At 41.2% G+C, this 288,358-nt stretch overlaps 3 protein-coding genes and 1 non-coding gene across 7 annotated transcripts in view; 1 reads left to right on the top strand and 3 right to left on the bottom strand.

The window, feature by feature from the left end:
* Window positions 1–113, bottom strand: part of DZIP1 (DAZ interacting zinc finger protein 1) — a 69,037-nt gene extending 68,924 nt beyond the window's left edge. For all 4 annotated transcript variants that reach the window (XM_049778701.1, XM_049778703.1, XM_049778702.1 and 1 more), the window contains exon 1: window positions 1–113. This exon is cut by the window's left edge and continues 75 nt beyond it. The gene's annotated coding sequence lies outside the window, so the exon portion shown is untranslated.
* Window positions 114–26,275: 26,162 nt separating this feature from the next.
* DNAJC3 (DnaJ heat shock protein family (Hsp40) member C3) lies at window positions 26,276–65,039 on the top strand. The gene is made up of 12 exons (XM_049778705.1): window positions 26,276–26,409; window positions 43,592–43,702; window positions 45,377–45,501; window positions 48,863–48,937; window positions 52,793–52,945; window positions 54,528–54,709; window positions 55,546–55,665; window positions 58,245–58,350; window positions 58,437–58,557; window positions 62,891–63,023; window positions 64,089–64,237; window positions 64,872–65,039. The coding sequence occupies exons 1-12, from the start codon at window positions 26,328–26,330 to the stop codon at window positions 65,027–65,029; spliced, it is 1,515 nt and encodes a 504-aa protein (XP_049634662.1). The 5' UTR covers window positions 26,276–26,327; the 3' UTR covers window positions 65,030–65,039.
* Window positions 65,040–66,282: 1,243 nt separating this feature from the next.
* Window positions 66,283–194,739, bottom strand: UGGT2 (UDP-glucose glycoprotein glucosyltransferase 2). Its single transcript, XM_049778517.1, has 43 exons — window positions 194,504–194,739; window positions 190,060–190,142; window positions 186,621–186,751; window positions 185,686–185,798; window positions 178,034–178,208; window positions 174,757–174,853; window positions 170,709–170,781; window positions 162,222–162,322; window positions 156,479–156,578; window positions 153,206–153,266; window positions 144,348–144,439; window positions 142,215–142,365; window positions 138,071–138,190; window positions 135,790–135,875; window positions 134,933–135,068; window positions 132,607–132,738; window positions 130,387–130,551; window positions 129,831–129,954; window positions 129,635–129,733; window positions 127,184–127,278; window positions 122,679–122,885; window positions 117,925–118,056; window positions 117,407–117,531; window positions 115,226–115,321; window positions 112,220–112,322; window positions 109,182–109,261; window positions 107,641–107,824; window positions 106,446–106,604; window positions 105,823–105,908; window positions 104,397–104,481; window positions 97,646–97,731; window positions 94,084–94,182; window positions 92,411–92,495; window positions 89,029–89,211; window positions 87,659–87,819; window positions 86,859–86,973; window positions 84,826–84,942; window positions 78,879–79,005; window positions 77,286–77,473; window positions 74,452–74,562; window positions 67,969–68,000; window positions 66,589–66,658; window positions 66,283–66,369 (listed from the first exon to the last, which is right to left on the bottom strand). The coding sequence occupies exons 1-43, from the start codon at window positions 194,647–194,649 to the stop codon at window positions 66,283–66,285; spliced, it is 4,998 nt and encodes a 1,665-aa protein (XP_049634474.1). The 5' UTR covers window positions 194,650–194,739.
* Window positions 127,424–127,527, bottom strand: LOC126017089 (U6 spliceosomal RNA). The gene has a single exon (XR_007498762.1). It is a non-coding gene; the product is annotated as a U6 spliceosomal RNA (small nuclear RNA).
* Window positions 194,740–288,358: the final 93,619 nt, after the last annotated feature.

The following is a 288,358-nucleotide window of genomic DNA, read 5'->3' on the forward strand; positions in this document are numbered from 1 at the left end:
AGGAGCACCGCTGGGTGCACTTGGGGCCCGCGGAGGCCGAGCAGGGGCGCGGCGGCGGCTGCCTCCTTCTTCTTCTTCCAGGGCGCACGAAAAGGATGAAGCCGGTGAGTCGGGTCCGGGCAAGTCGTAGCGAAGCGGGAGGCGGTTCGGGGCCCTCCCGGAATGGAAATTGGGGCGTCTTCAGGCTCCTAGGGATCCCCCACCCCCCTCCCGCCCCCCTCCCCTACGCCAGCACCCCGCGGCCCGCTCGGATCCCGGCTCTCCGCTGCACTGGCAGCTGGGCGGGCCCGCGCGCCCGTCTCCACCGCAGCGCTAAAACGCGCTCGGCCAATCGCGCCGCTGGTGCAGGCACGTGGTCCCGGGGTGCTCGCTGTTGCTGGCGCGGGGTGCTTGCCCCGGGAAGGCTTTGCTTTTTATTTTTTTTTCAAAGAGAAACCAGATTCGCTCTTGGCCGGTGGTTGGCCATCCCGTTAGCAGCGAGCGCTTTCCTGACTAGAGCGTTCCGAGATTTCCTTGTCATCCTTGGAGAGGTTTGAGAAATGCCACCGGCTCTGCTTGCTGCACATCTGGATTTGGGGGCGACGTGGAAAAGCTTCTGAGGGGGACTGTGTGGGGCCCAACACTCAAGGAGACTGAAATTTCCCTGTGTTTATGAGGCCTTGCCTAGGGCTAGGATGCAAATGGGTCTGGGAATGGTTTGGAGTTTAGCTGGGAGGGAGACCAAAATTGTGGGTTGGAATGGTGGGGCTTGTTTTAACAGAAAATTGAGAAACAAATGGTAGGATGGGGCAAAATTAAATACATTTATTTATTTGTTTATGTATTTATTTATTTTTGGATTTGAGGTCACATCTAGCAGCGCTCGGGGGTTGTTACTGGTTCTACTCTCAGAAATCTCTCCTGGCAGGCTCAGGGGACCATATGAGGCACCAGGGATCGAACCCGGGTCTATCTCGGGTCAGTTGGATGCAAGGCAAACGCCCTACCCTCTGTGCTCTCGCTCCAGTTCCTATTCATTCATTCATTCATTCATTTCTGCTTTTTGGGACACACATTGCAGCATTCCAGGGTTACTTCTGACTCTGTGCTCAGGAGTCACTCCTGATAGTGCTCAGGAGGGGACCAGGTAGAATGCCAGCAGGGAACAAACTCAGGTCGACCACTTTCAAGGCAACCGATCTACCCGCTGTCCTATCTCTCAGGCCCCTTAAATGTGATTTAAAAACTGAATGAATCAGAGCTGGAGAGATAGTGCAGCAATAGGGTGCTTGTCATGGCATGCAGCTAAGCTGGGTTCAATTCTCAGCACCGCATATGGTCCCCAGAGGCCCACCAGGAATAATTCCTGACTGCAGTTAGAACTGCTCCCTGAGGGGCTGGAGAGATAACACAGCAGTAGGGCATTTGCCTTGCATGAGGCCGACCCAGGATGGACCCGGGTTCAATTCCCGGTATCACATATGGTCTCCCAAGCCTGCCAGAAGCAATTTCTGAGTGTGGAGCCAGGAGTAACCCCTGAGCGCCGCTGGGTGTGGCCCAAAAACAGAAGGGGGGGGGGGAGATGCTCCCTGAGCACCACCGGACATAGCCTAAAATCCAAATAAATAGGTAAGGAAAATAAGAAAAAATAAAATAAAAACCCGTGAGACAAAGGGTACTTCTAAACTAAGCCAGTGTGCCAAATTATGACACATGGCTGAGAGGCTGGAGAGATATGAGAGGGGCTGCCTTGCACGGAGCACATCCTGGTTCTATCTCTGGTAAATGCAGTCCTACCACCACATTTGACCCCTGAGCATCACCAGGACTCCTGAGTGCCAAGAAAACCAGGAGTCCTTCCAAATGTGACCCCTGAGTGTGAAGCTAGAAGTAACCCCCTGATCACTGTAGAGTATGACTGAAACCTCTCCACACCCACCCCCGAAAAAAAAGACCAGAAACAAAACAAGAAACTTGGTTGAGATACTGGAATGGGACACAGTGCACAACTTTGATTGTGGTGCTTACACATATGTATGTACCCAACGGACACAATCCTGATCAGGTGTTCACACATCTTTCTTTGAGCACCTGGAAGGGGTGCTGAGGGAGTGGCAATGCTCAGCAGATGGAAGCACCGCCAGAGTCTTGACCTCACTCTAACAAAGCAGGCAATTTCCAATCGAGTATCAACCAGGCTCTACCATGCACTCCTTTTTTCCTTTTTTAAATGCACGCGCCATCAGTTTTATGGCTGAGATCTCCAGGACTCTTTGGAGCCAAGATGGGTCTCCTCTCCTCTCGTGCCTTTGAACTTTCAGTAGTTCCAGCAGCCAGAACTATGATTCAATTCACTGCTGCTGCCATAGAACCTCATTGGCCCAGTTCCACAGATCCTAGAAGTCCTGGATCATGCTGCTGCAAATATGGCTGCCTGACACCTCCATAGTTTTGTTTTTGTTTTTGTTTTTAATTTAAACACCTTGATTACATACATGATTGTGTTTGGGTTTCAGTCATGTAAAGAACACCACCCATCACCAGTGCAACATTCCCATCACCAATGTCCCAAGTCTCCCTCCTCCCCACCCGACCCCCGCCTGTACTCTAAACAGGCTCTCCATTTCCCTCATACATTCTCATTATTAGGAAAGTTCAAAATATAGTTATTTCTCTAACTAAACTCATCACTCTTTGTGGTGAGTTTCCTGTGGTGAGCTGGAACTTCCAGCTCTTTTCTCTTTTGTGTCTGAAAATTATTATTGCAAGAATGTCTTTCATTTTTCTTAAAACCCATAGATGAGTGAGACCATTCTGCGTTTCTCTCTCTCTCTCTCTCTCTCTCTCTCTCTCTCTCTCTGACTTATTTCACTCAGCATAATAGATTCCGTGTACATCCATGTATAGAAAAATTTCATGACTTCATCTCTCCTGACGGCTGCATAATATTCCATTGTGTATATGTACCACAGTTTCTTTAGCCATTCGTCTGTTGAAGGGCATCTTGGTTGTTTCCATAGTCTTGCTATGGTAAATAGTGCTGCAATGAATATAGGTGTAAGGAAGGGGGTTTTGTATTGTATTTTTGTGTTCCGAGGGTATATTCCTAGGAGTGGTATAGCTGGATCATATGGGAGCTCGATTTCAAGTTTTTGAAGGAATCTCCATATTGCTTTCCATAAACGTTGAACTAGACGGCATTCCCACCAGCAGTAGATAAGAGTTCCTTTCTCTCCACATCCTCACCAACACTGTTTATTCTCATTCTTTGTGATGTGTGCCATTCTCTTGTGGTGTGAGGTGGTATCTCATCGTTGTTCTGATTTGCATCTCCCTGATGATTAGTGATGTGGAGCACTTTTTCATGTGTAGTTTTTTTTTTTTAATAATATCTTTATTTAAGCACAAACATGCTTGTAGTTGGGTTTCAGTCATATAAAGAACACCTCTCTTTACCAATGCAACATTGCAACATTAACACCACCTATGCCCCATCTCCCTCCTCCTCACCCCCTGCATGTATTCTAGACAGGCATTCTACTTCTCTTACTCATTAACATTGTCATGACAGTTGTTAATTTAGTTGTTTCTCTAACTGCACTCACCACTCTTTGTAGTAAGCTTACCTTCATAGTTTTAATATTAAATTATATGTGAAATCATCATAGAAGTCACCTAAGCTCAGCAAACAAAACAAACAACAGAATGTTCAGGTAGCAACAAACAACTTAGTAGACCTTCAGACTTTGGGGTGAAAAAAAAAAAGCAGGGAACACACCTATGAGATTTGATTCCTCTACACAGGCTTTGGAAGTGTAAGGGACTCTGGTGCCAAACTCAGTTGTAGTGGTCACCAGCAGCACTAGAAGGACAAGCATATTGAACTCAGCCCTTTGCATATGCTAAGCAATACTCTACCTCTTCATCTACTTCTTTAGTCCCCTGATTCTTTTTGAGAGGAGCGAGGGTGAAAAAGAGGGGAGTGTTGGGGCAGAAATTCCTAACAGTGCTCTGGGGTAATTTTTGACGTGCCCAGGGTCCTACTAGTGCTAGAAATCAAATCTGGTGCTCCCAAATGTGAAGCTTGTGCTCCAGGCCTTTGATATGTGTCCTCCATCAGGGTATGAAAACCTCAAAAGTTCTCACAAGAATTGAGCTAGTGCTCAAGAATCATTTGGGGGTTCAGAGAGATATGATAGTTAAGGGGGTAAGGTCTTCCATTCAGTAGACCCATGCTCAATCCCTGGCATCATAGATAGTCTCCTGAACATCACCAGAAGTGATCCCTAAGCACAAAGTCAGGAATAAGCTCTTAGCACTGCTGGGTGTTCTCCTCTCAAAAGTTTTGTAATAAGGGGGCCAGAGAGATAGCACAGCTGTAGGGTGTTTGCCTTGCATACGTCTGACTGGGATGGACCTGAGTCCAATTCCTGGCATCCCATATGGTCCCATGAGCCTGCCAGGAGCAATTTCTGATCACAGAGCCAGGAGTAACCCCTGAGTGCTGCCAGGTGTGGCAAAAAAAAAAAATGTGTTTTTGGAATAAATGTCTTGAATTTTTTGTGTTTTTGTTTTGTTTTGTTTTGTTTTTCTGGTTATTTTGTTTTTGTTTTTGTTTTTATCTTGGGGTCACACCTGGCAGCTCTCAGAGGTTACTTCTGACTCTGAGTTCAGAAATAAGTCCTGACAGGCTCGGTGGACCATATGCAATGCTGGAAATTGAATCCAGATTCGTCCTGGGTCACCGCGTGCAAGGGAAACATCCTACCACTATGCTATCACTCCAGCCTCTGTAATAAATGTCTTGAATCTTGTCAAAGTTTCTCTTTTATTACATATTTCCTTTTATTGTGGTGGTATATTACCTTTGTCTAACAGCATTTTAAAAATTTTAAAACACTAAATAAAAGTGAAAGTTATCAGAAAGAAGGAAATAATAAAGATTAGAAGAGAAATAAAAATGAAACTCAAAATAACAATACAAAAGATCAATAAAACCAAAGGCTAGGTCTTTGAGAATAAACAAAATTCTATAATGTCTTAGAATCTTACTATTTCCCAATACTAAATCAAGAGTAGAAAACCTGAATAGTTAACTAGGAAATTGAAAGAGTGACCACCAATCTTTCCTAAAACAAAAGCCCAGGTTTCACTATTTCTCTTTGCTAGAGCCACCAAATTGTTTGACTAGCAAAGTCCCTTCACTAATATGAAAATATGAGAATAGGCATAATGTGGATTTTGGAATTTTCTGTTTGACTAGGAAGAGACAGAATTTTCTCAGGTTCCCATACATGTGTGACTGGAAACTTCTTTAACTAGGTTGTATGTAGCTGATGCCGAGTTTTTAAACAATTTATTTATTAATTAATTTTGGTTTTGGAGCCAGACCTTGTGGTGCTTAGGGAATACTACTGGCTCTGTGCTCAGAAATCACTCCTGGCAGGCTCAGGGGGGACCATATGGGATGCTGGGAATCGAACCTCAGTCCATACTGGGTTGGCTGTGTGCAAGTCAAATACCCTTCCTCTGTACCATTGCTCTGGCCCCTGATTCTAACTTTTAAGTGGTTGCTGCTACTCACTCAGTTAAAGCAACGAAGAAGTCTGGGCCTGATATTTTTTTCAGTAAGCGATGACAGAGGACCAAAATCTAATCTAAAACTTTTCATTTTGCTGAAACTGAGATTTCTTTTTGGACTGATGACTCAGCTCTGATCCAAAATTGTGAGTATAGGGTACATGCAAAGCCAAACACAGAAACTGACTTTTTAAGTTGAGTTCATAATTATTTCTGAGTCTTCTACAAAGGTTGGAGAACTCATCAAAAGACCTTAGAGCCCAACAAGGGGAAAAGGCAGCATTTAAGATTCCTATGACTTGGGGCAGTGATTCTTAAAATGGAGCCCCCAAAACAGTACATCAACATCAACTGGGAAGATGTTAGAAATGCAGATATTCTGTCCTCACTTGATCCCTACTAAATAAAAAGTCTCAGGGGGTGGGTGGCTATCTATCTATGATTTAACAAGTCTTCCAAGTAAGTCTGTTGGAAGTTTGAGAGCAATTGCTGTAGAAAATCTGAAGTTCTCCAATAGTCCTCAAATAACTCCTCACTCTGCTTTCTTTGGAAGAGGAAGCATTGCCACCTTTGCATGTGAGAACTTATAATTTTCCTCTTGACAAGCCAAGTCACATTGTTTCTATAGCAACCAGAATACAAATTTAGCATAGCCTTGGGGTGAGGAGGGTAAGGAAATTCTGAATATTAATATAGATGAATGGGATTTCTAAAATAAGATATAGAAATGAGATTATTTATACTCTCAAAAACCTAGGGACATTGGTGAAGGGATAAACACTGTTTGATCAAAACTCAATAAAAATTTAAAAAAATTAATTTAAATTATTTTTAATTTGGGGCCAGATCAGTAGCACAATAGGTAAGGTGTTTGCCTTGTACACAACCAACCTGGGTTTGATCCCCAGCATCCCATATCATTCTCAAAGCCAGAAATGATCCCTGATTATGAGCCAGAAGTAACCCCTGGACACTACCAGGGGTGGTCAAAAATTTTTTATTTTTAATTTGAGAAAATATGGAAATAGATTTAAGCTGGTTAAACCAAAGAGCACGATACTAATTTTGGGTCAAATGTACATAGTCTATAGAGATACAAATGCATTCAATTATTCACAGTGATTGTATACTTGCTTGTTTCACCAGTTGATCAATGCAGATAGACACTGAGCTTTGCTTCACAATCTAGTACTTTCCAAAACTGCAATCCTTTAGCAAATATGCAGAAACAGCGCCAGTGAGGTGATGCTACAGGTAAGGTGTCTGCCTTACAAGCGCTAGCCAAGGAAAGACCGCGGTTCAATCCCATGGCGTCCCATATGGTCCGCCCAAGCCAGGGGCGATTTCTGAGCTCTTAGCCAGGAGTAACCCCTGAACATCAAATGGGTGTGGCCCAAAAAAACCAACAAAAATATGCAGAAAGGAATTCAAAGAATTTGAGAAAGGTTTATTAAAAATGGGGATAGGAAAGACTTAAAAAGGCATGTGAAAAAGGAGTATGGGGATGGTATGTAGGCTCATCACCCTTATTATCAGAGAAATGGCAATCAAAAGAATAATGAGATAGCTCACACCAATGATGGTAGCATAAATCATGAACAGTGGAAAGTGATGAAAAAAGGAACCTTCATTCACTGATAGTGAGAAAGAAGGCATCAGGCCCTCATGGAAAACGATATGAAGACTGTTCAACAGACTAGGACCAGTGATTTGACTTCTTTTTTTTTTTTTATTTATGCCTCTTTCCATTTTAATTTTCCCCTCTACCCTGAGCAACGCTGAGTGTTGCCCAAAACAAAACAAAACAAACAAAAAAAGATAGAGTCCAAACTTCAGTGAAAATTTTTCCTTCAATACTTTTTTTTTTTTTTTTTTTTTTTTTTGGGCCATACCTGGCGGTGCTCAGGGGTTACTCCTGGCTGTCTGCTCAGAAATAGCTCCTGGCAGGCACGGGGGACCATATGGGACACCAGGATTCGAACCAACCACCTTAGGTCCTGGATCAGCTGCTTGCAAGGCAAACACCGCTGTGCTATCTCTCCGGGCCCGTGATTTGACTTCTTGGCATTGACCCTTATACACAATAACACTAATTAAAAAATATGAATTAATAGGTCTATGAATTAACATACCCATGTTCATTGTAGTAGTGAGTAAGTTCAATATGCAGAAGATGGAAACAACCCAAATTTCTTTTTTCTTTCTTTCTTTTTTTTTTTTTTGGTTTTTGGGCCACACCCGGCAGTGCTCAGGGGTTCCTCCTGGCTGTCTGCTCAGAAATAGCTCCTGGCAGGCACGGGGGACCATATGGGACACCGGGATTCGAACCAACCACCTTTGGTCCTGGATCGGCTGCTTGCAAGGCAAGCGCCGCTGTGCTATCTCTCCGGGCCCAAAACAACCCAAATTTCTCATTGTGCCAATTGTGTTGGTTGACAAGGACCAACTTCTGCCGCCCCCCACCCCATGAGTTCAGAGCTGAGGACATTCCCCCCACCAGGAAAGAATGGGTTTCAGACTGATGAACAGAGAGACTTTATTCTGTTCCAACTATGCTTCTATAGAACAAGAGGAAGGAGGATACGCACTAGATGGCAGAACATAATAGAAGCATAGTCGGGGTGATTGTAGTACCAGGGAGAAGAAGAGCATAAACATGGGGGCTTAGAAATGCTTCCTGAGCAACACAATGTTGATAAGTAATCTTTTCTTTAACCAGAGCTCTCTGTGAGGGAGGAGGGATGGTCCAGAGTCAAGCCTGATTAGTGACCACTGATCTTGGGAAAATGGCGCCCCTCTCTGTGCTCCCTCTCTGGAGTGGTGTCTTTAAAGTTTTTTGCCTCAAGGAGAAACCTTGAACAATTGCTCTAAATTTGGGTTCTGCCTTCCAGGTGGTTTGGGAACAACGTCACAGTAAAGATGCGACACTAATGACAGTATATATATAGGGCTTGGGTCTTGGTAAAGTTTTGTTACTTTGTACATCAAAATCATGAAAGTTAACATCACCGTTAACTTCAAGTTCACAAGATAGTATCGCAGGTAATATGTTGGCCATACAGGCCCCTAACTAAAGACCAATTTCATGTAGTTCCCAAAACACTGCCAGATGTGATTCGTGAAAACAGAGCCAGGTGTAAGTCCTGAGCACCTGTGGGTGTGACCCAGAATCATTCCCCCCCAAAAATAAAGAGTATTAACATTATTTTATCCCTGTTTCCTAAATTCTAATAATATACAAAGAAAGAAAAAGGTTTAAAGAAGTGGATTATGCTGTTGTCCATCCTTTGTTTATACCATGGGTGGCGAACAAGTTCGACACAAAGAGCCAAAATTTTAAACTGTGAGAGTCAGAGAGCCACACCACGCAGTGACCTGCCCAAACAGACAAACACTCATACAAAAGCATATAATTTTAACAATAACCTACTAAACACATATTGCATTTTGCCATTTTGAGTGAGGGTAAACATCCTGCAGTGATGGTGAGGGTGTGCTGCGTCCTCCACACTAAGAACTAACGACCAGATGTGACCCAAATGTGACACATGGGTCCCCCCTCACCCCACCCCCCACTCTCTGGCCTGTGCAGATGGGAGACGGGACTCCATGCTCAGAGATCTCTCCTCAGAGGTCCCTCCTCAGAAGCAGCATAACAAAATCCAAACTTGGCAAAGAGCCACAGTATACAAAATAATGATAAGAGGCAAAGAGCCGCATTCATTTTGGCTGGGAGCCGCATGTGGCTCAAGAGCTGCATGTTCACCACCCCTGGTTTATAGTATTAAAGCATATAGATTAGTAAGCATAACTTTGTGTTGAAGGTCAGGCTTCAATAATTTAAGCACTGGGGCCTGAGAGAGAGAGAGAGAGAGAGAGAGAGAGAGAGAGAGAGAGAGAGAGAGAGAGAGAGAGAGAGAGAGAGAGAGAGAGAGAGAGAGCAAGCAGTGGTACAGTGTTTGCCTTGAGCTCAGCTGACCTGGGATGGACCCGGGTTCGATTCCCAGGATCCTATATGGGTCCCTCCCCACCCCCACCCCCAGTCTGCCAGGAGCTATTTCTGAGCGAAGAGCCAAGTGTAACCCTGAGTGGCCCAAAAATCAAAAAAAAAAAAAAAGGTAATTAAACACTAAGGTAAATTGCATCTAGTTGCAAAATTATTATAAAAGCCATAGAAATGGTGGATAAACAGGAGCAGCATTGAAATGGCTAGGTAAGCAGTTTGATCTGGTTTTCTTGAAAAGCCAGAACATTTTTCTCAATAGCTCCTTGACACATTGACATATTACATCTTTGGAATAAAGCGCACTTGCTTATGAGTGATGATCTTCTTAATGTATTGCTGAAATCGATTCAATGAGATGTGATTGAAGGTCTCTGCATCTAAGTTCATCAGGGATATCCATAGTTGGTTTTTCTTGTTTGTTTTTTTTTGTTGTTGTTGTTGTTGTTGCTATGATGTCCTTGTTTGATTTGGTATCAGAATAATGTTGGCCTCAAGAAAAAATAGAAGAATTTCATTCTCTTCCATTTTTGGAAGGCTTGAAGAGGGAGATAATCAGTCATTGGGTGTGGAAAGGGAAGTTTTGAGTAAAACCAGCAGTATTTGTGGATTATTCCTGAATCTGTGCTTAGGAGATACTCTGGAGAAGTAGTTATACGTCTCCAAATCTCTAAAGGATCCAGTGAAGTTGTTAGCTTACATTAAGGCAAGGACTTTACATTCTGTATTATCTCTCCAGGTCCAAAAGATCATTTGTGGTAGCACCTTTTGCTCAAAACTATTTGTTCTGCTTAAGGACCACTCCTGGGAGAGGATTGGGGGACCTTATATGATGTCATGGATTAAACTGGGATCACCTGTGTGAAAGACAAATATCTTACCTGATACTATCTATCTGGCCCCAAAAGGTCACTTTTGAAAGGATTACTGAGAAAATATCGAACCACTTAAAGCATTAAAAGAGATCTTAAAAGAGTGACTGGGTGCATGCCAGGCAACTCTATGATGGGAGAAACTCTATCTCAAAAAAACAAAACAAAACAAAACAACAACAACAACAAAAGCAAAACCCCATCCTTCTACCAACAGCCATTTTATAGTCTGCTCAACATTTGAATTCCGGTGAGAAAGGTGACAAGGTTGTGTTTCTGATGGAGCCCTGTGGTGGCAGAGGCAGGAAAAGGTGAAAATATTCAACAATGATGTGACACCCAGCAAAGTGGCATTGGGCAGCAGGGACAGTTCCCAAGAAGAGGATTTCTGAGCAGAAGGTAACATTTGTCCAACCTGAACAGCATTAACTTTGTTCCTATATGCTCTGGAGCCCCATCTTCAGCAACAGAGCCCTAATGCTTTTCTTCACAGTCTTCTCTCTCCTTCAGTCACGGTTTAAAGATGTGGGCCAGGCAGAAGCAAAGACAACACCTTCATTAGCCTTCAAGTAACTGGCATTCCTTCTCTCTCCAGGCATATGCCCACACATAGTTTCTCTATCCAGATCCTGGAGTCTCAGCTTCCATTGCCCAGATTCTAGCATTAAGGCTTATGTAATACAGAAAACCAAACATATGCATAGGGCCCTATCTTTTTAGGAATACATGGCATCATTCATATTCCCAATTCCTTTATTTAAGAAAAAGTTTCTCCTCTTCCATCCTTCTCCTCTTTCTTTTACCCCTTTATTTCCCCTCCCTTCCCAATCTCCTCTCTTTCCCCTTCCTTCCCTCCACTTCTCCTATCTCTACTGCCTTATCTTCTTCCCTCTTTCCTGCCTTCTTTCTGAAAATCTTTAGCCTCCTTTATACATTCAGGTGTACCTGTAATGTCAAAGTAGCTATCGTGCAGAAATGGCACTATCATTTTCACCAGATGATGGTGAAATGACAATATAAAACCAAAAGAAAATCAAATTTAATATATTTTTAAAAAAGGTTTCTGGTTTGTGTTTTACATAAGTTGTATGTTTGCTTTGTCATTGTTCCATGCAGTGTCCTTATAGGATCCAGACTGAAGAAGTGGTCCCTCACTGGGACAATCTTTTCTTCCAGCAAAGTGGCCCAATTATACCAGTCCTGGCTCTCCAAACCTCTACAGGGAAGGATATCACTTCTGATTCAATTAGCTAAAGTGAGTAAGTGCATAAGTCTGATATGAAAAGGCAAGAGAAATGTTTTCATCCTAAATAAGTCACTGGAAGTCACAAATGTAGATGCTTTTTAGGGAAGCAAAGACTAGAGACAAAAAAGCAAGCTGCTGTATTGACTGAGGTGGATCAGTGACAGAAGAAGATTAAGACAATACATTTCCATGCAATGTATGAGCAGCTTAATGCGGTGACCTGCTTAGACAATGCCGTGGTTAAAGCACAGCTACTAGCTGTTTGCTGGATAACTTTCATCATCTACTGAAAGATCTAGCACTAAAAGATATTAAAATAAACTGTGTTGGGCCAGACAATAGCACAGTGGTAAGGTGTTTTCTTTGCACGTGTCCTGGTCGGACTCAGGATCGATTTCTGGTATCTCATAGGGTCCCCTGAGCCTGCCTGGAGCTATTTCTGAGCACAGAGCCAGGAGTAACCTTGGAGCACCGCTGGGTGTGACTCAAAAACCCACCCACCCCCAAATAAAATAACCTGTAAAGTTCAATTGTTTGGAGCCAGAGTGATAGTACAAGGATGTGTTTGGACCTTGATTTTAACACTGGCACTGAATATGGTCCCGAGAGTACCAATAGGAGTGACCCCTGAATGTACAATGTGGCCCCCAAACAAACAAAAATCAACAACAGAAAATGAAAATGTCTATCCTTTTTTATTTTTTTTTATTTTTTTTTATTTTATTTTATTTTTTTTTTGGTTTTTGGGCCACACCCGGTGACGCTCAGGGGTTACTCCTGGCTATGCGCTCAGAAGTCGCTCCTGGCTTGGGGGACCATATGGGACGCCGGGGGATCGAACCGCGGTCCGTCTCCTAGGCTAGCGCAGGTAAGGCAGGCACCTTACCTCGAGCGCCACCGCCCGGCCCCTATCCTTTTTTATTTAAAAAATTAATGACTTTATTTAAACATCATGGTTTGCAAAGTTATTTCTAATATAGTTGATTTCTGACCTTCAATGTTCCAACACCATTTCTACCATCAATGTAGTTTTTCGTCCACCATTTGTTCAGTTTCCCAACCACCCCCCAATTCTGTCCCCTTAGTAGGCACAAAATAATATACTACATATTGCTTTTAATGAATGGTAATGGAATTTTTGAAAAAAACTTTAATAACAGAAAATTTGTGAGTTGTATATCTCACAATGGGGTCATTAAATCATTGTCTGAAGGTTTGCTAAGTTGATTGCTGCTAGTTACACATTATGTGTTGTTTATGTGTGTTGAGTTTAGGTGGTGGCTTCTATGCTACTTTCCAATCTAATTTGGTGTGTTCTTTTTTTTTTTTTTTTTTTTTTTTTTTGGTTTTTGGGCCACATGCAGCGGTGCTCAGGGGTTACTCCTGGCTGTCTGCTCAGAAATAGCTCCTGGCAGGCACGGGGGACCATATGGGACACCGGGATTCGAACCAACCACCTTTGGTCCTGGATTGGCTGCTTGCAAGGCAAACGCCACTGTGCTATCTCTCCGGGCCCTTGGTGTGTTCTTATTGGAATGTAGGTATTGAGGAATTTGGAGGTGCTTTGCAGTTGTGTATATTCCAGGAATTCCAAGATCTGTGAAACTGGGCAGATAAGTTGACATGGCAGTGGCTGTGGGATGTGGCTGTGCCTGCTGGGGCTTCTGGAAATACAAAGGGTTTTTTTGGGGGAGGCTGTCCATCCTCACTCTGAGAAGACTCCAGAGTTTTCAGCCCCAAAAACCGCATCCATGAAGTTTTTGTTGCTTAGGTGTCTGCAGAGATTAGTGGTGAAACAGTGAAATAGGTACTTTAGTCTGTTGCAACATCTGTCCTTTGCCCCATGTTGATTGACACTGAACAATACATATCATTCTTGGAGGACAGACAGGGTTCTCAGTCCTCTAGGCTGGGAGCCCCTTGACTCCATGCTTTTCCATATTGTGTCTGTCTAGTTGTTTTAATTCTCATAGGATCCCTGCTCTGGGCCCATTCACCTGGAGCTGGACTCCAGCAGGGATGAAAGCTATATGAGAATCTCTTGTACTGTTTGGAAAAAATTGGGCTGGGATCTAGAGAAATAGTGCAGAAGGTAAGGCTCTTGGCCTTGCACAAGGCTGACCCAGGTTTGATCGCTGGCACTGCATATGGTTTCCTGAACTCTGCCAGGGATGATCCCTAAGCACAAAGCTAGGATAAGTCCTGAATGACTTCTGTATGTGACCCAGAAACCAACCAAAGCAACCAAAGAAAACCAAAAAGAAAAATAGAATAAAAAGAGGGGCTGCAAGGGCCAGAGATATAATGGTGCAGATAGAGCTCATATTGCATGCAACCAACCTGGGTTCATTTTCATTATCCTATTTTGTTTTAAATCCCATCAAGAGCCAGAAGTAAACTCTATCATGGCTGCTGTGTCTCCCCAAACCCAAACTAAACTACGTAAAGTATTATTTTAGACTCCTCACATTTACCTCTGGGAAGAAGTTGGAGAATTGAGTTCATCATCACTGATCAACAATTTCATCAATCATGCCCTCATCATAAAACCTCCATAAAATAGTCTTTTCCTTTTGGCTTCAGAGAGTGGTTGGAAGGGTCCTGAGCCTGGGAACTTTCTGTACCTTCGCTCATATATTTTGTCTCCTGTGTCTAATTTAGTTGAACTTATCTCAAATTGCATCCTCTTAAAAAAAATTGAAAAGAAGTTTCAGATTAAAAGCAGCTTTTAGGAGCTGAAGTGATAGTACAGTGGGTAGGGCTCTAGTCTTGATGTGGCCAACTGAGATTCAATCGTTGGTACTCCATATGGTGCCCAAGACTAATAGGAGTGATCCCTGTGCACAGACCCAGGAGTAAAACCCTGAGCACCACTGGAAATGGCCTAAAAACAACCAACAAAGAAAAAAAAAAAAAAAAAAAGCTTTGTAATTTTACATTTGTATAAACCACATAAATTTGATCCCAAAAGGTCAAATTTCCATACACCATTCCATGATGACCTTTTCACTACGGCTGCCATTTTAGCTTGAAAAAGAAGACATACACCTTTAGTCATTTAAACTCTACACCCACTCTAAATGTCAGACTCTAAATGATTTTGTTTTGCTTTGCACATTCCTTTGCTTTTATTTTAAATTTTTTTGGGGTTTTGGGTCACATCTGGCAGCGCTCAGGGGTTACTCCTGGCTCTATGTTCAGAAATCACCCCTGGCAGGCACAGGGGACCATATGGGACACCGGGATTCGAACCACTGACCTTCTGCATGAAAGGCAAACGCCTTACCTCCATGCTATCTCTCCGGTCCCTGTTTTTATTTTTAATCTTCTGTGTGAGTGAAACCATAAGGTGCTTATCTTCTTCCCTCTGACCTATTACATATAATCCCATCAATGTTTTTTTTTTAAATCACTGAGTGGTCTTCAATTGTCTCTATATGCATTTCCCTAATAACAAAACAATGACGACCATCTTTAATGTGTTTGTTGGCCATCTCTGTGTTTTCTCTGGCAAAATTTCTCTTTGAATCCTCTGCCTGTTCTTTTATTGGGTTATTTGTCTTGCTGCTTTCTTCAAAGAAGTGCTTTAGTGGGATCCTTTCTGTTTAGCACTCCTCTCACTTATTATGAGAGAATTGAAGTTTCAGCAAACTATAATTTTTTTTGTTTTGTTTTTGAGGTTGTAATTTCCTTTTGCTCTAAGTTTTTGTTGTCATTGCTTTGGGTGATATCTGAGAGGGAAAGGAAGAGATAGTGAATTATTACTAGTAATGGGAAGTTTTGATAAATATCAATTACCAGGTTGTTACGGTTTGCTTCCATATTTTCTTTTTTGAACCATACCAGAAGTGTGCAGGAAATACTACCAATTCTCTTGGTGCTCAGTGGTGAGGTATATTTTTACTGGTGCTTTGGGATCAGACTCAGGCCTCAGCATGTAAAGCATACATGCAGCCCCTTAAACTATCTTTCCAGTCCTTCATATTTTTTTTTTCTTTTAAACTGGAATGAATGCTATCTAAAGATTCAGCCTTTTTAAATGACATTCATTGACTTACCTAATGTATTTCAGGGAAAGATAAATTTATACATTTTCTTGGCTATCTTTGTTTTTGTTTGAGGGTCATACCTAGTGGTCCTCAGAGCTTAGTCCTGGCTCGGTCGGTGCTCGTGGATTACTTCTGGTAGGGTTCAGGGGATCATATAATGAGTCCCTCAGATTGAACCCATGTTAGCCACTGCAAAACAAGTACCTTATTCTTTGCCTTTTTAACTACTAAATTTCACTTGGAAATAGTACATTTAAGATAAATTCATCTATCTTAAGGCTTTTGTTTTCATTTCTTTCTGAATTATCCATTAAGTCTCTTAAAATGAGCCTAGGGATAGAATCAGCGACTGATCTGGTCCTGAGATTGCCAGGAGTGATCCCTGAGCACTGTGGGTGTGGCCCTAAACCAAACCAAATGAAAAAATAGTATGAAGGCTAGGTGGCTTGTTTATTTTTAGTGAACTACATCATGACTAATTTATTTTTTTTATTAAAATTTATTTTTTGGGGGGGCGGAGCAGTGGTGCAAGTCGTAAGGCGTCTGACTTGCCTGCGCTAGCCTAGGACCTACCGTGGTTCAATCCCCTGGCGTCCTAGATGGTCCCCCACGCCAGGAGCGATTTTTGAGCACATAGGCAGGAGTAACCCCTGAGCTATTTGGGTGGGGTTCTAAATTGAAAACAAAACAAAACAAAACAAAAAAACTTCCCCAAACCTTCAGTTTCTGTTCTCTGACTCCCTTCCAGCTAAAAATTATTTATTTACCTTTGTTTTTTCTTTTTTGATGGGGTCCTTTTTTTTGAGGGAGTGGCTCAGTTCCAGGAATTGAAACCAGGGCCTCACACAAACAGGACAAGTGCTTTACCGCTGAGCCAAATCCAGACCTTTTATTCTTTTCTCCCTTTTAAACTAAAAGCATTTGAGGCTTTGAATCTCATTTAAAATGCAAACTTCAATAGTATTGTACAAATTATGGTAACATAACAATTTCATTCCTATCTGGTTTGCACAATTTGAAACTTTTGTAATAATCTTTTTATTTTTATTATATTTTTTACCATGATGAATTTAGAAGTCCTTTTCCATCTGCTTTCGAGACTTCGGAAAAATAATCTGTTTTTTTTTTTTTATTTTAAATTTAATTACATTCTGATCAGAGGTCTTAAGTTAAGGGAACAATCGGAGTCCCAGATTGTGACTGCTGGGAAATAGATATTTGCTAATGAAATTGGTTAAGAAAAGAAAAAAAGGACTGAGAGATAGCACAGTGGTATTGTTTTTGCCTTGCACACAGCCAACACAGGAAGGACTCCTGGTTTGATTCTCGGCATCCCGTATGATCTCCCAAGCCAGCAAGAGCGATTTCTGAGCACAGAGCCAGGAGTAACACTGACCGCCTCGAGCACCACCACCTCCGGGTGTGATCCAAAAACAAAACAAAAACAAGAAAAGGAAGACAGAAGAACAGGAAGTCAGAAATATGAAGGAGGCTAATACCAGTTAAAGAATGCCAAAGATTGCCTGGAACAACCAGAAATTAATATTTTTTAAAAAGCTTCTTTTCTAGGGGCTGGAAAGATAGAATGGAGGTAGGGCGTTTGCCTTGCATGCAGAAGGACTATGGTTCGAATCCAGGTATCCCATATGGTCCCCAAATCTGCCAGAAGTGATTTCTGAGCATAGAGCCAGGAGTAACTCCTGAACGCCGCCGGGTGTGACCCCAAAAACAAACAAAACAAAACAAAAAAAAAACAAAAATAAAACAAAACAAAAGAAAGCTTCTTTTCTAGATTCTTCAGAAGGGAATGACCCTGCCCACACCCACATTTTCAACTTTTACATTTTTGGGGTGATTATTGGAAAATAACTGTCATCTGTGGGTTTTTTTGTTTTTTGTTTTTTGTTTTTGGGCCACACCCGGTAACACTCAGGGGTTACTCCTGGCTATGTGCTCAGAAGTTGCTCCTGGCTTGGGGGACCATATGGGACACCGGGGGATCGAACCGCGGTCCATCCAAGGCTAGCACAGGCAAGGCAGGCACTTTACCTTTAGCGCCACCGCCCGGCCCCGTCATCTGTGGTTTTAAACCACCCAGTTTGCAGTAATTTATTACAGCAGCTCAAGCAATAACATATTTTACATCCACCTGTTTCTTGGGCCACACCCAAGCGCTCAGGATTTACTCCTGGTTCTGAGCTCAGAAATCACTCCTGGCAGGCCAGGGGGCCATATAAGATGTCTGGGATCAAACCCGGGTTGGCTGTTTGCTCAGGCCCCAGGGCTGATTTTTTATTTATTTTATTTTATTTTATTTTATTTTATTTTATTTGTTTTTGGGTCACACCTAGCAGCGCTCAGGGATTACTCCTGACTTTACAATCAGAAATTGTTCTTGGCAGGCTTGAGGGACCATATAAAATGCCGGGATTCGAACCACCGTCCTTCTGCATGCAAAGCAAATGCCCTACCTCCATGCTATCTCTCTGGCCTCTCTTTTTTAAATTTTTAAATAAAATATTTTTATATGTGGATATTAAACTTGGGCAGTGCTTTTGCACTTTTTTTAAAAAGGGAATAAATAGTCATATTTATTTTTCTTTTCTTTTTTTTTCTTTTCTTTTTTTTTTTTTTTTGGTTTTTGGGCCACACCCGGCAGTGCTCAGGGGTTACTCCTGGCTGCCTGCTCAGAAATAGCTCCTGGCAGGTACGGGGGACCATATGGGACACCGGGATTTGAACCAACCACCTTAGGTCCTGGATCGGCTGCTTGCAAGGCAAACGCCGCTGTGCTATCTCTCCGGGCCCTATTTTTCTTTTAAGTACGTGGTTCATAAAACTGTACCGGTATAGTTTCGTGCATAAACATTTCAGCACCCTCCAGGCTCTGCACTCAGGAATCACTCCTGGCAGGCTCAGAGGATTATATTAAATGCCGAAGATTGAACCCAGGTTGGCCACGTGCAAGGCCACGTCCTGCTATACTACCACTCTGGCCCACTGATGTGATTTTTATTTGCGTCTGTAGTATCCATAGTCTCTAAAATTAATTTCCTTTTCAGTGAGTTCAGGTTTTTGAGTATTAGTTTGTTGTCTGTGTTTATTTCTTAGTTTTAGAATCCTTGATGTTTTTAATATAATTTTGCAATTCTAATTTGAGAGGATAGGTAAGTTTTTGCCTGTTTGTTTTCTTGCCCTATTTTTTTTTTCTCTCTTTTCTGCTCACTACTAATTTAAACAATTTCAGGCTGATCCTGCTCCTCCCAACCTCATTTCCTAGGTTTTTACAAATAGCAAGCAGCTCTAAGGGAGTTGATGTAGATGTTGTGCAAGATTAACCAGAAGATTATCTCTGGAGTCTTCTGAGATATAGAACAAAGCCTAGTCCTATCCATGCATTTTTGTTTACACAGGTCTTTGTGATGGCCCTCTTTCCTGCTGCCCTCCTTCTAATAGATATGTTTATATATATATTATACATAATAAATATATACTCAAAATATTTACATTTCATGCCACAGCTTCAATGTTTGGACTTTGATCTAAAGATCTTGAAAATAACGAAGTTCTCCTTATAATTTGTGTTATAAGAATTTTAGGACCTGAAAGTACAGTAATATTGGTTCAATCTCTAGCACCCTGATCCTTTGACCAGAGCAAGGAATAAGCCCTGAGCACTGCGGGGTATGGCCAGCAGTAAAAACTGAAAACCAAAACCTAGAACATATATGTGTGTGAATGTGTGTGTATAAACCCTTATATGTATACCTTGGTATTATAATTAAAACATATAATTAAGGTTTGAAACGTTTGCCCATTTTATACAATTGTAGGATATATAAAAAATATATAATAAATATATAAATATATATAATATATAATAAAAATATATATAATATGTAAAATATATTATATATAATTAATTTCACTAAAAAAATGAATACATAAAACATTCTCAGTTTTGGGGCCGGAGAGATAGCATAGAGGTAAGGCATTTGCCTTTCATGCAGAGGGTCATTGGTTCGAATCCTGGCATCCCATATCCTGAGCCTGCCAGGAATGATTTCTGAGGATGGAGCCAGGAGTAACCCCTGAGCACTGCTGGGTGTGACCCAAAACCCAGAAGAAAAAAAATCTCAGTTTTTAAATTTTTGACATATTAACATTGTATTCATATGATTTGGCCTGTAATATCATAAAAAAAAACAATTACAAGACATTTTAAAAAAAATACCACTTTTGGAAATGAAAAATTGTAGTGTAAATTTTCTGAGCAACTTTCAATATAAAAAATTGCAATTAATTCAAATTACCATAGTATTCACTAAATACCTAAGACTGACTATTTATTTATAACATATTTTATAATTCTTCTTTCCTCTTCTGACAATCACCGATTGGTTCTCAGTGTTTGTAAGCTCAGTCTTTTAAAACTACGCATATAAGTGAGACCATGTTAATATTTGTTTTTGACTTACCTCACTAACCATTAAATCCTCATGTCCATCATATTGTAGGACATGATGTAGGAATTGTGGCAGGATTCCCTTTTTTTCTTAATGGATACTTTTTTTAAAAGAATTCTTTTAGAATCACATTTGATCAATATATTAAATAATTGAATATCAAAGATCTTTGCTAAATTTTTGTTTTTTAACACAAAGGCTGTAATCTCCTTAACCCTTCTATTTTTTTTTTTACATTTTTCTTAATAAGGAAGTATTACTATTCTAAACTCAAACACATTCAATGCTTAGTATAGTACATCAAAGGTATATCTTGTTCTTTACAGTAAGTTCTCTGAAAACATTATAACATAATTACAGGATACACACAAAATTAAATATATCAGCATGATGCAACGATTCAGTACTGCATACAGTGCATTATTTATAAGACACCACAAGGACACAATGCTTATAAATTAACATGGATTATTGTTCTCAGGTTTGTGCTATTTATTCCTGTTAGTGATAGTGACCATTAACATTTTTTTTAAGGTTTGGAGTCAAAGGAGCACTGTAAAAACAATGTTAGTGTGGCAATTATCGTTTGCATGGGCCCACCAAAGTATGGGGGTCATGGAAAGAAAAACTTTGGCCTAAGTACAAGGAGACTCTACCCCTGAAGTTTCCTGACAGAAGACCATTTCTAGGCTCCAGGCAAACCAGTTTGTCCAATCCCGGTCATTGTCTGCAGTACCCAGACAGTTATATCCTTCACAATCTCTGTTGTTAATCTCACGCCTCTGCGTTAAAGGTCCTGGAATCTGTACATCCCACATTGAAGTCAGAATGGTGCGGAGCGGCATCTAATTTCAGCTCACAATTAACAAGCAATGCAGAAAGCCCTGTCTAGTACGCAAGTCGTTGTTGTTGTTTAAATCTTCTCAGTGTTAAGGGAAGACTCTTTTGGGTAAATCAATGTCAGAGCAACAGTAGGGTCTTCCCTGGTAGAGGCTTGCTTCCAGGTGATGTCATAAACAACGTTGAATATTTCATAAAACCCTTCTAAATTTTTAAGCTTAGAACTTAAGCTTTGGTTTTGCCTTCACACCTGAATTACAGGCAATGGTGATGATTTCTGGCGATGATTCATGGTCTAGATTCTTTTGTTTACAAACTTTTCTCACTGTCTGCATTGTTGGCTGCAGTACTTCACTGGGATGATGTCTTCCCTACTTGTTGACAATACAGTCATCTGCCATTTAGCTCGCCATTGTTATCATCACATTGTGATGTCAGTGGGGGCAAAAGTAAATGAGCAATATTCTCAGTGGCTTCCAACTGAGAATTCATGAATCTGCTCTTGTTAAGAGGATAAGTAACAACACTCTATAGTTGACAAGAGGCTTTATACACTTATTGAGACCTAAAAACAAATCTTTGAAGCTAGAGGGGACATATCCACTTATGGAAAAAACTTAGAAAACACCTGCTGTGGATTATTAAGATTTCTTGAATCAGAATCTTCTGATTCTGCATTTTCTTCTACTACTTTCCACCAGCACATGTCAGGGACTTGGGAGTTTTGTTTCTTAATGGGAATACTTCTTTCCTCTGCATGAGGAATGGAGGCCAGACATTTTCCCATTTGATGTCCTTATTGAAATTGACTTCAACAAATAACTATTTTTAGGAAACTGTAGCAGGCAACACAGGGAAGGCATGGTTCCATGCTGTAGGCTTTTTGGCCAAGCTTAGGGGAAGATGCAGCCTCTGGATACCCCCCACAGCCTTCTCTCTCCTTCCTCCTGGACCCCAGGGTTACCTCAGGCCGCCTGTATGGGGTGCCAGCCAGGTGGGTTCCAGCAAGCATTTTGAGGGTGGACCCAGGCCTCCCCTATCCTGCTGGGAGGGGAGAGGGAACTGTTAAACTTCCAGATTCCAGCATAATTAAGGATCTAAACTCCTCTCTCGGATCCAGAAACTTCAGCAGGCAACATAGGGATAGCATGGTTCCATGCTGTAGGCTTTATGGCCAAGCTTAGGGGAAGATGTGGCCTCTGGCTGACCCCCCCCCCACAGCCCTTTTTTCCTTCCTCCCAGACCCCAGGGTTACCCCCGCTGCCTGCAAGGGGTGCCAGCCAGGTGGGTCCCGGCAAGCACTTTGAGGGTGGACCCAGGCCTTCCCCATTCTATGTGTGTGGGGAGAAAACTGTTGAGCTTCCAGCTTCCAGAATAATTAAGGATCTAAATTCCTCTCTGGGATTCAGAAGCTTCAGCAGGCAACATGGGGACGGCATGGTTTCATACTGTAGGCTTTTGGCCAAGCTTAGGGGAAGATGCAGCCTCTGGCTGTCCCCCACAGTCTTCTCTCTCCTTCCTCTCAGACCCCAGGGTTACCCAGGTGGGTCTCGGTGAGCAGTTTTAAGGGGACCCTAGGCCCCCCCATCCCCTACCCTACACCAGAAGTGTGTATTGGGGGAGGGGACTGGCGAACATCCCTTCCTACTAATCCCCATTCTCAAACCACGTGGTAGCCCCCACGCATAAAATTTATATAGATTTGGGGCTGGAGAGATAGCATGGAGGTAAGGCATTTGCCTTTCATGCATAAGGACAGTGGTTTGGATCCCGGCATCCCACATGGTCCCCCGAGCCTGCCAGGGGCGATTTCTGAGCATGGAGCCAGGAGTAAACCCTGAGCGCTGCTGGGTGTGACCCAAAAACCAAAAAAAAATTTTTCATATAGATTTATAGGATATCATATAGTATATTCTACTTTGTGTTATACAGTATAAATAGGATATCATAGGTGTTCATCTATGTTTACAATATACAGAATATCTATGTTGTATTATTCCCTTCCCCCACTGGCTCACCACCTACAGGCTCATTTCTAGTTCTTTACTCTCAACCCTACTGTCTATTACCCCACATGTAACCATTTTCACCCTCAGGTCTTCGCTCCTTATGAAGCAGATTAATTTCCTCTCTCAAGCTATATGCCAGTCAGCTCCCAAAATTAAAAAAATAGACTCTCAGCCTGAGAAGAAATCAATACTCTCTTCCTATCAACTTTATTATCTACGAACTCCTATCCTCCAACTCCCTTCACTGGGTACCTGCGCTTGCTACCATAATCAGTTTCCGAGACACCCCACTCAAAGACGTTTCCTGATACGGGAGTGCTGGAAGCTGTTTACAGACTACAGATGGCCAAATCACAGACCAAAGTGGTGTCCCGGAAACAACACCCTCCCCACTGTGACTATTTCTAAAACATAAAAGGTATATGTGTACCTCCTTTGTATATCTTAGAAATATTCCCTTAACATCTATAACTCTTTTTGAATATCCTCTTATATAGTGACAATTTTGCCCACTGGTTTTTTTGTTTGTTTGTTTGCTTTTTCCCCTTTGAGATCTATTCAATAAGCAATGCTGGTAGAAGAGTTTCTCTGTATAGAATTCATGTTAGAACCAAGTTATGGGGAATGATGAACTTGCTACCCCGGCCCCCAGATGCACCAACAATACCTTGTGGCATTGTTTCTCTTTTGCATAGGCACATTAAAATGGGAAAATATTACATATGCAACAAATTCTTATCTAATAGAGATAGGAAAACAAATTTTGTAATGCAGTTAGGCCTCATACCCTGAACATTGGCATAATGATTTGGCTTAGGCCTCAGAAGAATGGACATTGCCCATATACCCCCAAACAATGGATACCATCTATGTAAACAACCACAATTGTCTATAACATTACCAGGATGCAAACCTCTACCAGGAAAGACCCTACCACTGCTCTGACATTGATTTACTCCAAAGAGTGCTCTCAACACCCAGATGACTTAGCAACAACCTGCTTGCAGGGCAGGTCTCTCCACATGTAATGGTGAGGTGAAACTAGAGGATGATCCACATCAGCTTGATTTCGATGAAGGAAATGCACAGAATCCAGAATCTTTAAATACAGGAACCTGACACCAACAACAGCTAAAGTGCGAAAAAGTTTCACTGGGACCATGGAGAATGACTTAGGGGTTGGACAGATTGGTATGCCTGGAGTCCAGAGTCTGTCTTATGCCAATAAACTTCTGGGGTGAGGCCTTCTTGTAATCAGGCCACCATTTTTTTCCCGTTTTCCCCATATTTTGCTGGGCCTATGCAAACGATGGCGATTGCCACTTTCACACCTTTACTACTGTATTTTTTTTTTAACACTTATCCTTTAAGAAAAAAAAAAGCTTACTGAACTTAAAATAACTGTAGTAGAATGCCTATCTTGAATACAGGCAGGGGATGGGAAGGAAGGGGGCATTGGGGGTGAGAATGTTGCACTGGTGAAGGGGGGGGGTGTTCTGTTTGTGACTGAAACCCAACTTTAATCACGTTTGTAATCATGGTGCTTAAATAAAAAAAAAATAGAAATGACTATTTTCAGTGGTATTTAGAATCCAGTTCTTCTGACGTGTGAAGTAGAACCATGGTGACGAAAACAACAGGAACAAAAGCAATAAGGTAGTACTTAACAGTACTTCATTCATGTCGCCATCACACCCAAATCACAGGCTACTTAAGTCTGGCCATGAACGATGGCCTCCTACCATTTTTTTGTTTTGTTTTATAGGCACTACCTGCTGAGCTCAGGGCTAACTCTTGGCTGTCTGCAAAAGTGGTCACTCCTGATGGGATCCTGGGAAGGGGGGGTGTCATATGAGGTGCCAGGGATGGAACCTTGACCTGCATTGCAAGGCAAGACAAGTACCCTAGGCGTCTTCTTCCTCAGGCTCATTTGGTGGCCAACATCTTTGCTTGCAGGGTCCTGCCCATGGTGGGGCTTCGCTGGGATGAGGAGACCATCTGTGGTGTGGAGTGTGAACTTGGCATTGAGCTGGCAAGGCCTGCGGGGGGCCGTGGACACTTGGCGGATTCTGTGTGGTGCAATTTGCCCCATTCCAAAGTCTCTTCTCCAGAGACTCAGAGCAGAGCAGGGCAGATCCCTGTTCATCTTTCTGACTAGTCACAGTGGCTGCTTTCTGAGGTGTCTGTCCTCGTTTCTTTCACAGAATCTTTTTTTTTTTTTTTTGCTATTTTATTAATGACTATTGAAGATACAACACTTTCCACAAAAACCCTAGAAACTGAGCTTTCTCTTCTTTCTTTTTTCTTCTCTTCCATTATTTTTAGTTTCTCTTTCTAGTCTTCTCAATAACTTCACTTTCTGTGATCTTGAAACAAATGTATTTGGTCCAGTTATGTCAAGGATGAGATGCATTTTCTTTAAATAAGAAAACAATTAAAAAAAGAAAACATTTTCCACAGAAAGGTTTCAGAAGGGAGCTGTGTCCACCTCCTGAACCTCACAGACATTTATACAACTGTAGCTCCAGCAAATACAGAATCTTCACAGAATCTTCTAGAAGTTCTTAGAATTCGCTTTAGAACCGACACCAGAGAAGGGTGTGGGGATGTCTCCAAGCATCCAGGCGGGTCTCAGGAATGCACCAGAAGTCATTCAGGTCTTTTTCTCAGCAGGCCCTTCAGCGGTCCCTTCCTCACAAAGGCTGCGGGGCTTGGAGTAGATTCGTGAGGCCTCCACTTCAGGCGCTTTCACGCACCCCTCAGACTTTCCCCCTTCTCCTCTTTCCTCCTGGACGGGACAGGACAGGCAATCCTCCAGCTTCCACCACAACCTCCCAACACTGGCGCGCACGCATGCGCACACGCACGCGCGCGGGCCGCCTTGCGCATGCGCCCACCTCGGCGGCCTCCCCGCGCCGCGGTCGCGGCGGTTTCGCTGCCTGCCTGCGCTCGCTGACAGCTCCACGCCAGGCCGGACGGACGCAGCCTCGTCTCGTGCTTCCACGTTACCCTATCAGAGGAGGGGCGGGGCTTCCCGCCGGGGCAGCCAATCAGCGCCCACCACGATCCCGGCTCGCCCAGTGGCCGAGCGGCTCGGAAGACGCGGATTGGCCGGGCAGCGGCGCCGGGGGCGTGGCTTGTCATGACCACGCCCACCCGCCGCTGCCTTTCCTCCGCGGGGCGCCAGCTCTGCGAGGCCTGAGGTGGAGTCCACGGCGCCAGGCGGCGAGGGGCGTCCGAGTCAGGTGGAGCCGCAGCCGCGCCCGCGCCCGCGCCCTCGGCCATGGTGGCTCCCGGCTCGGTGACCAGCCGGCTGGGCTCGGTGTTCCCCTTCCTGCTGGTGCTCGTGGACCTGCAGTACGAGGGTGAGCGCGGAAGGAATCCGGCGCCACATCGCTTCCCCCCGCCTTGCTTGCTTGCTTGCTTGCTTGGGGGCGCTGGGATCGGCGCCCCGGGACTCGCCGACGCGGCCTGAATGCGCCCCAGGGCGGGGGCCGCCGCCGGGTTCCGGCTTGGGCCGGTCCAGTCTGGGCCGGGCCGGTCCGATCCGGAGGGGCTTTGCAGCGAGGCGCGGGGACCCGGGCTGCGACTTTGTGGGTGTCCCGGGACACTCCTGGCTGTCAGTTTTGGGAGGAGGCAGGCCGTCGGGGCGACCGGGCTGGGGGGATTTGGGGGGTGGGTGGAGGCTGCGAGGGAGGCCCAGGACAGCTCCGCTCGGGCTTTGGGGGGACCCCCGGGAGTGTTGCAAAGCGAGCAGCGCTGCCCCGCGTGCTCCCTGCAAGGCCAGAAGTTGGCTTGTTCCCGGGGGATCCGTGTTTGGCATGCAAGCGCCTGGCACTCGGGAAGCTACACGTATGTTGTGTGTGTGTGTGTGTGTGTGTGATTGTGTGTCTGTGTGCGTGGCTTTTGCAACTTGTGGCCGCGTGGGCACTCAGCGCCCTTTCCCCGAGTGCGAGGGGTGCGGAGTAAATTCCTTAAGCAAGCAAGCAAAAACTAAAGCAAGCAAAAACTAGAAACCGGCAGCATCGCTCGCTTTGGCACCCCAGTACCCCGATGTTGGCTTTTTTTGCACGCGCCAGCTGGAGTTGGGGGAGCTGTGGCTTCAGCGCCCCTACTTTCCACCCCCCCTGCCCTCTCCCTCTGCACCCACAAGTTGCTGCTCCTGTCTTAGAATCTCTCGTCGGGCAGGGTGCACATCTCGTCTTAACGCACCCCAGAGAAGGTCCCGGAGTCTTAGGAGGTGAAATCAAATCAAGCATTTTATTATTATTATTTTTTTTCATATTCGATTCAGAGGGAGGCGGGAGTTTTTTTATTAAAAAAAAGTATTTGGGCTCAAGTCAGAGCAATGATACCTGATAGCATTTGGCTCACTTTGGATATGGCAGAGGGAAGAATGGAGCTCCCTTGCAGCCAGCTGTGTCTGTTTTCATAGGCATCACCCCCAACTGTGCAGTGTGTGTGTGTGTGTGTGTGGGGGGGGGGTAACCCAATACTCTGGGTTACTTCCTGCTATATAGATGGTTAAAGGGAATGATGAGTGTTCTCCTGGAGGCCAGGAGGTCCCTGGAGGTCGATAGTGGTTCATAGTGGAGTCAGTAGGTATGCTGGGTATTGAACTCAGGGTCTCTCATTCTGCTACTTGAAGTATCTCTTAGACTCTTGCGTATTTTTGTTTGTTTGTTTGTTTGTTTGGGGTCATATCCAGCGATGTTCAGAGATTATGCCTGATTCTGCTTAGGAATCTCTTCTGGTGGTGCTGAGGAACCAGAAAGGATCCTGGGTGCAAGGCAAGTGCCTTACTCACTATACTATCTCTCTAGCCTCTTTTGTATTTATATATTTATTTATTTTATTTTTTTAATCCAAATTGTATCACATGGTGTGATGACACTGGAAGGAAGAATTCAGCTCTGAGCCTGTTCTTGTAATTTGAGTGTCTGGGCCCTGCCCATAGTGGCCAGGAATTCAGTGTTTCCTGATACTAACCTCACATTCCCTCCCCTTCAGTTTTGCACTCATGATTCAGCTGGCCACACAAGTGAAAGTTGACAATGTTCCTTGTCTTGTTTGGAGCCACTCTCCTTGGTGGTCAGGGGCTAATCCTTGCTCCACACTCAAGAAAAATGAAAGACATTTTTAACAGTATCGCAGAGACAAGGGAGATGAGGGCTGGTAGGAGCAGCTCATGACAGGAAGCTCATCACATAGAGTGATGAGTGCAGTTGGAACGATGACTACACTGAAAACTATCATAACAATGTGAATGAATGAGGGAAGTAGAAAGCCTGTGTCGAATACAGGTGTGGGTGGGGTGGGGAGGAGGGAGATCTGGGAAATTGGTGGTGGGAATGTTGCACTGGTGAAGGGGGGTGTTCTTTACATGACTGTAATCATACAACTATAATCATATTTGTAATCACGGTATTTAAATAAAGATAATTATAAAATAAAGAATTACTCTTGGCTGATTTAGGGAACTGAATAGGTGCTGGGGATTGAACTTGCCTTGTGCAAACTCCCTACCCACTGTGTACTCTCACTCTGGCCCCCTTGTTTTTGTTTTTTAAGTTACTTTTTTTTTTTTTTTTTTTTGGTTTTTGGGCGACACCCGGTAACGCTCAGGGGTTACTCCTGGCTATGTGCTCAGAAGTTGCTCCTGGCTTGGGGGACCATATGGGACACCGGGGGATCGAACCTCGGTCCGTCCAAGGCCAGCGCAGGCAAGGCAGGCACCTTACCTTTAGCGCCACCGCCCGGCCCCTTAAGTTACTTTTTTCTGAAAGGCTTTTTCTACTGGCTTGCAGACTGCCGCTGTGTAAGTGCTGTTCTGTGTGTCATTCTGTAGGACTCTGTTTTTGGTCCACACACAGCAATACGCTGGAGTTATTCCTAGTTCTTTATTCAGGATTTCTGACAGGGCTTGGGGAACCATATGGGATGATAGCGATCAAATTGGGTCAGGGGTGTGCAAAGCAAATGCCCTACATACTGTACTATTGCTCCACTCCCCCCGTAGGAGTATTTTAACAGTTTTCACCACCCACGGTTCATTCCCCCACCATCGAAAGAAAACTTTCCTTAGAGCCCTAAGCAAAGTCCTGTGCAAGAAAACTCTCCTATCTTGTGTAGGAACATTGATGGCACTTCTCATGGGCAGATCAGGCCAGTCTTCTGTAGGAAGTGTCTGTACAGAGTGGCAGGAAGAAAGCCAAAAAAGGATCCTATGTTCATTGAGGCCTGTCTTGAACCAGGGTCTTTGTGGGTATCTTTCTGAAACCCACGGATGTATGTCATATTAGACCTCCCTTACAGATGAAATAACTCATTTGAATGAACTAGGTAAGACCACATGATTGTTAGCGCTAACTGCTATGAGGTATACTTGTTATTTGACTATAAAGTTCACCTTATGGGAACAGGCTGGAGGCAGTTAGTGGTCAATAGCCTCTTGCAGGCCCAAGCAATTGTTAGGAGTGGCTGCTGGGAAAAGAAAACATTTTTTGCTTGTTTGCTACAAGCAATAAGGGGGCAGGAGGTTATTTCTTAGCGAGCTGAATGCAGTGATTGTCAGGTTTGTTTGTGTATCAGACTCACTTGGAGGCATGCTTGCAGCAGACCCAGAGTTTTTGATTTAGTACATTTGGGTGCAACCTGAAATTTTGCTTTCTTAAAAATGGTCTTAGGCACTTGGATTATCTCTGGTTTACTAAATTATTTTGAGACGTCAAGGTAGGTGTTTTCTTGTGTACCAGACATTTCATTTGGTGATGGAGATGTAAAGATAAGAAAGATAAGTCCTCTGCCTTAAATCAGGAAACTTTAGATCCCATTTTTCCCAAGTAAGTTAATTGTCAGGACTCCCTAACCTTCAAGTGCTGCCAGAGGCATTAAGATGTACAGTCTTGGGGCCGGAGAGAGAACATAGAAGTAAAGCATTTGCCTTGCATGCAGGAGGATGGTGGTTCGAATCCCGGTATCCCATATGGTCCCCCGGGCCTGCCAGGGACGATTTCTGAGCGTAGAGCCAGGAGTAACCCCTGAGCACTGCCAGGTGTGACCCAAAAAACAAAAACAAAAGATGTACAGTCTTGAGCACCTGCTGAGCCTGAGATGTAGGGAGAGGAAAAGAAAAAAAAAAAAAAGAGAGAATGGGTGTTAGAAGAGTGGATGTCCAGGAAATTGTTATTTACTACGGAGTGTCACCAATAATCACCTTGGTTGGTTCAGTTTTTTCTAATTGAGAAAATGTCTTTCTAAATTCCTCTCCCCAAGATTTTCAATTAATTTAAACCCAGAGATAGAAAAGTTAATGAATCTGAAACACGGCCTTTCAAGAAGGCCTTTGAAAACTGGAGATTGGTATAGAATGTAGGATGTTTACTTTGCACAGGACCAACCTGGGTTTGATCCTCAGCATCTCATTGGGTTCCTGAGCACCACCAGAGTGACCCTTGAGCAAAAAGCCAGAAATAATCCTAAAAACCAAGCTCTGTGCAGCTGTACACTGCTGTGTCCAGGGCTTATTCCTGTTTTTTTTTGCTTAGAGATCACTCCTGGCAAACATCTTAACTTGGGGCCCAATAAATAGTGCAGTGGGTTGGGTGCTTGCCTTGCATGAAGCTGAGCCTATTTTGATCCTGGCAACCATATGGTCCCTTGAGCATCCTAGGAGTGATCCCTGAGCACAGAGGAGCACAGAGCCAAGAGTAAGCCCTGAACATTGCCTTTTGTGGCCTTCAAACCAACCAACCAAACAAAATGTCCAAAACAAAAACATTTTATCCCCTGTAAAATATCTCCCAGGTCGCTAAAAAAGTACTTTTTAAAAGTTAAAAGGGGCCAGAGACATAGCCAAGTGGGCTAAAAATTTACTTGCTTTACATGTGGGATGGCCTAGATTTGATTTCTGGTAATATAAACATCACCAGGAGTGACCCTGAGTCCAGCCAGGGAGTTAACCCTTGAGCACAGCAGGGTGAGTTCTCCCCGAAATCCCAAAAATGAAAATAAAAGCTAATCTGATGAGTTTGTATTCTTTAGAGTTCTGGAATTTGGGAAACTCATTGAATGGTTAGGTAGTGTCTCAAGCCATCTGTGACTGTCATGGTCTTTGGTATAATATATATACTAAAGCACTCATTTTTTTTTTTTTAAATTTTCTTGACTTGATTCAATTTTGATTTAACTTGACCAGTGTGTTTGTACTGAATGTGGGTAAAGTATGAATACAACCTTGCCTATCTCTCCCATTTTAAGTTTTTAGCTCAGTCTCAGATGTATGAGCAATGCTGCTGAAATTCCTCTAATTCAGAGTATGTCTGTTTTTGACATTCAGAGCTTCTAATCTTTTTTACCTTCCCAACTTAACCTCCCTGTCTCTTCCCTTACCACATTCTGTTAGACCTTGTATGTAATGGGGAAAGTGAAAATCAGGCCAGGGCATCTTCTTTATTCTGTACCTCAACCCTGTCGTCTGCTTGCATCTGTGTCCACACTGCTGCTTCTCTTATATTATTCTCTTATATTAAAATGAATGAGGTCTCTATTCTGGGCAAAAGCCAGTCCCTGTACTTTTGTCTTGGGTCCCATTTCTTCTCCCTTGTCTAGAATATTTTGTCTCTTGTGTCAAGCTTTCTTTCACCTTGCTGGAACATTAATGCTGAGCACTCCAATATAGTCTGCAGTTCCCACATTCAGTTGTTCTGGGCTTCATGCTTCCCTTTAGCCACTGAACTGTACTTCTGATTCTCTGGACAGACAGACTTAAGAGTGCTTAATGTTTTCTCTTTCCTCATATGTTTTTTCCTCTTTAGCATACCACTTTTCATAACTGCAAAGCTTATTTATTTATGCCTCTTTCCATCTTAATTTTCCCCTCTACCGAGTTCCCCCTTCATAGTTGCTATTGTTTCTTGAAACTAGCACATTTCTGATGAAGGATCTTTATTCTTGCTGTTTCCATGGCCTGGAAAGGTCTTCTACTGGGCTTCAAATGACTATTCATGTTTTACAGAGTCCTGCCTGATACATTACATACAAAGCACTCTGGCCTTCTGGTCACACTTTCCCTCTACTTATATTTTCCTCGTAAAAGTTAATGCTCTCTGCATTAACTTGTTTACTTTTCCTATTTGTTCTCACTATATATCAGAATAGAAACCCTATGGAATTTTTTTTTATCTCTACCTAAAAGGTGCTGACAAAGCAGATGTGCAGTAAAGATTTTTAAATGGATGTGTGGTATTGATTATTTGAAGGTTTTTTTTTGTATGAACTTTCTTAAACTTATTTTCCAAATCAATTTTCCTTTCATTTATCTTCCTCCCTTCCTCCTCTTTCTTTCTCTTTCTTTCTTATGGGGTGGCAGGGATTAAACAAGGATCATTGGCATGAGAGGAAAGCATGTTACTTCCTATACTATCTGCCTCCAAAGTTGGTTTTTCTTGAGCAAGGAATTCCATCACATAACATTATTACCTTCACAGTTAATTGAAGCAAAGACAGGCAGTACCCACTAAAGTGAAGCAAATATGATGTCAATAGATTTTATTTTCCTAGCAAGATTTGACACAGACTTTGCTGAGGTAGCCTGTATATTTATGCAGATCTTCTTTCTACTTCGGCTATGCTACTTTCACATTTTAGGTCAGGGTGATTTGGAGAGAGAGACAGGTTTCCAACTCACTATATTTTTATTGAAACTATTTCTGTCTTTGCTTGCCTGTAGAATTGCTAAGATAATGAACTTCCTGCCTGCCTGGCTCTCTGTAGCCAGTTTCAAAAAACTGTTTACTATTTCTGCCCTGGGACTTCTTCAGACCCTGTCCCATTTTGGATCTAGATGGACTCTTTCACAGACATTCCTTTGTCTATTTTGCCTCATTTCCCTTTGTAAAACAATTTTAGTGTTTTACTCATCTTTCCACTCTACTTGCTCTTACCTGAATAACCAGCCTGGGTTTGCCCCTGGTCTTAGCTTGAACTTTGGCATCTTCTATCACCGCCTCTTACCTTTTTCAATTAGGATCTTTGGGGCATGATTGTGATTCCTGCTACATGATGCTTTTTGGAACTTATTTTTGTTTGCTTCTGGTGCCAGACAACAAAGCATGTGTTCTATCATTGAGCTACATCCCCAGAGTAAGGCCACAGTTAGGCTTTGTTAACCCTTCCACTAACCTAGTAAACTATTGTTTTCTCCCCAACGTAAGATAGAGTCCAGGGCCTGGAGAGATAGCACAGCGGTGTTTGCCTTGCAAGCAGCTGATCCAGGACCTAAGGTGGTTGGTTCGAATCCCGATGACCCATATGGTCCCCCTGTGCCTGCCAGGAGCTATTTCTGAGCAGACAGCCAGGAGTAACCCCTGAGCACCGCTGAGTGTGGCCCAAAACAAAACAAAACAAACAAACAAAAAAAGATAGAGTCCAAACTTCAGTGAAAAATTTTCCTTCAATACTTTTTTTTTTTTTTTGGTTTTTGGACCACACCCAGCGATGCTCAGGGGTTACTCCTGGCTGTCTGCTCAGAAATAGCTCCTGGCAGGCACGGGGGACCATATGGGACACCGGGATTTGAACCAACCACCTTAGGTCCTGAATTGGCTGCTTGCAAGGCAAACACCACTGTGCTATCTCTCTGGGCCCTTCAATATTTTTTCCATAGCACTTTCTATGTTTTGCTGACCTATGCTTGATGCTTGGCTAAGGAAAAAAACCTATTGTTTAATGTAGATTAGGAAGTACCTGGATATTTGGTTCATATTTCTTTTCTTTTTTTTTTTTTAAGTTTAGTAAGCTTTTTTTTTTTTTTTTTTAAAGGATAACGGTGTGAGAGTGGCAGTTGTTGCTGTTTGTATAGGTAGGCCCAGCAAAATATGGGGAAAATGGAGAGAAAGAAAAAAAAAAAAGCCTTAGCCTAAATACAAGGAGACCTTATTCCTGAAGTTTTCTGGCATAAGACTGGCTCTGGGTTCCAGGCATACTAGGTTGTCCAACCCCTGAGTCATTCTCTGTGGTTCTTATTTCTCAGAAAATAATGCTCATAGTCTATGTGGCAAAGGGAAATAATGTCTGTGGCTCAAAATAGAGTCATGTCATCACAAAAACAAGGTGCAATTTATTAATAATTTGCCCCCATCACTTTCAGTCTAACTCTTTGCTGGTAGTGTCCATTTGACTTGATAACTTTTAGTATCTTAGTTTCTATTTTCTTGATGAGTTTTGTATATGAGGAAATTGCATGGACTTAACAAATATTGGGTGCCACTTTGTACAAGGTACTGAATTAGATGATAAAAAGAAGAAAAGACAATTCCTTTTCCTCTCAAAGCTCATTCTGATTAGTTTTGGGGTTGGGAGAGGCAGGCACACCATGAAAGTCTGAGGAAACTGATTGTATTGAAGTGGTACTAATACAAAGTTACCTCACAGCCTTTAAATGTGGGAATGCAGTGTATAGACGGCACTTCCTATCCTCTGGTGGAGTAGTTAGGTAAAATGTCACAGAGGGACCGGCATTTGAAGTCCGAATCCTGATGGAGGAATAAAAATTGCTTGATGGGCAAGAGGCGAGTCTTTCCATGGATTATCAAGTGCAAAGAAATGAGGCTTGCAAACATTCTAGGCTCAGGGAATTCATGCTAGAGGTGAATAAGAGAAGGAGGATTGAGTAAGGAAGGCTACACTGTACACCCTGGTCCTTGGTCATGGCCTCAGTGAGGGTCTTTATTTGGGGGGCGGGAGAGCTTAATTTTTTTCATTTTTATCTTTATTTAAACACTGTGATTACAAATATGATTGTAGTTGTATGATTTCAGTCATGTAAAGAACACCCCCCTTCACCAATTCCTACCACCAATGTCCCAAATCTCCCTCTTCTCTACCCCACCCACACCTGTACTCGAGACAGGCTTTCTACTTCCCTCATTCATTCACATTGTTAGGATAGTTCTCAATGTAGTTATTTCTCTAACAGCACTCATCACTCTTTGTGGTGAGCTTCATGTCGTGAACTGCACCTTCCAGCCCTCATTTCTTTAGTCTCTGAGAATTATTGCAAAAATGTCATTCATTTTTCTTAAAACCCATAGATGAGTGAGACCATTCTGTGTCCATCTCTTTCCCTCTGACTTTTTTCACTCAGCATAATAGATTCCATGTACATCTATGTATAGGAAAATTTCATGACTTCATCTCTCCTGATGGCTGCATAGTATTCCATTGTGTATATGTACCACAATTTCTTTAGCCATTCATCTGTTGAAGGGCATCTTGGTTGTTCCCAGAGTCAGGCTATTGTAAATAGTGCTGCAATGTATATAGGTGTGAGGAAGGGATTTTTGTATTGTATTTTTGTGTTTCTCAGGTATATTCCTAGGAGTGATATAGCTGGATCGTATGGGAGCTCAGTTTCCAGTTTTTGGAGGAATCTCCATAATGCTTTTCATAAGGTTGGACTAGACGGCATTCCCACCAGCAGTGAAAAATTGTTCCTTTCTCTCCACATCCCCGCCAGCACTGCTTGTTTTCCTTCTTTGTGATGTGTGCCAATCTCAGTGGCATGAGATGGTACCTCATAGTTGTTTTGATTTGCATCTACCTGAGGATTAGTGATGTGGAGCATCTTTTCATGTGTTTTTTGGCCATTTGCATTTCTTCTTTTACAAAGTGTCTGTTCATTTCTTCTCCCCATTTTTTGATGGGGTTAGATGTTTTTTCTTGTAAAGTTTTGTCAGTACCTTATATGTTTTGGATATTAGTCCTTTATCTGATGGGTATTGGGTGAATAATTTCTCCCACTCAGTGGGTGGCTTTTGTTTTCTGGGTACTATCTCCTTTGAGGTGCAGAAGCTTCTCAACTTAATATAGTCCCATCTGTTTATCTCTGCTTCCACTTGTTTGGAGAGTGCTGTTTAGTGAGGGTCTTTTTTTTTTTTTTTACTGACTATCTGAAGCATTTCAAATGGAATTTAGGCAGTCATGTGAAATTGCTTTGGATCAGGGTGGGGCTGGCATTAGAGGGAAGATCCCAGCCAGGAGGCTGGCGTTTTGTGGGGAGAAAACTCGGTCAAGCCTTAAGATAGTCTAGCTTCTGTTGTGGAAGCTTCAGAGCTTCAAGACTGAAGTACATCAAGAGAATTAATTCTCTCTGGGTGATGGAAGGAGCTCTGGAAAGTTTGGTAGAGGAGGTGGTATTTGTTTATTGGAAAACTGTAACAATAAAGATTTATTCATAGTGTGTGTATGTGTTTTTTTTTTGGGGGGGTCACACCCAGCAGTGCTCAGGGGTTACTCCTGACTCTATGCTCAAAATCGCTCCTGGCGGGCATCGGGAACCATATGGGATGCCGGGATTTGAATCACCATTCTTCTGCATGCAAGTTAAATACCCTACCTCCATACTATCTCTCCGTCCCCTAAAGTGTCTACTTCTAAACCCATCACCTATGTTCATGTAAGAAAGGCCACTGGATAATATGAGAGATGCAGTCTGAAGGCAGAGTCTCGCCAAGAAAGTCTCTGTGTGGAGGGTGTTCAGTGGTACTTTTGAAATAAGCCAGGCTCTGTGCTCAGGAGTGACCCCTGGCCATGCTCAAGAAACCTCATGTGGTGCTGGAGAACTGAATCGGAGTGAGTGGGATTCAAGTTATGTGCCTTATAACCCTGTAGTATCTCTTCAGCCCTGAATATGGTTTAACATCAGCATTTCATAGTGAAATTTTCTAGGGCATGGGTCAGTATCATTATTCTATTTATTTTTGGAACATCCCATGTGGTACTCAGAAGACTGGGCCAGCAGTTCCATGTAGTGGTCTGAGGTTCTGCTTGCGGTACTTCTTGCACCCTGCAGTGCTGGGGGTTCCCCAGGACACCTTGGCAATTCTGAGGGTATCGAGGTTACCCTGGCTGTTCTAGGAGCCTCCAGGGCCCAAGCCAGCATTGCTTTGGGGAATGATGGTCTGTAGAGCTGCACCTGCCAATACCTGGGAGTTCATGTGCTGCCAGGAATTGAACCTGGGTCAAGTACATGTTGTGTATGTGCCCTAACTGCTGTTCTGTCACTTGGCATCACATTTTAAAGAGGAAAATTAATAGCCCTTTCCCAGCTCTCTGAACACCTGAACAAGTTCTCCCAAATATTACCCACATTTGGGTAATATTTAATATTTAAAGAGTCACAATATCTTCCTTTTGTTTTCCAAATTTGGCTCTGCAGCTCAATCTACAGTAAACTTGGCTCCCTCTCTTCGTTCTCCTCTTTCCTTCCATATATGAAGGGGCCCAGTGGGCAGCCAAGGTAATAGGACTCTAGTCTCATAGAAGCTGCAGACTAGGATTCTGTAGCAGAAAAAGCTGCTTTGTCTAGTAGGTCAAAGAGCGAGGGAAAGTGAGAGTTTCTGGAGCTTTCTGCTGTGATTGGTGGAGTAAGGACTTTGCTTGCTTTGGAAGTCTCTGGTGGCTGCAATTTGGAGGCACTCCCTCCACTGCACCTTGCTCACTCTCTACACCTGGGCAGTAGCTTACGCCCCCAAGTGCTCGCTTTCTTTCAACTTTCTTTTACATTCTGTTTCTACTATTCTGTAGCCAAACCACCATAACAAATCCTTTACTGGTTTATCTCATTCTTTCTCATGTTAACTAGAATAACCAAGTTTTTAAAGGGTCCCACCTCCAGTGAAGTAGGATGGAGAAGGAGCTAAGTTGAAACACAGGTCTGGAACTTTCCTGAAAGCCTCCTTAATTGTCTCTCCTTTGGGCATTTAAATATGTTTTTGGTGTATATTTGGCATGTTGTTTTCCCTCGTAGACTGTTCTGGTGGTACCTTTTCCTTTATCTCTAGGTTATAGGGGCAACCTCGGTAACTGCCGCCCCCATTAGAATGTTCTTGAATGATGGGAAATGTTTCCTGTCCTCTTCGGGATCCCTCACACTGGCTACATAAACTGATACTATTGTTGACTGAGATATTGAATTTGAGCTGCGGTTTAATTTTGGCTCTCTGTGTCATGTGCCCCCATAGCAGCACAAATGGCTCCTCACATTGGCAATAACACCGTGTTGTTTTTTTACCTCAGCATTTCATTGAAAGTTTGCAAAGTCGAAAGCCAAATAGTACATGTTTCTAAACCTACCACCTACATTTTTTGCATGGCAAATGTATTTGCTAACATAAGAGCCAAAGTGTAAGGCATGTTGGGTTTTGAGCTGGGAATGTGCATTTTGAGCAACTCAAATGTTTTTCAGTTTTGTACATGTCTGAAAATGACTGCAGGGTACCGTTATACAAATTTGAAGATTATAAATGAGTTTTAGGTATTGCAGATGAATTTTAGCTAATAGACAAATTCACTTAACAGAGAATTAATGAGTGCATGTGAATTAACTATCTGTACAGACCAACATGTGTAAATACTCTACCCATGTTTGTAATTGGTCATCAGGCCTGATACATCTTCAGCTACTTCTGTCTTTAATGGAGTCCTATCTCCATTAAAGGTTTTACCTGAAAACCTTCATTCCTGAAGGATCTGATAGTTTCATTTTGATGTCTATACTTTTTTTTTATTAACTTGTAGAATTGTTTTTTGAAGACTAGGCCCTAGAGAATTCTGTGGGCTCCATATGTAGCTCTCTGTTACTATTGTATATCAGTACCCACATTTCTCATTTCTCTCTCTCTCTCTCTCTCTCTCTCTCATTCTCTCTCTCTCTCTCTCTCTCTCTCTCTCTCTCTCTCTCTCTCTCTCTCTCTCTCTCTCTCTCTCTCCTTTCTATCTATCTCTTACTGCCAGAAGCAGCACAAAATGACTAAGAGACAGTCTCATTTTCCACTTCATTGGAACCATTAATGTGTCCCATTGTGGAAGCATTTCCCCATAGGGGACCAAGATCTCCTAAGCATCAGAGCTCAGTTGCCGGGAATGGAAGTAAACATTCAGCAAGTACATTATTAGTGTAGTAATGAGAGGTGTCACTCCCACTTCTGCTTCTCAACACCATACCATGGTCTGTCATTGAGAACAGCCTGCAGTCTCTGGCACAGTTTTCAAGTCTCTTATCTCTAGCACTGCATTTCATTTTCCATCGGAGAGGAAAAGTATTTCTGGATGATGGAGAATGTGGTTAGTGGTTTGACCAGTTAGTTCCATGGATGTAGGCACCTTGCTTCACTTGCCTTGCTGTGAAAGGAATTCTTTTGGTTGGATCCAGCACCATGTGGTGGGCCATGATGGTGAATACGACAGTCTGTGAGATGGTAGTACTGATAGAAACATTGCAGGCAGATTTATTTCTAAAAGATCTGAATTTGCTAAGAACCAGATGTCATCAACTGACCCCCAGGCTTGTGATGCTGCTCTGCCTGTGGTGCCATATGAGGAGCTCAAGGTTGGTTTTCCAGTGATTGGCAGCTGAGGCACCCAGCACTAGTTTTAAGCCAGATCAGTTTTGGTGAGGACTAATTTGTGTTTTTGTTTGTTTTGTTTTTGCTTGTATTTGTTTAGTTTTTAGGTCATATCTGGCCATGCTCAGAAGTTATTCCTGAGCGTGAATTACTCCTAACAGGCTCAGGAAACCATATGGGGTGTCGGGGATTGAACTCTGGTCTCTAGTATTAATTGGGCTCTCTATTATAAATTGGCAGGTCCTTTTTGGTATAGGGTCAGATAGCAGATATTTTTGATTTGGGGATCAAAATGGCTCAGCTGTGCTAGTATAGTGTGAGAGCAGATATTGGTAGTATGTAATGTACAGGCTGCATCCCATTAAAATGGTTTGTGGAAACCATTTGCCAATGTGGGCACACATCAATAAACAGCATTTGTTATTTCTTCTGAGTATTTGATTTAGTGCTCTCAGAAGACCCAACATTTTCACAGTCTTATTGGTCATCAAGCCCAGCAGACACTTGAATCTCCAAGGCACATATCTCGAATGATGTCAGAAGTGTGGTTCTGGTTCTTGTTCTGTGTAATTAACATCTTGTTTCTCACTGTCATGAGCTACATACCACATTGAAGAACAGGACCAAATCAGTCTTCTGTGCACCTTGGTGTATCTGTCTCTGGGTACCTTCTCAATACTGCTTGCCTGGGTCCATCAGACTGGGTCTATACAGGAGTTCAAGATCATTTGGGGATTGAAGAATTGGCCAGAAGAAAGTGAGGACAGCAACTGATGGTGGGGTTGTGAGAGCTGCAGTGCCCTTTGCTGACCAAGTATGAGCTTGCACTTAGTAAAGAGGAAATGCTCCAACAGACACACGCACGCACACACACACACACACACACACACACACACACGCACGCACGCACTCACGCGCGCGCGCGCGCGCACACACACACACACACACGCTATTCCTGTCAGGTACTGAAAGATGGACTTAGCAGAGAGGTGATTGGTCTGGTCTATTCAGTACATCCCCTTAACACCCCTTTATAGTTAGTCTAATAGCCGTGGCATTCTTCATCCCTGCTGCTCAGCCTCATCTTTGATTGTTGCCCTCTTTCTATTTGCTCAGATCCTGCCATTTCTGGAACATACCCTTTACTTGGGGCCCTTGCATTAGCTGGACTTTTTTGGAAAGCTCATTTCCTTATGTGGGGAGTTCTCACTTGTTCAAGTCTTTGCCTAGATACTAGTTTCTTACTCAGGCCCGACTAATTTCTTACCTTTGACCACTACTTCCTTTAACACTGAAAGCTTCATCACTCCGGACATGCCACTTTCTCCTCACTCCCAACACCACCAGCACTATTTTCTTAGTACTTTGTTTTTATTAATGGGATGGCCTGATACTTAAAAAAAAAAAAGGGTTAACACTGGTTTACAATTTTGTATGTTTGTCACTCCAGAACCAATATCCCTTTAGCACAGTCCACTCTTCCATTCTTTATGCCAATAATTTTGTTCTATGGTAAGACTGTAAGGACCATTTTTGGTTTTGTCTGTTCCCTTGCATTGTTTCTTTATTTTGTTGGTTTTGGGACTGCATGTGGTGGTGCTCAGGGGTTACTCCTGGCTTTGTAATCAGAAATCACTCCTGGTGGGCTTAGAAAACCTATGAGATGCTGTGATGGAACATGGATCTGCCATGTGCAAGGGAAATGCCTACCCGTTGTACTGGTTCTCTGGCTGCATCCCTTGCTTTATTTATTTAATCCAGGGCTGTTATTCTACATTTATTTATTTTTGGTTTCTGGGTCACACCCAGCAGCACTCAGAAATCACTCCTGGCAGGCTTGGGGGACCATATGGGTTTCTGGGGATCAAACCCGAGTCTTTCCTGGGTTGTCTGCATGCAAGGCAAGTGCCCTACCCTTGTGCTGTAACTCTGGCCCATCCCTTGCTTTATTTTTGTTTGTTTATTTTCATATTACAAATATAGGTGAGGTCATCTGGTATTATTTTTTTTCTAAATTTGCTAATGTAGTAACATCTATGTCACAAATGACAGACAATAGTTCATCCTTTTTTAAAGCTGAATTATATTTCATTGTATGTATGTGTATATGCATTTATACAACAATCTCCCTTGCCCCCGTATCATTATCCTTTCATTTCATTGGGCACTTGGGTTATTTTCATATCTTTGGCATTCATTGTTCAGAGAGCTGCAAGGAACATATGAGTGCATCTATCTTTTTACATATCATGAAATGTAAAAAATGAAGAGTGGAATTGCTGGGAATGTGATAGATTTTTTTTGTTTGTTTGTTTTGGGACTACACCGGGCTGTGCTCAGGCCTTACTCCTGGCTTTGTGTTTAGGAACCACCCCTGGAAGAGCTTAGGGGACCGTATACAGTGCAGGGGACTTGAAACAGTGCCATCATACACAAGACAAGCACTTTATCACTTGTACTATCTATATGGCCCTTATTTTCTTTTTTTTTTTTTTTGCCTAGTTTCTCTGGCTAAGATTTCAACATTGTTTTTGGACCTTAGAGGAAAAGCTTAGATTTTCACATTGTCAATATTGACTATGGGGTTGATATATATACATACATATGTATATATATACATTTGAATATATTGAAATATATATTGAAATTTTCTTCTAGTCCCACATTATTGAATTTTTAAAGAAAAGTTACAAATTTATTTTGAATCTTTCTGTATCTATATAATTAAAAATTTTAATTTTGTTGATATATAGCACCATTCTGTCCATGTTGAATCAGTGTGATGTCCCATTTATTGTTGGGATAAATACATTTTGGTTATGGTATATAATTCTCAATGTATTATTGAATTTTGCATTTGTTTGCATCAAAACAATGGTAAACGAGAGAGAGAGAGAGAGATATTGGGGGATACTGTAGTTTTACAAGGCTGGTTATTATGTCATCTGTGAAGATTTGTAGAACCCATTAGTGCAATAATCTGGTCCTTTTGTCTCTTGCATTAGGGGAAACTTGATTTCTGGTTTAGTTTCCCTGCTTGTAATTGGGCTGTTCAGCTTTTCCATTTCTTCCAGATTCAGTCTTGGAAAGTTTTATGATTCTGTGAAATCTGCATTTCATTTAGATGATCGAATTCTTATACTCTGAGGACTAGAGCCCAAGAGCCAGCCTGGCATGGTGGTGGGAGGACCTAGACTGTGGGGTGGATATCAGGCTGGGGACTGCCAGGAGGCAGCTGCTGTAGAGTGCTGGGGATACAAGCCTTCAAGAAACTGTTGATGGTTGAGCAGAGGGAAGGTGAGGTGGCACCTCCTCCCATCTTGGCTGGCCCCCACTACCTTACACTGTGTCTCTGAACTCAGAAGCTTTTGCAAGCAGATAGCAGTAGAGGGGATTGGTAGGAGTGTGGACTTGGCCACAGACCTATAATTTAGGTGACTGCAGTTTCTTATGGATCAGGCTGCTCGAAACTATTGGCCTATTGGCAGAAGGGCGGTTGTGTGTGGGTCTTAGTGAACTGGCTGGGACAGGGCTGCTGCCTATTCCGGAGTTTGATCTACAGCTTTCATGAATGGACAAGTACCCCAGGAGTGCAGTCAAGCACCTAGGGGCTGAGGGCATGGAGCATGGGCTGTGGGAACTAGACTGGAACTAGAGCCTCTTCAGCGAATGGCAATGGTTTTATTTCCTCGGTATTTTCTCCCTTCGGTACTGTGTAAGGTACATACATCTGATGCCTGCCTGTCTAACATCCGTGTTAGACATTTCTGTCTGTTTTGCAAAACCTGGAGTGTTTGTAGATGCAGTAAGTACTCTAGTACTCCAGTGTCCAAAGTGACTTTAGTGTCACCAAACAATACTCATGCAGGTCAGCATGTTCTTACTACAGTGTACAACACTGTCCCAAATATTTTGTAGACTACTTCCATTCTTTTGGCCTATGGGGAGGAGGTGAGTATATTTGGGCTTAGACTCTACCATGAAGTGCTGCTTGGGAACTTATTCTAGGCCACTTTTTAGCATTTGTGACTTTTCATCTGAGTTGATGATGATGGCAGACAGCTCTCTTTAGAACAGTTTACTCTTTAGAATGACATCTTGGCTCACAGAAAGCTAACTTAATTTTCTTATTTGCTTTTAGGTGCTGAATGTGGGATAAATGCAGATGTTGAGAAACATCTTGAATTGGGCAAGAAATTACTCGCAGCTGGACAACTGGCTGATGCTTTATCTCAATTTCACGCTGCAGTAGGTTTGTATCTTGGCACCCAGATATGCAGTGGTCCTGTTAGTCAGTTCCAATTCACGGCTCTTTTGGGGGATAACATTTAAAATGAATGTTATTTCATGTTTTCAAGGGTTGTGGGATTCTGGGTGATTAATAAAAGAAACATATAACATTTGTATGCCTATGGATCTGACATGAGAGAATATTCTGAGACACACAGATGCAACTACTATAAGTACCAAGAATAATTCAACTTGAATTCTGTTGGAAATATTTTCTCAATATGTTACATGTTTTCTGCTTTCTTAAACAGATTTCACAGAATATGGTTTAATTTTCTTGGTGACTCAAGAGCATCAGTGTAATAGTTATTTTGAGGCTCTGGGAGGGATCCTATGCTTCGTTCTTCAGTTTTGCTCAAACTGCCTCACCCTTTAGGTTGTTACATCTTGGTCTGTAGCATCAATTTTCTGTGTGTGTGTGTGTGTGTGTGTGTGTGTGTGTGTGTGTGTGTAGCATCAATTTTCTTTGCTGTGTGTATGTGTGCATTTTGAGAGGCTACACCCATTAGTGCTCAGGGCTTAACTCCTGTCTCTGCACTCACAGATTGCTCTTGGTGGGGTGGGGTGGGGTGGGGGACCATATGGGATGATGAGGATTGAACCCGGGCCAGTTGTGTGCAAGGCAAGTGCTTTCCTTGCTGTACCCACTGTATTCCTTCTTTATTTTATTGAAGCCATTGTGACCTATAATGTCCTTCATAGTTGAATTTCAGATACACAGTGAATCAGGATCATTCCCACCACTAGTATCAACCTCTCTTCACCACTGATCCCAGAGTGCATCCTATACCACCACCCTTTCTCCCCTGGCCTGCCATAACAGACTTGTATAATAGGCCCATTTAAGTTTAGATTGTTTAGGTCTTCTGATTCTATTGTTGTTGAGTTTGGCTTGGATTTTTAGCAGAACTGTAGTTCTAAATAATTGTTAATGGTATTAATAATTAAAATACTACTGGGCAAAGTGGGTATGGGGAGACAATATAACTATTATGGAAGAAGATATGCACATGGTCAATAAACAGAAATTAAAGTGCTCAATATCAATAAAGTAATTAATGTCAATAAAGTAGTCAATAGAGAAATATAAATCAAAAAAGCCAGGGGCCAGAGACAGGTTAAAGCACTTGCTGTACTATCACTTGGGGCCTGGTCAAGATCATTTGTAAGTTTTCTCTATCTCACTGAAAGAAAGGAATTAATTTCTAAGCCTAACTCATCCATTTGCTTTCCCACTAATGTCTTTACTCAGTTTCGTTTTCTTTTTCTTCCTGGTTTGTACTTTTCTTTCTTCACTGCCACCATTGTACTTGGCTGTTTTCTAGGTAGCAGATGTGCGATCAGTGTGTCAGTTTAATTAGAAGTCTTAATATTCTAAAATCCTGTGATGAGAATATTTTAGAAAGGCAAACTCTGAATTGCAACCTGATTAAAGTAGTGAGTTGAATACAGTTAACATTCTGCACTGAAGGTTGGCAAACTTTTTCTCTAAAGGGCTAGATAAAAAATGCTTTAGACTTTGTGATTCTATAGTCTCTACTGTATGTCCCCCACCCCCTACCCCCTTTTTTTTTAAAGAACTAACTTTGTTTCTTAAAGAACAAAGAGAACCAATCATGGTTATTTTGATTTTCAGATGGCGACCCTGACAATTACATTGCTTACTATCGGAGAGCTACTGTCTTTTTAGCAATGGGCAAATCAAAAGCAGCACTCCCTGATTTAACCAAAGTGATTGAACTGAAGATGGACTTCACTGCAGTAAGTGCATCTAAACCACCTTTAAATGAGAATGTAAGGGCACTTGGAAGAGGTCATTGGTTTCCTGAGGCGAGGCTTGACCTAGGAGCCTCCTTTTAATGTCATGGACTGGGCATTGAGAGAATGCCAAACAAAATCCCTGGACTCAAAGGTCACCGTGATAAAGGAACAGCGGGAATGTGATGATTTTTTTTTTTTAAAGAAGCTTGCCAGTGATGTTTGCTTTGTAGTTCAAAAAATCACTGTGTGAGTAGTAATGGAGGGGAAGACCTGAATCTGCATTGGGCTTTAGGGCCTTCGAGAGATAAGTAACAGGTTCAGTGAAAGTCTCACTGAAAGAAGAAAGCAGAGGGAAGGGCTCCAAGATCAGGGGTCTGTAATGAGGATCTAGTGTGAACTTAGACAAGCGTTCTAGCCCCAAAACAACACTCCTATACCTTCAAGGGAGCAGGATTGATCAACAAGGGAGATCCTGACAATGTGCAGAGCAGAATAAAGGCTTAAAATAATAAGACAGTAGTGGCATGGTTTCCAGATCAGTTTGATAAATTGTTTATTCTCTGTGTCCTACCATTTTCCAAAAAGAATTTGAGTGAATTGATTTGATACAGGCAAATGTTTGGTCTGAAGTATTACTAGTTTTATTGGGGGTCGGTTTTGGGTCCACTTCTAGTGGTGTTAAGGGATTACTCTGCCTTTGCACTCAAGAATATTTTCTGGTGATGAGTTTGGAAACAACTCAGGTGTCTGACAACAGGTGAGTGGCTAAAGAAACTGTGGTACATCTACACAATGGAATACTATGCAGCCATAAGAAAAAAAATGAAGTCATGAAGTGTGTTTTAACATGGATGGGCTTAGAAATTATTATGCTGAGTGAAATGAGTCAGAGGGAGAGTGATGGACATAGAATAATCTCACTCATTTGTGGAATATCAGAAAAATAAAAGGCAGTATGGTAATAATATCCAGAGACATTTGTGTTGAGGTACAGGAAGACCAGTCATGGCTTGAGTTCAGCTAGGTAAAGACACTACCACTGGGACAATGATTGTTGGAATTGATCACCCTGGACAAGAACTGGGTGGCCAACGTGTGTTCAATCTCTGGCATCACATATGCTCCCCAAAGTACTACCAGGAATGATTTCTGAGTGCAGAGCCAGGAGTAACCCTTTGAACGTCACTGCACCAGTGTGACCCCACATCTATACACACACCCTGCTCCCAAAATAAAAGATGAAGTTCTCTAGTATCAGATTTTAATTTTCTCAGCTCTAGGTAAAACCTTTCACAAAGGTTAAGTAGCTAGAATTATAATAGCTATTTATTGACTAGTGTAGTGGGTTTCTGTGCTTGTGTGTTGAGGCATCTCACAAGATCAGAGACTTTTAGTTACTGTGTAAAACTAATACATGTTTTAGTGGATTATGTGTGATTTCATCTTTGAATAGACATTCTTCATCTTAGAACTAGAGGTCTTTTGTTTTATTTTAAATGTATCATTATTGTAGTTCAGGCAACATAGTTACAATAGCTTTTGCCTTTTCCTTACTGTTTCTTCATCACGGACAATATATCCAGAACCCACTACCACTTTTCTTATGTCATTTTCAGTCAATCTCTTCCTCCCTGCCATAGTTCCTTATCTCCACAAAAATGATATTCTTGGGAGAGACGAAATAACTTAAGGGAAAAGAAGAGGAATAATAGGAATGAAGGAGGAACAACTGATGCAAGTCCAGAGGAAAGAATATAGAATCTAACTATTTTGGTCATGGAACATATAGTTGCAGAACTATTTTCAGAGTTTTATTTATTTTTTATTTATTTTTTTTGTTTTGGGGTCAACCTCAGGGGCTTTGGCGCTCAGGGGTTACTCCTGGCTCTGTGCTCAGAAATCACTCCTGGCAGGAATGGGGAAGTATATGAGATGCCGGGATTCGTACTACCATCTGTCCTAGCTCGGCTGCTCTGAAGGCAAACGTCCTACCGCTGTGCTATCTCTCTGGCCACTGCTTTCAAAGTTTAAATAAAGGCCCAAACGAGACAACTTTTATTGTAGTGGCACAAAATTAAAAATAAGATCTAATTTACATACCATCAATCTGCTGTAATTCTTTATTTTTGGAATGGTACTGGCGATCCAACCCAGGGTTTTAATACATTTTAGGCAGGCATTCTGCCACTGAGCTATATCTCAGTTCCCTAGTTTGCTCTTTTTTTTTGGGGGGGGGGGTGGTGGTCATACCCAGTGGTGCTCAGATGTTACTCTTGTCTCTGTGCTCAGAAGTCGCTCCTGACAGGCACAGGGGACCGTATGGGATGCTGGGATTCAAACTGAGGCAAACGCCTTCTGCTGTGCTAATGCTTTGGTCCCCCTAGTTCACTCTTTTTTTTTTGGGGGGGGGTCACTCTGGGCAGTGCTCAGGGGTTACTCCTGGCTCCACACTCAGAATCGCTCCTGGCAGGCACAGGGGACCATATGGGATGCCGGGATTTGAACTAATGACCTTCTGCATGAAAGGCAAGCACCTTATCTCCATGCTATCTCTCCGACTGCCCCCCCCCCCCGTTCACTCTTGATAAAATTGTACAATTTAGTGGTTTTTTGTAGATTTATCTGGTTATGTAAGTATTATTATTACTGTCTAGTTATAGAACATTTTTATCACCCCCATTAATAGTTATACTCCATGGGGGCCAAAGAGATAGCACAGCAATAGGGTGTTTGCCTTGTATGCAGCCAAACCAGAATGGAATTGGGTTCAATTTCCTGTATCCCATACGGTCCCTGAACGATTTCTGAGCGCAGAGCCAGGATTAACCCCTGAGTGCCACTGTGAGTGCCCCCCCCCCCCCAAAAAAAAAAACTATACTCCATTTATGCTTTAGATCTTCTGTCTATAGATTTGCCTGCTTTTTATTTTTCATATAAATGAAGTTACAAGGCATAATTTCTTTTGTATGACTTTTTTATTTCTTAGCTATGTTCTCAGAGTCCATTCATGTGGGACCAAGCCTTCATCAGGAATTGTATTCTTCTATCTAGCTGAATAATACTGGAGTGGCTAGCTATATCACAGTTGTTTATTCATTATTTACTTGATAAGCATATTGGCTCTTTCCACCTCTTTCTTTGACCACAACTCATAGTGTTCAGTCCTGGCTTCTGGCTTTGCACTCAGAGATCACTCTTGGAGGTGCTCAGGGGAAGTCATATGTGCTGCTGGGGATCAAACCCTTGCTGCCTTCATACAAGGCTTCCTGTACTATCCTGTATTCTGGCCCCAGTCTTTGTGTTTAAAGAAAGTATAGAGATGTATTACACTTAGGTCATTATTTCTTTAATTTTCTTCTAGGCAAGATTACAGAGAGGCCACTTACTACTTAAACAAGGAAGACTGGATGAAGCAGAAGATGATTTTCAAAAAGTGGTAAGTTCAGTTCAGTTTGTGTGTTTGCCTCTAGGAAAATGTTATTTGAGTGAATATTTTGCCCCTGTGTTTTGGTATAAAGGCATTTAATAGTTCCACAGCCTAAAGTGAAAACCACTTGATCTGTGTATGTAAAACTCACAGTACCTGAATTGATAATTTGTAATTAACATCCAAGAATCACTTCCACAAATGGAATGAAATAAAGATATAAGTCTGTGTTTTCTGCTTTCTCAGGCATGAGATTCTAGAGATGTCATCCAAGCTGTTTCAAAGGACCTTTCAATCACTTCTGAAACCCTTTCATAAGGGAGGATTAAAGAAACAGATTTGTGAAAGGAATGTTAAAATCTTCTGTATGACTACAGAGTTTAAAGGGCTTTGGATTTGTTGGGGGAATGTTACAGAGTAATTAAAATGGAAGGAGCATCTCCTGAAATAAACAGTTTAGTCAGCTGGCCAATATGTTTATGTTACCTTTGGGCTTCTTAGAAGACCTGCCTTTTTGTTCTACTTGGATTTCTTGATTGGTGTAAATAAGGTATATATGATAGCCCATTGCCCATTATTTGTGTTTTTGGTAGCTTATCAGAATGCTTCTTTATTATGATAACCATGCTGAAAATAAAACTGAAAAGGGAGAGAGACAGAGTGCGCACGCGCGCGCGCGCGCGTGTGTGTGTGTGTATGTGTGTGTGTGTGTGTGTGTGTGTGTATGTGTGTGTGTGTGTGTGTGTGTGTGTACCATGTCCCCTAGCACTGGCTTTGTCTGTGAAAGTGTTCAAATTCATCAGGTGACTGAACAATAAGACTGGAGAATGTGTTTTCTGCTCTTTAATAAGTGTGTTAATCTGCTAATTAGTATTTATTACCAGCCACAATTCCAGTGTAGACTTTTAGAATTGACAGTAGCTCAGAGAGCTGAGTGTGTGCTTTAAATGAGAAGTCTTGGTTTGATCTCCAACACTTCATAGTCTCTCCCCTGGGGTGACCCTGAGTGTAGAGTGGGGAGTGGCCCCTGAGCACCCACAGGTATGGCCCACAAAGAAGCAAACACTAAAACAATAGAAATGACAATAATTCAGAATACAACTTTACACAAAGAACAAGAACAATCACTGCTGGCGGGGATGTGGCGAGAAAGGAACTCTCATTCACTGCTGGTGGGAATGTCATCTAGTTGAGCCTTTATGGAAAACAATATGGAGATTCCTCAAAAAAACTGGAAATTGAGTTCCCATATGATCCAGCAATACCATGCCTAGGGATATACCATAGAAACACTAAAACACAATACAAAAATGCCTTCTGCACACCTATATCATTGCAGTGCTATTAACAGTAGTCAGAATCTGGAAAAAACCCAGATGCCCAACAACATTCGTGGCTGAAGAAACTGTGGTACATATACACGATGGAATAGAATAAAGCTTTAGCACATTACTCCTTGCTGGGCATGGAAGGTAACCTGTAGGAAAATTGAGTTCCTGGATCTTTGGCTTTATCTTGACTTAATGTTTTTTTCTGAGATCAATACTATAACATACTCTCAGAAGCAAGAAAGAGGCTTTCAAGAGACTTTCTATTTTTAGGTTGTTCTGTGGTAGATTTCTGCTAATGCATTTTGGAAATGGCCCCTTCTACTACTGTATTGCTTTCTTCCATAAGAATGTGTGTCTATTGAAGACATTTTTTATTTTGACCTGAAAATTTTTTTTTGTTGTTTTTTTTGTTTTGTTTTTTTGGGTCATACCCGGCGGTGCTCAGGGGTTACTCCTGGCTGCCTGCTCAGAAATAGCTCCTGGCAGGCACGGGGACCATATGGGACACTGGGATTTGAACCAACCACCTTTGGTCCTGGATCAGCTGCTTGCAAGGCAAACGCCGCTATGATATCACTCCGGGCCCTGACCTGAAATTTTTACTGAAATGTTATTATTTATAGTTAAGTGCACTTGTAATAACATCAGAAGAAGTTCCTATGTCCCCTTAACCCAATAAACAGTTTTCCTCAATGGTAACTAAAAACTGTATTACAAAAATTACAACCAGAACTTTGATAAGGATGCAGCCTACCCCTCTATTCCTAGTCCTAGTTTTCACTTCTGTATGTATTTAACTCTATACCCTCTTGGGGCATTCATGCATTGCTGTATTGATGATACTGAACAGAACAGTCTTATTGCCATAAAGACTTCCTGTCCTCTTAAAATCTACCCATTTCCCACTTACTCCGCTTTGGCCTATAACTCTCAGGCTCTATCAGCCACTAATTTCGTACTTATTTCTTGCTTTGGCATTTCAAAGATGTTCCACACATCAAATCAATTATAGAACCTTTTGTACTAGAGTTTGTTATAGTGGTTTTTTATAGTGGGGTCTGGGGTGGGACACCTCACTAGTGGTACTTTGGGTCACCAGGTCCATGCCCAACCGTGCTCAGGAAGCCATGCAGTGCTGGATTGAACCGTGGGCCGTGCGCATTCCAGTCATGCTCTTTGTCTCCAGCACTTTGACTTATCTCCCTGGCCCCTACACTGAATTATTACTTACTACTTATGCTTCTTAGTAGATTATTACTTTTAGCTGGTTTTAATATCTGAGTGTCCCGTGGTAGTTATATGACATTTTATTTACTCACAGCCAGTGGACATATGCAGCTGCTGTGGACATTCTTGTGCAGGTTTTGGTTTGAGCATGGAAGTTTGATTTTGGTCTGGAGAGATAGATGAGTCACAGCAGATGAGCCACTTAGCCTTGCAAGCAGCCGATTCGGGTTTGATCCCTGGCGTAATTCCAGGAGTAATTCCAGAGTACAGACACAGGAGGAGTAACCCCTAAACACCAGTGGATGTGGGAACCCCTTAACCCCAAATTTAATTTCCCAGGGGTAAATTCCCAGAAGTATATTGTTAGGGCTGCATGATAATTACATGTTGTGATTTTATAAGAAATTATTCAATGCTTTACCCATTTTTCATTTCTCTTCTGCATTGTGATTGTCACTGGCTTTTAGTTCTGATCAGGGTGAAATAATAATCATTGTTTCAACTTACATTTTCTTGGTGGCAGTGATCTCAAGTGCTCATTTACTACTTAAAACTTAAAAATATTTTCAAACTTTTATTTTTATGGTTGGGGAAGCACATCTGACATGTTCTGAGAGAAGTCAATTTAAAGTTTGATTATTCTAGAACCTTTAGTGTTATAACTTGTTTATATATTTTTTAAGAAAATAAATTGTTTGGGGCCATATTCATCAGTTCTCAGAGCTTACTCCTGGTTCTGTGCTCAGGAATCACTCCTGCCAAGCATGGGAACAATATGGGATGCTAGGATTGAACCCAAGTTCGCTGTGTGCAAAGCAAATTCCCTCCCCGTTGTGCTGTGTCTGGGCCCAGTGTTGTAACTTGGATATAAAATCTTTTCTTTCCTATCATCTCTAAAAACAACTTGCCCTCTTTGCCACTTTCCCTGTCAAAATTATTTGTACCTAAAAACCCTAAAGGAATTTAAAGAAAAGGTAAACATGTTCCCTCAAAGCACTCTGTAGAGCTGTGCAGTCTGTGGTGACAGCATTCTTGTCCACACCTGATCTGTCCATTCCCTGGAAATCTCTTGGAGGGCTGCAGGCCTTTCTCTGGAGCTCTATGGCTTGAGCTATAGTACTGGCTCGATCTCTGCAACTGGTCCAGGCTGGCCCTGCTGCTTTCCAGGTGCTCAGCATAGGGGCTGGTATGTGGACACTCCAGACTGGACCTTTCGTCAGTGCTTGGAGGAGCCAGATTGTTGTGTGTATTGCGGGCTTTAGAAATGATGGAACATCTTGAATTTAGTTGATGTTTCTTCTTGTAGCTCAAATCTAATCCAAGTGACAACGAAGCAAAGGAAGCCCGGTCCCAACTTCTCAAATTGCAGGAGATGCAGCAATTGCGTTCACAAGCACTCGAAGCTTTTGAAGACTCCGATTATATGGCTGCTATAACTTACCTTGATAAAATTTTAGAGGTAAGGCAGAGTTCTTGTGGTTGACAAGCCCAACCCTTTTGGCTTTCTGCAGTAAGGCATATGCCCTGACATGTTGTATGCTAAAGAAAACCTAGAAGGGCTAAAATCGGATTGTTCCTGATTTATTCAACTTTTTTTTGGTTGTTGCTTTTTTGAAAATGGTGTATATATAGAAATAAAATGAGAATTCAATTTTTCCATAATTCTGAATGTGCTATGGATAGGAATGAATGTCACATTTTTTAGGAAAACCAAATTCTAGACATTTAGATAATGCAGCCAAAGAGGAAAGGAAAGGGTTTCTTGAAGCAAAAGGGAAAACAAGTTTTTTTTTGAAATTTTTTTGAAAGAGGGGTGTTTTAGAGCGGGACCTTTCTAGGGAATAAAATGAAAGCAGATGAGTTAAAAATAAGATCCAGAGGATTCTAAATACGGAATCCTATGTTTAGAATTTTTTCTCTTCTGAAGAACTTAATGACAAATGGTTTCAGAAGGAAATCTATTAAAATAAATCAAGTGGAGCAATCATGATTCATATTTATCACATACTTGATGTTTCATCTAGTCTCTAGTGTCATCCAGTCCTGGCAGTACACTTGTGATGCAGTTAAACTGAGCGCTCCCTTGCTGATTTTATACAGGAAACTATGCGATGTGGAATTTATGTTTCACTATGTAGTTTTATTAATGCTCAATGAAGGGAAAAAATCAAGCTACGTTTTAATAGTTAGCTTTCGGGGCCAGAGTAGTAGCATGGAGGTAGGGCATTTGTCTTGCATGCAGAAGGACGGTGGTTCAAATCCCGTCATCTCATCTGGTTCCCTAAGCTTGTCTGGAGCGATATCTGAGCGTAGAGCCAGGAGTAACCCCTGAGCGCTGCCGGGTGTAACCCAAAAACCAAAAACCAAATAGTTAGCTCTCCATTTTGAGCTAGTTCATTTTCACTGATTCCTAATTTCTATAGTGCAGTGTTGATTTAGTATCATGATGGATGTGAAAAGTTGACATGACTTTGAGACTAGGTAATAAGTACTTCTCAGTCTTACCACATAAATATGCTTTTTAACGAAAATAGAAATCTCAAGCTTTTCACATAATTTTTCTTTTTTCTTTCTTTTTTTTTTATAAGGATTTAATTCCCAGGAGGTAGCATTTTGTAAAGAGAGAATTTTATTTACTTAATAGCAGAATAAAAATGTTTTGTGAATTTTGTCCACAATTTAAGCCCAGATTTTATTTCTGAGGCTAAAAATTAGAATTGTGATATACAAAAAAATGGTGATAGGATATTCTCTCTGAAATCAAATATATCTTACTGGGGTAAAAACCTAATAGTATGAGCCCTCCTGTTTTCAGAATTTTAGAGATATAACTAAATAGGCTCAAAAAGGTTTTATATTCTTACAGTATGCATCTGTTCATTCTTGTCACATTTAAATTAAATTTTAAATTCTGATGGTATTATAAGAGTAATGATGATGTAATGATGACAAATACTTAGATTAAAATACATAAGGATTTATACAAGTATAAATGTGCATATTACTATTTCTTAATGTTTTCATACTTTGTTTCTCTGAAGGTTTGTGTTTGGGATGCAGAACTACGGGAACTTCGAGCTGAATGTTTTATAAAAGAAAATGAGCCTCGGAAAGCAATAAGTGACTTAAAAGCTGCATCAAAATTGAAGAATGATAACACGGAGGCTTTTTATAAGATCAGCACACTGTACTACCAGCTTGGGGACCATGAACTATCTCTCAGGTTAGTTCTCGCAGTCAGGGAATCCCTATTCCTTTTAAATCCCAAATCCAGAAAACAATATTTAATATTCTCTGTTTATGTATTTGGGATCCCTCAGTTTGCCTTCCACGGTTTATTTTCATGAATGTGCTTGCTAAATTAAGTAGGAGGACTGTTATATTTGTGGGGGCAAGTGGAGTGCTTCCATACTTCACTTTTCTCTTGGACATAGTAAGTTTGTTATCTGGTGCATTGCTCTATATAACTATATTGTACATTATTCAGTCCGTATGTCTTAATTATTTGTAGTTTTTTGAAGATTTATTGAAAGTAAAAAACATTGTATCATTGTGAATTAGAGGAACAGAGAGATACTCGATCTGAGTTTCAGGCCTGTTTTGTTCCAACATCCGTCCCTTTACCAGTATCCACCATCCTTCACCAGTGTCCCCAGTTTCCTTCCAGCCCTCAGCCTGTCTCTGTGGCAGGTAATCCTCCAACTGTCCTCCATTATCCTAGTGTTCCCTTCCTTGATTTACCCCCTCCACATTCACCCCAGTGGCAAGCTTCCTACTGAAGACCAATTCTCCTGCTTTTCATGAAACTTAAGTAGAATGATGTGAGGCGAGTAAAGGGAAAAGTGTGTGTACAAGAGAGAACACAGGCTTCTCTAGAGTGGAAATAGGCAAAGAAACAGACAAGCCAGCGAGCTGTGTTAAGCAGAACATGGGTTTGCAGAGCAAGTCAGTACGTCTTGTTTAATTGTCACCATAAAATAACCCTTTACTGTGACTGTTTTTAGTCTACTCATTGATGATTTTGATGTGGTCTTTTCTCCTTTTTAAATATCTGAGCAGTGAAGTTCGTGAATGTCTTAAGCTTGACCAAGATCATAAACGGTGTTTTGCACACTATAAACAAGTAAAGAAACTTAATAAATTAATCGAATCAGCGGAAGAGCTCATTAGAGATGGCAGGTAAGAGAATGTTTGCACCATCCAAGACGCTAATATCTGGTATGCTTTTCCTTCTGAGCCATTGAAGAGGGAGTGAGTGTCCAGTCTCTCTGGCCCCTAAACCTGGGCTCTAAAGCAGCAGCATTTCAGTGTGCAGGTCGCAGCCCTTTGGGAATCATGTGCCACAGTGGCATGTAAATCAAGATTGATCTGTTTTCTTTTGTTTGCCATTATTGAGGGGCTGGAGGCTGAGTGATACTTTTTTAATTAATAAAGATGCATAATGAGATACAAAGTCGCAAAGTTGATCATGATTGAATTTCAGTCCTACAGTGTCCCAACATCCATCCCTTCAGCACATTTACCACACATTTACCACCACCATCATCTCCAGTTTCCCTTCTGTGGAAGATTTTCTTTTTTTTCTTTTTTTTTTTTTTAATTGTTATTGTGACCAAAGTGCATTACAAATCTTTCACTGCATCATTTATGGTACATAGTGACAATGAATGAGGGGCATTCCCTCCACCAGTGCTGTCCTTTCTCCGCCCCCGTTCCGAGTATGCATCCCATATCTCCCTCCTCTACCCCCCAGAATGCTAGTGCAACTGGTCTCCACTTGACAGCTTGTTGTAGATTGAGCATCTATTCCACCGTCATTGGAGATAAAAAGGATAAGAAAAAGGGGAGAAAAAAATTTGGTGACAACTACGAAAAAAAGAAGAGAGAGAAAAAAAAAAGAAAAGAAAAATGGAAGAAAAAAGAAAAAAATGGACCCGACAAATAAAAATAAAAATAAATCTCTAAATAATAACCACAAGAGTGAAAAATAAAGAGAAAAGAGAAGAAAAATAAAGTAAAAAACTAACAAATCAAAACAAAACAAGAAAAAGTATGGGTGCTGGAGTGGTAGGGTTTGGCGTTCCCTCCACCTATTTTTTTTTTTTTTTGCATAGGCACAGTAAGCATTAGGGAAGAAAGGGAATTCCCGTGGCCTAGTAGATTCAGGGTTTCTCCATCCTTGAAGCATACCATCATGGGATCAACCCCTGGCTCCATTTATACTTATTACCCCATCCCAAATGCTTTTTTGTGATGCCAGGAAAGTTTCCTCTCAGTTATGTTTGAGAAAATGAAGCCACTGTAGCTAGCGATCTTGGTATTTGCGCAGATTATAGGTCAGGGTCTAGGATAGAGTCTCTAGGTTCTAGAGGTTCCGATCCATCGTTGTTGTCTTCAGTCTTCTGTAACACTTGCTCCCTGTTTTCGTTAACTCAGTTTTATTTATTTGTTCTATTTTAATATATACATTTTTTCTCTATCCTTACCATTTTTGGTGCTGCTTGGTACAAAAAGCTTTGACTGGGATAAAAGCCCAGATCAAAACCAGACGACAGAGACTGTATGTGCAGCCTGTCATCCTTACCCAGAATAGCACCAGCAACACTGTATGACACCATATATTTTTGTATGGGCACAGTAAAAAAAGGGGAAACCATAGACACAGAAACAAGATCTTATCTTCTAGGGATAAGAACTCACTTTTTATAGCAGAAGGGTGCCTCCCATCTTGAACATGTGTCATGTGGATACAACCAGTCCCCAGGATCCCCGACGTAGAAATGATACAGCTCCGGGCAACAGCACCAGGAACTAAGCTCCATTGGGAGATTTATAACACTACTCTGGCACCAACTTGTGCCAGTTTTGATATGACAACGAGGAAAGGAAAACTTGACCTAAGACCAGGCTGTCCTATCACATCACCTAACACTAAATGGAAATCAGAAGAGACATCGTCCTTTGAACTGTGAAAAATAAGAGCACCAACAACAGAAAACTTTGACAACCGTGACTGAACAGAGCCTACCTTGGGACTAATAAGGAAAACCCTACCCTAGGCTGTAGCCCAGGACACATAAAAAACAACAACAACAAGATGTCTTATTGCAGAGGTCCAACTTGGACAACAGAGACCGTGGAATATTAATTTCTCTATCTCTCTGTCTCTTTCTCTTTCTTCTCTCCTCTCCTTTCTCCCCCTTCCCCCACCAAATTGTGTTTCTTTTAGGCACTATGGTTTGCAATATTGTTGCTGAAGGGGGATCATGCATATTACTTTCCTCCTTTCCAGCACCCCAGTTCTTGTCCAGTGTGATCATATCCAATTGTTTTTTGTCATGGTGGTCCCTTTTCTGTCCTCAGTGCATTTCCCCACCACCACCTCTGCTTTTTGGAAAGCTTTCTTTCATGGACCTGACCTCCTGGTCCTTGTCTCTAATGTCCTTGGTTATTATTACTATTAATATCTTATATATAATCTCCTATAATGAATTTGACCATTCTGTGTCTATCCCTCTCTCTCCCTTTGACTCACCTGATGGGGCTGAGTGATTTTTGTCATTGTCTGGAAAAAGTGTGGTGGACTAAATAAATGTGTGAATCTCCTCTATAGATAGTAAGAAGAGAAACAGTTTTGAAAGCACCTGTTCACTCAAATAAGCAGCTAGGCAATGGAGAGTGCAGAATAGAGGATTTATTTTTCTCTAGCTCTGGAAGTAGACTTCCTTGTTCCTTATTGTGATTTGGTTATTTCTTAGATACACTGATGCGACCAGCAAATATGAATCTGTCATGAAAACAGAGCCAAATGTTTTCGAATACACAATTCGTTCAAAAGAAAGGATCTGCCACTGCTTTTCAAAGGTAATGATCACCGAGTTCCTAGGCGTGTCAATGGTTAGCATACGTAATGACCCCTACACAACTTCTTTCCTCACATTGTATTTCAGGAGGAGAAGCCTGTGGAAGCTATTCGAGTGTGTTCAGAAGTTTTGCAGATAGAACCTAGCAATGTGAATGCGCTGAAAGATCGAGCAGAGGCCTATTTGGTAGAGGAGATGTATGACGAAGGTAAGCGATGAAGGATTTAACGAGCGGCAGGTCCAAGCTGATGATGTTGTGATAGTCATGTGCTTGGCGACCTGCAATCTGGTGATTTGAGAGAACTGGCAAAGAACTAGAAAATTACCCTTCCTCATGGATCTGAGAAGGTGCACCATGGAAGGAAGGATTCTCTCTAAGTCTAAAAATAAAGGGACTGAAAAGCTACTATAGTAGATAAGGCATTTGTCTTGCACTTGGCAGACCCGGGTTTAATCCCTGGTACCTAATCCATATGATCCCCTGGACTCCACCATGAGTAATTTCAAAGCTCAGAGCCAGGAGTAAGCCCTTAGCACTACCAGGTATGCCCCCACTCCAAGCCAAAAAAGGAATATAAAAATAAAAAAAATAGGGACCAGAGAGATAGCAGAGAGGTAGGGTGTTTGCCTTGCATGTGGCTGACCTGGGATGAACCTGGGTTTTGGTCCCCAGCATCCCATATGATCCTCTGAGTCTGCCAGGAGTGACCTCTGAGCACCACCATGTGTGTGACCCAAAAACAAAACAAAACAAAAAAAGAATTTAAGGGGCTGGAGAGATAGTGTGGAGGTAACGCGTTTACCTTTCATGCAGAAGGACCCTGGTTCGAATCCCGGCATCCCATATGGTCCCCTGTGCCTACTAGGGGTGATTTATGAGCATAGAGCCAGGAGTAACCCCTGAGGGCTGCCGGGTGTGACCCAAACCAAAAAAAAAAAAAAAAATTTAAGCTATGTTGTAGATAAATTAGAAATTCTAAGTTACGGGGCCGGAGTGGTAGCACAAGCAGTAAGGCATCTGCCTTGCCCGCGCTAGCCTAGGATGGACCGGGGTTCAAACTCTCAGCATCCCATATGGTCCTCAAGCCAGGAGCGATTTCTGAGAGCATAGCCAGGAGTAATCCCTGAGCGTCACTGGGTGTGGTTGAATAAAAAAGCAAAATCAAACAAAAAAAAGAAATCCTAAGTTACAAAATGGAAAATTTAACTTACAGGTCTTATCGCCCAGAGGTGGCCATTATAATTTTGGATTTGTATCACTCAGACTTTTGTCTGTAGATACACACATGTAAATACACATATGTAGATACACAACACTATATATGTAATATGTATACTATATATGCACTGCACATAGTGTGTAGTCTACACACTAATGTATATGCCATATAGGTCTACATACAAGTGTTGTGAGTGGCCAGAACCATAGTACAGTGGGCTGACCAGGGTTCATTTTCAACATTTCCTATGGATTCCTAAATCCAGCAGGGTTCTTGAGTGCAGAGCCAGGAGTAAGCCATGAGTGTCACCAGATGTGGCTCCCTAAAACAGCAAACAAAAGATCTTCTTGAGCAATATTTATAGCGTTCACCCTACCTTATTAGAACTGAAATGACAAGGTTTTTTGCTGGATGTTAGAAGGACCTTCAGTTAAGGTCAGCAACCTATTTTGTAGAACCTGTCTGTGACTGCCGGGCCCTTCCAGGTATGTGAAGTTAGTTGTAGGGATAGGCTGCATGCCCCACTTGGAGAAGACCCCAGAGTTTTCAGCCTCAAAACCTGCATCTCTGGAGTTTTTGTGTTTGTGTCTCTGCCAAGATGCTGAGCTTGGTCATGACGTGATGAAATTCGGCCATTCATTGGTGCAGGGGTGATGGTGGGGTATGGGAACAGCTGCCTAGACTTCAGCAAGGCAGGCATTTGGCCTGCTCCCCACCTGAGGGTAACCAGAGGCAAATTGACTTAAAATTGTTTTCTTCTGTTTGGATCAAACCTAGCAATGCTCAGGATTTATTCCTGACTCTGTACTCAGGAATTACTGAGTTACTGGTGGTGCTTGGGGGAACCATATAGGATTGAACCCAGGTCAGTCATATGCAAGACAAATTCCCTACTCATACTATCTTTGGCTCCAAACTGACTTTAATTTTTAAGGAAACTTGATGGTATCTTGTAAAGAACATTGCATAATACCAGTATAATGGGTAGATGTGTCCTTGAAGTTTGTTTTTCCTTTGATATTTTCTCTTCAATAGAAGTTAGTTTCTGGGGTCAGTGCGGTGGCGCTAGAGGTAAGGTGTCTGCCTTGCCAGCGCTAGCCTAGGACAGACCGTGGTTCGATCCCCTGGCGTCCCATATGGTCCCTCAAGCCAGGAGTGACTTCTGAGCACATAGCCAGGAGTAACCTCTGAGCGTCACTGGGTGTGGCCCAAAAACAAAAAAAAAAAAAAAAGAAAGTTTCTTTGGGGCTGGAGTGATGTGATAGCACAGTGGTAGGGCCTTTACCTTGCATGTGGCTGACTCAGGACGGACCTGGGTTCAATCCCCAGCATCCCATATGGTCCCCATAGCCAGGAGCAATTTCTGAGCATGTAGCCAGGAATAACCCCTGAGCATCACAGGGTGTGGCCCCCAAAACAAAAATAAACCAAACATTTCTTTGGGGAACCTTTTCAAATTATTACTTTATGAGTAAAATGGTTGAGTCCCAAGTTTAAAATTGAAACTGAAATATTTCATGGAGTGAGGGAGAGTTTGTAGGTCTCTAAATTTGGTGAGATGGGGAAGGAGCCTGGATTATTGAAAGTCAGAGTACCACTTAACTTGTCTGATTTGAGTCAGATATAAATGCATCATGTTTTATATAACTTTGGCTAAAAATGTCATATGTTAAAGTGAGAACTTTTTTCTATTCTGGATTCTTTCTGTGTTTGCCTTTTTGCAAATGAGTGACTTAAATGAGGAGATGTACATATTGAAGGGAGAAAACATTACTGTAGATTAGCAAAGGTGAACACAGAGCTTTTCCCCTAAAAGCTTGTGAGAGTATCAGGGAAGAGACTGAGGGAATCTCTCAGGAGAGGATGAGTGTGTGGTGACTTTCCAGACCCTTTTGATCCTTCTAGTTCTAGACCTGATAAGAAAATGCTAGAGCCTGTGTTGCTTCCATGGCCATGTTCTGAGGACCCTACACCCACTCTCTTTTCCATTGTTGGTGCTGTTTCACATGCCCACACACATTGCACAAACCTTCCCCCTCCAGAGTCACAATGACTTTGTGTATGCGGGTGCTGAACTGAAAAGGTATTTTGTTTTTTTGTTTTTTGTTTTGGTTTTTGGGCCACACCCAGCAGTGCTCAGGGGCTACTCCTGGCTGTCTGCTCAGAAATAGCTCCTGGCAGACACGGGGAATTATATGGGACACCAGGATTTGAACCAACCACCTTTGGTCCTGGATCGGCTGCTTGCAAGGCAAACGCCGCTGTGCTATCTCTCCGGGTCCCTGAAAAGGTATTTTTTGATGGCACTGTGGAGTGGGTGACAGTGACATTCCATATTGTACGTAGTTTTAGGGCTGGTGCACCGAGGCAGGAGTTAAGATTAAGACTCCGTTCCCCTCCTTGTGGGTCAAAGGTAGTGCTGGTATGTATGTCATGCAGGGTAACTGAATCTGTCCCTCTTTCCCCAGTTACTCTTATTATAATGTGGACAAGGTACCTTCCTCGGCCTCTTCCAGGATTAAGCATTGCTGAGATGAATTTCCAGGCCTGTTAGCAGAGATGTCTTTTCCTATTGTGAAGTAGTTTTGCCATAAAGACCTAGAATTTGAACCTAGTGAATCATCATTTGAGTTAAGGTGTTGGGAGAACAGTAAGGGAAAAAAACCTCTTGTTGGTGATGTCCCAATAACACCCCCAGATTGGGTGATTGGTGAGTGGGTAGCAGAGACCAGGGGGCTCAGACAAGAGTTGCTCAGCTGAAAATATCAAAAGCAGAAGACAAAGGGCCACATGGAGATCTGGAGGAACTTTAGTGCAGTGCAGTGTGTGTGTGTGTGTGTGTGTGTGTGTGTGTGTGTGTGTGTGTGTGTAGGTTAAACAGTCTTGCTGGGAGCACATAGGGCAGACAAATGCCTTCCTCCACTGTGTGAGTGCAGTCAGAGTAATGTGGGGGTGTTCTTGGCTGGCGAGTAGGTAGCGAAAGGCAAGATCAAGCAGAAACTCAGTATGAGTACAGGGAGTCTTGGCACAAAAAGTTGTTCTTTCCAGGGAACTTTGGGACACTTCAGAAATCCAGCTTCCTAGACCTGAGCCAGGCAGTGAAAAGTTGTTCTTTCAAAGAACATGGGGATAACTTCAGGCAGCCTTCATTCTCTTTGTGAGCCACTTGGTTTATTGGCTATTGCTTCTGAGGAACCGAGCAGTGATGGAGAGAGAATGGAGGACCAAGGGTCTGGCTTTAGAACCCACTTTGAAAATTATACAGAGGTCAGAGGTGATCATTCCTCCTAATAATTGTGTCCACTTACTGTGTTTTGACAGCTATTCAGGACTATGAAACCGCTCAGGAACACAATGAAAATGACAAGGAGATTCGAGAAGGCCTAGAAAAAGCCCAAAGATTATTGAAACAGTCACAGAAACGAGATTATTATAAAATCTTGGGAGTCAAAAGGTAAGTTACTATTTAAAAATCTTGCATGATTAAAATAAAAATCCATTGTTTTACTGTCTTTGACTTGTGTTAAAGATGTTGAGGCTTAAAGCAATCTGGAATGGGTAGCAGCCCTGGCTGGAACCGTGGGCAGTGGTAGTTGGTGACGCAGCCATTGAATGAACTGTGCTGTGCAGGAGGAGGGCAGGGCGGGAGGGGAGACGTCTCTGGGCCTGCAGCACAGCGGGGCCATCTCTCAGAGTGCACTCGAAAGCTCTTTGAAGTGAAGTGTGCTGTTCACTCAGTCTGTGCTCCTGTCTACCAATGACTTGCAAGAACCAGTGGCCTTTCCATCAAGTTTGAAGTCTGGTCCCTTAAGCAAATCTAGAAGCAAAATACAGGAAGAGTCAAAGCAACTCTTTACACACCAAGAATGGAATGACCCTTTATTTGGTTTATTTAAATATTTTTTTTATTTTGACCACATCAAGCAATTCTCGGGTGCTCCTGGCTCTGCACTCAGGAACTATTTCCGCAGGCTCAGGGGATATTGGGGATTAAACTCAGGTCAGCCCCTTGCAAAGCAAGCAAACACCCTCCCCACTATACCATCTTTGCAGGCCTCTGCCCCAGTACTTTTTCTTCTTTTTTTGGTTTTGGGGTCACACCAGGCAGTGCCCAGGCATTACAACTGACTCTGCACTTAGAAATTACTCCTGGCAGTCTCAGGGAACTGTATGGGATGCCAAGGATTGAACTTGGGTTGGTTGCATGCAAGGCAAATGCTCTCCCCACTATGCTTTCACTCTGGAGATATTTTAAAGGGATGATCATAAACTGTCAGGAGCTCTTTTATTTGCTCCTAGTGGGGCTCTAGTTCACGTGAATGCATGTCTGAGGAAGCGTGGCTGATTCTGGGACCATCCAGAACAGGGCACCGTTGCCTGTGAGTGATGCCCTCAGCTCTCATTTGTCAGGGTTGGGAGGTGGAGGGGTGAGGCAGGGATCTAAGCTGGCTTTCTGTTGCATAGTAACACAATAACATAACATATTACAATAACATACTTCAATTTGATCATCCCTTAGAAATGCCAAAAAGCAGGAAATCATTAAGGCTTACCGGAAATTGGCTCTGCAGTGGCACCCTGATAATTTCCAGAATGAAGAGGAGAAGAAGAAAGCAGAGAAAAAGTTCATTGACATAGCAGCTGCAAAAGAAGTGCTCTCAGACCCAGGTACCACCTCCTCTAGAACCCCCTCCAGAGCTTTCTGGAAGAGCCAGGCAGTGGGGAGGGCATTTGTTTTCCTCCCTGACAGAGGTAAGGTGAGGACGGTGTGAACAGACCCGGGACTGGTACCCAGCCTCGCACATTCATAGGTCTGGGTCCCTCGAAAGTAGCCACAGTGTGGGGTGGGACCATTTTGTGTGGAAGCCGAGCTCGAGTCTCCTATTCTCCACCTGAAACAACTGATGTCTGTTGTTGAGTGTATTCGGGGCATTTCCCTGACCACACAAATCAAAGACTGGACTGTGATCCCAAGCTCTGGGAGCCTATTTGGGGGGCCAGCAGAAAGGCTCAGTGCGGGCAGGCAAGCTTTATGCCAGCCCCGGGTGAATGTCACAAAATTAGATTAGGCTGGAAGAGTGTGAGGCCTGCTGTTCCCAGGAATGCCCTTGAGTAGCTTCTTATGGGGGTGAATTTGAGGGGTCCTGTATTTCAGGGTGCTTCCCCCTTCTCTAGGGCTGGTGCTTCTCCAGTCTCATATACCTGGGCCTTGTCTGGGAGGAAGGAATCTAGGAAGTTTCCCAGGTGAAAATTTGTTATCCCCCCATGGTCAATGGGTCTTCAGGCTGGCTTCTCCTTTCAGAAATGAGGAAGAAGTTTGACGATGGAGAAGACCCCCTGGATGCGGAGAGCCAGCAGGGTGGCGGTGGCAACCCTTTCCACAGGAGCTGGAACTCTTGGCAAGGGTTCAATCCCTTTGGCTCAGGCGGACCATTTCGGTTTAAATTCCACTTCAATTAAACCAACTGTTGTTCTGCTCTTCCTTCCCATTTTTTAAAGATTTAAAATCAACCACCAACCAACCAACCAACCAACCAACCTTGTTCCAGGATCCTAACGAAAACGTTTTCCAATCTTTCCGTTTGCCCATGACCAAAGAGCCGTCCTGACAGGAGCAGTGGCTTCCGATCCCGGTAGACTGAGGTTGACAGGCTGGCGAGGGCTGTGAGGAGCGGCTCTCTTACTCAAGAGCCACCTGTCTCTGGGCCATTGTGTGAGTGGCTGAGACAGGCTTCCTTGCACAAGTGCCCTACGCTATGTCCCACTTCCCTCCTTCTCAGCATCTAGTGAATTCTTACAGCCCTGTGAGGTGTGTACGGGCAGGGCTAGCCCTAGTGCTGGTAGAGAAAAGATTGAGTGTGGTGTTTTGAGGGGTGAGATTCTGGTGGAGACCTGCTGGGTGACTGAGCAGCCTGGGGCACACATGCTGTCCTGGAGAGGTATCACAGCCCAACCCCCAGGGGGCTGTTGTCGGGCGAGCAATTTCCCACTTAAAACGATGCTGAACAGAAAGTCTGAAGTTCTGTTTCAGTACCTGCAAAAGCTGACAGAAAACCACTGAAATAGAACTCTCAAAAGCTTCGGGACCTTCTGTTGAATATAAACATAATAAAAAAATAGATTATATATTAAAATAATATGCAGTGGTACTTTAAATAATACTGTTGAAGTGCAAATTGAGATACTTTGTAAAAAAAACTGGAGTCAGTTAAAATTTCCTGTAGCAGGATTGGCTGAGATTATCAGGTTGTCCAGATGACAGAATTCTGTACTTCCCTTTATCACCCAGGTCCCTGACGACACCCCCTCCCCCAGGAACTTAGCTACTCTGAGGTGAACCTGCCTCTTTCCTGACCTGGATGCCTTGAGATGTTCTTGTGTAGAGAAAAACAAAACAAAACAAGGTTTACAAATCAGCCTGTTTTGGCTGCTGTTTCCACTCTCAATATTGCGTCTCTCGGGATACGTTCTTTTAAGACACAACCTATTCAGTCTTTGTATAACTGTGTATTTTTTTTTCCCTTAAAGAAAGCGTGTCACTTAGTCAAGTACATGAACTATTTATGGGACTATTGATGCTGCATTTAGAATCTAAGGACTGCTTTTGATGAGAATCGTGACACCTTTTTTCTGGAACAATATTGGTTTGTTTTTTCCTCAGCATTTTTGTAGTAGTTTGGGTCTAATTTATTATTTGTATGAAAGCAAGCCTTTTAATTTCGGTTGTGGGAGGCCTGCTGGCCCCCCATGCCCACAACAGCCAAGCACAAATCCTTTTCCTCTTTTCGTCGCTCTGAAACCTACGTAGCAAAAACACTTCACTAAGAAAACTCACGGGGATAAGTTAGGGAGACACGCCAGTGTTCTTTCTGCGGCTCTTGTGGAGAAACCTCAAGCTGCATCGTGAAAATGAACTAGAAGGCAGCTTGCATTTGGCTTAATGTCTCCAAAACTCGAGCCACTATGGAAATAATTGCCCGGGGAAGTTGTCGAATCTCTGCTCTCAGAAATCGCCTCACCTCAGCAGCTGTAATTGTTCTTTTCAGTCCGGTTCTTCCACAGATGATGTCACTGTGATCGCTTTGAAATCTAGTGGTAAGAATTTTCACAAAGAAGAAAGAAAGGCCAGCCAAAATCAGTGAGTCAGAGGGAAAGGGTAGGAGAAGAAAGGTCTCTGGGGCCCTGCCTGTGCCCTCGACCTGCTGTCCAGAGGTGTTTTCCATTGCTTTATCTCTACTGTTAGCAGCCTTGCTTTCTGGTTTCCGAAGCTCACTGTGGCTCTATGAGCTGCTGTAACTGTGCCCTGCTTGTTGTTGGGGGAGAGAAGGAAGTGGTGGCGCCCTTTGCCAATGGAGGGAGAAAAGGAAGGAAGGAAGAACAGGGGACAGGAGGGAAGGAAGGAGGAATAAAGAAATATCCAGCAGGAGGCCCTCAGCATCTCCCCAGATCCTCTGTCTGCTCAGCAGTGACAGAGACAAACTTGGGGCATGTCAGCGGCCCAGACTCAAAACAGCATCTGAATGGGGTGGGACCCTGGGTGGGTCTGCCAGCCGCTGGTGTTTGGCATCTTTTTAGATGCTCGTCTGCTTTTGCAGCAAACCCAGTGGCCTATGTCTCATGGCTGTTCCACACCAGCAAGTATTTAAGCACATGACATGGCCCGAAGACATAGAAAAGCCCTCCCTGGAGGAGCTCGGCCATGTGGTTGCCTGTGGCCCTGGGAAATGGAATCTCCAAAGCTAGTAGTTTACATACATGAATTGGAGATAACTATACTAACTTTAAAATGCCATTAGTCAGTATTAAAAGCATCAGTATCAAACAGCATTTAGGGACTGTTGAACAGATTGAAAAAAAAAATACTGTAACACAAAAAGGCAAATAGAATCACGATTTATATTCATGGAGATAGGGAAAGGTTTTCTCTGTAAAGAATCCTTCTAGCTCAGAAGGTTGAGGTGACATCTAAGATCGTGGGGATAAGTTATGTTATGCCTACAAGGCTAAGGTGGAAAGGCCCCGTGGTTCTTTAGGAATGGCAGCGTTGCCTGGCACCTGGATAACCCTGAGGAACTGAGGCAACCCTGGGGTCGACTCCCCTCAACCTAAAGGGAAGGAGATACCAAGTGGTTATGAGCCAATTTGATGGTGAGCATTTCTTCTGTCAGGAGCAGGGTTTCTTCCGTAACTGCTCATGTTAACCAGTGGGGATACTTTTTCTACATGGATGATCTCATTTGCTGAATGATTTAAGAGTAAAAACTAGCCACTGCGTGGCTCTTTGTATAGTAACAGGGTTTGTTGCTGTCACCTGCAGTGACAGGCAGCCAGAGAGGAGGAGAAAGAGATGTCGGGGAGCTGGAGGTCATGATGCCCTCCCTTCTCAGGCAATCACTTACTCCATGTCGGCCGACTGGGTAGTCGGGAGGAACTGAAAAGTAATGGGAAATGGGTCTCAGACATGTCTACAAATATGGGTACTATTTTTCTGCCCATGTATTTTCACATTTAATAAAAATATTTATGGTCAAATTAGCACCTTGGTGTTTTTATTTTAATTAACTTTTTTCATTGAATCACCGTGAGATATACAGCCACAAAATTGTTTATGACAGAGTTTCAGTCATACAATGTTCAACATTCTTCCCCAGTGCACATTTCCCACCAACAGTGTCCCCCATTTTTCTCCCCTCTTTCCCACTACCCTCTCCCCTGCCTGCCTCTGCCTCTGGGGCAGGCTCTGGCTCTCTCTCTCCCCTTCCTCCCTCCATCCCTCCCTCCCTCTCTCTCTCTCTCTCTCTCCCTCTCCTCCCCCTCTCCCTCTCTCCCCCTCCCCTTCTCCCTCTCTTTCTCTCCCTCTTTCCTCTCTCTCTTCTCTCTCCTCTCTCTCCTCTCTCCTCTCTCTCTCCTCTCTCTCTCTCCTCATTCCCTTTTAGACATTGTGGTTTGCACTGTTGTGCCTATCACTTTCTCTCCTTTGAGCACTCAGTTTTTGTTCAGAGCAAGCAGTCTTTTCCTACTATCACTGTCCTGTCCTAAACACTTTGAGTTGGATTCATTTTGAATCCCTTGATGCAGTCTGAAGCAACGCTGGGAAACATGAGATGCTGGGGTCCTACCTCTGCGGGGATGGTGCTTCCTGGCTGGCTGCAAAGGCGTACCCTTCCTGTGGCAGAATCACAGGCCAGCACTGCAGCCCACCTTACACCTCTGTTTCTATGAAGGTGCTATTGTGTTAGAGTGTATGGGAGAATGGGGAGATGCCACAGAGCTCAGGTTTCTAAAGTCCAGCTCCAACCTCTTGGTTCAAGGTACCCTGAGGGCTGTGGACCAATAGTGTGGAATGTTCCAGTTTCCCCATCACCTGCAAGTCGTTGCAAGGAGCAGTCAGTTCTAAGCTCTGGGTGGTATCAACTGTGGGAGGCGGGAGGAAGGAGAAATCCCAGTTTCTTTAAGCAGCATGGCCCCTCCCTGCCCTGTGTGCTCCCTTCTTGGCTTACTCCTTTGTGAAACAAGTCAAGCTATTTCTTCTTAACAGAGTTCACCCCTTCCCCTGGGAACTGCAAACCGCCTTCCCTGCTGAGTGGACCTGTCCTTGGACGTAACGGTCACAGAAGCATAGGGTGCCAATGGTTTGGTCCTTGGACCAAATGCCTCATACCAACCAGGTCACATCTGGCTAATGAAAAGGGAGGTGTCTGCAAAACTTGGGTCTTGCCAGCCTTGGCACTGATGTACTTCCAGCCCTTGCTCCATCTGTCTACTAGGCTTCCTCTGGCTCAGCAGACGAGCTGGCAGGACTGTGAGACTCGTTCCTTCACTGTGTGTCTCTGCCACTGGCTCCTTCCCTAAAAAAGCCTCAGTCCCTGTTTGCTGGTGCATGGGGAAGTCTTCTAGTGGGTTCCCAGGTTTGTCCCAAATGGATGTGATTCCTAAGATGCCTCACAAATAGCGAGTTAGGGTTAGGGTTACTCGCTAAGGCTGTATTCTTTTTTTTTATTTTTGGGCCAGACCTGATGACACTCGGGTTACTCCTGGCTAGGTGCTCAGAAATCGCTCCTGGCTTGGGGGGCCATATGAGACGCAGGAGATTCCTGGGTCAGCTGCATGCAAGGCAGATGCCCTACTGCTGTGACATCGCTCCAGCCCCAAGTTTTCTTTCTTTAAAAATTATTAAAACGTAGTTTTTTTTTTGTTTGTTTGTTTTTTGTTTTGGCCATACTTATGGCGCTCAAGGGTTACTTCTGGCTCTGTGTTCAGAAATTGTTCCTTAGGAAGGCTCGGGGGACCATATGGGATGGTGGTGGTTGAACCCAGGTCCGTCCCGGATTGGCTATGTGCAAGGCAAATGCCCTATCCCTGTGCTACTGCTCCAGCCCCAAATACCATGGTTATAACGTTATTCATATACAGCTGGTTTCACCCCCCACAGAGACAAAATTGTTCATGTTTGAGTTTCAGTCATACAATATCTAACACCTCACCAGTGCACATTTCCTGCCACCAATGTTCCTAATTTTCCTCCTACCTTCCCCCCTGCTTGCCTCTGGGCAGACATTTTTCTTCTCTCCTCTCTCTCTCCCTCTCCCCCTCCCTCGCTCCTTCCCTCTTTTTCCATTTAGACACTGTAGTTTGCAATATTGTTACTGAAGGGGTATCATGCATATCGCTTTATATCCTTTCAGCACCCAATTCTTTTTTTTGTTTGTTTGTTTTTTGGGCCACAACCGTTTGACACTCAGGGGTTACTCCTGGCTATGTGCTCAGAAATCACCCCTGGCTTGGGGGGACCATATGGGACGCGGGGGGATCGAACCGCGGTCCATCCTACACTAGCTCTTGCAAGGCAGACACCTTACCTCTAGCTCCACCTTCCCCGCCCTCAGCACCCAATTCTTGTCCAGAGAGATCCTTTCCAACTCTCATTCCATAGTAGTTCCTTCTCTGCCCTCACTGTACTCCCTGTTCTTCCTACCATAGACCAGTTTTCCTGCCTTCATCTCTTATTATCTCTGGATAATACTATCTTTTTTGGTTTTTGGTTTTAGTTTTTGGTTCTTGGGTCAGTCACACCCAGCAGTGCTCAGGGGTGACTCCTGGGTCCACGCTCAGAAATCGCTCCTGGCAGGCATGGGGGACCATATGGGATGCTGGGATTTGAATCAATGACCCGCATGAAAGGCAAATGCCTTACCTCCATGCTATCTCTCCGGCCCCAATACTATAATTTTTTAATAAGCGGAATCCTTTTGTGGGCCACACCCAGCACTCAGGGATCACTAATGGAGGTACTCAGGGGACCCTATGGAATTCCAGAGATCAAACCCAGGTTGGCTGTGTCCAAGTCGTGCGCTTTAGCTGCTGTTTAACGGCTCCAAGGAATTTGAAGGCTCAGCGGGAATTAGTGAAAATTTCGTATTTCCAGCACTGATTGTGCCTTGTTACTTGGACAGTCCAGTCACTTTTAGGCTCCATGACTTTGGCTCAGGGCATGTGCAACTGGACACACCTTGGCACACAGTGAAGGCCCCTAAAATCCAGCCTTGGCCAGGAACCCTCGATCTCTGTGCGGTTGGCAGTGGCATCCCTAGCCTAGGCTGACTCCTCTCGTCCCAGATTCACTCCAGCAGCTGTGGGTGCCACAAAAGAGCAGCACCGAACTGCAGGATCAGCTCACTGAGCTCTTAGAAATCCCCTTCGTGGGGTTGGGACAATAACACAGTGGGGGACCCGGGTTCAAGTCCCAGCATCCCTGCCAGGAATAATTTCTGAGTGCAGAGTCAGGAGTAAACCCTGAGCACTTCTGGGTACAGTCAAAATCCAAACTAACCAACTCAACAACAACAACAACAACACACACAAAAAACTAACATTGCCCCTGGTTTCACCAGCACATCCTCCTCATCTGCAAATGAATTTATCTATCCTTCCTTGGCTCACCCGTGACCCTTCCCTATCCCAGATTTCATCCTGCATGCCACTGAGGTAGGCTTCTCCAGAGAAGAATGTCCCTTTATACATTTTTACTTGGGAGACTTAGTTAATGTCATTTATATCAATCTGGTGCCTTCTACAGGAGTGCCTAGCCCACCCCAGGTACTTACATATGTTAGGACATTCATGAGGGGGACCTACTAGATTCCTGGCCCGAGGCAGGCGAAGCTTTTTCGGACATTCTCTTACATGATGCAAGAACAGGAAACTGGCCCTGGGGGCTGCATTTCTGTTTGCACAGCAGTTAGTGCTGAAAACCCCTGCTGGAGACTAGGGGCTCTCAGGTGGACCTATTACTCCAGAATCTGCCTTCCTAGCCTGGTACCTTAATTGATCCTTTTCTCCTGTTCCCTCCAAATTAAGAAACAAACAAAAAAAAGTTAAACGAAAGCCAAAGTGTGACTTTTCTGAAAGTCTCCATCATTTGGGGTTGTGGTTTGGTCCAATATTGCAAACTCTTGAGAAATTTTTTGTTGCATTGTCTGGTTTTTGGGCCACATCTGGCGGTGCTCAGGAATCATTCCTTTTGGTGTTCAGGGCCCCATATAGGATGCTAGGAATAGAACTCGAGTTGGCTGCGTGCAAGCTTAGGGCCCTACTTGCTGTTCAATCTCTCTAGCTCCTTGATAAAATCTTTTACCTCAAATTCAATCACACTCACTTAAAAAAAATTCTTTTTTTTTTTTTTTTTTTGGTTTTTGGTTTTTGGATCACACCCGGCAGCGCTCAGGGGTCACTCCTGGCTTTACACTCAGAAATTGCTCCTGGCAGGCTCGGGGGACCATATGGGATGCCAGGATTTGAACCAAAAATATAAATAAATCCTTTAATTGAATTGCCATGAGATACACAGTTACAAAATTGCTTGACTGAGTTTCAGTCGTACATTGTCCAACACCCTTCACCAGTGCACATTTCCCGCCACCAATGCACCAAGGTCCCCAGTTTCCCTCCCATGTTCCCCTCTCTCTCTTCTTTTTTTTTCCTTTAAGACACTGTGGTTTGCAGTATGATCACTGAAGGGATATCATGCATATCACTTTATCTCCTTTCGGCACCTAGTTCTTGTTCAGGGTGATCATTTACAACTGTCATTGTTATAGTGGTCCCATCTCTGTCCTACCTGTACTCCCCACTCTATGTGGCAAGCTTCCTCCTATGCACTGGTCCTCCTGGCCCTTTTCTTTGGGTATTATTACCATATCTTGTTTTTAATATCCCACAAATAAGTGCTATGTCTATCCCTCTTCCTCTAACTCATTTTGCTCTGTATAATACCCTCCATGTCCATTTATATATAAGCAAAATTCACGAATTCATTTTTCCTAAGAGCAGAGTAGTATTTCATTGTGTAGATGTATCACAGTTTCTTTATCCACTCGCCTGTTCTCAGGTTCTTGGGTCGTTTTTAGATTCTGGCTATTGTGAACAGGGGTGTGATGAACATAGGAGTAAAGAGGGCTCTTCTGAATTATGGTCACACTCACTTTTAAAGGACAGTCATAGCCGCCAGCCTGCACATGGGGGTGGGGTTTTGCATGTGCTCTGAGGGGAAGGGTTTATATTCAAGGTAGGGTGAACAGAGAGGCAAAGAGTCTTCCACATGGGAACCCTGAGCCAAAGACTCAACAACCAAGAGGCCTTGTCCTGAATTTCTCAGAAACTGCAAGGTCCTGTTCCATAAGCTGGTTGGTAAATGGCCCTCTAGGGCACTGTGTTCGAGTACCACCCCACTGCCTGCTTAGGCTTGCTTAATTCCATATTTGCAAGCCTCAAAGCCCTTGGTTGGAATACTTCTGCCAACAGATCCAGTACCTCTACACCTCCCTGATCACCCTTCTTTGCTCTCTCTTTGAAAGCAATTGGAATTGTTTGGAAGTAAATGTCCCTTGCTGTCCAACACCCCTCAACTTTCCCAAGCCAAGTACCAAGGTAGGTGAGGTAGGCAGTGATCTTGGGGCTTATGGCCCTTTTCCTGATCTGAGATGGCTCAGGCATGCCAGAAAGTCCTGGTGTGGATGATCCTATCTCCACTCGTGGGGACAGCCAGACTGGCATCACTAGATAGGGACTCGGTGACCAAGTCTGGTCCAGTCCTGCACACCAACCATGCTATGGGAGTGGTGGTGTTTCTGAATATTCACTTCACTGGCTATTAGCACACAACAGGCAAGCAAAGTGTTTCAAGCTCAGTCCCTCAAAACCACACCAGTGTCGGATGACTGCCCTGTGTGCAGAAAAACAAGGTTCAATCCCAGCTCCCCCACTGCCCAATCCGTTGGTCCTCTCAGCCCTTCCAGGAGTGATCCCTGAGCACAGCCAAAAGTTAGCCCCATGCACCACTGAATATGGCCCAAACCAATAAAATATAAATAAAACAAGCCAGTGTTGTTTTAATAAGAATACATAACCCATAAACCCACTATAACATTTTATGAAATTCAATAGCGGAAACATGAACCATATTTACAAATACTGTGTAGGCTTGAAGGTGAATGATCTCCAGAGCAGCCTTATTGCTGTTCCAGAATCGGATCCTATTGAGGTTTCATTTCATTTCTCCTGTTTTTATCATTCCGAGAGCTCCACGAGTCCTTTCTTGTTTTCAGAGGAAGGAACCAAACATGTTGTTTTTGAAGATGTCCGAGGAACTGGACAGAGCTGGGCAAGAGGGCAGAGAGGGGGCCCTGGATGCCCACCAGCAACTCCTTCCTCCTTGCTATTGGAGGAAATATGAACTCGTCTGATGAAAGCCCATGTTTGAAAGCAAGAAGGGCCAAAGGGACAGTCCAGTTTTAAATATGAAATGGTCCCTTCTCATATGACTTCAATGGGCTCAATAGTTTAGGCACATTGCTTAAAAATATAATAAAGATACTGATCTTTACATGAACTTCTGAAAGTCTCAGCAGGAGTTCACGGTTGTCCAACAGGCAGTGGAGTGCTTGTGGGTCTCTGTCGCTTCCACATAGCCAGGAGGTGCTAGAGCTCATCGTGCGCTAGAAATGGAGGGGAGGAAAAGGGATTTCGTTCTTGAAGGTCCAAAGACAAAATACATCCTGAAACTTCGAAAGGTTCCCAAACTTGGTAGATGTCGGAGGGCCTGGTCCTATGTTATTTTAACAGCTGTTTACCTCTCTCTTTGGCAAGAGACCAGCATTCCCTCCACCGTGGTGGCCCTTAGACAGAAACTCTAGAGTTTACCTACTGGTTAGTAAACTCTGAGGAGCCCCAATTGCTTTGTCACCTCCTGGATCTCCTCCCCAATAACAGAGGCCTTAGAAGTTAGAGACTCTGACTCTCACCCTATTTCCTGCCCTCAATTTTAATGGAACAAGGACGAGCAGAAGCCAATGAGCAGAGCAGCTGCCCCTGCATCACAAGCTTAATTAAGGACATGAAGAAGTCAACAGCAGTGCTCTCAGAGCTCGAGTACATTCTCCGGGGCCAGAGCAGTGGTGCAAGCAGTAGGGCGTTACATGCACTAACCTAGGACAGAACCTAGAATCTAGAGCCTTGGTTCGATCCCCCGACATCCCATATGGTCCCCCAAGTCAGGAGTGAGCGCAGAGCCAAAAGTAACCCTAGTTTCACTGGGTATGGACCCCCCCCAAAAAAAAAAATAAAGAGTACATTCTCTAAGTAATGCAGACAATGGAAATTCAAGATGACCACTATATGGCTTCAGTAAAGTCCAACAGGCCTATTACTAGTCAGATGGATTCCATCAAAACCTCCCAATAGTGGGGCCAGAGAGATAGCACAGTGGGTAGGGAGTTTGCCTTGCATGCGACCGACCTGGGTTCCCATATGATCCCTCATTCCAGGAGTAACCCCAGAACACTGCTGGATGTGACTCAGAAACCAAAAACCAAAAATGAAACAACTCCAAAAATAAACAAAAAATGATCTTCCAACTGAATTCCAAAACTTTACCAAATCTAAGAAATGTTTTCAAAGAAATGAGTAATAATCCCTCTCAGATTCTACAAAATGATAAAGGCAGAAGGCTATACAACTCATTTCCCTCCCTTCCTTCCTTCCTTCCTTCCTTCCTTCCTTCCTTCCTTCCTTCCTTCCTTCCTTCCTTCCTTCCTTCCTTCCTTCCTTCCTTCCTTCCTTCCTCCCTCCCTCCCTCCCTCCCTCCCTCCCTCCCTCCCTTCTTCCTTCCTTCCTTCCTTAGTTTTTTGTTTGTTTTGGGGCCACACCCTGTGAAGGTCAGGGGCTACCCCTGGCTCTATGCTCAGAAATCGCTTTTGGCTGGGGGGCCCATATGGGATGCTGGGGGATCGAACAACGGTCTGTCCTAGGTCAGCCATGTGCAAGGCAAAAAGCCCTACCGCTGCGCCACCACTCTGACCCTAAAACTCATTTTCTGAGGACATATATAAATTACCATGATACTTAAACTTAGAGAACACTACACTACAAGAGAAAAAAAATTGGAGACTAATATGCCTGATGAACAACCAGGCATGACAATTCCCAGCCAGGAATAGCACTTAGATTCTCCAGATATTAACAGCATCACACAGTGTGACTGAATAGAAATTCTCTCAGGGATAAAGGAATGATTCAATTTCCACAAACCGCACCAGTCTCACTCAGCACCACACTGCCAAGCCTGGGTACATAACCATTATGAAAATACAGCTGGGCCAAACTTCATTGGGAAGAACAAGAGATCTGAACCTTCTGGGAAGACCCTCCAATGAGTGTGTGTGTGTGTGTGTGTCTGTGTGTGTGTGTGTCTGTGTGTGTGTGTGTCTGTGTGTGTGAGAGAGAGAGAGAGAGAGGAGAGGAGAGGAGAGGAGAGGAGAGGAGAGGAGAGGAGAGGAGAGGAGAGGAGAGGAGAGGAGAGGAGAGGAGAGGAAGGGAGAGGAGAGGAGAGGAGAGGGGAGGGGAGGGGAGGGGAGGGGAGGGGAGGGGAGGGGAGGGGAGGGGAGGGGAGGGGAGGGGAGAGGAGAGGAGGGGAGAGGAGAGGAGAGGAGAGGAGACCCATTCTTTAAAGGGGAGAAGTGTTGGAATATAGCTGGTGGTGCTCAGGAGCTCTTCCTAGCTCTGTGCTTTGGAGTAACCTTAAGTAGGTGCCAGTGAGTGAATTTGGGTTGGCCTCATGCAAGGCCAATGCCTGCACCCCCTTTTATTCTCTCTCCTGCTCATGGATGCCTATTCTTGCCACTTTTAGTCAACGCAGACTGTCAGTCCGAATCAGTAAACATAGTCAAGAAAAGCTTGTTTTTGTTTTGGGGCCACATTCGGCAGTAGACAGGGCTGATTCTTGGCTCTGTGCTCAAGAAAGCTTGTTTTTCTTTTGGGGCCACACCTGGCAGTAGTCAGAGCTTACTCCTGGCTCTTGTGTTCAGGAGTCACTCCTGGTAGGCTCCTGACACTATGGTATGCTGGGGATTGAACCTGAGTTGGTTGCATGCAAGGCAAACGCCCTACATGTTATGCTATTGCTCTGGCCTCACAAAATAAATTTTTTTTGTTTTGTTTTAGGGCCATACCAGCAGCTCTCAGGGGTTACTCCTGGCTCTCTGCTCAGAAATCGCTCTTGCAGGCACTGGGGACCATATGGGATGCCGGGATTCGAACGATCGTTGGTCCTGGGTCAGCCACTTACAAGGCAAATGCCCTACTGCTGTGCTATCTCTCCTGCCTCCAAAAATGTTCTTTATACAGAATTACTTTTTCTTTTGATCTAAAGCATTATCATTACCTTAGTTACTGGGGCAGGGGTGGTAATATAGTTTTTCAGGCAGAGTGAGTCTCCTAGAGTGTTTCCTGTTATTTCACAGTGAATTAGGCAAACGGGCATTCGGCAGTTACAGGTATTAGGCAATTGACAAGAATAAAAGCAAAATGATGTGTAAGATTCAGACTGGAGGAGATAAAAACAAGCTTTTTCTGCAAAGAAGATGTGTAAGTTCTTAGAAAAGCTCTAGAGAAACAACTGAAACATTCTTCTGGAAGACCAACATAATCAGAGAAAACAAAAATTCACATAGTAAACAGTAGTCAATATTCAAACAACTACAGTAGAAGGTATACTGAATGTCAAGAGCCCATTCATAATAGCAAAATGCCTCAGTATGCTCAAATTAGATGCATAACCTAACTAAAACATAAAACTTTATGAGTTTTTGAACTGGGTAGGGTACTTGCCTTGTAAGCAGCCAACCTAACTTTGATCTCCAGCATCCCATATGGTCCCTGAGCACTGCCAGGAGTCACTCCTGAATGCAGAGCTAGGAGTAAGCTCTGAGCATCTCTGGGTGTGGTCCAACCTCCCCGCCACAAACACAAAATTTTTTTAATGAATTTTGACAAAAAATATTCCACTGAACTCAAATACAGAGGAGACACATGCTCTTAAACAGGATGGCTTTCATGAAGAAGTCATACTTCCCAAATTAACTAATAAGAGTAAAATAAAATGGCCCTCCCACCTCCACTGTAAAAGAAACAAAAATAATCTCTACACTCAGACTAACTGGCCTAAGGCTTTCACAGGAATAAAACCAAGAATAACCAGGAAGAAAAGAAGAAAAGGGAAAAAGGGTTGATCAGCCCTCTCCGTCTTAAAGCCCTTTGCTGACTAGTGGGATAGAACAGACCAGTGGAACAGAAAGACCCCAGTAAGTTTCACTGCTCTCTTTAGTTTTCTTCTCAGACAGTTTCTCCCGGGATGTGGGCATGTAAGTGCTCCTTATCTGGGTGCTCACAGAACTAGCGACTGTTAATCCTTGAGAGTCTCTAGTTTAAGACTGATGCCAAGGCCTGCCACTGGCTGCTTACACTTGAACTGTGTTGGCATACACTGCTGCACTGGCATCAACATGTAAGAAATGTTGTTGTAATGTTCCGTGTGGCACTTTCCTTCCCCTTTGCTTTTCCTTCACTTCCTCCTCTCTTTTCTTTCTTTAAACTCATAGGGTAACCATATCACTTATAGAATAATCTTTTTCGGGGTCCACACCTGACACTCAGAGATTAGTCCTGACTGTTCTCAGGAATCACTCCCAGCTGGGTTGGAGGAGCCCAAAGGGATGTTGGAAATGGAACCCAGGTCGGCAGCAAGTGAGGTAAGCACCCTTCCCACTGTGCTATTGCTGGGGGAGAATAATTTTTCTTATTGTTATTCTTATAATACCGAATTGTCTCTATATCAGACAGTCACATTCATGGGGGTTGATTTTGTTGGGGGGGCCCATCTGGTGCTGTTCTAGATATGATTCCACCTCTGGTTTGCCAGGAAGTGAGTTGGTGATAATATGATGTAAGTTCAGAGTGTGAACCGTGGCTGACTTACTTGGACTTTTACTCTTGCTTCCAAGGTTCTCCAGCAGTTGGCGAATCTCCGTATCATAGTCCACCCATTCGGGGACAATCCTGGCAGCAGCTTTTAGTTTGGGCTCTTTGGTTTTGGGATTATTGCACTGAAAGTTAAAGTGAAGTCATGTTAAGGACAATCTGTGCTTCAAGGAAAACTCGAAGCTACAGCTATACCCGCAAATGAAATGCTCCCACCTTTTTAAAAAAATAAAAGGCAGAACTCTAAACAATTATGCGTAAAATAGCAGCAGGACTGGATTTAGTTTTATAGAGAACAGCTGAAGGGAAGTGACTTCATCTAGTTCCTGGAAGCAGCAAGCAAATACCATGATCAGAAATCTCAACAAACTGTTTAAAGACATACTGACTGTTTATATGAAGGTGTCCGACAATTCTATAAAATGGTTCAACTTAGGGGCCGGAGAGATAGCATGGAGTAAGGCGTTTGCCTTTTATACAGAAGGTCATCGGTTCGAATCCTGGCGTCCCATATGGTCTCCCGTGCTTGCCAGGAGCAATTTCTGAGCATGGAGCCAGGAGTAACCCCTGAGTACTGCCAGGTGAGACCCAAAAATCACACACACACACACACACACAAAAGGAAGAAGAAAGCAAATCCCCAGGGTCTGAGCAATAGCACAGTGGTAGGGCATTTGCCTTGCACCAGTCTGACCAGAGATGTACCTGGGTTCCTAGGTACATCCCAACCCTGCCAGGTACAATTTCTGAGTGCAGGTCCAGGAGTAACCCCTGAGTGCCGCTGGGTGTGGCCCCAAAACAAACAAACAAACAAAAAGGAAATCATAATTATTTTGTAGAAAAATGCAGTCGACTTTTCTGATAAACATGTGCCTTTCAAATTTATATTTGGGCTAAAAATTTGGTATCGTGGACTTTTTTCCCCAGAGGTGACAAAAACCACCCTTCCATAGAGCCAAAGCCTCTTTCCCACGCATTCGTTTGAATCTGTGCGTGGGGACATCAGTTCACTGGAACTTATCTATCCAAACACTCACATCTGGGAGACTCAGAGTCCCTACACCTTAAAAACATTAAATAAGGTTAATTTAGAGGCACAGCAGGAAGGAAAAAACAACAGATGCGAGACTCTGTGGGTCCAACATCATCTTCTTGGGAGAAGGAATTTTTTTTCTTTTGGTTTGGTTTTTAGGCCATACCTGGGGGTGCTCAGGGGTACTCTTCACTCTGTGCTCAGGAATCACTCCTGGGGGGTGTGGGGGACCATATGGGGTGCCGGAGATTGAACTCAAGTTGACCAAGAACAAGGCAAATGCCTTTTCTGCTGTGTTATCGCTTTGGCCGCTAACTTTATTTTTTATTTTTTGGTAGGAGAAGGAATTCTACAGGGAAGCCAGGTGTCTGTAGGCGCGGAGGGCCAGGTCAGAGCTCCATACTGAGGCACCCTGAGAAAGGATGGATTCCCACTACTTAGTGAGTTCCTGGGAAGACTCCGGGTTTTAGAGGCAGAAAGGACAGGGACAGCTGAAGGTCCCTCTTCTGGACAAGTGCTGAGACGTGCCTGTGGGTTGGGTATGGGCTGTGAGGAGGGAGAAGGGTCAGGAACAACCACAGTGACCAGACAGACACAGCAGGAAAAGTCCCCGTGAGGGACAGATACTGCACACAGTGCTGAGGGGGATCCTGGAGGTTCCCTCCTCTGGAACTGGCTCCTGGCTGTGGTCACCCGTGTTCCCCCAGTGATTTCTGGTGAAGCGGCTAGTTCTGAGCACGGATCCATCCCTCACCAGTTCCAATTCCCTCAGCTCTTATGGGTTTTACTACAGCCAAATATTCCTGAAGTGTGAAACAGGATTTGTGATGCAGATGTGACCTTGATGGCAATGACTAGTGAAGGTAATTGTTGTTTTTTTTTTTTTTTTCTGTCCAACACAATAAAAACCCTTGCTTGCTTCTTTCTTTTTATGTGTGTGTGTGTGTGTGTGTATGTGTGTGCTATGATTCTGTGTCCAGATACTACACAGTAGAACTAAATCAGTGGTGCTTGGGAGGAGGGGGCAGTAGGTAACTAACTGGGTAGTGCAGGGACCTGCAGGACACACTTGGTGGCTGTGATTAGAATGGGTCGCGTTGTTGCTGCCACCTAGTGGCAGAGCCCAGGGACGCTGCCAAGAATTCATACACAGCCCGCAAAAATCACAGGGATCCCCAAACCCAGTCATTTCCAGGCTGAGAGATTGGGACTGGCACAGGGCTGAGATGCGATGTCACCTGCACAGGCACACTCTTTTCCATCTGGCTCTATAATCATACTACACCTCCTTGGCACCTCTTTTCTTTTCCTTTTTTGTATGCTTGTTTTTGTTTGATTTGGGGGGTAAACCCAGCAATGCTCAGTGTTTACTTCTGGCTCTGAGGGATCTCATACGGCATGTCTGTATCATAAACACCTTTAAACATCACTTTGCTTTCTCCTTTCACCTTTTCTGAGTTACTCTTAATTATGTTCACTTTGACCCTCAGGTGATTTATGTTAAACTCTGGCTACAAAAAAAAAAAAAAAGTGGCAGGTAAAAGCAGTAGAAAAAAAGAAGCTTGGCTGGCTCTGTGAGATCAAAGAAACTGCTTAACAACCCCTGGCTGAACAGGCATTTTCTCCCGTGACTCTGTCTGATGTCTTGTGCAAAACTGCAAGCTGCGACCTCACAGAATTCACACTCACAGAATTCCGGGGATTGAACCAGGGTTAGCCGTGTGCAAGGCAAGTGCCCACCTCGCTGTACAAGACTCTGGCCCCTTGGCATGCTTCTCAATTCCCTCACCTCCCCAATCCTGCCCTGTGTCCCCTCCCCACCCATGGAACATGCTCTCAAATCATATTTCTTTAAAAGCATCTTCGAGAGAGAGAGAGAGCAAGGCTGCCCCTCATGTACCTCACTGGTTGCAGCGCAGAAAGGACAAGGTTCAATTTGTCCCTCCAGCAGTTGTCACATGCCCTGTCTGCAGAGGGCAGGAAGTATTCTCTATGCCCCTGGCCCTGATCCCAAATCTACACACCCTTCTGCATCGACACTGAACTGAAAAAAGACTGAGGATCTAAGAACCACACAGAGAGGGCACTGACTGAACCTGTCCCCTCTCAAAGGTGGGTTCCCCAGTTTGCGAGGGTCACAAACAGAAGCCACAGCACAGGGCTTGGGTTTCACGATGCAGCATCTTCCCAACATGGAGATACAGAGTGAGTTGGGAACCCACTGTCATGGGGTGGCATTTGCCATGGTAAAAAAAGTGGTAGGGTGTTTGCCTTGCACATGGCTGACCTAGAGCCAGACCGGGTTTGATCCCCCAGTGTCCCATATGGTCCCCCAAACCAGGAATGATTTCTTAGTGCAGAGCCAGGAGTAACCCCAGAGCATCACCGGGTGTGTTCCAAAAAAATCTCCCCCCTCAAATAAAGGTGACTAAGGACTGCTGGCACCACCAAGACCTCACAGCCCCATGACAGGAGTCATACCTCTGCAGGTCACAATCCAGCCTAAATGACATCTTGTGGTTGCTAATATTTAATTCTAGAAGGTTTTTTTTTGGGGGGGTTTATTTTGGGTCACACCCGGCAGCGCTCAGGGGTTACTCCTGGATCCATGCTCAGAAATCGCTCCTGGCAGGCTCGGGGGACCATATAGGATGCCGAGATTTGAACCAATGACCTTCTGCATGCAAGGCAAATGCCTTACCTCCATGCTATCTCTTCAGTCCCCAATTCTAGAAGTTTCAGCACTGTAACCATCAGGCCAGTCTGGGCTTCATTCTAGCATCAATAGCTAGCTGTCTAGTACTATTCTGGCCTGATGCTTTTTTCTGTTCATTTCTCCACGTATCTAAGAAAAAAATAATGTTCCTATATTTTCTTGGTCTCTCTTGGTCTTGCTTTCTTAAAAACAGTATTAGGGGCATGCTCATAAACAATTGTTCTATACTTCAATTAGACATAAAAATAGGTGCTTGAGGAAAAAATGGCTCTTGTCACCATTTCATATTAAATTAAATTATTTGGTCATTTTACTAATGAGGGCAGAAGCAATAGCACAGTAAAGAGGATGTTTGCCTTACATGTGGCTGACCCAGGTTTGATCCCCAGCATCCCATATGGTCTCCCGGGCCTGCCAGGAGTGATTTCTGAGCACAGAATCACGAATAATGCCTGACCACAGCCATGGGTGGGCCCCCAAAGCAAACCAAAAAAAAAAAAGCATTTTAAATTAAAAGAAAAATAAAGAAATGAGGGGCCGGAGCGATAGCACAGTGGTAAGGTATTTGCCTTGAATGTGGCCAACACAGGATAGACCCTGTTTTGAATCCCGGCATCCAATATGGTCCCCTGAGCTTGCCCAAAGTGATTTTTGAGTGCAGAGTAAACCCCTGAGCACTGCTGAGCATGACCCCAAAACAAAACAAACAAAAACAGCAAAAAAAGAAAAATAAGGAAATGAGTCTGAAACACCTTATGTCTAAGAGAGTTAGATGCTTTAAAAGAAAATCTAAGAAAAAATTCTCAAGAATAAGATGAGGGGCTGGAGTGATAGGACAGCAGGTAGGGCATTTGCCTTGTATGAGGTTAACCTGGGACCTACCCGGGTTCAATCCCTAGCATTCCATATGGTCCCCTAGCTTGCCAGGAGTAATTTCTGAGCACAGAGCCAGGATTACACCCTGCCACTGGGTGTGGTCCAAAAAACCCCACCCCCAAAAGAGTAAGAATGAAAAAAATGTTTCTTTATAAGATAATTTACAGGGCAGAAGGAATAATACAATGGGGAGGGTGCTAGCCTTACATGCAGCTGACTTGGTTCAGTCTACAGCAATCTATAAAAACCCTTGAGTACCACCAGAAATAGTTCTCTTTGGAGGGGGAGCATGCCCAGATTTTTTAAGAGTTACTCCTGGCTCTGTGCTCAGAAATCACTCTTGGTGATCTGGGGGTGGGGGGAACCACATGGAATGCTGGGAATCGAACCTGAACTGGCTGCTTGCAAGGCAAACACCCTATCTGCTGTACTATTGCTCTGGCTCCAGGAATAATTTTTGAGTACAGAGCCAGGAGTAATGCCTGAGAACTGCCATGTATAACTTCAAATTCTATGTATAATAGAAAATGCAAAATGGAAAGATACTTAAGTTAAACTATTTTGGTTATTCTTATCTGGGACAAATGTTGGCAGAAGAACCCAACAGGCAGTATTGAGGTGAGAGCTAATCTGTGTCAATCTCAGCCCACCCACAGGCCTGTCATTCCAAGGCTTGTGTAGAGAACTGAATGAAGGGGTGGCCTTTGGCTGCCGGCATGAGGGGATTTGGTGTCTATCAAGCTCCCTAGGGGAGAATGCACTGTGCAGACTGAGTGATCCAGGCTGACGCCTACATTTCCACTGGTGACTGGGATATAGGGATGTGCCAGGTCTGCAAAGGGTGCTGGGCAGAGGATTCCTGGCAGGTGGTCTCCACCTGTGGTGGCATTTCTCAAATGCAGGTGCAGATAAAATAGATGAACAAATGAAAAAGTCCTGGCAGCCAGCGTGTATGTTCCAGGTTTCACAGTTTGCGCCTTTCCTCTTCTGGGCTCGGCTTTCTGTGTCCAGTTGCTCACATGAGCCCCAGCCTTGCAGGTGACTCTGTCCTTTTGGGGGGGTGTCACACCCAATGGTGCTCAGAAATTGCTCCTGGCAGGTACGGGAGACCATATGGGTTTCCAACCACCATCTGTCCTGGTCAGCTGTGTGCCAGACAAACCCCCTACCGCTGTGCTATCTCTCCAGCCCCAAGGTGACTCTATCCTAAGTCTGCCTGGGGAACCATCAAATTTGTGACAGTCCCTGATAGTCCGCCTGACACAACCTAAGGTCGACAGAGTAAATGGTACAAGGAGATGCAAAAGCAAACACACTCACCAGATCAATTGTTTTGGCTCTTCCTTTGGACTCATCGTCACACCAGGTTTCACACCACAGCCAGTCTTGAGGAAGTGACTTAATGGCCACTTGGTAAATCATGCTATTGGGAAGATCCTACAGAGAACCAATATTTCCAGAGATAGTAGGTTATACGCCAGGAAGAGCCCCTCCTATCCCTTCCTTCCTGCAGAGAGAATCTGTCAAGAAAGTTCTAGCAAAGAGGACGCTTCCTCACTCTTCCCCACAGTGACACCCAGATACACGACGCCAAGGATGGGCAACATCATTTGGCAGTTGTGTCATCCAGTGTTGCTTCTGTCGGATACTTTTGGATTTTTCTGGTGGATCTTGAACATGTAATGTATAAGGATCTTGGCTCTCTTGGCCAGTCTCAAAAGATTCCCCTCACAGGCCTCTCCCCCAGAATTCTTTATCCTTAATTAGTATCATTCTGGAGTCCTGACCAACTAGGCAAGCCACTGACCATGTCATATGAATTTACACATAGCTTAGCCATCATCTATAGAGTGATCAGAGTACTAAGCACCTCTGTGATTATAATTCCTCAAAGGTGTCACTTGTCACTTCTGAATATCTTCTTGCCTAGAATTCACGCAGACTCTTCATGGTCATTAGCCGAATGACACCAAATAACTCAAATGCAACACTTGGCCATCCTACTCACCAATGTAAACTGCCATGTTTTGTCCAACACACTCTTTCTCTCTACATACTTCATTTACTTACTTATTCTTTTGTTTTGTTTTGTTTTGGGATCATAGCTGGTGACACTCAGGGTCTACTCATGGCTCTGCACTCAGAAATCACTTGGCTCTGGGGAGCAGATGGGATGCTGAGATTTGAACCACTGTCTGTCCTGGATCGGTTGAGTGCAAGAGTTGAGTGCCCTACTGCAGTGCTATCTCTCTGGCCCCTACTTATTTATTCTATTACAGCAAGAAAGCACCATGGGCTAAGGACCTGCCATATTTCCACCTAGCCATGGTTTAGGAGGATGTCTGATTCATAGCTGGTTCTTTTTTTGTTTTTGTTTTGTTTGTTTGTTTTTGTGTTTGGGTCACACCCTGCGGCGTCAGGGTTTACTTCTGTCTCTGCGCTCAGAAATCGCTCTTGGCAGGCTCAGGGAGACCATATGAATGCTGGGATTCCAACTAATCCGTCCTAGATTGGCTGCATGTAAGGCAAATGCCCTACTGCTGTGCTATCTCTTTGGCCCCTCACAGCTGGTTCTTAACAGCAGCTAAGAAACATAACATAGTTGGCTCTAAGAAAGTTCTACTCTCAGTGGCTGGAAGGAGAAAAATAGAATCATGAGCTATTCAGTCTTTGGCTTTGTATAAATTCTTAGATATTGTTCAGATATAATAATCAAGAAAGTTAAGTATTTGTTAGAAAAATAATGCAAGGCATTATTGATGCAACGGGAGTATGTTTAGAGAAGCAGAGGGAGTAGGGAGAGGAGAGTGGAAGGGAAATACGATTAGTTTTTGTTTGTATTTTGGGCCATACTCAGGTGCTCAGATCCTTACTACTGGCTCTGCACCACTCAGGGATCACTCTTGATGATGCTTGGGAAATCAGATGGGGTACTGGGGATTGAACCTGGGTCAGCTGCAAGTAAGGTGAGCGATTTTCTATGCGAATGATCCTGAAAATACAATTAGTTTTAAAAACATTAAACTTGAAGTGAAAAGTTTGTACTAAGAGAGTCAACCAAGAATTGCATGAAGAAGAGAAAGACTGCAAAGATTTTCTAATTGAGAGCAGAAAGACAGTACAGGATTAAAGGATGATACGCTCCAGGGTTTGAATTCCCAGCAATGCATCTGGTCCCCTGGATACTACCGTGAATCACTCCTGAGCTCAGAGCCAGGAATGGCCCATGAGTAACACAAGGTATGCCCCCAGCAAAAATACCCTCCCCCCAAAAAAAAGAGAATATTTTGAAATTTACAAAGTGGGGGTTGGAAGAGTAAGGATTGAAAGTTTACCATCAACATTTTATTTACCTGGTCCAGGTTTGCAAGACTGTTTGGATCTTGACTGAGAATCTGGTACTGGCCCCGGAGCCTGTCACCTGCTGCAATTCTCCTGAATTTCTTGAGGTCCACAACATACAAGGCACTGCAAATAGTGAATGCTCCTTGGAAATCTACGCTGCGTACATACTTTCCACTTCCCCCAGTGGCTATCTACATAGTGATGGCATTAATCTTACAAGCCTTTGACTCTAATACTAGAAACTCCTTCAGACTTCATGGGGCCGAAGTTGTTAGAATACTGTTAAGGATCTCAAGGTGTTCCAAATCCCACCAACTAGTAATAGCTTTTGCCAATAGCTGTATTCTTTCTTGGCGTGTGAGTTTAAATCTTCTGCAGTGCTTTTGACTTTTATTTGCATGTTTGTTTTTGAGCCATAACCCATGATTGATGCTCAGGGGTAAAGTTACTCCTGGCTCTGCACTCAAGAATCATTCCTGGTGGTGGTCGGGGGACAATATGTAATGTTGGGGAAATCTGAGTTGGCTGTGTGCAATGCAGCCCTACCTGCTGTGCTATCTATCTCTCTGACCTGTCTGCTATGTTTTTCTAATCACTTGTTCAGCAGTGTTACCCAGGACACGTCATACAAATAGGGCATGCCATAATTTCCACATTATGAAATGGGGATAATAGATATATCTCAAAACATTTGTTGATTTCATAAGTTAACACACATATAGGCTTATATCAGCTGCCATTGATTTTAGATCACGAGTACTCTGATTCAATCATCATCTACTGTCTTAGAGTGTGTAAATCTTCTCACCTAATGTGGTATTTCCTTCGCAGAAGATGTGATGCCCAATATCCTGTTTTCCAGAAACGATACCCATCCATATCCGTGCGGCTGTCACAAAACGGGGTGTATCCATATGGGGCCCCATCCAGGTCCAAGTCTCGGAGTTCTTTGAGGTCGTGCCTCACAATCTAAGCAAGATTGAATCATGGCTCGGGTGAGGAAAATCCATTCACACAAGTCTTTGACATGACTCTGTAGTCAATGATGCCTCATTGGAGGACCAAAGTTTTCTCAGCCCCTTCATGGTCTGCCTTAACTGAGTAGTTTTTTCCCCTTGCAATTATATATGAAAGCAAAAAAAAAGGAAAAGAACATCATACTGTAGTTGTAAAACTTTATATTTTACTACTTTATATGCCACAGGTATTTTATTTGCTAATAAAGTCTGTGAGAGTGTGTGTGTGTGTGTGTGTGTGTGTGTGTGTGTGTGTGTGTGTGTGTCTGGTGCTGGGATTGAACTCAGGGCATTGAGCATGTAAGACACTCTCTAACACAGAATTATGTCCCCAGCCTGTTACATCATTTTTAATTAATGTATTTTTTGTTTGTTTGTTTTAGGGCCATACCTGGCAATGCTGAGGAATTAATCCTGGTGGTGCTCTGGAAACATTTTTTTCGTCTGTCTGTCTATCTGTCTGTCTGTCTGTCTCTTCTATATCTCTCACTGTAGTTTGCACTATTTCTAATGAAGGCGTACCACCCATGTCACTTTATCCCCTTTTAGCCCCCAGTTCTTGTCCAGAGTGATCAGTATGATTGTCATAGTGGACCCCTCTCTGCCCTAATTTCACTCAACACCCTTTGTGGCAAACTTTCTACCATGGACTGGTCCGCCTGACCCTCATCTCTATTGTCTCTGGATATTATTACCATACTATCTATTATTTTTCTTATATCTCACAAATGAGTGAGAGTATTCTATGTCTATCCCTCTCCTGATTCATTTCACTCAGCATTATATTCTCCATATCCATCCATGTATAAGCAAATTTCATGACTTGGTTTTTCTTCTAGTTGCATAGTATTCCACTGTGTATATTAATATGGTACTTCTTGAGATACCTTTAATTGCTGCCCCTTGGAATTATGAACTTTTGTTTTGAGAAAGCCAATTATTCACCTATCAAGATAGCAAACAGATTCCCTATATTAAGAGTCTGAAAAGTTGCTGAGTTTGGGGCTGGTGAGATAGTGCAAAGGGAAGGTACTTGCCTTGCATGCGGCCCATATGGTCCCAAGATTCCTTCTAAGTGTGAGCTCTGAATGCAATACCAGGTGTGACCCCAAAACTAACACAAAGCTTTTAAGCTCAGCTAAAAACAACAACTAATCCTTACCTGGTCAGCATCCACAAAAATGATTTTGTTCACTGCTAGAGGAAAAAGGACATCGAGGAAAAGAATTTTGTACCCCCAAATAATCCTCTGTTTTTCCGTCTGCTGATGAAGCCAACGGGGCCATTTGTACTGGACTAGTTCATATTGAAATCCATACTCCTTGGCCATGAGTGGGATCACCTCCTGGGGAAAAAAATCAAGTCAACATGTGCTTTTGCTTCAGACACATAAACGAGGATCTTAGAAGATAATTTACTACTAGGTTCAATCCTGGGCATTCCAGATGGTCCTCGAGCACTGCCAGGATAACTTCTGAATGCAGACCCAGGAGTAACCCTTGAGCACCGCCAGGTGTGGCCCCCAAACTAAACCAAACAACTAAAAGGTAGTTCACTAAACATTGTTACAAACTAATTGGTGGCCTGGAGATAGCACAGCAATGTTTGCCTTGCAAGCAGCCGATCATGGACCTAAGGTGGTTGGTTCGAATCCCGGCGTCCCACATGGTCCCCCTTGCCTGCCAGAGGCTATTTCTGAGCAGATAGCCAGGAGTAACCCCTGAGCATCGCCGGGTGTGGCCCAAAAACCATAAAAACAAAACAAAACAAAACAAAACAAACTAATTGGTAAAAAGAATCTGTGCAGCAGTAGACCAGTTTGCCTTGCACGCGCCTGACCCAGGATGGACCGAAGTTTGATCCCCCAGTGTCCCATATGATGCCCCAAGCCAGGAGCGATTTCTGAGCGCATAGCTAGGAGTAACCCCTAAGCAACACCAGGTGTACCCTCTCCCCAAAAATGTCTGTGCACTATTTCTCCAACTGATACCTATTAATGAGAAATATAAAAACACTGATAAAATGATAAAGTAGAAACAAAACGATGTGATTTAATAACATTCAAAATCAGAACTGTGTGAACCAAACAAAAGTCCTCAGGAGGGACCAGAGAGTTAATACCGAGGTAGGGCGCTTTTGCCTTTTGCGTGGCCGATCCAGGACAAACCTGGGTTCAATTCCCAGAATCCCACATGGTTCACTGAAGCTACCAGGAGCGATTTCTGAGTGCAGAGCCAGGAGTAATCCCTGAGCACAGCCGGGTGTGGCCCCAAAACAAAAACAAAAAGTCCTCCTCAGGAAATCCACTTCATTGCTCAGGTGGGATTAGACCAGAGAAGGTCTCTACATTTCTGGACAACCTGATATCAGGCAGTTGGGGAGATAGGAAGACACCAAGGCAAAGAAGGTGAACAAAATGGACATGAGCTGCAGGCTGAAAAGGCGGAGTCTCAACAGGAGGGAGGGGAGCCAGAGCGATGGCATAGCAGTAGGGCATTTGTTTTACATGTGGCTGACCCAGGAGGGACCTTGGTTTGATCCCCGGTGTCCCATATGGTCCCCCAAGCCAGGAGGGATTTTTGAGCGCATAGCCAGGAGTAGCCCCTGAGTGTCACTGGGTGTGGCCCAAAATCCAAAAGACAAAAACAAAAACCAAATAAACCCCCCAAAACAGGAGGGAGGCACATGGCTGAGATTTGACAGTATTCAGTTCAAGAACTAAAAAGGCAAGAAAGGGACCACAGAGATAGCACAACAAATCGAATGTTTGCCTTGCATGAAGTATCCCCAGGATCTATCCCCTAGCATCCCATATGGTCCGGAGCCAGCCAGGAGCAATTTCTGAGCGTAAAGCCAAGAGGAAGGAACCTATGGGCACCTAAGAGTGTGTCCCAAAAACCAAAAGTCCAAAACAAAACAAAACAAAAGGACAAGAATGACAAGGAGGTTCCCCTGAGTTCTGGGGGGTCCAGCAAATCACCAAAATTAATGGTCTTGAGAGCTCCAAATGGTGCAGGGCAGGTCTGTTAAGTAATATCTATGTCTTGAGTTTTCAAGTAATTAATGAAATTTCTTTTTGTTTTTTTGTTTTGTTTTTGTTTTTGTTTTTTTTTGGGCCACACCCTTTTGATGCTCAGGGATTACTCCTGGCTATGCGCTCAGAAATTGCCCCTGGCTTGGGGGGACCATATGGGACGCCGGGGGATCGAACCGTGGTCCTTTCCTGTGGTGTACCCTAAGACCCACCCATTTCTGGGAGGGGTCTTAACCGGATAATAGGTGTGACCCTACCTGCAAGACCTCCCATTCCTGGGAGGGGTCGGGAAAAAGTTAGATAAGCCTGGGACGAAAGGGATTCGCCCTTTTTTGCCCTTTTGCCGTTTCTCTCTTGGCCCGGCTTGGCTTCCTGGCTTTTGGATCTTTGGGCCGCATGGAGCCCAAAGGGAAGATGGCTAACAGGAGATAAGATGCAGGGCTAGCAAAATATAGCTGAATGCTTAAAAGGTTGACATAGGCCACACACCTGTGGTGGCTAGGGCATAAATAAAGATGATTCTTCCTGAAGCCTGCGTGTGAGTGAGTAATTTCACCTGGGCCTGGAACTCGCCGGCTGCATGGAGGTTGCAGAGCCATGTGGGCTGGATGGCATCATCCACCATGCAGAGCCATGTGGGCTGGATGGCATCATCCACCATCCAGCCCCATCGTTAATTATTTAATGCAACACTTTCCTTGGCTAGCGCTTGCAAGGCAGGCACCTTACCTCTAGCGCCACCTCGCCGGCCCCTGAAATTTCTTAACAAAATGATGTGATAATGTCATTACTCAAGTATTTGGCACAAGCATGGTTGGTGAATTTAATGTTCTGCTTTTACCACCACGGGTTGTATTCCAGGGTGATAGAAAGCCGCACTTACGAGAAATCCAATGCATGGGCAGTGAGACTTGGCAGAGAGAGGGTACATGAGGGGGACTTTGTAGCCACCTTAAGTCCTCTAAACAGACAATTTCTCACGCTTCTAAATCCAGTGCCCAATACAGCCCCCAGAGCACTGCAAAGGCTCTTTCTGTCCTTAGCACTATCAAGTTAGTTCCTATTATATATTTCTGCTATTTTCTCGAAACTACCTTCCCTGCCTTTCTTTGTTATATATATATATATATATATATATATATATATATATATATATATATATATAAAAGAAACAAGTTATTTTTACTGGTCACCTGCCTGCATTTTTCATTGCCAAAATGTTCTCTATATCCCTGAAAAACTGCTTCTGATTTTGAGGGTAAGTAGCAAACAAGCCATTTCTTTTTACCCTACTAAATACTTCTTGATGTAAAAACTGCAGGGAATTTTTCTTTAGATGAAAAAAAATCTAATAACAAAGTTTTAAAATGGATTAAAATGGCGATTTGAATAAATATACATTCCAAAAGACTCATACTGGAAAGAGAAATCGTGTAGAAACTTAAAACAATATAAAGAATGGATTATCCAGTCATTAGCCATTCCGTAGCAAAAGGATTAATGTATTTACCTTAAATGTTGGCGACAGATAATTTTTCAGAAACCAGAACTTCACAGGTGTTTTCGTGTTACGCAAAACAGAAAGCATCATAATTCTGCAAAAAGAACATTCAAGTCAGTAAGTCAACATGAATAAGGGGTAAGTCGACTCTTTAAAGGAATTTAAATACTGAGGTATGAATCAGGCAGTTTTCGCTGGGAGATATGAGGAAGTAGATGAAGTGCCTTGAAATATTAAGGCTGTTCAGCTACTATGCACAAAGGAGGCACAGAGAAAACACCCTAAACACCACAACTGAACAATCTGGCTAAATTATATTCTGGAGTTGGCCCCAGCACTGTTAGGAATATCAGCTGTGTCCAACTCAAAGCTGAATGAGTTATTTATATTGATCCAGGTCAATAGGTCAAAACGGGCCAAAAAAGCAGGTCATGGCAGCTGTTTTGCCAACCCACCTACTCTTCCCGGAGAAGGCAGAGATGAATGTAAAGATTCATCTTATAATATCCATATACACTCCAACATTCTGAGGGATTTGCTATGTTCTAAAATCAGCTTCTAGGGCTGGTACAATAGTACAGCGGTGAGGGTTTTTGCCTTGCAGGTGATCAACCTGCGTTTAATCCTTGGCATCCTATATGGCCCTCTGAGCACCACAAGCAGTGATCCCTAGGTGCAGAACCAGGAGTAACCCCTGAACATCGCTGGGCATGGGCCAAAAGCCAAAGCCTAAAGCAAACCGAAAGAAAACATAATAGCATCATCAAAAAAAAAATATCCCTGGGGCTGGAGAGATAGCATGGAGGTAAGGCGTTTGCCTTTCATGCAGAAGGTCATCGGTTCTAATCCTGGCATCCCATATGGTCCCCTGTGCTTGCCAGGAGCAATTTCTGAGCATGAAGCCAGGAGTAACCCCTGAGCACTGCTGGGTGAGACTCAAAAACAAAATAAAAAATATCCCTGTGTAGCATGTGACTCGACTTCCCTTCTCTCCCCATATACCCTCCTTCTCTTTATAAATAAGAAATTTCTTCACAAGGAAAGGAAAATTTACCATGTATATGTTGTCACACATATAAGTCAATTTTTAAAAAGTCCATTTGCTAGCTCTGAATAACAGTTTTTATTTTACATGAAATTGATGAGATTTTGCTCTATTTCAAATACATTCCCCTCAGAATTTCAAATTAAAAAAATGAAGCAATGACCATAATTAAACAAAGAATATAATTATAAGAAGGAATATAGGGCAGCATATACTTTGCTTCTACTTCAATTAAAAGGAGCTTTAATAATGAAGATTTGGGGGGCCGGGCGGTGGCGCTGGAGGTAAGGTGCCTGCCTTGCCTGCGCTAGCCTAGGACGGACCGCGGTTCGATCCCCCGGCTCCCATATGGTCCCCCAAGAAGCCAGGAGCAACTTCTGAGCGCATAGCCAGGAGTAACCCCTGAGCGTCACAGGGTGTGGCCCAAAAACCAAAAAAAAAAAAAAAAATAAATAATGAAGATTTGCCTTTAGCATGCTTGGCAGGTATCAATAATAGTAGCTCCTTGTGGGAAAAAGAATGGAGTACCAGGGGGGAAAAAGGGAAAGAAGGTTTGCTTACTACTTTTCATTTTATCTTTCAACATTCTTTGCAAATAATGTATATTCCCAAAGATTAAAATATATATATAACCTACCTTAAAAACCGTTCATATAAATGCCCAGAAGCAACTGAAAAAATGTTGAGAACATCTGCTTCTGGTTTCTCTTCCTTTTTATGCAGCCCTCGTGTGAAACTTGAACATGAAAGCAGAGATGGAGCTTCTTAATATACACACCTACCAATTTTTACACTTATACAAGATATTCAATGTGATCATGAAACAACAGGAAGGCTTTTCCCAAATGAACAGGGATTACACTGTACACACCAAGTGTGCTTAGCCTGACATTTAGTAAGCATCAGGACACCTATTTTCCAAGTTAGAAGGCTCAGGATTAAACACCCAGTCTCCAACACTGACTGCTGTGCTACTGCTATTCTCTCTAGGTGAGTAATAGTTTCTAATGTGTGAGTTACAAAGGTTGTGTTGAAAACAAGGGTATCAGATGTGCGGCAACAGATGAGTGGCTAAAGAAACTGTGGTATATCTACACAATGGAATATTATGCAGCTGTTAAAAAAATAAAGTCATGAAATTTGCCTATACATGGATGGACCTGGAGACTATCATGCTGAATGAAGTGAGTCAGCGAGAGAGAGAGAGAGAGAGAGAGAGAGAGAGAGAGAGAGAGATAGAGAGAGACAGGAGAGTCTCACTCATCTATGGGACTTAAGAAAAATAAAAGACAGGATGTTAATATCCAGAGACAATAGAGATGAGGTCTGGAAGGACTGGCCCATGATATAAAGTTTAGCACAAAGAGTGGTGAGTACAGTTAGAGAAATAACTGCACTAACAACTACAGTGATGATACTAGTGAAAAAAGAAACAAAATGCCTGTCCCAAAGACAGGCAGGGGGTAGGGGAGGAGGGAAATGGGGGGCACTGGTGGTAGGAAAATTACACTAGTGAAGATTGGTGTACATTTGGTGACTGAAACCCAACTACAAACATTTTTGTAACCACAGTGCTAAAATACAGAAATTATTAGTGAAAAAGAAAGAGAGAACAAGGGTAGGTAGCATATGACTGGGCCAAGCACCTGTGCTGAGACAGAGCTAGGCCAAAGATGAAGGAAGAGGCAGTTCAGATAACACAGGCACTATGGCCATGATCCTGGGATCAGGCTTCAAGTTGTGTATGGCTCAGCCATGAGTGGTCAAATGTTCTGAAACTCATACATGTCTGCGTAGGTCCAAGGTCATGGGCTCTGGACACCTGTATACTGTGGGCAGTATTTGAACTGGAGCTTTCAGAGACTTATGTGGGTCAAGGAAGTGATGAAAGGGATGATAGTCCGCATAGGAACTGTTGCGGCCCAAAGCAGCTTTGACTCCATCAGATTCTCTTGCACAGGAGATGCCCACAGTATACAGGTATCCAGAGCCTGTGTCCTTGGACCTGCACAGTCTTTAAGAAGAAAAATTCTTATGGTCTCTGGTCAGCCTTAAGCATGTTCCTGTCCCTTTAAGGGTGAAGATGTAAGTTATGAGATGCCCCTTGTAACTGCTGCTGGAGGGCAGTTGGGTATATTAGGCCAGATCAGGATTGCTGAGGTCACCCCTCAGCAAGATGGTGTCCTGATTATCTGAGAAACTGCTTGCCTGACTCCTTTCCTGCTTTTTGCTGCTTCTGCTGTTTCTCTTTCTCTGGTCCTTTCTCTGGCTGACCTCTTGTTGTAGTTCTGACCTTGGTGCATGCTCTCTTTTCTCTTTCTCTCCCTCTCTCCTCTCTTTCTCTCTCTTCCTAGGGAGCTAGCTGTAAGGCCTCTGGCCTTCCCGATTTGCCTCTCCTTTAATTAAACCCTATTTCTAACCCTCTTTCAGGGTTTTGATTGACCCTGCCAAGTCTCCATTAAGAATCAGTTGTGCTCTTGTGGCAGAGAGTAACATAAGTACAATGCTGACCTGAATTAAATTCCCAGCATCTCATATAATCCCTCGAGCCTGCCAGGAGTGATCCGTAAGTGCAAAACCAGCAATAACCCCTCAGTACTGCCAGGTGTGGCCCAAAATCCAAAAACAAAAAACAAACAAACCAAACAAAAAAATTCCCCAATCGCACACACAAAGTTACATTATCAAAGTCAGATGTTTCATATTCTCTACAAAGTGTGGATATACACTGTGAATTCAATGAAATCAAAATATAACAAAACCAAAGTACATCCACAGCATTCCACCTTCTCTCCTTGACACATCTAGGTGACAATAACTCAACATTTTGGGGTGTGTGTGTGTCTGTGTGTGTAGGGAGGTGGTGGTAGTAGTGGTCATTCCTCCATCAAGCCCTAGGTTGGTCACTCAGTGGCAGAGTGACCAGATCAGTTAGGATTCCTGCAATAGCTGGCCCCATGACCCAGTTTTGGGACTTGTGCTGGTACTGTTTGGAAAAAAGCAACTTCATCCCACTGGGTTTAAAGTTTTCCCTGTAAAAGTTAACTGACAAGAATGGAGTTGTGGGCCCTGAGAGATAGCACAGCAGCGTTTGCCTTGCAAGCAGCCGATCCAAGTGGTTGGTTCGAATCCCGGTGTCCCATATAGTCCTCTGTGCCTGTCAGGAGCTATTTCTGAGCAGACAGCCAGGAGTAACCCCTGAGTATTGCCGGGTGTGGCCCAAAAACCAAATAATAATAATAATAATAATAATAATAATAATAATAATAAAAATTAAAAAGAAAGAATGGAGATGTGGATCAGAAAAAAAAAGATGATGAAGGATCTTCCAGACTACAACACCTTCATGCCCTCGACTCCTGGATTCTTTTTTTAAATAATTTTTTGGGCCACACCCGTTTGATGCTCAGGGGTTACTCCTGGCTACGAGCTCAGAAATTGCCCCTGGCTTGGGGGGAACCATATGGGATGCCGGGGGATCGAACCGTGGTCCTTTCCTTGGCTAGCACTTGCAAGACAGACACCTTACCTCGATTGCCACCTTACCGGCCCCAACTCCTGGATTCTTGATGTGAGCATCAATATTCTTAGTCAAGTCACTTTGGGACTAATATGGGTGCCAAGTTCCTATTATATTCGAGTTCCAGCTAAGCTAGTCTACTTTCTAAACCTTGAGAGTTATACAAAAACATATTTTTTGGTTTTTGGACCACACCCGGCAGCACTCAGGGCTCTGTGCTCAGAAATCGTCCCTGGCAGGTCCCCTCAGGGGACTATGTGGGATGCCGGAATTTGAACCACCATCCATCTGCGTAGGAGGAAACGCCCTACAGCTTTCTCTCCAGCCCCATATATGAAATCTTTTTACTTCAACTAACTTAATTCTAACTTAAGTTCGCTAACTTTTGAAATTCTGTCAGTCTTTAACACACAGTCATATACTTCTCAATAGACTCTTCAGAGGTTTTTTTCTAACTGGACAAAACCTTGTTCTTTTTCAAACCCCAGTGAGTAGGGCACTTCATCTCCAATCTTACAGCTCCAGTCTACTCTATTATTAACATTTCATGGTCTATCTTGTCACTTGTAGAGGGGGAATTTTTGTGCCACACGCAAAAGTTACCTTTTGTAGGGGTTATGACAGGAGAAACTCCTGATGGCTCTGTGCCTGGTATGTTCAAATACTCATCGGGAATTACCTTTTAATGGAATCCCACACTCCTTTCCTTTCTTCATCCTTATCCGCAAGGATATCTTCCTTCAGCATGCCTGGCCTTTCTTTCACCTAGGAAGCATGGCACAAGAATGATGAGATTTTTGTGATTTTTAAAGTATTCTGCAGGGTTAGAAAAGAGAACATTTGCAGCAAATTTCACTTTTGGAAACTGAAGAGAATGTTAGCAAATGAAGCCAGAAAATTTATTTGTAAAAACATTACAGACATAAAATGGCCTTAAAATACCCATTCAATCATGTTTTTTCAGTTCTCTAGCTGATTAAACTCCATTTTACCAAATAACCTGTTTATTTTCATACTTACTGATTTATTAACTTTGAACATTAATGACTAGTACATGTATATTCATGGAGGTTAGGCATTAATCATCCTTTGTATAACAGACGAGTAACTCACTCTTCATGAAAGTCTTTGTATTTTAACAAATGGCCAAAAGGCACATGAAAAAATGTTCCACATCACTATTCATCAGGGAGATGCAAATCAAAACAACAATGAGGTACCATCTTACACCACAGAGAATGGCACACATCACAAAGAACAAGAACAATTAGTGCTGGTGGGGATGTGGGGAGAAAGGAACTTTCATTCACTGCTGGTGGGAATGCTGTCTAATCTAGTCCAGCCTTTATGGAAAACAATATGGAGATTGCTAAAAAAAACAAGTGGTAATTAAGCTCCCATTTGATCCAGCTATAGCATTCCTAGGGGTATGCCCTAGGAACTCAAAAACGCAATACAAAAATGCCTTCCTATTACACCTATATTCATCGCAGCACTATTTACAATAGCCAGACTCTGGAAACAACCAACATGTCCTTCAACAGAGGAGTTGCTAAAGAAACTGGTACATATACACAATGGAATATTATGCAGCCACCAGGAGAGATGAAGTCATGAAATTTTCCTATACATGGATGTACATAGAATCCATTATTCTGAGTGAAATAAGTCAGAGCTAGAGAGAAACACAGAATAGTCTCACTCATCTATGGGTTTTAAGAAAAATAAAAGACATTGAAATAGTTTCCAGAGATGTGGGCTGGAAGGACTGGCTCACGACACGAAGCTCACCATAAAGAGTGGTGAGTGCAGTTAGAGAAATAACTATGATGAGAACTATCATGACAATGTCAGTGAGTGAAGGATGCACGTAGAAAGCCTGTCTTGAATACAGGTGGGGGTGGGGGAGAGAGGAGATGGGGCAATGGTGATGGGAAGTTTGTACTGGTTAAGGGGTGTGTTCTTTTTATGACTGAAACCCAATTACTATCATGTTTGTAATCACAGTGTTTAAATACATTATTTAAAAAATGAAAGTCTTTCAAAACCCAATCTGCAACAAGCTAGACACAGAGGGGACCACTTATACTAGCAGCTCCTCAAAGGAGGGGGATATGGGATGCATGCTGGGAACTGGGATAGAGGGAGGACAACACTGGTGGTGGGAATGCCCCTGATTCAATGTCACTATGTACCTAAAATATTACTGTGAAAGATTTGTAATTTACTTTGGTCAAAATAAAAATTATTTAATTAAAAAACGATGTGTATTTTCATTAGTCCTTCTATTGTTCTCAAAATTTTTTAAAAATAAATTTCAAATTTGTATTCCAATGGCTTCAAAATTTCACTAGCACATTCTATTTATGAGGATACTATTTTTCCTCTCTGCCTCATAATTTTTTTTTTTTTTTTGCTTTGTGGGCCACACCCAGTAATGCCCAGAGGTTACTCCTGGCTATGCGCTCAGAAATTGCTCCTGGCTTGGGGGAACATATGGGACACCGGGGGATCGAACCATGATCTGTCCTAGGTTAACGTGTACAGGCAAATGCCCCACTGCTTGTGCCACTGCTCTGGCCCCTGCCTCATAACTTTTATTAGCTAAGCCTTTCTTTCAACATTGTGAATAGATATTTGTATTTTTAATGGATATTTATATTTTGCCATGCAAACAAAATTTATTTTGTACTCTGCTATGTCCACTCTGCCATTAAGAAATTGGTGAATAGTGTTTATAATGATAATGTAATGTCTTGTCCTTGGAAAGGCTCAAAGTTCACAATAATGCAAATAGGTCACAATAAAGTCAAGACCATTGCTTCACTTCTTGATCTCTGTTTAATTATTGCCTTCCAACATTATGGTATTTTGTTGTGTGGGATTTTATATATTTACGTTTTCTAATGGTGACAAATGTCTCCTTTACTTAAGTTTATTTTCTGGCTTGTAAATTTGCTTGTCTGAAATTCCTGTCTTGCACATATTTTTCTTGGTGCTCCACTGCCTGTTTCTTTTGAGGCTTCCTTTGCTTTAGTTGTTGGATTAGAGCCACCATTACTGCTTTCCATTCCTTGGTTTTCATCTTCATGGTGTTGGCAAACAATGTCAAGAAAAGGTGTGACAGTGTAAGTTAATATTGAGAAAGGAAGCTCAGGTCAGTATAGAAGAGTGGCTATCACACATGGGTAGGACCAATCTGAGCAGTGGATAGAAGATGAGAGCAGAGGCGATAAGGAATTGGCGAGGGTGTGGGAGTAAGGTAAAATTTGGTGATAAATTAAGTTTAGGACCTAGGCAATAAAGAGAGAGAGAGAGCTTTGGTAACCCACTGAACTGGGCCCTAGAGACATTTAGTTACCTTCAGATGTGGACTTTGACTTGGACATATCATAGAGAAAATATTCTGTATGATGTTATTGTCATTCTTCAGAAACTAGCCTAAACTTGATCAATTTTTTTTATCAGTGTTTTTCTGTATGTTGATTTTTTTATTTTGTGTTAGTGAATGCTGTATTCTACATATCAGGTCACGATTTATTAACATAATGTTTAAGTCTTGCAATTACTATTATATGTTGTTTGCAAGTTGTATCCACTGTTTTTAAACTAAAATTTTTATTTTTTTTGTTTGTTTTTATTTTGGGGTCACATCTAGCAGTGCTCAGGGCTCCACATTCAGAAATTGCTCCTGACAGGCTCGGGGACCATATGGGATGCTGGGTTTCAAACCACTGTCCTTCTGCATGAAGGCAAATGCTCTACCTCCATGCTATATCTCTGACCCTGTTAAACTAAAATTTTTTAACTAAAAATGTTCCAATATGTATGATAAAGCACTATCATTTTTTGTTTTCCAATTTCTGATCCTATATATGTATATATAATATATCTAATATATATTCCTATAAAACCAACCTTTATCTTAAATTGTGTTATTTTCTTTTTCTTTTTCTTTTTTTTTTTTTTGGTTTTTGGGCCACACCCTGTGACGCTCAGGGGTTACTCCTGGCTATGCGCTCAGAAGTTGCTCCTGGCTTCTTGGGGGACCATATGGGACGCCGGGGGATCGAACAGCGGTCCGTCCTAGGCTAGCGCAGGCAAGGCAGGCACCTTACCTCCAGTGCCACCGCCCGGCCCCAAATTGTGTTATTTTCTTATTGTCCAGTATCTTGTCTAAAAGCCTGGCTATATAAGTTGTATTCAGATTAATACCATCCCAGAATAGTTTTGCCAAAATTTTTATCTTGATCCTCATGCTGAAGCGATAATTTTTAAAAAGTAACAGTTATGTTTTCTGCAAATGAAATAGAGATGGAATTCAAAAAGTACCCAGTACAACAACCCCTCTTTGAACAGGTGAGTGTAGCCTGTTTATTTAAACTGGGTTTAACTCTCTGCATTTTGTGCCTTCTCCATGACTTACATGTTCTATTTAACTTTTTCTTAGTCCATGTTTACAGAGTAAGCAGTTTCAGTACATACAGTTTATGTGCTCATGATATTATGTCTTACTTCTATCTATTTACTAGTGGCTATAGGGTTTTTAAGTCAACAAAAACAACCATTATTTTCCTTGCTACTACTCTACCTTAAAAGGTGATTTATAAAAGACACTGATTATAGGGGCCAGCGAGGTGGCGCTAGAGGTAAGGTGTCTGCCTTGCAAGCGCTAGCCAAGAAAGGACCACGGTTCCATCCCCCGGCGTCCCATATGGTCCCACCAAGCCAGGGGCAATTTCTGAGCACTTAGCCAGGAGTAACCCCTGAGCATCAAATGGGTGTGGCCGAAAAAACAAACAAAAAAAAAAGACACTGATTAAAATTTTACTTAGTAACTGTCCATAGATTCAGCCACATAAGTACCATTTTATATTCTCTTTATTCTTTTCTCAAATTCAAACCTTCCATCTGAAATTTTTCTCCCCGGCCTCAATAACATAATTTAGAAATTTCTAACAGGGATGAGTTTAGTTAGAGAAATAACTACGTTTTGAACTATCCTAATAATGAGAATGTACAAGGGAAATAGAAAGCCTGTTTAGAGTACAGGCGGGGGTTGGGTGGGGAGGAGGGAGATTTGGGACATTGGTGATGAAAATGTTGCACTGGTGATGGGTGGTGTTCGTTACATGACTGAAACCCAAACACAATCATGTATGTAATAAAGTTGTTTAAAAAAATTAAAAAAAAAACAAACATAATTTAGAAATTTCTAACTTCCAATTCTTATTTTTACTTGATTATCAGTTGGCGAAAAAAGGGTCAAACCCAGGAATCAATTTTCTGGAAAAAAAAAGTTTCTCGAAAAATACCAATGTTTCGTCTTGAAAGGGATCTTCTCAGGATGAAATAGTCTAGGCTGTCATTCATTCTTACATTCACCATCTTAAAATATCACTCTCCTGTCTTCAGTGTTACTACTGAGAAATCATCCACCAGAATAATTACAGATCTTTGAAGAAGATGGACATTTTCCCACTCTCTACTCTCAAAGATTTCTCTGGGGTTTTCTGCAATTTTATAAACAAAAATCTAGGTGTGAATTTCCGTTTAATTATCTTGCTTAGAGTGGGGTGGGAGGTGGGCTTTCGAGAACATGAAAACTGATGTCTTTTCATCAACTAATAAAAACACATGGATTTCATTACTTCAGATGCTACCTGAATCTCATATTCTTTCATCATTTCTGGGCTTCGTTTAATCTGATTTTATTTATTCATAAAATGCACTCATAAGCATAATCCCTAAAGTGCCTCTCTAGCTAAATATTGGATTCTCATAACAGATGGCTAAAGGCGTTCCATTTTTATAAACCCCATTTTGTAGGTGAACAAAATAAAACAGAAAGATGGTCAGCCCCCTGCTCAAAATCACAAAAGGATGCTCGGTGAACAAGTTTAAATTCAATCCTGGTTCCTTAGATTTTAATTGGGATTTTGGTTGGTTTGTTTTTCCATTGGGAGGAGTGATCTTTTATGATACCAGCTATACATTGTTTTAAATGCTTCTGTTTTATATGCCATATTTTTTTAGGTCTATTTTCAAATAATTCTTTCTTCAGACATCAAAAATCACTCACTGTATTCCTAGTTTTTGTTCCTGTGTTGCTTGGTTTCATAAGTTTTGCTTACTAAAAAAAATCAGATGTCCATTTTTGTCCTTTTGTGTCCCCTGCAATTATTTGCACACTTGTCTCTTATTTTCTTTTTATTAAGCATCATAACCACAGAAGTTCCAGAATATAATTCTAGTAAAAAGACTACCCGGGTCCTATTTGCTGTTAGATGTTGGTTCTGCTAGTTTTCTTTGGGAGCAGAAACCCAGAGGAGAGTGTGAATATGGAAATCTCATTCCACACCCAGAAATGGGCATCTTGCCAGATTGCCCACGAAGTGTCAACCTGGAAATACTTCAGTACAAATTCAAAGCTGAGGATTCCCTGGCTCACTTATGTGATATGAGGTTGGGCCAAAGAATAGCTAATCTGGGGCTGAAGAGATAGCACAGGTAAGGTATCTGCCTTGCATTTACTTTGCATGTGGCTGACCCGGGAGGTACCTGGTTTGATTCCTGGCATCCCATATGGTCCCCCAGCCTGCCAGGGGTGATTTCTGAGTACAGAGCCAGGAGTAACCATAGGGTGTGGCCCAAAAATCAATCAATCAATAAAGTTGAAAAAAAAAAAAAAAGAATGGTTTATCTACCCTAGATGGTAAAGAGTGTTCTAACGCAGGACCCACATTCTGTGGCTCAGGGGTTCAACTTCTGTCCTCATCATCTGTCAGTGAAGCCAAATAATATGTTAAAGGTACCAGGACAGATGGATAGAAGCTTTTAGAGCACTAGAGCTTGAGCAGGATAAGAGGAGTTACTGTTCTTGCTTCCTTTCCTTCTCTTTTTACATATAAGTTGTTCTGTACTTCATTATTATCCCCATTATGCTACCATTAATTAGTAGCAGCTCTTTGTACTAGAACAATGAAAAGCAATATTTTCCCCAGTATTTTTTTTTTACTAATATTCAGTAGGCGAGTTGATATAAAAGACTGTCATTTGTCACCACACACACACCTCCTTTTTCCTTTTTTCTCAGTTTTCTTGTGAAAACTCATTGCTTGCTCGTTTGAAGGCTAGCTTTTTATTTCACATTTCAGATGTTTTCTCTGCAGCCCCGGTAACATTATTTAGCTATCCAGAGTATACATAGCACACGCATCATAACTAGAAAAATAAATTTCCTTTTCTTCTCTCTCCACACACACTCTCCCTCTCTACTTCCCTTTCATGACCCTAAGTTTTTCTTTCATTACTGAAATCTCAGTATAGTATTTTGGGCAGCAAATCTGTCCAATTGTAAAAATTGAGTGAGGGCCCAAAACACACTTCAGCTCAAAAACCAAGTCTCCAAAGAGCTTTGCCTCACATACCTGCACTTCCAGTAATTTGCTCTCGAAGCTTTCCAGCACCACCAGGACTTCCTCATGGTCTGACTGTGAGTCTGTTCCTCGGTGCCTAAAAGCAGAAAAAATGGAGATGCTATAATCAAGTTGAGCAAAGACAGACCATTACGGCAGCACAGGCAGCAGAATAAATTCACTTTGCACAAGTGTCAGAGTTATCACTTGGGTACATACCACACTGGCTTTCTGTCATCAGTGAAGATGCAAATATAGATACTTTTCAAAATTATTTTTTGCCAGCTCAAAAAATAGAATTTTATATAAAAAAAACACACACACAAATCAGTACTGAGGGGAAAAAAGGCAAAAATCAGTGTGTCTCGGCTGTTATGTAAAGACTATCCCAAAGAAAAATCCTTCAACTTCTCTTTTCTGTTGCAGTAATAGTCAAATTGGAGACATTCCCAAATAAAATTTGATAGCACGAGCAAAGAAATTTTCCATGCTCCAACAAATTTTTGGTATCATGATCAAATGCCAAAATTTGGTAAGCTGATGATTGTTGAAAATGCCTACCATGCTGGCCAACCATCATTTCAGCATTTCTATTTTATATTACACATCATATCCTTACCTTCATCACCTAATTTTCACAAGTTTATGGATGATGCCTTATTAATAATTATTTTTATACTATTTTCACAATGTGGTGCAAGTATCATTGTAAAAATATTTACAAAAAAAAAAAAAACAGGGGCCAGAGAGATAGCATGGAGGTAGAGCATTTGCCTTGCATGCAGAAGGATGGTGGTTTGAATCCTGGCATCCCGTATGGTCCCCTGAGCCTGCCAGGAGCAATTTCTGAGTGGAGAGCCAGAGGTAACCCCTGAGCACTGCCGGGTGTAACCCCAAAACCAAAAAATAAATAAAAAATAAAAAACAAGCAAAATCACACCAAACCAGAATTGTGTCAAAGAAGGAAAGCAAGTAGATGTCAGAGTAATAGATACCCCGAGTATAGTCAGAATTACAACATGGCCTCCAAACAACAATAAAAATATGACAGATATTCTCAAACACTGAAACACAAACCCTGCTTTATACCATACTGTTTGCTGAAAAGCAAGGAAGTTTTTGTGGGGAAAAGCAATTCTTATTTATAACAACAAAAATTGGCCATCACCCATGATTGCGGCAATGTCTATTCTATTAGAATTGTTATTATTAAATGTTAAAATACAAATCATGCTCATACATGGTAAAAATAGTCAATAATGTAAGTAATTAAAGTTACTTATGAAATAAAGACAAAGCTAGAGACAAACAACACATATAAGTCATTGTATCTGAAGTGACAGTTTATATCCATTGACCTTATTTTGATGATCACAGCTACATCACACCAAAAGCTTGCTTTTGTGTAAAAGGGTTATGAGTGACCTGCAGAGCTCACCCAACTATCTGATAGATATCCTCGGACTTTCCTTCACGTAGTTTTAGGATCCATGCTCCCGGGTTTGCTTTTAACTGAAAGTATCCCTTTAAGAAAGTAGAGAAAAAATGATGATCATTACAATGACCCAACATATTCTATGGTACAAGGCAGATGAGTCATGAGTGCTTCAACAAGTGCTTCCTATGGAATGACTGACTGACACAGAGAAATGAATCCCTAGAAATCTAGTGTTGCAATAATTCTGCAAGTATGATTTCCCCTTTTGTATTCCATTTCATCATTGTCTACAGTGTTGGTCTGTGAGCTGCTCAATAATAGAAGATTAAGGATAACAACACCTCCCAAGCAGGAAAATCAATAGGATTTCAACACCACCACCAATACTTGGCCACCACTGTGGTGTCTATCACCAACTTGCTAGAGTGATCACCATTGTGGTATCCACCACCACACCACCACCATGGCAGGTCAGTACTAGATGGGCCATCACCATGGTATCCACCACTAATATGGCAGGTCAATACTTCCTAGATTGGCCACAACTATAGTATCTATTACCAAATTATGAGATTGGCCATTACTGTGGTATCTATCACCAACAATGGTAGGTCAGTACTTACAAGATTGGCCATCACTATGGTATCTACCACAACGGGGATCTTTTTCGTGCCCAGTGTGAACTGAAGTCCCTGGGGCGGTTGTTCTGAATTGATATCAAAGCAGTGTCCTTCAAGGAGTAGATACTCGAGCTCATATTCCGCTGTAACACTTCCCTTGATCTAGGGAAAGATAGGACTTTATTTTTCTTTTCAGATTAGGCATTCTCAATATTAAGAGTGATAAAAAAAATACAACCATTTTGTTATTAGCCAACATAGTTGAGAAAAGGAACTTCATGAAAGAACTTCCCAGCAAAATGTAAGTCTTGCTGACCCAGGCTACTGATGCATGTTTTTATTCCCACCTTATGGTACATGTAACAACATTAAAGGCAGGGATGAGGGGGGCTTGGGTGGGGATCTAAAGTCCCACTATTTAAAGGGTTCTGGGGGTGGGAAATGCATCAGAAAATCAGCTATCCAGTGCCTTTGGAGTGCCACTTAAGGCCTGATAAGAAGTCAACTAATTATTTATTTCCTATCTTGTAATTTTATTTTTTCTTTCCTGTACTAAAAAAAAAACAATGACTTGTACTCAAAGTTCAGATTTTCATTAAAGAGAATGTTGCAACGGAGGAAAGAGGGAAAAAAATCACATATAAACTAGATACTCATATACACATCAAAGCACTGTTTCATAGTTTCTTGTCTCCAATTTTCTGTCCCTAATAAAATGCAAATTTAAGAAATTGTAGCAGTTTTCTAAGAACTGAAATGGCCTGTTTATTGACCAGATTTTGTAATGGCTTTTTTTCCATGACTGCCAACATGAACATAAATATTTTAGGGGATTAAACTCAGCTCTATTCCAAGTGACTAGCTATGCAAATTTCAAAGTAAACCAAATGGTAAGGGATATTTCCATAGTTGGGTGATTTTCTTGAGCATGGTAGACTCTGGCATTACCCTACGTCTAATTTTCTTCACTCTATGTGACAAGTGTGTTTAGGATATGGGCTATTTGGACCAGGGGTGTGAGGCAATGAGACACAGAAGTGAAGGCAGCGAGGAATGGGGAAGCCAGAGAAGCTAAGTTGGGGTAACACAAATATCTAAGGAGAGACTGGCTGAGGAGCAGAGACCATTCAGTTTGAGCACTCACTGGTTACCCTGCAAGAGCTGAAGAGGGGCATCTGGCACCCTAAGGGTGACTCACATCCTCCAAGTGAATGTTATCCAAGTCACAGCTACTCTGTACCGCTTCAATCAACCAGCTTTCAGGAGTGATCATGTTGAGGGTCAGAAGAGGCGACTGGGGGATCTCCACGAATTTTGCCACTGGTCCACGGGGCTTCTGAGTTTCTAACATCAGTTCTGACTCCAGAACGAAACGGTAAAAACTGTTGCAAGAATATGAAGGAAAAAAAAAAAGAATAAAAACAGGGCTGGAGAGATAGTACAGTGGGGTAGGACACTTCTCTTGCATGCGATCCAATTGGTTCAGTCCCCAGCATTTCACAGACTCCTCAGAGTCCACCAGGAGTGAAACCTGAGTGCAGAATCAGAGTAAGCCTTGAGCTTCGCCAGGTGTAGCCCAAAAGCAAACAGACAAAAACAAACCCAAAAATTTCATGCGGTGACCAAAATTCAGATCTACTTCTTCTGGCTCAATATTTTTATTTATTTATTTATTTATTTATTTATTTATTTATTTATTTATTTATTTATTTATTATTTATTTATTTGGATTTTGGACCACACCTGATGATGCTCATGGGATACTCTTGGCTCTTCGCTCAGAAATCGCTCCTGGCTGGCTTGGAGAACCATATGGCACACCTGGGGATCTAACAGCACGTGCAAGGCAAATGCCTTACCACTGCACCATGGCTCCAGCCCCATGGCTCAATATTTTAAAACTGAAGTTGGCTTTAAAAAAATAAAGAATTAGCACGATAGATAGGGCACAGGCCTGGCTCAAAAATCAAAACAACAACAGAATCGTTACCTCATCTACAACAAGCTATACATAGAGGGAAACAGTTACACTAGCACTCTGGGGGTGGGGGGAGATGGCAAAGAAGGGAGATATGTGATACATGCTGGGAAAAGGGGTGGAGGGAGGACAACCTTGGTGGTGGAAATGACCCTGATCAATTGTCACTATGTACCTCAAATATTACTGTGAAAGATTTGTTATTCGCTTTTGGTCACAATAAAAAACATTTAAAGGGGCTGGCAAGATAGCATGGAGGTAAGGTGTTTGCCTTCCATGCAGAAGGTCGGTGGTTCAAATCCCGGCAATCCCATATGGTCCTCTGAGCCTGCCAGGAGCGATTTTTGAGCATGGATCCAGGAATAACCCCTGAGTGCTGCTGGGTGTCGACCCCCCCCCCCCCAAAAAAAAAGAAAAAAAAAGAATTAACATTATTTTTTGATAATTTGAGCAATTTGAATTAAGTGTCTTGAGAAGAAAAGAAAATATAATACAGTAATCTTGGCCCCCTTTTATCTGACTACTTATAAATCTTTCAAAATGAAATTACCTTTCCTGAGACTCACCTCAATCTTTAAGTTTGTTTTTATTTTGGGGGTCACATCAGGCCATGCTCAAGGCTTATTCCTGATTCTGCACTCATGGATCACTCCTGGCGATGCTCAGGGGACCATATATGATACAGGGAATCAAACCCATGTCGACTGCATGCGAGGCGAGTGCCCTACCCACTGTACTATCTCTCTGGCCTTTGGACTCACCTCTTTAAAGGTGATTCTGAAAGCATGCCTTTACAGTTCATGAACAAGCGCAATTTCATGTTGATAATCTTGCCCAGTACCTACAAGGAAAAAAAACCCATTAGTAGATTAAACAGCTTAGAGTTTTGGAGAATTTACTAGAATGTACTAAACTCCAGGCACTGTGTGACACTTTCTAGTCACTTCCCCATTCAGTTCTCCCAATATGTCTGTGTTTACAGCAAGGAGTGGAGAGGTATGGGACTTGCCTAAGAAACAGAACTGGGCACTGCAGAGCAAGGTCTGAATCTAAGCAGCTGATGGAGGTTATGAAGTTTACCTTTTGCATAACATGATATTCTTTCAGGGGTCCACATTTCCTTATGTAGTGAAGAACAAAATGACAGATCCCCAATCTGAAAATGCAAAGCAGCAGCCACACAATCATGGTGAGGGTCCCCGATCCTTCCGAGATTGAAAAATAGGAAGGGGGGCGGCGAGGTGGTGCTAGAGGTAAGGTGTCTGCCTTGCAAGCACTAGCCAAGGAAAGATCACTATGGCGGTTCGATCCCCAGGCGTCCCATATGGTCCTCCCAAGCCAGGGGCGATTTCTGAGCACTTAGCCAGGAGTAACCCCTGAGCATCAAATGGGTGTGGCCCAAAAAAAACCAAAAAAAAAAAAAAGAGAGAGAGAAAATAGGAAGTTTTTTTGGGGGGTGGGGCACACTTGACAATGCTGAGGTGAACACTCCTGGTTCTGTGCTCAGGTATCACTCCTGGTAAGCTCAGGAGACCATACGGGATGCTGGGGATAGAACCCAGGTCAGCTGTGTGCAAAGCAAATGCCCCTACCCATGGTGCTGTTGCTACTGGCTTTTAGCTAGAAATGAAATAATAACAATAATAATAATAAAACTTTATTTAAAATTTTGAAAAAGGAATAAAATATGATCTTTTTTCTCCTTAACTGTAAGTAGAAATTTCAAATTTTTATTGTTTTTACTTTGTAGAGAAAATAGTCAGTGACTATCTGAAGTACACAACAAAGAATGCAGGTAAATGAGGAAGAAAAAACCCCCCACAAAACATATGTATCTGAAGGTGCAGTGTGAGAAGAAAGTGGGTAAGGATTTAAGAGTTACACTGGGTAAGGATTTAAGACTTTTAATTTTGTTGTTTTGTTTTGGGGCCACACCCAGTTCTGTTTAGGGGTTACTCCTGGCTCTGAGCTTAGGAATCACCTCTGGTGGGGAGTGGGAGACCATATAGGATGCTGGGGATCAAACTTGGGCCAGCTGTGTGTAAACAAGGCAACGCAAGCACTTGACCTACTATACTATTGCTCTGGTCCCGAGTTTTAATTTTTAATTCTAGTCCTTTCACTCCTTGTGTGTTTAGCAATGAAAGTCATTTAATTACTTTTTATTTCAAGTATTAAATAATAAATTATCATTTCTTTCAGAAATTTATTTAATACTTTATTTTATGCATAGCATAAATTTAATTTTTTAAATTAAGATGAGTTTTATGAAGTACCCAAGTTACTAAGAAATAAAGTATGCTATTAAGGCCAATGATATAAACTGAATTTCATATTTTACATTACTATGTCATCCATTATTCCTACATTCTATTTGTATATAAAAATGCTTCAAATATAAGTTATGCTTCTTTTCTAAATAATGACTACAAAACAGGGAATTTGTAAGTGCTTCCTAGGTTAATTAAAAGGAAGGAAACAGCAACAATAATTTCCTCTAAAACAAAATTTCAGGTCCAGATGGTTTTACTGGTGAATTCTACCACATCTTAAAAGGTGACCTTTTATCTAGCTTTCTTGGTTCTTCTGAAAGACTAAAGAAAATGAAATTTTTCTAAATACGTTTTAAATGTGGAAAGCAGACAGGTTCATCAAACACACAAAAAATAGGCCATGATTCTTGATGAGCAAGAGGAGAATATCCCCAGCAAAATCTTAAGGAACTCAATTTAACAATACCATAAAAAGATCATACATTGCAACAAAGTAGGACTTTTTATAATGCTGCAAACTCGGTTGAACATGTATGAATCAATTAAATAATACGACATATCAACATAAGATTAAAAAACCTTATGATCTAATCAATCTACACAGAGAAAGGTGTTGTGCTTCTTTTTCAGGATTGCTTTTTTTAGATACCATGATTTCCAAAGTTGCTCAGAATAGAACTATTTCTGCATACCATATTCCAACACTAGTTCTACCACCAAAGTCCCAGGTTCCTTCCCATACCCTCTGCCCATCCCCTTGGCAGTTATAAAACAAATTATTTCATGTTCCTTGGACTAATAAGAAGTTTTTTGTTTTTTTTTAAAAAAAGGTTCAGTAATCCATTTTTAATGAAAACTCAACAAAATGATAGACTTAGTCAAAGAAGCATACCTCAACACTAAATTTCACATACAATATTGAGAAATTGAAAGCTTCTCTTTTAAGACTGGGTACAAAAGAAAATAGTTTGCTCTCTGAAAACCCCGGAGATGGCATAGGTAAGAAAAAGCAAAAGCGGGCCCGGAGAGATAGCACAGCAGTGTTTGCCTTGCAAGCAGCCGATCCAGGACCAAAGGTGGTTGGTTCGAATCCCAGTGTCCCATATGGTCCCCCGTGCCTGCCAGGAACTATTTCTGAGCAGACAGCCAGGAGTAACCCCCTGAGCAAAGCTGGGTGTGGCCCAAAAACCAAAAGAAAAAAAGAAAAAAAAAAGAAAAAGCACAAATATTTTAATCATATTGAAACAGATTTATAAATAAAAAGATAAATTTCAGGGCTCAGAATGATATAGTCACATGCCTTGCATGTGGCACCTGTGGCACAGCCACAAGAGGTTCGATCGCTGACACCCCATATGAGCCCCGCCAGGAAAGACTCTGGAGTGCAGAGCAAGGAGTAAGTAACCAATACCTGAGCATCTCTGGGAGTGTCCCCCAAAACAAAACAAAAAATCAGACATTATAAATTTCAAAACACAAGTTAATGCACAAATATGTGTCATACATAAAAGAAAATGGTTCCTTACAATCAACACCTGTGTCATCTTCTGCGCTTCTCTTGACAAAGGATCAACAATAGCAACAACATCAAAGAACATATCATTCTCTGGTGGATCGATCTTTACAATGCTAGAAAAAAGAAAAGTAGTACAACCAACTCATGAGTTAAATTTATTCAATGACCTACTTCATCTCTATTATCTATGTCTATCCTTATTCGTTTATATTGACTTATCACTTCACACAAGAAAATGCAAATTTAAGCGTTTAGGGATCCTTTTCAATAAAATATAAATAAACCTGAAAAGAACCAGAGAAAAATGATGAATGGATGTTTTTTTTTGTTTGTTTTTTTTTTTTTGGTTTTTGGGCCACACCCGGCGATGCTCAGGGGTTACTCCTGGCTGTCTGCTCAGAAATAGCTCCTGGCGGGCACGGGGGACCATATGGGACATCAGGATTCGAACCAACCACCTTTGGTCCTGGATCGGCTGCTTGCAAGGCAAACGCCACTGTGCTATCTCTCCGGGCCCGAATGGATGTTTTTTTTTGCAACTCTTCAGAGAATAATACTATCACAGTGACAATGCTCATCACATTAAGTTCCCCCAAATTCTTTGTTTTTGTTTTTTGTTTTTTTTTGGGCCACACCTGGCAGTGTTCAGGGGTCACTCCTGGCTGTCTGCTCAGAAATAGCTCTTGGCAGGCATGGGGGACCATATGGGACACTGGGATTCGAACCAACCATCTTTGGTCCTGGATCGGCTGCTTGCGAGGCAAACGCCGCTGTGCTATCTCTCTGGGCCCACCCCCAAATTCTTATAGATTGCAAAATGCAAATAATAAAGCCCAATTCTTTTGTGTTGATTATCTTTTCTCAGGTCTGAAATGTACAGCAATGCATATGTACTTGATGTCCATTATAAAATTTATAAAATTTTATAAAATTATAAAAATGCTCCAAACATAAAAAATGGAAAACAAAGGAGAAATGTATACCATAGTCACAAAGTTACATCACATCATCTCCTTCCCTTGCTAGAACATAACACAATCTGATTTGTAAAGCCACAGGATGTGAATGCTAGAGATCAAAAGCAGGGAATGTGACATCTATCTACATATGATCAAATGTTTCAGATATTTAATATAAGTCATCCCAACATTAAAAAAAATGCTTAAGTGTTACACTACTTGAGGGGCAGATGACTACAGAGTTGATTAACTTTTATAGGAGTAGTTTTGAAGAATTACATCCCAAAGCTATTCAAGAAATTCAAGAAGTGTGACTGGAGTGATAGATAGCACAGCAGGTAGGGCCCTTGCCTTTCATGCCCTATGCCAATCAGGGTTTGATCCCCAGCATTCCCTATGGATCTTGAGCCTGCCAGGAGTAATTTATTTCTGAGCACAGAGTGAGGAGTAACTCCTGAGTACCACCAGTTCTGACTCAAATCCTATCCCCCCAAAAAAGAAACACAAAAAGTCTGTAAAGAAGAATTCCAGTAGGTGGGCTTAAAAGAACTTAAAAGTATTGAACCTCAAAGATATCTGGGGAAAAAAGAAAGAAAAAAAATTTTCTTGCCAATAGTGCCATATAATTTCTCTTTGGAAATTCATTTTTCTTAGATGATGATAATATGACACACACATGAAGAGACCAGAAAAGAGAGACTTCCTGCAGCTCAGCAAGTGCCAGCCCTGACAGTCCACATCCAGGAGATAAGACCACATCTTTCTGTGCTCATGAAACCCTGCAAGAAATGTCAGCCGCTCTGTGGTGTGTAAGTCTTTTATCCGATTTCATTTTCTATGTGATGATTAGCAAAAGGTCATCTAATATGACATGTCTAAAGCTTCTGTACTATCTCACTTATTGATTTCCCAGTTCTGAATGGTTCTTAACTGAAAACACAAAGCTCCACTTATAAGAGATAAAGGAGGCAGGGTCCAGAGCTAGCTGCATTTTAGTTTAAGTCTTAGAGGAAAAGGGTTATTGCAGTGAACTTAGAAGCTAGTTTATTCTTCTAAATGGTTTTTTTGTTTTGGTTTTGCATTTGAGGCCACCTATGGCAGCACTCAGGGATTACTCCTAGCTCTGCACTCAGGAATTATTCCTGGCAGGTTTGATGAACTATCTGGGATGCTGGGGATCAAACCAGGATCAGCCATATGCAAGGCAAATTCCCTAACCACTGTTCTATTGCTCGAATTCCTAAAACAGTTTTCTTTTATGACCACCTGTAGAAATCTATTTTTTATGATTCAACAAATTATTAACAAAACAGGTGTCCCAAGAACACTGGAACTAAACTGGTAAATTAAACACAATGAATTTTCTACCTGTCTTGTTCAATAGTTGACACAACTTCAACTGACTTTGAGAATCTCTCATTGCACGCAGAGTGCCGTGTTCTCCGAACTTAAGCAGGGAACAATATGTGCACCCCTCCTCAGCAACTAGAGATATCTTCACAGAACAGATCTGGAAGCAAGCTGTTGTGCCTACCTACATTTTATTAACCAAAAAAGTCTTTTGCAACTGAGTCTTTTGTACTTTCCTTAGATTGAGAAGTAGAAATAGCATTAGTTATAAGAATCCACTCAAGATACACTTCCAAGGGAGATTTGGAATATTAGTGATGGGAATGTTGCACTGGTGAAGGGGGTTGTTCATTACATGACTGAAACCCAACTATAATCATATTTGTAATCAAGGCATTTAAATAAAGATATTCATAACAAAGATACTTCCAAAATGTCAAGTGATTTTGAGCATCAACCATAAGAATCAACAAACCACACGGGGGGCAGGGGAATAACATATCTGAAACTCAGTATCCTATATTTTTTATCACCCTAATTAAAATGCATAAGTGACTGAAATGTTATAATCTTGCCCAACAGATGTATTCTCAAATGAAGAATTTGCAATTGAACTTGAATCTTGGCTGCATTCGACAAAGGGAATGCAAATGAAAACTGCTACCAAGGACAGCATTTCTGGGGAGAGATAAGGGTACTAGCATTACCTGTGATCCTCTTTTCGAAAGCTGACATCATACCGAGATGCACGTGGAGGTAAAGATGAAATAAGGGCATCAGTTTTCATAACCAGGTCACTCATGCTAGACGAACAAGAGAAATAACTGGTAAATATGGGGGGGGGGGGGAGGGGAAAGGCTATGTACTTCTATCACAAGGATGTCTCCAGAAAGAGCAATTTAATTTATAAAATCTTTACTACAATAATGTAATATATAATCTTAATTATACATTATTTCAAACTTCTCAGCAAGTAGATTTTGTTGAGTTAATGAAAGTGTTTAAATTTTTATTTGAATTTTGATCTTGCTTCAGTGTCTTATTTAAAGACTATGTTCTCTTTTTTTTGGTGAGGGAGGGGCACATCTGGCAATGCTCAGGGCTTTTTCCTGTCTCTATGCTCAGGGATCACTCCTGGCGGGCTTGGGAACTATATGGAATTTCTGGGATGAAACCTGGTTAGCTACATGCAAGGCAAGTGCCCAACCCATTGTACAATTACTCCAGTTATTTTAGAAACCAGCAAAGCTCTGGTCTAACCCAGGGCTCTGTCCTCCAGGATCATTCCTGCTAGAGCTGGGGAAACCACATGAGGTGTTAGGGTATTGAGCCCAGGTCAACCTTGTACAAGGCAACTCTGTATCCATTTACTAAGTATCTAGCCCCTCACATCAAACCCCTAGAGTGATGTTTTCAATATTGCCTGTGAGAATACAGTTTAACAAAATCTGGTAAAGTTAAAGATGTGCAGAGTCTGTAAGCCAGTTACACTCTAAGTCTTCTTGAGAGAACTCACACAGCAATGCCATCAAAGTAGTCTTTAGAATGACTTGTAAGAACAGAGGCTGGAGCGGTGGCGCAGGTGGTAGGGCATTTGCCTTGCACATGGTTGACCCAGGACAGACCTGAGTTCAATCCCCAGCATCCCATATAGTTCCCCAAGCCAGGAGCGATTTCTGAGCGCATAGTCAGGAGTAACCTCTGAGCATCACCGGGTGTACACCCCCGAAAAAAAGAATGACTTTTAAGAACAGGACACCAAAGCCAAAATAACGGTACCTCAATATGGGTCTATAAATAAACTGCAGTATAGTCATATATGAATATGGAATACTGAAAAAAGAATTAAAATAACTAAACTAGCTCTTTATACCTGAACAGCAACCAAGTCCCTATGGAAGAAGAGAGCAAAGGACCCTACAGTTCAACAGGACATCTCCCTAAAAGTCAAGGCAGGCAAAATAGGCAATGCTGGCCATGAATATTTATGTCTGAAGTGCAAGTCAGAAACACAAATATAGGGTATTTTATAATATATAGCACATAACCCTAAGATTATGTGGCACATAAATATAGCACATAATCTTACGAAAAATGATCCCCTCTTGGGAAGGGAAGATATTGGGATGAGTGATTGCTGACAAAAATGACAGCTAGAGCCAAGACTGAAACAAAACAAAACAAAGGTGAGGCATATTTATCTATTGATATCACAGAGCCAACAACATCAAAAGCAGGGAACCAAAATGATAATAACTAAATTTGAAAAAGTGCCTGTCAGGGCCAGAGCAATAGCACAGCAGTAGGGCATTTGCCTTGTACACTGCCAATCTCAGACAGATCTGGATTCAATCTCTGGCTTCCCATAAGGTCCCGACCCTGCCAGGAGTGATTTCTGAGCACAGAGCCAGGAGTAACCACTGAGCTCAGTCAGCCAGGTGTGACCAAAACCCAAAACAAAAAGAAACATAAAAATGTACCTGTCATGGAAACGGGCTTGGGGTGTGGACTGGAAGCTAAAGACACTGGTGGATGGAAGCTGATGCTGAGAGTAGGACTGGTACTGAAATGTTTTAAGCCAGAATCTCTATTGTGAACAACTTTGTAAATTATGACACTTTAGTAAAAAAAAATTAATAAAGTAAGAAAATCAATTCCAGAAGAAGTTAAAAACAAAACATTATCTGGCAACTTATTCATAAATAAAAACAAAATGGATAGTGGTGAATATATGGATGGCTTCTGATTTCTTTACATTCTTCATCTATCTGCCAGTATACCATCATTTCCAAATACATTTAAAACATCATCTAACCTTAGAAAGAAAACATAAAAAGTAAAATACCAAATCCAGAAATAAGATGCAATTTAGGATTCTAAAAACTTACTTCTTCGGACTTAAGTTCATATTTTCAACAAAGCCTTTAATTTTCTCTACCAAATTGGTAAATGCCATCTTTTCCAACAGGAGAAAATCTTCCATATAGAAAATTTCATCCAAAGGTCCTAGAAACTTAAAATACATGTAGCAATATTAGTATCTATCTTCTGGAAGATACCAGAGTGGAACAAACATTTTTTTTTTTTATTAAACAGGCATTTCTTTCTTTTTTCTTCTTCTTTTTTTTTTTTTTTTTGTTTTTTTGGGCCACACCCATTTGATGCTCAGGGGTTACTCCTGGCTAAGCGCTCAGAAATTGTCCCTGGCTTGGGGGGGACCATATGGGACGCCGGGGGATGGAACCGCGGTCGCGATCTTTCCTTGGCTAGCACTTGCAAGGCAGACACCTTACCTCTAGCACCACCTCGCCAGCCCCAGGCATTTATTTCTTTAGCAAAAATTAGAGGTAAAAAAGGTCAGACAAAGATTTTAACAAGAAAATTGAGCAACTGCTTCTGTACTTACTCTCCCATTGCTGACAACACCCATTTTCCCAGGATCCAATTTTAGTACATCTTGACAAAACAACCGGTGAGTTTGGAAAATATTTATTCCAATAGTATTGTATTTTTTCTCAAAAGCATCCATATCCATTCCCTAATGTATACATTAAAAGAGATGAGACAATAAGAAAATAGTAAATATGTTCTTAACAAAGCTGACTTTAATAATACGATAAAATTTAAAATGACAATAAATATGATTTTAAAACTGCTAATTTCTTTTTTCGAGAATAATATCTTTATTTAAGCACCTTGATTACAAAAAGGATTGCAGTTGGGTTTCAGTCACAGAAAGAACATCCCCCACTTCACCAGTGCAACATTCCCACCACCAATGCCCTCATCTCCCTCTTCCCCCACCCCCTGTCTGTATTCGAGACAGGCATTCTACTTCTCTCACTTATTAACATTGTCATGATAGTTGTCAGTGTAGTTATTTCTCTAACTTCACTCACCTTTCTTTGTGGTGAGCTTCATATTGTGAGCTGGTCCTTTCAGACCTCATCTCCATTGTCTCTGGGTATTATTACTATATTGCTTTTTATTTTTCTTAAATCCCACAGATGAGTGAGACTATTCTGTGCCTATCTCTCCCTCTGACTTATTTCACTCAGCATAATAGGACTGTTATTTTCTTTTAAAAATCACGTAAGTTAGAAAAGGAATCTTCAGGTGCTAAATCAGTTATAGCATATGCGAATCTTACTAAAAGCAAATATACTTTGCTATTCATTCTTTTTTGTTTGTTCTTCTGTTATTGTTGTTAGTTTGGTTTCTTATTCTTTTTTTTTTGGTTTTGGGCCACACCCTGCAGGACTCAGGCTCTGTACTCAGAAATCGCTCCAAGCAGGCTTGAGGGACCATATGGGATACTGAGGATTGAACCTGGGTCCATCCTGGGTTGGCCATGTGCAAGGCAAATGCTCTACCACTGTGCTATCACTCCTGCTATTCATTCTTTGAACATTTCCAATGAATGTAGAGGTGATTAAACTGATAGAAAACAGCTATTTAAATAAAATTTAACAGTAAATAAATTAAATTATTACTCAAGTATAAGCCCCCAATTAAATTCTGGACCTTCATTTATGAATACACTCAAAAATAAATAAACAAATAAGTCACTTGCCTTGCACAGAAGTCTATCTGGGTTTAACCCCTGGACATTCTGTATGGTTCTCTGAGTGCAGGCAGAGTAATTCCTGAGTGCAGAGCTAGGAGTGAGCCCTGAGTACCACAGATTATCACCCATACATCAAAATATAAAAATGAAACAAATTAAAAATAAAACCAACAGTGTTAGAAACAGAAATACACTGTTATTATTCAATTCTAAAGTCAATTCCAGAAAAAATAATTTCCAAACTCTTGGTCAGAAACAATCAGAGAAACTAAAATACAAACATGTGGTTCCCACTTTCCTACTCTGGCACTTCTTCGCACCAGGCTTACACACATCTGTGACCTTGGGGCCACTTAGAAGACAGAGTCCACTTTGGCAGGCCGATCACTGGTCCTTCCATTCTGATTGCTAACAACTTTCTGCATCGTGAGATAAGAACACAAGTGCTGCCCTGTGCTGTCCCCTAGGGTCGTCAAACACTAGCAATGTGACTAGGATGACCAAGAATTTGATAGGGACCAGGGCCTTAGTACAGCAGGGAGGGCATTTGTCTTGTACCCAGCTTACCCAGGTTCAATCCCCAGCATCCTATAAGGTCCCCCAAGCACTGCAGGAGTGATTTCTGAGAGCAGAGCCAAGAGTACTTCCTGAGCACTGCTTACCCCAAAACTAAAAATAAAATGAGAAATAGGGGCTGGAGTGATGGCACAACAGTAGGGTGTTTGCTTTGCATGTGGCTGACCCAGGACAGACCATGGTTGGTTCAAACCCGCAGTGACCCATATGGTCCCCCAAGCGAGGAATGAGTTCTTAGCGCATATCAGGAGTAACTCCTAAGCATCACCAGGTATGCCCCCCCCAAAATAAATAAAATGAGAAATAAATATACTTCATCTAGCTACCATCAGAGAAATCAGCCCACAAACCTCTCTAGGCACAGTACTCACCTTTCTTCTGGTTAAAAACAGATAGAATTCCAGATCAATACTTAAGACTTTCTTTCTTTCTTTCTTTCTTTTGGTTTTTGGGCCACACCCAACGGTGCTCAGGGGTTACTCCTGGCTGTCTGCTCAGAAATAGCTCCTGGCAGGTACGGGGGACCATATGGGACACTGGGATTCGAACCAACCACCTTTGGTCCTGGATTGGCTGATTGCAAGGCAAACACCACTGTGCTATCTCTCCGGGCCCAATACTTAAGACTTTCACTTGGAGCCTAGTACCCACCCCTTTATAGCAATTTTCCCTTTTTTGAGGCACTGTTTTCCTTAGCATAGAGAAAAGTTACAAATTTCCAATTTAGAAATCCTTTGACCCCAAGTCATGCTTGAACTACATGGTATTTCTCTGCCTCTCTCTTATACATTGTTAGTATTTTTTTTTGGGGGGGGGCACACCTGGCAGTACTCAGGGATTACTCCTGGCTCTGCACTCAGAAATTACTCCTGAGAGGCTCAGGAGACCATACGGGATACTGGGCATCGAACCTGGGTTGGCTGTGTGCAAATGCTCTACCCGTTGATCTATCCTTCTTTAAAGGACCCATCTCGACTTGGTTTTATTTCTTTTATTTTGGCAGCATACCCGGTGATGCTCAGGGGTTTCTCCTGGCTCTGCACTCAGAAATTGCTCCTGGGTTCGGGGACCATATGGGTGCTGGGGGATCAAATCGCAGTCCATCCTGGGTCAGCCATGTGCAAGGCAAACGCCCTACCGCTGCGTCATCTCTTTGGCTCCATTGGTTTTATTTCTTGAAGTCCCATTCTCCCTTAAGTATACTTTACATTACCATGTCCCTGAAATTATTCTTATCAAAGTCACCAATGATCCCTTTGGCAAATCCAGCTATCAATTATGAAGTCTTGTTCCTGGCAGTCTCTCAAAAATCCTGGCTTCAATGGCCTCCCTTGATACCAAAGTCTCCTAACTATCTTCCTCATTCCCCGGCCATTCCATCTGTCTCCTGGAGAAAGTCAGAATTTTCATGTGCTTTCCAACTTCTCAGAAAACCCCAGGGCTCCATTTTCAGTCCCCGTGTGATCTAATTCCTTTATCATTTGCAAGATATTTCATCTAGCTTTCTTGCTTTAATATACAAAGAATGTGACTGACTGAGGAATGACAAGCAGTCCTTCACTAATAAATTTCTGGGCTCATTCCCTCAAGGGTGAACTCATCAGCTCTACCTGAGGCATCTCCAGTTGGACCCAGATAAATCTAACACTTGAAACTTTATGTGCCCAACCCTTACCCCCTCGACTTCCCCATCTCACAACTAATTCCAGTTGTTTAAACCCAAATGTTAACTGGTGAGCCTCCCTTGCCATGTGGAATTAGCTCATCATGTTGAGTACATGATTAACCACCTCACCATTGTCAACACACTATCTAGCTTAAGAAACCATTATTTCTTCTATTTTTTATTTTGTTTGGTTTTGGAGACCACACCAGCTGTGCTCAGGAGTCACTCCTGGCAGGGCTCAGGGGAAAATCACATGGGGTGCCCGAGATCAAACCTGGCTTTGGCAGCCTGCAAGGCAAGCACCCTACTCACTGCACTCTCTCTCTCTGACTCCCCTATTATATCTTGCCTAGATTATCACAATGGTATTGTTCATCTTACTTATTCTACTTTGTCTACTATAAGATCTTCATATGTATCTAGGGTCATTTTGTTTCTGGTTTTTGGGCCACACCCGGTGACATTCAGGGGTTATTCCTGGCTATGCACTCAGAACTCACCCCTGGCTTGGGGGATCATATGGGACACCTGGAGATTGAACCTCGGTCGTTCCTAAGTTAACACATGTAAGGCAAACGCCCTCCTGCCTGTGCCACCACTCCAGCCTTTCTAGGGTCATTTTTTAAAAACATATATTATTTCTTCAAGTTCTTTTTATAGCATTCCATTATAACTTTTCAAAAATTCAAGTGTTTGAAATATATGGGGCTCTGGGTACTTTCCTCAACACTATTTCACTCACAATACCTCGCATCACTTCTACCTGATTGGCCCATCTATCTCTGTGTTCAACTATCGACTTCCTGTGTTTGTGAACATTCTCGGACATTCCTGGGTTCATTTCTCATTTCCTTTTGTTTCAATACAACTTACATTGCTCTTGCCACAAATATAAGCTCCACAGATAGTGTTGTCTGTCTTGTTTAAAATTATCCTGACTGGAAAGTACTCAGAATTTTTTTTAAAGATAAATCAAAGAACCTTTACTCCAGAGAATCATCTTCTGTCTGCTTAGAATTTCTCCTTTACTAAAAAAAAGCCTCAGCGAAGTATCTGAGGATTATTTCCATTATCCTTTAACTCTCCAATATTCATTTTTGAATATACCTTCAGCAAAATGCCATCAACATTATGAATTCTGGAGAAGTCACTGGAACTTCAATTTGTTAAATGCCTCTATACAAACTCACATCATTGAGCATTTATCTTTTACTAAAGTGTAAAGAATGTGTATTATCCCCCCATTGGTTATACTTATTGCTATTATTTCATAACACAGTTATCTCCAAGTTCACCACCTGGCTTATAATAAATAGGAAGTAAATATGTTGCCAAACAAACAGGTACTAACCTCAGTCAAGAATGTTTTAATTTTTTCTCCAGAGTAAATTGCTGTAGCAGTTTCTTCCATTACCAGTTTGCTGAGAAAGCCACTCAAAAATTTGTTTTTCTGTGTAAGAAAAGCTGACAAAATTCCTCTGGAAATAGCTGTGTTCTCTTCATTTATTTTGGATGTAGGATTATAAATAACTCCCAGCCGACAATGAACGCTTAATTTCTGTGATACGCATTTACAGATGAAAAAAAAAACAGGTCACTATTTTACAAACCTTGTAAAAATAAACTATTTTAACTTTGAATCAATAATTTGGTTCACTTTATCACCTTGCACCTTTCATTGCCAAAGTCTGTGCTATGGAGAGTGGCATTGAACAATCACTTTAGCAATTCCAGTGTTTTCACTTCTTTGCACAATGATTCTTTTGTAACACAGTATTTTAACCACTTTGTGTTTTATGAAAGAAAATATACACCAAATAATATACAAAGATGGGGCTGGAGCGACAGTATAGCATGTACAAGTCTTGACTTGCACAGCTGACCCACATTCAGTCCCCAGCATCATGTTTGATCCTCTGATCCAATATGGACTAAATCTTGACCACCGGGAGAAAAACAAAAACAAAAACAAAACTACCAAAGAGCTAGATGAATGAAACCACAACATTATTGCCCAAGTCAAGAAAAATCAAGCATTGGCAGTAATCTGTAGCTATTGCTTGGATCCTACCAATCACTACATTTTCATACCATTCCACAGATAACCACCAGCCTGTCATGTATGGTAGTAACATTATTTTTTTTGAAAGGGAGAGTCACACGTTCTGATGCTCAGGGGTTACTCCTGGCTCTTCACTCAGGGATCATTCCTGATAGGGCTTGGAGGACCATAGTTGGTGTTGGGGATAAAATCCAGGTGAGTGCTCTCCCTACCTATAAGATAATATCCAGGGGCGGGCTGGGGCCATGGCGCAAGCAATAGGGCATTTGCCTTGCATGTGCTAACCTAGGACGGACTGTGGTTTGATTCCCCAGAGTCCCATATGGTCCCCCAAGCCAGGAATGATTTCTGAATGCATAGTCAGGAGGAACCCCTGGCATGGGTGCCCCCCCCCCAAAAAAAAAAGATAATACCCAGCTATCAACTCCAAACAAAGGTGTTCTCTTAACTTTCATTTTCCCTAACCTCTTCCTTGGAGAAGTGAAAGCCCATTGGATAGTTGCTTTTGTATCTGACTTGACCTTCCCACACCTGGGATTGGGAGTTGATTTGAATAAAGAAAGGAGTGCAGGCTTTGGACTCCAAAGAGAGCACCTAACAGATAGGCAGCACATGGCAGAGAAAAGCCATGAAGTAAAAATAGGTTAACAAAAATGAATATTTTTAAATAATATTTTTATTTAAGCATCATGATTACAAACATGTTTGTAGTTGGGTTTCAATTCTAGAAAAAAAACACCCCCCTTCACTAGTGCAGCATTCCCACCACCAATGCCTCCCATCTCCTCCAACTCCCTTCTCCTTCACTTCCTGCCTGTATTCAAGACAGGCATTCTACTTCTCTCACTCATTACCAATGCTATAATAATATTTAGTGAAGATATTTCTCTAACTGCACTCACCACTCTTTGTGGTAAGCTTCATATCATGAGCCCGTGCTTCCAGCCCTCATCTCTATTGTCTTTGGGTATTATTACAATAATGTCTTTTCTATTTCTTAAATACCACCAATGAATATTTTAATTGGCTTGGTATAATTTCTCCCCAGCTACCCTGCTTCATTCACTCATTCACCTAAGGGGTCAGAAGCACGATGCCTGGGGTGGTCTCATTCAACACGTGGATTTATATTTTTCTTTTACTTACATTTATATTTTATTTATATGTTTATTTTATTTATATTCTTATTGTACTATTGCTTCAGCTTCAACATTTGTGCTGTTCTTGACTATTTACTACTTAACCTTGCATAGGTAAGCATATCTACTTTGAATTTCATGTAAGCGTATCCAAAGGGTGTCCAAAGTATTCTTTTCCTTTCTGATTTCACACAATAGCTGAGAGGTTTTTCACACGGCATCACTCTACTGTTGCTGTAGTGTATGGAATTCCATGACAGGAATATGGCCATTTATTATACTGGTTTCTTCCCCCCCCCCCCCCCAGTTTGCTGCTCTAAGAAATAGGCTATGTGCATCTTCAAACTTTAGAAATTCACTCTCTCCAGTCACATACAACAGCATTAAACTGTAATTAATAACCCAGAATCTCAAAATGATTTTGTATCATCAGACATTTTAATCACTTTGGTGACTATGCAGAGATATGTCTTTGGGATTTAATTTACCTTTTCTTGTGGCTAATAATATTGAACATCCTTTAATATATTCATGGGTCTTTTATTTCTTTTCCTGATTTGTCTGTTCCATCTTATGCCAGTATATTATTAGAAAGAATTATCTTTATTAGAAATAACTATCACTTTGCTTACTGACTTATAGTTATTCCTAAGACTTATACAAAGCTTTTTTTGTTTTGTTTTGTTTTGTTTTTGCCACACCCGGCAGTGCTTAGGGGTTACTTCTGGCTTTATGCTCAGAAATGGCTCCTGGAAAGGCTTGGGGGACCATATGGGATACTGGGAATTGAACCCAGGTCCATCCTGAGTCAGTGACGTGCAAGGCAAACACCCTGCCACTGTGCTATCACTCCGGCCCCTATAAAGCTTTTTCATCCTGTAGCATGAAGTGTGATGAAAGCAAGCATCGGCCATTCTGTCACTCGCCTTTGCATTCTCTCAATGGTTTGATCAAACAAAAAACATCCCTTATTTTAGTGCAGTTGAACTGATGGGAATTTTGAATTTTAGGTTCTTTTTAAGAACTCCTGCCCTACCCTGAAGTTAGCGAGATAATCTGGGCTATCTTCAAGGAACTTTATTCTGTTTTGTGTTTGATGCTTAGGTCTGGAGTTGATCTTTGGGATAGTTCTTGGGATAGACCCTTCTATGTCTGGCAAACTTAAACTTGAATCTGGAGCCCAACTGTACTGGGTCTGTTTCCGGAAGATCTTTTTCTTTGAAGATCCCACCTCCCTCAGAAGCTGCACTAACAGTCCAGAGGCCACATCCACCCCCCCCACTCCCATTCCCAATCCCCTACTGAGATCTGTACTTGGCTCCGAAACCTCATCTTGGCCATGTTCACCCATGGATGGGTATCTTGGAATTTCTTTTCTTTTTCATTACTCTAGAGGATTTACCCTTTAGGCATACAGGGCCTTCTAGTCTGCCCAAGAGGAATTTCTCTCTTTATTTTTGTTTTTCTTTTCTTTCCCCATTTCTTTTCCTCTCTTCTCTCTCTTCTCCTTCCCTTCCCTCTTTTCCACTCCTTCCCCCTTCTCTTTTCTTTTCTCTTCTTTTCTTTCTTTTCCTTTTGCATTTCCTTTTCCTTTCCCTTTCCTCTTTCATTTTCCCTTTCCCCTTTTCTTCTTCCCTTCCCTTCCCGTTCCCCTTCCTTTCCCTTCCCCTTCCTTCCCCTTCCCTTCCCCTTCCTTCCCCTTCCCTTCCCCTTCCTTTTCCTTCCCTTCCCCTTCCTTTCCCTTCCCCTTCCCTTCCCTTCCCTTCCCTTCCCCTTCTTCCCTTCCCTTCCCTTCCCCTTCCCTTTCCCTTCCCTTCCCTCCCCTCCCCTCTCCTCCCCTCCCCTCTCCTCCCCTCCCCTCCCTTCCCCTCTCCTCTTCCTTCCTTTCCCTTCCCTTTCCTTCCCTTTCCTCTCCTTTCCTTTCCTTTTCTTTCCTTTCCTTTCCTCTCCCCTTCTCTCCCCTCCCCACCCCACCCCTCCCCTCCCCTTCTTTCCTTTTCCCTTTCCTTCCCTTCCCTTCCCCTCCCCTACCTGCTCCTACCCTCCCCTCCCCTCCCCTCCTCTCCTCTCCTCACCCCTCCCCTCTCCTCCCCTTCCCTCCCCTCCTTTCCCTTTCTTTCCTTTTCTTTCCTTTCCTCTCCTCTCTTCTCTCTTCTCCTCCCCTCCCCTCTCCTCCCCTTCCCTCCTCCCTTCTCCTCCCTTCCCTCCCCTCCCCTCCCCTCTCCTCCCCTTCCCTCCTCCCTTCTCCTCCCTTCTCTCCCCTCCCCTCCCTTCCCCTCCCCTTCCCTTCCTTTCCTTTATCCTTTCCTTTCCTTTTTCCTCTCCTCTCCTCTCCTCTCCTCTCCTCTCCTCTCCTCTCCTCTCCTCTCCTCTCATTTCCTTTCCTTTCCTTTCCCCTCCCCTTTTCTCCTTTCCATTTTGTCCTGCACAAAGTGACCTGTTTTACACGGAGTCTGGATCTTGGTCACCTTTTTAACTTCCTTAGCACAATATTCTATCAAGTAAAAAGGGAAAATTTATGTGTGTTTGATGCATGGTAGTCTCTGTATCATTTCCTAAAAATTGTAACAAATTGCCATTCCAAGGGAAAATATCCTCTCAAGACTCCAACATCAAACAAAATGAAACAAAACCAAAAAATATCTAGTAACTCACCATGTACCTTAATGCATTATCAAGCAGTTTTCTTCCTAATGGTTTGTCAAAGTCAGCAATGATCCAGAAAGTAACTGCAGAGATTCCATTGTCACCTGAAAATATCAAATAGTTGAGTCAATGAGACTAATAGCAGGAGACATTTTTTTCTTTTCTTTTCTTTCTTTCTTTTTTTTTTTTTATTTTGGAGCCACCCCTAGTGCTCAAGGTTTACACGGGGCTCTGTTCTCAGGATTTATATAAAATATGGAATGCTTCATGAATTTGTGTGTCATTCTTCCACAAGGGCCATGCTAATCTCTGTATCGTTCCAATTTTAGTATATGTGCTGCCGAAGCAAGCACGCAGGAGACATTTTTAATGAATGAAACAAAATATTTTAAGCTTTTCTGAAATTAAAGTAAGAAATGCTAAGAGGGAGCTGGAGAGATAGTATGGAGGTAGAGTGTTTGCTTGCACGCAGAAGAATGGTGGTTCGAATCCTGGCATCCCATATGGTCCCCTGAGCTTGCCAGGAGTGATTTCTGAGCATAGACCCAGGAGTCAACCCTGAGTGCTGCCAGGTGTGACCCCAAAACTTAAACAAAAGAAAAAGAAATGCTAGGGGGTCAGAGAGAGAGGTAGAGCAGGTAGGGCACTTGCCTTGCATGCAGCTGAGCCAGGTACAACCCCCAACATCCTATCTGATCCCCTGAGGCCACTAAAAGTAATGCTTGAGTAGAGGTAGTCGTGATCTTTGAACACCACTGGGTATGGCCCCAAAACAATGTCAACAAACAAAAAAACACAAAAAAAATACAAAAATTATTCACCAAGTAACAGATGTATTAAAACTGCTCAAAGAGTTAGTGAATGATTATGTAAGACTTTTATAAGTTCCAACACCAAAAAGAAAGACTAGTTTTTGAGGGACTCATCTGTGGGATCACGTTTACCATCAGAGACAATTGTTTTGTTGTTGTTTTTGTTTTTGAGACAAATGCAGTGGTGCTCAGAAGTTACTCCTGACACCTGCAATCAGGAATCACTCCTTGTAGTGTTCTGGGGGACAATCGGGAGTGCTGGGCATTGTAACTTGCGTTGGACACATGTAAAGACCAACACCCTACCCACCATAATATCACTTTGACCCTTGAAGAAACAATTGTATTATCCAGTCAATTATATTATTCCATATTGGGATCAAAAGTGTCTTCTTGCTATATTTGTTAAAAAATTATATATATACTAGATAAAACTATGAGTAGATATAGATGTATTTTTATTATCTTACAATTCATTTATTTTTATTTTTTGCATTGCTGGGGATCAAACCCAGGGCCTCCCACATGCAAGGCAAGTGTCTTAAGCTCATCATTCTTTCACTTCATGCTATCTGTTACCTAACAACTTGGCTTGATTCAATTCATCTCAAGATATCAACATTAATTTGGTCATTAACTTCAGAAAGTTTTGTGAATCAGGAATCCAAAGGAAGAAACCATTTTAAATTCTGACATCACAAGGAAGTGGTTTAATTCACCCCAGTCCCTTGAAATATCTGCCTGGCCCTCATTACGACTTAGGAAAAATGTTTTCTATTTTTTGACCATGTGTGACCTACTCCAAACAATGAGTTGAATCTCACAAATAAATGGAACTGAAATGACCTTCCTAGGTCTAAACAATGCACAGCTAAACAAGTCTGATGGCCCCTCCTTCTGTGGACCCTTCTGACTACATAATTCTTTATTTCCAAAATAAAATTTCAAATACATTTAGAAAACATTATTTACAAAGATGTCTCTTTCTGCTCTTCCTTCTCTGGTTGGGAAGTCACACCTAAATTGAACATCCGAATGCTTTTTTCTTCAGAGTGAGAACTCTTTTTCCTCTGACCCATGGAATGATACTTTTCATTCATACATTCTATTAGTTTACACTACTATTTTAAACAGGTGAACAAAGGAATATTATGCATTAAAAAATCTGAAGTAGCCTTCATCTTTAACTATACTAAAAAGGAGGGTCAAGTACCTACTTTGATTATAAGCATATCATTAAATAAATCACCTTTTCTAAGTATATAGTCATATCTATAAGTATACTGAGGTGTCAAATGGTACTGTTCAATTTAATATCTTAATCATGTTACAGCAAATGATAGCCATCAGAGAATTAATTTAGCATTGAATATATTACAAATAGTCTTTAATGCAAGATGAATTCCTCTGTATATATGATCAGCCAGGACAGTAGCATTATTTTCTCAGCCCAATCCTTATATCCTAATTAAAGACAAATCCTCCAGCTAAACCTGGTTTTTCCTAGGTATACTCAAATATCATCATGTAAAAATATATCATGCATGCATATTATTAAAATTATAAAGATTTGAACTTTTAAATATCAAAAATACTTTAGATTTAAAATTTAGGGACAAATTCAGAAAAAATAAAATCTTCACATTACCTTCTTGGGTCAAATAATACATGTTCTGTGCAATGACAGCACTCTTATCTTGTGAATCCAAGAAGAAGAAAGTGGAATGATCTTCAATATCAGCAGTCACTAAAATTTTTCATAGAAAACGTTAAGTATCACACTAACAAACCACTCACAACTCAACAGGCTATTGGTAGAAAAGTATATGAAAGGATTCGTTTACCTGATGTTGATATTAAATTAAGGTAATTCTGGTTGTTGTGTAAAATCAGAGGATTAATACGGGGTATGACATTATTCTTTGCCATAAGGAAATCAATTGTGTTTGTTCCATCATTTAATGAGCCCTAAAGAAAAAAGCTGTTAGGAAGGCAATAGAAATAGTGGTGAAGGGTTGTTGATACTCTGGAATAGTGTGTGTGACCTTGGAACATTGTCCACATGAAACTACCATTAACAGTATATTGAAGACAAGGTAATTAATAAAAAATCAGGGGCCAGGGAGATAGCACAGTGGTAGGGCATTTGCTTTGTATGTGGTCGACCAGGGAGGGACCCTTTTTGATTCCTGACATCCCATATGGTCCCCCAGCCTGCCAGGGGCAATTTCTGAGAGCAGAGCCAGAAGTAACCCCTGAGCACCACTGGGTGTGGCCCAAAAACCAATCAATAAATTAAAAAGTTAAAAAAAAATCAGAGTAGGGGGAAATTTTAAAAATTTAATAAAGAGCCATCTATAAGTATCATTTACTGTATATTTTCTCATGAGTCATACATACCGTGATGACTTCCCGTTGTAAATATATCAATGTATTAATCATTCTGTGAGCCACAGCCATTTCTAAATGCTTGATATTCAACTCTTCAGCACTGAATAATTCACCATTATAAAGGGCTTGAGGCAAATGGCCCAGACCGGTCATCTTATAATAGCTTGCTCCTCCCTTTTCAATTAAAAAATACAGATAAATGAGTGAAGAGGAATGTGAATGTTTGAGAAAAAAAGGACACAAGTAAAACTTGCCCCAGCTTTATATGCCACAGGGAATATGTAAATTCTGCTTATTTAAACTATTTTTTCTGTATTCTATTTTCCCAAGATTACATAAAGAAAATATAATTTGTTCTATAGGACAAATAGCTTTTTTTTAGAGAGGGTTTAACCGTACACAGTTGAGGATCTGGGAGTCATTTGTTCAACTCTGAAGTTCTTGCACACACAAAAGTAGTCAAGAGACACAGTAGGTGACAAAAAAAAAGTACACCAAGTGTGTCTTTTCTAACTGTATTTAGAAAAGCAGGCTGGGCTATTGGGGGGCAGAGGGGTGAATACATTCACTAGGCTGCAGAATGATGACCTTTGACATAAAACATTTTTTTCTTTAATTAAACAAAAAATGTTGGTCATCTGTACCATTGAAACTGTAAGTCACTTGAGAGATAGAAAAAGACCCTCAGGTGGAACATAGTTCATGTTTATGGATTATAAGTATCAATAGCATCAAAAAGACCATCTGACCTAAAGTCCTCATTTATATTCAGATGACACTCTTCAAAGATTTATAATGGTCAACCAGAAAGGTTATATGAAAACATAAAATACCTCTGATAGGGCAAAGCAGTCTCATGAGCATTGAGTGGAAATAAAAATGACTAGACCTAAATACTCAATTCAAAGTCAACGAAAATGGAATCAAAAGACCCAAACTACCACAAGCTATACACAAAAGGGACCTGTTACACTAGCAGTCCAGGGGCTAAGGGTGGAGATATGGGATGTATGCTGGGAATAGTGGTGGAGGGAGGTCAACATTGGTGGTAGGAAATGCCCTACCTACTGTCATTATGTACCTTAAATATAACTATGAAAGATTTGTAATTCAGATTGGGCTCAATAAAAATTTAAAAAATGAAAAAGCATGCCCCTGATAGCCAAAGCCATACTGACAAATAAGAAATTGAGAGCCATCAGGGACAGAACCTGGATTGGCCATGTGCAAGGCAGGTACTCTCTAGGCTCTTCTATCTTGGCAGCCCCCAATACTGAGTTTGTAACCACTTGACCATACCATGTCTGAAATTATTACTTAAATGTGCATGAGGTTTATGAGTTTATATAAATGACAGAAAAACTCGATCCTAAGGATATCTCTATGATAAAGAGAGAGAAAGCTACACTAAAGACAAGTGGAGAATCCAGAATCCAGGAATAGCATGGATGATTGGCTCATCTCAGAAAAGAGTTCATGACAAAATAATGAGGGAGTTACTCATTTAAAATAAACCACTATGGCAATAATGACAAGAAAAGACTGGGATAGTATGTAGAAACAGTGTATAAATACAATAAATTAAAAAACAAAGGCTCACAACCCAAGTCGCTGAGTTAGAGGCAAAGAAAGAATGAGGTCCTTTCTGAATTAGCTGGCAGAACCAAGAGCAACTGGGACTGGATAGTTTAGAAAGGTCTGAAGAAAAAGAATTATTTCAGGGCATCTCTGAGACTCTAGCTCAGAAGACCTGGGCTTATCACCCTGCTGCTTTGCAGAATAAAATATAAACAAAAAATTATAAGAAAGGTAATAGGCTTGGTTTTAGATATTTGTGATTTAAGAGGTGTATGCACCATTCTACCGGAAGGCTGAATATCTATATGAGTTGGGACCTCGAGGGCAAAGTTGATGCCAGAAGCACAGCATGAACCTACTCTATGGTTTCCTATTGGGTGACCTCTCCATCCAAAATAGCAGCTTAAGGGGCCAGAGTGGTAGCACAGTGGTAGGGTGTTTGACTTGCACGAAGGTGGTCTGAAATAAAGGGAGTTAAGGGAGTTTCACTGTTCTGACAACTGTGTCATTCCTAAATCAGACATTCCATTCTTTCTGAGGCTAAAACCCCAGATCCTGAGTCAATGATATGAAAATCATGAGATTCATAATATTCTAAGAGTTTCTTGGGTCATGCTTTTTTTTTTTTTTTGAAATTCCCATTTAGCTCACCTTTCTTTCATTATCATACACCGAATGGATTCCCAAAATATCCCCGACATCTGCTTTAGGAAACTGGTCTCGAAGAACTTTCTTCACATTCTCTACAGTGAGCAAATTCTGATCATTCACTTTTTTGTACATCTGTGAAAATAAAGATCTAGTAATTAAATCCGTTTCAGAATAGTTTGTTTTCTGTCCCTTAGCTTGCAAGTGAAAAGAATGTGTCATTTCTGAGCTCTATGTTCTAGGCATGATAAATACATACACAGATGAGTAAATGCACCTCATTTGCAGGTAAGTAATTTTAATTGGAACTCATCTTATAAAAATGGTTTTGTGGATATTCCTTAGCTTTTAAAAATACAGTTAAAGGGCTGGAATAATAACACAGTGGTAGGACATTTGCTTTGCATGTGGGTGACCCAGGACAGGCCCAGTTCCATCCCTGGCATCCCTTATGGTCTCCTGAGCCTGCCAGGAGTGACTTCTGAGTGCAAAGCCAGGAATAACCCCTGAGCACTGCTAGCTGTGGCCCGAAAACCAGAAAAAAAAAGAAAAAAAAAAGAAATATTACAAATCTGTATTTTGTAAAACCTGCAATTTGTTTTATCTAAAGAGGCAGTTTGGGTTATAACAAAATAATACATTTTTTCTATGTTTTATTTTTGGGGGAAGAGGACACAAAAAAGAGTGTGACTTGTGGCTGTTATTTCTGGTATAGTACTAGGGAACCAGACAGGGCCAAGAATTGAACCCTGGGGTGTCCAACATGCAAAGCGTGTGCTCTAATTCATAAAACCCATCTGTCTGGCCTAGGTTACCTTTCTTTTAAGAAACATTTATTTAGTATTATTTAGTATATTTAGCATTTATTTAGTATTTATTTTAAAAATCTTTTTTGAAAATTTTATTTTGTGCACTGTGGCTGATAAATTGTTATTAGTTGGGTTTCAGACATGAACTATTACAGTACCACACCCTCCATCCAGGCACTCGTCTCCTTCTACCACTGTCCCAGTGTCCACACCCCTTTGCTTCGATCCTATTGCTGTCCCAGCATCCACACCCCCCCTCAATCCTACCATTGTTCCCAGGTCCCAGTCATTGCAAGTACTACTATCAATAAATATGTGACATTCAATATTTCTTTATAAGCTTAAGTTTGTAAAGGAGGAAGAGAAAACATAGTTATTTCTGTGTGTACAGAGCTACCATACAATAAAGGATACAGACTTACATGAATAGAATTACAGGAATAGACTTAGACTCTAATACAGACTTAGTCATTATTTTTTTGTTTCTTTGTTTGGTTTTTGGGCAACACTCAGGGGTTACTCATGGCTCTGCACACAGAAATCGTTCCTGGCAGGCTTGGGGGTCCATATGGGATGCTGGGGATGAAACCCGGGTTCATCCCAACTCGGCTGCATGCAAGGCAAATGTCCTACCACTGCACTATCTCTCCGGCCCTCAGTTATTATTTTTTTGAAAGAAGATGGCTTTCGAGTAATTTAGTCATAGAGGGTTTGATCAATAAAAGAATTGAAACAAAAACGTTTGTATTTAATGCCTTTGACAGGATGGCTAGTAAGATAAAGATGATTTTGTTTGTTTTTTTGTTTTGTATTTTGGGTCATACCTGGCAGTGCTCAGGAGTTACTCCTGGCTCTATGCTCAGAAATTGCTCCTAGCAGGCTCAGGAGACCATATAGGATGCCGGGATTTGAACCACCAACCTTCTGCATGCAAGGCAAATGCTCTACTTCCATGCTATTTCTCCGGCCCCAAAGATGATTTTGGAAGTTCCTCAATATCACACAACTATCTCTAAACTGAGGTAGCTGGACTCGCAGTAGATGCTTGTCAGTTTGACAAGGCACTTAATAAAGTCATATCCATTACTAAGACAAAGGGCCTGAGATATGCCAATACTTATCCCACAGTATACAGTATGGAACCAAGTGTGTCCCCAATTACAGACACAGTTTCTATATTCTAAGAGCATGAATTCATGGGGTATTTAGTGATTTTCCTTGGATTTACAGAAATAAGCTAGAAAATTGAGATTGTTTTGTAAATTGTTTTCTTCAAGAAATATTCCTTATTAAAACAATGGTTGAGGAGCTGTGGTTGTGGTACCTTTTTACGCACCCTTTTTAGAGCCACAAGCCCTAAACTAAGTGGTGACAATACTATTATACTTCAGCTGAGAGTTCCAAGATCAAATTCATCATTATTTATCCTCCTTAGAACTTTTAAAAAAAAACCTGTGAAATGTCAAAATAGGGAAAATAAAAACACTGTATACATTTCAAAGATCAGAGCATAGACTCACATGAGCTATGGAATTAAATGCTTGGGCTACATTAGATTCTCTTGCAATATAGTTGAAAACTCGCCAAAGAGCAACCCCAGCATCTTCTGTTCCATCAACTTCATCATCTGAATTAACAATGAACACAAAACCAATTCTGGGGAGAAAGAAAAAAGATGAAAAACAAAACAAAGTCAGAATCACCTTCTGAACCACAGCTGAACCATGAAAAACCTCATTCCAACATCAAAATATGTTAGTAGCTAGGAGAAAATAGTACCATTTCAAATACCGTTGTTTGAAATGATTTGCTTTATCAAGCACATTCGCCAAAATACCAGTATCTACCAGATCCCTCCTGGATTGCCTGTCTTTTTCTGGTGTTGCCATTATCAAAAGATTTTTTTCCCCAGGAATAAAACAAAATAAATAAGTAAATAAAAGACCCAGGGAAAGGAATTTGGGGGTGGGCAGTGTTGGATCATGCCAGTAGGGCTACTCCCAGTTCAGTGCTTGGGGACACACATGGTGCTGGGACTCCAGTGTCAAATTGGGCAACTCCCGTCCTCTGAGTCAACTCTCAGACCCAAGAAAGGTCTTGTACTTTTGTCATAACCACTGAGAAATAGGGGCTACCTCTAAGTACCCAAAGGGACCAGCTCATCTTCTCGAGAAGGTAATGGGGGTCAACAAGATGACCAGACAACTTGGTATGAGCCCGTCTTCTGTGAACATATATGACCCTTCCCAGCACACATCCACCAAGTGCCTGCAGGGCATGGGGAAGAAGCTCTGCTTTGAGCTGCCATTTAATATTCTACAATCCATAGCTGGGCCACCTTCTGTTGAACTGTATAATGCTATGAATTCATAATTACCGAAGAGGATTTTTTTGTTGATAGAAGAGCACAGCAAGATTTATGAAATCCAAGGCATAATGTTGAGTGGGATCAATAAACAAAACCTAAAAGAAAATAAGATCTATAATCACTCTTAAAAATTTTTTTTTCTAAAATTCAAGTTTGGTATCATTTCTAAAGCTTAAAATATGAAATCCAAAATGCAACTTTCCTAGCAAGTCTTAAAAGAATCTTGACATATTTAAGAAATAATTCACGGGGCCGGAGCAGTGGCGCAAAGCAGTAAGGTGTATTATAAAGAATTACTGGGGCCGGTGAGGTGGCGCTAGAGGTAAGATGTCTACCTTGCAAACGCTAGCCAAGGAAGGACTGCAATTCGATTCCCCTGGTAGCCCATATGGTCCCTCAAGCCAGGAGCGATTTCTGAGTGCATAGCCAGGAGTAACCCCTGCGAGTCACAGGTGTGCCCCCCCCAAAAAATTAAAATAACAAAAAAAGAAAGAATTCACAGCTGAATTCTTTTTGAAGCTTGAATATCAAAAATAATATGTGAAACTAATTATCAAAATATCCCTCCTCTTTTCCCAGCACTTTTTTTAAAACAGAAATTGAAATATTTATAGAATAAAAATAAAATATTTATAAAATTCTCCATGATAAGTTTCTTTTAAAAAAAATATTGGCATGGCTGAAGTGATAGCACAGTCATTTGCCTTGCAAACAGCCAACCTGGGTTCTAACCTTGGCATCCCATATGGTATCCTGAGCCTGTCAGGAGTGATTTCTGAGAGTAGAGCCAGGAGTACCTGAACACTGCCAGGTGTGGCCCCAAAACAAAAACAAAAGAAAATATAGGAGGCAGGCAAAATAGTACCATGGGTAGGGAGTTTGTCTTGCATGTGGCTGACCCAGATTTAATCCCTAGCATCCCACATGGTCAGCCCTGCCCTGCCAGGAGTGATCCCAGAGCTCAGAGCCAGGAATATGCCCTGATTACATTGGGATAGCCCAAAAGTTAAAAAAAAATTAAAAAAGAAAGAAAACATACACTGAATTTTGACATCTTTTCCTACACCTCCCCCAAAAGGCATTACCGTATTTTCCGGCATATAAGACGACCGGGCGTATAAGATGACCCTCTAATTTTGCAGTTAAAACATAGGTTTTATTCGCTGTATCAAACAGAACATTCCTGTGCTGCAACTGTATGTACCACAGTGAGCCAATCACAACAAGCAAAAGTTCAGAGGTTATACTGTAATAGACTTCCTCTCTGACTCTGGCCAATCTGAGCAGGCTTTTGACAGTATAGATTCGGGTCTAGAACATTGTCTAATTGGCATGCATAAAAAGCCTGCTTAGACTGGCTGAGTTAGAGAGGCGTCCGAGCAGCCTGGCAGTGATTGGCGCAGGATCGAGTTGGAAAATTCGTTTGTGGCAATATTCAGACAATTTTCGTTTAGCGGCATATTGAAACATTTTTCGGGATATACTCGGCGTATAAGATGACTCCCGATTTTTGGTTGCCTTTTTTTGTTTCAAAAGTCATCTTATACACCGGAAAATACGGTAATTAAAGCTTGCTTCAGGTTGCTTGAGAAATAAGATATTCACATCCTTAGGTCAAAAAGAAATAAGGCCCTGTGTACTTTGTGAGTATTTCAGGATTTGCTTTGATTGTTCAATATCATAATAATGAGCTAATATACTAGATGATTAAGGGGTATATGCATTATATCTGAAATGCACTGAATTTCAATAGTTCTTTTTTTGGTGGGGGCCACATCCTTTTGATGCTCAGGGTTTACTCCTGGCTAAGTGCTCAGAAATTGCCCCTGGCTTGGGGGGGACCATATGGGACACCGGGAGATCAAATTGCAGTCCTTCCTTGGCTAGCGCTTGCAAGGTAGACACCTTACCTCTAGCGCCACCTCACCGGCCCCAGTAATTCTTTATGACACAGAAAACAATGTCTACCATGTGTTGTCTTGAGAAAATGTGAAAGTAACCCAGAAACATTGTAATAAAATTGCATATCAAAATGCATTAAGAGTAAATCATTGGTAGATCATGTGACATTGTTAGCTTTTGGTCCTTGGGTAGTTAAGCCACCTCAAAAAATTAGTTTCTTGTTATTTAGATGATTCATACTTACTAAGAGCAGGGTAATCAAGAGAATGCTTTATTATTATAACATTATAATAATATATACTATACATTATATGTACTATATAATATAAACATAATAATATATGTCTATATAAAAGTTACACACAAAGCGTGAAAATTCCAAACTCACCAAATTATGAAAGTTACGCCTCACAGGAGGTATCGACCCAGGGAATACTGGCTTCAGAAGCTCCTGGCAACTTGAAGGCCATGTGGCATACATTTCATCATTTTCTAAGTCATTCATCCACTAGAAAATAATCCAGAAACCTAAGACAACTATCTTAGCATGATACACAAGTCAATTTCAAAGCCCTATTTCACTCCATCACATGACAAATAAAATTGTACACTGGATTTTCTGAATTGGGGTCAGAGAGATAATCTAATGAGTAGGATACTTGCCATACTCTAGGCTAATCTACTGTGGATCTTTAGCTCCACATTTGGTCCTCTGAGCCCAGTCAGGAGTGATCCCTAAGTGCAGAGCTGGGAAAAAACCCACAGCACAGCAGGATATGGCTCAAAAACCAAAAATGAAGATGATCTCCTATGTTTGAGATTAAATATAAAACTAGCCAAGTATTATTCATAACACACATTATATGCAGCATTGGCGGTGACGAGGGCCACTCATTACCTTTGTGCCTTTCCTCCCTCACAAGGGAATCGCTATATGAAGATCTCTTCTGTTAAAAATGGCATAAAAATTATGCTTGATGACTCTGTGATTAGAGATGCCAAGTGTTCCATGTGCCAGGACCCACAAGTCTGAACCCTGATACCACTGGGTGTGTCTGTACCCTTCACAGCTTGAATAATTCCACATCTTTAAGTAAAAATCCATCTGGTCTGCTTGGCCAAGAACACTGGTCATGATCCCCAGTTCCCTGAGTACTGATTGAGAAGAAAAAAAAAGGATGATAAACATTTCTCTCAGCACTACAGGAAGCAATATGTTTCTATACCTCCCTCTCAGGCTTGGGCTATAAGCCTAGGGCACCCATCAAGGTAAGTTGTCAGATCAACAACCTGGATGAAATACTCCAATAGAGGGGGAAAAAATGAAATTGAACGAAGCCTCTTGTCAGATTCCATGATAAAAAACAAGTTTTTTTTTCTTTCTTAGGTTTTTGGGTCATAACCTGTGGTGCTCAGGGGTTACACTTGGCTCTGTGAAGTCGCTCCTAGTGGGCTCAGGGAACCATATGGGATGCCAGGATTTCAATCACCTTCTGTTCAAATCAGCTACTTTCAAGGCAAATGCTCTACCACTGTGCTATCTCTCTGGCCCCCCAAAATCAGAAGTTTTTAACTTTTCAGCTTGACAACATAATCTGTTGTGCGCAAGCAAAAGCAGGGTCCAGGCAACAGCTAAGAATCAGAAAATTAGACTCCTTGCCAGCAGGAGGCAAAGAAGAAAAGAAGCACATTTATCTTTGCTGCTGGGGGGTACTTTTCAAAACTATACCCTGAGAAACAGAATGTGACCAGAAAGAGACAATAATGCTGGGCTCGAAAAGCCAAAATCAAATAAGGTTTGCTTAAGTGGGAGGACCTGAAGGAGGCAGAAGAATTCCAAAGCAGAAGTGGAAACTAAAGAAGAAATGGGAAATTCTCCGTTCTGATACCTCGGGGGGAAAGATTGCTGCTGGGCCCTCAAATACAACATATGTGATAATGTCGCACATGTACATACACCCAAGAGAACAGGTCTATAGTAGGCAGAACCTAAGGTGGTACCCGAGTGAGAGGTCACAGTAAGGGGAGTTTAAGGGCAGACACACTACTCAAAACTGGACTTGTCATGGAGGCCCATAAGTGGGACAGCAGCAGGGCGGTATCTGGGTGGTTGTCTCATTAAAATAGGAGCCTTGGTACTCCCACTTTTGGACTCTCCCACATTTCCAGAACAGCAAGGGATGTCCTTCACTTTCCCAGCATGACCCATGCCCGCAGCTTTTTTTCCTATGAATGCCAAGAAACACAGATGCTTAAAGCAAAAGGCAGCCAGTGCCAGGGTTACTGGCATGGGCAGCAATTTCTTCCCTTTAAGACATCTGGTAGTGAGCTCAAGGAGAACCACATCCAGCCAACTCCAGCCAAGGACAGAAGCTAGCCCGGGGCTCAGAAGACACAGTCACAGCCTGTGGCCCAAGGCTGGAACTGTTTTCGACAAAAAAAATTGAGAACTGGGTCATTTTTCTTGAGTTGGGGGCCTCTGCTGCTTAGAGGCTTTGCTTTGGCGCTGCTGTGATCCCAGTTCTCAGATGGGGAAGTAAATTCCTACGTGGGGAGGCTACTCCAACAGAAGGCACTGCAGGATTAACTATAAATGGGTTAGATGATAAATAAAACATTAAATCTTACAAATAATTTTTTTGGGGAAAAAGACTTTTTTACTCTGTTTATTGTCACTTTGAATTCACTTCAGTGAAACACTGTATGGATTACAATGGGTCTCCTCCAGTGTTGAGTGCATAATCTTATGTTACACAATGATTTTTCTTTTCTTATGTCAAATACTTAAAAAATTAAAACTATGATGGTAGTATGGTCATGCAGCACTGTGCAATAACTTGAATACATCCAGAGTTTCCTGGTGGGAAATTATGTTGTATGCGGCTCATGGAATCTATATTTACTTCATTCAAGAAAAACTATTGATAGAGTTTGCTATTGATTGACTTTAAAGTCTGCAGCCGGAGAGGGTACCATTGGGCAGCATTCCCAATTTCAGCAAAGACGAGATTGAATCACAGCTGAAATTCCATTGGGGTTCAATCTGTGGAGGGAGTATCAGAGAATATAACCCTGAAACACTCAGCCCTGCAGCTTGGCCAGCTCATGCTGTATTTTCAAGGACCTGCTTGTGTGACCAAGGATGTTAAGGGAGCTCCCTAGGAATTGAGCGTAGGGAATGTTCTTTTGTTTTGTTTTGCTTAGGGGCCACACTCAGCGGCACTCAGAGCTTACTCCTGGCTCTGCACTCAGAAATACTCCTGGCTGGCTCGGGGGACCATATGGGATGCTGGGGATCAAACCCGGGTTCATCTCCGACTGGCTGTATGCAAGCTAAACACCCTACCGCTGGTGCTATCAATCTGGTCCCAACAGAGAATGTTCTGATGGGGGTGTCCTGCATGCATCAGGCCTTGATGTGTGCTGCAGTGGCTTGGCTTAGAGCTATCCTACAGGAACTGTCTCATGTGGGGAATATGAGGCTTCTCAGAAGATCTGGTAACTTAGACGGGTGACATATCTTTAAAATATCCTATGAAAACTCTGGACCCCTGAGCTCAAGGTTTTTCCCTGGCAGGTAGCACCTGACATGTCCTGGCCCGCATTGAATCTCGCATGTTCTTCACTGCACCGCCTTTCCTCCCTCTACCAGGATTCTTTTGCTCTTCATAAATGGCACTCTGAGGAAACATCTTCTGGCTTTGTGACTTTGTAAACTGCAACTAGGGGGATAACATCTTCCAGCTTTGTGAGTCTACTTTAATAAATCACCACACCCGAGGATAATTCTGGGGACACCTTGACACCCGAGCATAAGAAAATGTATCTGTTTATCTGGTTGGGAGAGTTAAGAAGGTTTCCTGTGGGGAGGACTGTTTGGAGCAGTCTGAAGAAAGATGAGAAGTTAAGAGGAGTCAGAAAGGAAAAATGCTTTCTTCTATATCCTGTCCATGAAGGTACAACACTGAAAGGAATAGTACAGTTTAAAAAGGAAGGAAAGAGAGCTATTTACAACCTTCTATAGAACATTCTAAGGGCTGATTTTATGCTTTATGCAAAGGGAGGATGCGTTATATTTTTTAAAAAGTAACTTGGGCATTAATACTCAGGCTAGAGTAGGGGGTGCACTGCAAGTTGGCCAGACAAGACCATCATCATTCTTCTATTATTTTAGCCCTCCCAGATTTTCATTACTTGACATTTGGCTGTTGCTGATGCTCACGTGGGTATTTCTCTTATGGGTTTTGGTTTTATCTGTATTTTATTTGTCTTGTTGAAAAGGACCATGAATGAGACTGGGCAGGGCTGGGTGGGTGGGTGGGGGGCAGAAGAGTATTTTCCTAGTTCTTATGAAGAATGAAACAAAGCAGAAAGAAGGAAAAGTGGATACAAGATGAAGAAGGGATGAGTCTAGTATTGCCTATATTCCCACAACTTCTTTCTAAAAGCTCAAAAAATATTCCAAAAAATATTCCCAAACCTGCCAATACTTTATGTTGCTGTTCTAGAATGACAGATACAGGAACACTTACCATGATAGAAGAATGCCTGATATCTAATGCATAGTCATCACTCCAAACATGTGAGTTTAATTTTAGAAATTCGCTCATATCTTCTGCATTGATCCCAAGACTGTGCAGGCTATTCATCATCTTCCCTTCCACTTTCAGCATACCCAAAACACTTGAAGTTTAAAGAAAATAAATGGCTTACTTTGATTTTCCATTAAAAAAAATCACTTAACAACACTAAGAACTTGTATAGAGTATCAGAAACAAATTTTGCTGCTATTTCTTTTATTACCAGCAAGAAAATATAAATAAGCATACATTAGTCTCATTAACACAAAAAATAAGAACTATTTGTTTTGTTTTGTTTTGTGCCATACCTGGCAGTGCTCAAGGGTTCCTCCTGCCTCTGAACTCAGAAATTAATCCTGGAAATTCTTTTGGCACCATATGGAATGCCTTGGATAAAACCTGGGTCAACTGCATGTAAGGCAAGCTCCTAACAGGCTGTTTGCTGGGGCCCAAAAGATAAGAACTCTTTAACTTATTTCATAAACAAGATAACAATATTTTTTGATTAAAGAAGTGAGACAACACACACATATAAGCAATCAAAAAGTGAAAGTGGAAATTACGCTTAAAAAAAAAAAAGCTGGTACCCGATGGGCCCCAAAACACAAGCAGAAAAAAGACATCTTACTGCATTCCCTGGCTTTAAAATCTCCTATAAAACGATAGTAAGTAAAAACAGTGTAGTTAGTACTGGAATTAAAGAAGTCTGTAAGGTTGATGGAATAGAATGGAGAGAGCCCAAAAGTAAACCCTCAGCTTCAGGGGAAGTTAGTTAACAATAAAGCAGATAAACGGCATCAGATGGAGGAAGAAATCAAATGGTGCTAGGGAAACTGGAGTTACACAAACATATGTGCGTACGTATACATAATTATGTTCATCACAGCACTAGTTAGAATAGCCAAGAAAAGGGCCAGAGAGATGGTACAGAGGTAGGGCATTGCCTTGCATGCAGCCAATCCAGGATGGACATTGATTCAAATCCCAGCATCCCAAATGGTCCAGTGGCTGCCAGGAGCAATTCCTGAGCACAGAGTCAGGAGTAACCCTGAGGGTCTTCGGCTGCCATGTTTCTTGCATTACAAATACATACTGATCAAAAGCTAAAAGAATTCTTAGCCAGGTAGCTTTGCTAATTGACCAGCGATACCCAGACACCTTGGTGACTGCTTCCATTCTGGTCACTTATTTACAGGATACTGTCCTGCAAGAACAGGCTTGTTTCTCCAAATGACTAATTTTGTGGGTACCCAAGTCCAATTCTTGAGCAGGGAGGTATATTGACCAGAATCTCTTTAAATCTAATGACTAAGGGTGACGATTTACAGCTTAGAGCTTAACATCTGTTCTGTATTACTAGCTTCCAAGTATCTGCCGTAAGAAGTCATTAAAATGACAGCAAAGCCTTGGCCCTGGGTTAAAGTACTAAGAGTGGCAAGAAAGACTGAGGTGCGGAGCAATAGGGGGACTGGAGGGGACATCGGGACAGCAGTCAAGGGAAATCTGTAAGGGCACAATAGTTAAATTTGTAAAAATAAAAACTTATTTTTCTAAATAAATAAGTTTCCTAGGCTTTCTCTCAAACCCAGGGAAATCAGTAACATCCTGCCTTCTACAAGTTCTAATTTCCTCTCCGGCAGATACACGTAACTTTATATTTTTCCAGCTAATTTTCTTTGTTTGGGATTGGGGGACCACTCCCAGCAGTCTTCTCAGGCTAACTCCTGGCTTTGCACTCAGGGGTCATTCCTCGTGGGACTCAGGGGATCATCTGTGATGCTGAGAATTGAACCCAGGTCGGTGCCATGTAAGGCCAATGCCCCTTCTGCTGTCCTATCACCCCAGCCCCCTAATTCCTTTCTTAGGAAACCTTCGTTTTGTTTTTCTCACTTGTCTAAGTGTCTCCTAGGTCTCCCCAAATTGTATGCTCTGAAACATGGGCCACCAGAGGGAAAGTGAAAGACTTTATCTTCAAGGTGATTACTTGCATTTTGATAAATACTGGAATCAGGACAATGTCTTATTTTATATCAACCACAGTGCTGGCCAACCACAGTAATAATGTCAGTAAAACTCAACACTTACCTAAAAGGATCGAAAGAATCCATGTCAAAGAGATGCCCATTTATAAATAGACAAGCATCACCGGGATTAATTTCATATTTACTGTGAAGATCCTTGAGAGAGACCAGAATAAAAACAGGCAGTATAACTACAGTCAAAAAACCTGGCAAGAGTTGTCAAACATGCTATAGAGATTTCAAATCTTAGCTGGCCGCATCTTGGATACATGCACTTAACTCTGCTCATATAGTATGAGAAACATCCACAGGCAATACACAAACAGATGGCCCTGCTATGTTCCAATAAGGCTTTAAAAAAAATAGAAAAAGAAAAGAAAATCCAGCAGCAAGCCAAGAGTTAACCTTTTAATTGCATTACTTTGCCCAACCCTGTTGTAAGAGAGAGGCATCCCTGGAGAGCTGGAGACACAAACTCTTTAAGATTTGGATTTCTTAGAATGTGATAACAGAGTTCTAATGATTACCTCCTACATTTTCTGTTAATTCGGTAGTTGGCACACTCCTGTTCGTTAATATATCCTGGGATTGAAAACTTTGGCACAAGTATAAGTATATGAAAAAATTACTGAAAATCCAAAAGGATTTCATTAAAATAACATCGACAGTATTTTCACTCAGTAAGTGTCTCCTGCATAGCCAAGACTGCTAGAAATTACTCCAGGGACTAGCCAGTAACAAAAGCACAAAAAGAGAGTGGTTTCTTTATCAAAGTAACAAATATTTGGATCATGATCAGCGTGACAGCCCTTCTTGAAGTTAGCATTTAGATCTGGGCAAGTAAACTCCAAATGCTTCAAGAAGGCTCCGCTTCCTCATCTGTAAAATGGAGCTTTCAGCTCTCTCATAGGTTGGGAGAATATATATCTGCATATATGTTAATATGCTATATGAACACACACAATCAGCCTTCACAAATGACGCATCTATGATCACAGAAGGTAGATAAGTTTTGCATTTCAAGGATATCATGTGATAGCGACATGACAGAAATTCTGGATAATTAGTTCTAGCAAAGCACATGTAGCCACTAGTTTGAAGATTCAAGACTTGCCAGAAGTTTTATTTTTTTTTCCTATATTATCATCTACAGAGAGACAAAGAACTAAGTTTGTAACAGGACAGAAAAACAATTTTCCTTGAAGTATACAGAATAAATGACAGGCCATGAAACCCAAAAACAAAATCACAAGTAAAAGGTCTCTGTATCTTTTAGCTACTTTAGTACCACACAGTCTATAAAATCTGTATTTTTTTAAAATTTTATTTAAACACCATGGTTACAAGGTTGTTCATAGTATAGATTTTTTTCACAAATAAAGTTATACATGATTGAGTTACAGTCTGTATTTTTAGCCTCTACAAGTACCCAGTGACTTCAGTGTGTCGGTGTTGATCTTGCACTGACCTTTCCTGTCACCCATTCCCTTTGGAGATTTCTGGGTATAGACACTGAATGATGCTGACAGATTTACATGTTACATGTTATAATTGTGGTCGCTAATAAAAAGGTGGCATCTACTGAGATGAATGGAAATGTGATGGACACTTGGGGGCAATGAGGAGGAATTTATTGTCCCTTAGCAAAAGCACTCAACACTGAAAATATGAGTTCTAAGCTGCCACCACCGAACTTTATGATGGGTCAGCCAAGAATGAGACCCAATATAGGAGCACTGGCAGAAGGAAGTTGACACTTCAAATATTATATTAATATTCTTACTCCAATATTCAAACTCAGCTATCTAAAACTCAATTATCAATAACTTTGTAAACTATCTTTCATTATGTAAAATTTTTAAAGCAATATGTAGACATATGCACACACGTATATGCAGGCATGTATAATGTACAGAAATGTATGAAGAAAGAAGGAGAACCTGACGTGTGAACAGTCCAAGTGAAAGTCAAGAGGTGGCCTTGACATATTTGTGATATATAACAGAAAATTGGGCATCAAATGAGGCCAAGTTGGAGACTTTTTCTGGACTTTGCCTCATGACTCTGAAGTCTTCCTTGGTTTGATTTGGGGTTCCCTCAGATCCTTGCTCAAGAGAGGTGGTCTCACTCTCCCTACTATTGGGCTGCTGGGAAAGACCTTTTTAGGTCCTCCTCCTGATCTGCACATATGCTTGCAACCTTCCAAATACACTCACCAGCTGCCTTTCAGCTGCTTGAGCCAATGTACCAAACCTTAGCCTCAATAACGCAGTCTGTACCCCAACCTGCCCCCATTTTACTGCTGATCAAGTTGCATGCTTAGATTGTTGTAATGTGGACTGTCACCCCCCAACCTTAAAATCACAGTATATAATTTTGCAAGTCAAATATATGCTACTGACTTAAGAACCAAACCCCAGAAATTCTGTCTCAAGACTGAATAGTCTCTCTTCTCTATGAGTATTAAGAAAAACTAAAAGACATTATTGTAATAATACACAGACACAACAGAGCTGGAAGGACCAGCCACGATATGAAGCTCATCACAGGGTGGTGAGTTCAGTTAGAGAAATAACTACACTGACAACTCAAGGGGGGGGGGAGGGATATGAGGGGCATTGGTGGTTGGAATGATACACTGGTGAAGGGGGGTATACTTTTTTTATGACTGAAACCCAACTACAAACATGATTGTAATCATGATGCTTAAATAAAGATAATCAAAAACATTAAAAATATTACAATATCTCAATTAGAAGTAAAAAATAAAATCACACTAAACACAGATTTATATTCAACTACAAGTTTCCTTGAGAACTTATGCAAGGGTGGGACCTTGAACAAAAGATTCTCAAAAGAAGGGTAGTAAGGTGAATCAGAAGGCTGCTGAAACACTGTCTTTCTATTGTTGGATGATCATGACAAATTCTTTCTCTTTCCTCTCCCTCCCCATACAAAGGTATTTGTTAAGAGAGCACTAACCATCAGAACTTTGACTATTTCAAAGTGATCTCTTAGAATAACTCTGATGAATATTTTGAGGGATTACAGAGTACCTTTCTACTTGAAGGCCACTATCATGCTTGGTTTTTGTTCATACCTTTTGCAGCTGTTATGTTGTTCAGTAATTCTACTCTGATGTGTATGGCATTTTTGCTCATTAATTTTTTTTGCCTGAATATTCTGTAGTAGTAAAATCGCCATTTGGGCAACATGGTATTTGCCAGAGAGACCTTTGTCCATCCTGAAATTGATACATTTTTAAATTTTGCATGCATTATTTCAGTTGAAGAAGCCAAACAGAAATTGCTCACTAATATAGTTTGGATTATTTATTTACATTTTAGTAGTATGAGTTATGCTTGGACTCAACTGTAATTTTCTTCATGCTCTTTCTGGGTGTAATTTATTTATTTATTTATTTATTTATTTATTTATTTATTTATTTATTTATTTTTTGTTTTTCAGGCCACACCGTTTGATGCTCAGGGGTTACTCCTGGCTAAGCGCTCAGAAATTGCCCCTGGCTTGGGGGAACCATATGGGATGCTGGGAGATCAAACTGCAGTCCTTCCTTGGCTAGTACTTGCAAGGCAGACAGACACCTTACCTCTAGTGCCACCTCGCTGGCCCCAAGGGTGTAATTTTTAAAGATCTCTCACAAATGGTCTCTTTCGATACTTCATTCAGTTCTTCTCAGACTAGGAAGATTCAGACTTCTGGTCTATTTAAATGTGCATTTTCTTCCAAAAAAATAACAGTAGCTTTACCCATCTGTTGCTGCATCTCCTCTGTTCATTTTTATTCATACATATTCCTTAGTGGCTAACTGCATACTTTAAAAAAACATAGTCTTCACTGCTGACTTTCCAGTTTTTATCATATTCATATTGATTATATACAAAGTTCAATATGCAGTTATTTTGCCAAAGTATCTTCAGTCAATACTTGGCTGAAGATATACTCAGAATTGCACTTATGATGAACAAATTCCCTGAATTTTTGATGGCCACAGTTCTGTAGTACATGCACAGATCACTTTGAAAGATGGCTCTCCTTTTGTTTTTTTAATATTTTATAGAAGCATCACTGTTTTTGAAGTATTGAATATTGTCCATGATAAATCCATCATATTTTCTTTCTAAGGATTCTGTGTTTTTTTAAGGTACAAAACAAATTCCCTTTATTTTCTAAAACCCCATAGCCTAACGATCAATAGAGAAATGATCATTTTTGGCCAAATTTCCCAGTTCTGGACTGCACCCTTGAAATATATGGATTCATATGTTCTTTTTTTTGAAAAGTTTCCCACTACTGCGAGGCACATTGTATTTTCCTATTTCACAGACTCCCTTAGAGATTTGGTTACTTCCCAACAGCTTCTCATGTGCTTGCCCTCCACCCACACCTGGTAAACTCAGCTGCAGGGACTCAGGTTTTTTTGTTTTTGTTTTTCCCATGTGCCATTCTTTTCCAAGTTTTGGACTCTTTAACTGAGTAGCCAGGTGCTAGCTTAGACTAACTTTGCAGACTCTGGGTTTTTATTTGTGTGTGTGTGTGTGTGTGTGTGTGTGTGTGTGTGTGTGTGTGTGTGTGTGTGTGTGTGTGTGTGTGTGTGTGTTTGGTCCACACCCAATGAAGCTCAGGGCTTACTCCTGGCTTTGTACTCAGGAATCACTCCTAGTAGAGTTAGTGGATGCTGGGGATCAAACCCAGGTCAGCTGCGTGGAAGGCAAATGCTGTACTTGCTGTACTATATTGCTCCACTTTAGACTGATTTAAAACATAACATGGCCAAAGCCAGACTGGCTAGCCAAGCTGATAATAAAATGTCAAATTATGCAATGATCATATTTAATTTTTTTGTCTTTTTTTGTTGTTTGTTTGTTTAGGAGTCACACCGGGCGGTGCTCAGGGGTTCCTCCTGGTTCTGCACTCAGAAGTCACTCCTGGCAGGCTCAGGGGAGGTTGGGATTCGAACCGTGGTCTGTTTGGGTCCTTAAATGTAAAACATCTGACTAATTCATGAAAATAGCAACAGGCTAAAGTAAATTCTAAGCTTGGAAGATTTCTGGAAATTTAAACATGGTCCTTAGCACAGTAGAATACTCATTTTTGGTAGTGATCTTAACTTTGTATTTGTCATTTTGACCTATCTCTACTGTTTCTGACCTCTTATAGTTCTATTTCCAATATGCTCAAATGTTGTAACTTAGACTGTATCATTAGTTGCATTTTACATTCACTGAGATCATCTTCAGGGACTGTCAGGCATCCAGTTCTTGTGCAGAGATATGCTTGTCATATTGTGACAAAAAACCACATTGTCATAGTGGTTCCTTCTCTGCCTTTACTGCACTCCCCACAATGTGGAATGCTTCCTACTATGGACTGGTCCTCTTGGCTCTCATATCTATTACAACACTAACTTTTATCTAATATCCCACAAATAAGTGTGATCCTTTTATGTCTATGTCTCTCCCTTGCCTTTTTTTTTTTTTTTTGATTTTTGGGCCATACCCGGTGGTGCTCAAGAGTTACTCCTGGCTGTCTGCTCAGAAATAGCTCCTGGCAGGCACGGGGGACCATATGGGACACCGGGATTTGAACCAACCACCTTAGATCCTGGATTGGCTGCTTGCAAGGCAAACGCCGCTGTGCTATCTCTCCAGGACCTATGTCTCTCCCTTTCATTTTACTCAACAGAATACTCTCAGATTTTTCTTTTTTCTTTTCTTTCTTTTTTTTTTTTGGGGGGGGGTCACACCTGGTGGTGACACTCAGGGGTTACTCCTGGCTATGTGCTCAGAAATCGCTTCTGGCTTGGGGGACCATATGGGATGCTGGGGGATCAAACCATGGTCCGTCCTAGGTTAGCATGGGCAAGGCAGATACCTTACCACTTGTGTCACCAATCTGGCCCCTCTCAGATTTTTCATTTCAATATAGATCCAAATATCATAACTTCATTTTCTTAACAGCTGCATAATATTCCACTCTGTACCAGTTTCTCTATCCACTCATCTGTTCTTGACCACTTGAGTTACTTCCAGATTCTGGCTATCGTGAAAGTGCTGCAATGAGCATATTAGTATAGAGAACTTTTCTGAATGTGTTTTGTGTTTCTAAGGTATATCCCTAGAAGTGGTATAACTGGATCAGATGAAAGATCAGTCTCTAGTCTTCTGAGGAATATTCATAATGTTTTCCAAAAGGCTGACCAGGTGGCATTCCCACCAGCAGTGAATCAGAGTCCCTTTCTCCCCTCATTCATGTCAGAACTAGTTGTTCTTGTATATTTGTGGTGTGCCAGTCTTTGGGGTGTAAAATAATATCTCATTATTGTTTTAATTTGTATCTCCCTGATGATAAATGAAGGTGAGCATTTTTCATGTGTCTTTTGGTCATCTAAATTTCTTCTTCAAAGAAATTCTTGTTCATCTTTTCTTCTTTTTATTTTTGAATGAATTAAATTTTTTTTCTTGTTAAGTTCTACCAGTACCTTAACTCCTTGTCAGATGGGTACTGGGTGAATAGTTCTCTTATTCTGTGGGTAGTTTTTGTATCCTGGTCACTGATTTCTTTGAGGTGCATAAGATTTAGTTTAATGGAGTCCCATTTGTTTATCTTTGCTTCTACTTGCTTGGTCAGTGGTGTTTCATCCTCAAAGACAACTTTAGCTTTAATATCATGAAGATTTCAGTCTACATTTTTTTTCTATGAACCTTATTGCTTCAGGTCTGATATTGAGATCTTTAGTTCATTTTGATTTGACTTTTGTGCACAGTGTTAGAGAGGTCTGAGTTCTTTTTTTTTTTTCCATGTAGTTGAACACGTTTCCCAACAGCACTTGTTGAAGAGGCTTTTCTTGCTCCACTTCATAGTCTTGCCCCTTTAATATACCTATTTATTTTCTATTCCCTTTTTCATTTTAAATGGTACACTCAAACACACACACACAAGAATGTTTATCAGAATGCAATTAATTCTACTTGAAGAATGATAAGTGGAATCATGGAAGAAGAAAAAAAGCACAAAAACTCAGTCATGACATTGTAACTCAGTTTTGAAGAATAAACAGGATTTTGTTATTATAGCAAAAAAAAAAAACTCCTCCAGTGAGCTAGTTGTTCCTAATCATCCCAACATGGTTACTATCCTCAGAGTATTAGCTAATACCGTAGCATCAATCCCTAAGCAACTTGTCTACTAGCCTCAAATTCTAAGAAAAGTAATGCTAGCTTTCTAATCTCTAAACAGTAAGAATAACCAGGTAATAAAACTCTGATCAAAGAGATGAAAGTCAAAGTTGGCTGAAGTTTACCAAGCATTCATCCTCTTTTTGATATAAAGGTAGGTGAAGAAGTCAGGAGCAGTGGCAGACATTTTGCAACCATAAGAGAAAAAAGAAAAAACCAACAATGTCTGCAGCCACCTATTTCGAGTTGTCTTTTATGTCAGGAGAATGACCTTCACTGGTTGAGGGCCCTGTGTATCTGACAATGAATTAAAAACCCAAGGAATTTTTTTTTTACATATCAGGTCCTATTTACATGATGAACTTAGACATTATGCTAATTGTTTTTTTTTTTTTTTTGGTTTTTGGGCCACACCCGGCGGTGCTCAGGGGTTACTTCTGGCTGTCTGCTCAGAAATAGCTCCTGGCAGGCACGGGAGACCATATGGGACACCCGGATTCGAACCAACCACCTTTGGTCCTGGATCGGCTGCTTGCAAGGCAAACGCCGCTGTGCTATCTCTCCGGGCCCATTATGCTAATTGTTGAAGTCAGTTTTCACCCTAAACAGGATGATTTCTTCTTTGCATGTGCTCATCTGGGTAGGATGTACCTCTAGATTAGTTCCCTACCCCTATCTGCTCTCCACCCATGGGAATGGTCTTTCTCTTCCCAATATAAGATCTTGGGTCAGAGAAACTTCTGCCGGTTTTGGTTACACAGCATGTAGGTATTCTGCTATTATCATTTTTTTCTTCTTGCAGATAGCTTGTGGTAGAGCTCCTGAACCTTTTAATCTTCCTAACCTGTGTGGATTATATGTTTTGTCAGCATTGCTTCCAGACCCACATTCCCCTGGGGTTGAGTTATGAGGCTTCTGCTATTAACATGACAGGACCACTGGAGATCTTATGGTAATTTAAGAGACAAGGTGGCAAAATCTTACCAAACTATTCAATTCATCAGTTGTACCCTATATACATACACACATACGCACACTGTGCCAATGTTTTAAACTAGTTGAGTCTTAGTCTCTTTCCAACCGCAGCATCTTCTAACAGACCCTGTTTCCTTCTTGTACCCACCTTCTCCCACCTAACCTTAGCTGTCTCCTAAAGGCTTGTTCTATCCCACCCTCTCACCCCAGCCATTTACAGGATTTTTATTTAGAGCCATTGTGAGATATCTCCTGTTGAGAAACACAAGTTTGTTTGTTTGTTTTTGTCTTTGAGTCACACCTGTTGGTGCTCAGGGCTTACTGTAGACTCTACTCTGAGAGATCACACCAAATGGGGTGCCAGAGATTGAACCCAGGTTCACCATTTACAAGGCAAACACCCTGCCCACTACTATCACCATAGCCCCATGGTTCTCACAATTTTTAAAGCAAAACAAATGATGGGAAAACAAAAAAAGTTGGTTCCTATCCTTAATTCCTTAGCTAGTGAAGAAACCGACATAGCCAGGGCTTGAATGGAGTATCCGGTTAATGAGGAAACAGGGACACAGGGGGAGACTGTTGAGCACCACAGTGATGCCTCTCAGAGACCAGCTCAACATGGGAAAATTCCAAAGCAGTTTTAGTAATTATTCACATAAATAGATCATGTGAAAATCCAAGATCTAAAGTACAAAATAACATTAACTTAGGCCAAAACCAATGGTAAAAAGGAATCCAAACAGACCTTCTGGTTTTCCTGTATTTCAGCCTTCATTTTCTGATTTACAGCAATTCTGGTCAGAGATCTGGGGAAATAAATAACTGATGTAATTCATCCTTCCATAAGGTCAAGGATTCACCAATAACACATTACTTCCACGCTCCACGAATGAAAGTAGAGCCTGACCAGGCGAGTGTTACACACGCACGGAGAAGTACCTATTAGAGGTACTTTCAGCACTTTCAGAGCTGGTCACTGTTACTCCTTTCCAACCACATATATTTCCCATGAAACTAACTACTTCCTCATAAATTAATGCAAATGGGGCCATTTTTCAGAATATTTATGTATAAAAAATTTTGGTTCATCTTGAATTATTTTTCTTTCTTTTGATTTGGGGGCTACTCCTGGCAGCGCTCAGGGCTTACTCCTGGCTCTGTGCTGAGGGATCACTCTTAGAGGACACAAGGGGATGATATGAGGTGCTGAGCATAGAACTCAGGTCACTGCATGCAACGCAACAGCCCTGCCAACTCTACTAACACAGCTGTGCCTCATCTGGAATCTACCCAAGAGTATCATACTGACTTCAAATGTTCACTTGTGAATGTTTTGTTAATTCATTATGAAGGTAGGAACATTTGACTTGGAAATTCTAAGAACACCAAATTAGTCTTAGGCTGGTCAATTTTTTTGTTTGTTTGTTTTTGAGCCACACCCGGTTATGCTCAGGGGTTATTCCTGGCTATGCACTCAGAAATCACTCCTAGCTTGGGGGACCATATGGGACACCAGGGGATTGAACTGCAGTCCATCCTGCGTCAGCCGCATGCAAGGCAAACACCCTACCACTGTGCCACTACTCTGGCCCCAGGCTGGTCAATTTTGATAAACAGAGAATGTGATTTAAAAATTAAGACTATAGGATCAGGATGACAACTTATAGGTCTGATGTGCATGCCTAGTGGGAACAGGACCCCAAGCTTGATCCCTGGGATGGCATTGGGCCCAAAGCACTGCAAGAATAGCTCTGGTAGCGATTGCCCCTAGAAACACAGCATCACCACTCCTGAACCCCCAAACTGTTAAGCCAGACAGCATCAGGAGTGATCCTGAGCTATTAGCAATGCTAGGGTAGCCCCACTTTTTAATTTTAGAAAGTATCAAAACTATGGGACCAAGAGAGAGCTCCAAGAACCATCAGTTCCTGACACTACACAGCCCTCAAGCAATGCTGCCAGGAAGACATTTAAAAATATTATGACTGCAATAATATGCAAAGACAATAGAGATGTGGGCCAGAAGGACTAGCTCATGATATGAAGCTTACCACAAAGATGGTGAGCTCAATTATAGAAATAACTGCACTAACAACTATCATGACAATGATAGAGAAACAGAAAACTTGGCCTGAAGATATAAGCAGGGGGTAAGGGAGAGGGGAAATGGTGAACACTGATGGTAGGAGAGTTACATTGGTGAAGAGGATGTATATTCAATGACTGAAACCCAACTACTAGAATTTTTGTAACCATGGTGCTTAAGTAAAGAAATTATTATTAAAAATAAATAAAAATACAGTTATTGCAAAGTTCTACTGAGACAAACACTCCAGAAACATGTAGTTGAAAAATACCCCTCATCAGTGTGCATTATATGCTCAAGTTTGGCATTCTTTGAAAGATTAGAGTTGAAAATATAAACTGCTTTACTCTGGCAAACATTAATTATCTCCCAAGTGGCTTTAGATACTCATCAGCCATCCATCCCCAATTTAAATTTAGCCTTTAAACAGTGCTGGCATAATTTGCGACTTTCTTTTAATAACCATTCTCAAGTGAAGAGCAAAGTTTAGCAACAGAATATATGAATAGCTGTATTGACTTACTCTCAAAAGAATACACCAACTGCCATCTTCTTTGGGGGAGGCACAACTAGCAGTGCTCAGGGATTAATCCTGACTCTGTATTCAGAAGTCACTCCTGGCAGGCTTGGAAGGTCAAATGGAATTATGGGGATCAAACCTGGGTCAGCTAAATGAAAATAAAATACCCTACTTCTGTATTATTGCTCCAGACCATCAGACTTCTTAAAATTACAATTTTTGGTATTATAAATCTTATTTTCATTTATCTAGTAATTACAAAAAGCTAGAGGGGCTAGAGAGCTAGGACAACAGGTTGGGGTCCATTCTCAAATGGATCCCTTGCCGACCCAATTTCTCAAATGACCCCCAAAGCTCTGCCAGGAGGAAACCTGAATACCATCAAGGGTAGCATCAAAACCCCAAATAAAAACAACCAAAAACTATTATTAATCCTGTGGCTAAGCATTTGCATCCTGTAACCACACACTTCATAGTGACTTACCAAGTTCAAGCTGTTTACACCTGATAAGTTAAATATCACTGTATTCCCTCCTTTTGGGGAAACCAAGCGGGGGGGGGTCAGGGTATCCACTCTCAGGATACTTTTCATTTATTTATTTATTTTTGGTTTTGGGGTCATGCCCAGTGGTGCTCAGGGGTTACTCCTGGCTCTGCGCTCAGAAATTGCTCCTGGCAGTTATGGGGGACCATATGGGATGCCGGTATTCGAACCACCATGGTCAGTTTTGAGTTGGCTGAGTGCAAGGCAGATATTCTTCCACTGAGCTATCTCTCCGGTCCCCCACTCTCAGGATACTAAGCAACTAGACCAGTAGTTCAACACTAGAGCCCGAGAATGGGATGCAGCTCATGCTCCTTGTGGGGCCGGAAGTGCAGGGACATACCCCCTGGCCATGTTTGGGGTGTCCAGGACAGATGCAAGGCAGCCTTATGGTGCGAGGGACTGAACTTGGGCTGGGCATAAGCTGTGTCCTAATTACCAAATCACCACAGTATCTCCTGGTGCCAACATATCTATTCATATAATTAGCAAATCTAGTGACCGCTTATTTTCAGGGTCCCATATCTTATGGTCAATTGTGTCCTCTATATTTTACAATGATAAAGAATATTTGCACTTAGTTTTCAATAAGTTGTACTGTTTCATGATGGTGGAAATCTAAAAAATATCTGATATTAAAAATAAAAAATCTGAGATTTTAATTTTTTAATCTGTTCACACGTGGATGCACAAATTAAAATTCCTCTTTATAAGGAGGGAATATACAACATGAAGGTCTTGATTTCACAAACATTACATCAAATAGAACTGACATATTTATGCTGTATGAAACAAGCTATGGTCATAAAATACATTAAAGAGAAAGTGGTCTGGTTAAAATAAAACCAAATAGCTTTCATAAACTTACCTGGCTTTTATTGGGAAATTCTGTGAAATGTCCTTCATCAGCTTGATAGCATCATACACTGGAGTGGACATTATTTGAGAAGCTGCTTGGAAACTAAGATCTGGAAGGAGGGGAAAATTACCACTCAGGAATCTAGTGTCATAGCAAACCTCAATAAACATTTGCAAGCCAGTGGAGCACTTTCTCAAGCCTTCTAGCCATCTCTTTCTATGCAGGCATGGCTATCAACTCATGTTTTCAAAAGTATTCCATGAAAAGCTATCACCTAATGCCCAATTAAGATATGCTTTACTCTTTCATGATGATAATTATGGTAATTACCAGGTTATACTTCTGTGTGTTTTCTACAAATTACAGTAGATCTTAAATACACACACATACACACACACACACACACACACACACACACACACACACACATATATATATATATATATATATATATATATATATATATATATATATATACCATACACACCTGACACAAAGCAGTTTTTCTCATACTTAGGTTAAATGAAACATGCAACAAACAAAAGTCTTGCAAAAAGAAATGTATAATTAGAAGAAAAAAGAGCTCACTAACCAGTATTATTCTACCTGAATTGACAGTTCTACAGGAAGAAAAAATTATATGTCACTAAGTGCAGTCAGTGTCCAGTATGTTAGAAACAGTAATCTTGGTCTCATTCCTTTGTCAAGAGTCAGAAAAGATCTTAAAATGACAATCTTTGGGGCAAGTGATGTGGTCCAATGGCAGAGCAAATGCCTGGCATGGGTGAGGGCCTGGGTCTAGCCCCTGAGCCTCCCTTTCTCCCAAATGCTCCCAGTGAAGCCCAAATGGATTCTCTTTCACACTTCACTGGAGGGGCAATTATATATGAGCGACAGGACCAGTTTAGCATCACAAGGAACAGTTTATGTGACCAATTCTCCACTTCTGGGTGTTAAATGGCAAATCAGATTGGATTCAAAGTCTAGAATAAGACGTTTTTAGGGCCATCTACTGACTGGATTGTGGGACAGTGTCACTTAATTACCTGAATAACTTTCAAGAGAATGTTTTCCATCCTCCACAACATTATTTCCAGCACTGCAGAGAAGCTGTTGGTACTCATTAAAATCCCTTAACTGACAAAACAATGGACGTTTTTTCAGTTCTTATCTTTACATGGTCCTTTTGCCAAAGGAGCACTTCCTTTTGTAAAGGACAAAGTACTGACACTTGCTATCCATATTAAGGATGCTGGGGATCCCAAATAACCCCAAGAATATGAACAATCAATGTGTGGATGTGGGGAGAAAGGGATTCTTATTCACTGCTGGTGGGAATGTTGACTGGTCCAACCTTTTTGGAAGACAATAGGAGATTCCTCAAAAACCTAGAAATACCACTCCTAGGGATATATTCCAGGAACACCAAAACACCAGCCAGAAATTGTTGCAGCACTGTTCACAATAGCCAGAATCTGGAAACAACCAAGTGCAAGAAAACAGACGAGTGGCTAAAGAAACAATGGTACATCTACACAATGGAATACTATGCAGCTATTAGGAAAAATGAAGTCATGCAATTTACTTATGCATGGATGGATATGGTGAATAATACATTTAGTGAAATGAATCAGAGAGAGAGGGAGCTAGACATAGAATATTCTCACTTATTTGAGGGATGTAAGAAAAGAATAGGTAGTGTGGGATTACAGGAGAGTAAAAGAAAAGGAGTCTCTTTTGTTCCTAGAGCTTCGTCTAGCAGCTGCTTGGAGGGTGGTCTGCAGACTGGAGTTAGGGTAATGTGGGGAATTTTTAAAAGTCTTTTCTTGTACTAAGTGTGTGTGTGTGTGTGTGTGTGTGTGTGATTAATTTGCACAGTGCCTTCTGGTTCGGCCTATCTCACCAGTATTCGGGGTTGGACCTGGAAGGCTTAGTTTCAAGAAGGTAGTATGGTGAAGCCTCATCCCCCACCCTTTCTCCCTAGGTAACTTGACCTTACCTGCAAGACCCCACCCATTCCTGGGAGGGGTCTTGGAAAAGGTAGATAAGGTATGGACCAGAGGGGACTAGGGCTTTTGGCTGGCTCTCACGTGCTTCTGGTCTTTGGCCAGCTAGGAGGTGAAAGGGAAGATGGCTGAAAGGAGTTAAGAGGCAGGGCTAGCTAAGAATGGCTGAATGCTTGAAAGGTTATGATATAGGCCACACATGTGGTGGATAGGGATGAATAAAGCTGATGCTTCCTGATGCCTGTCTCTGGATGAGTTTGATTCCACCATTCACCTAAACCTGGTACCCGCCAGCTGGATGGGGGTTGCGGAGCCACGTGGCCTGGGGTGGCAGAGAAAAAGATCCCTCCATCCATCCATCACCATCCACCACCATAATTAATTATTTAATTCTACAACATGGTGATAATATCCAGAGACAATAGAGATGAGGGACAGGAGGATCAGTCCATGGTAGGAAACTTGCCACAAAGGGCAGCTGAGTGCAGTTAGGGCAGAGAAAGGTCCACCATGACAATGATAGTTGGAATTAATCACTCTGAATAAGAACTGGGTGCTGAAAGGGGATAAAGTGATATGCATGGTACCCCTTCATTAATAATAGTGAAAACCATAGTGTCTAAAAGGAAAGAAAGAGAAGAGAAAGAGAGAAGTAAAATATTTGCCCCAAAGGCAGGCTGAGGAGAAGAGAGGGGAGAAACTGGGGACACTGGTGGCAGGAAATGTGCAGAGGTGAAGGGTGGTGTACATTGTATGACTAAAACTCAAGCATGAACAGCTTTGTAATCATTGTGCTTAAAAAATTGTCTACTGAAACCCACTGGTTGATAGAGAAGTCAGTTTAAAGGGAACATGAAGGTATTTTTCTTTTACTTTTTTCCCCGCTAATGAGCTAGGGTAGCTAGGTAGATAAAGGTTATGCCATGGTGAAACAAGTAGTTGATTTACATCTTAGATGCTGAGACTTCCTGAGCCCATCCTTGCTTCACACCTCGTATGTTTATAGATAGGTCTTGAAACAATATCAACTTTCTACCATAGGTCTAAGCTAAAATATTATAAAACTGGTGGTGTAGGGATATGATTAACACCTAGTAACTGTCATCAAGCAGTTGTGAAGTAAATCAAAATGACACAGAATCAACCACTGAAACGTGATTTCTTTAGCTTGTCATGTGACTATCCATGTCTCCTCCATCACTCTACTGTTTTTCTTTGGGGGGACACTCCCAGCATCTTCTCTGGGACACCTTTATATGCTAAGATTTTCAACTTTTAAAAGCTTTCTGTCAGCTTAGGAACCTTATATTCGCCCCTTATGGACCTTGCCCTTCCTTGGGATATGTCATCATCACAAGTCTGTTACTTACACCCTGCTTTTACCCAAAACAAATGCTTCTCCTCAACTTCCTCTTTCTTTTCACTTAGCCCTTTGACTTGTAAAAGTTCAGCTGGATCTCACTCAACCCTTCCCCTCCTGGTTTAATGAAAAGAGGTTTTGATTTGGCTTGGGATCATGAGGCAAGAAGCCAGCCAAATCCGTGATTCTCTCATGAGTGGCTTGGTTTACTAATTAACCCTGCTTCAAACCGTTTTCGCTAGGGGCTGAAAATATAACATGTGGGGTGATTTTACACAAGTCAATCTCTCAAATGCCAGTCCTGGCATCATTTCTGAGCACCAGAGCCAACGTCCAAATCTCTCTACCTGTTTCATATTCTTTCATCTCAAGTTAAAAAATCTTCAATCATGTTTCATTCCTTTAACCTCCTAAATATGTGTTAAACCCAATCATTGTTCCTAAACCTTCTCTCACGGTCCCAGTTCAATAGCTGAGTCCATCATATTTTTATATTAGTACATCACTTTTTGAAACTTTGATTTCCTGTTTCTTATCCATTCAAATCCATCTTTCTTAAGCAGACATGAGGAAGTTGAACTAAATGAAGTGAATTGTATGTGATTCTGTTTTCAACTCTTCCCAAACACCCATCATGTGTTTAATTAATTTAATTAATTTAATTCTAAGTCCCTGGGAGGAGATTTTGAAGAAGAAATCAGAGTGGATGGCTGTGTTTAATGGAAGGAGCTGGGGAGAGTCATGAGGGTTGTTAATGGGTATGACTGTTCCTTTCTGGGCATCAAGATTAATTCTAAAATCAACTGCTAAGTTATAGAACTCTGAAAACCCACTAAAACCCACCAATGGGAGATAACAATATGGGTGAACTATAATATAGCAAGGTTGACATGAGATATACTCAGCTCTGTAGTACACAGGAAATGCCCCATGGTAGGCATGCTCCATGACTTAGCAAAACTTGGAGAAGAAAATTTGAAGAAGAAAATTATAAACTAGAAAGGATTTAGAAGTTTAGTTTACACTAAATTTGGGTCACAAATTGTGTGCTTATAAATTGTGAGTACTGAAGGTATTGCAAGCTAACAGTAAAACATGCAATTTACTTAAAAATAAAAATTTTTAAAGAAAATTGATTTCTCTCAAAACTCTAGTAAGGGTTATTTATTAACACTGTAGATTCTCTGAAACATAATTTGATATTTCCAATTACTCTTTCACCAGAACATATCAGTATTACTTTTAGAATAATTATATGTCAAATAATTTGTTATTATTATTATTATTGTTATTATTGTTATCATTATCATTATTTGGTTTTTGGGTCACACCCAGCAGTGCTCAGGGGTTACTCCTTGCTCCATGCTCAGAAATCACTCCTGGCAGGCACGGGGGACTATATGGGATGCTGGGATTTGAACCAATGACCTTCTCCATGAAAGACAAATGCCCTACCTCCATGCTATCTTTTCAGCCCCAAATAATTTTTTATTTTTATTTCTATTTTTTTTAGTTTTTTGGCCACATCTGGCAGCGCTCAGGGGCTAGTCCTGGCTTTCTGCTCAGAAATCACTCCTGGCAGACAAGGGACCATATAGGATGCCGGGATTTGAACCACTGTTGGTCCTGGGTCAGCGGTTTGCAAGACAAACACCCTACCACTGTGCTATCTCCCCGGCCTCCTCTGACTCATTTCACTCAGCATAATGATCTCCATATCAACCATGTATAAGCAAATTTCATGACTTCCATTTTCCTAACAACTGCGTAGTATTCCATGGTATAAATGTACCACAGTTTATCCACAAAACTAGGTGTAGAATGTGATTGGAAGCCAGGGATTTCCGCTGCCGTGCTTACTATCAATATGTTCTAATGCCTTAATTTTATTAGGTCTAAAATAACTCTTCAGCTTCTTTGTACACAGTGGTTCTTGGAGATATAGGGTGGAACCCTAATTTTTGCAATTCAGCACTCAACCACATTAGATACCACAGTTCCTTTAGCCACTCATCTGTTGTTGGGCATCTGGGTTGTTTCCATTTCTTTTTTTTTTTTTTAGTTTTTGGGTCACACCCAGCGGTGCTCAGTGGTTACTCCTGGCTGTCTGCTCAGAAATAGCTCCTGGCACGGGGGACCATATGGGACACCGGGATTCGGACCAACCACCTTTGGTCCTGGATCGGCTGCTTGCAAGGCAAATGCCGCTGTGCTATCTCTCCGGGCCCTTGTTTCCATTTCATACTATTCTAAATAGTGCTGTGACAAACATAGGAGTGCAGGGATTTTTTTAGTCATTTTTTTTGATAACACCTTAATTTCAAAAGCATATTTAACAGAGATAAGTCATTATAATGCTGTGTAAAAATATACCAAAGTGCTGTACCTTGTAGTTCCCACACTTTCAAAGGTGCCATTTCTTTATTACTCTCAATCAGGTATCTTTGGAAAGCATTCAGATTACCAATAAGATCTGGATATCTTTCTCTGTAATAAAATATTAAGTAATGTTAATTAACATAACCAACAGTAAATCATTTTACAAGCAGCACATATTTAAAATGGATTGGAACAATGAGAAAAATAAATATTTGAGATAATATCATATACAGCTATATTTATTAAAGTTTAAAATAATAAGGGAGATTTGTATGCCCACTTTTCTCAGTCTATAAGCAAAGCAAAATCTAGAGGGAATGGTCTAGATGGTAAACTTGCAAATATTACTCATAAGGAATAAGAAGTTAAATATATATATATATGTTTACTGCTAGACATAGTAAACATCTTATAAACTATAATTTTGTAACTTAAAACAAAATTACATTATAAGGAAAGATATCAAAAACTCCCTATACAAAGAGTTAACTCATTTCTGAAAAGTTCCATCTCTACTAGCATTTACAAAAAACTTAAGTATTTTGTCTAATAATAATAAACACAACTAGATGTCTTCTAGAGAATGCCAAATAATGCTACAAAACGACATTTTACTACATATATAACTCAAACTATAATCTTTCTCCTGTCTCATAAAATCAAGATATAGGGCCATTTCAGATTTAAATATGCAGAACTTGAAAATAAAACTTTAGTTACTGGTATTTCTTATGAAACACGATTTTCAACCTTCAAGATATATGAAGATTTTTTCAAAGTGAAGGAAAAATACAATAGAACACACATACAGAAATGCATTCGTTTTATAGTTAGGAAAAAGACACTGCAATGTGAATATCTTACAATAAAGGACATTTTGAAAATAAATCAAGCTTTTACAGCAAAAAAAAGTTAGCCTTTTTTTCCCCAAAGAAGTTAACTATACATCAACATTTTTTCTTTTTGTATTTTAACTTAGAAAATTATGGTTGTTTATTTATTTATTTATTTATTTATTTATTTATTTTTAACATTCAGTGATCATCTTAATGTCATCACTAAAATTATCCATGCGATTTTGGCAAAAAATGCAATACAGATAATTCCTTAAAGCAAATGAATTTTGCTGCGTAACCATGTAAGAATTAATATTTAAGTACTTCATTTTTTTTTTTAAATACAATCGCATGGGTGCAGAAGCTATAGCACAGCGAATAGTGTTTGACTTGCAAGTGGCCAACCCAGGTTCGATGCCCAATATCCCATATGGTCCCCTGAGCCTGTCAGGAGTGATTTCTGAGCGCATAGCTAGAAGTAACCTCTGAGTGCTTCCGAGTGTGGCTCCCAATCAAAAAACCAAACAAACAAATAATATACAATCCAAAACTCCAAAGAATTTCTGAAGGATATGCAATTTACTATCATAAAGGTTTTTTTTTGCCCCCCCCCCCCATCCACTCTCATAAAGTTTTATGAGAAGCTTAAAGTTAAAAAAAATGGACTATGGGTCCTACAATATAGAGAAAAAGATTTTTTAAAAAACAAAATATTAGTGCTTGGTTTTTCCTAAATAAGGAACTTAGGGTAAAATGAATTTGTAAGAAATTGTTGTTGTTGTTGTTGTTGTTGTTCTGTTTCTGGACCACACCCAACATTGCTTAGGGCTCACTCCTGATTCTTCATGCAAGGATCACTCCTGGCAGGCTCAGAAGATGCTGGAGATCGAACCCAGGTCGTCTGTGTGCAAGGCAAAAACCCTATCCACACTGTACTATAGCTCTGATTCCCAAAATATTATCTTTGGAGGCCACCTAATATACTAATATGCTTCAGATTTCTCTCAATCATCCATATAAATCAGCAGCATAAAACTATTCCCTTCAGTATACAAGATCATAATTCTTATTCTATGGAGGAACGAAAGCTCAGCACTATACAGGGCCCTTTCCTTGTGATGAATTTCATTTATATCACAGAATGCCGTGTCCCCCTTCCAAAAACCAGGCTTGTAAACAATTGCACCCAGAGACTCCCACGCAAGCGCAGCTGCCGGCAGGCACTCACCATTTCCTTCAGGGTCACTCGGGGAAGCAGGGAGAAACAGGGCAAGAAGGCATTAGCATTTGGAAAAGTTTTGAGCATGATGATCGATGGCACAAAATACTTAGCAAAATCAAACTTTTCTTTATGCTTGAGGCATAAAAACACCTGACTTTTTTCTTTCCCTGCTAAAGACCCAGTAGTAACCATGTCTCTCTGTCTCAAGAATTGACAGTTTGCTTTTAGCTTTTCATCACAGGTAAGTTTTATCGTTTGCAATTCCTATTTTTTTTCTAATCAGACCAAGTCCAACGATTCTGCCAACAGTTCCTTTACTTATCTGTGTATCTGGTGTTTGATGACCGTCAAGAGTATCAGCAAGATCGTTCAATTTTTTTTTTTTTTTTTTTTTTTTTTTTTTTTTTTTTTTTAGTTTTTGGGTCACACCCTGCAGTGCTCAGGAGTTACTCCTGACTGTCTGCTCAGAAACAGCTCCTGGCAGGCACGGGGGACCATATGGGACACTGGGATTCGAACCAGCCGCCTTTGGTCCTGGATCAGCTGCTTGCAAGGCAAACGCCGCTGTGCCATCTCTCCAGGCCCAAGATCGTTCAATTTTTAAGCTAAATAATACAAAGTAGTTCCCCAAAACTCTCAGTAGCACACAATCAAATAAAAATAACACTGAATTTCAAAGTAAAAACACTAGTCAATAGAATTATCAGAATATTGATTTTTTAAATTATCTCCTAATTTTTTATTTTGATAGTAATTCAACCTGGGAAATATGTTTTCTTGAACATATTATTTTAGGAAACTATTTTAACAAACACTATCTTGGTCACTGTAATTTTTGCTCCTTTTCTTCCTGTTTTATGATCATATAATATTTATTATGTATCATGAGTAATTATAAGCATGCTACTACACTGCAATACTTATGCTCAAAAAAACCTAAAACAAGTAACCAGTTGTGTTATTTATATGACTTTTTAAAATAATTTTTATTGTGGTCAACGTGAATTCCAAGTCTTTCACAGTAACGTTTAAAGAACATAGCGACATTGAATAAGGGGTATTCTCACCACCAATGTTGTCCTCCCTCCAACTCTATTTGAAGCATCGCCCTCCTTTGCCCCCCAGACTGTTAGTATAACTGGCCCTCTCTGTATATAGCTTGTTGAAGATTGGGTATTGATTCTATTGTCATTGACTATGGGATTGGTGTTTAAGTCTGATCACTTTTTATTTCTACTCAATATTCATACAACTGTTTGATTCTGGTACCATCCAATTTTCCTCCCTCATTTTATGAGATAGAACAAGATGATCAAATTATACGGTTCTGTTTGAAAAGAAAAAAAAGTACAAGGAGAAGATGAAAAAAGAAAAAAACCAAAACCAAAACCAAACCAACAGACAAAAAACCAGGAGGAGTCTGTCTGAGGGTTCTAAATATCAATTTAAAATGAAGAAAGGGGAAAAAAGAAGAAAATCAAAACAAAATAAAATAAACCAAAACACACACACACAAATCAACAACAACAACCAAATTGATCAAACACAAACAGAAGCAAAAATCAGAATTACTTAAGTTCCCATGCTCCAGTGGGACCTTTGCAGTCTATATCAAGGAGTCCACAGGGTATTATCACCATACAGTGAAATTTAAGCACCTGATTACAAGTTGATCCAATGCCAATAAACACTGGGCATTTTATCTGCTGGTTGGTGGTGTTGAGTCTTTGTTTATGGGGATAAGTAATTTATCCTGGGTTAAAAAAAATAAGAGAAAGGAAGAACTGCATATTTGACAGTGACTAAATAGAGGAGACAGCTATCTGTTTTTAAGTACTGAGTGTTTTAATGATGCCATATTGCAGGTCTGGATTTTGTTATAAAAGTAGATTTTAGGGTCCAGAGAGATCACAGTGGGTAGGGCATTTGCCTAGCACGTGGCTGACTCGGGTTCAATCCCCAGAATCCCACAGTGTCCCATAAGTCCACCAGGAGTGATTCCAGAATGCAGAGCCAGGAGTAACCCCAGAGTACTGCTGGATGTGGCTTTAAAACCAAAAATAAATAAATAAATAAATAAATAAACAAATAGATAGTAGGTCTTAAAACTTCTTTTCATTTGGGGGGTCATACCTAATGTGACTAAGGTGCTACTCTGGATTCAGTGCTCAGGGGTCATTCCCAACAGTGCTTAGGGGAACCAGGTAGTGGCAGGAGTCAAATGTTGGGCCACTGCACACTTGCAAGGTCAGAGCTTTACCCCCAAACCATGTTCCTGGTCCTCTTAAAAATTCTATTCACCATAAGAAATTATGCAGCTATATTTGGTGAAAGATGTTAACAATATTTCCTATGGCGTTATTTGTAACATGGACAAATACTGAATCACTATGACACATGCCTAAAATAAACATCCTATTAGAGGTCAACTATGGCTCAATTTAAGAACATACTCATTTCTATTTTTCTAGTTATTACTGGGAAGCTACCTGAGAATTAGAAACAGAATTATACTTTGCTGTGTATTTATTTATTATGTTTTTGGTTTGGGGCCACAGCCAGTAGTTTGGGGGTTATTCCCGCCCTCAGAGATCACTCCTAGTGGATTCAGGGGATCATTAGAGGATGCTGGAGATAGAAACTAGGTTTGGCACATGCAGTCAAGCACTTCACCCACTGTTCTATTGCCTTAGCTCTTGGAATTAACCGTTTAAATTTCATAGGTAGAAATAAAATAAACTCAAGAATAAATTTCTATTTTTTATATCAGACATGAAAATAAATCTCAACTATAAACAAATAGGATAGGATTTTGAATTTTTATGCATACAAGGCTATTATCAATTGATTAGAAAAAGATAAACACAGCAAGAAAAAAATGAGCACATATCAGGATTAAACTATTTACCTACCAGGAAACTAAACAGCTAAACAAAAATAACATGAAAAAAAAAAAACTGGGGCCAGAGTGGTTATACAATGCATACGACGCTTGCTTTACACATGGCCAACCCAGATTTGATCCCCACCACCCCACAGGATCCCCCGAGTCTGCTAGGAGTGATACCTGAGCTCAGAAACAGGAGTAAGCCTTGAGCACCACCAGGTGTGTCCCCAAATCAAGCCAAAAAAAAAAAAAAGCATAAAAAATTAAAAATGGGACCGGAGTGGTGGCACAAGTGGTAAGGCATCTCTGCCTTGCCTGCACTATTCTAGGGCAGACCGCATTTTGATCCCCCGGCATCCCATATGGTCTCCCAAGCCAGGAGTGATTTCTGTGTGTGTGTGGTTTTTGGGTCACACCCGGCAGTGCTCAGGGGTTATTCCTGGCTCCAGGCTCAGAAATTGCTCCTGGCAGGCACGGGGGACCATATGGGATGCAGGGATTCGAACCGATGACCTGCTGCATGAAAGGCAAACGCCTTACCTCCATGCTATCTCTCTGGCCCCAGGAGTGATTTCTGAGCGCACAGCCAGGAGTAACCCCTGAGTGTCACCAGGTGTGGCCCAAACCCCCCCAATTAAAAACATCGCAATAATATTTGACTTAATGCATATTTTTTTTGTTTTTTGTTTTTTTGTTTTTTGGGTCACACCCGGCGGTGCTCAAGGGTTACTCCTGGATGTCTGCTCAGAAATAGCTCCTGGTGTATGTGACCTGTTTCTGTTATCCCCTCTGTCCACCCCCAAATACACCGACAATATAAGGTAGCACCGTTTCTCCCTGCAAAGGCACACTAAATAAAGGGGAAATCTTACATAAAAAAAGAGCTCTTGTCTACTAGAGATAAGAACTCATAGTTGTTTACAATACAGGGATATCTCCTACCCTGAAAATATGTCATGTGGAATCAACTTAGACTTCAGGTGATTAGATACCATTCATCCAGCCTTGAACCCTGGACCCCAGACATAGAAACGGCACAGTTCCTCACAACAGCTACAAGAAACAAATCCCAGCCGGGACAGCCTTAATACTGTGGGGCCACCAACAAGGACCAGCTAACATGATATCCTGACAACGAGGAAAATGTGAACAACCTGACCTTAGAACAGATTAGCCTACCTTACCAGCCAATGACAAGACAAAACCAGAAGACTTGTCACCCTTTGGTAGGTCCAAAAGCCAAGATCGCGAGTTATAGAGGACTGGCTGCTAGAACCATGACCAGACTGTATATATCTTGGGACCAATAAAAAAGCCCTAGTTCAGGGCTTGAACTATGACCTGCACAATACTTATGATCCCCAGTTCCAAAGGTCTGGCAGAGACAATTGTAACGGAATGGGGCTTCGGGAAGCACAAAGAAAGACGCTATCCTAGGCGCCATCCCAGGTTCAACACAAAGACCAAGATCTCCAACCACAGAAGATGGATTAAAATGACACTGAAGGAACGGAACCTCAAGAACCACAAAGACTGACTTCATCATAAGTCCCACCTCAGGATCCGTGCAGATACAGAGACCTCTAGACATAGAGGTCTGAGTGTATCACACAGGACAGGGCAGAAGTCTTCCACACACCACAAAAGCACCACCAGGAAAATAAATGAGCCTGAGCAGAGTCTATAGTTGATCCCATGACAATATACTCCAAGGACGGAGAAACCCCATATTTCTTAGGCCAAGTGAATTCCTCTTTGAATGACCCCAATATTTACTGTGCCAGGGCAGGAGGGAAAAAAACAAAAATAAAAAAAAAAGTACAAAACCTCGGTTATTTTTTTATATATATATTATTTTTTTTATCTTCATTTTTTATTATTATTATTATTATTATTTTTATTTACCTACCTATCTTTGGTAGATTTCTCTGTTTGGGTGTGATTATTGAAATTGTTGTCCCCAGTTATACTTTTTTTTTTTTTTCTCTTCTTTTCTTTCCTTTCTTTATGTGCTATGCCATGTTTCTTATTTCAAGACCATAGCGGTTTTCGTTTTGATTTGTTTTTGTTTGTTTCTTTTTTGTTTTTGTTTTTGTTTGTCTGTTTTTTTTTTTTTTCTCGTTTGCTTGTTTTTTTGTGGTGCTACTCGATATAGCCGGAATCCTCACTGGATATTTGACACTGCTTTTGGTACGGGGGGAGTGTTTCACCTTCTTTATCTCCTTGATCTCTCAAAGCGTTGATGAGAGCCCCTAGAAGGATTCCGCACATTTTCGGCATATTAGTCTCTTACCCCAGCTTATTTCTTTTCTCTTTTTCAAACAAAACCATCCATCTTGAACTAACTAGTCCTACCTCCAGTTAGAGGGGGAAATAAGGGAGACATCAAGACCAAACAGGTGCAAGACTACTAGGTAGTGGGTCAGATACAGAGGGGACCACATATTCTAGCCGCCCTGAGGGTGAGGGAAGAGGAAATGGGAGGGAGGACAAAAATGGAGGTATAGGTAAAGACAATCTGGTGATGGGAATCCCCCTTGCTTTTATGTAAATATGTACCTAAAATAATATTGTCAACAATATGTAAGCCACGATGATCAAAATAAAAATCATATTATTAAAAAAAAAAAAAAGAAATAGCTCCTGGCAGGCACGGGGGACCATATGGGACACCGGGATTTGAACCAACCACCTTTGGTCCTGGATCGGCTGCTTGCGAGGCAAACATCGCTGTGCTATCTCTCTGGGCCCTTAATGCATATTTTTAAAAACCATTGAATCTAGTAAAATGTAGACTTTCCAAATAAAAGAAGGAGTAACAATGCATCTTTATTAAAATGACTAAGGTCTAGAAAACAATATCAGCTGCTAATCAAGTTCCAGAAAATGACACATATATAGTAAGTATGTGCCACTTGAAATTTACAAGCATTTCTCTCTGTTACACAAATTTCAACACAAAAGCAGAAGACAGAATTTCCAAAACTCTTTGAGGGCCCTGTGCCCTCCACCCCCAACATAGAAGCAGTATGATTCTACTACATAACATGAGGTGCCTGCATCTTGGTCTTATCAAAACCAGCACAGAAAGGTTGGAAAGAGGACATCAGTTATGGTTAGGTTATCACTTCAGTTGTGAGAACAGATTATTTTTCCATTTCACGCTTTCTCCCCATCCCGCCTAGTTTTATTGTGGGGCCATGATTTGCGTATGCTTTAAGTGCTTTTTGTGCATTAGATATTTTCACTCGTGAGAACCAAAAGCAATGGTCTGCGTACATTCAAGTCTGACATGTGGGCTAACAAGGTACACTAAAATAAACTACTCTGAAAAATAAAAGACCAGGGCCTGGGAATACATGCCTGGCATGTGGCAGAGAATGTCATCCCAGCTCTGCCCGGCCCCTGAGTATTGCCAAGTGTGATGCAGACCTGATATTTCTGAGCCTGCCTTAATGTACCCCAGTGTCTCCTCAACCCTGTAGCCTGCAATGTGCAAGTTCCCTCACGATTTAAGAAGACAACTGTATTTTAAAAAAGTTCACTTACTTTAATTTCCCAAAGAGAAAGCCTTGGACTTCATTGGTTTGTAGCTCATCTTCAATGGTAGAATTAGGGACACCTATAGTTTGGGAAACAGAATAAGAAACATTTAAGACAGCTATATTTTGGAGAGCAGAATAAGTTATGTTTTCTGACTGAGAAAAGCATGTGTGAATAAAGCTTTTAAGAAGTGAACATGAAACCAAGGTAGAATTTGAAACCAAGAATTGTTTTACTTTAACCATGCTCTTTCATTTGTTGGCTTAATGATACATTTGCATGCACATACTTAAGATTCCCCTGTACCCTCTTTTTTTGGTAAAGAGTTATTAAATATTTAAAAATCATAACAGATATGTTTGATGCTTTATCTTATAGTCAAGTTCCATGTTTTAGCCAATGTAATCCACTGAAGGCCCTATCATAATCCCAAAACTTAACTCTTAAGCCAAGCGGGTAGTCTACACTCTGAAAAATCCAGATTCATGCATATTTCTGACAGCTTTAAAGACATGAATTCCTTAGGAAGGCAACAAACTCACTGCCTGTATTAATAAGAAACAGTATTTCATGATTCCTTTCCTTCCGGAACTGCTCATGGAAGGCACGTGGGGTGATTGGAATGAGTGACCAGAGACAGGGTGACATTCTGCCAGTGTATCAAGCCACCAAGGACACTCCCCATGTTTTCTCTTCCAAAGATCTGGACCTCCTAGTCAATAACTGGAAATCAGACCCGAGACTTAGGCTGACTCTTTCTTACCTGCTTACATTCATTAGGCAAATCTCTATTGACTATTTACCCTAAAATGCCTGTTATTTTCTGGGATAATCCATAAAAGAGAGAGAAGATATATTTTGCTGGGTGTCTAAGAAGAAGAAAACATTTTAGGGCTAGAAAGATAGCACAGCAGTAGGGCATTTTTGCCTTGCATGTGGCCGACCCGGGAGTTCAAGCTGGTTCAATTCCCGGCACCCATATGGTACCCCGGCCTGCCAGGGGTAATTTCTGAGTGCAGAGCCAGGAGTAACTTCTGAGCACCAGTGGGTTAGGTCCAACAACCAATCAATTAATCAATCATTAAAAATTTATTTTTTATTTATTTTTATATTATTTATTAATGTTTATTTAAACATTGTGATTACAAATATGATTGTAGTTGTATGATTTCATGAAAGACATTCTTGCAATAATTTTCAGAAACAAAAGAGATGAGGGCTGGAAGATGCAGCTCACGACATGAAGCTCACCACAAAGAGTGATGAATGCTGTTAGAGAAATAACTACATTGAGAATGATCCTAACAATGTGAATGAATGAGGGAAGTAGAAAGCCTGCCTTGAGTACAGGTGTGGGTGGGGAGGGGAGGAGGGAGATTTGGTACATTGGTGGTGGTGACATTACACTGGTGAAGGAGGGTGTTCTTTACATGAATAAAAATTTTTATTTTATTTTTTTTAAAGAAAAGAACATTTTACTAGAGCTGGTGGTAAAATGTGTCTGGAGAGAAAACTCAGCACAGATGTGATAGGGCACAGAGGAAATTACCCTCAGACAGAGAAGCCACACAACCACCCTCAAAGGACTGACTGATCTTAAAAGATGAACAGACAATTCAGAGTCATAATACAGCAGGGAAGCGTTTGCTTTGCACCTGGCTGACCCAGGTTTGATTACTTACACCTCATATGGTCAGAAGCTCCTAGGAATGGTTCCTTAACACAGGCAGAGCCAGGAATAAGCCTTGAGCACCAGTGGGTGTGGCCACCACGCAAAGCATATTGAAAGATTTCTAGGTCAGGGAGATGGCACAAGTGGCATGTGTGAGGCCCTGAGTTTGATCCCTGGCACTGTATATCCCTCTCCCTGTCAACCTAAAGCACAGTTGGCTGGGGCCATGGTGGTCTCTGATTGCAAGTGGGAATGGGAGTGACTTATTTCATCCAACAGGTTTTGGAAGAAATAAAAGGGGGAGAAAAGAGAAGGATCCAGACAGAAAAAACAGCATCTACCAGGGGTGACTGCAGAGGTCACAGAGGCGACTGAAATCCAAACAGGGAGGCATCTGAGGGAGAGAAGGTGCCTGATTTAGGGCTGCAGGTGGACAGGTCCAGAGGGTGTAAATGATGCAGCAGAGAGAGGGCAGAGGTGATAAAGAGACTAACACAATAGCTGAATTTATGAGGGAGGGAATTTAGACCTCCATGATAGGGAGATTTACTTGAGGCAATCAGTCAGAGCAAACAGAGCTAAGTCTGCATTGTGGGAGGGCTGCCAGGACCAGATTCAAAATGTAAAACAAGGGGCCTGGAGCAGTGGCACAAGCGGTAGGGCATCTGCTAATCCAGAACAGACAGAGGTTCAATCCCCCAGCATCCCATATGGTCCCTCAAGCCAGGAACGATTTCTGAGCTCATAACCAGGGGTCACCCCTAAGCAACACTGAGTGTGGCTCAAAAACCAAAACCAAACCAAACAAGAACAAAAATAACAAAAAACAAAAAAACAAAAAGCAAAACAAACAAACAAACAAACAAAAAAAAACAGAATGAAAAACGAAACAGAAGCAGAAACAACAGCTTTGTGGCCTGCAAAAGAATGAATGAAGGGCCAGGGAGAGGGCTCAAAGAAAGAGTGCAGAGTGAAAGAGCTTTTACATCGGCAACCCCAAATTTGTGATCTCTCCCACTGCCACATACATTCCCCCCACAAAAAATAAATTAACAGCTCTAAAGATAAAGTGGCATGCCTGATACCCTTTCAGTAATAGTAGTGCAAAACATGGGAAAATGGGGGAGAGAACGAGAATGTATTTGCCATAGAGGTAGAGAGTAAAAGAAAGGAGAATGTATTTGCCACAGAGATAGGTTGGGGGTGAAGGGACAGGAGGGAAACTGGGGTCCTTGGTGGCAGAAAATGTGCACTGGTGAAGGGAATGGGTGTTGAGCACCATTGAACTCAACTTTCTGTGTATCTCACAATGTCACAATTTGAAAAACCCAAATTTAAAAGTTAACATCCTGATAATTTAAAAAGCAAACAACACAACCTGGACCAAGAGTAGAGATCGTTCAGGGGCGGGAGAGATAGCACAGAGGCTGACCCAGGATGGATGGTGATTCGAATCTCGCCATCCCCCGAGCCTTCCAGGAGCGATTTCTGAGTGCAGAACCAGGAATAACCCCTGAGTGTTGCCAGGTGTGACCCCAAATCCCCCTTCCCACCAAGAATAGTGATCATTTAATTCCCAATGAACCAGGTACTACAAGATATCTGTGCGAACAAGAAAGTTTCCTTTGTAAATTGGTCCCCAGCATCCTCCATCCAAACCAAGGGCACACTCACCCAGGACTGGGCATGCCACAGATTGGCCCTATCTACCTCCATGACATCAACTGCGACTTTCACCCTAATTGCAGAGTGAACCAAAACTCTAGACCAAGTTGTGGCCCAATTCTAAACTCGGACACACTGAACCCCCTAAGGTTCCCTCTCCCAGGGTGATTGGGTAGAATGTGGGCAGGTTAGAGCTCCTGGACCAGCCAAGAAGAGAGAGCAGCCTTCCCTGTACACCCACCCCCCCAATAGACCTTACCCAGATCAACACTTTCATGGACTGCAGAAAGCTGTCCAGAAGTCCTTGGTAAAAGCAAAGCAACCCGCACTTTGCAGTAAAAAAGATATCTCACTGCTTGTTATTAAGTATATTCCCTTTGATTTAGATTCTCAAGTTAGGAAGCAACATGTCTAGGCTGATGTGGGTCTCCAATCAGTATTCACAGCAAGGTGGAGCGATTGCACAGTGATAGGGCATTTGCCTTGCAGCTTACCCAGACGTACCCGAGTTTGACTCTCGGCATCCTATATGATCCCCTGAACTTGCCAGGAGTGATTTCTGAGCACAGAGACAAGAGTAACCCCTCAGCGCTGCTGGGTGTGGCCCCCAAAACAAACAATCAGCACCCACAGAATCTCGTTTACTACATTTTCAAAAAATGAAAATACAGAAAGCCCCACATTTTTGTTCTATTGTGAAAGAGACAGAGAACTTACTTTTAACTTGAGTGTCATCCAGTGCTTTGTATTCTGTACTCTTAATTGCCAGCTCCACACCATAGCCAGATAAGTACACTTTCTGTGAGCTTGGCTTCTGCTCAGATCCAGGGAATAAAAGAGAATACACAGAGTTAACCATCTTGCTTTAAAATAACCAGGAGGGGCTGGAGAGATAGTATGGTGGGGAGGGTGCTCTCCTTGCATGCCGCCTACATGGGTTTAATTCCTTTCCCTCGTATGTTCCCCCAAACCCTGCCAGGAGTAAGCCCTGAACACTGCAAAGTGTGACCCAAAAATAATTTTAAAAATTCAGTATCTGTTACAAGAAGATATCAGGGGAAATACTATCAATCAAGTTTTTTTTAATCACCATAGGATATTATTGGGAAGACTTTTATACTTTCTAAAGGAACAAGAATTTAGCAGAAAGCCACTCCTTTACTTTCTAAAAGTTTTTCATGATTCTAGGGGATTAATACAATTTTTACAATAAAATATATCTAACATACAAGATTGATAGCACAGCGGTAAGGCATTTGGCTTGCATGCAAGCCTGGGACAGACCCAGCTTCGATCCCTGGCATCCCATATGGTCTCCCGAGCCTGCTAGGTGTGATTTCTGAGGGCAGAGCCAGGAGTAACCCTTGAGTGCTGCTAGGTGTGGGCCCTAAATAAAACAACACCACACACACACACAGACACACACAGACACACACACACACACACACACACCTGTAATTGATCTTTTCCTGTTATGTCAATTGGTAACTTTCTTGGCTCTCCCAGAAATTTTAATAAAATAAGATTTCCACAAAGCTGTACCCATTCCAGGAAATTACATAGCATTGGCCAAAACAGCAAACACTATTGAACAAATGTTACTAAAAAGTAGAGACAAAGAAGATAAAAACTTCAGTACCACAAACTCCCACGTTACTTGTTACTCTCTTTCCCAATTAACTGAAACCAACTGCCACATGTGACCATCAACTCATGCAACAAGGGAACTACTGCCTTAAACCCAGTTTTGCAAAGTATTTGTGATGCCAATCTTGGTGCCTAAATTTACCCTTTCTATCAAGTGCCAATCCATAATGTCCTTCTCAAGTCCCCAAAAGAAAAGAAACCTGGCTGAATACATGGAACATTCTAGAAAAGGTCTGGTTCTTTCTGGCTTTTAGATCTGATTTGTATTCAGTATATTCCTCCAGCAAATGACCGCAAAACTGTTATGTGGGGGCCAAGCAAGAGCACTGTGGGGAGAGCATTTGTCTTGCATACAGCCTATCTAGGTCCAATTCCTGGCATCTCATATGGTCCCTAAATTGACAAGAGTGATTTCTGAGTTCAGAGCAAGGAATAACCCCTGAGTGCTGTCAGGTGTGACCCAAAACAAACAACACAGTTTCATATACCCCAACTTTTTCACACACCCTAACTTACCATTAACGATCCACATTAACAGTCAGTTTGAAGCAATTTGAAGCCAAGTTTGCCTACATTGATCTAGTTAATCAAAAATGTAAACTCCTACAGCTAATTTCTATGATTCAGTTATAGAATACATAGAAACATGTTTATTAAATCCTATTTACTTTATCCACTTGAAAATATAGAATTTGACTGTAATTTTAGGTTTGGTAGGTTTGCTTGTTTTGATTTTGGTTTGGGGGCCGTTTCCCATGGTTCTCAGAACTTACTTCTGGGGTACTGGAAATGGAACCTGGGTCAGTCACATGCAAGACATATGCTCTATTGAAGTATGATAGTTCTAGCCCTAAACATTTGGTTTCAATAAGCAGACCAAAAATGTCCATAGTCTCAATCAAATGAGAAAAATATTTCATTTTTTCCTCTTTTTCCCCACCAAAGGGGAAAGGAAGCATAAATCATCTATTTTCTTGGGGAGGGGGAATACTGCTCAGGGCTTACTCCTTGTTTTGTGCTTGGTGTATCACATAGGATTTCAGGAATGGAACCCAGGTAGGCATGTACAAGGCAAACAGACACCATGCTCATTGTACTATCAATGTCCAATTGTAAGATGACACTCAGCTATTAAGCCAAAACAAAGGCAGTCCCTCATCTTCCTCTTTCCTTTAAACCTATCCCGATGATATGTAAAAATCTACCTGTACAGGCACTTTTTCTCTCTCACTCACCCTGCCCCCTCAGCCCTAGTGAATTTTGTATTGGGTTAATAAAGAAAGGTCAGTCTGGCTTGGTGCACAGGTAGAGATCATGAGATGAGAAGCAAACTGACTGGCTGGTTTCTCTCTGACTGGCTTGGTTTATTAACTCTTCATGGCTACCCTACCTGCTGCAAACCTGTTGACCTAGGATTGGAACTACAGGACCTAAGGTGAGTTTACAACATGGGGATCTATTTTACACCCAATAATCTATTTTTACATAAATATGTCAACTGAATTTATAATACAACTACTCTGAATGTAAAATATAAAATTCATAAAATCTAAGAATAGACTTTGTTGCTATGAAATGCCTTGATGCTGGGGTAGTATGATTTCAAAGACCACAGTCAATGTCAACATTAATTCAACAGTACTGGGATGCTAATTCTCACCAGATACCTCAGAAGGGGATTATTGGAATTACTGGGGGGTTCCTAGAGTTTAAAAACTAAATATACACACAAAAAAACCCCACAGACTTTGATAATCCTCTCCAATTTCTTCAGTCCTATAATAGTCGCATAACATTGCATAATTCATTGTATAGTATGGTCAGAGATATGAGTATATTACAAAATGATTACCATGGTCATTTTTGGTCAACTTTTTTTTTCTTGTGGTAAGCACTTTTCAGATCTACTCTCCAAGTGAAAGATAACTGCCAAGGATAATGTCAATGCTTTCTTCAAGGTTTAGAATTTTACAACTCATTCACATTCAGGTCAGCTTTTGATTGGAATAATAAAGTACTCCTTTCATTCTCTTGTTACTCTGAACTTATATATGTTATCAGTATAACATATTTCCTCATGGTAACAGATTTCCCCAAACAACTCTACCTCCTAGCAAAACTTATTCAACTATTACTGAGTGCAATCCAAAAAATTTTAAGTGTCTAAGATTAAGAGAAAGGAATACAAAGATAAAAATTTCAAAAAAAGACACAAACCCATCTATTTTTTCCCAAATAAATTGACACTTGATAGACGGTATTAAAAATCTTTACATGACTTTTCTGAAAAATAAAAGTGTCACTGAACATTTTAATGTCTATAATAACCACAATAAAACAAACCTACCTGAATATAATGCCGAAGAACATACACAATGTCTCCAGATTGAGCTTTTTTAACCAGCACGTCATGGAATGTACCAAATGCCCTGGTACCTATTTCTGCATAGAGAATAACCACTGGTAAATCCTCTTTGCTTGTTACAAACTTATGATCTTTCTTAAACAGGTAAGGTCTGGGTCTAGAAAGAAAACAAAACACCAACTTTTAAATAAACTCAAAGAGAAAAACAATTTCAGTTTCTGGTGGCAACACTGTGTGTGTAATTCCTACTAAATGAAATTCAAGCAAAACAAAATATTAATAATTCTTTCCTAATGTAAGTTTTTGTCCTTAAATTCTTCTTCTTTTTTTAAATTTTTTTTAAAATTTTTGAGTCATAGCTGGCAGTGCTCAAGGGCTCTTCCTGACTCTGTGCTCAGAAATCGCTCCTTCCTGGTAGGCTCAGGGGACCATATGGAACAATGGAGATCAAACTCAGGTCTGTCTCAGGTTGGCCATGTGCAAGGCAAATGCCCTACCACTTCTGGGGATCCTTGGCCCCGAAGTGTTGGTCTAAATGGGTTGATGCCTCCAGTCCAGGCCTTGGCATGCAAACCAGGCACTGCATCCTTTGAGTTTTACATCCTATCAAAATTTTTTTTTTTTTTTTTTTTTTTTTTTTTTACCATTAAAGAAACTAACTTCCTTTGAGATATTGGGCTTTGCAATGCTATTTGTTAATGATGGTTTTCAGCACCCATCACTCCAACACCACAGCGCGCACTTCTTCCACCAATGTGTTCAAAGGTCCCTCCAGTTCAAATCTCCCAACCCAAAGCTCAGTTCTGTGGCCCAATTCCCAAGTTCTATTGCCTTAAACAAAATAGGTTTGATAAGATAAAACTCAAATTTTCTTCCATTAAATGGATATGTTCTTTTATTCCAGTTCCCGTTTTCTGAAAACGTGTTAAAAATATTCATCAAATAAGATAACTGTACTGTTGCATCCAAAATTACCAGTATTTGAGATGGGTGACTCATTAGGTCCTTCAGGGAAAAAAAATGTAAAGAAATGGAATTCTATCAGCTAGCTCTGTCATCAGAAACAGACCTCTTTCTATCCATCATCTGTCAGGAACTGTGACAGATTCTCTGCACAAAAGAGTGGATTCTATCCTCACATTTCCTTTCTACTCATATACATTTTTAAGGCTTCTAGATCTCAGTCTTTGGATCACAGTCAAGTTAAATATTCAGGACAAGAAGGCTATAGTGTTGAGTCAGCTGGTAGGGTGCTTGCCTTGCAGGTGGCCAAACTGGGTTTGTTCCCAGGCACCCCATATGGTCCCCTGAGCATCACCAAAATGGATTCCTGAGTGCAGAGAGCCAGAGTTATGCTGGGCGGGACTCCAAAACAAAATCAATCAATCAATTAAAGCAAACTCAAATAGAAATACAGAATTTTCAATCAACTCAATGGAATACATAAGCCCACATGTTTTCACAAATGCTGAAAAGAAAAACAAAAGAAAAAATTTTTGAGACTAACTGAGATGTTGAGAAATCACCTATTTTTTTTTAAATTTTATTGAGACCAATGTGAATTACAAGTCTTTCAAAGTTGTATTTAAGGTACATAGTGGCAGTGAATTAGAGTCATTCCCACCACCACTGTTGATGTCCCTTCACTATAGTTCCCAGCATGCCTCCATTTCTCCATCCTTAGCCCCCTGGACTACTAGTGTAACAGATCTTTTTTGTATATAGCTTGCTATATTTTGGGTCTCTTGATTCTATTGTTGACATTGGTGTGGGTGTTTAGGTCTGACCTTTTTTTTGGGGGGGGGGAAAGCACACCTGGTGATATTCAGAGGTTACTTCTGGCTCTGCATTCAGAAATCACTCCTGGCAGGCTTGGGGGACCATATGGGATGCTGAGGATCAAACCCAGCCCATCCTGAGTTGGCCATGTACAAGGCAAATGCCCTACTGATGTGCTATCACTCCAGCAACTAGGTTTGACCATTTTTTATTTCCACTCAATGCTTCTGAGACTGTTTGACCCCTAAGTCCCATCTACCTTCCCCCCATCAATTTGTAGGAAGACATAACATTATGAGGCAGAACAAGATGAATCATGTTCTATGTTTTTTTGTTTTTTTTGTTTGTTGGTTGGTTTGTTTTTTGCATAGGTGCAGTAAATATTGGGGAAATTAGAGAGGGAATTCCCTTGGCCTAAGAGATACAGGTGTCTCTTCCCTTGAAGCATACTGAGAAATCACCTTTCAATGAGCTCAGCTCAGACAAATGTGGATTCAAGTGCTAGTTTAACTATTTACAAAAACTTAGCAATTTTGGACAAGTGATTTCTACTCTCTTGAACCAATTTCTTTTCCAGTTTAAGAGGAGGAATTGCTGCTACTTCTAAAGAGTGTCTCCAGGATTTATCAAATTAAATTTTAAATCATCTAGCACATAAAATACATGCCTGGCATTGGACAAATTATTTTCTCTCTCTCTTCTTGCCAACCCCCACTTATTTGAAATATTACTCAGAATGCCATCCATTGCCAAGAGAAAAAGGAGGGAAGCAGATGTCTGGAGGTTCCAGCACCAATAATGATTAAAAGTAGGAGACAGGGCAGAGTGATAGCACAGCGGTCAGGCATTTGCTTTGCATGTGGCTGACTCGAGACAGACCCGGATTCAATACCTGGCATCCATATGGTCTCTCAGCCTGTCAAGAGTGATTTCTGAGCACAGAGCCAGGAGTAATCCCTGAGCGCTGTTGGGTATGGCACAATAACCAATAAATAAAAGTAGGAGACAATTATTTTGATCAGATTATTATTTACCATAACCTCAGAACTTCTCTCATTCTTTCATTATCCTTGAGACTATGTAAGAATTTGATACTATATGCCTAGAAAGCCAAGTTCTAGAAGGTTGAAATAAAAGAGATATTCATAATTTTCTGTTCTACCTTTTTTTTAACACTATACTATTGGGCCAGAGAGATAGTGCAGAGGTAGGGTGTTTGCCTTGCATGCAGCTAATCCAGGACAGATGGTGATTCGAATCCTGGCATCCCATATGGTCACCTGTGCCTGCCAGGAGCAATTTCTGAGTGCAGAGCTAGGAATAACCCCTGGGCACTGTTGGGTGTGACCCCAAAATCAAAAATCACAATACACTATGCACATGTCTTATAATTGCATAGGTGAACATAAGTTGCACCCCAAAAAAGTTCAAGGGCCAAATCCTGTACTAGTAATAAATTAGAAAACTCCATTAGAGTCAAATAAAAAACATCCAAATTAACAGAAATTCTGAAACGTATTGAATTTCTTATTATTATTTGGGTTGTTGGGCCACATCCATCAATGCTCAGGGGTCATACCTGGCTCTGTGTGCAGAAGTGACCCCTGGTGGTGCCAAGGGCCCAGGGACCGAATGTGATGCCAGAGGCCAAGCAGGGTTCAACTCCTGTACTTTCTTTCCAGTTCCAATTGTTTTTGTTTAAGTAATCTTGGATTATACCTGGAAGTAATCAGGAGATGCCTCTGTGAATTTCTAAGTCACTTTCAGGCACATTCTTTTTTGGTTATTGACATAGAAATTTTACCAAAAAAAAAGTTAACCATACCTGTCTTTGGAAAAAGATGAACTTTATGGGAGAGTTACAAAGGTGGGATGGAAGCCAAAAGGCTTCCTGGGGGTGTCCATGACCGTCCTAGGAGACCACAGCTGAAAAGTGCAAAAATTGGGGGCAGGGTGATAGCTAAAAAGGACTTTGCACACACAACCCAGGTTTGAGCATCAGCATCCCATATGGTCCTCTGAGCACTCACTATCAGGAGTGATCCCTGAGCACAGAGCCAGGAATAACCCCTGGAATAACAAATAAATAACAAACAAAAAGAAAAAAGAAAAAGAACAAAAGGAAAGCTAAGAATGTTACACTGGTGAAGGGGAGGGTGTTCTGTTTATGACTGAAACGCACCTACAATCATGGTGCTTAAATAAAGATTTTATAAAAATAAATAAATAAAATAAAGTTGACACAGAAAAGGAAAAAAGAAAAAAAGTGAAGGATGTGGCATCTGAGGCCGGCAGGTGGCGCTGCAGCACCCCAAAACCGCCTCTATTCCATCAGTCAGTCTGACACTACTACAAGGATTTTTTTTTTCTCTTGCACCTCCAGGGAGTTGGTGTTTTCTGCGGGGACCACACGGGAAAAGACAGCCCAGGCGGCAGTGCCTGAATGAGTGCTCCCTTAGGCTTCATGCGCCTTGGCAATAGTCACAGTATCCGTATGAAAAATAGCAACACCCTTCAGAGGTGGGAGCCCAAACAAGACAAAAGACTCCTGAGTGCTGCAGAGATCTGAAGTCACTTTCCCATCAAGTGAGTGAGTGTGGTGGTGTTCACCAGTTTACAGGGGGTAGAGGGTGGGGATGCCTTGTCCTCGAAGAATAGGGGTCATAAGTTTTTTTTGGGGGGTTGTTTCATGGTAGGGAGCTCGAGTAACAGTATCTAAACCCCTGGAGTCCTAGTCCTGGGGTGTCCTAATATCCTACCAGTGAGATGTGGTCTCGAAAACTGTTCAGAAGTGATAAAAGGTCTAAAGCTTGACTTTTTTTATTTTATTTTTTAATGGGCTATACCCAGCTGTGCTCAGGGGTTACTCCTGGCTCTGAGCTCAGAAATCGCTCCTGGCAGGCTCCGGGGACCATATGGGATGCTGGGGATCAAACCTGGGTCTGTCCCAGGTCGGCTGCGTGCAAGACAAATGCCCTACCTCTGTGCTATTGCTCTGGCCTCTAAAATTTTATATATATATATATAAATATATATATATATACACATTTAAGCTTGCTTTACAAAGTAAGTTATCCTTGTAACATTTGATGGCTTCTGGCAGAAGAGATCCCAGGTCAACGATCATGTCTGTCCTCTCCCCGGTTCAGACCCTTGCTGGTGGCCCAAGCAGCTCGGCTTCTCCTAATACCACTGGATGTGGCCCCTATTTTATAAGCAACAACAAATACCTGCCAATGAGATTTAGGAGACAACTGGAAAGTAGGGGGTGGGGGAAATGACTCCAATTTTAAAAGCTAAGAAATAAGTCAGAGGGAGAGAGATAGACTTAGAATTAGTATCGCTCATCTATGAGTTTAAAAAAATAAGATATGTTTGTAATAATTCTCAGAGACAATGGAGATGAGGGCTGGAAGGTCCAGCTCACGATATGAAGCTCACCACAAAGAGTGGTGAGTGCAGTTTAGAGAAATAATTACACTGACAACATAACAATGTGAATGAATGAGGGAAGTTGAAAGCCTGTCTCAAATACAGGCAGTACTGGGGAGGTTAGGGAGGTGGGAGATTTGGGGCATTGGTGAATGGGAATGTTGCACTGGTGAAGGGGGGACTTTTTTTTATATGCCTGAAACCCAACTACAATCATGTTTGTAATCAAATCATATAAATATATTAATAAAAAAGAAATTATGCAAATAGCTAAGAACTTTTGAGAGAAAAATAGCAGCACAGAAGAAAAGAAAACTGTCTTGGGGTATACTGGATTACATCACAGGACAATATATATATATACACCCAGGCCAGTAGGACACAACCACCACAGATAACAGAATAAAGGGGTTACAAGGCAGACCAACTTATAAATGCAAAGACTTTCATAACCAACCAGGAGGGGAAAATACCTGCTTGGTTCTTTGTCTTTCAATGAAAATAAATTATGAACAGGTTAAAGTAAACTAAAAAAATTTTTAAGAAAGCTACTTAAAAAATGTATTAATAACATCTTCCATGCAGGTTTGGGGGGAAAACTTAAGTATAAAAGCCCACACATAGGGAAAAATCCCACTGTCCAAAAATAAAGGAAAATTAAATGTATAAAAATGAGAAATAAGGAATAAGAAAAGGTTCCCCAAAAAGAACTAGTAGAATGGATTGCTACCTATGTTATTGTTTTATATAAAAAGTCAGTCAAGTTCAGAGAAATAATACTTTAAGACATGTAAATGGGGGACTTGAGCAATAGCACAGCGGTAGAGCATTTGCCTTACACGAGGTTGCCCAGGACAGACAGTGGTTCAAAATTCCGTCAGCCCATACGTCCCCTGTGTCTTCCAGGGGCGTTTTCTGAGAACAGAGCCAGGAGTAACCCCTGAGTGCTACTGGGTATGGCCCCTACCCCCCCCCCCGATAAAAAGGTTAAACACAAAAATAAATATAAATAGGCAATAGAACATGTGCTGGTAGATATTACTATAAAATCATTAATGAAATAACTTCTTTTAGATGTTCCTATTTAATTGAAATAAACACAAATTAAAAACCAATTTTAAATAAAAGTCTTGGAGCAGGAGTGATGGAACAGCTATCAGCCTTGCTCCGGGACCGACCGGGATTCAATTCCCAGTATCTTATAAGGCCCCCTGAGTCTGCCAAGAATAATTTCTGAGCACAAAGTCGGGAGTAACCCCTGAGTGTTGCTGCTGGGTATGGCTCAAAAACAAACAAATATAAAATAAAAGTCTTTTTTTATGGGGGGAGAGTAGGATGAAGTCGAGCATATCTGACTGTTACTCCTAGTGCTGTGCTCGGGGATCACTCCTGATGAGACTCAGGAAAAGAAATACAGTGCCAGGGATTAAACCCAGGTCAGCCACTTGTAGGGCAAGTACCTTCCCCTCAGTAGTACCTCTCACCCCTAAATAATACAGTATGAAATACTAACTTTTATATTGCTGAATTTTTTTTCTATTTCCAGCATATTCTGTTTATATTTTAAAGGTAATAAAAAATATCAGGGACCCAACATGATAGCGCAGTGGTAGGGCATTTGCCTTACATGCATCTGACCAAGGACGGACCTAGGTTCAATCCCCTGTGTCCCATATGGTCCCCAAGCCAGGAGCGATTACTATTTTTTTTTTCTTTTGGGCCACACCCTATGACACTCAGGGGTTACTCCTGGCTATGCACTCAGAAATTGCTCCTGGCTCGGGGGAGCATATAAGAAGCCAGGGAATTGAAATAAGGTCCATCCTAGATCGGCCATCTGCAAGGCATATACCCTACTACTGTGCTATAGTACCAGGAGTGATTTCTGAGAGCATAGCCAGAAGTAAACCCTGAGCATCACCAGATGTGGCCCCAAAACAAAACAAAACAAAAAATAAAATAAAATAAAATCCACTCTTGCATAAGTTCATTTTAAAGATAATACATAGATTAAAACATATATTCATTTTTATAGCATTCTGGTATAATGTTACCCCCAAAATCACAAGAGCTAATGGAAACAAAATATTGAAACCACTAATATATATTAGAAAAGTGCACCGAGTACCAGGACAGGCATATTGGTTTTCAATACACGATACATTTTTGTTTTTTGGGGGGGGGCAACCCAGTGACACTCTGGGTTACTTCTGGCTATGCTCTCAGAAATCACTCCTGGTATGGGGAACCATATGGGACCATATGAACTGAGGCTCGTCCTAGGTCAGCACGTGCAAGGCAAATACCCTACCACTTGTGCCACTGCTCTAGCCCCACTTTATATTCTTGAATATGTCTTTTAGTAGAATTTTCTATTGTTTCAACACATCCTCTTTGGTAAGCGGCTCTCCTGACAGACTTACCTGGAAGTAGCCTTCTTCAGCAGCTTCTTGATCTCATTAGTTTTACAGGTGTGTTTCTTATGGATAACCACAAATGCATTACAACCATCTGGTGGAGTCTCATCAGCAGCGATCTATGATTTTCCAAGATTATATTTAGCTACAGTCAGTTGATAATTACAATATAATTTTTAAAAACTCTTATTGCTTTGATTAAAATAACTCGTCAGCGACTATTAAGTTATTGCTCAAATTAAAGTAAAAATCTATATGCAGGTAGAATCAAGTCTAATAACAAAATCAATTTTACAAGGAACACATGCTTCAAAGTTGGAAAATTGCAGGAAATTAAAATTTCCATTACAGCTCCTTCACTGTGGTGATTTGTCCTAATTCCCTGAGCTCAAAGAGGTATAAAATGATCATAATGTAGTCAATTATATTATAATCAATGATAAAATAATAATAGAGTCAAGAATGAGCTTTGGAACTGAGCATGCAAAGTTTGCAACTAGACTCAGACACACAAGCTGGAGAAACAGTACAGGAAGTAAAGGCACTTGCTGGGTTGGGTACTACATATGGTCCCCAGAAGTATTTGAGGGGGGGTTGGGCCACACCAGGTGACGCTCAGGGGGTTACTCCTGGCTATATGCTCAGAAATCAGTCCTGGCTTGGGGGACCATATGGGATGCCGGGGAATCTAAGCGAGGTCTACTCTGGGTTAACCATGTGCAAGGCAAATGCCCTACTGCTGCACCATGGCTCCAGCCCTCAGCGGTAATTTTAGGGATCATTTTTGAGCACAGAGCCAGGGATAACCCCTGAGCTATGCCAAGTATAGCCCCAAACAAAAGAAAAGAAAAGAAAACAAACCCTCAGAGACGGACACATTAGATTTCTGTCTACAACCCAAACACGTCTTTGTCCAACAAAATCTGGATAATTTTCCATACCTGTTGATACATCTGAATCGTTGGAGAGTAAGCTCTTATAGATAAAGCAAACTTCAAAAGATTGATGTGTATATTGTTTAAGAACTGTCCAGCTTTCTTCAGGATCAAGTTATAATAAGAAGCATCTGATTCTGTAAAAACAATTCCAGGGGAAAAGGATATTAGTTTTATTGTACTCAACACGGTGGTACATCTCTCAGCAAAACTAATGCCCTACCACTATGCTCTCTCTGTCTCCCTTAATTCAATTTTTGAAATAAAGAAAAAAAAACTATTTGAAAGAGGCTATACATTAGTCAGATTCAGCAACCTTAAAATTTGGAAGATCTAAGACAAGATTATAGTTTAGGGCTATTAATAATTTAATAAATGTGCACAAAGTAAAAGAAATTTGCATAAATTAAATATTATTTAATAACTGTCCAGATGCAGGCACAATAAATTCACCTGACACATTAGTTCTGAGTTAAAGGTAATTAGTGTTTGAGAATATCTTAGGAGAGACTCTTTGAATCAGACCTATGTCCTTCTCCAAAATACCCTAACTTGAACTGCCCTTTCCCCCCTCCAAATCCATCCTCAGCTATGACAGAGATTGTAAAAAGAAAGATGCAACCTAGAATTTAACCTAAAATTCCTGGACACCCTGGAAGAAGCCAGGAGGGGAAAGGGCAGCTGGGAATGGGAGCCTAAAGCTAGAGAGGGTGCCAGGGCTGTATGGAGAGCAGGTGACCAGAAGAGGGCGCTGTCTCCTCCTCTTCCTTTTCTCTGCCAAACTGGCACTGGGTCTGGAAGTTGCAGAAGCCACCCTGGATCCTTTATTTTTGGACAGTCCAATTTTTCCCTAGTTGTGCCTTAATATTGGAGCGACTTAGTGCTCTGTCCCAGAGAACCAGCCTTTCATTGGTCCACTTTTTCCCATGAGTTCAAATGCCTTCCCAGTGGTGTTAACTTCCAGATGCTATCCTTTACTTTAGTTTTGTTTAAGCCCAAATTTTCACTTAAGTGCCAAATTACTGGGCAGCCTACTTGTCTCTTCCACCAGCATTTCAAATGTGACATATCAGAGCGGTTCTCAGTTACAAGTGATTGAGTTGGAAATGTCATAACATTTTCTGAAAATGTTTTCCATTAAAAATACACTGGCAACTCTATTTATGTAGAATCTGTTAAGAAAAAAAAAATCCTTAAAAACTTTCAAATGAGTTCTGAGACGCCGTGTGAAGAAGGGAAAAGGAAAGAGGGACTTCGGTGGCAGATAAATATGGTATGACATTTCTAACTCGTCACAGCAAACTACACAGGTTAATTAATGTGGGCATCATCTGAATTCTGAGACATCAACACACACACATACACACACACACACACACACACATACACTCAGGCAGAAACATACGTTATTATTTAAAAACAACAACAACAAAAACAGGAAATGGAATATCTCAAAGTGCTTCATTTGCTGACATATAATGGAAAGTGTTCTCAGAAAGTGGCATAAAAACTAGCATCTGGACTCAAGAGTTAAACGTTCATTATTTTAACTTTTTAAGCAAGCAGATGGCGACAATTAACTTTATATAGCAAAGTGTACTTTGAGGTGCTCATGGCGATTCAATCACCTTAAAAAAAATACAACTGGAGATTTAAAATATTTCCTTAAGACTGTCTTGAAAACAAGTCAAGTAAAATGTGCTTTTATTTATTTATTTATTTATTTATTTTTGGTTTTTGGGTCACACCCGGCAGCACTCAGGGGTTACTCCTGGCTCTGCACTCAGAAATTGCTCCTGATAGGCGTGGGGGACCATATGGGATGCTGAGATTTGAAACAACGTCCTTCTGCATGCAAGGCAAACGCCTTACCTCCATGCTATCTCTCCAGCCTCCTAAAATGTGATTTATTAACATTTAATTCCTTATGTACAATTCTCCCCCATATCAAACAACATTAGATTTGACATAGCACACTGTTTTAACTTTCATCATTATAAATTAATTCAATGATTTATTCTTAATGTAATTCTAAAATTTTAAAAATTTCTAACTGTCCCTTCATCTAATTTTATACTGCCTTTGTTTTGAATAACATTTCTTTTCTTAAAGCATTGTGGTTTATATAGTTGAGTTTCAGGCATATAACGTTCCAACAACATGTTTACCATCACACTCTCACCCATATCCCCAATAATTCTTTGTTTGTTTGTTTGTTTGTTTTTGTTTTTTGGGGGGCATACCCATTGATGTTCAGGGATTACTCCTGGCTATGCACTCAGAAATTGCTCCTGGCTTGGGAGACCATATGGGATGCTGGGGGATTGAACCATAGTCTGTCCTAGGCTAGTGTGAGCAAGGCAGATGCCTTACCGCTTGTGCCACCGCTCTGGCCCCAAGAATAATTTAAAAAAAAAAACTTTATTGATGATTGCTTTTTGGGCCATACCCAGCAATGCTCAGGTATTGCTCATAGGCTCTGCATTCAGAAATTGGCCGTCAGGCTGGGGGACCATATGGAACACCAGGAATTGAACCGGGTTCCTTCTGGTTTGGCCGCATGCAAGGCAAATACCCTACCATTGGGCTATATCTCCAGCCCCTCTACAAGAATAACTTTCAAGACTGCTTCTCCACTGGTTAATGGCATTGAACTTTTCCTGTCTCGGCAGTCAGGATTTACTCCTGCAGTTCGGGAACTGTTTGTGGGTGGGCCAACATGCAATGCAAGTGCCCTCCCTGCTGTGCTAAATCACTTCAGACCCTTCTAAGCTATTTTGGCTACTTTAGCCAAATTCCAATAAACAAACACTTAAAACACTCAAAGCTATACTTCATAATTTTTTCTATTCTCAATAGAGATATGAAAATAACTAACCTTTCTTATAATAAGTAACTTTTTAACCTTGGCTGCTTAAACCACATATAAGCACCTTAACCTACTGACCTTATCTAAGAAAGTACAATAATTTTACTTTATTCTGACATATCCAAATGTAGAGAAAATTCACATATATTTTTAAAGTATGAGTTAATAAGTATTTTTTAGTGTGAGAGGTCAACTGAATTGTTAAAAAAATTCCTATAAAATCAGCTAAAGTATTCTGACAAATAAAAAACATGCAGTATTACTAGACACAAAACTATTTCCAAGACATCTAATGAAATAAAATCATAAGAAGTGATTTCTACTTAATATAATGTAATATACAGCAATTGCTATCTATATGAATTATCTTATAACAAATTATTAGTTTTATATTTCCTAGAGATGTTAATAACAGTTTCTATTAAAACAACTCTTGTATTTACATTAACAGCCTAATTATGTGTTGATACTTTCACATTTATCATTGAAATAGTAAAAGTGCCTAACTTAAATTTTTTTAATTTAATAATGCTTAATAAACACAAAATTTGTAAGTTACACATGCACATCACCTACCTGTTTCCTTATAAATTCCTATTTGTTTTACGGTTTCTAAAAACTGCCAAAATTTTTCATTACTTTCTTCTGCCATAAATTCACTATTAAAAAAAATAAAAGAGAGCAGTTAATAGAAATGGAAACTGGTTTAGATACTTTAAGCTATATTTCTTCAGAGCCAAATTATAACATGATTAAAATCAAAATCTCCAAAAGATAATATCAACTTGCTGATTTCCATTATGACAACACAGAAAACAAATAGGTAAGTCTTACTTGAGTTATCATTCCAGCCACAGTTTGTAATCACGTTCAGAAAATGGCTACATGAAAAATTACTTTTGCTTTTTCTCATTACTAGTTATAAATATAAAATGAATGCCTTATGTTTTCGTATGTGAAATACCTCTGAGATGTATAATTTAACGGCAAATGAAGAGAGTGTTATATAAAGGTAGAAAGGCAATAAAAAAAAAAAAAAAAAAAACCTTTCAAAAAACTGGTTCTAAGGCAGGAGCGAGATAGCACAGCAAGGGAGGCACTTGTCTTGCGTACAACTGACCCAGATTCCACCCTCAGCATCCTATATGGTACCCTGAGCATCAGCAAGAGTAATAGCTGAGTCCAGAGCTAGGAAGTAATTACTGAGCATTGCCGAGTGTGCCCCAACCATCTCAAAATAACCCCAACCTAGTTCTATAAACAATTTTGTTATATTATTTGGTGGGGGCCACACATGGCGGTGCTCAGGAATTACTCCTGGCTCTATACTCAATAATCACTCTTGATAAGCTCAGGGGATCAGATTGGGATGCCAGGGATCACAAACCCAGGCTGGCTGCGTTGCACAGCAAAGGCTCCACCTGCAGTGCTATTGTTCAGGCCCCCATGTCATATTATTTTTATTAAGTAGTAAAAACAAATTTTGTAACTTTTATGTAGACTATTATTTAAAAGAGAAAATACCATTTTTTTTTCATTTTTATGTTATTTTTGGGTCACACTCAGCAGCACTCAGGAGTTAGCCGTGACTCCTGCTCACGAATCACCTCCTGGAAGGTTTAGGGGACAAATAGGATGCCAGAAATCAAACCTGGGCTAGCCTCATGAAAAGCAATAGCCCTCTCTACTGTGCTATCACTTTGACCCCAGTAACTTAATTTAAAAGAAAAATCAACAGAAAGTTAGCACATCACACCATATCTATAGTCTTACTTTTTATTTTTTAATAATAATTTATTTAAGCACCGTGGCACATCTTTAGTTTTAAAGCCCAAACAATCTTTCATTTTTCCCCTGAGTGTATAATAAGAAAATAAAATGATCAAAGCCCATTTCCAGCCTCCTAGAGAGAAGGACATAAGTCAACATGATCTTTCATGGAGCAGAACCTAAGACACCTACACAAGTGGATTTTCCTCTGGAAACTATGAAAGATGGTGCAGACTCTGTACTGCTGTTTTAAGGTTGGGTCAAGCACAACTGATGCCCTGCAGGAACCTTCTGGAAAGCATGGAGGGCACCGGAGTCTCAGAGACTCAGCCTTTTGGAATCTGAGGCAGTCACAAATGGGCCAAGGAGTGCAGAAAAGCAACTCACCTATCGACATTAACTTGGTTGCAACAGATGACCAAATCAAGGCATAAGATGAAGCTAAGACCCAAGGCAATAAATGGCAGCACTGACCAGGGTGATGCCCAGGAGAGGGAGGTGCCAAATGCTCCAGTAAAGCAAGGAGGACACTAACTCCAAGCTGACCCATCCATGTCACCACAGGCGAGTTCCTGTACTGGGCAGTCATGGTCGGTCGGAGCCCTCTCCCTGCACAGACCTGTTACATCAAGAATGATCCTTCAGAGAAATCAATTTAAGCAAAGAGCCACTTAACCCCTCTCCCTTTCCCAGCTTTGAGTCAGCTGGGAACACCCCTGGAATTGCATTGGGGGGGTAATTTGCCAGCAATTTATCATTAATCTTCTGGTTGGAAATATTCTCCAGGGGACCATTGGAAGCTATGATCACTGGCTGCTGGACGGCAGAGCAGCTGAACACCAATACCTTCCACAGGCTCCGCTGGTCCACGTTTTTTTTTTTTTTTTTTTTTGGTTTTTGGGCCACACCCATTGACGCTCAGGGGTTACTCCTGGCTATGCGCTCAGAAGTTGCTCCTGGCTTGGGGGATCCATATGGGACACCGGGGGATCGAACCGCGGTCCGTCCAAGGCTAGCGCAGGCAAGGCAGGCACCTTACCTCTTGCGCCACCGCCCGGCCCCTGGTCCACGATTTTTAAAGGGGAAAAGGAAAGGGAAGGGAAGGGGAAAAGAAAAGGAAGGGGGGGGAAGGGAAGTGGAAAAGGGAAAGGAAAGGGAAGGGGGGAAAGGACAGGGAAGGGGTAAAGGACTTGGAAGGAAGGGGGAAAAAGGAAAGGGAAGAGGAAAAGGGAAGGGGGAAAGTACAGGGAAGGGAAGGGGAAAAAGAGAAGGAAAAGGGAAAGGGAAGGGAAGAGGAAATGAAAGGAAAGAAAGAGAGAAAAGAAAAAGAAAGAAATGAGAAAGAAAGAAAGAAAGAAGAAAGAAAGAAAGAAGGAAGGAAGGAAGGAAGGAAGGAAGGAAGGAAGGAAGGAAGGAAGGAAGGAAGGAAGGAAGGAAGGAAGGAAGGAAAGGAGAGGGAAAGAAAAGAAAAACATTGTATTTCCAACCTGCCCACTTATTTTAATATTCTAGCTTAAGTAAGCTAGTAGTGCCAACTACTTTCCCTAAAACATGTCACGCTCTCAGGGTTTACTCACAGCTCTGCATGAGGGATCATTTCTAGCAGTTGCTCAGGTGGACCAGTTAAGGTGTCAGAGATTGAACTTGGTTCGGCTGTGTGCAAGGCAAACCCACTGTGCTATCCCTCCAGCCCGGTAATGTGTCATATCTTTGAGTCATGTCTTTTATTGGCTTTTGATTTGACATCTGGTACAGTGTCCACGAAAGATCTTGTTTTGTTCTATCATGATTGTCCAAATTTGCCCTCCATGGTTTATTGAAGGGACTTGCTTGTTCCTATTGTGCATTTGGCTCCTTTGACCAAAGCTGACCCCCTTTTCTAGGCCCTTTCTTTATTATGCTCCAGTGATCTAGGTGTCTGTTACTCATGTCATTTTCTTTCCCCAGTACTATAGAAATTAGTGCTTTTTTACTATTCCTAAGATGAGGGTTTGTTCAGTATGGCTCTAGCTACCATGGTCAACTACAATCTGAAAATCTTACATGCTAAATAAGATATTGCCAGAAAACAGAAACATAGCCATGTGGCTTTCATTATAGTGCATAGTGACCATTGTTCTATTTCATTCTATTTCATTTCTTATAATGTCTAACTTAGCAGTTAAAGTTCATCCTAGCTATTTGGCAATAAAACAGTGCATTAGGATAGGATCTGGCCACTCCCCTTCTTTTAAGACATCCACTGGTATGCCTGGAATGTTTCCAGGTGACAGATAGCATGAGACAGTCTAGTTTGAGATTAGGGACAGTTTTGGTTCCTCTCAGGGGCCAGAGCAATAATGCATTGCAGAGATACTATGGGAGACTCCTGTTCCATCCCCAGCCCCGCACACCAGTCCCACCAGTCCCACAACTGTTCCCAAAGCCCTGCCAGGAGCAATCCCTGAGCACCGCTGTCTGTGACCAAGACAAACAAAAAAAGATGACTTTGGTTCCTTGGGCTTTGGTTTGTTTCCATACAAAAGTTCAATTCCTCTGACATTGTGGACAGTTCTGAACTGGGTTCTCTGCTGGGCTCACGGTAGAAGGCAAACATGAATAAAGGATCTTCTCTTCCCAAAGAAATGGGTGGACTGTTTTTTAGCCAGGGATAATTATCGACCATAAAACTGTGATATTACAGCGTATTGACTTATACATTGAAACTGAATGTTTTCCACTGCATACTTGCTGAATTTGGGGGATCTACTTTGAATTACGGGTCACATCTATTCACGCTTTAAATGCACACCTATGTACATTTATTCCCTCTCTCGTAAAATGTTTTCTTTTCCTTTCCTTTCTTTCTCTCTTTCTTTTCTTTCATTTCCTCTTCCCTTCCCTTTCCTTTTCCCCTTCACTTCCTTTTAGACATCCACTGGTATGCCTGGAATGTTTCCCAGGCATTCCCTTCCTTTTTTCCTTTCCCTTTCCTTTCCCCTTCCCTTCCCTGGAGGTGACAGAGGGAGTCACAGCACATCAAACCCCAAGCTGTGCCTCCCTTGGGGGAACCCCAATACTTCTCCTGCAAAGCCAGGATTGGGGTAGGGGTGGGGGGAAACTCCAAGGGATTCAAACTCAAGCTCTTTCTTTAAGAACCCTTGTTGGTCTAGCAGGTTGGGCTTGGGGGTGCCAAGGACTGGCTGGAGACGAGGGGGAACCCCCAAATCCGGAGATGCAGCAGAGAGGAGAGGCCCGGCCTGAAACCCACCTGGCCTCCAGCAGCAGCGGGGTGTCGGGCCACTTGGCCGCCAAGCGGGCCGTCACCGCTTTGGAGGAAGCGGAGGCCGGGCGGGCGCCCAGCAGCGCCAGGGAGCAGCAACAGCACAGCACCAGGGCGGAGGCGTCCGGAGCCATTGCGCGCACCGCAGGCCGCCACTTCCAGTGCAGGGATTTCGGGACCGTTAATCCCAGCTCCTGGGGATGGAGAGGGGCGTGACTCGGTTGACATCCCGGCGCATGCGCAGTGCGCACCATCTACTCAGCCCCGCCCAGTAGGCGCCTGGGGACGGGAGGGGCGTGACCCATTGACAATTCAGCGCATGCGCAGTGCTCTCCATTCGCTCAGCCCCGCCCAGCTGGCCCCGGGCAACGGAGGGGCCGTGGCTCGGTTGACCGCACCGCGCGTGCGTAGTGCGCGCCAGCCGCTCAGCCCCGCCCAGCCCAGCCCCAGGCCAGAGCCCAGCCACGTAGTAGGCGCCTGCGGGGCTGGGCGGTGCCAAAACGGACCCCCCCCCCCCATTCCCAGTTTTGGAAGGATTGGGAGCGAGGGAGAGGGAATCCCACTTTTAGTAAAGGCAGAAAAGGGACCTCTTGCAATCAATTATGCTGTTCATCTCAAGTTGTGTTGCTGCACCTAGTGGAGCTTTTTTGGGGGTGCTTATTTTAATTTATTTTTTAAATAATTTTTATTGTGACCCAAAGTGAATAACAAATCTTTCATATGTAACATTTAATGTTTAAGGTTAAATATTAGCTAATATCAATCAATTAATTTATTATTAATCAATTATCAATTGATTACTATTTTTTGTTTTTTGTTTTTGTTTTTGTTTTGTTTTGTTTTATTTTTCGGGCCACTCCGTTTGATGCTCAGGGTTACTCCTGGCTAAGCACTCAGAAATTGCCCCCTGGCTTGGGGGGACCATATGGGACGCCAGGGGATCGAACCGCAGTCCTTCCTTCGCTAGCGCTTGCAAGGCAGACACCTTACCTCTAGCGCCACCTCGCCGGCCCCTATTTTTTTTAATATCTTTATTTATACAATCTGATTACAAACATGATTGTGGTTGGGTTTCAGTCATACAAAGAAAATCCCCCCCCCTTCATCAGTGCAACATTCCCATCATCAATGCCCGAAATCTCCCACCTCCTTCCCCACTCCTGCCTGTATTTGTGACAGCTTTCTACTTCCCCTCATTCATTCAATTGATATGTTAGTTTTTTCATGTTTAATATTTAAGGTACATAGTGACAATGGATCAGGGGCCATTCCCACCACCAGGTTGTCCTCCCTCCCCCCTTTTCCCAACATGTGTCCCCCTATCTCCCTCCTTTACTCCCTCCCACTTTCAGTGCTAGTGTCACTTTTCCCCTCTGTGCCTAGCTTGTTGTAGATAGGGTATTGATTCTATTGTTGTTGTTTGTTGACTTTGGGTTTGGTGTTTAAGTCTGGTCATTTTTATTTGCATTCAATGTTTATACAAAGGCTCTTTGGTCCTGGTACTATTCTTTTTTATTTCCCTCCTCAATCCATGAGGCAGAACAAGATGATTCAAGTTGTGTGGTTCTGCTGGAAAAAGACAAAAAGCAAAAACAAAAATAAACCCAAAAAGAGAGGAAAAAAAACAAAAAACCAAACAAAAACAACAAAAAACATAACAAAAAAAACAACAAGTAACAGTAAAAAACAACAACAAAAACAGTAATTATCAAAAAAAGAAAAAGCACCAGCAACCCAAATAATAACCACAAGAGTTAAAAAGAAAGAAAAGAGAGAAAGGAAGAAAAAGAAGAAAAAAAGAAGGGGGGTCACACCCCTGGGATACCCCAGATCTCTTCCAGGGGTCTGTGTGGGAGGGGTCTGATGGAACCCGCAGTGTGCATGCTTTGCTTTAATCCTGGACTCTATTCCCTCCCCACCTCCCAGGGCATGGTCCCTTTTTGGAAATTTCAGTGAACACATCACACTGGGCACCAGTTAGAGAAGAGGCTCTGGGGGTGAGATTTGGGGCACCAGTCCTATTTACTCATATGGTTTCCCAGCTCTTAGGTGATTTGCCTTTTGAATGTCGCACTGCAGGGCTTCATACAGCACGGGTCTGAGGACAATGTGTTTCATCTGGTACCACCCAGATGATGCCAGGTGGGGTGTTGCTGGGCCAGGGCGTGTTTTTTAGTCTGTAAAGAAATGTGGTTCATGCAGAGTCATAGGCAGGCTTCATCAAAATGCAAGCTCTGATCCTGACCCCCAGGAAGACCCAGTGACTTCAAATCTTTAGGAAGACCAGAACTCTGGGTTATCCGTGTGTGCACTGGTTTAGAGGGTCGCAGGTGAAGACAGAAAAGAGGTCGCTACTTGTGCCAGAAGGGAGGGAAACTAACAGCTGGGGTGATTGAGTCTGATTTGAACCAAACATCATCTGCCTGAAAATACACACCCCCAGGGCCCGGAGAGATAACACAACACAGCAGTAGGACATTTGCCTTTGCATGCGGCCTCTCTGGGAGGGACCTGGTTCGATTCCTGGTATCCCATATGATTCCCCAGACTCCGTGGGGCGATTTCTGAGTGCAGAGCCAGGAGTACCCCTGAACGCCGCTGGATGTGGCCCTAAAAACCAACCAATGAATCATCGATCAAACAAAAAAAAAAATTAAAGTTAAAAAAAAAAAACACCTTGCCCCATTAAATCACACTCAAAAACTAATCTTGCAATAGAGTGATAAAATTTTCCAGTGGATAAAATTTATCAAATCAACATTTTTTTTGGTGTTAATGTAACTGAGCAGAGGTGAGCTTCCAGATTCTGCTTCTACTGTGGAATGATTCTTTTTCCATTCAGGAGAGAATATATGTATTTTAAATATTAAAATAATGGTAAAGAGAAGCAGCAGCTAGAAAGAGTATAAAGCATGCATGAACCCACTATTTTTTTCCCTCTCCTCACTCTGGCCTGGTAGGAAATCTGCATCTCTTAGAGTTAATGGATCACTCACTCTTCTTGTCTTTTGCTCCCACGCCCCTTTGCTTGCTAAATAGTCTTAAATTCCAGTTTTCAAATGCCTACTAGATCTTAAATCTTAATTCTTGAGTTTCACCTTTGTCTCTTGATTTCCCTCTACTCGGTATGATTTGTCCCCCTTTCCTTTAAAATTTTTTTCATAAGCTCTTTAACTGTCATATGCCACTTTAGAATAAGTGTCACTTTAGAATATCTTTAGATTAACTGTCATTATTCCCACTTTAGAATTTGAATACAGTACTTACTTATTTTTTGCTCCTAGAGATGGTCTATTCCCTAAGGAGCTCATGCCTTATTCATTTTAGCTTTCCTTGTAGTACCTAGCACAATACATGTCACGGGCTCAATAAATATTAAAGAGTCTTGTTTTATGGATGGGGAGGCAGAAAGCGAAAGGCAGATTCATTTCTATCCATATAGATACAAGGAATCTTCCAACTCTTTGCTTTCAATAATTCCTCGTTTCACATTTGGGGGCAGGGAGACTGAATTTTGACTGAAATAATATTGACACAGAATATTCAGTATCAATATATCTGAGGGGAAACAAATCATTAAAAAAATGTCTTGCCAGAGAAAGTCATATATTTAAAAAAAAAACACCATTATTAAGGTCACTTCTACCATGCATACTAATAACACACAGCCCCAGTATGTGAGCTAAGACCAATGAGGAATATGACATACCTCTCCTAAGGGAATAAAATGAAAGTCATCAAGGGTCCATAAAAGGGTCCATAAAACAAGGTCATCTGTTATACAGTTTTATTCGTTATTTTAGATTACAACATTGTTCTTTGTCTTTTTTCCCAGAAACTTAAGTGGGTTTGAAATATTTTTCAGCGTGATCATTCCTGGTTTGTGTCTTATTTACAAAACAGAAGGAAGAATAGGGCAGTTAAATGATCTATAAGCATTGAGGAGGTTAAGGAGAGGCTTGTGGCCCAAATAGGGTCCATGAATTGGCTGTTTCTCAACCCTCCCTGGCCCAGCCACTGATCCCACAAAACTGGAGGACACATTTGTGGGGCTAATGTGTTATTAAGCAAGGAATAATGTGTTATTAAGATTATCAAGATCTTGTGCATGCTAAACCCTATTAAGACATCTATAAATGCTTTAGACCTTGAACTTAGGAGAGTAGAGGGCATTATTGTATAGCCAGAATCTGGAAACAACCCAGATGCCCAACAACAGATGAATGGCTACAGAAACTGTGATACACATACACAATGGAATATTATGCAGTCATCAGAAGAGATGAAGTCATGAAATTTTCCTATATCAAAGAACATGGAAACTATTATGCTGAGTGAAATAAGTCAGAGGAAGAGAAATAGACACAGAATAGTCTCACTCAGATGTGGAATTTAAGAAAAATAAAAGACAGTATAATAATAATAATAATAATAATAATAATAATGATAATAATACCCAGAGACAATTAGAAATGAGGGCTGGAAGGACCAGCCCATGATAAGAGGCTTATCACAAACAGTGGTAAGTGCAGATAGAGAAATAACTAACACTAACAGTTACCATGACAATGATAGAGATAGATAAATACACCTGTCTTGAAGACAGGACAGAGGTTGTGGGGAGGTATAAAATGGGGAGACAATGGTGGCTAGAAAGTTACACTGGTGGGGCCGGTGAGGTGGCGCTAGAGGTTAGGTGTCTGCCTTGCAAGCGCTAGCCAAGGAAAGATCGCAACCACAGTTCGATTCCCCAGTGTCCCATATGGTCCCCCCAAGCCAGGGGCAATTTCTGGAGCGCTTAGCCAGGAGTAACCCCTGAGCATCCAATGGGTGTGGTGGCCCGAAAAGCCAAAAAAAAAAAAAAAAAGAAAGTTACACTGGTAAAGGGGTGTGTGTGTGCATTTTAATGGCTGAAACCCAATTATTAATTTGTAACCATTTTTGCTTAAATAAAAATTATTAAAATCAAAAACTAATAAATGCTTTTGAGTAATACTCTTTAGATAAGATGCTTAGTCTTGTGATTGCTCAAGAAGAAAAGCTCATATTAAAGTTACTTTACCTATTAAGCTTACAAAAATGTATGAAAACTTAGGGCCAGAGAAATAGCAAGCTGGTAGGGTGTTTGTTTGCCTTGCGCACTGTGGACATAGGTTTGATCACCTGCATCTCATCTGTTCCCTGAACCTGCCAAGAAAATCTCTGAACACGGTCCAAGAGGTAACCCTTGATTGCGCTGGGTGTGACCCAAAAGCAAAGAGGTGGTAGCCTCTTTTCTCAGTCTCTTCTCACCCCAGGTAGGGGACCAGTTTTAGACTCACGGAGAACCTCTGAAGCCCTCCTGCTTATCATTTCGAAGGACACCGGGAAAAATTGAAATGCAAAATTTGAGTAACTCTGCAAAGGTCATTCAAGTTAGTGGAGCAGCAAAACATTCTAATATCTATTATTAATAATGGTTGGCATCAGATTGGTGTGAATTACATTTTGTTCAGGGACACAATTGTAATTCACTATTTTTAGAAAAATATTATTCAAAGTTTTTTCACTTTGGGTAATATGAGATGAAAATTGATGATGATAGCAGCCTTCATTGTTGTAGAAAAGGATTAATGACTGGCTTTATAATAAGAATATTGTATTTGTAAAATAAATCATCTTGAACTTTTTTTAGGTTACAGCATGGGTTGTATTTATTTAATGAAAATAGTGGTGCTATGTGAGGATAAAGTTACTGCAAAATTATCATGTAATATAATACAAATTTAATTTTCTCCACCTAATAAGTCTCACAGCTGAAATGGCTTTGTAAAAATATCACCTCATAAGTCTTCCAGGTTTCTCTTTCTAGAAAAGAGCGTGATTCTCATTTTTTTAATTTTAATATCTTAAATATACAAAGTGTCCTACTCTTCATTCTGGTTAGGAACAATTTATAGGCTTATAGTACTTTTCTATTTCTACTCCCTAGGCAAGATTATGTATACTAAAATCATAATCAAGTGAGTAATGGTTATTTTTCCTTATTTAAGTGTCAGTACGTTTGATATTTTTTTAATTTGCATATTTTATTTAAAATAGATTACAAATACCTTATAAATTTGTAACCCTAGGTATGTTTGATGAAATTTTCTTAGTAGGGCTTTAATGTAGTAACTGTCAAATAACAAATTAAGTACATGGAATTCATATATTTCTAATTTTTTAGTAATTTACCAAGTGGTTCATAAAACAGTTGTTTCAGGCATTAAATATTCCAACACCAATCTCACATCACCCATCTGACCTTCCCTCTACTAGTGTCCCCAATTTCCCACCCACCACTCGATCCTGCCCCCTTACAGACACAAACAAATTGACTTTGTATTGTTTGGAACAACTGAAAGGCAAATGGGATGATCAACACTAAGATCAACAAAGGGTAATATGAAATGATTGTTTGATCTCTCCATGGTGTAACTAAAGTCAGTGTCTAGGATTTACCGGGCTGTGGCTGGTATTACTTGAGCCTTCTGTGTTCCTCTTTCGGCTCCCCTGAGCTGGGGAAATTCTATGGAACCTTTCCACCAGGTTTTCTGTGATCCTATTGGGCTGACACTACTATAAAATTTTTTTTTTTTGGTTTTTGGGCCACACCCGGTGACGCTCAGGGGTTACTCCTGCTATGCGCTCAGAAGTCGCTCCTGGCTTGGGGGACCATATGGGACACCGGGGGATCGAACCGCGGTCCATCCTAGGCTAGCCCAGGCAAGGCAGGCACCTTACCTCTAGCGCCACCGCCCGCCCCACTACTATGAAATTTTGAGGTATTGCACAGTCGCTATAAAACCAGCCTCTATAGATCTGAAACAAATTTGGTAGCTTTGCAGTTTGAAAAGGTTAGGTTGTGGAGCCTGGACCATTTCAATCTGAGGGTGTAGGGTGTGGTTATGGGCTGCTATAGGGGAAAATCTTCCTCACCCATTCCCAGAAGTGTGAGTTTTGTAGCCCGGACTAGACTACCTGGGAAGGGTGAGGAACCATCATTTTCTTTTGAAGCTTAGTTGTGAAGCTAGGAGTTTTTCAGCCTGGAAGACAGCGGGTGTGGGCAGAGCCTGCTGGGTTTTGTGGTGGCTGGAATAGGCATGGGGGAACATTGGCCCACCCCATTCTGTGAATAAACCAGAGCTTTCAGCCATAGTATGGTTCTACCAGAGAAGGTTCAGCTGTTCATATTGGATGATTTCATTCATAGAACTAGGCTGTTTCTCTGAATTCATTTTCTTTTTATTTTTTTATATTTATTTATGTATTTATTTATTTTGACACCTGGCAGTGTTCAGGGTTTACTCCTGGCTTTGTACTCAGAAATCACTCCTGGAGGCTCAAGGGACCATGTGAGATGTCAAGATGGAACCCTGTTCTGTTCCAGCTTGGCCACCCTGCAAGGCAAATGCCCTACCGCTATGCTATCGCTCCGGCCCCTTTGAATTAATATATATTTGGCTTTTGGGCCACACTTGGTGACTCTCAGGGGTACTCCTGGCTATGCACTCAGAAATTGCTCCTGACTTGGGGGACCATAATGGGATTCCGGGGATCAAATAAAGGTCCATTTTTTGAACCTTTTGCAAGGCAAACACCCTACCACTGCATTATCACTCTGGTCCTGAATTAATAATTTTCAATTAATCATTTGATGGGAGCATTGGTGATGGGAATGTTGCACTGGTGAAAGGAGTTGATTTTTTATGACTGAAATCCAACTACAAACTTGTTTGGTGTTTAAATAAAGATATTATTTTAAAAAATAAATTAATCATTTGAGTTAATATTGGAACTTGAAATCTACGTAACAACAAGATTTTATAGTTACAGGCTAGTATTTTATGATTAGACTTTCAAATATTGATATTACTCTTGTTTCTTCTACTACTTGTATTATTTCCTCAACAAAGAATAGGATTAAAACATTTGGCAGAAGTCAAACATTTTACATCATTTAATATCTGATGTATAGTTATTTGAAGAACCATTGATTTATTCAAAATGTGTTGCATATTACACATGGAAGAGCAATTATCTCATATTGGAAAATAATATTAGAATAAAATGATTAATGTCATCAAAGGGTTTTCATTATTGTAAGGTAATACAATATATTCCAGTGAGATCCCTCTTTTTTGTTCACTTTATTTGGGGCTACACAGGTGGTACTCAGCTTATTCCTGACTCTTTGCTCAAGGATCTCTCCTAGTGGGCTCAGAGAACCATTCGAGGTGCCAAGGATTAAATTTGGGTCATCTCTATGCAAGGCAAACCCCCTACCTGCTGTATATCACTCTGGACCCACCATGAACTTTTAAAGATAAACAAAAATTATATAATTTTGTGCAGTTCCAAAATAAAAGCAATCAAGAAATATTTTTGGACTAGAAACTTACCAAAACATTTAATAGAACTGCGAACCCAAATTTTAGTACTAGGTATCTTTTCTAAGAACACAAAGAAAGCAGTATGCAAAAAGTATTTACAAGTATGTTCATTGAAGCACTGTTTGCGAAAACTGTAATCTGGGAACATTTACATGCCCAAGGGACAGAGGAGTAGATAAACACATTATAGTAAAATGTAAACAACAGAATGCTATTAAACTCTAAGAAAAGATGAGCTTTTGATTTTACTACAAAATGGATGAAACTGGAAGGGATAGGGCCAATTAAGAAAAGTAAGACCAGGTTAAAGTAAGATTTAAGTAAATGGAGTAAGTCAGAAAAAAAAAGAGAAATCCTCAGAGATTATCATGCAGAGGTGATAGAATAAGAAACAAAGCAAGACAACCAACAAAGTCCAATGAAAACAAACCTTTAGACTTTTAAAGAACTGAGGCTACTTATGAAGAGTGAATGAAAGGAAAAATGAGAATATGATGGAGAGATATTGACCCTTTGATATTGGGTCTGGTATGGTAACAGGATATTCTAAAGAATATAGCATTTACATTTTAAAAATATAATTCTCAAAAAAGTATCTTGTCAAACAAACAAGTGGATAATGAGTTTATATTTTATTTTTTTTCTTCCTTCAAACAGAACCACATTATTTGAACCGTCTTGTTCCGCCTCACATGCTAGACACAGAGGGGACCACTTAAGACTAGCAACCTGGGGGGGTAAAGGAGGGGAATATGGGATGCATGCTGGGAACAGGGGTGGAGGGAAGACAACATTGGTGGTGGGAATGCCCCTGATTCAATATCACTATGTACCTAAAAAATTATTGTGAAAGATTTGTAAACCACTTTGGTCAAAATAAAAATTAAAAAAAATTACTTTCTCAAGCTAATCCAGAACCTAACTAAGCTATACAATTTCTTTCCATTTCGGAGTAATATCTGAAAAATCCTGGTATGATGGTCAACAATGAAAAATACACATTTGTAGAGCAATTATTTTAAATGGATGACAAGAACAAATGGACTCAAACTGGAGGTAGCTTTAGTGGGTTAAGCTGGGTAGAGAGTGTGGCACCTAAAACTAAAGCAATAAAAAGTTTTATATGACAAGATTAAAGCACTGACACATTACAATAAATGACAGGAACTAAAGGAAGAGGCAGTTTTTTTTTTTTTTCAAAAGTCACACAGAATTGACAAAATGATAAAATAATGATGCTTGGAAAGAAGTTTGGATGACGGCTCAGGCTTTGTTGCGTGAATACTGCACAGAAAACACACACACACACAAGTGCTGTGGATGTGTTCTCCCACACTGAGGTTTTATGTTTTCCTTTCCTGAGACATTATTTATTTCACTTTTAATTCAAACACGCAAAATCCATGAAGAGTGCATTGTTGGCACCGCTTTGGTTCACAAGCCATTGCATGTCAACTTTGGCTTTAGAGAAAATTTTATAGGAAACCACTACATGAAAGCCTATAGAATTATTGTCTGTAATAACATAAAATGGACAGCTTAAATATCCACTGAAGTGTAATGACAAGATAAATTGTGGCTTATGCTTTCAGTGGGAAACAAAGACACAGTGAACAATAAACATGTCATTTGCTATATAGATAAGCCAGAATGAATCTCAACCCATAATAACTTCAGTATTAAAATACGTGTAATAATCTATTACACGGAATTTAAAAACTAACGATTTTAATTTCAAGGGATGTATACACACATGCATCAGAAAAGCTAATAAAGGCAAGGTAGTGATTAATACAAAATTTCGTATATTGAGTATTTCTGGGGGAGAAAAATACACGATTAAATATGGACTCACTGACAGTTACAAAGATAAAGGTAATTGTCTAATCCCTTTATTAGGAATTACTTTGCATAGGCTACAAGATTCTCAATTTGAAAAAAATAGAGAGAGTTTGAACCTAACTTGGGGTTCTAGGCAGAACTTGGGGGTCTATTCCTAGAAATGTGCTCATGGATCTTTTGCAGTGGTGCTCAAGGGACCTGTGGTACCAGGGACCAAACCAGGGTCAGCAATATACAGGGAAAATGCCTTAACCCTATTCTATCTCTGACATGTAATTCAATTTTTATCATATATACACACATATATGGTATAGATATATACATATGACACACAAAATGGAATAACAAGTAAAAAAACCCAGCATTTTTCTGCCACATTCTTTGATTCTTTTTGTTCCCTACAGAATAAATGTAAATTTCATAAAAAAAATATACTGTTTCCATCATTTCCCCTTTTAAAGCTTTATTTAATTATTGCCATGTCTTCTTCATTTCCTGAAAAATTTTCTGGTGCTCCAATTCCTGCTATATGTATGTCATATCTATCTATCTATCTATCTATCTATCTATCTATCTATCTATCTATCTATCTATCTATCTATCTATCTATCCATCTATCTATTTATCTTTCTATCATCTATCTATCTATCTATCTATCTATCTATCTATCTATCTAGCTATCTATTTATCTTTCTATCATCTATCTATCATCTATCTATCTATCTATCTATCTAATCTATCTATCTATAATAGTTCTATACTGTTATATACTCTCCTTCTAAGACATGTAAAGATTAAGAAGCTATCTCTGTTGATGTTTTATTTCTTCTGTCTGACCTCATTAGCTTCATCCACCTTGATTATAATTTCATTTTCATATTCTTAGAATATCTAGCCTTTCCTCGGCTTACCAAGAACTTTGGGATACTCCTAAGTTGGTTGCTCCAAATCATTTCCATGATTGGGTGAGTGCAAGGCTCCTGCCTTTCTTTTTGTCCCTTTGTCAAAACTTCAGTCAGGTTCTCTCTCAACTATCATTTACTAGACAGAGTTAGGCTGAAAATAGAATACTGTGACAGGAGAGACAGTGCAGCAGGTAAGGAAGCATTTGCTTACATGCAGTCAACAGCAGTTCCATTTCTGGCAAAGTATATGGTTCTCAGAACACGTCCGGGAGTGTTTCCCTGAGCACAACCAAGAGTGGCCACAAAGCCGACCTTCTCAAACAGTGACTTTAACTAGTAAAAAGCCTTAATTTTTCTCATAAAGCTGAAAATAAGCTGCTAGAGCAGCTCTAAAGTACTGTCTTTGATTTGTTCTCCCATCTTTGCTTTGCTTTGCTTTTCCCTGCCATCTGATGAAGTTTTTTTTTTTTTTTTGGGGGGGGGTTGGGTCACACCCAGCAACACTCAGGGATTACTCCTGGCTCTACTCTCAGAAATTGCTCCCGGCAGGCTTTACAAACCATATGGGATGCCAGGATTCGAACCACTGTCCTTCTGCATGCAAGGCAAACACCCTACCACTGTGCCATCTATTCTGCCCCAGGTATTTTCAATATATTAGTAGTAATGTTTTATGCACAGTTATTGCAACCTCACCAGAGATCAGAGTACCAATATTCATCTTCTACCCTCCAGAGGACTTTTCTCAGTTTTCTCAGCCACCTCCTTCCAGGCTTGTTCTACTATCTGTGATGCGTGGACTTTACCCTTGTCATCATATGCAACTTCTGTGTCTTTAATTCTTTATTCAGGCAGGAAGAGAAAAGAGAACAAAAGGCAAAATATAAATGTACGTGGAATTTACTATATTTAAAAAATGTCCCCAGTTGTCCCTCAAAATGATATCCCCCAGCCTCTCCTGGGCCAGATCTCTGGTCCTTGTTGCATCTAGAATTTTAGGAAATGGAATTGTACTCGCTGCATTTTCTTTTTCTTTCTTTTTTTTATTTTTGGAATTTTTTAGGGGGGGCTACACCCGGTGACGCTCAGGGGTTACTCCTAGCCATGTGCTCAGAAATCGCTCCTGGCTTGGGGGACCATATGGGACTCTGGGGATCGAACTGCGGTCCATCATGGATCAGCGGCATGCAAAACAAACACTCTACTGCTGTGCCACTGCTCCGGCCCCTGGGTGCACTTTCTGTATCTCCCAAGGAAAACACGATTCTGTTCCTAAGGAAGCAGGGCCTTGCACAGACAATTCACCATGTCTGTTAACCTGGTGTATATTTTCTATTTTTTCTTCTATTTTGGGCCACACCCAGCTGTGCACAGGGGTTATTCCTGGCGCTATGCTTAGGAATTGCTCCTGACAGGCTCAGAGGATTATATGGGATGCCAGGGATCTAATGCTAGTATGGCCTGGGCTGGCTGCATGCAAGGCAAATGCCCTATTGCTGAGCTATTGCTCTGGCCCTATATTTTTTAATTTTTTTATATCTCTTCCCAAGGCAATGAATTATTCTGAAAATGGATGGAACCTATATTCTAGAGCTACAGGAAAACCTATAAGGTAATATCAGAAAACAAACATTCTGCCATTAATATATGTCTTGATACTAAGGACCATAAAGTGAGTTTAATTGGAGAATCATTTGAGAAAGTTTGGTTGAAAATAAGAAGTGTCTTGGGTGGGAGAGGTAGTATCAAGGGTAAATGCATCTTGCCTTCCATATGACAGATATAAGTTCGATGCCAGACACAACATATGACTTTCAAATACCACCAAGAATGATCATTGATAAAAAAGTTGCTTTTGAGCACTGCTGTGTGTGTCCCCATCCCTCCAACCTACCCATAGGAAATAAAAAGTGTCTTTATTTGGAAAAATACTATCATTCAAAAGTAATAAAATATTAACTTTTGGGATACTGATTGGATGAGCTGGTGGTAGTTGTGACCAACTCAAAGGTTTTTCCCAGCAACAACTACACTGGAAGGAGAAGGGGATCAGGACTGGGCCTGACAGGGCACACTCCCTCCCTTTGGTTTAACAAAATCCTGAGTTATTTATCCTTAGATTTTCTCCTCTCCCTTCCAGCTACTTCCTCTTCCTGAAGTCTTATAACTGCCACTCTTTATGCCTCTTTGGACTCACAATTCACAGGTATATTATTATTGTTGTTGTTATTCAATAATTTAGTATTCAGATCATCTAGGTCAGAGATTTCCGGAAAGTAGGCAGGATGGATAGCTATGTCATCAAAAACGTCTTGGAGGTATCAAGGCAACTAAATATAGTCTAAGTAGGAAGAAGTGGGAACAAGTGATCTCAGTTATGTAGGGTAAAATCTCTGTCAGAGTTGGCAGCTGGAGAACTGGCTGTAGGACTCAAAACCTATTTTTATGTATTATGTGAATATATTAACATCTACGAGTTTATTGAAGATCAAACTGTCAAGGTGTGAGGTTTATGGGTATGTAAAGAGACAATGAAGAGGATAAAAACTCTGAGAACAACAGCACTGACAGGTAAATTCCCCATTGTACTTCACTGGTATCTTAAAGAAGTATTTAGAGGACAACCATTAAATGAAAACAATGTATATATAAATCTATTTATATATAAAGTGCTTAATGCATGTCTAGTATATAAGACACTAAAATGCAAATATATACTTATTCATACTATTCCTGTGTTATTTACTTATGTAATAGTCATATCACAATGCACTCTTGGCTATTTTTATGGTGTTATCTTTAAGATTATTATCAACATCTTTGGCATTTACATAACAATTTTCTTTAGTTGTTATTGTAATTATTTTTGTTGGGAGTCTCTCAAGCATGGAGGTCTGGTCCCTTTCCAGCTAAAACCAACAATGCATTGAGGGGACCATGTGGAGACAAAAAATTGAACTTGAGCCCATGCATGCAAGATATATGCTTTTACCCATGTAGTATTTTCTTTAGCCACTCAAACAGCAGTTTTCTCTTCAGACATTTCCCTAGCCAACTGGAGCAACAGTGGAAATTTAGTAAATCCTAACAAAAAGTTATAAATCATCTTTCACCTCCAATTTTTGTTTTATACTCCTATCATTCTAAGTATTGGAATAATTCCTGTCATTGACCCAGAAGATGTCTCTTTGCTTCCCAGTTTCTTGACTGTGTTTCTATGGATTTATATTGAAACACGTGGCTTTCATTTTTCGCTTGAATTCAGCCAGGCTGGAAGAGTAGAATAGTAATACCAGCTGGCAGAGAGCGGTGCCTGTATCAGCATATTGATGTTCCTGCATCAGCATTTTGATACCAGTGACACCAAAATGTCTCCTTGTCTCACAAAACTGTCTCCCATAGGCATTAAACAACTGGGGTGACAAAAGAGAGCTGACAGGAATCATCCCTTAGAGTGGGTGACCAGTTGCATGTTGGAAGAGAGAATGTTTCTCAAGAAGATGGTACATTATCACAATGGCATGAAACGAATCAATAGGTTTCGACTTTCCAGAATAAATAAGTATGGAAGTTTCCTGCCAGTTGCAAATGGTCAACTATGTTCTGAAAATGATTTAAAATGAAACTCATCACAATAAAAATGTTTGATAAAAAATAAACAACTAAACTAAAGTTAGTGCTTGGTCCTGATGTGAAGGAAACTAATTCTTAAATCTAATTAACTGTTTGATTGGAGTAAAATACATATACAATATGAACAAGAAAGTTGAGCTCAGAACTAGGTAAAAGATGACTGATATCATTCAGAGTAATGCAATCTAGTAATCTAATGAATATGGGAAGTAAAAAAATACATACCCAAGCCTTGAATGGGTTACAGACCACATAGATTTCTAAGTTGGACAACTTTGAACTGATGTGCTTCTTCTATCCAGTAGGAAGACAACAGCTTTTCAGGGGAAAGAGATAGAATTAATGTGTCTGAGAGGCAAGATATCAAGAAGATGAGCATAGTTCAAGATGCTGGGAAGTCAGATTGCAAATTCTTGTGGACGACATGTTCTGCACAGGGTTGAGAAAGGAGAAAAAACTAATTATAACAATGTGAGTAGTGATACTTGGGACTCTGACGTGGGCAAGTTGGCAAGTAGTGTGGACAGTCCCCAAATGAATGAACTTGAGACACAATGAGTTTAAGGGCACTTTCACAGAATAGTCAGTTGGATGTATGGATCTTGTGCAGAATAGTCAGTTGTACTGAAGAGTCAGGTGGTATATGAATCTGTGCTCAAAACATGAATTCTTTTTAAAAATTTATTTGAAAGAAAACATGTTTAAAATAAATCAATTTAAATGGATTTTAAGAACCCAGACATTTTAAAGCACTCTGGGAACTTTAGACTACTATTAACCATAGACTAACTATTAACATTTTTTTGGTCGACTCTCAGTTTTTAAAAGGTCCTGAGAGTGATAGCTAACTAGTCCATGATTAATTGCTGAAAGAGAAACATGGTTTGTGTTTTGTGGAGGTAAAAGAAGACATCAGTGCTTTGTCACTGATAAGAGGCATCATGCCAATCTTAGAAACCATTTCAGCCAGTGCAACATCACCTTGGTTTTACAGTGAGGGAATGCTCTAATTCAATTCTGTAAAAAGAAGAATGTTAATTCATTCTTTAAACGTGTTTTTTTATTAATTGCTACATTCAAAATGCCTCTAAATGGGTAAGTAATTGGTTTGGCTCTGAGGATTCTTCTGAGGGTAGAATCAAAGGCTTTATTATCAGCAAAAGTTCTCAGTGGTATGCAGAAAACTCACGACTGTCATGACCTTCATTTATAAACCCCAAGATCTCACAAAGCAAGAAAGGAAGCACACTGTGAAGGTTTTGAAGTGTTTTGAGTTGAAAGCTCTTAGATGATGTGGTACAAGAATAGGGCCATCTTTAAAAGATCTGTAAGGACACCGTTGGGTATCTTAGATAAGTAACCTTACTTCACCTCACCATTACACAAAGTATCCCAAGACACTGTCCTACCAATGCCCACCGGTACCCTCCTGTCACTTCCAGCTCTCCCCATCAGTTCCCAATACTTCTTATCCTTTTTCTCCCTTATTTTGTCTTCTCAGTTCTGTAAAAAAGGGCCAAGAGATTTATCATTTTATATTGTCTATTTAGATTTGTTTTTTCAATATGCCAGAGATAAGAGAGATCATACCCATAGTTAAACTTCTCCCTCTGACTTACTTCGTAGAATGATAACACTTACTTTTTATCCAAGTTGTGGCAAACTGGAAAGGTTTTATCTTTTCTTCGACTGTATTTCATTGTGTTTATATAAAAGAAGACTGAATACATTACAGTTGATGGTTATATATGCATGTATTTATAAACTTGTAATCAAAATTAATCAAGTACTTTTGTATATAGTTCAGTCCATGTTGATATATACATGTATATCAAACTTCTTCATTCATAAATGAACATTATCCATATTCCTGACTATTGTACTAAGTGCTGCAATGAACATAGGTGCGCATACTCTTTCAAATTAATGCTTCTGTGTTTGGGGGGATTACATGACAAAAAGTAGAATTACTGAATTGCTGAGTATACACTTGGTTGAGAAATCTTCATACTGTTTTTTATAGAGGTAAACCAGATAACATACCTACCAGTAATGAATGAGAGTTGTTGATATTTTTTAACACATTTCTGGTTGTTTTTAGATTTTAAATTTTATGTCATTCTTACTATTGTTTTGATTAGTATTTTCATAACAATATGTGATGATGAACATTTTTTATATGTCTATTCTTATGTCTTCCATGGAAATGTCTGCTCCATCTCCTCTTTCCAGCTTTTTTTTTTGGATGAGTTTATTTGTACTTTTGTTTTTGAGCTGTTGACTACTTATAGAGATTAGCCTTTTATTTAATCTACTGCATGCAAATATTTTCTCCCATCAGTAGACAGTCTTTTCATTTTTATTACTGTTTCATTTTTGGAATGTTTTGTTTGACATGTAAAAACATGTCCATTTGATGTAGTCCTATTTGTCTACTTTATTATCTTTGGTCATGGAGTTACATCATTGAAAATACCTCATAGATTTCACTGTTTTGCATAGATTAACTGTTCATAAATCCTTCTGTGTTCTTAATTTCAATCTGTTGGTGCGAGAGTTTAAAATTTCAATATTACACCTTTTTGATTACTATAGTTCTATAATATAATTTTAAAGCTAGGAAATGTAATATCTTCAATGCTCTTTTTTCAGAATGGCTTTGGCTAGTTAGAAAATTTATTATGGCATAAAAGTTTTAGAAGACTTTGTTCTACATTCTTGAATAATGCCATCAGAATTTTAATGTATTTAAATTGAATTTCTATGAAGTTTTGAGTAAGATGGTCATCTTGACAATGTCAATTTTTTGAATCCATAGACTTGGAATATTTTCCCTTTACTTTTTCTATTTTTTCAATTGGACCTTGTAAGTTTTTTGTTTGTTTTGTTTTGTTTAATTTGTGGGGTGGTACACTCAGAGATGCTCGGATTGCTCCTTTCTCTGTGCTCAGGGATCACTCCTGGAAGGAGTTGGCTATGTGCAAGGCAAATGCCTAACTCTCTGTTCTAGATCTCTGACCATATGCTTAGATTTTAAATTAAATTAATCTTTCACTATCTTGAATACTAAGATGATTTTGGACAGTATTTTATTGAGATTGTATTTTTTTTTTAGGTTTTTTGGGCCACACCCAGCTGTGCTCAGGATTACTCCTGGCTATCTGCTCAGAAAATAGCTCCTAGCAGGCCCAGGGCACCATATGGGATGCCAGGATTTGAACCAACCACCTTATGTCCTGGGTCGGCTGCTTGCAAGGCTAACGCCGCTGTGCTATCTCTCTGGCCCCAAATTCTTGAGATTGTATTCTTGAAGAAAAAAAATTTAATTTATTTCAGTGAGCCACTGATTAGAAAAGCATCAACTCATTCCAACAACATCACACATACCCAGTAAGCAGTATGATGAGTTTTGGAATAGTAAATATAAATAGTAAGTTATATAAATATTAAATATAAATAGTAAATATAAATCTTCTTTCATTACTTATAAATAAGCAAATAATCAAATCTATAAAAATCATAAAAATGGTAATGGAGATATAGCATTCCACCAAATAAAGAATAAGGGGAAAGAACACTTAATTTGCCCAGTAAGGAGTATTTTACAAATAAAATGACCCAACATCTGAGTTGAAGGATAAGTCTAAATTCAAATAGGCAGGACATTTTGAGACTTGGTCCCAAGAACTGAAGTTACTTAAAATATGACAGTAATTTATCATACTACATTAAATATAGTTGGGTTTAATAACAGAAATAGGGAAGGAGTAGACTTAGAAATGGAAATACAGCAAATATAGGCAGAAGGAATGAAAGTATAGAAGTCATAATTTTTAGCATTTGACATGAATTATCAACAGGTGCAAAAACCATTGGGTGAAATGAATTTGAGAATGTGATATCTGAATCTTTACCACTGAAAGATCTTGGGACTCTATTTTAGCAGAGTGACCAAATTTAACAACTCAAAACATGAGATGTGTAGTGCTGGATATGAAATTGGACCAGTTACATGCAAGGCAAGCACCATCCCTACTGTAATGTTTCTTCAGCCCTGGCTATCTGCTTTTACCACCAAAAAACTGTTGCTACCTAGCCTGCTATCCTAGTCTGAACATCTAGATTTCTTTGAACCTCTGACCAATAACAACAGTGACCTGTATTATGACGACAATTTGATTTAAAGTCTCTCCCAGAGCCTCCTAAGATTATTGGAGCCCATTCAAAGCCTCTATCCTATATTCCTATGTAACAGCAGAATATGAAACATGTCACCTTCAAGTAATATCTTTTAATAGACAGCCTCAGGCTTTCTGTTCTGATTCAAGAAGACAGTTCTTTTCTTAACTTTCTGTAGATGGCTCTCTCATGCCATGTATAAACGAAGACTCCCTGAGACTCAAGAAAAGCAACCAGTAACACCACTTTCTATTTGCTGCTGCGAATTCTTTTTGCTACAAGAATTTCTGGGTGAAGAACTTCCAGAAGTTTAAGGTATTGGCCAGTTTTTAGTATTTCAGTTTTAACCAAATGAGGATTGAGGCTCATGCCTATGAAAATCAAAAGATTCTGTATTTCAAGTGTAGTAAAAGCAAAAAATGAAAATACACTAACACCTAAAATCAAAACACTATCAGGGTATTTGATTCATGCTTTGGAAGATATAATCAATCACTTTGATTATAACATTTCAAATTGATAACGATTGCCAGTAAATTAAGCATTTTTCTTCTCGAAAATATTGTGTCTCTAGAAGAACTCATCATTATCAGGATTTGAAACAGAGCATTTTAAGTTATACTCAGCTAATCACTGCAATCGCTTATATTGAGCATAACTATGGAGAACGTGTTAAATTTGCCTCTTAGTAATGCAAATCTTATATCTTTTCCCATTAATTTGAATATGTAAAATTTTCAATGGAGTTGGTATATAGGGGTCCTAATTATAAAACATCGAAGAAACAGCTTTATAATCAGTACAAAATATAAAAGGCACACATGAATGAGAATGTATAAAAATTGCCTTCACAAGCTATTACACATATAATTAAAATGGATTTATTGCTATTTGGCTATGAGCTTTTTTCTCTCTCTGTTATTGAATCATTATGGGGATCCCATGAGTTCAATTATAATTATACCCATACACATTATAATACTTCCCTTATATATAGGGCATATATAGTCTTTAAAGCTGAACTAATATAATGATCTATATGCAAATTTCATTGTGTAAACTACAGCTAATTAAAAATTATGATTCCCTATGTGACACTAACATACAAATAGTGATGAATCACTGCCTAGTATGTACAATTTCTATCACAACAATATCTCCTTGGCAAGGTCGATTTATGTCTACGTGTGAATTTTTCCAATGTAACTTACATGAGGAAAGTATTAGGCATATATTTCTACTTTTATTACATTTATTTTGTGTTTAACATCCCTCCTTTTTTGACATCCTAGTTCATCATTCCTGCAGGGAGAGTTCCCTGAGAGAAGTAAAGTAGCCCTTAAGGATTGCATAGGGTAAGGGTCTATGGTGATATTTCACCACTCAGTCCCCTTGGTCACAATTGAGATAATATATTGAGTCGCCTAACTATTGGCTTATCCAATGGATCAACTTATCAAAAGCATAGGTGGTAATTAGAATTTCAAGCTTTGCACAGAGCAGAGAGAATAATGTTATTTTTTCTCCCCCACTTCCCCCCCCCCCGGATAATGTTATTTAATGAGCAAACAATCATTAGAATAATTTTATTCACATCTTGATTTCAAATATGAGAATTAAGAACAAACTTATGGTAGGTGGTAAAAAAAAATGTATGTGAAAGAAGTTGGAACTTATCACTGGACATCTAGGATTTGTGTCATCTTTTTCTGTGGCATGGCAGCAAAGGATTGGTCATTTCCATAGCTGGTCTAAACAGCCTTCTATGTTGATTCCCATTGTGAAGACACTTATGTGTTCCCCCAGGATTGGTGAAGTTTTATTACTGATACCTGTGACTGTGCCTTACTTGGAAATGGAGTCTTAGTTGAAAATGCAGATGTTATCAGGTTAAAAAGAGATTAAGGAGTGGCCTAATTTACTGGGACTGGTGTTCTTTGAAGAGTCAAAATACCAGCTCAAGACAGGAGGTTTCTAAAAGAAGAATGCAAGTGAGGACAGAGGATGAGATTGAATTGCAACCACTGGAAAGAAACCAAGAAATGCCAAGAGTGGCAGACAAGAATCTGGGTAAAAGCAAGAAAGAAAAATCTCCCTTACATTTTCAGAAGGTGTGTGTCCCTGTGGACCCCTTGGTTTCTGACTTCCAGTCTTCAGAAACACAACACAGTAGTTCTGCTTGAAGTCATTTCCTTTTTGGAATTTTGTTACATCATACCCAGGAAATAAATCCTTCACTCATTCTCCTTGGTCCTGGGTCTGGGTCTCTCCCTAAGATGGCTGCTCTGACTTCTGGATCCTAAAGTAGATGATCCCCCTGGTTTCCTTAACTTCATTCACCTCAAGTGAACTGACCCCCATATTCCATGCAAGGAGAATATGAGTCTCAGATGGCAGCAGGAGTGGTGCTTGAAATTGGTTCTGGTGGGGAGACAGGGTTTAGACAGGGACTGTTCCTTGTAAATTGTCAAGTACAAGCTTGATAGCCATGGAGGAATTAATTAAACTCTAACTGGTTGTATTTAGATTAGGGTTTCCTGAACTTGTTTGGCTTACTATTCTCTTTTTAGAAAAAAAGTTACTCAACACCATTTTGAAAATCTACCCTGTTAGACTGAAAAAATACAAAGCACCAGACAATTGCACATTGGCATCTATGTGCAAGGCATCTACTACCCTTCTGGATTATTCTAGTGTCCACCGTCCCAGGGGTGGCATCTTAGATAATGTATCGATTAGAGACTAGTATATTTTGTATAGGATCACCATGAGATACACAGTTATAAACTGTTCATGATTGAATTTCAGTCATACATTGTCTAAACACTCATCCTCCACTTTCCTTCCTAACCTTCCCACCTGCCCCTGTCTCTGTGACAGACCTCTTACTTTCTCTTCCTTCCTTCCTTCCTTCCTTCCTTCTTCCTTCCTTCCTTCCTTCCTTCCTTCCTTCCTTCTTCCTTCCTTCCTTCCTTTCCTTCCTTCCTTCTTCTTTCTTTCTCTCTTTCTCTTCTTTCTCTTTCTTTCTTTCTTTCTTTCTTTCTTTCTTTCTTTCTTTCTTTCTTTCTTCCTTCCTTCTTTCCTTCTTTCTTTCTTCTCTTTCTTTCTTTCTTTCTTTCTTCTCTTTCTTTCTTTCTCTTCTTTCTTTCTTTCCTTTCTTTCTTTCTTTCTTTCTTTCTTTCTTTCTTTCTTTCTTTCTTTCTTTCTTTCTTTCTTTCTTTCTTTCTTTCTCTCTCTTTCTCTCTCTCTCTTTCTGTCTTTCTTTCTTTCTCTCTTTCGCTCTGTCTGTCTCTCTCTTTCTTTCTTTCTTTCTTTCTTTCTTTCGCTCTTTCTCTTTTTTTCTTTCTCTTTCTTTCTCTCTCTCTTTCGTTCTCTCTCTCTTTCTCTTTCTTTCTCTTTCTCTCTCTTTCTCTCTCTTCTTTCTTTCTCTATTCTTTCTTTCTTTCTTTCTTTCTTTCTTTCTTTCTTTCTTTCTTTCTTTCTTTCTTTCTTTCTTTCTTTCTTTCTTTCTTTCTTTATTTCTTTCTTTCTTTCTTTCTTTCTTTTCTTTCTTTCCTTCCTCCCTCCCTCCCTCCCTCCCTCCCTCCCTCCCTCCCTCCCTCCCTCCCTCCCTTCTTTCTTTCTTTCTTTCTTTCTTTCTTTCTTTCTTTCTTTCTTTCTTTCTTTCTTTCTTTCTTTCTTTCTTTCTTTCTTTCTTTCTTTCTTTCTTTCTTTCTTTCTTTCTTTTTCTTTCTTTCTCTATCCCTCTCTCTTTCACTCTTCCTTTTTTTCTTTTAGATACTATGGTTTGCAATACTGTTACTGAAGGGATCTCAGGCCTATCAATTTACCTTCTTTCAGCACCCAGTCCTTGTTCAGTGTGATCATTACCAACTTTCATTGAGAGACTAATCTTTGAGGACATTTATAACCCTGAAGATCAGATGTGAAGGACCTATAGTACTGAATATCACAATTGGTAGAGTTTGTAATTCTTTTTTTTTGGGGGGGGGGGCATACTTGGTGACTCTCAGGGATTACTCCTGGTTATGCACTCAGAAATTGCTCCTGATTTGGGGAACCACATGGGACACCAGGGATCGAACTAGGTCTGTCCTGGATCAGCCACATGCAAGGCAAATGCGCTACTACTGCGCTATCGCTCTGGCTCCAGAGTTTATAATTCTTTTTATGAAGGAAAAATAAAACCGAGAATGTGGCAGAGGACTTGTCTTGCATACATGAGGCTCTGGGATCCATCCCTGACACTGCAGAAAAAAATCAGAATCTGAGAAACAGTAGAGGTTTGCTGAAGGTCATCTTAATTTTAATGCAATTCAATAATAAAAAGTAAATATAAACATTTAGTTTCTTGCAAGTTGGGAAAAGAAAGAAAGAAAATGCTAATGAAAAGCAAAAGGATGAATTGAGCATCATCTGTATTAATATTCAAGGCTAAAATAGGCACAAGGGACTCTGCCAATGACCTCAGATTGGTCACTGTATATGAGCTGGTGGACCCAAGGAAGGACTTGTTCCCACTGAGGTTATGTTATTTTAATGAGTGTTTTGCTGGAATGTCCCACTAGGGTCTGGGCTAAAATTTTAGTATAAGCTAATCTTTATAATCTTTACAGAATGCTTAAAAAAATGGAGAGTGCCTGGCAGAACCAAATGTATTGCAAAATTCATGGCTATCTAGGGGGAAATAAAATTATAAAATACTTAGGGGGACAATGATTAAGCACTTATTTGGTTTTTTATACCATCCTTAAAGAATTCAGAGAATCTGGTCCTCTGATGTTTACTTCAACTATATAAGGTATAGGGGCTGGAGTGGTATCACAATGGGAGGGTGTTTGCCTTTTATACAGCTGACCCAGGATGAACGTGGGTTTGATTCCTGGCATCCCATATGGTCCACCAAGCTTGCCAGGAGCAGTTTCTGAGCACAGAGCCAGGAGTAAACACTGAGTGACTCTGGGTGTGGTCCTCCCCCCAAAACAAACAAAACTATATATATGTATATATATGCTTATATATACATATATATAGTATATTTTCCCTAGGAGAATCTAACTTTTCAAGACTTAACCATCACCGTACCAGTCAGTCCCTTAATTGGAGGAGTCAAAATAAAACTGGAAAACTTTAATGCCCTCATAAAGGGCCCTTGTTCAATTCTCAGCACGATCGAGTACCAGTGAATATTAGAAGTGAAGAGGTTTGCTTCTGATAAACAGGAAAAGGGATGATCAAAGAGTGTCCGATTTCCTTTGGATACATGAAAAATTACACCTGACTTCAACCTCTTTCCTTTGTCCCCAAATCAAATAAGCAGAGAGACACATATACCCTAAAAGGCTGCTGTGTTTCTCTGAACATCTTCCAACCAGCCACAGAAAAAGTTACACTCTGAACACAAGTGTTTTACTCTTCACCACTATATACAAAGATACAGGAATTTGTGAACTGGTGGGGGCTGGATGAGAGAGAGCAAAAAGGAAACATTTTTCTCCTTTCTTTTTTGAGGGTGCTTACTCCTGGAGGGGCTCAGGACACTATATGTGGTGCTGGGTATGAACAGGTAGGGCAAGGCATGTGCCTTACCCTCTGTACAATTCCTCTGGCTGTCCCAAATAAATATTTTCAAAAGGCAACAGGACCCCAGTTGTATGTAACTGAAAACGGATCTTTACTTATTCAGACCAACTCAACTAGTGATAGATCGATTCGATCAGACCCGAACCAGGGGCTTCTACAAGTCCATTGCTCAGCCGCTCACATCAAAAGATCATTAATTCAGGGATTAGGTGATTTTTTGCTTACCAGTTCCATAAGCATTTTTACAACCTTGCAAGACCACCAAGACCCTCTTTCTAGAACAACCTATGGCTGTGCACACACACCCCTCCATAAAAGTGAACACATTCTGCAAATGGATAATTCCTAAGTATCTTCGGTGTCTTCCATGTTCCTCATCAGTTCTCTTCTGCTAATAAAAGCCTTTTGGGCCATAGCAGCTGGTTGAACCTCGGTTTGAAAAAAAAATGGTTGTAAGCATAAAGAATCAAACTCATGGGGAATCAGTCTCAAATGTGCCATGACAGAAAGACTTTCGAACGTGGAAAAATCCCATCGTCCAAATGCATACGCAGCTGGTTCGAGTAAGCGGATCTGGGAACTCACAAGGAAGAGGCCACTATGGAATCAACAGACCTCATGCAAAGTTGGCTATTTTCATTTCACGTTTTCCTTTATTTTCTTATTCTATGAGTCAGAAACTGCTGCCTCTTGGCTTGAAGAAGAGGATGCTAACCAAATGTACTGTAATTGTTTAGAAGGGATTTTCTCCAGAGATCCAGGAAGCTTAAGTAGCTGAGTTTCCTATTACTTTCTGCCCCCCTGGGTTTTACACGAGTTCTGCGCTGGCTTTCTTGTCTTGTGTGTTTGTAAGAGGGAGCGATTAGGCAGGAGAAGCTCTGGGGGGACGGTTGTTGGCTGCGCAGGTTGTGCTTAACTACCTCCTACTTGTATGCACCTGATGCTGCTGGTTATTAGCAGAGTTTGCGGGAATCAATGGCTACAATAGCTCTCTGCTTAATAGGTGTGTGCGGCGGAAGGAAAAGATGCAATAACATTTATCTGCAGGTGCAGTCTATGTTCCGACTCCAAGAAACAAGGCTTTGTAGAGTTGTTGACAGCTGTTTTACTTGTTCAGTATTTTCCTGGCACAGATTGAGCTATGAATATTCAAATCAGGGGCTGCCTGACTGTGCTGCCCATGGGAAAAATGAACCAGCAGAGATGCATGTGGTCAAAGGTAATGGACAGCAAAAGCTATTGCCAATGGGTAGACAGGGATTAACATGAGCCCAAGCTAAATGGTGACAGAGACCCGGAGGGGAGAGTTTTGGGAAATAAACCACTGAAAACATGGGTGCAGTGTTGAAGTCATCCTATCACGAATATTGTTGGCTAGCTGGAGAATCCCCAGAATTTTCAATTCATCTAATATTGTTTTAATGCTGGAGTTTAGAACACATTTTGTGACTCTACTGCAAACATTATGTTTTCATTTTTAATGAATCAGGTAGTTTTTCATTGAACTTACTTAGAAAGATGTGAGGGGAGAGAAAGAATATATGTTCAAGAGAGAACACGGGCTTCTCCAGAATGGACACAAGCCAGCAAAGAAACAGAAGCAAGCAAATAAAATGCATATTCAAGGGACAACACAAGCTTGAAGACCAATACTTTTCTAAAAACATTTTGAGTGATGTTTTTCCTTTTTTAAAAAACTAATTTTTATTTATTTATTTTTCAGTTAGGCTAGCCATTTTTCAAGTGTTAATAAACCATTTGCATTTCTTTTTTTTTAAATTAAAGTAATTTATTTAAGCACTATGGTTACAAACTTGTTTGTAATTGGGATTCATCCATAAAATGCCCACCTCTCATTCCCTAGTGCAACTTTCCCATCACCAATGCACCCCATTTCCCTCCTCCCCATCCCCTGTCTTAAAGACAGGCATTGTATTTCTCTCTGTATCATTGTCATGGTGGTTGTTAGTGTAGTTATTTCTCTAACTGCACTTACCACACTTGTGCTAAGCTTTATATCATGCACTGGTTCTTCTTGCACTCATCTGTACTGCCTCTGGATATTATTACTATACTGTCTTTCATTTGTCTTAAATCCCACTAATGAGTGAGACTATTCTGTGTCTATCTCTCTCCTTCTGACTTATTTCACTCAACATAATATTCATCCATGTATAGGCAAATTTCTTGACTTTACTTTTTAACAGCTGCATAGTATTCCATTGTGTAGATGTACCACAGTTTCTTTAGCCACTCATCTGTTGTCGAGCATCTGGGTTGTTTCCAGATTTTGGCTATTGTAAATAACACTGCTATGAACATAGGTGTGCATTATTGTATTGCATTTTGTTTTAAAAGAATTAATTTTTAAATCTGAGTTTTGTGGTTTACAGAACTGGTAATAATTTTCTCATGTACATGGGACTAGAAAGATAACACAGCAGGTAAGGCATTTACATTGTATGCAGCTGGCCGTGGTTTGATCCACAGTATCCCATATGTCCCACACTACCACCACCACCAAGATCGATTCTTGAGGAGCCAGGCATATTCCTTCAGCCTCACTGGGTGTGGCCAAACCCATTCTCCAGTACACAATTTCAACACCACTCTCATCACCAATATACCCATATTCTTCTCCCAAGGACCTTAACATCCATCCTTTACATAGCAACTCAATTGTGTGGATCAGTTGGATCAATTCTCTTGTTTTGTTGCCTTAGACCTTCGTGGCTTCCTTGCTGTACCCTTAAGTCCCTAAAAAGGACATTTTGGATATGGTGCTAGTCAGGCCGTATGATGTCGGTGGTTACCTGAAGCACTCAAGAGGACTTGGGGAGTCAGAGAGCCACACCCAGAAATTGTCAAGGGGATGTTGTGGTTATAAAAATTGAATCATGGAAAAAATTGAATCATGGTCACCACATACTAAGCATTCCTGGTATTCATCTTTACTCTTATAGTGTGTGTGTGTGTGTGTGTACAGGATTGGAATCATAGTATAGCAAGGAGCTTTTAATGCAACAAACTTGGATTCTATCACTGGCATTCCATATGTCCTTGCCCAATTCCTGCCAGAAATAATCCCTGAGCATAGCCAGGTATGGACCCCAAACAAAAATGAAATGGAAAAAAATCCTTACTATGGGTAAAATTTCCTTCCCCTTGTGCACACAGAAAGAGAATATTGGTATTGACACCATGTAACTGTGAGAATAGTTCTAAGACTAGCAAGCTAGAAAAGGAACCAAGAACTATTTTGAGAATCTTATTTGTATTCAATAACTAAATTTGCATATAACAGTTACAATATAAAATTATGTAGAATTGAAAGTTAGCAAAGTATTATTCTAAGGATTTTTAAAAGGAATTACTGGGGTCGGAGAGATAGCACAGTAGTAGGGCGTTTGCCTTGCAAGCAGCCCATCTAGGATGAACGGTGGTTTGAATCCTGGCATCCCATATGGTTCCCGTGCCTGCCAGGAGCGATTCCTGAGTGCAGAGCCAGGAGTAACCCCTGAGCGCCACCGGGTGTGACAAACCACAAGAGTTTGTTAGAGCAATAACTATATTGAGAACTATCATAACAATGTGAATGAATGAGGGAAGTAGAAGCGTGTCTAGAGTACAGGCGGGGGTGGGATGGGGAGGAGGGAGATTTGGGACATTGATGGTGGGAGTGTTGCACTGGTGAAGGGGGTGTTTTTTACATGACTGAAACCCAACTACAATCATATTTGTAATCAAGCTGTTTAAATACAGATATATAAAGAATAACCCCTGAGTGTCACCAGTGTGGCCCCAAAACAAATAAATAAGTAAAAAAAAAAAAAGAAGGAATTACTGTGAGATACACAGATACAAAGTTGTTCTGGGCTGAGTTTCAGTCATACAAACCAGTGCTCATTTCCCATCACCATGTCTCCAGTTTCCTTCCAATCCCACCCAGCCTGCCTCTAGAACAAATGATTTTCTTTTATCTCTCTTTCCTGCTTTTTTTTTTTTTTTCATTTTAGATATCAGTATGTGCTGTGGTTGGAAATTTCCTGTGGCACTAGCAATGGCAGAAAGCTGTGTGACCACAATTACAGTTGGTACATGTGACAGCATCAGGGTTCGAACTCTAGTCTTTGCATGTAGATGTTCTTTAGCCACTGAGTGAAATTCAAACCTCCAAAGAGCTGGAATGGAAGCAACAAACAGGATTTAATAAAGATGCAGCTAAAATATCATTGTGTAAACTCAGCAGTAGATTTGTGAGGCGGTATCTCGATGGGATGCACACTTTTTCTGTAGATGATATAAATAACATTCGCAATGAAAATGCACTGAAATTTCACAGTTCCACATGAAATTGGTACACATACAGCATTTTCAACTGGGGGTTGAGTCAAGGGTGATGCAAAACGCAAAGCTAGACATCCCAGTGTTTTTAGTCCAAGTATTGTGGGAAAACATTTAAAATTAAAATACACCCGAATGTGTTAAGGAGTGAATGAAAGCATTTGCATGAAGCTTCTAAGATAAAATACAAGCCTCGCCAAGAAAGTCGCTGCTTGAGCTAAACTATTTTAAACTTAACCCCAGGCCCCTCTGGAAGCTCATTCATTGTTCTGTGTCATCCTGGATTCAGGGCGAGAATCTGGAAAGCCCTATGGAGTCAGGCAGAAGAGTTTCGCTTGAACCAACAGGGAAGGTAGACTTGCCTCGGCTCAGAGCAGGACAAAAGGTTATTTATAAATGAAACCTAGGAGCATATGGCATCATACAAGTTGGTTTCCTTCCTGCTGTTTTAGAGTACGTAGAGCACATTACTTTAGGGGCTTTTTTTTTTTTTTTTTTTTTTTGCAAAAATGACTATTACTTTGGTTGCCCTTTTAGGGGCTGTTGGGGATACAGGAATACCTGAACTTTTTGATTCTCTACTAAGCCACTTCCAGAAGAGTGAGTGCATGAGGGATTTTAGCAAGTTTGAGGGAGTAAGCCATCAGAGGTTACAAAATAGTAAAAGAGACTTCAGGACACAATCTAAAATGCAGAGTTTTTCGGTGTTTGTTGTTGTTGTTGTTTGTTTGTTTCTTTTTTTGTAATTGAATCATCATGAGATCCAGTGCTGAAAAGGTATTGATGGTTGACTATCAGTCATGCATATTTTAACACCCATCCTTTTACCAGTACACATTTCTGGCAACCAATTTCCCCAGTTCTTGACCTTCTTTTTGTTTTCTTGTTTTTCTCACTTTTTCTTGTACTACTTGTTTTCTTGTTCTTCTTGTTGTTCTTATTTTCCTGCTCTTGCTTCTTGCTCTTCTTGTTCTTGTTTTTGTTGTTGATATTGTCCTCTTCCTCCTCCTCCTCCTCCTCCTCCTCCTCCTCCTCCTCCTCCTTCTTCTTCTTCTTCTTCTTCTTCTTCTTCTTCTTCTTCTTCTTCTTCTTCTTCTTCTTCTTCTTCTTCCTCTTCTTCTTCTTCTCCTCCTCCTCCTCCTCCTCCTCCTTCTCCTCCTCCTCCTCTCCCCTTTTTAGACACTGTGGTTAAATGCCCTTACTGGAAAGGTATCATGCATAACCCTTTACTTCCTTTCAGGACCCAGTTCTTGTCCAGAGTGATCCTTTTCAACTATCATCATAGTGGTTCCTTCTCTGTGGCAAGTTTCCTACTATGAACTAGTTTTCCTGGACTTCCTTTGTATTGCAGAGATATTTTTTTTAATGTAATGGACTGAAGGAACATGAAGGAAGAAGAACATAAAGAAGAAGGAGGAAGAACTACAAAAGATGTAGTGTTGGAGCAGATCAAAAAGAATTCCCCAGAGGATGTGACATTTGATCGAAGTGCCAAAGGATGAGTAGCAATTAAATTGTTAAATTTGGGAATTGATCTAGGAAATCATGTAAAGTTTCAGAATATGAAAGCAATATGTATAGTACATTCTAGAAAATAAAATAAGACCTGTGTAAATAGAGTAAAGAATGAGGGGGGCATGATGGACTGGAAAGACTTGGATGGGAGGGGTCAAGATTTAGATGGCCAGAGAGATAACACAGTGGTAGGAAGTTTGCCTTGCACATAGCCGACGCAGGAAGGATGGTGGTTCGAATCCCAGCATCCCATATGGTTGCCTGTGTCTGCCAGGAGCAATTTCTGAGTAACTCCTGAGCGCTACCCGGTGTTGACCCAACTCCACCCCCCAAAAAAAAATAAGTCATTGAAATGTTGTGAAGAAGCAAAAGATGTGATCCAATATTTAAATAGAATAGTATTCTCCCCCCCCCCCCAAAAACAAAAGAAAAAGAGAGAAAATTGGAGAGAGATGGTAAAGTGGGTAGAGCACATACCTTACACATGACTGACTCAGGTTAGAGCCCCACCAGGAGTGTTTCCTGAATACAGAGTAAGCCCCGATTATAACTCCAATAACACCTTTCAAGGTGAAGTAAAAGATGTGGGATTTAGAGGACCAGTTGCAGTGGTCCTTAAACTACCATCCTCGGGCCACATATTGTTTTTGTTCTTGTTTATTTCACTTCAAAATAAGATATATGCAGTGTGCACAGGAATTTGCTCATAGTTTTTGTTTTCTTCTATAGTCCAGCCCTCCAATGATCTGAGGGACAGTGAACTAGTCCCTATTTAAAAAGTTTGAGGACCATTGAGTTAGAGTAAGTTACAAGTTAAAGCAAGGGATAATAAAACTTTAATTTATATTAATGAAAAGGAAACTATTTAGACAAGTGTTTAGAAAAAAAACTTAAATTTGAAATGGGTTGAACAGGGGGTGAGGAAGAAGAACTCATAGGGAGGCCTCTCTGATGTTGAGTTTGAGATGGTTTGTTATTGAAAAAGGAAAGTTGTAGACTAGGTTATGGACATGTAATATTGGAGACAGGAGTAAAACAAGCAAATAGAGATACCTAGAAGACAAGGTGCTGCCATGTGTAGTTACACTCCATAATTGTGAGAGGTGAAACAATCAATTAAATCACTTTGGTTATCTGCTCCTTTTCGCCTCCTTCTTCCATCAAACACTCATATCTGTGAAGAAGTCTGTCGTGCTCTCAGTCATAAAGAAAATGAGTCTTGGAAATTTTCTCTTCTCTTGACTTTAACTTAAGACAACAGATCTTTACAAGTCATGGGATACATTCAAGAAATATGATCCATTGAGGGCCACACCTGAAGCTGCTTTCTGAACCCTGGGTCCATCTGGGAGGAACAGAGGGAGCTGAGCTCTCCTGAGTCTGTCTGAAGGTAGGGGGTGGATCAATCCACGGCTCTTTGACCTCTACCTGCCTTGGCTACAGCAGACTGTTTTTGAGGGCCACACCTGAAGCTGCTTTGTGATCCCTGGGCTCAACCAAAAAGAACACAGGGGAAAAAAATAAAAAATAAAAGCGTGGCCATTCCACTTTGCTCCATGGCTGCACACTTTTTATGTAATAAGAACCCCATTGCAATACACTGAATTACAGATAGGGTGACAATGAGGAAACAACGAAGGACAACCGCATGCGTGAAATATGAGGATGGCAGCTCTGATGAGCCAAAAAGTGCCAACCACCTGGTTGACCTCTCAGAAAGGGAGTTTAGAGTGGAGATATGGAAGATGTTCATGGAACTCAAGGGGATTATAGAAGAAATATGATCCATCCATCGTTTGTCCATCTTTCTGTCTACCATTATCTATCTATCTATCTATCTATCTATCTATCTATCTATCTATCTATCTATCTATCTATCTATCTCTCTGTCTATTATCTATCTATCATCTATCTATCTATCTATCTATCTATCTATCTATCATCTATCTATCTATCATCTATCTATCTATCTATCAATGGCTCTATCTTCACCTTTGGGAAAGCTTTCTGGCTAGACACACTAGGAATACACTTGTGGTACAACAAAAATAAGCCTAATTTCTTGCTGCAACTTAGGTGACCACATACCTAGGGGAAGCATAGATTTTTTGGGTATAGGGAGTTGGGCTGATAAATTTGATGAATTGATCAATGATAAACTAGGAAGGATTCCTAGGTTCATGGTCCTGGAATGATGTACTCCACAAAACTGGTAAATGGAGGTCTCTTCTTAGGAGGTAGAAATGGCACCAAGGAATGGCAATGAGTTGAGTTATCACTGTAAGGGCAGTTACTCTGCCCTTCTAGGAAAAGGACATGCTTGCTTACCTGTGGTTTCATGGTGTTCAGGCACACTATGCAATGGGCTCATTTTCCACGAAGAAGAGCTCCTTTGGTGATGGTATTATGTGAAACTATTCACATTCCACAAGGAGCACTGAGGCCCGAATGCTAACAACTAGGCAAGCTGCCCATTGACGGTTGTCAGGATCATGTTTTCCTTTCTCACCAGACAAGCTGGGGTCAGTGTAGGGATAATAAAATGGTCAAGAAGAGATTAGGGATGAGCAATTGAATTGAAGAAATAAGAACAAAAAACAAACTAATCTAAATAGACATTATATGTCTGCCATGCTTGTTCAGCTCGAAGAGCCCATCAATCATTCTAAGAAACTGTGTCTTCATTCCCCCAACTTCATTTGCACTTGAATGGACCACAGCGAAATCTCTTTTCTAAATGTGTCTGTTCCTTTCCCTTCTCTCTTCTTCTTTTTCTTCCTTTCTCCTTCCCTCCTTCTCTTCCTTTCTCCCTCCCATCTTCTTTCCTTTCTTCCTCACTTCTCTCTTCCCTTCCCTCCTCCTTTCATTCCTTCCTTCCTTCCTCCCAACAATAAACAAGGGAATGCTTCATTAAGAATTGAAATACTGGACTACTCTACTATCACCACCTAATGAATTACTCTGAACACAGAGACCTAAAACAACATAGTTTATAGGTATAAAAGTCATAAGCCCAAGCATGTCTTAACTGGGTCAGCTCAGGGTCTTAAATGCTAAAACCAAGACATTTATGGGGTCAACTTCTTGTCCCACAGTGCAGAGAGAGAATCCTATTCCATATTTATGGAGGCTTTGGCAGAATGTGATTTTCAGAGGCTGTGTGACTGAGGTTGAAGTCAGAGACTCCCTCAGCTCCTGGAGGCTGCCCTCAGCAATGGGCCATACAGTTCCCACAGGTGGTACACAGTGAGAATGTTGCTGCATCCTGCAGCTCAGCAGGAAGCTATTTCTTTTTTCTTTCTCTGCAAATAACTGGAAGACACTTACGCTTTCAATAGGCTTAGCTCTCACTGGGTTTGTTATTTTGCCACCTAAGAAAACATCACTGTGACTTCTGTCCCTAGGTAATAAAAATGGGGCTTACACAAGACCAAAGTTGACTGAGAGTTGCCTTGGAATTCTTTCAAATAAATAAGAAGTCAACAATCCTTTGGGCCTGTCAACCAGAAGAAGATAATTTCATAACTCAGTCAATGCGAATACACAAGATGTGTTAGAGCCATTCAACTGGGATGAGGTAGAACAGAGGAGGCAATAATTTCTCTGCAATGGAAGGACTTAAGTATGTCCAAGTGACACGACAGAACAACAGATATAGAAGTGTGAAAGAGCCAGATGTATAATCAGGTGGAAGGAGCTGGAAGAGCCTTCTTCCAGAAGTTAGTATTGGCTTTGCAGTTGTGTATGCTACAAAGAGGTGGGTCTTTGGAGTATAGCAGAGTGAAAAGTGGGAGCTGGAAATCTCAAAGGAGAACCTATAGATAAGGACAAGGGGGAAACCAGGAGTTGGAAATAGACCTATGGAAGAAGAGAAGTCAAAGATCTAGTGCTTATTCAGAGCCATGTTTCCTGAAGTGGATGATACCCTTCTACTCCTTGGAGGATGAAGTGGTTTTGGTCCAGCAGGTTGGTAGTGGCCTTGGGTACAGATGGGTTGGGAGTGTTGCTTACTGTCTGTTCCCTTAAAGAAAGCAGATTTCCAGGAAAGCATAGAGTGGGTTTTTTTCCCTGTGGGTATAGTGGGTGAGTCTCCCAAAGGGTTCAGTAGGCCTTTCTCAGTCATCCCACACAAGACCTCTTCCATCCAGGGCATGGCAACTTGGCAATGGAACTGGGATTAGCAGTAGAAAAAAAGTAGGTGATTAAATCAAGTGAGTTATTGAGATTCTGTGCCTTACAACAACATCAACAATAACAACTAAACAATAATCGAGGTTTCTCATGCACATAATTCCACACTCATCATCACCAGAGTTACCAGCTCCCTCTTTCAAGGATCCCAATACTCCTCCTTCTCAACTCAGTTGTGTGGATCAGTTCTCCCGTTATGTTGCCTGGGGCCTGAGCAATAGAACATTGGGTAGGGCACTTGCCTTGCATGCTGTCATCTGGGTTCAAGCCCAGACACCTTATATAGTCCCTAGAGCCTGCCAGGAGTGATTTTATTTTTGTTTTGTTTTGGGGTCACACCTGGAGGTGCTCAGGGGTTACTCATGGCTCTGTGCTCTGAAGTCGCTTGGGGCAGACTCGAGGGACCATATGAGATTCCAGGATTCGAACCGGGGTCTGCAGGAATGCTTTCTTAATGCTGAGTGAGGACTAAGCTCTGTACACAACTAAATGTGACATATATACATATGTACATTAATGTACATATGTATATATTAACATATATTAAAATGAAGTTTACAGCAGTGAAGGCCCTAAATGTCAAGAAAAAGGGAAGAAGCTATTTTTCTGGACCAAGTCTCTTGTCCTTTGCCTAATCTTATCTCTCCCCCTTCACATGTGCTACAGTATGGAATTGTGGGGGTATCCCTAAGTACAGGTTTATCAGCAAATATGGCCTCCCACTTTGAGCAATTCCCCCTCTTTCTCTCAGGTGAAATTTCCCCTTTCTCACTCCCAGTCTCTGCAGCAACCCCATTTTTCCTTAGGATTCAAAACTCCGTAAATTCTCCACGCACATATTGGGAAATTGACTTTTTCTTTGCTGTCTGGGTTACTTACTTAGCTTGAAAAAAACCTGGAGGGTAGAGAATTAATTTTTCCTCTTGCAGAGTCCAAGGCTCTTAGAGATTTTTTATTTGCCACAAGCCAACCGAGCTCTTTCCCTTACCCCTGTCTTCAGGGTGCATTTCTCTGGAGAAACTCCATCAGGTACACACAGGACTTTTTTTTTTTTATCATGCATGGGCATTTTGTGCTCTTGGCAAACCAAACTCCAGACAACAAAGCCCCCCTCCTGCCACTCCACCCCACAAGGACAAGTGCTTGAAGTTCTGTTGTTTTGCACAAGAATGAGGTGTTTTTGCATTTTCTACCTTAGGACACAAAATCTTATTATCAGCCCCTTAAGTGATGTTACCATTAGCTTGTAAAAATCACAACAACAACAACATTTCCAATGGTTGGGAACAATTAGCAAGGGACGCTCAAGGCTGATTCCAGGAAAGAATGTGTAGACTGGCTTCCAAGGAGAGAGGAAAATGAAAGAGCAATTTTTTGTTTGTTTTGGGTCACACCCGTTTGATGCTCAGGGGTTACTCCTGGCTAAGTGCTCAGAAATCGCCCCTGGCTTGGGGGGGACCATATGGGACGCTGGGGGATCGAACAGTGGTCCTTTATTGACAAGTACTTGCAAGGCAGGCACCTTACCTCTAGCGCCACCTCACTGGCCCTAATTGTTTTCATGGTACTTTGTTTTGTGGGAACTTAGATAGAATCCGAGGGTCTGGTGCATAATTAAGAATTAATTAGATTTTTTTTTTAAGAATGGGGCCAGTCTCCTGATATGAAGCTTACCACAAAAAAATGGTGAGTGCTGGTAGAGAAATAACCACACTAACAACTACCATGACAATGTCAATGAGTGAGAGAAGTAGAATGCCTATCCTGAATGCAGGCAGGGGAGGAGAGAGAGATGGGGGGCATTGGTGGTAGGAAGGCTGCACTGGTGAAGGGGGGTGTTCTTTTTATGACTGAAACCAAACTACAAGCATGTTTGTTATCATGGTGTCTACGTAAAGATATTACTAAAAAAAATAAAGAATGGGGCCACGGATATAGCTCAAAGGGTCAGAGTGCCGTTTGCATGTCTGAGGCCCTTTTCTGTCCCTGCTCTGGCATAACCCTTGAAATATTACACACATCTCTGTATCTGAACATGAAGCCTATATAATAAGCCGAGCACCACGAGCACTACTGGGAGTGATCCCTCTTCTCCTTTTCCTTAGGGACTCCTACCTCTCTGCTAGGCAAAAGAACATGACTTTCATATCTTGATTTTATTTATTTATTTATTTATTTATTTATTTATTTATTTATTTATTTATTTTGGATTTTTGGGCCACACCTGTAATGCTCAGGTGTTACTCCTGGTTACACACTCAAAAATTGCTCCTGGCTTAGGAGACCATTTGGGATGCAGGAATTTGAACCAACATCTATCCTGATCAGCTGCATGCAAGGCAAACACCCTACCTCCATGCTATCTCTCCAGCCCATATCTTGCTTTTAAATACAAGTACTAAGACCATTAACTAGATAAAAATGGAGATGCACTTTTGAGGTTCTGTCTAGGACCTTGACTTGTGTGTGTGTGTGTGTGTGTGTGTGTGTGTGTGTGTCTATTATGTGTGTGTGTGAATATGTCTATTATGCTTTCTGGATAAAAATGCAAATTAGAACCTTAGATTTGCTTATTATAGCAGATCTCAAAGCATTAAGAAAATTCTCTGAGGACTTGAAGTGTTTATTTCTTGACTCCTAGGGGGTAGGGATGGGATGAATAATTATTATAAAAGTTTACAAGATAATGAGATTCTATGTAATAACCATTAGAAGGTAGCTAAAATAATTTTGTTCAATGGCTAATGTTTCCAAGGTATTATAACCAGTATTTTTGGTAAACAAATATATATTTACATATGTATAGATAGATAGTTAGAATCTTGCTGTTGTATGGCATAATTTATCAGATCATAGAACATTAGTCGAAATGTTAACAAAAGGGCATACTTTTTTTTTTTTACTAGTAGTAAGAACACAACTGAATGAGTTGTCAAGGGAGTCTATGTTTACTTCACCTTAGAGAAAACAGGAGCAAGTCAGAGGGTTGAGGCCAGATGCAATTAGTGAAAATTCATCTGGCAATTTAAATTGTGCATATTTATTTCTTAGCTTTCTGCGTTAGTACTTTACAGAGAGAGGGCCCTCTATAAACTTTGCTCTTAGAAAAATTTAAATGATTTGTGTGATGTTGATTAACACCTACACAGAGATAAAATGGTCTCTGTGTTGTTGGAAAATAGCAACTCAATGGAGCAAGGAACAGCTCCTACAATCTCTATACAAATCTGACTTAGATAATTTACTTCTTAGGATTTATATACCTCTGTCTACTACTATCTATTTAGAGAGATAGAAATTAAGAAAGAAGGTTAACATTCATTCTCAGTATAGAAAAGAGAAACATTGCACCCTGATTTATCACTTGAAACATTAGGAAAGAGGAAACAGGGGCATGGGTGGTGGTGCAAACTGTAGGGCATCTGCCTTGCATGTACTAGCCTAGGACGGACCACGGTTCCATCTCCCAGCATCTGATATGGTCCCCCAAGCCAGGAGTAATTTCTGAGCACATAGCCAGGAGTGACCCCTGAGCATCACTGGGTGTGACCCCAAAACAAACAAACAAAACCCCAAAAATGAAAGAGGAAACAGTATTAACTTCCTAGATTCCCAAACTTAATAATTAAATCAAAGTTTTCTGCCCTACTACATAAAAATTAGTCTTAACACCTGATTAAAATGGGATATTAATAATTTGCACCTCAACCTTATTTGAAAATTATAAGCATTTAAATTTGCTGAAAGAATCAATAATTACCTGTTAGGTTATTTTACCTAAAACAAAGATCATTCCTGGTTCATTTGTATGTTTGTTTACAACTTGTTTTACCCCCAAACAAAGATTGTCTTCCTTGTAAAGCTGGGTGGGACTGGCTCAGGATAGCCTGAGCTACTGCCCCTACTCTGTCCTTACTGCCCCACCAGGGGTGGTCCTTGGACTCAATAAAAAGGCAATTCTGGCAGACGACTTGATAGAGATATGAGGTAGAAGACTGCCAAACTACACATGTTTCACCCTCAGCCTGGTTTGGATTTTTTCATGTGCGACCCTGATTCAGACTCCTTCACCTAGGCTTGGAGATATGGCAAGAAGGTTGATATTTTTTCCCAATTATCTCCACCAAATTTTGTCCTCAATCCTTTATCTGTTTCCTCACTCATATTAATGACATAGAATAGAGCTAGTTTTCTAAGCTGTGTAAAGACACATTGAGTCATCCTCAATTTTCTCCTTTCTCACTTCATACTTCATCACTGGATGCTATTAATTCTGTTGGTAAAATATTTCTGAAATTCTTGCTCTTTGTTCTCCATCTTTTCATTTGTTTGTGAGTCATTTTCGTCATCAATGATAAAGTTGCTTATTGAAATTGTAACAAATCAAGAAATATTTCTAGGGCCGAAGCAATAGCACAGCAGCAGGGCCTTTGTCTTGCACATGGCCAAGGTTCCAGGAAGGACCAAAATTTGATTCTTGGCATCCCATGTGGTCCCCTGAGCCTGCCAGGAGTGATTTCTGAGCACAGAGCCAGAAATAATCCCTGAGCACTGCCGAGTGTGCCCCCCTCAAACATTTCCAAGGTATTCACTCTTGTGTGTTTTGTTTTTAAAATCAAAACATTCCCATGTACTGCACAGTCTTAGCTGAGTTCTGGATCTAATATCCAGGCATTTAGTGGATGTCATCATTTGGTGGTCATGTTCATATTTTACATTTCCTGTTATCCAAACCACAATTCAGAATTTACACATCACAAATCCCCCCTTTCAGTAAATAGAACTGTCAGCCTTCTGGTAGCTTAAATGACAAACCTCAGAATTATCTTTGATTCATGGCTTGTTCGCTCCCCCTTATCCAATCTTTCACCTCGTCCTATTGATTCGACTTCTGACATCTATCTTGAATTCAGTCACTTTTCCTTATCTCAGAATCAGGCCACCTGGCTCAAAGTTGAGTCCTCTCACTTATTAATTCTGTGTTTAGCTCCTGATAATTAATGCCTCTAAGTCTTAGTTGTCAAGTACAAAGCCAGGTAGAATAGAGAATAAATAGAAAAAGGAATAAAATAATATTAAATAAGCATGGCTTTACTCATCAAGAGTCAAAGTCTGAATAAGATAATATGTTCATCAATATGGTCTTTTTAATCCTCCTAAACTGATTTACAGGGGGTAAGAAGATGTTAAAATGGGAATGGAAGAGTGCCTGGGGAAGTTTTCTTTCTCATACGGATGGGGAATCTTAGCTGGCATTTACTGGATGGCTAAGATAAAAGTGGGCAGTATTTGTTGTTGTGTTGTTGTTGTTGTTTGGGTCACACCTGGCTATGCTCAGGGGTTCCTCCTGGCTCTATGCTCAGATACCACTTCTGGAAGGCTCGGGGGACCAGATGGAATGCCAGGATTTGAACCACATTCGTCTGCATGCAAGGCAAACACCCTACCTCCACGCTATCTCTCCGACCCTCAAATGTGCAGTATTTTAAAAGTTTGGCTTTCATATGACTTTCAAATAATCAGTGTAACTTTCAAATAATCTGTAATAATCCATTATATTCAGAAACTGGAGCATGTCTTGCTGCGTGGTAGGGTTTCAAGTCAGGAAGCATAGATCTATGTGATATTGAATATAAGTATTTTGAACCAACATTTATAAGGAAAATATATCTAATATATAAAACTTATCTAATATATATATCCAATACATAAACATATTTCTAATTTACATATATAATGTAAAAAAACTTAAAATTTTTCTTTTTTACTTGAAACATTTATAATGTATACTGTATGTGTTCTCTGCTTTTATAAAGCTCACCCTACTCTTCCTGGTATCTCACATATATTTATGAGTTCAGTCCATTCTCACCACTATTTTTAAAAATATTGTAGCTGTGATAATATGGTTATAATAGTGTTCATAATGGGGCCCACAATAGCGGGGCTAGAGAGATAACACAGCGGGTAGGACGTTTGCCTTGCACACAACTGATCCAGGACAAAGATTGGTTCGAATTCCAGCATCCCATATTGTCTCCCATGTCTGCCAGGAGCGATTTCTAAATGCAGAGCCAGGAGTAACCCCTGAGCATCGTGCGGCCAGGTGTGATTCCCCCTAATAATAGTGTTCATGCCAATGCTTTTTGTTTACAGGGTTATGGCACCAAGGGGTTGGAGCAATAGTACAAAGGGGGAAGGCATTAGCTTTGCACAAAGCAACCCAGGTTTGATCCCTTGGCATTCTATGAGGTCACCGAGAACCATCAGGAATGACCTCTGAGTGCAGATTGAGGAGTAACACTGAACAACACTGGGTATGATGAAAAACAAGTTGCCCAGTGGTTCTCGACTGTGAGAAACTGTGCATGTTTTTTTCACTGTCCTGTCTCCTGAACCTCTTGGGAGTGGGCCGAAAAGGGCCCAGAAAAATAGCTCTCTCAGAGGCTCTTCCACAGGCTGGAACGCCAAGGAACTGTGTCCGACCATGAAAACCGGCTATCCCAGTACTCTGCAGAAAGGTAGGTCCCCTGGTTGTGACGTCAGGCTGTGAAAAATCTACGCCTGCCCAGTGGTTCCTGACTGTGAGAAACTGTGAGTGTTGCCTGTACGTGTTTTTCCACTGTCCTGTCTCCTGAACCTCTTGGGAGTGGGCCAAAAGGGCCCAGAAAAATAGCTCTCCCAGAGGCTCCAGAAGACAAAGCTTCACGGCTGTGCGCTCTTTCTAATGAAAGAACGCCACTGCAACAACAACAAAAATATCACACTAGGAACTGTGCTGGATCACTGAAGCCCAGCATTTCTCTCTGGACTGTCTTCTCTGCTGCATGCTCGGGCCTAAGATTTGATCCTGTGTGAGGCTCCATCCACAGAGGGCTCCCCTTCCTTGGAGGCGAGTAGACCCATCCAGAAAGGACGGAGCCAGAGGAGCTTGGCTGCGCACATCATTTAGCCAATGAATACCACCACAAGTAGAAAAATCCACAATACAAGTGTGACAATGGGGAAACAACGCAGGCCACCATCAGACATAGAGAATGAAGATGACACATCTGATGATTAAAATCAGCCAACCACCTAAAAAAAAAAAAAAAGAAAAGAAAAAGGAAAAATGCTCCACATCACTAATCATCAGGGATATGTAAATCAAAACAACTATGAGGTACCACCTCACACCACAGAGATTGGCACACATCACAAAGAATGAGAACAAGCAGTGTTGGCGGGGATTCAGTGAGACAGGAACTCTGATCCACTGCTGGTGGGAATGCTGACTAGTTCAACCTTTCTGGAGAGCGATATGGAGATTCCTCCAAAAACTGGAAATTGAGCTCCCATACGATCCAGCTATACCACTCCTAGGAATATACCCTAGGAACACAAAAATACAATACAAAAACTCTTTCCTTACACCTATATTTATTGCAACACTATTTTACCATAGCAAGACTCTGGAAACAACCAAGATGCCTTCAACAGATGAATGGCTAAAGAAACTGTGATATATATATATATACACAATGGAATGTTATGAAGCTTACAGGAGAGATGAAGTTATAAAATGGATGCTGAGTGAAATAAGTCAGAGAGAAAGACCAAGACAGAGAATGGTCTCACTCATCTATGGGTTTTAAGAAAAATAAAAGACATGTCTCAACAATTTTCAGAGACAAAAAGAGGAGAGGGCTGGATACAGCTGACTCATGAACCTCACCACAAAGAGTGATGAGTTTAGTTAGAGAAGTAAGTACATTGCGAACTATCCAAACAATGAGAATATGTGAGGGAAATAGAAAGCCTGTCTAGAGTACAGGTGGGGGCGGGGAGTAGAGGAGGGATATTTGGGTCATTGGTGATGGGAATGTTACACTGGTGATGAGGGGTGTCATCTTACATGACTGAAACCCAATCACAATCATGTTTGTAACCAAGGTGTTTAAATAAAAGTTTTTATTTAAAAATAAGGAACTTTACATGGTCCTGTTGTATTCCAATCAGAAATTTTCAATAAAAAACGGTTGGTTTAGTTGAAAAAAAATTTTGGGGCAGGCGAGGTGGTGCTAGTGGTAAGGTGTCTGCCTTGCAAGCACTAGCCAAGGAAGGACCGTGGTTCGATTCCCCAGCGTCCCATTATGGTCCCCCCCAAGCCAGAGGTGATTTCTGAGCACTTAGCCAGGAGTAATCACTGAGCATCAAACGGGTGTGGCCCAAAAAGCATAACAAAAAAAAGTTATTGCACTTCCTTCACCATCCAAGTATCAAAGACCCTTTACCAATGCCCTTGGTCATTTCCATTTCTCCTCTCTCAACTGGTGATTCTTCCCACACCACTTAGCAACCTCAGTACTCTTGTAATAATCAAAAACTTGTTATCATCAGATACTACCTATTTGCGGTTTTATTTCTTTAGAGAAATAAAAACTGTTAATTTAAATATGTGAATGTATGAGGGATGTGGAAAGCCTGTCTAGAGTACAGGTTTTGGTGTGTGGGGAGGAGGGAGATTTGGGACATTGGTGGTGGGAATGTTGCACTGGTGAAGGGGGGTGTTCTTTACATAACTGAAACCCAACTATAATCATATTCGTTATCAAGGTGTTTAAATAAAGATATTAATATAAAAATAGAAAATAGAAAGAATGACTAAAACATGGAAGAGAAAGGAAAGAAGAAAAATTTAGTAACAAGTATATTTGTGAAAATTGTTGTATCATCAATTAACTCATTAAAGCAATAGCAGAAAAAAATAAATATATTTATTTACATTAAATTGATTTATTTTAAAAAAAACCTCTTTGTAGACTGGAGAAATAGCATTTGCCTTGCATACAGACAGGCGGTGGTTTGAATCTCTGCATCCCATATGGTCTCCCAAACCTGCCAAGGGCAATTTCTGAGTGTAGAGTCAGGAGTAACCTCTGAGTACAGCCAGGTGTAACCCAAAAACAAAAACAAAAACAAAAACAAAAAAAAAATGCAAAAATAAATAAAGAAATCTCTGTGAGCTCATCCATCCATGCTACCACTTTTTTAATTTTCCGTCTTTCCTCTTTCTTTTTGTTTCTCCTTTCTTTTCTTTCAACCATCAGTCAGATGCTTCTTTATTTCTCCTGCTTCTGAAGAACTCAGCAAGGGTGCAGAAGGCTTCTCTATACATACCTCTGTTACCTTTTGGTTTGTAAAATCATACTGGCCTCCAAACTGGTTTATCATTCTTAGGCCCGCCTAATGCCATAAGGGAACAGAGTCAGCTTTAGAATCAATCAATTTCAATCATTTATTTGCTTGAAACTCCCACTGGCATTTTTTTTTTTTTGTGCCTGTGATCAAGGCTCTGAATGAGCTGTCTCCAAGCATCTCCTCTCCTGTCTACTCTCTACCTTTGTCCCCTTCCCCTTCTGGCACCTAAATCTAGCCTTAAGATCTTTCTCAGTCCAGAATGTTTAAACTTGTTCCTTATAGAAAGTTCTTCTTCAGGATGGTTGGCAGAGCAGTGTTCATTCTAATACTTTAGTGCATGCATAGCTCTTGTGTCTCTGTGTATTAAGGATCTTTCTCTAATTGCACCGTAGAATGACTGCACCCTGCTCACCACTATTCTCATTTATTTCTTGTCACACACCCTCCCTATGTGCCTCGAGAGCATTTGTCAAGATCTGAGCTGACATGGCCGTTGATGTCAAGGCTGTCCTAAATTGCTCATGTCCCAGACCTTGCCTCATCCATGAGTCTCCTCTTCCTCTTTCATTTCATTTTCTATCCACCGAATAATGCTGAGGTCTGCCCATCTTTCCGCAGCCATCAGCCCCTTCCCACTTTCTCCCCTGCTTTCTAACCTGCTAGTTTTCTGCCACCATCATCTCTCACATGGCAAGTGGAACATGCACTAACCACTAACTGGTTTTCTTGTTTCTGGATTAGCAATCTATTCCCAATACAACAGCCAATGCCCATTTCTTTTCTTTCAAAGCCAAATCCTTTTTGTTGTTGTTGTTTGTTTGTTTTTTTGTTTTTTTTGGGGGGGGTCACATCTGGCAGTGCTCAGGGGTTACTCCTGGCTCTACACTCAGAAATCACTTCTGGCAGACTCGGGGGACCATATTGGATGCTGAGATTTGAACCACCTTCTGCATGCAAGGCAAATGCCTTATCTCCATGCTATCTCTCCATCCCCTCAAAGCCAAATTCTTACAATGATCCGCAAGGCTTGACTCTTTGACTTGGTGGACATTCGGGCTCACAAAAAAATCTATTTTTTTGTGTCTTGTTTTTGGCTTTTGGGCACACCTGGTGACGTTCAGGGGTTACTCCTGGGTATGAGCTCAGAAATTGCTCCTGGCTTGGGGGACCATATGGGACACCAGGGGATCGAACCACGGTCCATCCTGGGTCAGCTGTGTTCAAGGCAAACACCACAGCTCTGCCCCTCAAGAAAATCTTGTCTGTCTGTTTGTAATGTGAACTAAGGTAGCCCAAATAAATACCTGATAGCATGGATAGATATCTTGGGGTGGAATGAATGAACATGTTATTTATTGTTGGCTTATTCATCATTGGCCTTTTTAAATATAATATAGACTTCTCAGTCCTGATTGGTCTTGTTCAATGTTGTATTCCAAGCAACCAGAACAGAATTCTTCATCCAATGTCTTTCACAGTTTGTTGAAGAAATAAATGTATATCTTCCATAATAGATCAGTGTATCTGCTTATAATATACCGAGTTAACGATTACATTATGCATCCAGACAGTTTCATTTCATTCATCATGCATGGACAACTAACTATCTGGTGGAAGAAAGTGTCAGACAATAAAATAAAGAGGGAACAATTCAAATAAATAGAACATTCACAAGAAGTAGAATATAGGGTCATGATTACCCCCCAGTCACAATCATATACCAGAACCAGCTACATTCGACAGAAGTCATTTGCTTTCTGCAATTTGCTCTCCATATAAACTCTTCTGCTTAACTTCCTCAGGAAAAAAAAGTAAAGAAAGTTACTGCTTGGTTGGTTATTTTCACGATGACTAATCCACTTTGGTGGGGGTCAGGGGTATTGTTTACATAAAATAAAAATCCATTTTAGTGACTTGAAGTTTTGAAGATGAGATTCATACAGCTAATGACTAACATCACCTCCATGGTTTTTATCTACTTTTTGTCAGGCCTTCGTATCTTTATAGATTCTTGTATTCAAATGTAGGAGATCCAAAAAGTATTCTCTGTGACGGTTTGGATTGTTAATCTCTCCAGGGTTTCCAGAACGTTCTCAGAGGCGGTTTCTGGCACCAAAGGGAAAAATGGAGAAGTCGAGATGCAATTTTATCTCCCAATTGAACTTGATTAAATGGGCGATTGTTCTAATCAAAAGTTTGCGTCCTGAGGGAGTGTGGTGATGCGAACAGAGTTTGAGCATATTGGAGGAGCATTGGAAGAGGACTGAGATTCAGGCAGAGGGGAGAAAAAATAATCAGACGAGAAAATAATTGTTAGTAATGCTTATTAAGGCATAAAATTAGGTGAGCGAATTGCTTCACAGAGAGTGTTAGTCTCGTCGCGAGGCTGGCTGGCGAAGGAAGTGGAAGGGAAGCACTTTGGAAAACATTCTTTTTATTAGTTTAATAATTTGTGTAGGATTCATAGTAGCGGCAATCTGTTAGCCAGAAACAACTGCCAGCTGGTGTCATCATGGGGGGAACTGGAGTGGGTTGAACGCAAACATGTTTTTCCTCTTTACCTGGAGAACGTTCAATTGGAAGAAGTTCCCCTTCATTCACTTTCACCAGGATGTGAGGTCTGTCTGCCCTGGAGATAAAGAGGGGGGCTGTTTATCTCATGTTGTTGATGTTCAGATCACAAAGCAAAAGTGGCATCAGAGAGATAGCATGGGGCTAGGGCGTTTGCCTTGCACATGGCCAACACAGGACGAATAGTGGTTCGATTCCCAGCATCCCATATGATCCCCTGAGCTTCCCAAAAGTGAATTCTGAGTGCAGAGCCAGGAGTAACCCCTGAACACTGCTGGGTGTGACCCCAAAACCAAAAAAAAAATTCCAAAACCAAAAAAAACCCCCCAAAATGTAACAAGGTGACCAAGCCTGGGAGCCCCTCATGTATGTCCAACCAGAGTGTTCTCTCTCTCTCTCTCTCTCTCTCTCTCTCTCTCTCTCTCTCTCTCTCTCTCTCTCTCTCAGAAAGAAAGGAATTCTAGGGTGTCTCTGCGCTTGCCAATGTCTGCACATTGGTTTCTTAAGTTACCTGAAGGATATGGAGGAGTACTGTGATTTTTTTTTTTTACTGAAAGTAAAACTTCGATTTTCGGAGACAATGTTCCCTGAAAAGGGGCAAAAGGCTTATTTATTTATGGAAAAGTAGGTTTGGCTGGCAACCTAGCTGTGAAATTACTGAGAAACATTCCTCCCGAAATTATCCTAAATAATTTCTTTCAGCAATGATAGTGTTACGAATCAATGGGCGGACCCAGGCCATTACCCTGCTTAAGTGGAAATTGAAGAGAAAACAGACATGGGGGAATATTGGTCGAAACAAGATTTGATTCTTTAAGCCGAGCAGAAAGGAGGCGACTTCATGATCATTTTGCAGGGACCTCAATTCTACTTTTAAATTTTATTTTATTTTTTTTTAAATATCTTTAAGCATCATGATAACAAACATGTTTGTGGTTGGGGTTCAGTCATAAAAAAGAACACCCCCTTTACAGTGCAACAGTCCCACCACCAATGCCCCCCAACTCCTTCCTCTCCACCCCTTGCCTGTATTCGAGACAGGCATTCTACTTCTCTCACTCATTACCAATGTTATAATAATTTTTAGTGAAGATATTTCTCTAACTGCATTCACCACTCTTCATACCATGGCAGGTCCTTCCATCTCTCATATCTATCGTTTCTGTGAAGTATTACAATAATGATTTTTACTTTTATTAAAATCCATAGATGAAAGAGACTATTCTGTGTCTATCTCTCTCCCTCTGACTTATTTCACTTAACATAATAGATTCCATGTACATCCATGTATAGGAAAATTTCATGACTTTATCTCTCCTGACAGCTGCATAGTATTCTATTCCATTGTGTAAATGTAGCAGTTTCTTTAGCCACTCATCTGTTGTCGGGCATCTGGGTAGTTTCCATACTTTAAAAAAAATTTTTTTTTTTTTTTTTTGGTTTTTGGGCCACACCCTGGTGACGCTCAGGGGTTACTCCTGGCTATGCGCTCAGAAGTTGCTCCTGGCATTCTGGGGGACCATATGGGACGCCAGGGGATCGAACCGCGGTCCCGTCCTAGGCTAGCGCAGGCAAGGCAGGCACCTTACCTCCAGCGCCACCGCCCGGGCCCCACTTTAAAAATTTTAAAGTAAAAAAATATTGTTGTTTTATTATGGGGCCACACCTTGAGGTGCTCAGAGCTTACTCTTGACTCTGTGCTCAGGGACACTTATGCTCCTGCGGGAATTGAATGTGGGCAGACATCTTCAGCCCTGTGCTAGTTCTCAGGACAGGTTCCCACTTTTAGTGCCACAAGCAGTAAGACCTTGGTCCCTCAAGTGTGGCAGAGCCTTGGAGAGGTTGCCAGCCATGTTTTGGCACATACAGGGGTTACAGTTACGCCCAGACATGGCTCGTGTGTGTGTGTGTGTGTGTGTGTGTGTGTGTGTGTGAATTTTTTAGGATTAAAATGAAGGAAATTACAGAGGGGCCATTCCTAACGGTTATCTGGGCATTCGCTAGTTTAATCAAGTTTCTCCTCTGTAAAATAAAAATATCCACAAGTGGTGAGATCACCCCAAGCACCGTGTTTCTAATCCCTTAGGTGGGCTGATCTGAAGAAGCAGGGTAGCAGGAAAGAAATAATACCAAGACAGTCAGGAGAGTCGTTGGAGTTAGTCTGCTTGTGCTTGCCTTTGGCCCCTTTGCCTCGTGCGTGCTGCTTCTGTCCAGCCAAAAGTCAGAGTTTTTAAAAATCAATTAATAAACTTAATTAATTAAAGTATCTTAGTTATTCTCATTAGTTATTTATAATTAAGCTATTTTAGTTCATTATTAAGTCATTAAATAACTTAATTATTTAAAAGTAGGTTTTTTTTTTTAAATTCTAACCAATTCCCAATTTTGGGAGGGGAAAGGTTGAGTAAGGTACAAAAGTAACTATCCTGTGGGCTTTTACATTCCAAAAAAAGAGGTTGAGGGAAAAATTAAGTTGTGGAACACCTTTGGTATTATCTTATACTCTTTCTTTTCTTTTATTGGGGGGTCACACCCTGACATACTACTGACTCTTTGCTCAGGGATCACTCCTGATAAAGTTGGGGTACCAAAATGGGGTGTCAAGGATTGAATGCTGGTTAGATGCATGTCTTCCTGGCCCTGCCCTTGTTTATTGCATGAATTTTCACTCTGATAGGAGCATTCTCCCTCATCCTCCCTCCGTTTCACTTTTCCTCAGGGGTCATAACTTTCACCTTCCTCTTATATTTATTTATTTGGGCAACACCTGGAAAACACTCCACTGCTTCTTCAGCTCGGAAATTGCCTCTGGTGACGCTCAAGGGTTCGTGATTTGCTGCAAAAGGCACTGGGACCTTTTACATGCCAAGCCTGCCCTCAGCTTCCTGCGGCCTCTCTTCTGTCTGCTTCGAGTCTATTATTCTTTTTAACGTTTCAAATTGCGGTTCTGTGATCTAAAGTAAGGTTAGGGGTGTATCCAGAGGATCTAAGACCTTCCCACTCTGAAAGGACAGGTATCAGGTTAGACAAAGGAGAAATGCGATCACAAATATCATGTCCAGTGGAATGAACATGCGCTCCCTGATTTCACCTTTCACTTCCAGTCTTTGCTGTTAGCTCCTGGATGGGTACAAGTAAGTTCCTGAAAAGTCACAATGTAACTTCCTGGATAGTGTCAATGTAAGGTTCTAGATGGTTCCAATGAAACTTCCTGGATAGTGTCCATATAAAGTTCCTGAATGGTTGCATTGTAACTTCCTGAATAGTGTCAGTGTAACTTCCTAGATGGTTGCAATGTAACTTCCAGGGTAGTGTTAATGTAAATTCCCATGATTACAATGTAAGGTCCTGGATGGTTGCAATGTAACTTCCTGGATAGTGTCAATGTAAGGTCCTGAATGGTTGTAAATTCCTGGAGTGTCAATGTAACTTCCAGGATGGTTCACTGTAAGGTCCTGGATGGTTATGATGTAACTTCCTAGATAGTGTCCTAAGTTCCTGAATGGTTGCACTGAAACTTCCTGGAAGGTTGCAACCTCAGTTCCTGGATATTTACGATGTAATTACAATCAGGCTAGTTGAGTTTCTTTACTATTTACCTGGAAACTCACAGACTAGGTATCAAAGACACCACTGATTCCAGAACCCTCAGCTTTGCCTTTAGAACTAAAAAAGAAAATACTTTAATACTTCTCTAGCAATTTCACTATGTCTTCTGCCTCTTGACCTAAAAGGTCTCAAGAGGGCAGAGAAGGATTCTGGCTCAGTCCCTGAGGCTCTCCAGAGTTTTTCAGTTGCACTGGGCCATGGGTTTGAGGACTGTGAGTCAGTGGCTTTGCATTGAGGTTCTGCCCTGACCTAGTTGGCTTTCCATCTGGTGTGTGTCATCTTCTCTCCAGGGAGACTTTGGCAATTCTCTTTTCTCCTGAGAGTGTTGTCCTCAGGGGCAAATGAGAAATGACTGAGCAAGAGCTTGTCACTATATAAACTGCCCCCGTAAGCACAGAGATTATATACTTGGGTCCCAATTTATACCCCAAAGGTTATATGGATCCCTGCTTTATTAAAGTGATTTTATAGAAAACAAGAAACCATTCAAAGTACTATCGAACATATAGTTCAATTGGAGGGGACACACCCGGTGATGCTCAAGGCTATTCCTGGCTATATGCTCAGAAATCACTCCTTCTTGGGGAACCATATGGGATGTGGGGAATCAAACCGGGTCCATCCTGAGTCAACCGGCATGCAAGACAAACCCACTACCACTGTGCTATCGCTCTGGTCCCATAGTGCATTTATTTATTATTTATTTATTTATTTATTTATTTATTTATTTATTTATTTATTTATTTATTTATTTATTTATTTATTTGGTGTTTGGATCGCACCCGGCTGTGCTCAGGGGTTTCTCCTGGCTCTGTGCTCAGAAATAGCTCCTGGAAGGCTTGGGAGACAATATGGGATGCTGGGATTCAAATCCCCGTCCTTTTGCATGCAAGGCAAACACAATACCTCCATGCTATTTCTCCAGCCCTGATTGCCTTTATTTTTATCTTGCTAAAGGTTTATATAATTTATTTACCTGAGTCTTCTGAAAGATATAAGTGTGTGTGTGGGGCAGGGGTCTCAAACTCGCGGCCTGCGGGCCTTTTGTGGCCTTCTGTACAACATTTTGTGGCCTGCGGCTGGCCTTCAAATAAGGCAGTATTCGCTATTATTCGCTTACTGAATAATCGCAATAAAAATTGCATTAGTAAGAAAAAAATCGCATTAAACATTCTCATACCCCGAGCAGTTCCGTTCAGGGTATGCAAATGTTTAAATGCAATTTTTTGTGATTTTTTTACTTACTAATGCGATTTTTTATTGCGAATATTTGGTAAGTGAATAATCGCGAATACTTTGCGCCTAGCACAGACGTCATTTCCGCTGCTCCTGCCCGTTGTCCCTTGCATTATCGGAGGCCTAAGGGAGAGAAGGGAGAGAAGTTTATTACAGAATTAGATTTTGTCATACCTTCATCATGACTTCATCTAAGTCTGCAGTGAAGAGAAAGACTGATGACGAGCACAGACAATTTCAGGGAAAGTGGGAGACGCAGTATTTCTTTGTTGAGCACAGGGGCATCCCCACATGTCTTATTTGCTCAGAGAAAGTTGCAGTGCTCAAGGAATACAACTTATTCAACTAAACATGCTGAGGAATTGCAAAATGTCAAGGAAATGAGAGATCCGAGAGGGTTGCCAGTCTTAAAGCATGTCTAATGAGGCAATAAGATTTCTTCAAGAAAGCAACCAAAGAGAATGTTGCATCAGTCAAAGCTGGTTACATGGTTAGTGAGATGATTGCTAAGACAGGGAAACCATTCACAGAAGGAGAGTTTGTTAAAAAAAAAATGCATGTTATAGGCTGCAAGTATTATCTGTCTGGAAAAGAAAGGTCAGTTTAGGGCCCGGAGAGATAGCATAGCGGTGTTTGCCTTGCAAACAGCCGATCCAGGACCAAAGGTGGTTGGTTCGAATCCCGGTGTCCCATATGGTCCCCCGTGCCTGCCAGGAGCTATTTCTGAGCAGACAACCAGGAGTAACCCCTGAGCACCACTGGGTGTGGCCCAAAAACCAAAAACAAAAAAAAAAAAAAAAAAAAAGAAAGGTCAGTTTAGCAAAATCAGCCTTTCTGCCAACACTGGTAGAGCCCATTTCTGACATGTCAAGTGACATTTATCATCATGTGTGAGAAAGACAAATGTTTTGATGCATACTCAGTTGCTCTTGACGAGGGCACAGATATAAACAGATATTCTCAGTGGTGAGAAATATGTCGATGCTATTTTTAAGCTAGAGAAGGAATTTGATCACAGATTTGCAGACTTCAAAAAGCACAGGCCCATTTTCCAAATTTTTGTGGACCCCTTTTCCTTTGATGTGCAAGATGCCCCTCCTGTGCTTCAAATGGAGCTCATTGACCTGCAATGCAACTCTGATCTCAAAGCCAAGTTCAGGGAGATTAGTGGAAAAGCAGACATGCATGTGCAATTTTGGAGAGAATTGCCCCCAGCTTCCCTGAGCTTTCCCGAATGTTCAAGTTCACCATGTGCCTTTTTGGGAGCACATATTTGTGTGAAAAGTTGTTCTCCACATTGAACTTCAATAAGTCAAAGTACAGGTCTAGACTTAAGGATGATCATCTTCAAGCCATACTGAGGGTCTCAACTGCTTCCTCTATAAAGCCAAATGTGGTTCAAATTTGTGAGAAGAAGCACTGTCAAGTCTCTGGCAGCAAGGAATAGGCAAAAGATGCCATTGTTCAGAAGAACTGTTCATGATCTTCACTCAATGTTCTATTCATGTTCAGAAGAAATAATTAAAATTGTTAATAATGACGTTTGAGGACTTTTATTTTTTGAAATCCCTTATGTGGTCCTGCCTCACCCCGACTTTGCCTCCTGTGGCATCCCAGGTAAATTGAGTTTGAGACCCCTGGTGTAGGGCCCTAGTGGCTGCAATTTAGCAAGACTGGGACACCAAATGCAGTATCCAAGTTCGAAAGGGTGTCTGCCGCATTCAAGGCAAACCACTGAACCCCCCAATTGTACTAGCTCTCAGGAATCAGGGACATGCTTTCTATTTTCTTTTCAAAATCAAAAATAATCAAGAAAGATTGATGGTATACTGGTGAGCACTGTTATCTTCCAAATAAAAACAAATTTTTTTCTTTGTCTTTTTGGTGGTGCTCTGGAAAAATAGGTTGTCTGGTGCTGCAGATGCCAGCGCCTCTAAGCAGGTTCTTCGTGGAGTCCGGAAACCTTCACGGGGAGAGAGTGGAACTCGAAATGGCGGAAAGACGGAACAATATTGTAGAAATGAATTACCACACACAATGCATGGGGACTTGCGTCTTGAAAGACGAAGACAAAAATATATTTTTTGAGCTGGGGTTCACTTTTAAGGGGTAAGCTCTGGAATGCGGGGTGTAATTTTGGAGATCAAAGAAAGTGGGGAGATGGTCAGGGAAACAGAATGAAAGGCCATGGCTAAAATCTGGCATATTAAAGAACCAATACTGAAGGTGAAAAGCAGTTTCTGTTGTGGGTTTGCTTTGTTTAGGGTAAGCAGGAGAAACCCAGGTAATTTTCAGGGAAGTGGGAAGAGAGAGAAATGTTTTAGAGTTTTGGGGAAAACTGAAAATTGCTTTACTCATGAGCTAAGTTTTGGGAAAAAACATGAATCTTGCGCCAAGGTAGCAGAGATCACAGAGAACTGGTCAGTGGGAGACTTTTGGCGGGATTTGTACTGTGCTTCTTTGTTAGAAAGAAATATAGAGGCCTGATTTCTAATAATGGTCAAAAATAAAGAGAGAGATAGTTACAGCCACGTTTAGAATTATGGCCCAAAACAATCCACGCAAAGGGTCAACTGATTTGACTGCTCTAAGCGGGCCCTTTTTGGCAAATAATTCTTTTTCAGGAGTGCAACACTTCTGATGTGTGCCCTTCCTGAGTGGGGTGTAACAGTCTGGGGAATTAAAATTGGGGCCAATTGTGTGCAAATCAAGTATATCAAGCTATCTACTTATTGTACATCTCTCTGTCTCCTGACTTAAAAATAAAAATAAATAAAAACAACCATGTAGTAGATGCACTCAGGAAATAACTGGGTGTCATTTTTTGTTGTTCTCTCCTATCAGCATTTCTGGTTTGGGAGTGCCAGGTGATGGCTTTAGGATGATTTTAAACTGAAAAGTGAGAGGAAAAGAAGAATAGAATCAACTCAACTTCACAGAAACTGCATCACCGTGCCCAACACCTCACTTTCTAATCTAGGCTCAGAAGATATCAGGAAGGGCGCCGTGTGGTTCCTCAAAGAACTGAAAACAGGAAAGGAAGCCGAGGAGGGAAGCTTGGTTGATAATAATCCCACTTGCTCAACAATAACTTCTTTTATTTGGTTGTCGTTGTTGTATTTAAAGCCATATCTGAGGGGTCTCGGGCACAGGGAAGGAGCCGGCTGAGAAAAGAAACCTGTTTCCAGGCCCAGAGAGATAGCACAGCGAGCGTTTGCCTTGCAAGCAGCCTATCCAGGACCAAAGGTGGTTGGTTCGAATCCCAGTGTCCCCATATGGTCCCCCGTGCCTGCCAGGAGCTATTTCTGAGCAGACAGCCAGGAGTAACGCCTGAGCACTGCCGGGTGTGCCCAAAAACCAAAAAAAAAAAAAAAAAAAAAAAAGAAAAGAAAAAGAAACCTGTTTTCCAGGCTAAGGAAGCATGTCTAGCCCTTCCTGCCCTCGACTTATCACTTTTCATTTTATTATTTTATTTATTTATTTATTTATTTATTTATTTTTATTTATTTATTTATTTATGGTTTTGGGCACCACACCCAGTGTTGCTCAGGGGTTAGTTCTTCCTGGCTCTGCACTCAGAAATCACCCCTGGCAGGCTCCGGGATCATATGGGGATGCGGGAGATCGAACCAGGGTCAGTCAAGTACCAAAGCAAAAAAATACACCCGACCCACTGTGCTATCACTCCTGCCACCCCAATCACTTTTTTTTTTAAGAGGCCAAGTGCCGGTCTCCTTGAAAAAAGGGGCTACGTCTCAACTAACTGGCAGCGGGGAGCATCAAATCTTAGGGGGATAAGGAGCACAGAGATGTCGTCCTGGGTGTCGCTCTGGCTGAGGCGGCAGAGGGAGACGTGGAGTAGAGCTGGCAAAGGTAGGTGTGTGTGTGTGTGTGTGTGGTGTGTGTGTGTGTGTGTGTGTGAGAGAGAGAGAGAGAGAGAGAGAGAGAGACAGGAGAGAGAGAGACAGAGAGAGAGCAGAGAGAGAGACAGAGAGAGAGAGACAGAGAGCAGAGAGACAGAGAGAGACAGAGAAAGACCAGGGGCATCGTCTGGGTGAACGCAGGGAACCGAATTCTGCATCTTCGACACGCTGCTCCTCTCCGAGTGGTCGGAGCGGGCGTTTGGGGTCGCGCTAGTGCTGCAAGAAATCCCTTCGGGGTGACGCTTGCTTCTTCCATTCCTTGTCTGAAAAAGCCGAAAAGCCCGCCTGCTCCGATCCATGCAAAAACTTGCTCGCTCGCAAGGTGAAAATTTCATTTAAACATACACACCCAAACACACCACACACAACCGCTCCAGTTCTTTTAGCAAATGAAGAAAACGTAGTCTCCGCTCCGCTCGTTGTAGGGGGGGAAGCGCTGAGCCTCGCACATTTTGGGGGGCCTGGGATAATTCTGAGCTGCCTCACCTCTTCCCCGCACCTCCCTCAGCAGCCCTGGCTTTCTCGGGGTGGGGGCTGCAAACTGTGGGTGACTAGACCGTTAGGCGCGGGGCACACACAGAGATGCTTCGCGTACTGGGGGAGGGGGCGCTTGGATAAAGACTTTTTTTGGGGGGGGGGGGGGTGGAAAGAAGCAACCCCGAGTGTGAAGTTGCGGGAGGCCCCGCAGATAACTTGAACACGCCTTCAGGTAGAGCTGGAACGCTTCCCGCACCCCGAAATCCGCTCGGGGGTAATTGCTGTGCGTCTGAGAGGCGCGCGGTGCCTGTCGTCTCCCGCACGGACAAAAAAGAAAAAAGCCCAAATCGGGGTGGGGGGGCTCAGCTCCTGCGCCGGGAATGCTCGGCTCCGAGCCCGTCCCCGCCCCGTTTTCACGCGTCTCCCCAACCCACCCTACTCCCCCAAATCGCGGCTGCAGGGATTCCCGCCCCGCAGATGCCTCCCGCGCGCGCCCCGCAGGAGCCGCCGACTCCTCCCCTGGAAACTCCTTCTGGGGGGGCTGGGGGGAAGGCTCTGGCGCATGCTCCGTACCTAGGGCAGGTTTCTGTTTCGGGGTGCTCGCAGCTCCTGTCATACCGGCTGGCGGCTGGCGGCGGTGCCAGCCCGAGTGTCTGTCTGCGGGCCCGCGCCTGGGCAGGCGGGCAGGCGGACGGACCTACCCGGAGGAGACGCGCCTCGCTAGGGGCTAACCAAGCCCCCTCCCCAAAAAACCCCAGGCGCCTCCTTCTTCTCCCCCCAGGCTCCAAGGCTCCGTCTGCAAACTTGCATCGGAGGCTCGGAAGCGCGCGCGCGGGGTCCGACCGCACCTTCTCCCTTCGCCCTTGGGCGCGCGCCCTGGAGAGCCTGATGCCAGCCTCGCCAGGAGCAAGAGCAACAGCAGCAGTGGCCGGGATTCGAACCCCCGCTTTGTAGCTTTGGTGCTCCCAGGCATCCTCGGGGATGCTCCGAGTGGCCTGACTGAGGTTCCAGGAGCGGCTGGGAGAACGCAGGAACATCTCCCTCTCCAAATCACGGGGCGCAGCGCGCACCGGCTCTCCAATCGCCAAGCCCCGGCTCGCCCCAGCCCGTGGCCCGTTCTCGACTCGGCGGCGGGCATCAGGGGCATGAGGAGCGGCGGGCTCGGAGCCGCGCCCCGGAGTCCCCCGAAACTTCCGAGCGGGAGCGCCTGTCCACGCCGCCGCTGCCACCGCGTCGCCTGCGGCTTGATGGCGGGGACCATGGATGAGAGGTTCAACAAGTGGCTGCTCACGCCCGTGCTCACGCTGCTCTTCGTGGTCATCATGTACCAGTACGTGTCCCCTTCGTGCACCAGCTCCTGCGCCAAATTCGGGGACCAGCAGCAGCAGCAGCCCCGTGTCGGGGAAAGCGGATCCTGCCGCACACTGCAGCCGCTTGGCGCAAGCACGCCGGGCAGCGGCCCCGCAGCTGCCCCCCGCCGCCCCGGGGGGAAGAGGAAGAGGAAGAGCCCGAAGAGACGGAGGAGGAGGTGGAAGAGGAGCAGGAGGAGGAGGAGGAGGGAGACGAGGAGGAGGAGGAGGAAGAAGAGGAGGACGAGGAGGACGATGGGGGAGGAGCGGGATCCGGAGACTCCCGAGCACGGCGCGCCGCCGCCGCCGCGCTTCGTGGCGCGCTTCAACTTCACGCTCCAAGACCTGACCCGCTTCGTGGACTTCAACATCAAGGGGCGCGACGTGATCGTGTTCCTGCACATCCAGAAGACGGGGGGCACCACCTTCGGCCGCCACCTGGTGAAGAACATCCGCCTGGAGCAGCCGTGCAGCTGCAAGAGCCGGCCAGAAGAAGTGCGTGTGCCACCGGCCCGGCAAGAAGGAGGACGTGGCTCTTCTCCCGCTTCTCCACCGGCTGGAGCTGCGGGCTGCACGCCGACTGGACCGAGCTCACCAACTGCGTGCCGGCCATCATGGAGAAGAAGGGACTGTCCCCCGCAACCACAGCCCACGCCAGGTAGGGAAGGGACCAAGGGAGGGAAGGAGGGAGGACCAGGCCGGCCCGGGCCAGTCCCTGCGCGCCGCGCTCCCCTCCCCTCTCCGCCCCTTTGCGGGACACCCCTTCTCCCCGGCTGGGTCTGGGGTCTGGCCCGGGGTCGCCTCCTCCACCCGCGCGCTGTGCGTTTGCGTTTTCGCGCGTCTTCTGCACGCCCAGGCTGGGGAAGGGAACTGCACCGCTGGCCGGTGCCCTGCTCTTGAAGTTGCTCCTTCCTCCCTCCTCCTCCTCCTCCTCCTCCTCCTCCTCCTCCTCCTCCTCCTCCTCCTCCTCCTCCTCCCTGTCTCTCTCACTTTCCATCACGCTCTATCTCTCCTCTCCTCTCCTCTCCTCTCCTCTCCTCTCCTCTCCTCTCCTCTCCTCTCCTCTCCTCTCCTCTCCTCTCCTCTCCTCTCCTCTCCTCTCCTCTCCTCTCCTCTCCTCTCCTCTCCTCTCCTCTCCTCTCCTCTCCTCTCCTCTCCTCTCCTCTCCTCTCCTCTCTTCTCTCTTCTTTCTCTCTCAGCCTCCTGCCTGGTTCACCTTCCAAGGAGTTCCTGAGCCTCTCTCTCTCCCCATCACTCTCTCTCCATCACTCTCCATCTCTCTTCTCTTTTCCTCCTCCTTCTCCTCTGTCTCTCCATCACTCTTTCCATCACTCTCCATCTCTCCTTTCCTCTTTCTCTCTCTCTCAGAATCCAGCCTGGTTCACCATCTAAGGGGGTCCTGAGCCTCTCCATCACTTTTCATCTCTCTCTCTCTCTCTCTCTCTCTCTCTCTCTCTCTCTCTCTCTCTCTCTCTCTCTCTCTTCTCTCTCTCCTCTCTCTCCCACTCCCTCTCCTCCCTAAGCCTCCTTCCTGGTTCACCTTCCAACGGAGGGGGGGGGTTCCTGAGCTGCCCCGCTGGGTGGGCTTTTTCTGTTGCCGAATTCGTGCCAGCACTGAGGCACACAGACCTGGGTCAGTGAGTTATATCTGAAAGTTGTATGCAGTCTTTGATCCTAAGTTGTGGGCGAAGAAATTTCAAACATGCACCAAGGTTGGTGAGGAGAGAGAGAGAGAGATGAGAGAGAGAGAGAGAGAGAAGAGAGAGAAGAGAGAGAGAGAGAGAAAGAGCAGAGAGAGCATCTGGAAAGGGGATTTTGGATTCCCTGGGTAATGGCCATGAGGTGGCCAGCTTGGGAAAGAAATGTTCGTAGTAATGCCCACAGGAAGACACCTGCTGTGCCCCAAATATTTCGCGTTCTCCACTTGGCTTTGCTCATCATGATCTCAAGACCTCTCTTTCCCAGGAGAAACCATGTGCTCATTATGGGGATCTGTGGTGGTGTTGTTGTTCAATGCCTACTCTTGTGTGCCTGGCAGTGTGCTAGCTGCTCCTGGATACAAAAATATAATAAAGCAAAAGAGACCCTTTCCATTTGGAGCAGAGCAGCGCCTTTCCCCTTAAGTCGTGAAGGCTGCTGAAATTGAGGAAAGTTTGCAATCTTAAAAGCCAGCAAAAAAGGCTTACCATTTTTTCCCCGCCTCCTTAGAGAGGCAGGGGTTTTAAGAATTTGGTTGAATGTGCTTTTTTTCTGCTCGTTACAATTTGAAGATTAATCTGATATGCTTGCTCAGGGGACTAGAATATTAAAAGCTCGGAACACGAGTTTATTGAAGTTTGGATCTCAAAGGTCTCCAACAATTTGGTGCAAGGAAATAGGGATTTAAAAACTCAGGCTCAATATGTTGGGATCAGATAGCATTTGCATCGGACATTATGGGAAAAGCTTCATTTACTGGAAGCGATCCAGCTTTGGGAATTTACCACTGAAGCATCTAATTCTACTTCATTTCTCCAAGAATGAGCAAAATTTCATTATAGGATGATTTAAAAAAAAAAAAAAACTGGGCAGTTTTTCAAATGCATTCTCCCATTGCTTTTCCTCATCTCCTATTTAATGGAAATTGCTTAAAATAAGAAACCATTGGGCTTGGAAAAAAGACATTTGGTCTAGCATAGTTTAAGGACTTTTCTTCCTTAGTGTAATTCTAGGCCTTTTTACTTTTAGAGGTTTCTATCTGTGCAGCATTTTAGATCTTGCCACTCTATTGGAGCTTAAAACAAATTTAAAATGATTACTTTCAAACTTGTTAACATGCAGAATCTTTTTTCAGTGGGAAACAATGTCTGCTACATTTCACCCAGTTCTGAACTTTTTGGTATTTAGACCCTTCTGCATTTACTGAGTCACCCGGAAAGAGTCTGCTTTGAATGGCTCCATGCTTCCCTTTCCTCATAAGTAAGTAGGTTGTTGATCATTACAAAAGAAGATCTAAAGATCTTTCAAGAAAGTTCTGGGAATTGGCCATTGGCAATTATTACTAAGTGAAATGTCCATGAACTTTAGGCCAACCCATATTTTGCCAGCACTGGTACCCAAATACACTCAATGCTAGTAACCACTGAAGATTGGTGACAAATGTTGAGCAGTATGGAACCTAAAAAGTGGATTTTTAAAATATACATACTTTAACTTTTTCGTTTGTTTTTGTTTCTTGGGTTACACCCGGCAGCGCTCAGAGGTTACTCCTGGCCCTATGCTCAGATATCACTCCTGGAAGGCTCTGGGGACCATATGGGATGCCGGGATTCAAACCACTGTCCTTCTGCATGCAAAGCAAACACCCTATCTCCATGCTATTTCTCTGGCCCCCATACTTTAATTTTTTTATTGAGACCAATATGGATTACAAGTCTTTCACAGTTGTATTTCAGTTATATAGTGACAGTGAATTAGGGTCATTTCCACCACCAGTGTTGACCTCCCTCTGCCACTCTTCCCAGCATGCTTCTGTCACTTATCCCAGCATGCCTCCCATACCTCCACCTTTAGCCCCCTGGACTTCTAGTGTAACAGGTCCCTTTTGTGTATAGCTGTTTATAGTTTGGGTCTCTTGATTCTGTTGTTGTGGACTTTGGTTTGGGTATTTAGGGCCGACCATTATTTTATTTCTACTCTATGCTCCTGAGACCATTTGGTCCCTGATTTCCATTCACAAAAAGTGGAATTTTTGTCTAGTAAACAATAAAATGATGTTTCTGCTATAGACCTGGATAAATTAAATCACGACCCTAGGAAATACTGTCTCTGCTTCTTCAAGTTAGACAATTCTACTTGTCTATATGAACACATGAGTTCTACTGCACATATGTCTCCATTAATTAGTGACATCCTTGAAGTTTTATTTCCCCTTCTATCACAATTTCCTGATAATCAAGTCAATCTGATAAGCACTTTGCTTTTTGGGAAAAGTAGGAAAAGAATTATCTTTTTCTGTTTTGGTCTCACTTTCCATAGCTATTCCTCCTCCATCTCATCATCTCTATTCTTCCCGGCATTTCCAATTACTTTTCTCTTGTAGATGCCTTAGGAAGGAATGGTTGTGGTTCCTGTGATGTTGCCCTACTCCAACGCTTTGGGGAAAAGTTGAAGAGATGTTCACTTGCATCTTCTTCACCCAGAAGATTGAATTAGTTGTCTGTCATTGGCCTGTCGGTGTACAGCATTCTACAGTCAACTAGATTAGCCGGGATAATAGAAGGTGCATTTCCACAATGCAAAATGGCAGATAATCTATCGCTACATAATGGGAACAAGGTTCTATTTCACACAGGGGCTCACTCAGAGAAATTGCCCAATAGATTCATGTTGATTGTAGTTCCTGCATCTTTTTACTTAGGTTCCTCCCCAAATTACCCGCCTTTCCATTTTCCTTTTTTTTCTTTCTGGTTTTTTGATTTTTGATACACACCTGATGGCCTTCAAGATTACTCCTAACTCTAAACTCAGGTTCATTGGTTGGCAGCCGTTGAGTACTATATGTGGGTGACAGAGATCAAACCAAGGCTGGCTGTGTATAAGACAAGTGTCCTACCCACTGTACTGTTATCTTATCTCCCTACTCCCATTATTTAAAATAATTTCTTGAGACCAATGTGGAATTACATGTCTTTCAAAACTGTTTATATTTAAGGTACATAGTGACAGTGAATTAGGGCCATTCCCACCATCAGTGTTTACCTCCCTCTGTCCTTGTTCCCAGCATGCACCCCATACCTTCACCCTTAGCCCCCTAGACTGCTAGTGTAACAGGTTCCTTATGTGTATGGCTTGTTGTGGTTTGGGTCTCTTGATTCTATTGTCATTGACTTTGACTTCAGTATTTAGGTCTGATCATTTTTTATTTCCACTCAATGCTCATGAGACTGCTTTGCCCCTAGTACCATATACTTTTTACCCCTCAATTTGTAGGAAGACATAGAAATATTAGGTAGAACAAGATGATTCATGTTCTATGATTATGTTAAAAATACATCCATTTTTAAGAAGGATCAGTGCATCTGTGGATATATAATGGGTAGGAGGTAGAAATCTAGAGTCAGAAGATCATATGGCTCTTGCTCTTACTAGCTCTTGTATTTACTAGCTGTGTCACCACATTATCTTACTCTTCTAAATCACAGTTTTTCACTTTTCAGATATAGATACTAATTAGTTCTTTCCTCTAGAGGGTTTCTGAAAACCCAGTGAGCAAAAACATAAAATGAGACATCTATACATAATATACTATACTGCTACTCAGTAGTTATGTAGAGATATAGGATAATACTTGGAGGTTGGATTATCCAAGATCTAGAGACCAAAATTTTAGCTAATCAAGGTCTTCATTTTCACAAGGATCTGAGGTCAGTTCCTTAGAGAAGCTTCATATGAATAGGTCATTTCTGTTTATAGAGATGCCACTTTTGATCATGGATATTGAGATGGAATCTGAAAACCCAGAGTGAAACAAAAAATGGAAAATTAGGGACATGTGGGCTGCAGTCCTTGCAGGGCCATAATGGGTAACTGAATTTCTATTCTATGGTGACATTCTGGCTCAGGAGTCAGTTAAATTCCCTGGTGAAACAGGCACCTATAGATTGGAGAACCATTAGAAACTCAGGGAAGAGGCCAACCATTTGAGATCAGGAGGTGATTATTATGGTCAGCAATTAGTCTTACTGAGGGAGTTTCTAGGACACTCACAAGATGAGTAGATTCCTACAAGTTCCTCATGTAAATGGGATTACGAGTATATGTATAGGCTGTCTATCGGCTTCTGTTCTCTATGCATCTCAGATAATGCCTGTGTCACATTAATCTCTTATTGGAAGTGGCCTTATTGGAAGTGGCTTCTAGAGTAGGAACACTGAATGGGTTCCATTCCAAGGATGGGGAAAGAGGGTAAGAACCTTTAACTACCCAGTTCTAGCTCATGATTCAGTTGATCATCTTAAGTGATTCTCAATGACCTCCTGCAACGTGACAAGAAATAAATATTTAAAGTTGAGAGAGGGAAGAGGGGATCATTGAGGTGAAGGCAGTATGGGGAAAGCTACACCATAAAGACTTCCATAGTGGATTCAAAGAGGCTATGAATGGATTAGATGAGACCAAAAGACACTGGGGTTGCTGTTTACATTGGTTTTAATAACACAAATGAATTTGAGTAAGAGAGTATCTAATAGAAACTTGGCACATCTGAAAGTCCTTTTTTTAGTATTTCTTTCTTTCTTTCTTTCTTTTTCTTTCTTTCTTTCTTTCTTTCTTTCTTTCTTTCTTTCTTTCTTTCTTTCTTTCTTTCTTTCTTTCTTTCTTTCTTTCTTTCTTTCTTTCTTTCTTTCTTTCTTTCTTTCTTTCTTTCTTTCTTTCTTTCTTTCTTTCTTTCTTTCTTTCTTTCTTTCTTTCTTTCTTTCTTTCTTTCTTTCTTTCTTTTCTTTCTTTCTTTCTTTCTTTAGTTTTTGGGTCACACCCGGCAGTGCTCAAGAGTTACTCATGGCTCTATGTTCAGAAATCGCTCCTAGCAGGCTTTGGAGACCATATGGGATACCGGGATTCGAACCACCGTCCTTCTGCAGTCAAGTCAAACGCCTTACCTTCATGCTATCTCTCCAGCCCCAAAAGTCCTTCCTTTAATTTATTTCATCTTGTTCTTTTTCTTTTTTTTTCTTTAAAAAATCTTTATTTAAGCACCTTGATTACAGGCCTGATTGTAGTTGGGTATCAGTTATATAAAGAACACCTCCCTTCACCAGTGCAACATTCCCATCACCAATGTCCCCCATTTTCCTCCTTCCTTGATCCTGTTATTTTTCAAGATTTTTCACCTCCTTCACTAATTCCTTAGTAGTTATTCTTTCTTTTATTTTTTTAAACACTTTTTCTTACCACATGTTTCCTATCTCATTTTGGGAATCATTAGAAGACTTTACCAACATTGTGGATAGATAGAATTTTAGCATTTATGACTAAAAAACACAAACAAAACAGAATTGTAATCAATCTAGCCTTACCACTTATGTGGCAGGTTAGTAAGCTAGTCAGAAAGAGGTAAAGTGTATGGCTAGAGTTTCCCCAGGGAACTTGTGTGTTCATGTAGGTCATTGACCTTTCAGTGTTTAGTTGAATGTTTACTTCATTATCAAAATTGCAGTGGGATGTCATGGTAACCTACTGTGTGCCAGAGACAATGTTAAGTTCTAGAAATAGAGTTTGTAAGACATGGTGTCAGTCCTATAGAACTTAGGTGACTAGGGAAGCTAGAAAGGAATGTTGTCTTGTTCAGGGTCTATGGCTCTCCAAAACTGTGCCAGAAGGGATTCCATAATTTTGTTTTGGAGAGATGGTTGACACCATTGTTAACTGTTGGTTCTGTTAAGCTTGGAACTCTGTGAATCTTGCTTCAGATAGGACCCTTATCGGTGCAAATTCAGATTAGCCAGAGGGGAGTTATTGGCTTAAATAACCAGATCACAAGAAAGGCAAGTTTCAAATTGATCACAAGAAGTCAAGTGTTATGTCATATTTGTGAGGCCCTTTGCTTGATCCCCTTAAGTACTGCCAGGTGTATCCTTGATATTTCTCAAGCACTACAGTTAACCATAAGAGTGGAGCAGACTGGAGATTTGGAGTCTTTCCTTCTACGTTTCTTTATCTGTTGACCTCATTCTATCGAATTGGCTTATTCTGTGAAGTGGATAAATAGTGGTTGCATCTCAAAGGCCCACATTCCTAGAGCTGAGTAGATTTCCTCAAGTTCCAATTTGAAATGTGGGGAATGATACTGCCTTGAAACTCTTTGAGCTAGTCTGTGCTCAGGATAGCTGGGGAGAGAAGGTTTACTGAACCATCTTCTATTACAGAATTGTGTGTGTGTGTGTGTGTGTGTGTGTGTGTGTGTGTGTGTGTCTATTCTCACACAAAGAGTAACTGGCATTGCTACAGCTCATAGATAGACCATTGGCCCTGGAAAGTCCTTTCAATAGTGTTAGTTATTAGAATAAAAAAAAAACAACAACATTTCTCATTTCTTTTATTGCTCAAATTTATTTTCAGCACCTGAAAACTGTGCTACATGAATAATAATGAAAGGAACTGCTATTTGCTTATTTATTTATTTATTTATTTATTTATTTATTTATTTATTTATTTATTTATTTATTTATATTTTTGTGAATATATTCGGTGTTGCTTAGGTATTACTCTTGGCTGTGAACTCAGGACTTACTACTGGTGGTGCTTGAGGAATTTTATGGGATGAAGAGATTGAACCTGTTTTAGTCGCCTGTAAAGCAAGTGTCCTACCCACTGTACTATGGCTCTGGCTAAATATGGCTCCGTATTATTTAATATGGAGATGATAAAAATAAGGAGGCAAAACGAGTTGCCTTTAGATGAACTGTCAAATGAGAGAAGAAGAAAGCAGACTGCTCTTTAAAGGAGGAAACTATTCTTTGGGGCAGGAAAGAAGTGATCAAATAAGGATTTCAACTCAGAAGAGATATTTACCCACAAAAGTAAGAATGAGGGCCAAAGAGGTAGTACAGGAATGAAGACATTTGGCCAATCCTGGGTTTGATCCCTAACACCATATATATGGTTTCCTAAGCTTGGCCAGGTGTGACTCCTAAGCACAGAACCAGGACAGACCCTTAAGCACTTCTGGGTTCCTTCCCTCACACCCAATAGAATAAAATAAAAACCAACTTGCAATGGAGTCACTTGCCCTTAGGAGTGCCAACTCATGTTGTAAGAAGATTCTTTTCTGGAAGTTAATCTGTAAGGTCTTTAATTAAGGTTTTAGAATGGTCTTTTTATGACTGAAATCCAACTACAAGCATTTTTGTAATAATGCTGCTTAAATAAATATGTTATTAAAAAGAAAAATTATAATATTAATCTAAGCAGTTCAGGCTACCTTCCTCTTCATCCTTTTAAGACATAGAAAAACCAACCCTTATCCTCTCACCTGTCCAGAAAAAATTATCATTAAGCAAAGTAGCTCTCAAGGAAATGTATCGATCAAGGAAACTTTGGATAAAGCAACCTAATGGTAATAGGCTGTTTTAGACCTTCCAGGTCGAAAGTAGCAAGTTGGTTGGTGCATTAGAATGCATTCTTGTTAGATTTAATAATAAATCTACGAGGATAAGATAACAAAACCCGAACACAAAAAAGCCATATCCCCTTTGAAGCATCATCTGGCGATTGCCTTTTCTTTTAGACAGGGAGCAAAAATAGCAAAAGAGACTACACAGCTCTCTATTTCAAAGTCTAGTGAAAGCATTATGGTCCACATTGCTTTGAAAGCATAATCTTTTTGAAGTCTCCTCTGATTAGAAAGGTTGAACCGCAGAGCAGGTTAATTTTCACCATCAGATTTGTGTGCGGTATAAAAGCAAGAAGATAAGAGGTTGGTCTGTCTTTCTGTCATATCCACTTACGTGTTCATTACCGGAGCTCAGAAAGTATGGCTGCTGCTCCTAGCCACCAATGTTTGCTATAAATTAAGAGGAAATTAGGACTATCAGTGTTCTGATGGTAAAACTAGAAGTGGTAAATGGCAGGAAATGATTTACTTATCTGCAGTTTTCTTACTAGAGGTCTTGATTTTTTTTTTTTTTTTGAGTAGGGGTGATTTTTAGGAAATAGAAATGTTATACCATACCTGGAAGCGAGGTAAATTTATCCATGAACAATATGAATTTGCTTAATCTTGGACTCTTCTATGATTATTCCCCAAAGTTAATGATTATCATCTCATTTTGACTTAAGGACAATCAGAAGCTTATGGCATTTGAAAATTATTTATGCTTGATAATGAATTAAACAGGTCTAATTGTGACTGGCAAATCCTAACGTGATTTTAAGAGTTAGGAAATGAAATGATTGGACCCAGAAATAGATTTAGTATGGAAACAAAGAGAGATTCCAAATTATGCTTTTGTAGTAATCAATTATCTTGTTTTTGAGCGTGTTAAAGTTTGTCAATTCTCCATTGATTTTTAATTGGCCAATATAACTCTGTTGCTATTTTAGCTGAATATTTAGCTATGTGTTGTGAAATGTTCTGTTGGATAACTTAGGTCATATTTATATCTTTCTCTTACATATACATTTGCTCAATAAAGCTTGTAAAGTTTTCAGCAAGAGAGCTGTCTATATGGAAAATACTAAAAGATGTCAGCTAAAAATACATAGAATTTTTTAAATTACTATGCGATGATATCAACAAACTTTCTTTTTGAATTCAAACCCAACGGTTAATATGCGTAGTATCTAAAAGTTCCAATGGGAATTAGGATCTTGAATTGGTTAATTTTGAAGGGACTCATTAGTAGGTATTTTGTTTGTTTTTTTCGGCCACACCCGGTGATGCTCAGGGATTACTCCTGGCTATGTCCTCAGAAACCACTCCTGGCTTGGGGTGACCATATGGGATGCCAGGGAATTGAACCGTGGTTCGTCCTAGGCTAGTGCTTGCAATGCAGATGCCTTACCTCTAGTGCCACCGCTTCAGCCCCTCATTAGTAGGTATTTTTTATGTTCAACTATTTATTAATTTAAATTTTAATCTTATTTGGTCTTGATATGCTAGTTTTTTTTTAATGCAGAATTGAATTCTTGGACCTCAATCACCAGAATTTATGAATCTTTGATCATAAAGAGTTGGTTTACATCTCTTCCTTGTTTTTATCTTGGTTTGACCTTATAGTCTTAAACAAGGAGTGGAAGGCACTCCCACCCCCCGGAGTAATTTGTATCCTGAGATTTGTTAGTTTTTTTTTTAATTTAAATCTGATATAGTACTTTTTGAAGACACAACTCTGTAATTCCTATCTCATATAGAATTAGATTTATTCATTTGTTAGTTTAGAAAAATAAGCATTATCTAGTTAGCAAATGTATGGGTTTAAAGCTTTTTGTAAAATTCTGAGTTTAGGGGCTGAGAACCTACCAGAACTAATTCCTGAGCACAGAGCAAGGAGAAACTCCTGAGTGCCACCAGGAATAATTCCTAAGAGCAGAGCCAGGAGTATCCCCTGAGCACTGCCAGGTGAGATCCAAATCCTAAAAACACCAGCAAAATAAATTCTGTATTTAGTTTATAGCACTGTTTGTAGAATTAAATCTTATTTTACCTTTTTACTTGAATCATTTCTTTGTTTCCAATTTAATTTTATTAGTGAAGTTATAGTGAATTAGAAGTTTTGGAGAGCATCATTAAAAACAAACAGATGTAGGGCTCAGAGATTTAGTTCTGTTGGCTGGAGTGCAAGGTTTACATGCTGGACACCTGGGTTTAATCTCTGGTACCACATGATCACACAGTACTGCTAAAAATGATCACCGAGAAGTTATTCTAAAAATCCAAAATCTAAACAACCAATCCTCTAAACTCATATGTTTGCTAAGTTAAATTCACCATTCAAAATCAAATTCTATCAAATTTTTACTGTACAATGGATCCCTTTTGTTTGTTTATTTGTTTTGTTTTGGTTCATACCCAGGGAAGCTAAGGGGTGACTCCTGACTCTGCGCTCAAAATTTCTCTTGGCAGGCTTGAGGGACTATATTGGATGCCAGGGATTGAACCTGGACCTGTCCTAGATCAACTGCATGCAAGGCAAATGCCTTACCACTGTGCTATAATTCTGGCCCTTCAATAAATCCTTTCTATCCATCCAACTTTCTGTCTCTTGGTAATCATGAACTAGTCTTACTGTCGATAGTTACTTTTATTCAGCTCTAGTTACTCTGTAGTTTACATGTGAGTGAAACAATACTTCTTTGAAGCAAATCAAAATTTGTCTAATTTATTCACTAAATGTTATACCTTATCGGTCCAGGACGATAGTTTTGTAAAAGATGACATTTCTGAACATTTTGTATGCAATTTTCTTATTTCATGTGCAGATTCCAATTGTTATTGTTTCCTCCCCCCCCTCCATGATTAGCAAGAAGTCAACACCATGATTCTCTAGGCAAACAGTCAATAAGTGAACCAGACCTTATTAAGCCATTCTAGGCGGTCCCTTCTATTTGACAACATGCCACAGATCAGAAATTTATTTGGATACAAACAGATGTACTTGCCTCTTAGGAAGGTTAATCTCATCATTCATTTTCAAGTTATGAAAAAAAATCAGTCTAAACAGAGTTTGGGAGTTTTGATATAAGATGGTAAGATGAGAAAAATATGTACAATATATAATGTTGACTGCGGATTACTGATCAAAGTCAGCCGTTTGAAGTAGTAATGGTTGGAGATTTGAAATTCAAGAGCAATGGGAGGAGAACTTGAGTTAGGGGAAAAAAACTGGAGGAAATCAATGATGAATTCCAGGCACTGAAAAATACTTGAAAATTGTGCTGATGCCTACATGGTGAAGGGAATGAGGGTAAAGTTTAAGGGCATGTGCTGTGAAGTTAATTGAACCTGACTCAACCACTGTACTATCCGGGAACTCTTAGTAAGTCTATTCTTGCTTTGAACTTCAATTTCCTTCACAGGAAAATGGAAGGAATAGTTGTTTATCCTTTATCATGGTGTTTGGTGTGAATTCATGTGACATTCCTGAAATGGAAGCTGTTACATGGAAGAGTTAGCTATCATTTGCTTTTATTATTATTGCTATTATTTGCTACTTACAGTGCTGAAAAACACACACTCACCACTGGGTTGAAGGGATTGCACAGGAAGATGTGGGGAGGAATTGAACTCAGGGATTTTTGTTTACAAGGCAAGCGTTCAACTACTGAGCCACATTCTGAGTCTATAGAGTTAGTTATTGTTTTCTTATGAGATTTGTCTTCTACATTGATCCTCTTTTGTATTAAACTAAAGTGGTAGCTAAACTTATATCTCCTTCTTGAATCTTGAACTTGAATGATAAAATACAAGGCAACAAATCCACAAACTTTGATACTAAAGAAAACCACAAAGGACTGAAGTGAGTTGAAATTCTTAGGATCCCATAGACCCCAAGAGTAATAATGTAGTAATAAATAGGAATGTTTGTGCTATTCTTTATTCACTGTATCCTTACCTATTTTTAATGGGAAGCCACAACAAAAATGTTTAAACACATGCAATTAAATTCATAAATTGAGACCATCCTGTAGTGATATTGAACTAGTTGCCTGTGGGTACACACATATTTGTCACTCATTGCTATGATTAATCTTTTACCCTTATTTTATTGGTAAGTACTGCATCATTTTTTTTGTCAAAAACTTGTGTTTATAGTAGTTTGTTCACCACATTTAATCCCCATATTGGATGTCTTAAAAAACACCAAAAGGCAAGAAGCTTAAATGACTCAAGGGCCTCAATTTTTTTTATTAGATTGGGGTATGGGGCTTTCATGGAAGACACCAGGGACCTGGGAACCAATACTTTTGCTGTTGATTTTTTTTTTTTGTTCTGGGACTATTACTGTGCTCAATCTTTACTCCTGGATCTGTGCTCTGGAGTCACTCCTGGCAGTATTTGGGGGACTATATGAAATACCCTGGTACCTGAATTTTGGTCTGCAGCATGCTAGACACATCCCATCCTGACTGTACTATCGATTTATCATTTATCTCTCTATCATATATCTATCTATCTATCTATCTATCTATCTATCTATCTATCATCATCATCATCATCATCTATTATCTATCATTTTTCATCTATCACTCAATCATCTACCTATCCCTCTCTCCCTTCATCTATCGATCCATACATCCATCCAACCATCCACTCAACCACCCAACCACCTCCCCATTCATCCATTCATCCATCCATCCACCCAAGTACCCACAAGGGTCTAGTGATGACCAGGCCAGATGAATTAATGCTAACATTGGATGATATATTGCTATTCTTTCCAACCAACAGTGCTGGGGCCCACAAAAGATATAAAGTTCTTGCAGATCACATGCTTTTGACCTTTTTTTTTTTCCAATATCAGTTTGTTAAATTAAAAACTATTTTAAATCACCATGAATTACAGTTGCAAATTTACTCATTATTAAATTTCAGGCACACATGTTCCAACACCTATCCCTTCACCAGTTTCTACTTTCTTCCACCATTGTCCCCAGTTTTCCTCCCACCAGTTTATTTATTAGATTATAATAGTAAATTTCATCTAAAGAATTAAAGGCTGTACAATGCATTATCACTGTAAGCCTGAATAGGATATCTAGGTTTTGTGGGCTCAAGTGAGGCACTTGGGAAGTTGAAAGGTTTACTTCAAAAGTGAAAATATAGATATAGAAAGAAAAATAAAATCAGATTTAAACAAATTTGCAGCAACTTAATGCCTGAGTGGGACTCTGAAAGGAAGATCCAGCTGTGACCTGCCAAGGAACAGAAGACAGAATGATCATGGGGAGTTTAAAGTAGGAGGGGGCTGGGCTGGAAGTAGGACAGGGAATAGGGCACTTGCCTTGCACATGGATGACCTGGGTTTGATCCGTGGCACCACATGTAGTCCCTGTGCATCTCCAGGAGTAAGTCCTGAGCAGAGCCAGGAGTAATTTCTGAGTACTGCTGGATGTGTTCCCACTCCCTCAAAGTTGAAGAACACTACAGAGGATGGAGAGAAAGATACAGTCATCAAGTTGAGGAATGACACTCTCTGGATAGAATTAGAAAAGCATTACTAAGTTTAATGATTTTTCTCTCATGAGTGCATTTGTCAGGACTCATCAACTCTCTAGGTTATGCTGTTGATGTATTTCTCTTTCCTTAGAATTACCTTTTATTGCAGCATCAAATCACAGTGACCAAAGGATGATGGTACTTTGGTGGTGGTGGAATGTAGTAACTTTGCATGTCAATACTATCAACTTGAACCCTACTGGACTCTGGTTCCTACTGGATTCTGATAAAAATAAACCAAACCCTAACAAAACAAAATCAAACTAGGCAGCATATCAATGTGGGGTCTTGGGAGTTAATAGAGGTACACTTTGGGCAGGAAGTGATTTGTTTGTTACAGAGGAATGGTGGGGCATAGGCCAACATCATGTGAGGAATATGAGGGACTTCATAGCTAGTTAGCCAGGGAAATGGCTAATACACTCAGGTTTGGAGTGGGAGAGGGAGAGAACCCCAGAGCACCAGGCATTGCCTATGCAGTCTGGCAAAACAACTGTCTGGCTGGTAGCAACCAGTCCCTGCTAGAAGGATGGCATGGAGACTGAGAGTAGATGGGCAAATACCTTCCTACCAATATCTAGACATTGGGGTAGTTACTTGGGTAAACCAGCATAAGTCTTTTAGAATATTACCAGGTAAGCAAAAATTCACCCAGAGGAAAATAGATTATTATAGTGCCAGCAAAAATATGTCCAGAAAAGAAGAATAGAGAAACAGCAGTATCAGTTCTTCCAGATTCTAGAGGGTAACATTGGCCAGAATAGAAGAGAAAATGCTCATGTCTTTTGAACAGTAATTTGAAATATCTGGACTTTGCTCTTCAGGTCACTGTTGAGTATTGATGAGCTTCCTAATTGTCTTTGACATCACTGTCAACTTGAACTGTCTGACATGTTGGGAGAAATGGCTGCTCTGTGAGCTCAGTGTGTGTGTGTGTGTGTGTGTGTGTGTGTGTGTGTGTGTGTGTGTGTGTGTGTGTGTCTTATTCCTTGCTACAGTGATCCCCAATCCTACTGGTGGCTGACCATGGGATCAGTTTGGCAGGATTCAGGACAGGGGTGAGTGAGATGGTTTGAAATAACTTGACCAATTTTTCCTCCCTTCCAACCAGGCTCCTAGCACTGTCTTCTATTCTCTCAATCCATCCAGCAGCCCTACTATTACAGGAAAAGATGGTTTTTACAAGAGGAAGGCAGGGGTCAAAATTAGGAAGCATACACAGAATGCCCCGAAATAGTTGGGCTGTTCTTCTGGTTGAATTTATGAATGCTTTTGCTCACATTTACCAACCTGAGGAAGACCAGATTCTTATCGTACCTGAGACTGCATGTTTCTGGTATGGACCAAAAGATTAATGACCATTAAACTCTACCTATGAATGAGGTATGCAGAAAAGGCCATAGCGCAAATGAACATTTCATCCCAGGCAAGCGACTTCCTGCTGAGGTTGGGAGTTTGACACTTTTATACTCTGGAATTAGCTGACAGTGGTCAGTGATTGGGGCATTTAGATCTCTGGATGCTTCTGCAAAGCACACACCTTATTGCTGTGAATCCCTATGAATTAGGAGTTCTCTGACACAATTAATCAAGGCATGTTGCAGTCATGTGCACAACTGGCTGTAGTTTGCAAATGTCTATTTAGGAGACAAGGTGGTTTTTCCTCCTGAGATTTTCTTCCAAGAGCGTCATTAAGGGAATTTGAAAAATACTATATTTTTTGTACCATAAAACACACTCCCCCCCCATCCACAAAATGTAGCTTATGGAACGAAAGCCACCTGGAGCTGAAGCCTGAGTGCAGGGGAGGAGAGCATATAAAAACTATGTGAGTCTTTTGGTCAGGTGCATCTGATAGTGCAAAAAATATGGTGATATTTATGTAATTTTATGCCTGAAGGAAAAAAGTGAGAGAAAGAGAGAGACTGCTTATGCTGCATTTGAAACTATGCTAATTCTTTAATTTTAAATTGTTTTTGTTGGGGGCAGGCAGGATTGCTCAGGGCTGACTCCTAGCTCTCTGCTTAGGAATCATTCTTAGCCCTTAGGTAGGGATCTTGGGACCACGTGTAGTGCTGGGGATCAAACCTGGGTCAGGCAAGCGCCTTACCTGAGGTACTAACACTTAATCCCCTTTTAGTTTTAATTGGAAAGGATTTTGGAAAGGTTATATAGTGGAGTTATGCTATACTTGAGACTATATGTAAATATACCTGTCTGGGCAAAGCACTATGAACTGGGATTGCCTCCCATTAGATGCTGCTGTTGACACAATAATGATCAATTCATTGCTTTCCCTGCAAGAGCCAAAGCCATGAGCAAAACACTATTCAGAGTCTGACTATTTGTAGATGACTAAAGCCAGAGCCAGTGCTCTAGCAAGATTTGGTGCAGATGGAAGTTATTTCTGCCCCCGTGGGCAGAGAATCTGAGTTTTGCTGGAAGCAAAACTCCCTGGGACAGGTACCAGCTTCCACCTGCCTTGCTTTTTACAGCCTCTCCTTCTGCACTCTGTGTGTGTGTGTGTGTGTGTGTGTGTGTGTGTGTGTGTGTGTGTGTGTGTGTGTGTATGTGTGGTCCAGGGCACTATTTTTTTTGATGCATCAGCTAAAGTCCATACACAGAGGTGCATCTCGGTAGGAAAAGTGACTTGCCAAGATAAAATGGCCTCAGGAACGCATTCTTGCTGGCTCAGGAAGTTGTAGTCTCTCAGGAACCCGTGCTCTGTTGAACTGGGGTGAAGTCCAGTGAGCTGGAATAATTTCAAGGAGCTTTGTGGGAGGTTTTCTGCCCTGCAGAGCTCCATGGAGTTTGACACTGGGGACTTGTGTGCTTGTAATGAGAAATCAGCTTTTGTAGAAAGCTGATTCCATTATTTTGAATATTTCACATTATTTTGAATATTTCTGTTGATATACCTTTGTATTGGAGGCTTTCACTGGTAAATATATATAAAAATGGGCTGAAGTGATAGCACAGCGGTAGTGTGCTTGCCTTGCATGCGGCTGACCCAGGAAGGACCTGGGTTCGATCCCCAGCGTCCCATATGGTCCTTCAAGCCAGGAGTGATTTCTGAGTGCATAGACAGGAATAATCTTTGAGCATCACAGGGTGTGGCCTCACCCCATCATTTATTTTATTTCCACTCAATATTCATGAGATTGTTTGCTCCCGGTACCATCCACTTTTACTTGGCCCTTTTTAAAGCTGAAACTCTTGATCAACTTTCTTGGCCCCTTCCATGCCTCTTAAATTCAGACTTCAGCCTACCTACCGCTGCTGATAAATTTCTTGGCTTTGAAAGTTTTATCCCTCTGAGTTCCTTATGTGTGCTATAAAGAATAATTAATGTAATGAAAAAATCGATACTGGGTATAAATTATTTAGGCTGGACTATCATTGTAATTTTCTCTTCAACACCTATTGATCGGCGACAATTCATTTGTTAATTTCTCCCTAATAAGATATTCATTGTATTAGGTCTGTAGTAGTGCTGCCCCTGCACTTTCACAAATAAGTCATGAATTACTAATGAAACAGGGAGCAAGTTAATCTACTTGTGAGGGCTGCAGGTGGAGAAGACCGGAGGCCGGAAGTGCTTGGCGATGCTGTCTGTGGAGATATTGGGTGGCCAGACTGCTGACGACTTACTTGGGAGCCTGGCAGTGCCTGGATCTGGATATAGCATATCGGTATATTTTCCCTATGTAATTTCAAGTGAATTTCAGAATCTAAGGTTCTCTTATTTTATAGGCTTGATGCAATCCTATAATAGTGATGATTAACTGCTGGTTAGACAGTTACACACTGAATTCTTCTTAAGAGAGGAAAATTGGCAAACTTTTTAGAAATTTCAAGTCAGACGAGATGAGTTCTAGAACTTATATAGTCTACATTCAGAGCAAGAATTTTATTCTAGCTAATTTATTTATTTATTTTTTTATAATATTATCTTTCCTCACAACCTTTATTAAATCTAAATCTAAATCTAAATCTAAATCTAAATCTAGCTAATTTAGATCAGGTAGGCTAAGGGGTTCCTCTAAGCTGAGAGTATCACACAGCTTGACAATGGCATCAGGCCATCTTGGTTTCCAATTTTTGTTGTTTTTGGGGGGCCACACCCAGTGACCTTCGGGGGTTACACCTGTCTATGTGCTCAGAAATTGCTCCTGGCTTGGGGGACCACATGGAGCACTGGGGGATTAAACCTTGGCCTAGTTCAGTTGCATGCAAAGCAAACACCCTACTGCTACACCACTGCTCCAGACCCATGGTTTCCATTTTTTCATTTGTTTGTTTGTTTGTTTTTGGGCCACACCCAGTGATGCTCAGGAGTTACTTCCAGCTCTGCATTCAGGAATTACTCCTGATGGTGCTCAGTGAACCATATAAGGTGGCAGGGATTGAACCCATGTTTGCCATCTGCAAGGCAATCACATTACACACTGTATTATTTCTCTGCTTTCTTCATGGCTTCCATATTAAAATTTTGTTTGTTGTTTTTGGAACACACCCAGCAAAGTTCAGCAACGCTTACTCCTGACTTTGCACTCCAGAATCATTCCTGGCAGACTATATAAGATTGAACCTGGGGATTGAACCAGGGTTAGCCTCATGCAAAGTAAATACTATCCCTTCTGGCACACTCTGGCCATCATTTGTTTTAATTGGGATCCTGTGACTTATAGCACTGCACTGTGAATAATTTATTTTATAAAAATTAAATTTTTTAATTTTAGACACTGTGATTTACAGAGTTGTCCATAATACAGTTGTTTCTGGCATTTAATATTCCAACATCACTACCAATGTAATGTTCCTGCTACACTGTTCAACAGTTTCCCAACCTCCCTGAAGCCTGTCCCTTTCTTGGCAGGTAGGAATAAGTTTTAAGATCTACTAAGCTGTAAATTGCCAGTCAAGCGATCTGTTATTGATTTCATTTATTGAGGTGCTGTGGTTTCTATTATAACTTCATATAAAATTTGGTAGATCCCTACTAGGAAATAGATCTCATTGAAATACTGATAAGTTTGTTGACTTAATTTTACTTAATTTTAAATATTGTATTTGTTCCCATTGTGTTTCTTCACTTCAAAATAAGATATATGCAGTGTGCATAGAAAAATTATGAGGGCATTGAAGAACCACTTATGCAACTGCATGTTCCAAGATTTTGAGGCTCCCTGGATATGAGCTGATGAACTCATATGGTGACAGCATAGTTTGTGGGTCCCTCAAAAGGGCCCCAATGTGATAAGCTACAAGACTGATATGTCCATTAAGGTTTTTTGTTTAATTGGTTGTTTATGTTTGGCAGCCATATCCACAAGTGCTCAAGGGTTACAACTGACTCTGTGATCAGGGTCATTCCTGGTGGTGCTCCGGGGAGCATATGAGATACTGTAGATCCAACCTGGGTTGGACGAGTGCAAAACAAACTGTTCCATCACTATGGCCTCTGCCCATGAGTTTTTCCTGCCAGCTGGGCTTCTGTTTTGAGAGTTAGATGAATCAGTGGTGTTGGCTACTTGCACAGACTCAGCAGAAAGCTCTGGATTGTAGGCATGGCTGTCAGGAACTTCTAGAAACATAGAGGTGAGTGGGGGAGGTGGCCTGGCTCCAAGGGTCCCTGGAGATGTCAGCCACAGTACTGGCATCTCTGGAGAATTTGATTGTTGGGAGTTTCTGCAGAGATACCCTGAATTTTTGTTTTGTTTTGTTTTTGGGCCACACCCGGTGACGCTCAGGGGTTACGCTTGGCTATGTGCTCAGATATCGCTCCTGGCTTTGGGGGACCATATGGGATGCTGGGGATTGACCCCAGGTTCGTCCTGGATCAGCTGTGTGCAAGGCAAATGCCCTACCGCTGTGCTCTCACTCCAGCCCCAGTGAATAAATTCTAATGCAGATAATTTCAACACCACACCCATCACCAGAGTGCCCTTCTCTCTTCCAAGGAACCCAACACCCCTCTTTGTCATCTTCCCCCTTCCAACTCAGTTGTGAGGATGGATTCTCTCATTATGTGGCCTTTAGGCCCTTGTAGCCAACTCACTGTGTATTTTTAAGTCCCACATATGAGGGACTATTCTGAATCTGTTTTCTTTGGAATGACTTGAACCAAAAGGATAATCTCTAGTTACATCCATGTTGCTGCAAGATGCAGAATTTTCTTCTTTTTTTTTAGAGTATGTAATATTCCCTTGTGTAGTATTTCCTTCTTTATCTTTTTCTCTGTAATTGGCCTATTTTCATATTTTGGCTCTTTAAGTGCAGTGATGAACAAAGGTGTGCATAGATCCTTTTGAATGAATGTGATGGGCATAGATGTCAAGAAGTGATATCGATGGATCACATGGTAGTTCTGGTCCTGTGTCTTGGACAGATCTTCATGCTTGCCATAATGACTAGTATGGTTTAAATTCAAAAGTCTTTTTTTTTTTTTGTTTCAATTTTTATGTGCTCAGGACATATTCCTGCTTCTGTGCTCAGGAATCAGTCCTGTGGGACTTGGGGTAGTGCTGGGGGATCAGACCTTAGTCAGCCTAGTGCAAGGCAAAAGTGCTTTACCCACTGGCCCCAGGTCTCCTTCATCACTTGTTTGCTTGTTGGTTACTTTCCTGTGAAAATATTTTTTCCCTTCCTTCCTTCCTTCCTTCCTTCCTTCCTTCCTTCCTTCCTTCCTTCCTTCCTTCCTTCCTTCCTTCCTTCCTTCCTTCCTTCCTTCCTTCCTTTCCTTCCTTCCTTCCTTCCTTCCTTTCCTTCCCTTCCTTCCTTCCTTTCCTTCCTTCCTTCCTTCCCTCCTTCCTTCCTTCCTTTCCTTCCTTTCTTCCTTTCCTTCCTTCCTTCCTTCCTTTTCTTCCTTCCTTCCTTCTTCCTTCCTTTCCTCCTTCCCTCCTTCCTTCCCTCCTTCCCTCCTTCCTTCCCTCCTTCCTTCCTTCCTTCCCTCCTTCCTTCCTTCCTTCCTTCCTTCCTTCTTTCCTTCCTTCCTTCCTTCCTTCCTTCTTTCCTTCCTTCCTTCCTTCCTTCCCTCCTTCTTTCCTTTCTTTCTTTCTTTCTTTCTTTCTTTCTTTCTTTCTTTCTTTCTTTCTTTCTTTCTTTCTTTCTTTCTTTCTTTCTTTCTTTCTTTCTTTCTTTCTTTCTTTCTTTCTTTCTTTCTTTCTTTCTTTCTTTCTTTCTTTCTTTCTTTCTTTCTTTCTTTCTTTCTTTCTTTCTTTCTTTCTTTCTTTCTTTCTTTCTGCCTGTCTTTCCTTCCTCCCTCCCTCCCTTCCTTCCTTCCTTCCTTCCTTCCTTCCTTCCTTCCTTCCTTCCTTCCTTCCTTCCTTCCTTCCTTCCTTCCTTCCTTCCTTCCTTCCTTCCTTCCCTCCCTCCCTTTCCCAACCCTCCACTACCATTGTTTAGGGCTTACTCCTTACTGTGGGGCTTGGGAGGACCACATGAGATCTTGGGAGGTCATATCCAGATCAGTTACATACAAGGACAATTGTCTTTCCCACTGTACTATCACCCCAGCCTCCAAATTTAAGTTTTCTTCCAGAGAGAATACTCTTTGCATGCAGAGCCCCAAGTTTGATTTCTGACACCCCTGAAGCTTTTTTGACTCCTGAGTACTGTCAGGGGTGGCCTACCAAGAGTGTTCCCCAGCCTTCCTGACCACTACTGTTAGGTCCCTGTTCAAATAAAAATAGTAAACTTCAAAGTTTCTAAGATGGTGATGATTTTGTACCTTTCTGTGCTTTGGTGCCTAGATCAGTGCCTGACTCATAGTGGCTGTCAAATAAACATGGAATAGATGAAAGATGGAGCATAAACCAGCATGAGAAAAATTTGCTAATTTATTGGACAATTTTAGATAAGGCTATGAGTCCTCTCTTCATTTTTTAAGAGTTGTTGTGAGTTAAGGAAATGACTATGGAGGCACTTGGTAAAGTAGAAAGTGCCATACAAATTTAAATTTACATTGATGGCAAGAAGCCTTTTGCTATAGAATGGAAAAAGGAAGGAAAGCTGGAGATTGAAAATGCAATGAATATATAATTCAGCATTTATAGAGGGTTTCAAGAATTTGGGATGACAAAGAAGTGGTTGAATAATACGCAAAAAAAAAAAAGCACAACATTCAGCTCAACAACTTGTTAGAGTAATGAACAGTTGCTTTTTAAACGGACATAATGCATACGAAAAGCCTTATCAAATTGCATCAGGCTCTTCTGATGCTGAGGCGACCTTTTATCCAGGCAAGGGGCTGAGATAAAGGTATGAAAGTTGCCCCTCTCCCAGGTTCTTTCTTTTTCCCTCCTGAAGAAGCTGTTTTTAAAAAGATAATTAATAGTTTCTCTTTCTGATTTTATTATTATTTTCTATGACAATCCTAAATGAATACTATGTTAATATGTCCTGAAGGTATGCTGAGACTAGAGCTCTTCTTTCTTTAAGATTTAGGATGCGATCCTTTATTACCAATTGGACTTCATAAATCCTTGCAAAGCAAGCAAGAAGCTACTTCAGAATTAAAAAAAAATAAAGTATTATGCATTCTAGAATTTGCATTCCCATAATGTCTTGGAATGTGTGTGCTTGGAAGTGTGCTTGGAAGTGTGCTTGGAAGTGTGCTTGGAAATGGGTTGATTTTCACACGTGAGCATCCTCGGGTAATTTGGGGAAAATGTATCCATTTCTATGAGAATTAGAATGGAGAACTTTTGGTTTGGGCCTAATTTTGAGAAGAGACTGAGTAAGCTGATGAATGCAAATCCAAAAAGGTGCATTGACTGGCCATAGAAGATGTCTGGAAGAAGGGATTGGGCATTATCATATAGTTTACTCTGTTTTCACAAAGAATGTAGAGAAATATCCTACTTTAGATAGTAGAATATTTAGATAGAGTGTGGGGACATTCACTAGGCATCTATGAGCTGCATTTAACCAAATCTCAAATCCAAGATGGCATCCCAATGACACTGCAGTATCTACTAACATGTAGCCCAGAGTGAATGGATTGACTGAATCAGTAAAGTTTTCCACATCTGGCAGAGCAGAGAGATAGCACACATCTGTTCTGATGTTGGCTGGTTTAGATCCTGACTCCTTTTGCTAAGGGACTTCACATACATTCTTTTAGGGCTCTTTCTCAATCCATGAAAGAGCCAATGAAACTCTTTCCTGGTATTAGTGATGAAGATCTTATGGGTTCATGCGCACAAGCAGTCAGGAGAATTCCTGATTTCTAATGATTGCTTTTGAATGCAAACTCTTGTGATTTAGTTGCAGGTATTTTTCACAGCTTTACTTTGTCACACTGAGCTTGTAGACTTGTCAATGACAAGTCAGTTTGTCACTGACAGCCATCCTCCTACTTGCAAAAAGACTGCAGCTGCTCATTCCCAATTTTTAAAATTTAATTTAATTTAATTTTTGAGTCACACCTTGCGGTGCTCAGGGATTACTCCTGGCTCTGTACTCAGAAATCACTTTTGGCAGGCACGGGGCCATATGAAATGCCAAAAATCAAACTGGGGTCCGTCCTGTATTGGCCATGTGCGAGGAAAATGGCCTACCATTGTGCTATCGCTCTGGCTCTTATTCTCATTTTTTCAAAGCCAACCTGACAAAAAAGAGTGGAGAAAGGGTCCATTACCAGTCCTCAACCATTCCATGAAACTTCAGGATTTCTCTTGAAATGGATTTATAGTGCTCTCGTCTCTGAGTGACGAGTGTACAGTAGAACAATCAAAAGCCCTTTACAGCAAGGGAAAGGGGGAATGGATATCAGGCGACCAGGAGTATTTCTATTCTATTTAAGAGAGGGACAAGGAATTAAGTGGTAAAACCAGATTTTTTTCTCAGGCTTTATTTCTAGTTCTAATTTGTCAATAAGCCTAATCTTAATCTCCTTTAAGAGTGTTCTATTTTTTATGTTGGTTAAGGACTGGATGTAGTAATTGAATTGAAAAAATTAATTTCAATTAATTTGGACCAGTCAATACCAACTAACAATATCTAATATATGTATATATCAGTTGCATATCATAGTTTTATGGCAATCAGAGGAAGAAAATTTATTATTGCTAACATGGAATTTTTTTTTGGAAGGCCACAACCGGTGACGCTCAGGGGTTACTCCTGGCTATGCTCTCAGAAATCGCTCCTGGCTTGGGGGACCATATGGGATGCCAGAGGATCAAACCATGGTCTGTCCTAGGCAGACGCTTTACCACTTTGCACCACCACTCAGGCCCCAATTGCTGACATGTTTTGATTGCTTTCTCAATTGAGGTGCTTTATATATGTAACTATTTGCACTAAGTGGTGCTACATATTATTCCTTATATAGAGATGAGAACATGAGGGTCATGGATATTAAGTGAGCGTTGCAGAATTAATCATCATGAGATCAGTGAGGCATTTGACCCAGGAGTGTATGACATCAGCATTGTATCTCTTAAGCCCTACATGGTGCGGATCTGAAAAGATTTGATAGCTAAGTGAAGAAAATCAGTGGGATGAGGCAGGGCAAAAGTAGAATTCTATGAACTGTGGTACTGGCCATGTTTTCTAGTTTTCATGCTTAAAAACTTCGACTTCTGAGGCTTTGCTGACACTGGACGGATTTCTCCTCCCATGGGTAACTAATTCCTGGGGATAATACCTAAGTATCCCCCTTTTTTTGTTTTTATTTTGAGGTTTTTTGAGTCATACTTAGAGATGCTCAGGGGTTACTCCTGGCTCTGTGCTCAGAAACTGCTCCTGATGGGTTCAGAGGACCATGTGGGACGTTCGGAATTGAACCAGAATCTATCCAAGGCTGTGCTATAACTCCAACCCCAATACCCGAGTATTTCTATGAATCTATTTTTCAGTGGAAAACACAACTTAAACCAAGAGTGAATACCCCAGTCACATCCTGTATCAAGGTCTTATAATCAGGACAGGTTTCATTACCCTAGAACCAGGCACCACACAACTCAGCACAACCCCTATGCCTCATTGTCTACCAGCAGTGTTCAAGGTTGTCAGACCTTTCGCTTTCTATAACTAGATGAATGGAGGCATTCCTTGGTGCACATAATTCTTTTCAGGCTTCATAGAGTCTACAAGTTTAGGACAATTTGTGTTGACTCTCAAGAAGTGAAATCCTGCAAGTTAGAGGCAAAATTATATAGTAGGAAGTAACTGATGCCCAAAGATAATAGAGATGAAGGGCAGGGAAATGGTTCCTTAGTAGAAAGTTTGCCATTGTGCAGGGAGAGAACTAGGACCGGGAAAGACCATTAGAAAATGATAGCAGGGGTGGAGTGGTGGTGGAGAGGTAGGGTGTCTATCTTGCACTCAGCTGACCTAGGATGGACCATCATAGTTCAATCCCCCAGTGTTCCATATGGTACCCCAAGCCAGAAGCAATTTCTGAGCGCATAGCTAGGAGTAATCCCTGAGCGTCACCGGGTGTGGCTCAAAAACAAAGCAAAATAATAGAGGGAAGGGGCCACTCCTGATGAAGACTGGAATTTGAAAGGAGGTAAAGTAATAAGCATGATACCCTAGTAGTAAGGGTTTTGTAAACCAAAATACTTAAAGTTAGAAAAGGAAAAAAAAAAGTGCTTACCAGAGAGGCAGGGTGAGGGTGGGAAGAAAACTGAGGACATTGGCGGAGGAAAATAGATATTGGCAAAGGAATTGGTGATCAAATATTGTTCCCCTGGAGTTCAATCATGAATAATTTTGTTCTTTGTAATTCAAGGTGATTTAATAATCATGGTAATATATTAATAAATAAATAAATGCGTGGAATAAAAATAGTGAATGCTTTTCAAGGTGTTGTATTCAGAATTATTTTTAAAAGTTCTAAGGAATGCATACTAAAAAGAAAGAAGGAATATTTGCTGGAATTAGGGACATTTGTAGGAAGTGGGTAGAGCTGGTTGAAGAGAGGGTGATCATGGGATGGATGTAAGTAAGGACTTTGAGCACATACAGATTGGGGTGGTTGTTTCTTTATTTAGCGTCAATCCAAGAATTAATTTAATTTAGAGATATGCAGTAAAGTAGACACAGTTAGAGAACTGATTCACATAATTGAGTCTGTGGAGGAGGACTTAGTGGGCAGGGCATAGGGGTCTCTGAAGAAGGAGATGGATACACAGTTGAGAGGTGTGGTGTTGGTATTCTGTGCATGAGAAACCATCAATAAGAGTATTGCAAATCACAGAACCTCAGGGCTGGAGAGATAGCATGGAGGTAGGACATTTGCCTTGAATGCAGAAGGACCTTGGTTCGAATCCTGGCATCCCACATGGTCCCCTGAGCGTGCCAGGAATGATTTTTGAGCATAGAGCCAGGAGTAACCCCTGAGTGCTGCTGGATGTGACCCAAAAATCAAGAAAAAAAAATCACAGAACCTCAATGAAAAAACTCAACAAATTCTTTGCGACAACTTTTGAAGTAAGCCCATAAATTCACCCATGCTCTTCTCTTCAAGAAGAGGAGCCTAATTTCTCCTATCTTTAGTAATTAGTAATGACCCTAATGATCGTGTATAATTAAAATGATAATGAGGGGCCAGAGTGGTAGCACAGTGCTAGGGCATTTGCTTTACATGCAGTTGACCCAGGACAGACACAGGTTCAATCCCTGGCATGATCCCCTGAGACAGGAGTGATTCATGAGCACAGAGAGAGGAGTAACCCCTGAGTGCCTCTGGGTGTGGCCCAATACACACACACACACACAAATATGATAATGTTTTTTTAAAGTTGGGTCGGAAAAGGACTGTAGTTTCTGTTTGGTTCTCTCTCCTTTCTCTGTGTTTTCCTGTCTCTCTGTGTCTTTCTGTTTCTATCCTTCTCCTTTTTGCTCCCCAACTCTTGTGGATCTCTCAATTTCTGGCAGTGCTCTTGCTGGTGAATATGTTTTCTGAACATCCCTATGAGTGACCCATATTACAAGGAACTGAAATTTCTGTGACTGGCATAGTGAATGACTGTGACAGCCCAGCAACCATCAGCATCTGTTTGTCTTTAGACACTGAATTCTTGGCCAACAGCTTGGCTGGACCCTCGAGAGAGAGACCCTTTTCTATGTCTAAATGTGAAGAGGAATGATAGAGCAAAGAGGGGGGATTGTAGGACAGATGTTTTTTTAAGAAGATGAGGAATAATGCAGTCACAGGATGTAGGGTCACATCTGTCTTTCCTTTTCAACAGAAACCAAGGCAAGAAAAAGGGTGAGATGAGAGGTGAAGAATAAGGTAGTTCTAATCTGAAAGCATCTCCTGGATGTATGAAGTATGAAGCAAGGTCATTATCTGAGAATAGGGAGAAGAGAGCTGGATTGTGGGAAATTGGAGGAGCGCACAGAAGATGTGAATAACTCCCTCAGATGTAGGGAAAACAAATTTCCTAAGGAAGGAAACTATCTGGCAGTGTTGTGTTTAGTTTCGTTTAGTTTGAGTCCTGCAATTATAAATTTGAATGCAATCCAGTTAGCATGAGCCTATGGTTTTCATCAGCAACATTCAGCTGTACTGGTGGAGGCATGGAATAAATCCTTATTGGGTTTAACCAGAATTGGGATTTTATAACAGAATTGGGAACAAGGGTGTTAGTTTACACCTTACTTTACCTACAACAAAGATTCTTTGTATATTTGTTTACAACTTGGATTTACCTCAGAACAGAGATTGTCTTCCTTGTAAACCTTATTATGTCCTTACTGTCCCACCCAGTGATGGTATCTGGACTCAATATAAATGGTAGTTCTGGCAGGCAGCTGGCTCTCCATAGAGGTAGAAACTGCCAAACTACACGTGTATCAGTGTTTCACCCTCAACCTGGTCTGGATTATTCCTTGTGTGATTTTGATTCCTATTCATTCACCTGGGCTTGAAGATATGGCACATGAGGTGATTTTTACAAAGGCTGCTATAAATTATAATACAAAAGACCATTATAGATCCAGATCCTGCTAGAGTTACTAGGGTGGGTGAAGGAAAATAAGAAGCAGTCATCAACGGTATGTGTTAGGGCTGGTGGTTGATGTCTTTCTGTTGATGATTGCTTTTATAAAGATGTTGGACAGTATGAGCAAACTGTAAGAGAATATGGCATTTGAAATTGAGATGTGGGAGCGGGACCACAATTTGTTGGATCTATTTCATGAATGCTGGAGGTAGGCCACAAAGCATGGGTTGGAACGAAGAAGATAAAAGAAATTATGGAAACTATAATTGGATAGATGGAGAATATCAGAAGGAAAGAGCAAGAAAAGCAGGTACATGGAGCGATGAAGCTTAGGAGGTTGGTGGGGATGGGGCATAGGGAAGAGGGAACATATTCCATGAGTGAGTGTACATGGCATTTCTTAGACCATACTACTAAGGTGTGTGTGTGTGTGTGTGTGTGTGTGTGTGTGTGTGTGTGTGTCATGGCTATAATGAACACTGGAGGGGATAAAATTGAGGGAAGAGGGCAGCACATGGAAATAACAGAAGCAGAAAAAAATGAGCTATGGGACATTAAACACAAGTGAGCAGTGAGATTATCCTTCTGCAGAGAAGGTTAAAGGATTCTCATCTTTCCAGATCATCAAGGCTAGAGGATTTCCATGGAAGAAGATCAAATGAGCATTGTGTGAGGAGTTCAGGCCTGTAGGTTTTATTTGTTGGTGGGGCACATCCAGTGGCACTCAGGGATTATTCCTGGATATGAGCTCAAAAGTCTTTCCTCACAGGTTCAGGGACTCTATGCAATGCTGAAGATCAAACTTGGGTCTGTCTTGTGCCAGGCAAATGCCCTACCTACTGTTCTATCACTCCAACCCCAGTTTCCACTGTTTTATAGCATGATAAAGCACTCATCACTGTTATTAAGAAACATATCTATTCAGCAGAAGTGACTATAATTTTGGTGAAGTTTTCTATCTAAAAGCAATTTTTACCTTCAATCTCAGTACCAGAAGAAAACAATATTCACCTCTCTGAAAACATCCCTAGGGGAATCAGCTTGCTAACTATGATGTTGCCAGTTACATGACATTTTCCAGTGGACAAATGAACTCCTGGGAAATAAAATCTGACTATAGGATATGAGCTGGACCCTGGAATCTAAGAACAAAATATTGACTCTGTGTAGCACATAGACTGGTAAATGCTTAATTAGTTTTTGAGAAATAATGATTTCTCAAGGAGACTAGTTACATTTACAGATGGCCTATTATTTACAAAAACACCAACAAGTCAGGAAAAATGGGTTAGGATAAAGATGCATTAAATAACTTTCCCCACCCCCCATTTTTGGGCTATATCTGGCTATATTCTCAGGGCTTCCTTCTAGCTCTCTGCTCAGGGATAAATCCTGGAAGGCTCAGGGTGTGATGCTGGAATTTGAACCCAGGTCAGCCACATACAAAACAAGCCCCATCTGCTGTACCATTACTCTGACCCTGAGGGATAATCGTTATGGAACCCAAAATTACTCAGATTTTAGTACTCGGGTATTTAATACTCAGTAATACTTGGATATTACTCAGATATGAAAGGAACACTCTTTTTGATGGATTGGCCTGACATCTTAACTGAAGTTCTCATCTAGAAGCTCTTTTTACTTCCCCAGAATTTAGATCCCTTGTTCCATCATGGAGAAGGTTCAGGTGAGGCTGAGAACAACCCTTCCCCTCACTATGGAAGCAATTTTTCTCTTCCAATCCCTCACCTCCAGACACAACTAATGCATGAAGGAGAGGTTTGGGGAGGGAATATACTAAGTCACACTAGTATTACACACCAAAGAAAGGCGTAAGACTGGAAATGCAGAGGGGCCTCCAAGAAAGTACAAGTGACAAATACAACACCCCAATGTTTAGCAAGTCCTTGCATTTAATATTTGGCAAGAAAAAAAATTGGGCCATGTAGAAATGGCTGAGTGTCTGCTGATAAAATGTTCCTTTTTTCTTTTTTACAAACATGACTGAAAACTTCTACTTATTATTGGTTTGTAGTTCTGAAGAATTTCCGGGGCATAGCATAATATCCTTATTTAAGTTTCACAGCACCCAAGACAAAAAGCTTCAGCGTGTGCTCGCTTTCAAACCCTTCTGCCTAGTTCTTCCAACCCTCTGCTCTGTCAGTGAGTCGCTATTGTTTCCATTGGGCCTGGGAGTCAGTTTGGTTAATTTTTGAGGCCAGTTTGTGTGCGTTAGTTGTTTTTATTACACATAAGAATGAAACCATCTGGCAGTTATCTTTCATTTCCCAACTTAATTTCACTTAGCAACATCACTTCAAGTTTCATTGATTTTTTTGTCCCTAAAGGCCTGATTTTATCTTTTTTGATGACAAAGTAATAGTTCATAGACGATCTCTACCGTGGCTTCTTCATCTGGTCCTCTGTCAATGGGCACTGATGTTCATTCCATATTTGGGCTATTATCAAGAATTCAGTGATGGACATGGGTGCAAAGAGCCTTTTGCGCATTTGCTTTTTTTGTTCTTAGATAAATTACTAGGGGTGAAATGACTGGATCTAAGGGAATTGCCATATATACTATATTTTTTTGTACCATAAGACGCACCCCCCCCCCCAAAGTGCGTCTTATTGAGCGAATGCCACCTGGAGCTAAAGTCTGAGCACAGGAGAGGAGAGCATCTAAAAACTATGTGTGTCTTATGGTCAGGTGCTTCTTATAGAGTGAAAAATATGGTATTTACTTATTTATCACCCCCCCTTTATTTAAGCCCCATGATTATAAAGTCGCTCATGATTGAGTTTCAGTGTCCATCACTCTTGCCCTATGAACATTTCTCATTGCCAGTGCCCCCAATTTCTCTCTCCTACCCCCCTTGTTTGCCTCTGGGGCAGGCATTTTACTCTCCTCTCTCTCTTCCCTTTTATTCTTACTTTTAGACATTGTGATTTACACTATTGTTAATGAAGGAGCTTTGTGCATATCACTTAATCTCAACTCCTAATTTTTGTCCAGAGTGATCAGTTCCAACTCTCATGATCATAGTGTTCCCTTCTCCTGCCTATACCACTCCACTATTTGTGACAAGTTTCCTACTGTGAACTGGAGGTCCTGGCTCTCATCCCTATTGTCTCTGAATATTATTACCATAATATCATTTTATATATCCCGCAAATAAGTTAGATTATTCTATGCCAATTCCTCTTCCTCTGACACAACAATCAGCATAATATTCTTTCTATCCATCCATGTATAAGCAAGTTTCATGTCTTCATTTTCCCTAACAGCTGCATATTATTTCATGGTGTAGATATAATACACTTTCTTTAGCCACTCAAATGGTCTTGGGCTCTTGGGTTGTTTCCAGATTCTGGCTATTGTAGATAGTGCTGTAATGCCATATTTATTTTTCAAAGTCACCTTCATTTAGGTTTTGCATACAAAGTGTACAAAATTATATTTCTGCCAACAGTTTCCAAAAGTTGCCCATCTTAATGGGAGAGTAGGTTCTGGACAACTAATATAATGTGGGTAGGCTGGAATTGCTAAGGGCTTGGCAGGCACTGGCGAGGAAAGGGTGTGCACCTGGCAATTAAATATGGACAACTAGAGTGGAATGAGGGAGAACTTGGTAAACGCATTGCTCGGAGGGGCAAATCTTTTTTCTTGGTAGTAAATAGAATACAGTGAGCTGTGGGGCCAGAGAAATAGCACAGTGAGGAGGGCATTTTTCTTGCATGCAGCCAACTCAGATTCGATCCTGGATATCTTCTATATTCTCCTGAGCCCTCCAGGAGTGATTCTTGAATGGAATCTCTGAGCACTGTCCGATGAGACTCAGAAATGCAAACAAAACAAAAAATAATACAGTGAGGTAAATTTTGTCTAATGGGCATAGTCAAGACTTCAGAAACTCTGATTTAGGATCTGCAGTTGACTGTGTCTTATCAAGGATCTTCTCTGGAATCATTTTCCCCCTCTTGTCACCCCTCCTGTCTCTGTGACAGGCTGTTTGTTGCACATTGACCCTGTTAGTAAGTTGAGCTGTTAGTGATTTATCACCAGAAATATTGGAAGCACCCAAGTTGATGAAAAAATGATGATATTTTTCTTTTAAATTAAAGAGCACTGAAGGTGACCTGGGGGTGGTTGTATAATGCTTTCTTGAGTGGGACACAAAGGGATAGATTTACAGTGTGTCCTGAAGGAAAAAGGTTGATTACTCCGTTTTTAGCATATATAATTAAGAACAGATGAACAATACTATTCAATTATCGTATAGCTTAATTACTTGTGAATCTGCATATTAAAGTACATAACCTTCCCAAGCTAACAGCCTACCTCCAAAGACAGTTTGAGGTGGATAACAGAATTAAAATGGGGGCAATTAAAATATGAGTAAAACCAAAACCAATTAAAGGCAACCAAAATACATGTATGCGTGAGTGTATATGTGTGTGTGTTTGTGTGTGTGTGTGTGTGTGTGTGTGTGCGCGCACACACGTTCACACATGGGCACTAAGCATCTAAGTTTAATTTGTGCAGTTAAACATGAACTTAAAATTTCAATATCTTTGCTGCCGAGGCAAAAATAAAATGCTAAGAAAACCATTGTCATTGGGTTAACTTTGTCTCGACGGCAGGACTGGGAAAATTTTATTTTTTGCCTCCTATTAGAGATTTATTGTTGAAAGGGCCAAGGGCTAACATCATGACCATTGTTTCACAAGAAATCTGCAAAGATTCAGAAACATTATTTAAAAGGTCATTTCTCATATCGAGTCTATGAAAATGAAGATTTTTGTCATATCAGCAATTAGTGCCTCAAGAAAGTAATGGGAAGAAAATTTCACGATAGTGACAAAAATATAGATTTCTTCATTCGCGAATCATTTTCACTTGCACAAATCCAACAAAAGTGAGTCACTGGCAATATAATTGACACATTCATCAAGATAAGACATGTGTTTTGAATGGAAGATGGAATATTGGAATTTTTTTTAATCCAGTTAATTTATCCATTTAAATAAGAGACTTGGGGGGTAGCGAGAACTAGCACAGGGGTTTTAGATACTTGCCTTTTAGGCTGCCTCTCCCATTTTAGTCTGTCTCAGGCACTGTATTGGGGTCCCTTGAGCACTGCCAGGAATGATGCCTGAGCCCAAAGCAGATGTGGCCCCCAATGACTCAAAAATCAAATAATATCTTTAGAAAATTGAATAAACATTTTCACAATGCAGTCATTACAAATAGTCTGAAAAATTATCACAGGATAGAGGTAATTGTAGAAAAAAATGGTAGGATGAAGTCAGTCCCAGATATAAAATATGGTGGAGAAGATGATTGAATCAGCTTTTATTGACTCTTGAAATACCTAGAAACAGGATGCAAAGCTGCAGAGACAGATTCTATATAGGAATAGTGTGTGTGTGTGTGTGTGTGTGTGTGTGTGTGTGTGTTGTGTGTGTGTGTGTGTGTGTGTGTGTGTCTATCACACAGTTGGGAAAGCAGTATTTTGCAACCAGTTGAGCAATGACATTTAGAAACACAGAAAACTCTTTTTAGATCCTAGTTTTCATTCTATAACAAATTACATTCCCATTGCTTTCCAAAAGCAAACATGAAAATTACATAAGCTTTGTGGTAGTAGAAAAACTGGGCATATTTGAGTAGTGTAGAAAGAGACATTTTTTCCAAAAGGTTAAGGGATATAAAAGCCCAAGGGAGGGGCTGGAGTGACAGAGCAGCAGGTAAGGCAAGGCATGCCTTGCATGCGCCTGACCTGGGTTTGATTCCCCGGCATCCTATATGGAACCCTGAGCTTGTCAGGAATAATTTCTGAGCACAGAACTGGAAGTAAACCTCTGAGCACCACTGGGTATGGCCCCAGACAAACAAACAAAAAGCCCAAAGAAAGGCTGGAAAGCTTCCTCTTTCTTAGAAATATAAATATGAAGACAGAGTTTCTGTTGGTCTTTGACCATGACCACCCTTGACCATGACATTATGTTTCAGACTTACTTAGATGAGGACAAATGGTTTTACTGGGAAAAGAGCTAATTCCAAGGTTCTAGTGAGCTGGTGTGCTTGTCTGCATCTGGTTGACACCTCTCCCCAACAAATCATATCTCTACATTTTAGAAGTTTAAAACTAACTATCCCTCTGCCCTTTTAAGTCAGAACTTAGCTTCCTATCCAGGGCTAAATTCCATAAAAGTGGATTACTTTACATTGAAGGAGGCACTTACAAATATCCAGTTCTCCTGGTTCTTGGGCCTCATTTGGCTGTCCCAGGGGACATTTTTATAACCAGGGAGAAGCCTCAGCCCTGTGGTATCTGAGTTGTGTCTAGCTATCCAGGACTGAGAAAGCTCTATCCCCAGTAAATAATTTGCAGGAAAATATACAAAGTATGATAGGAAGAGATTAATGCTTTTCTTCAAGGCATTCATAGTGGTAGAAAATGATTACATTCTTAATAGATAATTGAACAAACTTATGTACAGATAATTTAATTATTAAGAATCTCAGTAAGTAAACAACTAGGAAAGTATTAACCTCACTACTGAGCAATGCAACTTAAATCTATGCAATCCCCCCAGTAATATGCAACTTAAATAGGCTTAATTAGTAAACAATAAATATAGGCTTAATATCTAGTCCTTAAGAGATGCTAGGGAAATGGGTTTATTTGCAACCTTCCTTGGTTGAATTTTTAGTCTGACTGTATATCAGGAATCGAATCACTGCTGTGCACATTGGTACCAGGAATTTCTCTCTTGGGATTTATCCAGCGGAAATAATTCAAGACAAGTAAAAAAGATATGTTTGGTAAGATATTCGTTCCTCCATTATTTATAATGGCAAAGAAAGGGGAGATCAGGGAACAATTCAGAATTTGGCTATAGGGAGATGTTTTTTTCTAGGATTATTTGTCCTCATTAACATGATAATTACGAATATTAGGGAAAGTTGAAGCATTCCTTTTGGATTTAAGTTTGGTTTGTTCTTTGGGCTACACTTGGCGGTGCTCAGGTGTTACTCCTGGCTTTGCACTCAGGAATTATTCTTGGGAGTCCTCAGGGGGCTATAATGGATGCTAAGTATTGAATCTGGGTTGCAAGGCAAACATCCTTCCTGTCTGTTGTACCATCACTGGCTTCCTAGTTTATACATTAAAAATTATTGGTGCATGGAACCAAAGAGATAGCACAGTGGTAGGGCATTTGCCTTGCACAGGACTGACCCAGGATGGATCTGGGTTCAATTCCCAGCATCCCATATATGGTCCTTTGAGCCTGCCAGGAGTGATTTTTATGTGCAGAGTCAAAAGTAACTCCTGAACTTTGCTGAGTATGGCCCAAAAACCAAACCAAACCAAAACAAAACAAAAACTGGAGCTCACCTCCTTCCAAGTGACAGAAACAATTTAACTAGATCACTTTAGTGATCTAGACTGGGTGATTATTTCAGATGTGGGCAGACCACACATCTCTGGAAAACAGACAATAAACAGTAACTAGAGTATTAAAAATTGGGCCACCTATGAAGCCGGGTGGGAAGAATTCCTTAAGTCCCTTCTCCATTATCAAGTAATCCCATTTATTCTAGTTTCTAGACATCTTTAATTCTGCTTTCTGTCTTTTTTTCATAATGTATAGTTGTATTTATTTTTTGGCTGAGATATCCAACTGGCCTACCAATGTAGTTAAATGAGGCTTAGAGGTGGTGAAAAGAAACATGGTCATGTGGTCTATACGACTGTCTCCGAATCAGTAGAGTTGGAACCTGGGAAAGTTATTTGAGATGGGAACAGAGGCCTGTTAAACTGTCCCTAAACATGTTTTATGTGTACATTTTTCCCCTTTCCACTTAATTCCCAAACCGTAAGTTTCTCAGTGGTGAGTGTCTTATTTCATACATCCTAAGCAACTGGTATGTTGTAGATGCCTGATGATGCAGAAAGCGGTCAGCCTAACTTTACTGAGCAGAACCATCAAATATCTACCAGTTCACTCTTTATAGCAAGTGGTGCATTGAGTACGACTTCCAGGGGAGACATGCCACAATTATAATGGCTGAATAGAGATTGATATTAGCAAGGTGCAGGCAGATGGCAGAATCACCTTCTGTGGTGATGTGTTGACACTCGACTTGTATATTACCATTCTGTTATGCAGAGAAGCTCAGGGGCTCTTGAAGGTGAAAATGTATTTTAAAATAATCAAAATTTTC

The sequence above is a fragment of the Suncus etruscus genome, chromosome 8 (assembly GCF_024139225.1).
Source record: "Suncus etruscus isolate mSunEtr1 chromosome 8, mSunEtr1.pri.cur, whole genome shotgun sequence".
In the NCBI taxonomy this organism is placed as follows: Eukaryota; Metazoa; Chordata; class Mammalia; order Eulipotyphla; family Soricidae; genus Suncus; species Suncus etruscus.

Bases quoted from the DNA above. Each gene is read 5' to 3' on its own strand.
- DNAJC3 (XM_049778705.1), top strand. From the start codon at position 26,328: ATGGTGGCTCCCGGCTCGGTGACCAGCCGGCTGGGCTCGGTGTTCCCC. The intron at 26,410-43,591 runs GTGAGCGCGGAA...ATTTGCTTTTAG, and splicing joins CGTGGACCTGCAGTACGAGG to GTGCTGAATGTGGGATAAAT. The intron at 58,351-58,436 runs GTAATGATCACC...ATTGTATTTCAG, and splicing joins TCTGCCACTGCTTTTCAAAG to GAGGAGAAGCCTGTGGAAGC.
- UGGT2 (XM_049778517.1), bottom strand. From the start codon at position 194,649: ATGGCTCCGGACGCCTCCGCCCTGGTGCTGTGCTGTTGCTGCTCCCTG. The intron at 190,143-194,503 runs GTGGGTTTCAGG...TTTTTTTAATAG, and splicing joins CCGCTGCTGCTGGAGGCCAG to TGAATTTATGGCAGAAGAAA. The intron at 97,732-104,396 runs GTATGTGAGGCA...CATGCTTCCTAG, and splicing joins GCAAATTACTGGAAGTGCAG to GTGAAAGAAAGGCCAGGCAT.